The sequence below is a fragment of the Neovison vison genome, chromosome 9 (assembly GCF_020171115.1).
Source record: "Neovison vison isolate M4711 chromosome 9, ASM_NN_V1, whole genome shotgun sequence".
In the NCBI taxonomy this organism is placed as follows: domain Eukaryota; kingdom Metazoa; phylum Chordata; class Mammalia; order Carnivora; family Mustelidae; genus Neogale; species Neogale vison.
In genome coordinates, this window is record NC_058099.1 from 19,170,168 (window position 1) to 19,415,000 (window position 244,833).

General features: G+C 54.7%; 6 protein-coding genes across 10 annotated transcripts; all 6 read right to left on the minus strand.

The window, feature by feature from the left end:
• Positions 1-3,429: 3,429 nt before the first annotated feature.
• Positions 3,430-10,271, minus strand: LOC122916858 (alpha-1-acid glycoprotein-like). Of its 2 annotated transcripts, XM_044264245.1 has the most exons (7): positions 10,161-10,271; positions 6,478-6,593; positions 5,903-6,045; positions 5,608-5,678; positions 4,739-4,846; positions 4,488-4,591; positions 3,430-3,632 (listed from the first exon to the last, which is right to left on the minus strand). In XM_044264245.1, exons 2-7 carry the CDS (start codon positions 6,589-6,591, stop codon positions 3,555-3,557), a joined length of 618 nt encoding a protein of 205 aa, XP_044120180.1. In that variant the 5' UTR covers positions 6,592-6,593; positions 10,161-10,271; the 3' UTR covers positions 3,430-3,554. The 2 variants fall into 2 exon arrangements, with proteins under 2 accessions (XP_044120180.1, XP_044120179.1); XM_044264244.1 differs by lacking the exon at positions 10,161-10,271 and having other exon boundaries at positions 6,478-6,617.
• Positions 10,272-15,440: 5,169 nt separating this feature from the next.
• LOC122916859 (alpha-1-acid glycoprotein-like) lies at positions 15,441-22,317 on the minus strand. Of its 2 annotated transcripts, XM_044264247.1 has the most exons (7): positions 22,194-22,317; positions 18,498-18,613; positions 17,922-18,064; positions 17,627-17,697; positions 16,750-16,857; positions 16,499-16,602; positions 15,441-15,643 (listed from the first exon to the last, which is right to left on the minus strand). In XM_044264247.1, exons 2-7 carry the CDS (start codon positions 18,609-18,611, stop codon positions 15,566-15,568), a joined length of 618 nt encoding a protein of 205 aa, XP_044120182.1. In that variant the 5' UTR covers positions 18,612-18,613; positions 22,194-22,317; the 3' UTR covers positions 15,441-15,565. The 2 variants fall into 2 exon arrangements, with proteins under 2 accessions (XP_044120182.1, XP_044120181.1); XM_044264246.1 differs by lacking the exon at positions 22,194-22,317 and having other exon boundaries at positions 18,498-18,637.
• A 5,156-nt stretch (positions 22,318-27,473) lies between these two features.
• Positions 27,474-34,307, minus strand: LOC122916860 (alpha-1-acid glycoprotein-like). 2 transcript variants are annotated; one of them, XM_044264250.1, is made up of 7 exons: positions 34,230-34,307; positions 30,531-30,646; positions 29,955-30,097; positions 29,660-29,730; positions 28,783-28,890; positions 28,532-28,635; positions 27,474-27,676 (listed from the first exon to the last, which is right to left on the minus strand). In XM_044264250.1, the coding sequence occupies exons 2-7, from the start codon at positions 30,642-30,644 to the stop codon at positions 27,599-27,601; spliced, it is 618 nt and encodes a 205-aa protein (XP_044120185.1). In that variant the 5' UTR covers positions 30,645-30,646; positions 34,230-34,307; the 3' UTR covers positions 27,474-27,598. The 2 variants fall into 2 exon arrangements, with proteins under 2 accessions (XP_044120185.1, XP_044120184.1); XM_044264249.1 differs by lacking the exon at positions 34,230-34,307 and having other exon boundaries at positions 30,531-30,670.
• Positions 34,308-42,387: 8,080 nt separating this feature from the next.
• LOC122916861 (alpha-1-acid glycoprotein-like) lies at positions 42,388-49,263 on the minus strand. 2 transcript variants are annotated; one of them, XM_044264252.1, is made up of 7 exons: positions 49,140-49,263; positions 45,445-45,560; positions 44,869-45,011; positions 44,574-44,644; positions 43,697-43,804; positions 43,446-43,549; positions 42,388-42,590 (listed from the first exon to the last, which is right to left on the minus strand). In XM_044264252.1, exons 2-7 carry the CDS (start codon positions 45,556-45,558, stop codon positions 42,513-42,515), a joined length of 618 nt encoding a protein of 205 aa, XP_044120187.1. In that variant the 5' UTR covers positions 45,559-45,560; positions 49,140-49,263; the 3' UTR covers positions 42,388-42,512. The 2 variants fall into 2 exon arrangements, with proteins under 2 accessions (XP_044120187.1, XP_044120186.1); XM_044264251.1 differs by lacking the exon at positions 49,140-49,263 and having other exon boundaries at positions 45,445-45,584.
• Positions 49,264-54,418: 5,155 nt separating this feature from the next.
• On the minus strand, positions 54,419-57,579 carry LOC122916862 (alpha-1-acid glycoprotein-like). Its single transcript, XM_044264253.1, has 6 exons — positions 57,466-57,579; positions 56,892-57,034; positions 56,597-56,667; positions 55,728-55,835; positions 55,477-55,580; positions 54,419-54,621 (listed from the first exon to the last, which is right to left on the minus strand). Exons 1-6 carry the CDS (start codon positions 57,577-57,579, stop codon positions 54,544-54,546), a joined length of 618 nt encoding a protein of 205 aa, XP_044120188.1. The 3' UTR covers positions 54,419-54,543.
• A 9,456-nt stretch (positions 57,580-67,035) lies between these two features.
• COL27A1 (collagen type XXVII alpha 1 chain) lies at positions 67,036-202,091 on the minus strand. The gene is made up of 62 exons (XM_044265065.1): positions 201,826-202,091; positions 194,966-195,037; positions 190,046-191,766; positions 181,898-181,951; positions 177,818-177,871; positions 167,418-167,471; positions 166,057-166,110; positions 157,676-157,720; positions 156,987-157,040; positions 156,504-156,548; positions 153,736-153,789; positions 153,022-153,066; positions 144,697-144,750; positions 142,651-142,695; positions 135,505-135,558; positions 134,772-134,816; positions 131,553-131,606; positions 130,270-130,323; positions 129,598-129,651; positions 126,267-126,320; positions 126,079-126,132; positions 124,416-124,460; positions 123,106-123,159; positions 121,647-121,691; positions 116,739-116,792; positions 114,983-115,036; positions 114,684-114,737; positions 110,924-110,977; positions 105,893-105,946; positions 105,300-105,344; positions 105,173-105,217; positions 104,847-104,900; positions 103,746-103,799; positions 102,747-102,800; positions 101,704-101,757; positions 99,736-99,789; positions 95,447-95,554; positions 90,523-90,576; positions 90,310-90,417; positions 89,197-89,250; positions 88,218-88,271; positions 84,832-84,888; positions 84,622-84,675; positions 84,029-84,082; positions 83,726-83,779; positions 82,852-82,905; positions 82,643-82,750; positions 82,050-82,157; positions 81,072-81,179; positions 77,790-77,843; positions 77,227-77,289; positions 76,779-76,832; positions 76,600-76,635; positions 76,456-76,473; positions 76,172-76,207; positions 75,860-75,886; positions 73,224-73,289; positions 72,563-72,731; positions 71,521-71,630; positions 69,475-69,693; positions 67,841-68,108; positions 67,036-67,279 (listed from the first exon to the last, which is right to left on the minus strand). Exons 1-61 carry the CDS (start codon positions 201,905-201,907, stop codon positions 67,962-67,964), a joined length of 5,550 nt encoding a protein of 1,849 aa, XP_044121000.1. The 5' UTR covers positions 201,908-202,091; the 3' UTR covers positions 67,036-67,279; positions 67,841-67,961.
• Between the last annotated feature and the right edge of the window lie 42,742 nt (positions 202,092-244,833).

Here is a 244,833-nt window from a genome sequence, read left to right on the forward strand (position 1 = left end):
GGATAATTATGATTAAAAACGTTTTTATTAGTAATATATAATTGTAGTATACTTGCTAAATGTGAAATACCATATTAATTATAATTGCAGTTACATCATAAATTATGGTAACAAATATTAGTAAAAATGATTAATCTGGGAAACCAGAGTCTTTAGGGTCATGGCAGGGTTGTAGTCTCAGCCCAAGGATTTCCAGCTGGAGATTTTGAGTGAGTTAACCAGAGTCTCAGTTTCCTCTTCTGTAAAATGGAGATGATGGTCCCTGCCCGGCCTCCCCTTCAGGACTGCCGTGAACAGAGGATGGAAGGGCCTGTAAGTCCTTGGCCCCGTGTTTGGCCCCCGCCCAAGGGCTCCACTAAAGGTAGCAGTAGTTATTACAAGTCACGTTTGTTGAGTGCCTAAGTGATGGTATGAGTGAAGGGAGGCCTGTTGAGGAGTTTGCCCCAACCCTGATGTGGCTCTGCTCATGTCTCCCCTCCTGGACAGGTGAACCTGTACTCGGACCCGCCCCAGCCCAGCCACAGCATCCACACAGGGACGGTGCCCCAGGGGACCAAGGTCTTGTCCTTCACCATCCCACAACCTCACTCTGTGCTGCAGTGGTTGGGCCCTGCCGAAGCCCCACAGACCCCTGGGGCCTCAGGTGAGCGTGGGAGATGCAGTGGGGCTGGAGGGCCTTCTGCCTGTGATTCTGCTCTGGGGGCACTTGATTCCCCTTGGGGTGACACTGGCTTCAGGCCAGGCCAGGGAGGGAGGCAAGACCCTTCTCTGGGACCTTTGACTTGAAGAGGTCAGACGCAGATGTGGAAAGTGTCTTCCCTAGAGCCAGAGCAGCCTGGGGAAAGCTCTGCTGTGCACTTGGCATTGGATGACCTTGGACCCCCTGCTGCACAGAGAGCCCTGTCACTGGGGGCCGGGCTCTGTGCCAAGGCTTCCTCAGCCCACGCAGCCCCTGCTGACTGGCCCCCCTCAACCCCCACCTGAGCGGTCAGGGGGCAGCGACGCTCCATCCAGCTGGACCTGGAAGACCTGGAGGAGCTCAACACGGTGCTCACAGAAGCCATGCAGGCCGCCGAGGGCATCTGCTCCACCACCAAGCACATGAGCCGCTCCCTCTCTGCCAACATGCGCCAGACCGAAGCCTATGGGGGTCCTGCCTCTTCTGATTTCTGGAGACCCAGAACTGGCTGGCGGGGGCAGGCTGGTGGGCGGGCTGCTGCTGCCCCCCGGGCAGGGGATCAGCTGGAGTCACTGCTGAAGGCCCCACAGCCCCCTCCTGAGAGGTGTCCTTCTAGCTCAGGCCTTGCCTGCTGGGTGTCTCTGCTGTTCAAGGGGTGTTGGCCCGGCGGTCTGGAAAGGGAGCTTTCTAGGGGTCCGGCCCCTATAGAAAGTGCTGGGACTGAGGTCACCTTCTGCCCAGAAGTGATCTGTGGGGTCTCCTGGTCCTGCACCATCCACCTCTGGCTAATAATACGTATCTATTTTCATCATGGGGGCAAATAAAGAAGAATGAATTTTGATCTTTTTTAAAAAGAAGAAAAGAAAAAATTCCCAAAGCTGCCCACATCTGTGGTGTGTGTCCTCGACGTGTGGTTTCTTGACTCAAGTTTGTGAGGTATAAGGCTCGAAGATAAGCCGAGCCTTTCCTGCGGGGATCCGTTGAGTGCCCATTTCCACACTCTGCCTGCCTTCCTATGGGGGTTTCTCCAACCTTCCCCCACAGCCTCAGTCAGGACCTTGGGCGTTTTGACTAGAGGCTGCCAGGCCAAGCCCCTCCTTACTGAGGTCAGAGCTGGTAGGAGATGCACAGCACATTGGTGTCTGCCAAAGCAGGAGCCTGGACTCTCTTTCCAGTGCTCTGCCTAGTAGCAGACAGCCACACCAGCCACCCTTTCCTGAGTACCCAGTAGACACCGATCCTTGAGCTTAGTATTCGGCATGGCAGGCTCACACAGGGCACATGCCAGCCCCCCGGACCCCTGCCATGTGCCCCCTTCCTGGACGAGATACTGAGGTCCCAGAGGCTTGCCTGCACCGTCTCGCAACGTCTGACTCCGAAGTCGGTTTTCTCGGGTACTGCACTTCCTTCCTACGCTGCCAGAGCTTCTCGCCGACTCGCCGACCCCAGCTGCATCCTCCCTTCATTTTTTCTCCAGCCCCCCAACCCCAACCAGTCATTGTGGCTGACCACCACACTCGCTGCTCCCTACCCACCAAGGCCTGTTTCTATTTCACTTTTCAGTGGGTCCTTCTCAGTGGAGTTGAAAATGGCAATTAGCTGAGAAGAGAAGATTTCTGGTAGGTTCTGAGCCTCCGGGTCCCCCGACCTGGGTGCCAAGAGGCTTTGCAGGGAGATGAAGGTGGGAAGGGGGAGCCGAGGGTGTGGCAGTAGGGATCCAGGACAGCGTCCCCCGCCTAAGTGTCCCAGGCATAGCGTGGCTCCTGCTTTGACCAAAGGATGTGGCAGGTGTGGGTCTGTGCGTCCACGCTATTGGGAGGGCGATTGCCGAGAAGCCAAGGGAACGGGTGTCAGGTGCCACAGTTATGGTCCCGTCCCTCTAGATAGCTTGGGCCACTCATGCACAGAATTGTATGAACAATGTGGCCCCAGCTTTTCTGCCGCCCCCCACCCAGGTGGTGCATCTTCCCACCCGTGCCACTAACTCACAGGGCTTTTGGGCATGTGAGGAAGCCGACCTTCCTTGCTGGACTCCCAGTGTCGGGGGCTCAGTTTTCTTTGTGCCTCCAAGTGGGCTTGCCTCCAACGTGGCCCCATCTCCAGGGCTCCGAACGTATTTGTAAGATGGTTGATTTTTAGGGACCAACCTCTCCACTAGGTGTATCCTTGTGGGCATCAGATGGGCACCCCAAGGACACTCTGGAGACACTCTTGGCCCCGAGGCCACTGCCCCTTCCTGTCCTGCCCCTGCCCAGGCGCCCTCCTCTTGCCAGGATGCTCACAGCAGCCTGTGCCAGAGTCTGCGTCCAGCCGGCTCCCTCCCAATTCGCCTCCCCAGATGGCCACGGTGAGGTCTGATGGGCGGTCCCGCACGCCTGGTACCACCTGCTGCAGTCCTCCACCCGACGCCCCACCCTCTTTTACCTGAACTCCTACCGGGGTGCTCTGCCTCTGTTTGCCAAACATCCTCCCAGATCCTTGGCTTGCAGCTAGAAGAGCAGGTGTGCAAACCTCCAAATCTTTCTAGGCAGGTTCAGATTCCCCTTCCAGGAAGCCTTCCCAGACTTCATTGCAGAAGGAACCTCCCCATGCTGGGTTCCCACAACATTCTGTTCCCGTCATCCCCCCAGTCATGCTGGATAGGACAACGGGGGCTCTTCCCACCAAGGGCTGGGCCTTATGCCCTGATCAGCGAGGGCTCAGCTCAGGGAGGGTTTCAACACCTATGAATGAATGAATGAATGACAACATGAGCAAACGAGCCCCTGCCTCCTGTTTCAAAGGCAGAAGCTTTATTAATGCACCTGAGACAAAAACATCATGTACAAAAGGGGTGGGCCTAGGGCTGAGGATGGGCCCCACGGTCCCCAGGGTCCTAGTCCAACGCTGTGTGTTCCTCCTTTTCCTTCTGCCTTTCTTCCTTGTGCTGCTTCTCCAGCGGCCCACACAGATCCTGGAAGACAGTGAGAGGGGAGCCTGGTGACGCGAGGGCCTCTTGTGAGGGCAAGGGTGGATGAGCTCCGGACTGTGGCGCCAGCTCAGGGACCCTGGGCGAGGCACGGTCCAGCTCTGAGCCTCAGCTTCTTGCACTCCAGAGAGGCTTTACAAAGCGCTGCTGTGTACTGAGGATTCGCCAAGCCCCTGGGCTGATCTGGATTCCTGAGCACATGATATAACCGAGGGTCAGGGGGCCTTGCGGCCTGTCTGCGGTCCCCCAGCCAGTGGATGGGGAAGGCAGGCTGCACACCAGAGCCAGTTGGTGCTGTGTGCCCAGGCCTTTCCTGCAGCTGCCAGGAGTGGGGACTGGAGGAGCTTTAGGCTGCTGGTGGGCAGGAGAGATGGCCTCAGGTGGCCAACGGAGACCTTTTTACTTTGATGATAATAAAAGTATTTCATGCCTATCTGAAAAAGTATAGCCCACTCAGCAGCTCTGTGATTTTAGAGATTGCCTTATAGGACACGACCAAGGAAAGCCTCTGACGTATCTGATGTCTGGGCCGTGGCCGGCAGGTGTAAGCGATAATCACCCTTGTGTGTTTCCCTGTCAAATTCCCACTGCCACCCTATTCCCACTGTTCCTCCTCCCTTCCTGTCCTCCCTGTTCCCCAGGGACTTTCCCTCCTGGGCCCTCAACTTTTGGGCCTCTGGGGAGCTCAGCTGTCCCTGCAGGGAGGCAGGTGCTTAAAAGTAGGACATCCTGCCTCACTATGCAGCCTTGGCCGGCTGGTCTCCCTATCCAGGCCTCTGGGGCTGCCCCCAGGCAGGATGGCTCCGATGGCGGGCATAGCCTAGTCTGCACTGCGTTCACCTTTTTCGCATCAGTGTAATTGATCTCCGACGTCTGCATGCCTAAGCACGTGATGGCTTCATGGAAAACTCTCATTTGTTCCTCAGTCACTTCTGCCTTGTCAGCTGCAGGAGGGAACAAGGGGGCTGGGTGAGCATGCCGGGGGCCTCGCTGGGGCTCAGGGGAGGGCGGGGGTTCTGGGGGCCCAGCCACAGGGACAGGTGGTCTGCTGGGTGAGGTCGGGTTGGGGTGGACATTAGAACGGTGCTTACCATAGAAGGACAGTCCCTTGTTCTGCTCATCCTTCAGGGAGAAGCCAAGCATGAAGATCTTAGGATCCTTAGTGAGCAGGAGATCGGCAAACACTTCTTTGCCAGACTCTGGAGAAGAAAACTTCTGGGTGAGACCACATAGCACAATGGGTCTGACCATGAGTGTTCCCGTGGCCCCCCCAGTGGTCAGTGAAGGCTGGGAGTTCACCTGGGCCAACGACCTTCACTCCCTCTGTGTGCCGGGCCTTGCAAAGAGTTGTGGAATCGTAGGAGCCTCGTGCTGACTGTGGCTGTCAGGGCCTTTCTCCCCATTTTCCAGATGAGAAAAGTGAGGCACAGACAGGAGCCTCAGGGCTGCCCAGGGCTGTTGGTTTAATACCACCAGCATTTGTATGCTCCTACTATGTGCCCTCTCTGGGGCGATGGTGGGGACAGGAGTGGGGTCACTCCCTGCCTGACACAGACTGCCACCCTCAGGTCCCAAAGGGGAAAGAGTAGTGGAGAGAGGCAGGCCTGCAGCCAGCCCTCGGTTTGAATTCTAGTTCTAATTACAGGCTGTGTGACTTCAGGGAAACAACGGACCTCTCTGTTTCTCTGTTTCCTCAGCTGATCGCTGTCAGGTCCTCCTAAGATTGTGAGTCTCAGGTGGGTTAATCCTAGTAAAATTACTTCAAACAGTGCCTGGCACATAGAGCTCAAATCTGGGGACGGTTATTACTTGTTACTGCAGTGTGGAGACCCTGGGACATCAGAAATGTAGGAGGAAGGCCTGACCTGGGTTCTCTGTGGCTTCGCCCCAGCACTGACCCTATTGTCTGGTCCATCCACAGGTCCCCATGACACACCCCAGTCCTCCCGTTGGTCCTCACCGTGTTTGGACAGGGTCCCATTTTCCCTCTGGACCTTCAGATAGCTGGAGTTATAGATGCACTTGTTCCCACTACAGCCAGACAGAAGAAGGGTGAAAAAGAGGAGGATCATTGAGAAGAAGTGGACAAGCACCGGTCGCTATCATCGAGGGCAAGAGTTGGGCCGACTAGTCCGCCCTCCTCATCCACGGATGAAAAGGCTGAGGTCAGGAGGAAGGAGGGACTTGCTCGAGGTTTCCCAGCAGCTAGGAACAGAAGCTGGGGCTGGGGGCAAGCTGGTATGTGGGGGTCTTACATGGTTAGGTACTCTCCGAGCAGTATTGTGTCGTCCGTATGGTTGGGAGTGAAATAGAAGAAGGCCGCATGGATTGTTCTCGCTGACTGGTTGAACTCCGGGTTGCGGAAGGCCGAGGAGAGATAAAACCACTTGCCAGAGATCTGGGGAGAAGCCAAGATCTGATGACAAAGGCTGGGAGCCGAATGCTCCTGCCTGCCAGCCAGCCAGGTACAAAGATGTCCCCCTCCTTTTTACACGCAGGGAGACTGGGGCCCCAGGCGAGGAGGGCACACGCAGGAGCTCACTCTGAGGGTCAGGAACCTCCCCAGACACTGGGTGGCCCTCCGGGCCCAGGACAGGATGTCCCCTCTGAGGGAACTTGCCATGAGGCTTCTGAGTTAGGAAGCAGAAGAATGCGTCCAGAGCCTGGTCAGAAGGTCACCCCAGGACCCAGGAGAGAAGAGGGCAGAAGCAGGCAGTAGCGGGCAGAATCAGACGGGGGGTGGGGGGGGCGGCGTCCACAAACCAGCGGGAGAAGGGGAGCCCAGGGAAGGAGGCAGCTGCCCCTGTTGCTCGGGGGCCGAGGGACGCACCTGGTCCAGGGTGGCATTGGTGATGGGCGCTGCTGTGAGGTTGGCACACACTGGGCTCTGGGCATGCAGCAGAGGAAGGAGGCTCAGGGCAGCAAGGGCCCAGGACAGCGCCATGCCTAGATGGAGAGACACCTGGAGTCAGGCAGAGCTGCTGGTGGGAGGGGACAGTGATTTTATAATGAGCTGTGGGAGGAGCCCTGGAGCCCCCCTGGTGACACAGTCCTTGAGCTCTTGTGAAATGCTTTGCACAAATCCTCCCCTCCCTCCCCCAAAGCCCACTGTAGCTAAAGCCTCCAAACCTTGGTCTAATTCAGAACCCTGACCTGAAGGGTTACAGGGGCCCCAAGGTCAGGCTGTTCAAAGCCAAGCTGGGTGTGGGCTGGAGTGGTATCATGAAACGTGTGTAGATTTCAGTAGAGGGACCTCTAAGCAAGCTAAGAGGTTTTTTCCTTTTGTTTTGTTTTGTTTGTTTTAAGATTTTATTTATTTATTTGACACAGAGAGATCACAAGTAGGCAGAGAGGCAGGCAGAGAGAGAGGAGGAAGTAGGCTCCCCACCAAGCAGAGAGCCCGATGTGGGTCTCGATCTCAGGACCCTGAGATCATGACCTGAGCCCAAAGAAGATTCTTTACTGACTTCACCCAATTTGTGTCTCCCTGAGCATCCAGAGTGAAAGTCAGACATAATGCTGAAAGTGATTTAGACAGTTCCCAGACTAGGTGGCATGGGGGTGGGTGATGGGGAGAGGCTCTGGAGTAGGGGTAAGGAAAACCATGGATTCCATTCCAGCAGAGTGTGGTGACAACCATGGGGGAACAAAAGTCCATTGGGGGAGGGTGGTGCCAACCAACACTCGGAGGCAGGGATCCTTCTACAAGGAGGAGGTGTCCAAGTTACACGTCTATTTCCAGTAAATGTGGTGTTACCTGAACTAGCTCCCAACATCTAAAACAAGAAATGATGCACGTGTGGTCTCCACCCCCTGCCATGGAACAGGAAGGTGGCCTCTGTCGTCACCAGGAGGTCCCCAGGCCCCGACAGTGCCCAGCACCCCAGATGTGCGCATCCACAGTCCATGAGTGTTTCTGCCTGACTGGGTCAGATCTTTAGCCCTATGAACGAATACTTCCCCAAAGCCTTCTTATGTTATGTTACAGTTTTGTATCCCTGTTCATTTCATATATTTTGAGTCATTTCCCATGTTTCCGTGTAGTCAGTGGTTATAATTTTAATGGATGCACACCCCTGTCGTGCTCTTCCTAGGTTCCCCGTACTTAATGGTGCCCTCTCTTTATAGCATTTTATTGCTCTCTCCGTAGCATTTTATTTTTTTCCAGCTTTATAGAGAGAGAATTGCCTCTAGCATTTCGTATGGTGATGTTCACCATTCCTCGCGGTGAATGCCACGAGTCAGAAAGCGACCAAATCCCTTTCTACCATGCCCTACCATTCAAGAGAGAGAAAAACATGTCACGGACAAGACTATGATGTTATTCTGTTATTCGAAATAGCCAAAAACCAGAAACAGTTCAAATGCCAGTCGTCAGGAAAATGGAAAGACACATCGTAACAGTTTCATAGAGGGAATACTATGTAGCAATCAAAAGGAACCAACTACTGGCATATAAGACAACAGCCGTGAATCTCCAAAACATTCTGCTGAACAAAAAAAGCCAGACTCATCAAGCACATACTGTTTGGTTCCAGGTACAGAATGTTCTCAAACCCCCCAAACTGATCTAGAATGGCAGAAATCAGACCGGTGGTTGCCTCGGGCAAGGAGGGCAGTCTGAGGGCCAGAGGTTGGAAGAGCACTTTCTGAGATCCGTGGCCATATGCCCCATTTCCACCGCAGGGGTGGTTACGAGCATAATGCACATTTGTGAAAACTCGCTGAACCCTGAACCTAAAATGTGTGCGTTTTATTGTATGCCAATTACACCTCAATTAAGCTGATTTAAAAAAAAAAACCTCTCTCCCCAAAGAGAGATGACAAAACACATGACAAATCAAAAACACGAACATTGTCTAATGTGGTGCCAATTTGGTGACACAGAGGAGTCCCCTCCTCCACATCCTTGTCAGAAGTGGGATTTCCTCTTTTCTTTGCTCTTTTTTTTTTTTTTTTTTTGCCAGCTCACTTGGTGTTTTGGATGGGCATTGCCCTAATTTGAGTCTTGAGAAAAGGAGCGGAGTTCGTCAGCGGGGAAGAGTGGAGGGCAGAGAACGTGGGGCGTGCGGAGGACCTGGGTCCGAGTGGCCGGCAGTGGGATGGCGTGGGAGTGACGGGACCCATGCTGGAGAGGTTGGCGGGAACCGAGCCTGCAGGGCACAGGAGCCGGGCTGGGGAGTCTGCCCTGGACCCCGCAGGAATCAGGAGAAATGGGAAGGTTTTAAGCGAGGTGGGAGACGAGTAGTCGATTTGCTCTTTAGAAAGTTCCCTCTGGGGGCGCCTGGGTGGCTCAGTGGGTTAAGCCGCTGCCTTCGGTTCAGGTCATGATCTCAGGGTCCTGGGATTGAGTCCCGCATCGGGCTCTCTGCTCAGCAAGGAGCCTACTTCCCTCTCTCTCTCTCTCTCTGCATACCTCTCTGCCTACTTGTGATCTCTGTCAAATAAATAAATAAAATCTTAAAAAAAAAAAAGAAAAAAGAAAAAGAAAGTTCCCTCTGTCTGGGTGGGGAAGATTGGGGGGTCAGGGTAGGGAGCCAGGTGCCGTCCCAGCGGTCCCGGTGTGAGATGATGCGACTGGGGCGGACTGGAGACCCTGCTTCTCTCAGCGGGGAGCTGACTGTTACAGGGAGAGCGCCCCCGTTACCCTGGGCCATGGGGCTTCTGCTCAGAGCTTTAGAGGATGTCCCATACCACACACGCACACACACGTGAACACACACACATCCATGCACACGTCCATGCACACACACAAAGTTTATTAAGTAACAGAGAAGCCTGCCTGTCACTGGGGATCTGGTGCCCGGTACTGGCACGAGAGTGACCCACAGCCCTAAACCTCCTTCTTCACAACCGACGCTGGTCAGGCCCCAGGCCAACAACTCTTCCCTCTTGTGCCCTGTCCTTGAATCGCACTCGGTGGCCCTGTGTGTGCTGAGTAGCGTAGAGAGAAATGAATGCTTTCTCTCGCAGCAAGTAAATGGAGCCCCATTCAGAAGGAAGGAGGGGTCCTCGCTGTCACTCAGGTACCCCTGGAGGTCTCTGTCTCCTCCCAAGAGGCTCTCCAAGTAGCTCCTTCAAGTGCACCCAGCACCACCCCCGCCCGATGCAGTACCATTTTCTCCATCTTCCTACAACCTCAGGGATGCCATAGTACCTCTGTGGGACGAGCATCTGGACACCCCTCCCTGCCCGCCCCTCCAACTGGCCCAGGCCCAATGCCAAGAGAAGTTTGGCAGGAAATATGATGAAAACGTATCACACCCAACAGAGCTCCTGCTCACAGTAAGTGTGCAAGACCCCGTAGCTGTGATTATTTGGAAAGGTGCTACGTATTGGGTTGAACTACAGGAAACTGCTTCTTCATAGAGCGGTTGAATACCATTCCATGTGAGACGATTCACCCTGCTATTACAGAACAATAGCTCGAACTGTGGTAGCAAGCAGGGAAGGGCTTAGCACCCCCATTGTGCAGAGGGAGAAACTGAGGCCCAGAGTGAAGGAATGACTCACCAAGACCATGTCCCGGTCAGGAAGCAGGGACTGGAATCCACCTGCCAGCCTCTCCCCTTCTTGCTTGCCCTCCGTCCTTTTCCCAGCACGGGGCAGCTGGTCATTGGTGGAAAGTGACTGTCCACGGCGGTGGCTTGATTCATTGTGGACAGAGCAAACACAGGATGGCCCCACTGGGAAGTCTACTCTGGCTGTTTCCTGACACTCAGTTGTGCAACAGGAGACTGGGACCATAGCACCTGCCAGGGCAGGGTGGGGGATGGGCAGGGTGGGGAGCTGGCCTTCCCCAGATTCAGGTCACCCTAGGAGGAAAGGGGTGCTATGGGAAAGCCCCCACAGGTGGGTCTGAGCAGATGGCAGAGAAGAATATTAAAGTCCAGCTTTGTTCTCATCAGATGCTGGGTCCGAAGGAGGGGGAGGCAATGGGGGCCAGGCCGTGCTGGGCCATTGTCCCTCGCTTTGGAGTAGGTTTTTGTGCCACAACCAGGACGTGAAGAGCAGCTTAAGCAGGGAGAGGCTGCCTGCCTGGGGGCTAGGGAGCTCCGTGTATCAGGCGTGTACCCTACACTGCCCACGTCTGACCCTGGGGCGGCGGGGAGCAGTAAGATAAGCCGCCTGACCAGCGGGGAGGCACTGAGGCACCCCAGGGGAAGAGTGTTTCCAGGGACCTGCCTCCATGATGGCCCCATAAATGACAATCGTGATGATAATGGAGAGAATGATGGTGGTGGTGCTGGTGATGGAGATCATGGTGATGGTGATGGTGGTGGTGATGGTGGTGATGGTTATAATGACAGTCATAGTAGTGATGGTAGTTATGATGGTGATAATGGTGCTGGTGATGCTGATGATGGTGGTGATGCTGGTCATGGTGATGGTGGGTAGTGATAATGGTGATGACATTGGTGATGGTGATGGTGGTGACAATAGTGATGATGGTGTTGGTGATGTTGATGGTAATGATGGTGATGAGGGTGATGATGATGGTGATGGTGATGGTGATGATGATGATAATGGTGGTGATGATGGTGATGATCATGATGGTGGTGATGGTGGTGGTGATGATGGTGATGAAGATCATGGTGGTGAAGATGATGGTAGTGATGACGATGATTGTGATGGTGATAGTGGTGATGATGGTGATGATCATGATGGTGGTGATGGTGGTAATGATGATGATGATAATGGTGATTATGATGGTGATGGAGGTGATGGTGATGGTGATGATGATAATGGTGGTGATGATGCTGATGATGATGGTAGTGGGGATGATGGTGATGATGCTGGTGATGGTGATGATGGTGATGAAGGTTGTGGTGGTGATGGTGATGTGTAATGATGGGAACGGCAATCATAATGGTGATGATGAATATGAGGGTAGTGGCTTCTGGTTATTGAGCAGTCACTCTGCGCAAAGAGATGTCTGTTAAATCGTCTGTTGTAGGACTCAGAGTGACCAGTGGCAAAGCCCACAGGTGAATATTTTCAGCTCTGTGGGCCATACAGTCTCTGGTAGTGACTCACGGCCACTGTGGTAGCATGAAAGACCCTAGATGACACCTAAGCAAGCACAGCTGTGTCTGCTAGAATGTAATTCACCAGAACAGACCGTAGCTGCCCAGCCCTGCACTGGCCCGCCATCCGTTCCTGGGTCTCCTCTGATCTTGTGCTTCACACGGACCTGCTTGGCCGTTGGCCTGATTCCAGACTTCTCCCTCACCCACTGGGCTGTTGACCATATGAAATCCACCCTCAGATGACAGAAACCTGCTACGGCTGAGAGAGGAGCTCATGCATGTGATGGATTACTCACTCATTCAGACACTCATCAATTGTCATTATTATCAATAGGATAATTATGATTAAAAACGTTTTTATTAGTAATATATAATTGTAATATACTTGCTAAATGTGAAATACCATATTAATTATAATTGCAGTTACATCATAAATTATGGTAACAAATATTAGTAAAAATGATTAATCTGGGAAACCAGAGTCTTTAGGGTCATGGCAGGGTTGTAGTCTCAGCCCAAGGATTTCCAGCTGGAGATTTTGAGTGAGTTAACCAGAGTCTCAGTTTCCTCTTCTGTAAAATGGAGATGATGGTCCCTGCCCGGCCTCCCCTTCAGGACTGCCGTGAACAGAGGATGGAAGGGCCTGTAAGTCCTTGGCCCCGTGTTTGGCCCCCGCCCAAGGGCTCCACTAAAGGTAGCAGTAGTTATTACAAGGCACGTTTGTTGAGTGCCTAAGTGATGGTATGAGTGAAGGGAGGCCTGTTGAGGAGTTTGCCCCAACCCTGATGTGGCTCTGCTCATGTCTCCCCTCCTGGACAGGTGAACCTGTACTCGGACCCGCCCCAGCCCAGCCACAGCATCCACACAGGGACGGTGCCCTAGGGGACCAAGGTCTTGTCCTTCACCATCCCACAACCTCACTCTGTGCTGCAGTGGTCGGGCCCTGCCGAAGCCCCACAGACCCCTGGGGCCTCAGGTGAGCGTGGGAGATGCAGTGGGGCTGGAGGGCCTTCTGCCTGAGATTCTGCTCAGGGGGCACTTGATTCCCCTTGGGGTGACACTGGCTTCAGGCCAGGCCAGGGAGGGAGGCAAGACCCTTCTCTGGGACCTTTGACTTGAAGAGGTCAGACGCAGATGTGGAAAGTGTCTTCCCTAGAGCCAGAGCAGCCTGGGGAAAGCTCTGCTGTGCACTTGGCATTGGGTGACCTTGGACCCCCTGCTGCACAGAGAGCCCTGTCACTGGGGGCCGGGCTCTGTGCCAAGGCTTCCTCAGCCCACGCAGCCCCTGCTGACTGGCCCCCCTCAACCCCCACCTGAGCGGTCAGGGGGCAGCGACGCTCCATCCAGCTGGACCTGGAAGACCTGGAGGAGCTCAACACGGCGCTCACAGAAGCCATGCAGGCCGCCGAGGGAATCTGCTCCACCACCAAGCACATGAGCCGCTCCCTCTCTGCCAACATGCGCCAGACCCAAAGCCTATGGGGGTCCTGCCTCTTCTGATTTCTGGAGACCCAGAACTGGCTGGCGGGGGCAGGCTGGTGGGCGGGCTGCTGCTGCCCCCCGGGCAGGGGATCAGCTGGAGTCACTGCTGAAGGCCCCACAGCCCCCTCCTGAGAGGTGTCCTTCTAGCTCAGGCCTTGCCTGCTGGGTGTCTCTGCTGTTCAAGGGGTGTTGGCCCGGCGGTCTGGAAAGGGAGCTTTCTAGGGGTCCGGCCCCTATAGAAAGTGCTGGGACTGAGGTCACCTTCTGCCCAGAAGTGATCTGTGGGGTCTCCTGGTCCTGCACCATCCACCTCTGGCTAATAATACGTATCTATTTTCATCATGGGGGCAAATAAAGAAGAATGAATTTTGATCTTTTTTAAAAAGAAGAAAAGAAAAAATTCCCAAAGCTGCCCACATCTGTGGTGTGTGTCCTCGACGTGTGGTTTCTTGACTCAAGTTTGTGAGGTATAAGGCTCGAAGATAAGCCGAGCCTTTCCTGCGGGGATCCGTTGAGTGCCCATTTCCACACTCTGCCTGCCTTCCTATGGGGGTTTCTCCAACCTTCCCCCACAGCCTCAGTCAGGACCTTGGGCGTTTTGACTAGAGGCTGCCAGGCCAAGCCCCTCCTTACTGAGGTCAGAGCTGGTAGGAGATGCACAGCACATTGGTGTCTGCCAAAGCAGGAGCCTGGACTCTCTTTCCAGTGCTCTGCCTAGTAGCAGACAGCCACACCAGCCACCCTTTCCTGAGTACCCAGTAGACACCGATCCTTGAGCTTAGTATTCGGCATGGCAGGCTCACACAGGGCACATGCCAGCCCCCCGGACCCCTGCCATGTGCCCCCTTCCTGGACGAGATACTGAGGTCCCAGAGGCTTGCCTGCACCGTCTCTCAACGTCTGACTCCGAAGTCGGTTTTCTCGGGTACTGCACTTCCTTCCTACGCTGCCAGAGCTTCTCGCCGACCCGCCGACCCCAGCTGCATCCTCCCTTCATTTTTTCTCCAGCCCCCCAACCCCAACCAGTCATTGTGGCTGACCACCACACTCGCTGCTCCCTACCCACCAAGGCCTGTTTCTATTTCACTTTTCAGTGGGTCCTTCTCAGTGGAGTTGAAAATGGCAATTAGCTGAGAAGAGAAGATTTCTGGTAGGTTCTGAGCCTCCGGGTCCCCCGACCTGGGTGCCAAGAGGCTTTGCAGGGAGATGAAGGTGGGAAGGGGGAGCCGAGGGTGTGGCAGTAGGGATCCAGGGCAGCGTCCCCCGCCGAGGTGTCCCAGGCATAGCGTGGCTCCTGCTTTGACCAAAGGATGTGGCAGGTGTGGGTCTGTGCGTCCACGCTATTGGGAGGGCGATTGCCGAGAAGCCAAGGGAACGGGTGTCAGGTGCCACAGTTATGGTCCCGTCCCTCTAGATAGCTTGGGCCACTCATGCACAGAATTGTATGAAAAATGTGGCCCCAGCTTTTCTGCCGCCCCCCACCCAGGTGGTGCATCTTCCCACCCGTGCCACTAACTCACAGGGCTTTTGGGCATGTGAGGAAGCCGACCTTCCTTGCTGGACTCCCAGTGTCGGGGGCTCTGTTTTCTTTGTGCCTCCAAGTGGGCTTGCCTCCAACGTGGCCCCATCTCCAGGGCTCCGAACGTATTTGTAAGATGGTTGATTTTTAGGGACCAACCTCTCCACTAGGTGTATCCTTGTGGGCATCAGATGGGCACCCCAAGGACACTCTGGAGACACTCTTGGCCCCGAGGCCACTGCCCCTTCCTGTCCTGCCCCTGCCCAGGCGCCCTCCTCTTGCCAGGATGCTCACAGCAGCCTGTGCCAGAGTCTGCGTCCAGCCGGCTCCCTCCCAATTCGCCTCCCCAGATGGCCACGGTGAGGTCTGATGGGCGGTCCCGCACGCCTGGTACCACCTGCTGCAGTCCTCCACCCGACGCCCCACCCTCATTTACCTGAACTCCTACCGGGGCGCTCTGCCTCTGTTTGCCAAACATCCTCCCAGATCCTTGGCTTGCAGCTGGAAGAGCAGGTGTGCAAACCTCCAAATCTTTCTAGGCAGGTTCAGATTCCCCTTCCAGGAAGCCTTCCCAGACTTCATTGCAGAAGGAACCTCCCCATGCTGGGTTCCCACAACATTCTGTTCCCGTCATCCCCCCAGTCATGCTGGATAGGACAGCGGGGGCTCTTCCCACCAAGGGCTGGGCCTTATGCCCTGATCAGCGAGGGCTCAGCTCAGGGAGGGTTTCAACACCTATGAATGAATGAATGAATGACAACATGAGCAAACGAGCCCCTGCCTCCTGTTTCAAAGGCAGAAGCTTTATTAATGCACCTGAGACAAAAACATCATGTACAAAAGGGGTGGGCCTAGGGCTGAGGATGGGCCCCACGGTCCCCAGGGTCCTAGTCCAACGCTGTGTGTTCCTCCTTTTCCTTCTGCCTTTCTTCCTTGTGCTGCTTCTCCAGCGGCCCACACAGATCCTGGAAGACAGTGAGAGGGGAGCCTGGTGACGCGAGGGGCTCTTGTGAGGGCAAGGGTGGATGAGCTCCGGACTGTGGCGCCAGCTCAGGGACCCTGGGCGAGGCACGGTCCAGCTCTGAGCCTCAGCTTCTTGCACTCCAGAGAGGCTTTACAAAGCGCTGCTGTGTACTGAGGATTCGCCAAGCCCCTGGGCTGATCTGGATTCCTGAGCACATGATATAACCGAGGTTCAGGGGGCCTTGCGGCCTGTCTGCGGTCCCCCAGCCAGTGGATGGGGAAGGCAGGCTGCACACCAGAGCCAGTTGGTGCTGTGTGCCCAGGCCTTTCCTGCAGCTGCCAGGAGTGGGGACTGGAGGAGCTTTAGGATGCTGGTGGGCAGGAGAGATGGCCTCAGGTGGCCAACGGAGACCTTTTTACTTTGATGATAATAAAAGTATATCATGCCTATCTGAAAAAGTATAGCCCACTCAGCAGCTCTGTGATTTTAGAGATTGCCTTATAGGACACGACCAAGGAAAGCCTCTGACGTATCTGATGTCTGGGCCGTGGCCGGCAGGTGTAAGCGATAATCACCCTTGTGTGTTTCCCTGTCAAATTCCCACTGCCACCCTATTCCCACTGTTCCTCCTCCCTTCCTGTCCTCCCTGTTTCCCAGGGACTTTCCCTCCTGGGCCCTCAACTTTTGGGCCTCTGGGGAGCTCAGCTGTCCCTGCAGGGAGGCAGGTGCTTAAAAGTAGGACATCCTGCCTCACTATGCAGCCTTGGCCGGCTGGTCTCCCTATCCAGGCCTCTGGGGCTGCCCCCAGGCAGGATGGCTCCGATGGCGGGCATAGCCTAGTCTGCACTGCGTTCACCTTTTTCGCATCAGTGTAATTGATCTCCGACCTCTGCATGCCTAAGCACGTGATGGCTTCATGGAAAACTCTCATTTGTTCCTCAGTCACTTCTGCCTTGTCAGCTGCAGGAGGGAACAAGGGGGCTGGGTGAGCATGCCGGGGGCCTCGCTGGGGCTCAGGGGAGGGCGGGGGTTCTGGGGGCCCAGCCACAGGGACAGGTGGTCTGCTGGGTGAGGTCGGGTTGGGGTGGACATTGGAACGGTGCTTACCATAGAAGGACAGTCCCTTGTTCTGCTCATCCTTCAGGGAGAAGCCAAGCATGAAGATCTTAGGATCCTTAGTGAGCAGGAGATCGGCAAACACTTCTTTGCCAGACTCTGGAGAAGAAAACTTCTGGGTGAGACCACATAGCACAATGGGTCTGACCATGAGTGTTCCCGTGGCCCCCCCAGGGGTCAGTGAAGGCTGGGAGTTCACCTGGGCCAACGACCTTCACTCCCTCTGTGTGCCGGGCCTTGCAAAGAGTTGTGGAATCGTAGGAGCCTCGTGCTGACTGTGGCTGTCAGGGCCTTTCTCCCCATTTTCCAGATGAGAAAAGTGAGGCACAGACAGGAGCCTCAGGGCTGCCCAGGGCTGTTGGTTTAATACCACCAGCATTTGTATGCTCCTACTATGTGCCCTCTCTGGGGCGATGGTGGGGACAGGAGTGGGGTCACTCCCTGCCTGACACAGACTGCCACCCTCAGGTCCCAAAGGGGAAAGAGTAGTGGAGAGAGGCAGGCCTGCAGCCAGCCCTCAGTTTGAATTCTAGTTCTAATTACAGGCTGTGTGACTTCAGGGAAACAACTGACCTCTCTGTTTCTCTGTTTCCTCAGCTGATCGCTGTCAGGTCCTCCTAAGATTGTGAGTCTCAGGTGGGTTAATCCTAGTAAAATTACTTCAAACAGTGCCTGGCACATAGAGCTCAAATCTGGGGACGGTTATTACTTGTTACTGCAGTGTGGAGACCCTGGGACATCAGAAATGTAGGAGGAAGGCCTGACCTGGGTTCTTTGTGGCTTCGCCCCAGCACTGACCCTATTGTCTGGTCCATCCACAGGTCCCCATGACACACCCCAGTCCTCCCGCCTGAGCGCTGGTCCTCACCGTGTTTGGACAGGGTCCCATTTTCCCTCTGGACCTTCAGATAGCTGGAGTTATAGATGCACTTGTTCCCACTACAGCCAGACAGAAGAAGGGTGAAAAAGAGGAGGATCATTGAGAAGAAGTGGACAAGCACCGGTCGCTATCATCGAGGGCAAGAGTTGGGCCGACTAGTCCGCCCTCCTCATCCACGGATGAAAAGGCTGAGGTCAGGAGGAAGGAGGGACTTGCTCGAGGTTTCCCAGCAGCTAGGAACAGAAGCTGGGGCTGGGGGCAAGCTGGTATGTGGGGGTCTTACATGGTTAGGTACTCTCCGAGCAGTATTGTGTCGTCCGTATGGTTGGGAGTGAAATAGAAGAAGGCCGCATGGATTGTTCTCGCTGACTGGTTGAACTCCGGGTTGCGGAAGGCCGAGGAGAGATAAAACCACTTGCCAGAGATCTGGGGAGAAGCCAAGATCTGATGACAAAGGCTGGGAGCCGAATGCCCCTGCCTGCCAGCCAGCCAGGTACAAAGATGTCCCCCTCCTTTTTACACGCAGGGAGACTGGGGCCCCAGGCGAGGAGGGCACACGCAGGAGCTCACTCTGAGGGTCAGGAACCTCCCCAGACACTGGGTGGCCCTCCGGGCCCAGGACAGGATGTCCCCTCTGAGGGAACTTGCCATGAGGCTTCTGAGTTAGGAAGCAGAAGAATGCGTCCAGAGCCTGGTCAGAAGGTCACCCCAGGACCCAGGAGAGAAGAGGGCAGAAGCAGGCAGTAGCAGGCAGAATCAGACGGGGGGGTGGGGGGGGCGGCGTCCACAAACCAGCGGGAGAAGGGGAGCCCAGGGAAGGAGGCAGCTGCCCCTGTTGCTCGGGGGCCGAGGGACGCACCTGGTCCAGGGTGGCATTGGTGATGGGCGCTGCTGTGAGGTTGGCACACACTGGGCTCTGGGCATGCAGCAGAGGAAGGAGGCTCAGGGCAGCAAGGGCCCAGGACAGCGCCATGCCTAGATGGAGAGACACCTGGAGTCAGGCAGAGCTGCTGGTGGGAGGGGACAGTGATTTTATAATGAGCTGTGGGAGGAGCCCTGGAGCCCCCCTGGTGACACAGTCCTTGAGCTCTTGTGAAATGCTTTGCACAAATCCTCCCCTCCCTCCCCCAAAGCCCACTGTAGCTAAAGCCTCCAAACCTTGGTCTAATTCAGAACCCTGACCTGAAGGGTTACAGGGGCCCCAAGGTCAGGCTGTTCAAAGCCAAGCTGAGTGTGGGCTGGAGTGGTATCATGAAACGTGTGTAGATTTCAGTAGAGGGACCTCTAAGCAAGCTAAGAGGTTTTTTCCTTTTGTTTTGTTTTGTTTGTTTTAAGATTTTATTTATTTATTTGATACAGAGAGAGAGATCACAAGTAGGCAGAGAGGCAGGCAGAGAGAGAGGAGGAAGTAGGCTCCCCACCAAGCAGAGAGCCCGATGTGGGTCTCGATCTCAGGACCCTGAGATCATGACCTGAGCCCAAAGAAGATTCTTTACTGACTTTACCCAATTTGTGTCTCCCTGAGCATCCAGAGTGAAAGCCAGACATAATGCTGAAAGTGATTTAGACAGTTCCCAGACTAGGTGGCATGGGGGTGGGTGATGGGGAGAGGCTCTGGAGTAGGGGTAAGGAAAACCATGGATTCCATTCCAGCAGAGTGTGGTGACAACCATGGGGGAACAAAAGTCCATTGGGGGAGGGTGGTGCCAACCAACACTCGGAGGCAGGGATCCTTCTACAAGGAGGAGGTGTCCAAGTTACACGTCTATTTCCAGTAAATGTGGTGTTACCTGAACTAGCTCCCAACATCTAAAACAAGAAATGATGCACGTGTGGTCTCCACCCCCTGCCATGGAACAGGAAGGTGGCCTCTGTCGTCACCAGGAGGTCCCCAGGCCCCGACAGTGCCCAGCACCCCAGATGTGCGCATCCACAGTCCATGAGTGTTTCTGCCTGACCGGGTCAGATCTTTAGCCCTATGAACGAATACTTCCCCAAAGCCTTCTTATGTTATGTTACAGTTTTGTATCCCTGTTCATTTCATATATTTTGAGTCATTTCCCATGTTTCCGTGTAGTCAGTGGTTATAATTTTAATGGATGCACACCCCTGTCGTGCTCTTCCTAGGTTCCCCGTACTTAATGGTGCCCTCTCTTTATATCCGTAGCATTTTATTTTTTTCCAGCTTTATAGAGAGAGAATTGCCTCTAGCATTTCGTATGGTGATGTTCACCATTCCTCGCGGTGAATGCCACGAGTCAGAAAGCGACCAAATCCCTTTCTACCATGCCCTACCATTCAAGAGAGAGAAAAACATGTCACGGACAAGACTATGATGTTATTCTGCTATTCGAAATAGCCAAAAACCAGAAACAGTTCAAATGCCAGTCGTCAGGAAAATGGAAAGACAGATTGTAACAGTTTCATAGAGGGAATACTATGTAGCAATCAAAAGGAACCAACTACTGGCATATAAGACAACAGCCGTGAATCTCCAAAACATTCTGCTGAACAAAAAAAGCCAGACTCATCAAGCACATACTGTTTGGTTCCAGGTACAGAATGTTCTCAAACCCCCCAAACTGATCTAGAATGGCAGAAATCAGACCGGTGGTTGCCTCGGGCAAGGAGGGCAGTCTGAGGGCCAGAGGCTGGAAGAGCACTTTCTGAGGTCCGTGGCCGTATGCCCCATTTCCACCGCAGGGGTGGTTACGAGCATAATGCACATTTGTGAAAACTCGCTGAACCCTGAACCTAAAATGTGTGCGTTTTATTGTATGCCAATTACACCTCAATTAAGCTGATTAAAAAAAAAAAACCTCTCTCCCCAAAGAGAGATGACAAAACACATGACAAATCAAAAACACGAACATTGTCTAATGTGGTGCCAATTTGGTGACACAGAGGAGTCCCCTCCTCCACATCCTTGTCAGAAGTGGGATTTCCTCTTTTCTTTGCTCTTTTTTTTTTTTTTTTTTGCCAGCTCACTTGGTGTTTTGGATGGGCATTGCCCTAATTTGAGTCTTGAGAAAAGGAGCGGAGTTCGTCAGCGGGGAAGAGTGGAGGGCAGAGAACGTGGGGCGTGCGGAGGACCTGGGTCCGAGTGGCCGGCAGTGGGATGGCGTGGGAGTGACGGGACCCATGCTGGAGAGGTTGGCGGGAACCGAGCCTGCAGGGCACAGGAGCCGGGCTGGGGAGTCTGCCCTGGACCCCGCAGGAATCAGGAGAAATGGGAAGGTTTTAAGCGAGGTGGGAGACGAGTAGTCGATTTGCTCTTTAGAAAGTTCCCTCTGGGGGCGCCTGGGTGGCTCAGTGGGTTAAGCCGCTGCCTTCGGTTCAGGTCATGATCTCGGGGTCCTGGGATTGAGTCCCGCATCGGGCTCTCTGCTCAGCAAGGAGCCTACTTCCCTCTCTCTCTCTCTCTCTGCATACCTCTCTGCCTACTTGTGATCTCTGTCAAATAAATAAATAAAATCTTAAAAAAAAAAAAAGAAAAAGAAAGTTCCCTCTGGGCGGGGAAGATTGGGGGGTCAGGGTAGGGAGCCAGGTGCCGTCCCAGCGGTCCCGGTGTGAGATGATGCGACTGGGGCGGACTGGAGACCCTGCTTCTCTCAGCGGGGAGCTGACTGTTACAGGGAGAGCGCCCCCGTTACCCTGGGCCATGGGGCTTCTGCTCAGAGCTTTAGAGGATGTCCCGTACCACACACGCACACACACATGAACACACACACACATCCATGCACACACGTGCACACACTCATACACACATCCATGCACATGTCCATGCACACACACAAAGTTTATTAAGTAACAGAGAAGCCTGCCTGTCACTGGGGATCTGGTGCCCGGTACTGGCACGAGAGTGACCCACAGCCCTAAACCTCCTTCTTCACAACCGACGCTGGTCAGGCCCCAGGCCAACAACTCTTCCCTCTTGTGCCCTGTCCTTGAATCACACTCCGTGGCCCTGTGTGTGCTGAGTAGCGTAGAGAGAAATGAATGCTTTCTCTCGCAGCAAGTAAATGGAGCCCCATTCAGAAGGAAGGAGGGGTCCTCGCTGTCACTCAGGTACCCCTGGAGGTCTCTGTCTCCTCCCAAGAGGCTCTCCAAGTAGCTCCTTCAAGTGCACCCAGCACCACCCCCGCCCGATGCAGTACCATTTTCTCCATCTTCCTACAACCTCAGGGATGCCATAGTACCTCTGTGGGACGAGCATCTGGACACCCCTCCCTGCCCGCCCCTCCAACTGGCCCAGGCCCAATGCCAAGAGAAGTTTGGCAGGAAATATGATGAAAACGTATCACACCCAACAGAGCTCCTGCTCACAGTAAGTGTGCAAGACCCCGTAGCTGCGATTATTTGGAAAGGTGCTACGTATTGGGTTGAACTACAGGAAACTGCTTCTTCATAGAGCGGTTGAATACCATTCCATGTGAGACGATTCACCCTGCTATTACAGAACAATAGCTCGAACTGTGGTAGCAAGCAGGGAAGGGCTTAGCACCCCCATTGTGCAGAGGGAGAAACTGAGGCCCAGAGTGAAGGAATGACTCACCAAGACCATGTCCCGGTCAGGAAGCAGGGACTGGAATCCACCTGCCAGCCTCTCCCCTTCTTGCTTGCCCTCCGTCCTTTTCCCAGCACGGGGCAGCTGGTCATTGGTGGAAAGTGACTGTCCACGGCGGTGGCTTGATTCATTGTGGACAGAGCAAACACAGGATGGCCCCACTGGGAAGTCTACTCTGGCTGTTTCCTGACACTCAGTTGTGCAACAGGAGACTGGGACCATAGCACCTGCCAGGGCAGGGTGGGGGATGGGCAGGGTGGGGAGCTGGCCTTCCCCAGATTCAGGTCACCCTAGGAGGAAAGGGGTGCTATGGGAAAGCCCCCACAGGTGGGTCTGAGCAGATGGCAGAGAAGAATATTAAAGTCCAGCTTTGTTCTCATCAGATGCTGGGTCCGAAGGAGGGGGAGGCAATGGGGGCCAGGCCGTGCTGGGCCATTGTCCCTCGCTTTGGAGTAGGTTTTTGTGCCACAACCAGGACGTGAAGAGCAGCTTAAGCAGGGAGAGGCTGCCTGCCTGGGGGCTAGGGAGCTCCGTGTATCAGGCGTGTACCCTACACTGCCCACGTCTGACCCTGGGGCGGCGGGGAGCAGTAAGATAAGCCGCCTGACCAGCGGGGAGGCACTGAGGCACCCCAGGGGAAGAGTGTTTCCAGGGACCTGCCTCCATGATGGCCCCATAAATGACAATCGTGATGATAATGGAGAGAATGATGGTGGTGGTGCTGGTGATGGAGATCATGGTGATGGTGATGGTGGTGGTGATGGTGGTGATGGTTATAATGACAGTCATAGTAGTGATGGTAGTTATGATGGTGATAATGGTGCTGGTGATGCTGATGATGGTGGTGATGCTGGTCATGGTGATGGTGGGTAGTGATAATGGTGATGACATTGGTGATGGTGATGGTGGTGACAATAGTGATGATGGTGTTGGTGATGTTGATGGTAATGATGGTGATGAGGGTGATGATGATGGTGATGGTGATGGTGATGATGATGATAATGGTGGTGATGATGGTGATGATCATGATGGTGGTGATGGTGGTGGTGATGATGGTGATGAAGATCATGGTGGTGAAGATGATGGTAGTGATGACGATGATTGTGATGGTGATAGTGGTGATGATGGTGATGATCATGATGGTGGTGATGGTGGTAATGATGATGATGATAATGGTGATTATGATGGTGATGGAGGTGATGGTGATGGTGATGATGATAATGGTGGTGATGATGCTGATGATGATGGTAGTGGGGATGATGGTGATGATGCTGGTGATGGTGATGATGGTGATGAAGGTTGTGGTGGTGATGGTGATGTGTAATGATGGGAACGGCAATCATAATGGTGATGATGAATATGAGGGTAGTGGCTTCTGGTTATTGAGCAGTCACTCTGCGCAAAGAGATGTCTGTTAAATCGTCTGTTGTAGGACTCAGAGTGACCAGTGGCAAAGCCCACAGGTGAATATTTTCAGCTCTGTGGGCCATACAGTCTCTGGTAGTGACTCACGGCCACTGTGGTAGCATGAAAGACCCTAGATGACACCTAAGCAAGCACAGCTGTGTCTGCTAGAATGTAATTCACCAGAACAGACCGTAGCTGCCCAGCCCTGCACTGGCCCGCCATCCGTTCCTGGGTCTCCTCTGATCTTGTGCTTCACACGGACCTGCTTGGCCGTTGGCCTGATTCCAGACTTCTCCCTCACCCACTGGGCTGTTGACCATATGAAATCCACCCTCAGATGACAGAAACCTGCTATGACTGAGAGAGGAGCTCATGCATGTGATGGATTACTCACTCATTCAGACACTCATCAATTGTCATTATTATCAATAGGATAATTATGATTAAAAACGTTTTTATTAGTAATATATAATTGTAATATACTTGCTAAATGTGAAATACCATATTAATTATAATTGCAGTTACATCATAAATTATGGTAACAAATATTAGTAAAAATGATTAATCTGGGAAACCAGAGTCTTTAGGGTCATGGCAGGGTTGTAGTCTCAGCCCAAGGATTTCCAGCTGGAGATTTTGAGTGAGTTAACCAGAGTCTCAGTTTCCTCTTCTGTAAAATGGAGATGATGGTCCCTGCCCGGCCTCCCCTTCAGGACTGCCGTGAACAGAGGATGGAAGGGCCTGTAAGTCCTTGGCCCCGTGTTTGGCCCCCGCCCAAGGGCTCCACTAAAGGTAGCAGTAGTTATTACAAGGCACGTTTGTTGAGTGCCTAAGTGATGGTATGAGTGAAGGGAGGCCTGTTGAGGAGTTTGCCCCAACCCTGATGTGGCTCTGCTCATGTCTCCCCTCCTGGACAGGTGAACCTGTACTCGGACCCGCCCCAGCCCAGCCACAGCATCCACACAGGGACGGTGCCCTAGGGGACCAAGGTCTTGTCCTTCACCATCCCACAACCTCACTCTGTGCTGCAGTGGTCGGGCCCTGCCGAAGCCCCACAGACCCCTGGGGCCTCAGGTGAGCGTGGGAGATGCAGTGGGGCTGGAGGGCCTTCTGCCTGAGATTCTGCTCAGGGGGCACTTGATTCCCCTTGGGGTGACACTGGCTTCAGGCCAGGCCAGGGAGGGAGGCAAGACCCTTCTCTGGGACCTTTGACTTGAAGAGGTCAGACGCAGATGTGGAAAGTGTCTTCCCTAGAGCCAGAGCAGCCTGGGGAAAGCTCTGCTGTGCACTTGGCATTGGGTGACCTTGGACCCCCTGCTGCACAGAGAGCCCTGTCACTGGGGGCCGGGCTCTGTGCCAAGGCTTCCTCAGCCCACGCAGCCCCTGCTGACTGGCCCCCCTCAACCCCCACCTGAGCGGTCAGGGGGCAGCGACGCTCCATCCAGCTGGACCTGGAAGACCTGGAGGAGCTCAACACGGCGCTCACAGAAGCCATGCAGGCCGCCGAGGGAATCTGCTCCACCACCAAGCACATGAGCCGCTCCCTCTCTGCCAACATGCGCCAGACCCAAAGCCTATGGGGGTCCTGCCTCTTCTGATTTCTGGAGACCCAGAACTGGCTGGCGGGGGCAGGCTGGTGGGCGGGCTGCTGCTGCCCCCCGGGCAGGGGATCAGCTGGAGTCACTGCTGAAGGCCCCACAGCCCCCTCCTGAGAGGTGTCCTTCTAGCTCAGGCCTTGCCTGCTGGGTGTCTCTGCTGTTCAAGGGGTGTTGGCCCGGCGGTCTGGAAAGGGAGCTTTCTAGGGGTCCGGCCCCTATAGAAAGTGCTGGGACTGAGGTCACCTTCTGCCCAGAAGTGATCTGTGGGGTCTCCTGGTCCTGCACCATCCACCTCTGGCTAATAATACGTATCTATTTTCATCATGGGGGCAAATAAAGAAGAATGAATTTTGATCTTTTTTAAAAAGAAGAAAAGAAAAAATTCCCAAAGCTGCCCACATCTGTGGTGTGTGTCCTCGACGTGTGGTTTCTTGACTCAAGTTTGTGAGGTATAAGGCTCGAAGATAAGCCGAGCCTTTCCTGCGGGGATCCGTTGAGTGCCCATTTCCACACTCTGCCTGCCTTCCTATGGGGGTTTCTCCAACCTTCCCCCACAGCCTCAGTCAGGACCTTGGGCGTTTTGACTAGAGGCTGCCAGGCCAAGCCCCTCCTTACTGAGGTCAGAGCTGGTAGGAGATGCACAGCACATTGGTGTCTGCCAAAGCAGGAGCCTGGACTCTCTTTCCAGTGCTCTGCCTAGTAGCAGACAGCCACACCAGCCACCCTTTCCTGAGTACCCAGTAGACACCGATCCTTGAGCTTAGTATTCGGCATGGCAGGCTCACACAGGGCACATGCCAGCCCCCCGGACCCCTGCCATGTGCCCCCTTCCTGGACGAGATACTGAGGTCCCAGAGGCTTGCCTGCACCGTCTCTCAACGTCTGACTCCGAAGTCGGTTTTCTCGGGTACTGCACTTCCTTCCTACGCTGCCAGAGCTTCTCGCCGACCCGCCGACCCCAGCTGCATCCTCCCTTCATTTTTTCTCCAGCCCCCCAACCCCAACCAGTCATTGTGGCTGACCACCACACTCGCTGCTCCCTACCCACCAAGGCCTGTTTCTATTTCACTTTTCAGTGGGTCCTTCTCAGTGGAGTTGAAAATGGCAATTAGCTGAGAAGAGAAGATTTCTGGTAGGTTCTGAGCCTCCGGGTCCCCCGACCTGGGTGCCAAGAGGCTTTGCAGGGAGATGAAGGTGGGAAGGGGGAGCCGAGGGTGTGGCAGTAGGGATCCAGGGCAGCGTCCCCCGCCGAGGTGTCCCAGGCATAGCGTGGCTCCTGCTTTGACCAAAGGATGTGGCAGGTGTGGGTCTGTGCGTCCACGCTATTGGGAGGGCGATTGCCGAGAAGCCAAGGGAACGGGTGTCAGGTGCCACAGTTATGGTCCCGTCCCTCTAGATAGCTTGGGCCACTCATGCACAGAATTGTATGAAAAATGTGGCCCCAGCTTTTCTGCCGCCCCCCACCCAGGTGGTGCATCTTCCCACCCGTGCCACTAACTCACAGGGCTTTTGGGCATGTGAGGAAGCCGACCTTCCTTGCTGGACTCCCAGTGTCGGGGGCTCTGTTTTCTTTGTGCCTCCAAGTGGGCTTGCCTCCAACGTGGCCCCATCTCCAGGGCTCCGAACGTATTTGTAAGATGGTTGATTTTTAGGGACCAACCTCTCCACTAGGTGTATCCTTGTGGGCATCAGATGGGCACCCCAAGGACACTCTGGAGACACTCTTGGCCCCGAGGCCACTGCCCCTTCCTGTCCTGCCCCTGCCCAGGCGCCCTCCTCTTGCCAGGATGCTCACAGCAGCCTGTGCCAGAGTCTGCGTCCAGCCGGCTCCCTCCCAATTCGCCTCCCCAGATGGCCACGGTGAGGTCTGATGGGCGGTCCCGCACGCCTGGTACCACCTGCTGCAGTCCTCCACCCGACGCCCCACCCTCATTTACCTGAACTCCTACCGGGGCGCTCTGCCTCTGTTTGCCAAACATCCTCCCAGATCCTTGGCTTGCAGCTGGAAGAGCAGGTGTGCAAACCTCCAAATCTTTCTAGGCAGGTTCAGATTCCCCTTCCAGGAAGCCTTCCCAGACTTCATTGCAGAAGGAACCTCCCCATGCTGGGTTCCCACAACATTCTGTTCCCGTCATCCCCCCAGTCATGCTGGATAGGACAGCGGGGGCTCTTCCCACCAAGGGCTGGGCCTTATGCCCTGATCAGCGAGGGCTCAGCTCAGGGAGGGTTTCAACACCTATGAATGAATGAATGAATGACAACATGAGCAAACGAGCCCCTGCCTCCTGTTTCAAAGGCAGAAGCTTTATTAATGCACCTGAGACAAAAACATCATGTACAAAAGGGGTGGGCCTAGGGCTGAGGATGGGCCCCACGGTCCCCAGGGTCCTAGTCCAACGCTGTGTGTTCCTCCTTTTCCTTCTGCCTTTCTTCCTTGTGCTGCTTCTCCAGCGGCCCACACAGATCCTGGAAGACAGTGAGAGGGGAGCCTGGTGACGCGAGGGGCTCTTGTGAGGGCAAGGGTGGATGAGCTCCGGACTGTGGCGCCAGCTCAGGGACCCTGGGCGAGGCACGGTCCAGCTCTGAGCCTCAGCTTCTTGCACTCCAGAGAGGCTTTACAAAGCGCTGCTGTGTACTGAGGATTCGCCAAGCCCCTGGGCTGATCTGGATTCCTGAGCACATGATATAACCGAGGTTCAGGGGGCCTTGCGGCCTGTCTGCGGTCCCCCAGCCAGTGGATGGGGAAGGCAGGCTGCACACCAGAGCCAGTTGGTGCTGTGTGCCCAGGCCTTTCCTGCAGCTGCCAGGAGTGGGGACTGGAGGAGCTTTAGGATGCTGGTGGGCAGGAGAGATGGCCTCAGGTGGCCAACGGAGACCTTTTTACTTTGATGATAATAAAAGTATATCATGCCTATCTGAAAAAGTATAGCCCACTCAGCAGCTCTGTGATTTTAGAGATTGCCTTATAGGACACGACCAAGGAAAGCCTCTGACGTATCTGATGTCTGGGCCGTGGCCGGCAGGTGTAAGCGATAATCACCCTTGTGTGTTTCCCTGTCAAATTCCCACTGCCACCCTATTCCCACTGTTCCTCCTCCCTTCCTGTCCTCCCTGTTTCCCAGGGACTTTCCCTCCTGGGCCCTCAACTTTTGGGCCTCTGGGGAGCTCAGCTGTCCCTGCAGGGAGGCAGGTGCTTAAAAGTAGGACATCCTGCCTCACTATGCAGCCTTGGCCGGCTGGTCTCCCTATCCAGGCCTCTGGGGCTGCCCCCAGGCAGGATGGCTCCGATGGCGGGCATAGCCTAGTCTGCACTGCGTTCACCTTTTTCGCATCAGTGTAATTGATCTCCGACCTCTGCATGCCTAAGCACGTGATGGCTTCATGGAAAACTCTCATTTGTTCCTCAGTCACTTCTGCCTTGTCAGCTGCAGGAGGGAACAAGGGGGCTGGGTGAGCATGCCGGGGGCCTCGCTGGGGCTCAGGGGAGGGCGGGGGTTCTGGGGGCCCAGCCACAGGGACAGGTGGTCTGCTGGGTGAGGTCGGGTTGGGGTGGACATTGGAACGGTGCTTACCATAGAAGGACAGTCCCTTGTTCTGCTCATCCTTCAGGGAGAAGCCAAGCATGAAGATCTTAGGATCCTTAGTGAGCAGGAGATCGGCAAACACTTCTTTGCCAGACTCTGGAGAAGAAAACTTCTGGGTGAGACCACATAGCACAATGGGTCTGACCATGAGTGTTCCCGTGGCCCCCCCAGGGGTCAGTGAAGGCTGGGAGTTCACCTGGGCCAACGACCTTCACTCCCTCTGTGTGCCGGGCCTTGCAAAGAGTTGTGGAATCGTAGGAGCCTCGTGCTGACTGTGGCTGTCAGGGCCTTTCTCCCCATTTTCCAGATGAGAAAAGTGAGGCACAGACAGGAGCCTCAGGGCTGCCCAGGGCTGTTGGTTTAATACCACCAGCATTTGTATGCTCCTACTATGTGCCCTCTCTGGGGCGATGGTGGGGACAGGAGTGGGGTCACTCCCTGCCTGACACAGACTGCCACCCTCAGGTCCCAAAGGGGAAAGAGTAGTGGAGAGAGGCAGGCCTGCAGCCAGCCCTCAGTTTGAATTCTAGTTCTAATTACAGGCTGTGTGACTTCAGGGAAACAACTGACCTCTCTGTTTCTCTGTTTCCTCAGCTGATCGCTGTCAGGTCCTCCTAAGATTGTGAGTCTCAGGTGGGTTAATCCTAGTAAAATTACTTCAAACAGTGCCTGGCACATAGAGCTCAAATCTGGGGACGGTTATTACTTGTTACTGCAGTGTGGAGACCCTGGGACATCAGAAATGTAGGAGGAAGGCCTGACCTGGGTTCTTTGTGGCTTCGCCCCAGCACTGACCCTATTGTCTGGTCCATCCACAGGTCCCCATGACACACCCCAGTCCTCCCGCCTGAGCGCTGGTCCTCACCGTGTTTGGACAGGGTCCCATTTTCCCTCTGGACCTTCAGATAGCTGGAGTTATAGATGCACTTGTTCCCACTACAGCCAGACAGAAGAAGGGTGAAAAAGAGGAGGATCATTGAGAAGAAGTGGACAAGCACCGGTCGCTATCATCGAGGGCAAGAGTTGGGCCGACTAGTCCGCCCTCCTCATCCACGGATGAAAAGGCTGAGGTCAGGAGGAAGGAGGGACTTGCTCGAGGTTTCCCAGCAGCTAGGAACAGAAGCTGGGGCTGGGGGCAAGCTGGTATGTGGGGGTCTTACATGGTTAGGTACTCTCCGAGCAGTATTGTGTCGTCCGTATGGTTGGGAGTGAAATAGAAGAAGGCCGCATGGATTGTTCTCGCTGACTGGTTGAACTCCGGGTTGCGGAAGGCCGAGGAGAGATAAAACCACTTGCCAGAGATCTGGGGAGAAGCCAAGATCTGATGACAAAGGCTGGGAGCCGAATGCCCCTGCCTGCCAGCCAGCCAGGTACAAAGATGTCCCCCTCCTTTTTACACGCAGGGAGACTGGGGCCCCAGGCGAGGAGGGCACACGCAGGAGCTCACTCTGAGGGTCAGGAACCTCCCCAGACACTGGGTGGCCCTCCGGGCCCAGGACAGGATGTCCCCTCTGAGGGAACTTGCCATGAGGCTTCTGAGTTAGGAAGCAGAAGAATGCGTCCAGAGCCTGGTCAGAAGGTCACCCCAGGACCCAGGAGAGAAGAGGGCAGAAGCAGGCAGTAGCAGGCAGAATCAGACGGGGGGGTGGGGGGGGCGGCGTCCACAAACCAGCGGGAGAAGGGGAGCCCAGGGAAGGAGGCAGCTGCCCCTGTTGCTCGGGGGCCGAGGGACGCACCTGGTCCAGGGTGGCATTGGTGATGGGCGCTGCTGTGAGGTTGGCACACACTGGGCTCTGGGCATGCAGCAGAGGAAGGAGGCTCAGGGCAGCAAGGGCCCAGGACAGCGCCATGCCTAGATGGAGAGACACCTGGAGTCAGGCAGAGCTGCTGGTGGGAGGGGACAGTGATTTTATAATGAGCTGTGGGAGGAGCCCTGGAGCCCCCCTGGTGACACAGTCCTTGAGCTCTTGTGAAATGCTTTGCACAAATCCTCCCCTCCCTCCCCCAAAGCCCACTGTAGCTAAAGCCTCCAAACCTTGGTCTAATTCAGAACCCTGACCTGAAGGGTTACAGGGGCCCCAAGGTCAGGCTGTTCAAAGCCAAGCTGAGTGTGGGCTGGAGTGGTATCATGAAACGTGTGTAGATTTCAGTAGAGGGACCTCTAAGCAAGCTAAGAGGTTTTTTCCTTTTGTTTTGTTTTGTTTGTTTTAAGATTTTATTTATTTATTTGATACAGAGAGAGAGATCACAAGTAGGCAGAGAGGCAGGCAGAGAGAGAGGAGGAAGTAGGCTCCCCACCAAGCAGAGAGCCCGATGTGGGTCTCGATCTCAGGACCCTGAGATCATGACCTGAGCCCAAAGAAGATTCTTTACTGACTTTACCCAATTTGTGTCTCCCTGAGCATCCAGAGTGAAAGCCAGACATAATGCTGAAAGTGATTTAGACAGTTCCCAGACTAGGTGGCATGGGGGTGGGTGATGGGGAGAGGCTCTGGAGTAGGGGTAAGGAAAACCATGGATTCCATTCCAGCAGAGTGTGGTGACAACCATGGGGGAACAAAAGTCCATTGGGGGAGGGTGGTGCCAACCAACACTCGGAGGCAGGGATCCTTCTACAAGGAGGAGGTGTCCAAGTTACACGTCTATTTCCAGTAAATGTGGTGTTACCTGAACTAGCTCCCAACATCTAAAACAAGAAATGATGCACGTGTGGTCTCCACCCCCTGCCATGGAACAGGAAGGTGGCCTCTGTCGTCACCAGGAGGTCCCCAGGCCCCGACAGTGCCCAGCACCCCAGATGTGCGCATCCACAGTCCATGAGTGTTTCTGCCTGACCGGGTCAGATCTTTAGCCCTATGAACGAATACTTCCCCAAAGCCTTCTTATGTTATGTTACAGTTTTGTATCCCTGTTCATTTCATATATTTTGAGTCATTTCCCATGTTTCCGTGTAGTCAGTGGTTATAATTTTAATGGATGCACACCCCTGTCGTGCTCTTCCTAGGTTCCCCGTACTTAATGGTGCCCTCTCTTTATATCCGTAGCATTTTATTTTTTTCCAGCTTTATAGAGAGAGAATTGCCTCTAGCATTTCGTATGGTGATGTTCACCATTCCTCGCGGTGAATGCCACGAGTCAGAAAGCGACCAAATCCCTTTCTACCATGCCCTACCATTCAAGAGAGAGAAAAACATGTCACGGACAAGACTATGATGTTATTCTGCTATTCGAAATAGCCAAAAACCAGAAACAGTTCAAATGCCAGTCGTCAGGAAAATGGAAAGACAGATTGTAACAGTTTCATAGAGGGAATACTATGTAGCAATCAAAAGGAACCAACTACTGGCATATAAGACAACAGCCGTGAATCTCCAAAACATTCTGCTGAACAAAAAAAGCCAGACTCATCAAGCACATACTGTTTGGTTCCAGGTACAGAATGTTCTCAAACCCCCCAAACTGATCTAGAATGGCAGAAATCAGACCGGTGGTTGCCTCGGGCAAGGAGGGCAGTCTGAGGGCCAGAGGTTGGAAGAGCACTTTCTGAGGTCCGTGGCCGTATGCCCCATTTCCACCGCAGGGGTGGTTACGAGCATAATGCACATTTGTGAAAACTCGCTGAACCCTGAACCTAAAATGTGTGCGTTTTATTGTATGCCAATTACACCTCAATTAAGCTGATTAAAAAAAAAAAACCTCTCTCCCCAAAGAGAGATGACAAAACACATGACAAATCAAAAACACGAACATTGTCTAATGTGGTGCCAATTTGGTGACACAGAGGAGTCCCCTCCTCCACATCCTTGTCAGAAGTGGGATTTCCTCTTTTCTTTGCTCTTTTTTTTTTTTTTTTTGCCAGCTCACTTGGTGTTTTGGATGGGCATTGCCCTAATTTGAGTCTTGAGAAAAGGAGCGGAGTTCGTCAGCGGGGAAGAGTGGAGGGCAGAGAACGTGGGGCGTGCGGAGGACCTGGGTCCGAGTGGCCGGCAGTGGGATGGCGTGGGAGTGACGGGACCCATGCTGGAGAGGTTGGCGGGAACCGAGCCTGCAGGGCACAGGAGCCGGGCTGGGGAGTCTGCCCTGGACCCCGCAGGAATCAGGAGAAATGGGAAGGTTTAAGCGAGGTGGGAGACGAGTAGTCGATTTGCTCTTTAGAAAGTTCCCTCTGGGGGCGCCTGGGTGGCTCAGTGGGTTAAGCCGCTGCCTTCGGTTCAGGTCATGATCTCGGGGTCCTGGGATTGAGTCCCGCATCGGGCTCTCTGCTCAGCAAGGAGCCTACTTCCCTCTCTCTCTCTCTCTCTGCATACCTCTCTGCCTACTTGTGATCTCTGTCAAATAAATAAATAAAATCTTAAAAAAAAAAAAAGAAAAAGAAAGTTCCATCTGGGCGGGGAAGATTGGGGGGGTCAGGGTAGGGAGCCAGGTGCCGTCCCAGCGGGTCCCGGTGTGAGATGATGCGACTGGGGCGGACTGGAGACCCTGCTTCTCTCAGCGGGGAGCTGACTGTTACAGGGAGAGCGCCCCCGTTACCCTGGGCCATGGGGCTTCTGCTCAGAGCTTTAGAGGATGTCCCGTACCACACACGCACACACACATGAACACACACACACATCCATGCACACACGTGCACACACTCATACACACATCCATGCACATGTCCATGCACACACACAAAGTTTATTAAGTAACAGAGATGCCTGCCTGTCACTGGGGATCTGGTGCCCGGTACTGGCACGAGAGTGACCCACAGCCCTAAACCTCCTTCTTCACAACCGACGCTGGTCAGGCCCCAGGCCAACAACTCTTCCCTCTTGTGCCCTGTCCTTGAATCACACTCCGTGGCCCTGTGTGTGCTGAGTAGCGTAGAGAGAAATGAATGCTTTCTCTCGCAGCAAGTAAATGGAGCCCCATTCAGAAGGAAGGAGGGGTCCTCGCTGTCACTCAGGTACCCCTGGAGGTCTCTGTCTCCTCCCAAGAGGCTCTCCAAGTAGCTCCTTCAAGTGCACCCAGCACCACCCCCGCCCGATGCAGTACCATTTTCTCCATCTTCCTACAACCTCAGGGATGCCATAGTACCTCTGTGGGACGAGCATCTGGACACCCCTCCCTGCCCGCCCCTCCAACTGGCCCAGGCCCAATGCCAAAGAGAAGTTTGGCAGGAAATATGATGAAAACGTATCACACCCAACAGAGCTCCTGCTCACAGTAAGTGTGCAAGACCCCGTAGCTGCGATTTATTTGGAAAGGTGCTACGTATTGGGTTGAACTACAGGAAACTGCTTCTTCATAGAGCGGTTGAATACCAATTCCATGTGAGACGATTCACCCTGCTATTACAGAACAATAGCTCGAACTGTGGTAGCAAGCAGGGAAGGGCTTAGCACCCCCATTGTGCAGAGGGAGAAACTGAGGCCCAGAGTGAAGGAATGACTCACCAAGACCATGTCCCGGTCAGGAAGCAGGGACTGGAATCCACCTGCCAGCCTCTCCCCTTCTTGCTTGCCCTCCGTCCTTTTCCCAGCACGGGGCAGCTGGTCATTGGTGGAAAGTGGACTGTCCACGGCGGTGGCTTGATTCATTGTGGACAGAGCAAACACAGGATGGCCCCACTGGGAAGTCTACTCTGGCTGTTCCTGACACTCAGTTGTGCAACAGGAGACTGGGACCATAGCACCTGCCAGGGCAGGGTGGGGGATGGGCAGGGTGGGGAGCTGGCCTTCCCCAGATTCAGGTCACCCTAGGAGGAAAGGGGTGCTATGGGAAAGCCCCCACAGGTGGGTCTGAGCAGATGGCAGAGAAGAATATTAAAGTCCAGCTTTGTTTCTCATCAGATGCTGGTCCGAAGGAGGGGGAGGCAATGGGGGCCAGGCCGTGCTGGGCCATTGTCCCTCGCTTTGGAGTAGGTTTTTGTGCCACAACCAGGACGTGAAGAGCAGCTTAAGCAGGGAGAGGCTGCCTGCCTGGGGGCTAGGGAGCTCCGTGTATCAGGCGTGTACCCTACACTGCCCACGTCTGACCCTGGGGCGGCGGGGAGCAGTAAGATAAGCCGCCTGACCAGCGGGGAGGCACTGAGGCACCCCAGGGGAAGAGTGTTTCCAGGGACCTGCCTCCATGATGCCCCATAAATGACAATCGTGATGATAATGGAGAGAATGATGGTGGTGGTGCTGGTGATGGAGATCATGGTGATGGTGATGGTGGTGGTGATGGTGGTGATGGTTATAATGACAGTCATAGTAGTGATGGTAGTTATGAAAACATTCTGCTGAACAAAAAAAGCCAGACTCATCAAGCACATACTGTTTGGTTCCAGGTACAGAATGTTCTCAAACCCCCCAAACTGATCTAGAATGGCAGAAATCAGACCGGTGGTTGCCTCGGGCAAGGAGGGCAGTCTGAGGGCCAGAGGCTGGAAGAGCACTTTCTGAGGTCCGTGGCCGTATGCCCCATTTCCACCGCAGGGGTGGTTACGAGCATAATGCACATTTGTGAAAACTCGCTGAACCCTGAACCTAAAATGTGTGCGTTTTATTGTATGCCAATTACACCTCAATTAAGCTGATTAAAAAAAAAAAACCTCTCTCCCCAAAGAGAGATGACAAAACACATGACAAATCAAAAACACGAACATTGTCTAATGTGGTGCCAATTTGGTGACACAGAGGAGTCCCCTCCTCCACATCCTTGTCAGAAGTGGGATTTCCTCTTTTCTTTGCTCTTTTTTTTTTTTTTTTTTGCCAGCTCACTTGGTGTTTTGGATGGGCATTGCCCTAATTTGAGTCTTGAGAAAAGGAGCGGAGTTCGTCAGCGGGGAAGAGTGGAGGGCAGAGAACGTGGGGCGTGCGGAGGACCTGGGTCCGAGTGGCCGGCAGTGGGATGGCGTGGGAGTGACGGGACCCATGCTGGAGAGGTTGGCGGGAACCGAGCCTGCAGGGCACAGGAGCCGGGCTGGGGAGTCTGCCCTGGACCCCGCAGGAATCAGGAGAAATGGGAAGGTTTTAAGCGAGGTGGGAGACGAGTAGTCGATTTGCTCTTTAGAAAGTTCCCTCTGGGGGCGCCTGGGTGGCTCAGTGGGTTAAGCCGCTGCCTTCGGTTCAGGTCATGATCTCGGGGTCCTGGGATTGAGTCCCGCATCGGGCTCTCTGCTCAGCAAGGAGCCTACTTCCCTCTCTCTCTCTCTCTCTGCATACCTCTCTGCCTACTTGTGATCTCTGTCAAATAAATAAATAAAATCTTAAAAAAAAAAAAAGAAAAAGAAAGTTCCCTCTGGGCGGGGAAGATTGGGGGGTCAGGGTAGGGAGCCAGGTGCCGTCCCAGCGGTCCCGGTGTGAGATGATGCGACTGGGGCGGACTGGAGACCCTGCTTCTCTCAGCGGGGAGCTGACTGTTACAGGGAGAGCGCCCCCGTTACCCTGGGCCATGGGGCTTCTGCTCAGAGCTTTAGAGGATGTCCCGTACCACACACGCACACACACATGAACACACACACACATCCATGCACACACGTGCACACACTCATACACACATCCATGCACATGTCCATGCACACACACAAAGTTTATTAAGTAACAGAGAAGCCTGCCTGTCACTGGGGATCTGGTGCCCGGTACTGGCACGAGAGTGACCCACAGCCCTAAACCTCCTTCTTCACAACCGACGCTGGTCAGGCCCCAGGCCAACAACTCTTCCCTCTTGTGCCCTGTCCTTGAATCACACTCCGTGGCCCTGTGTGTGCTGAGTAGCGTAGAGAGAAATGAATGCTTTCTCTCGCAGCAAGTAAATGGAGCCCCATTCAGAAGGAAGGAGGGGTCCTCGCTGTCACTCAGGTACCCCTGGAGGTCTCTGTCTCCTCCCAAGAGGCTCTCCAAGTAGCTCCTTCAAGTGCACCCAGCACCACCCCCGCCCGATGCAGTACCATTTTCTCCATCTTCCTACAACCTCAGGGATGCCATAGTACCTCTGTGGGACGAGCATCTGGACACCCCTCCCTGCCCGCCCCTCCAACTGGCCCAGGCCCAATGCCAAGAGAAGTTTGGCAGGAAATATGATGAAAACGTATCACACCCAACAGAGCTCCTGCTCACAGTAAGTGTGCAAGACCCCGTAGCTGCGATTATTTGGAAAGGTGCTACGTATTGGGTTGAACTACAGGAAACTGCTTCTTCATAGAGCGGTTGAATACCATTCCATGTGAGACGATTCACCCTGCTATTACAGAACAATAGCTCGAACTGTGGTAGCAAGCAGGGAAGGGCTTAGCACCCCCATTGTGCAGAGGGAGAAACTGAGGCCCAGAGTGAAGGAATGACTCACCAAGACCATGTCCCGGTCAGGAAGCAGGGACTGGAATCCACCTGCCAGCCTCTCCCCTTCTTGCTTGCCCTCCGTCCTTTTCCCAGCACGGGGCAGCTGGTCATTGGTGGAAAGTGACTGTCCACGGCGGTGGCTTGATTCATTGTGGACAGAGCAAACACAGGATGGCCCCACTGGGAAGTCTACTCTGGCTGTTTCCTGACACTCAGTTGTGCAACAGGAGACTGGGACCATAGCACCTGCCAGGGCAGGGTGGGGGATGGGCAGGGTGGGGAGCTGGCCTTCCCCAGATTCAGGTCACCCTAGGAGGAAAGGGGTGCTATGGGAAAGCCCCCACAGGTGGGTCTGAGCAGATGGCAGAGAAGAATATTAAAGTCCAGCTTTGTTCTCATCAGATGCTGGGTCCGAAGGAGGGGGAGGCAATGGGGGCCAGGCCGTGCTGGGCCATTGTCCCTCGCTTTGGAGTAGGTTTTTGTGCCACAACCAGGACGTGAAGAGCAGCTTAAGCAGGGAGAGGCTGCCTGCCTGGGGGCTAGGGAGCTCCGTGTATCAGGCGTGTACCCTACACTGCCCACGTCTGACCCTGGGGCGGCGGGGAGCAGTAAGATAAGCCGCCTGACCAGCGGGGAGGCACTGAGGCACCCCAGGGGAAGAGTGTTTCCAGGGACCTGCCTCCATGATGGCCCCATAAATGACAATCGTGATGATAATGGAGAGAATGATGGTGGTGGTGCTGGTGATGGAGATCATGGTGATGGTGATGGTGGTGGTGATGGTGGTGATGGTTATAATGACAGTCATAGTAGTGATGGTAGTTATGATGGTGATAATGGTGCTGGTGATGCTGATGATGGTGGTGATGCTGGTCATGGTGATGGTGGGTAGTGATAATGGTGATGACATTGGTGATGGTGATGGTGGTGACAATAGTGATGATGGTGTTGGTGATGTTGATGGTAATGATGGTGATGAGGGTGATGATGATGGTGATGGTGATGGTGATGATGATGATAATGGTGGTGATGATGGTGATGATCATGATGGTGGTGATGGTGGTGGTGATGATGGTGATGAAGATCATGGTGGTGAAGATGATGGTAGTGATGACGATGATTGTGATGGTGATAGTGGTGATGATGGTGATGATCATGATGGTGGTGATGGTGGTAATGATGATGATGATAATGGTGATTATGATGGTGATGGAGGTGATGGTGATGGTGATGATGATAATGGTGGTGATGATGCTGATGATGATGGTAGTGGGGATGATGGTGATGATGCTGGTGATGGTGATGATGGTGATGAAGGTTGTGGTGGTGATGGTGATGTGTAATGATGGGAACGGCAATCATAATGGTGATGATGAATATGAGGGTAGTGGCTTCTGGTTATTGAGCAGTCACTCTGCGCAAAGAGATGTCTGTTAAATCGTCTGTTGTAGGACTCAGAGTGACCAGTGGCAAAGCCCACAGGTGAATATTTTCAGCTCTGTGGGCCATACAGTCTCTGGTAGTGACTCACGGCCACTGTGGTAGCATGAAAGACCCTAGATGACACCTAAGCAAGCACAGCTGTGTCTGCTAGAATGTAATTCACCAGAACAGACCGTAGCTGCCCAGCCCTGCACTGGCCCGCCATCCGTTCCTGGGTCTCCTCTGATCTTGTGCTTCACACGGACCTGCTTGGCCGTTGGCCTGATTCCAGACTTCTCCCTCACCCACTGGGCTGTTGACCATATGAAATCCACCCTCAGATGACAGAAACCTGCTATGACTGAGAGAGGAGCTCATGCATGTGATGGATTACTCACTCATTCAGACACTCATCAATTGTCATTATTATCAATAGGATAATTATGATTAAAAACGTTTTTATTAGTAATATATAATTGTAATATACTTGCTAAATGTGAAATACCATATTAATTATAATTGCAGTTACATCATAAATTATGGTAACAAATATTAGTAAAAATGATTAATCTGGGAAACCAGAGTCTTTAGGGTCATGGCAGGGTTGTAGTCTCAGCCCAAGGATTTCCAGCTGGAGATTTTGAGTGAGTTAACCAGAGTCTCAGTTTCCTCTTCTGTAAAATGGAGATGATGGTCCCTGCCCGGCCTCCCCTTCAGGACTGCCGTGAACAGAGGATGGAAGGGCCTGTAAGTCCTTGGCCCCGTGTTTGGCCCCCGCCCAAGGGCTCCACTAAAGGTAGCAGTAGTTATTACAAGGCACGTTTGTTGAGTGCCTAAGTGATGGTATGAGTGAAGGGAGGCCTGTTGAGGAGTTTGCCCCAACCCTGATGTGGCTCTGCTCATGTCTCCCCTCCTGGACAGGTGAACCTGTACTCGGACCCGCCCCAGCCCAGCCACAGCATCCACACAGGGACGGTGCCCTAGGGGACCAAGGTCTTGTCCTTCACCATCCCACAACCTCACTCTGTGCTGCAGTGGTCGGGCCCTGCCGAAGCCCCACAGACCCCTGGGGCCTCAGGTGAGCGTGGGAGATGCAGTGGGGCTGGAGGGCCTTCTGCCTGAGATTCTGCTCAGGGGGCACTTGATTCCCCTTGGGGTGACACTGGCTTCAGGCCAGGCCAGGGAGGGAGGCAAGACCCTTCTCTGGGACCTTTGACTTGAAGAGGTCAGACGCAGATGTGGAAAGTGTCTTCCCTAGAGCCAGAGCAGCCTGGGGAAAGCTCTGCTGTGCACTTGGCATTGGGTGACCTTGGACCCCCTGCTGCACAGAGAGCCCTGTCACTGGGGGCCGGGCTCTGTGCCAAGGCTTCCTCAGCCCACGCAGCCCCTGCTGACTGGCCCCCCTCAACCCCCACCTGAGCGGTCAGGGGGCAGCGACGCTCCATCCAGCTGGACCTGGAAGACCTGGAGGAGCTCAACACGGCGCTCACAGAAGCCATGCAGGCCGCCGAGGGAATCTGCTCCACCACCAAGCACATGAGCCGCTCCCTCTCTGCCAACATGCGCCAGACCCAAAGCCTATGGGGGTCCTGCCTCTTCTGATTTCTGGAGACCCAGAACTGGCTGGCGGGGGCAGGCTGGTGGGCGGGCTGCTGCTGCCCCCCGGGCAGGGGATCAGCTGGAGTCACTGCTGAAGGCCCCACAGCCCCCTCCTGAGAGGTGTCCTTCTAGCTCAGGCCTTGCCTGCTGGGTGTCTCTGCTGTTCAAGGGGTGTTGGCCCGGCGGTCTGGAAAGGGAGCTTTCTAGGGGTCCGGCCCCTATAGAAAGTGCTGGGACTGAGGTCACCTTCTGCCCAGAAGTGATCTGTGGGGTCTCCTGGTCCTGCACCATCCACCTCTGGCTAATAATACGTATCTATTTTCATCATGGGGGCAAATAAAGAAGAATGAATTTTGATCTTTTTTAAAAAGAAGAAAAGAAAAAATTCCCAAAGCTGCCCACATCTGTGGTGTGTGTCCTCGACGTGTGGTTTCTTGACTCAAGTTTGTGAGGTATAAGGCTCGAAGATAAGCCGAGCCTTTCCTGCGGGGATCCGTTGAGTGCCCATTTCCACACTCTGCCTGCCTTCCTATGGGGGTTTCTCCAACCTTCCCCCACAGCCTCAGTCAGGACCTTGGGCGTTTTGACTAGAGGCTGCCAGGCCAAGCCCCTCCTTACTGAGGTCAGAGCTGGTAGGAGATGCACAGCACATTGGTGTCTGCCAAAGCAGGAGCCTGGACTCTCTTTCCAGTGCTCTGCCTAGTAGCAGACAGCCACACCAGCCACCCTTTCCTGAGTACCCAGTAGACACCGATCCTTGAGCTTAGTATTCGGCATGGCAGGCTCACACAGGGCACATGCCAGCCCCCCGGACCCCTGCCATGTGCCCCCTTCCTGGACGAGATACTGAGGTCCCAGAGGCTTGCCTGCACCGTCTCTCAACGTCTGACTCCGAAGTCGGTTTTCTCGGGTACTGCACTTCCTTCCTACGCTGCCAGAGCTTCTCGCCGACCCGCCGACCCCAGCTGCATCCTCCCTTCATTTTTTCTCCAGCCCCCCAACCCCAACCAGTCATTGTGGCTGACCACCACACTCGCTGCTCCCTACCCACCAAGGCCTGTTTCTATTTCACTTTTCAGTGGGTCCTTCTCAGTGGAGTTGAAAATGGCAATTAGCTGAGAAGAGAAGATTTCTGGTAGGTTCTGAGCCTCCGGGTCCCCCGACCTGGGTGCCAAGAGGCTTTGCAGGGAGATGAAGGTGGGAAGGGGGAGCCGAGGGTGTGGCAGTAGGGATCCAGGGCAGCGTCCCCCGCCGAGGTGTCCCAGGCATAGCGTGGCTCCTGCTTTGACCAAAGGATGTGGCAGGTGTGGGTCTGTGCGTCCACGCTATTGGGAGGGCGATTGCCGAGAAGCCAAGGGAACGGGTGTCAGGTGCCACAGTTATGGTCCCGTCCCTCTAGATAGCTTGGGCCACTCATGCACAGAATTGTATGAAAAATGTGGCCCCAGCTTTTCTGCCGCCCCCCACCCAGGTGGTGCATCTTCCCACCCGTGCCACTAACTCACAGGGCTTTTGGGCATGTGAGGAAGCCGACCTTCCTTGCTGGACTCCCAGTGTCGGGGGCTCTGTTTTCTTTGTGCCTCCAAGTGGGCTTGCCTCCAACGTGGCCCCATCTCCAGGGCTCCGAACGTATTTGTAAGATGGTTGATTTTTAGGGACCAACCTCTCCACTAGGTGTATCCTTGTGGGCATCAGATGGGCACCCCAAGGACACTCTGGAGACACTCTTGGCCCCGAGGCCACTGCCCCTTCCTGTCCTGCCCCTGCCCAGGCGCCCTCCTCTTGCCAGGATGCTCACAGCAGCCTGTGCCAGAGTCTGCGTCCAGCCGGCTCCCTCCCAATTCGCCTCCCCAGATGGCCACGGTGAGGTCTGATGGGCGGTCCCGCACGCCTGGTACCACCTGCTGCAGTCCTCCACCCGACGCCCCACCCTCATTTACCTGAACTCCTACCGGGGCGCTCTGCCTCTGTTTGCCAAACATCCTCCCAGATCCTTGGCTTGCAGCTGGAAGAGCAGGTGTGCAAACCTCCAAATCTTTCTAGGCAGGTTCAGATTCCCCTTCCAGGAAGCCTTCCCAGACTTCATTGCAGAAGGAACCTCCCCATGCTGGGTTCCCACAACATTCTGTTCCCGTCATCCCCCCAGTCATGCTGGATAGGACAGCGGGGGCTCTTCCCACCAAGGGCTGGGCCTTATGCCCTGATCAGCGAGGGCTCAGCTCAGGGAGGGTTTCAACACCTATGAATGAATGAATGAATGACAACATGAGCAAACGAGCCCCTGCCTCCTGTTTCAAAGGCAGAAGCTTTATTAATGCACCTGAGACAAAAACATCATGTACAAAAGGGGTGGGCCTAGGGCTGAGGATGGGCCCCACGGTCCCCAGGGTCCTAGTCCAACGCTGTGTGTTCCTCCTTTTCCTTCTGCCTTTCTTCCTTGTGCTGCTTCTCCAGCGGCCCACACAGATCCTGGAAGACAGTGAGAGGGGAGCCTGGTGACGCGAGGGGCTCTTGTGAGGGCAAGGGTGGATGAGCTCCGGACTGTGGCGCCAGCTCAGGGACCCTGGGCGAGGCACGGTCCAGCTCTGAGCCTCAGCTTCTTGCACTCCAGAGAGGCTTTACAAAGCGCTGCTGTGTACTGAGGATTCGCCAAGCCCCTGGGCTGATCTGGATTCCTGAGCACATGATATAACCGAGGTTCAGGGGGCCTTGCGGCCTGTCTGCGGTCCCCCAGCCAGTGGATGGGGAAGGCAGGCTGCACACCAGAGCCAGTTGGTGCTGTGTGCCCAGGCCTTTCCTGCAGCTGCCAGGAGTGGGGACTGGAGGAGCTTTAGGATGCTGGTGGGCAGGAGAGATGGCCTCAGGTGGCCAACGGAGACCTTTTTACTTTGATGATAATAAAAGTATATCATGCCTATCTGAAAAAGTATAGCCCACTCAGCAGCTCTGTGATTTTAGAGATTGCCTTATAGGACACGACCAAGGAAAGCCTCTGACGTATCTGATGTCTGGGCCGTGGCCGGCAGGTGTAAGCGATAATCACCCTTGTGTGTTTCCCTGTCAAATTCCCACTGCCACCCTATTCCCACTGTTCCTCCTCCCTTCCTGTCCTCCCTGTTTCCCAGGGACTTTCCCTCCTGGGCCCTCAACTTTTGGGCCTCTGGGGAGCTCAGCTGTCCCTGCAGGGAGGCAGGTGCTTAAAAGTAGGACATCCTGCCTCACTATGCAGCCTTGGCCGGCTGGTCTCCCTATCCAGGCCTCTGGGGCTGCCCCCAGGCAGGATGGCTCCGATGGCGGGCATAGCCTAGTCTGCACTGCGTTCACCTTTTTCGCATCAGTGTAATTGATCTCCGACCTCTGCATGCCTAAGCACGTGATGGCTTCATGGAAAACTCTCATTTGTTCCTCAGTCACTTCTGCCTTGTCAGCTGCAGGAGGGAACAAGGGGGCTGGGTGAGCATGCCGGGGGCCTCGCTGGGGCTCAGGGGAGGGCGGGGGTTCTGGGGGCCCAGCCACAGGGACAGGTGGTCTGCTGGGTGAGGTCGGGTTGGGGTGGACATTGGAACGGTGCTTACCATAGAAGGACAGTCCCTTGTTCTGCTCATCCTTCAGGGAGAAGCCAAGCATGAAGATCTTAGGATCCTTAGTGAGCAGGAGATCGGCAAACACTTCTTTGCCAGACTCTGGAGAAGAAAACTTCTGGGTGAGACCACATAGCACAATGGGTCTGACCATGAGTGTTCCCGTGGCCCCCCCAGGGGTCAGTGAAGGCTGGGAGTTCACCTGGGCCAACGACCTTCACTCCCTCTGTGTGCCGGGCCTTGCAAAGAGTTGTGGAATCGTAGGAGCCTCGTGCTGACTGTGGCTGTCAGGGCCTTTCTCCCCATTTTCCAGATGAGAAAAGTGAGGCACAGACAGGAGCCTCAGGGCTGCCCAGGGCTGTTGGTTTAATACCACCAGCATTTGTATGCTCCTACTATGTGCCCTCTCTGGGGCGATGGTGGGGACAGGAGTGGGGTCACTCCCTGCCTGACACAGACTGCCACCCTCAGGTCCCAAAGGGGAAAGAGTAGTGGAGAGAGGCAGGCCTGCAGCCAGCCCTCAGTTTGAATTCTAGTTCTAATTACAGGCTGTGTGACTTCAGGGAAACAACTGACCTCTCTGTTTCTCTGTTTCCTCAGCTGATCGCTGTCAGGTCCTCCTAAGATTGTGAGTCTCAGGTGGGTTAATCCTAGTAAAATTACTTCAAACAGTGCCTGGCACATAGAGCTCAAATCTGGGGACGGTTATTACTTGTTACTGCAGTGTGGAGACCCTGGGACATCAGAAATGTAGGAGGAAGGCCTGACCTGGGTTCTTTGTGGCTTCGCCCCAGCACTGACCCTATTGTCTGGTCCATCCACAGGTCCCCATGACACACCCCAGTCCTCCCGCCTGAGCGCTGGTCCTCACCGTGTTTGGACAGGGTCCCATTTTCCCTCTGGACCTTCAGATAGCTGGAGTTATAGATGCACTTGTTCCCACTACAGCCAGACAGAAGAAGGGTGAAAAAGAGGAGGATCATTGAGAAGAAGTGGACAAGCACCGGTCGCTATCATCGAGGGCAAGAGTTGGGCCGACTAGTCCGCCCTCCTCATCCACGGATGAAAAGGCTGAGGTCAGGAGGAAGGAGGGACTTGCTCGAGGTTTCCCAGCAGCTAGGAACAGAAGCTGGGGCTGGGGGCAAGCTGGTATGTGGGGGTCTTACATGGTTAGGTACTCTCCGAGCAGTATTGTGTCGTCCGTATGGTTGGGAGTGAAATAGAAGAAGGCCGCATGGATTGTTCTCGCTGACTGGTTGAACTCCGGGTTGCGGAAGGCCGAGGAGAGATAAAACCACTTGCCAGAGATCTGGGGAGAAGCCAAGATCTGATGACAAAGGCTGGGAGCCGAATGCCCCTGCCTGCCAGCCAGCCAGGTACAAAGATGTCCCCCTCCTTTTTACACGCAGGGAGACTGGGGCCCCAGGCGAGGAGGGCACACGCAGGAGCTCACTCTGAGGGTCAGGAACCTCCCCAGACACTGGGTGGCCCTCCGGGCCCAGGACAGGATGTCCCCTCTGAGGGAACTTGCCATGAGGCTTCTGAGTTAGGAAGCAGAAGAATGCGTCCAGAGCCTGGTCAGAAGGTCACCCCAGGACCCAGGAGAGAAGAGGGCAGAAGCAGGCAGTAGCAGGCAGAATCAGACGGGGGGGTGGGGGGGGCGGCGTCCACAAACCAGCGGGAGAAGGGGAGCCCAGGGAAGGAGGCAGCTGCCCCTGTTGCTCGGGGGCCGAGGGACGCACCTGGTCCAGGGTGGCATTGGTGATGGGCGCTGCTGTGAGGTTGGCACACACTGGGCTCTGGGCATGCAGCAGAGGAAGGAGGCTCAGGGCAGCAAGGGCCCAGGACAGCGCCATGCCTAGATGGAGAGACACCTGGAGTCAGGCAGAGCTGCTGGTGGGAGGGGACAGTGATTTTATAATGAGCTGTGGGAGGAGCCCTGGAGCCCCCCTGGTGACACAGTCCTTGAGCTCTTGTGAAATGCTTTGCACAAATCCTCCCCTCCCTCCCCCAAAGCCCACTGTAGCTAAAGCCTCCAAACCTTGGTCTAATTCAGAACCCTGACCTGAAGGGTTACAGGGGCCCCAAGGTCAGGCTGTTCAAAGCCAAGCTGAGTGTGGGCTGGAGTGGTATCATGAAACGTGTGTAGATTTCAGTAGAGGGACCTCTAAGCAAGCTAAGAGGTTTTTTCCTTTTGTTTTGTTTTGTTTGTTTTAAGATTTTATTTATTTATTTGATACAGAGAGAGAGATCACAAGTAGGCAGAGAGGCAGGCAGAGAGAGAGGAGGAAGTAGGCTCCCCACCAAGCAGAGAGCCCGATGTGGGTCTCGATCTCAGGACCCTGAGATCATGACCTGAGCCCAAAGAAGATTCTTTACTGACTTTACCCAATTTGTGTCTCCCTGAGCATCCAGAGTGAAAGCCAGACATAATGCTGAAAGTGATTTAGACAGTTCCCAGACTAGGTGGCATGGGGGTGGGTGATGGGGAGAGGCTCTGGAGTAGGGGTAAGGAAAACCATGGATTCCATTCCAGCAGAGTGTGGTGACAACCATGGGGGAACAAAAGTCCATTGGGGGAGGGTGGTGCCAACCAACACTCGGAGGCAGGGATCCTTCTACAAGGAGGAGGTGTCCAAGTTACACGTCTATTTCCAGTAAATGTGGTGTTACCTGAACTAGCTCCCAACATCTAAAACAAGAAATGATGCACGTGTGGTCTCCACCCCCTGCCATGGAACAGGAAGGTGGCCTCTGTCGTCACCAGGAGGTCCCCAGGCCCCGACAGTGCCCAGCACCCCAGATGTGCGCATCCACAGTCCATGAGTGTTTCTGCCTGACCGGGTCAGATCTTTAGCCCTATGAACGAATACTTCCCCAAAGCCTTCTTATGTTATGTTACAGTTTTGTATCCCTGTTCATTTCATATATTTTGAGTCATTTCCCATGTTTCCGTGTAGTCAGTGGTTATAATTTTAATGGATGCACACCCCTGTCGTGCTCTTCCTAGGTTCCCCGTACTTAATGGTGCCCTCTCTTTATATCCGTAGCATTTTATTTTTTTCCAGCTTTATAGAGAGAGAATTGCCTCTAGCATTTCGTATGGTGATGTTCACCATTCCTCGCGGTGAATGCCACGAGTCAGAAAGCGACCAAATCCCTTTCTACCATGCCCTACCATTCAAGAGAGAGAAAAACATGTCACGGACAAGACTATGATGTTATTCTGCTATTCGAAATAGCCAAAAACCAGAAACAGTTCAAATGCCAGTCGTCAGGAAAATGGAAAGACAGATTGTAACAGTTTCATAGAGGGAATACTATGTAGCAATCAAAAGGAACCAACTACTGGCATATAAGACAACAGCCGTGAATCTCCAAAACATTCTGCTGAACAAAAAAAGCCAGACTCATCAAGCACATACTGTTTGGTTCCAGGTACAGAATGTTCTCAAACCCCCCAAACTGATCTAGAATGGCAGAAATCAGACCGGTGGTTGCCTCGGGCAAGGAGGGCAGTCTGAGGGCCAGAGGTTGGAAGAGCACTTTCTGAGGTCCGTGGCCGTATGCCCCATTTCCACCGCAGGGGTGGTTACGAGCATAATGCACATTTGTGAAAACTCGCTGAACCCTGAACCTAAAATGTGTGCGTTTTATTGTATGCCAATTACACCTCAATTAAGCTGATTAAAAAAAAAAAACCTCTCTCCCCAAAGAGAGATGACAAAACACATGACAAATCAAAAACACGAACATTGTCTAATGTGGTGCCAATTTGGTGACACAGAGGAGTCCCCTCCTCCACATCCTTGTCAGAAGTGGGATTTCCTCTTTTCTTTGCTCTTTTTTTTTTTTTTTTTGCCAGCTCACTTGGTGTTTTGGATGGGCATTGCCCTAATTTGAGTCTTGAGAAAAGGAGCGGAGTTCGTCAGCGGGGAAGAGTGGAGGGCAGAGAACGTGGGGCGTGCGGAGGACCTGGGTCCGAGTGGCCGGCAGTGGGATGGCGTGGGAGTGACGGGACCCATGCTGGAGAGGTTGGCGGGAACCGAGCCTGCAGGGCACAGGAGCCGGGCTGGGGAGTCTGCCCTGGACCCCGCAGGAATCAGGAGAAATGGGAAGGTTTTAAGCGAGGTGGGAGACGAGTAGTCGATTTGCTCTTTAGAAAGTTCCCTCTGGGGGCGCCTGGGTGGCTCAGTGGGTTAAGCCGCTGCCTTCGGTTCAGGTCATGATCTCGGGGTCCTGGGATTGAGTCCCGCATCGGGCTCTCTGCTCAGCAAGGAGCCTACTTCCCTCTCTCTCTCTCTCTCTGCATACCTCTCTGCCTACTTGTGATCTCTGTCAAATAAATAAATAAAATCTTAAAAAAAAAAAAAGAAAAAGAAAGTTCCCTCTGGGCGGGGAAGATTGGGGGGTCAGGGTAGGGAGCCAGGTGCCGTCCCAGCGGTCCCGGTGTGAGATGATGCGACTGGGGCGGACTGGAGACCCTGCTTCTCTCAGCGGGGAGCTGACTGTTACAGGGAGAGCGCCCCCGTTACCCTGGGCCATGGGGCTTCTGCTCAGAGCTTTAGAGGATGTCCCGTACCACACACGCACACACACATGAACACACACACACATCCATGCACACACGTGCACACACTCATACACACATCCATGCACATGTCCATGCACACACACAAAGTTTATTAAGTAACAGAGAAGCCTGCCTGTCACTGGGGATCTGGTGCCCGGTACTGGCACGAGAGTGACCCACAGCCCTAAACCTCCTTCTTCACAACCGACGCTGGTCAGGCCCCAGGCCAACAACTCTTCCCTCTTGTGCCCTGTCCTTGAATCACACTCCGTGGCCCTGTGTGTGCTGAGTAGCGTAGAGAGAAATGAATGCTTTCTCTCGCAGCAAGTAAATGGAGCCCCATTCAGAAGGAAGGAGGGGTCCTCGCTGTCACTCAGGTACCCCTGGAGGTCTCTGTCTCCTCCCAAGAGGCTCTCCAAGTAGCTCCTTCAAGTGCACCCAGCACCACCCCCGCCCGATGCAGTACCATTTTCTCCATCTTCCTACAACCTCAGGGATGCCATAGTACCTCTGTGGGACGAGCATCTGGACACCCCTCCCTGCCCGCCCCTCCAACTGGCCCAGGCCCAATGCCAAGAGAAGTTTGGCAGGAAATATGATGAAAACGTATCACACCCAACAGAGCTCCTGCTCACAGTAAGTGTGCAAGACCCCGTAGCTGCGATTATTTGGAAAGGTGCTACGTATTGGGTTGAACTACAGGAAACTGCTTCTTCATAGAGCGGTTGAATACCATTCCATGTGAGACGATTCACCCTGCTATTACAGAACAATAGCTCGAACTGTGGTAGCAAGCAGGGAAGGGCTTAGCACCCCCATTGTGCAGAGGGAGAAACTGAGGCCCAGAGTGAAGGAATGACTCACCAAGACCATGTCCCGGTCAGGAAGCAGGGACTGGAATCCACCTGCCAGCCTCTCCCCTTCTTGCTTGCCCTCCGTCCTTTTCCCAGCACGGGGCAGCTGGTCATTGGTGGAAAGTGACTGTCCACGGCGGTGGCTTGATTCATTGTGGACAGAGCAAACACAGGATGGCCCCACTGGGAAGTCTACTCTGGCTGTTTCCTGACACTCAGTTGTGCAACAGGAGACTGGGACCATAGCACCTGCCAGGGCAGGGTGGGGGATGGGCAGGGTGGGGAGCTGGCCTTCCCCAGATTCAGGTCACCCTAGGAGGAAAGGGGTGCTATGGGAAAGCCCCCACAGGTGGGTCTGAGCAGATGGCAGAGAAGAATATTAAAGTCCAGCTTTGTTCTCATCAGATGCTGGGTCCGAAGGAGGGGGAGGCAATGGGGGCCAGGCCGTGCTGGGCCATTGTCCCTCGCTTTGGAGTAGGTTTTTGTGCCACAACCAGGACGTGAAGAGCAGCTTAAGCAGGGAGAGGCTGCCTGCCTGGGGGCTAGGGAGCTCCGTGTATCAGGCGTGTACCCTACACTGCCCACGTCTGACCCTGGGGCGGCGGGGAGCAGTAAGATAAGCCGCCTGACCAGCGGGGAGGCACTGAGGCACCCCAGGGGAAGAGTGTTTCCAGGGACCTGCCTCCATGATGGCCCCATAAATGACAATCGTGATGATAATGGAGAGAATGATGGTGGTGGTGCTGGTGATGGAGATCATGGTGATGGTGATGGTGGTGGTGATGGTGGTGATGGTTATAATGACAGTCATAGTAGTGATGGTAGTTATGATGGTGATAATGGTGCTGGTGATGCTGATGATGGTGGTGATGCTGGTCATGGTGATGGTGGGTAGTGATAATGGTGATGACATTGGTGATGGTGATGGTGGTGACAATAGTGATGATGGTGTTGGTGATGTTGATGGTAATGATGGTGATGAGGGTGATGATGATGGTGATGGTGATGGTGATGATGATGATAATGGTGATGATGATGGTGATGATCATGATGGTGGTGATGGTGGTGGTGATGATGGTGATGAAGATCATGGTGGTGAAGATGATGGTAGTGATGACGATGATTGTGATGGTGATAGTGGTGATGATGGTGATGATCATGATGGTGGTGATGGTGGTAATGATGATGATGATAATGGTGATTATGATGGTGATGGTGGTGATGGTGATGGTGATGATGATAATGGTGGTGATGATGCTGATGATGATGGTAGTGGGGATGATGGTGATGATGCTGGTGATGGTGATGATGGTGATGAAGGTTGTGGTGGTGATGGTGATGTGTAATGATGGGAACGGCAATCATAATGGTGATGATGAATATAAGGGTAGTGGCTTCTGGTTATTGAGCAGTCACTCTGCGCAAAGAGATGTCTGTTAAATCGCCTGTTGTAGGACTCAGAGTGACCAGTGGCAAAGCCCACAGGTGAATATTTTCAGCTCTGTGGGCCATATAGTCTCTGGTAGTGACTCACGGCCACTGTGGTAGCATGAAAGACCCTAGATGACACCTAAGCAAGCACAGCTGTGTCTGCTAGAATGTAATTCACCAAAACAGACCGTAGCTGCCCAGCCCTGCACTGGCCCGCCATCCGTTCCTGGGTCTCCTCTGATCTTGTGCTTCACACGGACCTGCTTGGCCGTTGGCCTGATTCCAGACTTCTCCCTCACCCACTGGGCTGTTGACCATATGAAATCCACCCTCAGATGACAGAAACATGCTATGACTGAGAGAGGAGCTCGTGCATGTGATGGATTACTCACTCATTCAGACACTCATCAATTGTCATTATTATCAATAGGATAATTATGATTAAAAACGTTTTTATTAGTAATATATAATTGTAATATACTTGCTAAATGTGAAATACCATATTAATTATAATTGCAGTTACATCATAAATTATGGTAACAAATATTAGTAAAAATGATTAATCTGGGAAACCAGAGTCTTTAGGGTCATGGCAGGGTTGTAGTCTCAGCCCAAGGATTTCCAGCTGGAGATTTTGAGTGAGTTAACCAGAGTCTCAGTTTCCTCTTCTGTAAAATGGAGATGATGGTCCCTGCCCGGCCTCCCCTTCAGGACTGCCGTGAACAGAGGATGGAAGGGCCTGTAAGTCCTTGGCCCCGTGTTTGGCCCCCGCCCAAGGGCTCCACTAAAGGTAGCAGTAGTTATTACAAGGCACGTTTGTTGAGTGCCTAAGTGATGGTATGAGTGAAGGGAGGCCTGTTGAGGAGTTTGCCCCAACCCTGATGTGGCTCTGCTCATGTCTCCCCTCCTGGACAGGTGAACCTGTACTCGGACCCGCCCCAGCCCAGCCACAGCATCCACACAGGGACGGTGCCCCAGGGGACCAAGGTCTTGTCCTTCACCATCCCACAACCTCACTCTGTGCTGCAGTGGTCGGGCCCTGCCGAAGCCCCACAGACCCCTGGGGCCTCAGGTGAGCGTGGGAGATGCAGTGGGGCTGGAGGGCCTTCTGCCTGAGATTCTGCTCAGGGGGCACTTGATTCCCCTTGGGGTGACACTGGCTTCAGGCCAGGCCAGGGAGGGAGGCAAGACCCTTCTCTGGGACCTTTGACTTGAAGAGGTCAGACGCAGATGTGGAAAGTGTCTTCCCTAGAGCCAGAGCAGCCTGGGGAAAGCTCTGCTGTGCACTTGGCATTGGGTGACCTTGGACCCCCTGCTGCACAGAGAGCCCTGTCACTGGGGGCCAGGCTCTGTGCCAAGGCTTCCTCAGCCCACGCAGCCCCTGCTGACTGGCCCCCCTCAACCCCCACCTGAGCGGTCAGGGGGCAGCGACGCTCCATCCAGCTGGACCTGGAAGACCTGGAGGAGCTCAACACGGTGCTCACAGAAGCCATGCAGGCCGCCGAGGGCATCTGCTCCACCACCAAGCACATGAGCCGCTCCCTCTCTGCCAACATGCGCCAGACCGAAGCCTATGGGGGTCCTGCCTCTTCTGATTTCTGGAGACCCAGAACTGGCTGGCGGGGGCAGGCTGGTGGGCGGGCTGCTGCTGCCCCCCGGGCAGGGGATCAGCTGGAGTCACTGCTGAAGGCCCCACAGCCCCCTCCTGAGAGGTGTCCTTCTAGCTCAGGCCTTGCCTGCTGGGTGTCTCTGCTGTTCAAGGGGTGTTGGCCCGGCGGTCTGGAAAGGGAGCTTTCTAGGGGTCCGGCCCCTATAGAAAGTGCTGGGACTGAGGTCACCTTCTGCCCAGAAGTGATCTGTGGGGTCTCCTGGTCCTGCACCATCCACCTCTGGCTAATAATACGTATCTATTTTCATCATGGGGGCAAATAAAGAAGAATGAATTTTGATCTTTTTTAAAAAGAAGAAAAGAAAAAATTCCCAAAGCTGCCCACATCTGTGGTGTGTGTCCTCGACGTGTGGTTTCTTGACTCAAGTTTGTGAGGTATAAGGCTCGAAGATAAGCCGAGCCTTTCCTGCGGGGATCCGTTGAGTGCCCATTTCCACACTCTGCCTGCCTTCCTATGGGGGTTTCTCCAACCTTCCCCCACAGCCTCAGTCAGGACCTTGGGCGTTTTGACTAGAGGCTGCCAGGCCAAGCCCCTCCTTACTGAGGTCAGAGCTGGTAGGAGATGCACAGCACATTGGTGTCTGCCAAAGCAGGAGCCTGGACTCTCTTTCCAGTGCTCTGCCTAGTAGCAGACAGCCACACCAGCCACCCTTTCCTGAGTACCCAGTAGACACCGATCCTTGAGCTTAGTATTCGGCATGGCAGGCTCACACAGGGCACATGCCAGCCCCCCGGACCCCTGCCATGTGCCCCCTTCCTGGACGAGATACTGAGGTCCCAGAGGCTTGCCTGCACCGTCTCGCAACGTCTGACTCCGAAGTCGGTTTTCTCGGGTACTGCACTTCCTTCCTACGCTGCCAGAGCTTCTCGCCGACTCGCCGACCCCAGCTGCATCCTCCCTTCATTTTTTCTCCAGCCCCCCAACCCCAACCAGTCATTGTGGCTGACCACCACACTCGCTGCTCCCTACCCACCAAGGCCTGTTTCTATTTCACTTTTCAGTGGGTCCTTCTCAGTGGAGTTGAAAATGGCAATTAGCTGAGAAGAGAAGATTTCTGGTAGGTTCTGAGCCTCCGGGTCCCCCGACCTGGGTGCCAAGAGGCTTTGCAGGGAGATGAAGGTGGGAAGGGGGAGCCGAGGGTGTGGCAGTAGGGATCCAGGACAGCGTCCCCCGCCTAAGTGTCCCAGGCATAGCGTGGCTCCTGCTTTGACCAAAGGATGTGGCAGGTGTGGGTCTGTGCGTCCACGCTATTGGGAGGGCGATTGCCGAGAAGCCAAGGGAACGGGTGTCAGGTGCCACAGTTATGGTCCCGTCCCTCTAGATAGCTTGGGCCACTCATGCACAGAATTGTATGAACAATGTGGCCCCAGCTTTTCTGCCGCCCCCCACCCAGGTGGTGCATCTTCCCACCCGTGCCACTAACTCACAGGGCTTTTGGGCATGTGAGGAAGCCGACCTTCCTTGCTGGACTCCCAGTGTCGGGGGCTCAGTTTTCTTTGTGCCTCCAAGTGGGCTTGCCTCCAACGTGGCCCCATCTCCAGGGCTCCGAACGTATTTGTAAGATGGTTGATTTTTAGGGACCAACCTCTCCACTAGGTGTATCCTTGTGGGCATCAGATGGGCACCCCAAGGACACTCTGGAGACACTCTTGGCCCCGAGGCCACTGCCCCTTCCTGTCCTGCCCCTGCCCAGGCGCCCTCCTCTTGCCAGGATGCTCACAGCAGCCTGTGCCAGAGTCTGCGTCCAGCCGGCTCCCTCCCAATTCGCCTCCCCAGATGGCCACGGTGAGGTCTGATGGGCGGTCCCGCACGCCTGGTACCACCTGCTGCAGTCCTCCACCCGACGCCCCACCCTCTTTTACCTGAACTCCTACCGGGGTGCTCTGCCTCTGTTTGCCAAACATCCTCCCAGATCCTTGGCTTGCAGCTGGAAGAGCAGGTGTGCAAACCTCCAAATCTTTCTAGGCAGGTTCAGATTCCCCTTCCAGGAAGCCTTCCCAGACTTCATTGCAGAAGGAACCTCCCCATGCTGGGTTCCCACAACATTCTGTTCCCGTCATCCCCCCAGTCATGCTGGATAGGACAACGGGGGCTCTTCCCACCAAGGGCTGGGCCTTATGCCCTGATCAGCGAGGGCTCAGCTCAGGGAGGGTTTCAACACCTATGAATGAATGAATGAATGACAACATGAGCAAACGAGCCCCTGCCTCCTGTTTCAAAGGCAGAAGCTTTATTAATGCACCTGAGACAAAAACATCATGTACAAAAGGGGTGGGCCTAGGGCTGAGGATGGGCCCCACGGTCCCCAGGGTCCTAGTCCAACGCTGTGTGTTCCTCCTTTTCCTTCTGCCTTTCTTCCTTGTGCTGCTTCTCCAGCGGCCCACACAGATCCTGGAAGACAGTGAGAGGGGAGCCTGGTGACGCGAGGGGCTCTTGTGAGGGCAAGGGTGGATGAGCTCCGGACTGTGGCGCCAGCTCAGGGACCCTGGGCGAGGCACGGTCCAGCTCTGAGCCTCAGCTTCTTGCACTCCAGAGAGGCTTTACAAAGCGCTGCTGTGTACTGAGGATTCGCCAAGCCCCTGGGCTGATCTGGATTCCTGAGCACATGATATAACCGAGGTTCAGGGGGCCTTGCGGCCTGTCTGCGGTCCCCCAGCCAGTGGATGGGGAAGGCAGGCTGCACACCAGAGCCAGTTGGTGCTGTGTGCCCAGGCCTTTCCTGCAGCTGCCAGGAGTGGGGACTGGAGGAGCTTTAGGATGCTGGTGGGCAGGAGAGATGGCCTCAGGTGGCCAACGGAGACCTTTTTACTTTGATGATAATAAAAGTATATCATGCCTATCTGAAAAAGTATAGCCCACTCAGCAGCTCTGTGATTTTAGAGATTGCCTTATAGGACACGACCAAGGAAAGCCTCTGACGTATCTGATGTCTGGGCCGTGGCCGGCAGGTGTAAGCGATAATCACCCTTGTGTGTTTCCCTGTCAAATTCCCACTGCCACCCTATTCCCACTGTTCCTCCTCCCTTCCTGTCCTCCCTGTTTCCCAGGGACTTTCCCTCCTGGGCCCTCAACTTTTGGGCCTCTGGGGAGCTCAGCTGTCCCTGCAGGGAGGCAGGTGCTTAAAAGTAGGACATCCTGCCTCACTATGCAGCCTTGGCCGGCTGGTCTCCCTATCCAGGCCTCTGGGGCTGCCCCCAGGCAGGATGGCTCCGATGGCGGGCATAGCCTAGTCTGCACTGCGTTCACCTTTTTCGCATCAGTGTAATTGATCTCCGACGTCTGCATGCCTAAGCACGTGATGGCTTCATGGAAAACTCTCATTTGTTCCTCAGTCACTTCTGCCTTGTCAGCTGCAGGAGGGAACAAGGGGGCTGGGTGAGCATGCCGGGGGCCTCGCTGGGGCTCAGGGGAGGGCGGGGGTTCTGGGGGCCCAGCCACAGGGACAGGTGGTCTGCTGGGTGAGGTCGGGTTGGGGTGGACATTGGAACGGTGCTTACCATAGAAGGACAGTCCCTTGTTCTGCTCATCCTTCAGGGAGAAGCCAAGCATGAAGATCTTAGGATCCTTAGTGAGCAGGAGATCGGCAAACACTTCTTTGCCAGACTCTGGAGAAGAAAACTTCTGGGTGAGACCACATAGCACAATGGGTCTGACCATGAGTGTTCCCGTGGCCCCCCCAGGGGTCAGTGAAGGCTGGGAGTTCACCTGGGCCAACGACCTTCACTCCCTCTGTGTGCCGGGCCTTGCAAAGAGTTGTGGAATCGTAGGAGCCTCGTGCTGACTGTGGCTGTCAGGGCCTTTCTCCCCATTTTCCAGATGAGAAAAGTGAGGCACAGACAGGAGCCTCAGGGCTGCCCAGGGCTGTTGGTTTAATACCACCAGCATTTGTATGCTCCTACTATGTGCCCTCTCTGGGGCGATGGTGGGGACAGGAGTGGGGTCACTCCCTGCCTGACACAGACTGCCACCCTCAGGTCCCAAAGGGGAAAGAGTAGTGGAGAGAGGCAGGCCTGCAGCCAGCCCTCAGTTTGAATTCTAGTTCTAATTACAGGCTGTGTGACTTCAGGGAAACAACTGACCTCTCTGTTTCTCTGTTTCCTCAGCTGATCGCTGTCAGGTCCTCCTAAGATTGTGAGTCTCAGGTGGGTTAATCCTAGTAAAATTACTTCAAACAGTGCCTGGCACATAGAGCTCAAATCTGGGGACGGTTATTACTTGTTACTGCAGTGTGGAGACCCTGGGACATCAGAAATGTAGGAGGAAGGCCTGACCTGGGTTCTTTGTGGCTTCGCCCCAGCACTGACCCTATTGTCTGGTCCATCCACAGGTCCCCATGACACACCCCAGTCCTCCCGTTGGTCCTCACCGTGTTTGGACAGGGTCCCATTTTCCCTCTGGACCTTCAGATAGCTGGAGTTATAGATGCACTTGTTCCCACTACAGCCAGACAGAAGAAGGGTGAAAAAGAGGAGGATCATTGAGAAGAAGTGGACAAGCACCGGTCGCTATCATCGAGGGCAAGAGTTGGGCCGACTAGTCCGCCCTCCTCATCCACGGATGAAAAGGCTGAGGTCAGGAGGAAGGAGGGACTTGCTCGAGGTTTCCCAGCAGCTAGGAACAGAAGCTGGGGCTGGGGGCAAGCTGGTATGTGGGGGTCTTACATGGTTAGGTACTCTCCGAGCAGTATTGTGTCGTCCGTATGGTTGGGAGTGAAATAGAAGAAGGCCGCATGGATTGTTCTCGCTGACTGGTTGAACTCCGGGTTGCGGAAGGCCGAGGAGAGATAAAACCACTTGCCAGAGATCTGGGGAGAAGCCAAGATCTGATGACAAAGGCTGGGAGCCGAGTGCCCCTGCCTGCCAGCCAGCCAGGTACAAAGATGTCCCCCTCCTTTTTACACGCAGGGAGACTGGGGCCCCAGGCGAGGAGGGCACACGCAGGAGCTCACTCTGAGGGTCAGAAACCTCCCCAGACACTGGGTGGCCCTCCGGGCCCAGGACAGGATGTCCCCTCTGAGGGAACTTGCCATGAGGCTTCTGAGTTAGGAAGCAGAAGAATGCGTCCAGAGCCTGGTCAGAAGGTCACCCCAGGACCCAGGAGAGAAGAGGGCAGAAGCAGGCAGTAGCGGGCAGAATCAGACGGGGGGTGGGGGGGCGGCGTCCACAAACCAGCGGGAGAAGGGGAGCCCAGGGAAGGAGGCAGCTGCCCCTGTTGCTCGGAGGCCGAGGGACGCACCTGGTCCAGGGTGGCATTGGTGATGGGTGCTGCTGTGAGGTTGGCACACACTGGGCTCTGGGCATGCAGCAGAGGAAGGAGGCTCAGGGCAGCAAGAGCCCAGGACAGCGCCATGCCTAGATGGAGAGACACCTGGAGTCAGGCAGAGCTGCTGGTGGGAGGGGACAGTGATTTTATAATGAGCTGTGGGAGGAGCCCTGGAGCCCCCCTGGTGACACAGTCCTTGAGCTCTTGTGAAATGCTTTGCACAAATCCTCCCCTCCCTCCCCCAAAGCCCACTGTAGCTAAAGCCTCCAAACCTTGGTCTAATTCAGAACCCTGACCTGAAGGGTTACAGGGGCCCCAAGGTCAGGCTGTTCAAAGCCAAGCTGGGTGTGGGCTGGAGTGGTATCATGAAACATGTGTAGATTTCAGTAGAGGGACCTCTAAGCAAGCTAAGAGGTTTTTTCCTTTTGTTTTGTTTTGTTTGTTTTAAGATTTTATTTATTTATTTGATACAGAGAGAGAGATCACAAGTAGGCTGAGAGGCAGGCAGAGAGAGAGGAGGAAGTAGGCTCCCCACCAAGCAGAGAGCCCGATGTGGGTCTCGATCTCAGGACCCTGAGATCATGACCTGAGCCCAAAGAAGATTCTTTACTGACTTTACCCAATTTGTGTCTCCCTGAGCATCCAGAGTGAAAGCCAGACATAATGCTGAAAGTGATTTAGACAGTTCCCAGACTAGGTGGCATGGGGGTGGGTGATGGGGAGAGGCTCTGGAGTAGGGGTAAGGAAAACCATGGATTCCATTCCAGCAGAGTGTGGTGACAACCATGGGGGAACAAAAGTCCATTGGGGGAGGGTGGTGCCAACCAACACTCGGAGGCAGGGATCCTTCTACAAGGAGGAGGTGTCCAAGTTACACGTCTATTTCCAGTAAATGTGGTGTTACCTGAACTAGCTCCCAACATCTAAAACAAGAAATGATGCACGTGTGGTCTCCACCCCCTGCCATGGAACAGGAAGGTGGCCTCTGTCGTCACCAGGAGGTCCCCAGGCCCCGACAGTGCCCAGCACCCCAGATGTGCGCATCCACAGTCCATGAGTGTTTCTGCCTGACTGGGTCAGATCTTTAGCCCTATGAACGAATACTTCCTCAAAGCCTTCTTATGTTATGTTACAGTTTTGTATCCCTGTTCATTTCATATATTTTGAGTCATTTCCCATGTTTCCGTGTAGTCAGTGGTTATAATTTTAATGGATGCACACCCCTGTCGTGCTCTTCCTAGGTTCCCCGTACTTAATGGTGCCCTCTCTTTATATCCGTAGCATTTTATTTTTTTCCAGCTTTATAGAGAGAGAATTGCCTCTAGCATTTCGTATGGTGATGTTCACCATTCCTCGCGGTGAATGCCACGAGTCAGAAAGCGACCAAATCCCTTTCTACCATGCCCTACCATTCAAGAGAGAGAAAAACATGTCACGGACAAGACTATGATGTTATTCTGCTATTCGAAATAGCCAAAAACCAGAAACAGTTCAAATGCCAGTCGTCAGGAAAATGGAAAGACAGATTGTAACAGTTTCATAGAGGGAATACTATGTAGCAATCAAAAGGAACCAACTACTGGCATATAAGACAACAGCCGTGAATCTCCAAAACATTCTGCTGAACAAAAAAAGCCAGACTCATCAAGCACATACTGTTTGGTTCCAGGTACAGAATGTTCTCAAACCCCCCAAACTGATCTAGAATGGCAGAAATCAGACCGGTGGTTGCCTCGGGCAAGGAGGGCAGTCTGAGGGCCAGAGGCTGGAAGAGCACTTTCTGAGGTCCGTGGCCGTATGCCCCATTTCCACCGCAGGGGTGGTTACGAGCATAATGCACATTTGTGAAAACTCGCTGAACCCTGAACCTAAAATGTGTGCGTTTTATTGTATGCCAATTACACCTCAATTAAGCTGATTAAAAAAAAAAAACCTCTCTCCCCAAAGAGAAATGACAAATCAAAAACACGAACACTGTCTAATGTGGTGCCAATTTGGTGACACAGAGGAGTCCCCTCCTCCACATCCTTGTCAGAAGTGGGATTTCCTCTTTTCTTTGCTCTTTTTTTTTTTTTTTTTGCCAGCTCACTTGGTGTTTTGGATGGGCATTGCCCTAATTTGAGTCTTGAGAAAAGGAGCGGAGTTCGTCAGCGGGGAAGAGTGGAGGGCAGAGAACGTGGGGCGTGCGGAGGACCTGGGTCCGAGTGGCCGGCAGTGGGATGGCGTGGGAGTGACGGGACCCATGCTGGAGAGGTTGGCGGGAACCGAGCCTGCAGGGCACAGGAGCCGGGCTGGGGAGTCTGCCCTGGACCCCGCAGGAATCAGGAGAAATGGGAAGGTTTTAAGCGAGGTGGGAGACGAGTAGTCGATTTGCTCTTTAGAAAGTTCCCTCTGGGGGCGCCTGGGTGGCTCAGTGGGTTAAGCCGCTGCCTTCGGTTCAGGTCATGATCTCGGGGTCCTGGGATTGAGTCCCGCATCGGGCTCTCTGCTCAGCAAGGAGCCTACTTCCCTCTCTCTCTCTCTCTCTGCATACCTCTCTGCCTACTTGTGATCTCTGTCAAATAAATAAATAAAATCTTAAAAAAAAAAAAGAAAAAAGAAAAAGAAAGTTCCCTCTGTCTGGGTGGGGAAGATTGGGGGGTCAGGGTAGGGAGCCAGGTGCCGTCCCAGCGGTCCCGGTGTGAGATGATGCGACTGGGGCGGACTGGAGACCCTGCTTCTCTCAGCGGGGAGCTGACTGTTACAGGGAGAGCGCCCCCGTTACCCTGGGCCATGGGGCTTCTGCTCAGAGCTTTAGAGGATGTCCCATACCACACACGCACACACACGTGAACACACACACATCCATGCACACGTCCATGCACACACACAAAGTTTATTAAGTAACAGAGGAGCCTGCCTGTCACTGGGGATCTGGTGCCCGGTACTGGCACGAGAGTGACCCACAGCCCTAAACCTCCTTCTTCACAACCGACGCTGGTCAGGCCCCAGGCCAACAACTCTTCCCTCTTGTGCCCTGTCCTTGAATCGCACTCGGTGGCCCTGTGTGTGCTGAGTAGCGTAGAGAGAAATGAATGCTTTCTCTTGCAGTAAGCAAGAGAAATGGTAAATGGAGCGCCACTCAGAAGGAACGAGGGATCCTCGCTGTTGCTCAGATACCCCTGGAGGTCTCCGTCTTCTCCCAAGAGGCTCTCCAAGTAGCTCCGCCAAGTGCACCCAGCACCACCCCCGCTCGATGCAGTACCATTTTCTCCATCTTCCTACAACCTCAGGGATGCCTTAGTACCTCTGTGGGACGGGCATCTGGACACCCCTCCCTGCCCGCCTCTCCAACTGGCCCAGGCCCAATGCCAAGAGAAGTTTGGCAGGAAATAAAATGAGAAGCAATCAGGGTCATGCAGGATGGTGGTAAAGTAGTGTCCTGGCTCGAACACCTGCTAGCTCTGTGACCCTGGGCAACTTACTCACCTTCTCTGTGCCTCAATTTTCCCATCTGTAAAATGGGGATACAGAGAGTAGCTTCTTTATCTGGTTGTTAAGGGGATTAAACCAGTTCACATTTGTAAAGTGTATAAATTGTGTATATGGCTAATACACAAGTATGTTTCTTTAAACGAAACACACTTGTGTTTTAGCCATAAAAACCATCACCAGCGGTTTAATGTCAGGCTGGGAGGGAGAAACAACAGACTCCTGCATTACACGTACAGTTCCATGATGGAGCGTTACATCCCACATCTAAAGACATCAAAGTGCAAAAACAGGTCGATAGGAGGTTGGAGAAAACAGGATACTTTCCCCATTGGTTGGGTAAGGAAACAAATAGGTCAGAGAGGTCAGGTGAAAGGTGATGTTTAGATCATCAGGGGACTGTACCCATCCAGAAGTATCTGTCTTCCGAGAAACCCACTGCATATGTGTTTCCCCACCAAGGCCAGGACTGAGCTCTGTGTCTGATGACTCATTTGCAGTCTTCGGCATGGACAGCCACAAAAATACATTGGCAGAGCCAAAGATCCTAATCCTTGTGTCTGGGCTGAGGAAACACTCAAAAAGATTTGGTCATGTTCAAATCCTGTTTTGTGATCTTGGCCAACTTACATAACCTCTTTGGACTTGAATTCCCTCATCCGAAGAGCCGCGTAGTAACATGTGTCTCAAGAGGATTGTGTATGAGATGAAAATGTATCACACCCTAACAGTGCTCCTGCTCACAGTAAGGGTGCAAGACCCCGTAGCTGCGATTATTTGGAAAGGTGCTTCGTGTTGGGTTGAATAGAAGAAACTGCTTCTTTACAGAGCGGTTGAATACCATTCCATGTGAGACGATTCACCTCGTTATTACAGAACAATAGCTCGAACTGTGGTAGCAAGCAGGGAAGGGCTTAGCACCCCCATTGTGCAGAGGGAGAAACTGAGGCCCAGAGAGAAGGAATGACTCACCAAGACCACGTCCTGGTCAGGAAGCAGGGACTGGAATCCACCTGCCAGCCTCTCCCCTTCTTACTTGCCCTCTGTCCTTTTCCCAGCACAGGGAAGCTGGTCATTGGTGGAAAGTGACTGTCCACAGCGGTGGCTTGATTCATTGTGGACAGAGCAAACACAGGATGGCCCCACTGGGAAGTCTACTCTGGCTGTTTCCTCACACTTGGTTGTGCAACGGGAGACTGGGAACCGTGGCAGCTTCCTGCCCCCAAAGAGCGGCATTTTGGTTCTTAGCAACGTTCTACCTGCCCCTGCTGGAAAGGAGCTGGCCCAGGGTCGGAGCCTCACTGGCCACCTCCCAAAAGTCCTCCTGAAATGCCGACTGGGAGTTGTGAGTGTCACAGTCTTCACATAACCATCCTCCCCTTCCCCTCTGGCCCTTCCTTTTGACTCTCTCCCCTGCTCCGGGACCTCAGAGCCCCGCAGAGGCTGCTGACCCCCTTGCAGTTCTGACCGTGGCACAGACCTCTTTCCTGTCCTCCAGCCCAGCCAGTTGCCTCCTGGACAGCTCCAGCTCAAACCCAACTCGGCCAGCCAAGCCCAACCCTGCTCTCCTGTATTACCAACAGCTTGTTCTATACCCAGCCCAGGACCTTGGGGCTCTCCACCTCCTACCCTGTAGCACCATTTTGAACAGTGAGCATGCTGTTAACCCAAATAGGCAGTGCTGCCTGTACTTCTCAGCCTTGGCAGGTGCTGCTCTCTCTCCTCCCGGTGTCCGCCCTCACCTGGCAAACCGTCATGCATCCTCTGTCACCGAGAGCCTCAGCTTGGGATGGTTAATTTAATGTGTCGAGTTAACTGGGCCATGGGGTACCTGGAAATTTAGTCAAACATGCTGGGCGTAGCTGTGAGGGTGTTTTTAGAGGAGACTAACATTTGAATAGATAACCTGAGTAAAACAGATGGCTTCTCCCCAAACACATGTGGATGGGCCTCGTCTAATCTGTCGAAGGCCTGAAGAGAGTTAAAAGTCTAAGAGAGAATTCCTTCTGCCTGACTGGTTGGGACGGGCCTCAGTCTTTTTCTGCCTTTGGCATGAACTGAAACATGGGTTCTTCTTGGTTTTTCCCGGCTCTCCAGGCTGCCAGGCTCTACACAGGAATGATCCCATCTGCTCTCCTGGGTCTTGAATGGGCCAGCTCACTCTGCAAATCTTGGGCCTTGCCAGCAGTCAGAATCACATGAGCCAATTCCTTATAATAAATCTCTTTACACACACACACACACACACATCCCATTGGTTCCGTTTCTCCGGAGACCCTGGCTAATACAGAGTGTCCCCCCCCAACTACCCTCCTTTATTGAGACTACATCAGCCACACTCCCCTTTTGTTCTCTGTGCCCCCGGTTCCCCCAGTGGGGCCTCTTGATCCCGCTTTCCTAACCCTTAACCATGTAAGGTCCCACTCCTCTGGCTGCCTCCACCAGACACAGAGCCCCTCAGATACCCTCTCAGACCCGTCCCTGGGACTCCGGTGCTCACAGAAGGCTCGGCAGACAGAAGGGGCTGCTGAGAGGTGCATGTCAAGGAAATGACCCAGCGAGGCTTGTTGAACAAGTTGGGTGCCTCCAACGTGCTGTACTCTGTGACTACAGCGGAGGACAAGACGCCTCCCCTGCCCTCACGGAACTTCCAGCAGGGACAGCAGATGTCCGAGTGACTGGACTGTCCCATCCGGAGGTGTGATCCAGCAGTGGGGCAGACTCCCTGGGAGGGGTGACAGGATAGGGTAGGCCTCAGGAAATGAGTCCGTCGAAGCAGGCCAGGCTGTCTCAAGTTTCATTTCGGATTCATTTTCAAAGAACTGAAAAGAACGTTCTTATCTCATTTCCAAGGCTTCCCACCCCTTCTCCTGCCAGTTTTGGAAACCTTGTTTTCCAGCTGTAGGAAAGAGCGGAGGGTCCCCGTTCTTGGGACTTGAGCATATGCATTTCAATCTCCAGGAAGGCTTAATACTACTTCGACCACCGGGCCCGACCTGGGAGTCTGTGATTCAGGTTTGGAATGGGGCTAAAAACGTGCATTTGTACCCAATTCCCAGGTGCTTCTGACTCTGCTAATCCCAGGGGCCAGGCTGAGCCCCACCTGTCAGCAGTCTTGGGTTTGAATCAAGGCTTTGCCCTGGCGTCGGCGGGTGAGACTGGGTGCTTCCCCGAGGTTTAGCTACACCCCACGTAAAATGACAGTTGTATCTGGGATATGGGAATCTCCAAGCCCTTCTGGACCATGGGTTCTGGGGTCTGTGGACAGGACTGTTCGAGCCACAGCAGAGGAGCAACACCTGGGACAGGGGCCAGGGTGCGGGGGCAGGGAGAGGCCCAACTGCACTGGCAATGATGACCTGGAAAACCTGGAAACTTAGAGCACAGCTTTCAAATTAAATACAATTCTGGCTCTGAACACAAGGGCCTATGATTTGTTCTTTCTCCTCCGGGAGAAGGGCAGCAAACCTCTGGTTTATTCAAGGTCCTGGGGTGGGAGGACCAAGCTCAGAAAGGAAGAACTCCAAACCAAAGGCAAGGAGATACACGTTCCAGATTCGGCAGGTATAAATATGTCCTAATATGTCCCAGGTATCGCATGGGGGCATACCTGCGTTAAAAAAAAAAAATAGCCATTGTGTATCTGAAATTCAAATTTATCTGCATGGCCCTATATAGGGGCCTGCTTGCTAAATCTGGCTAACTATCTCTCACCCCTCCAAGGCAGGTGCTGTCGTGGTCTCTTGCAAGAATCTCGGGGCGAGAAAAAAAAAAAAAAGAATCTCGGGGCGCCTGGGTGGCTCAGCCATTAAGCCTCTGCCTTCAGCTCAGGTCATGATCCCAGGGTCCTGGAATCAAGCCCCACATAGGGCTCTCTGCTCGGCGGGAAGCCTGCTTCTCCCTCTCCCACTTCTCCTGCTTTGTGTTCCCTCTCTCGCTGTCTCTCTCTGTCAAATAAATAAAATCCTAAAAAAAAAAAAAAAATTTCATGGGTAAGAAACACTCATGTTGAGGCACTGTTCACAGGCATCTCCAGATGGAAACAACCCAAAAGTCCATCAGTGCGTGAATGGTTAATCAAAAGTGGTACCACCATATGGTGGGATATTAGCGAGTCATAAAAAGGGGTGAAGGGTCCTCTGTTGGGAGCTTTCGGGGTGGTGGTGGGGAGAAGACCCTGAGTTGGCTGAACTTCCCAGCTGCACAACAGGATTCCGTCAATCTGAAATAGGATTCTTTTTATGTGAGCTAGCCACAGTAGGCAAAGTCGGAAGGCAGGGTAGTGGTTTTCCAGGGGCGTGGGCAGAGGGGAACGAAGAGTGACTGCTTCACAGGTACTTCCATTGGGGGTGATGAGAATGTTCTGGAGCTCGACGGTTGCACAGGTTGTACAGGGTGAATATATTACGTGATGAATGGTGTCTTCTGTGTATGTTACTACACTTCAGAAAAAAAGGGAATGGCTCATGTTAACCTAGATATACCTCCTCCCTGTGTGTCACGGGTTGCATTGTGTCCCCCAAAAGCCTCGTCGAAGGCCTAAGCTTATTACCTGTGAACGTGGCCTCACATGGGAGTAGGGTCTTTGCAGACGTAATCGAGCCAAGATGGGCTCATTAGGGTGGGTCTCATCCAGGGGGACTAGTGTCCTTATAAAAAGAGGGGAACACGGATCCGCGCAGGGAGAAGCCGAGGAATGCCCCGGCCACCAGAAGCTGGCCGAGGTGAGGGACCTCTCCGAGAAACATCAGAGATATCATGGAGCTGCCACCACTTGGATTTCAGACTTCCAGCCTCCCGAACTGGGAGAGAATGCATTTCTGCTCTTTTAAACCTCCAGGTTTGTGGTACGGTTATAGCAACTCTAAGAAACAGATGCGTCATGGAACCTAGACCCCACGCCCTGGTGTCAGTACCTCCCCCTACCCACCTCCTTTGGGGGAAGCAGCATCCTCTGGGCATTGTTTCTCTCCAGACGGGCCAGAAACCTCCCTCTGGGCTTTTCGAAGAAGCACACAGCCACAGATGCATCATTCCATTGCCTCAGTTTTAAATATTTATTTAAAATCCAGAAGGGAAAAGGAGTAACAGAACCCACTGGGGGTTTAACACACTGACATGTGGACAGACATCAACGAGGACAGCAGAAAATCCCAAGAACAAGACAGAGGCCAGGTGGAGACTGGCAGGGGTGGGGTGCGGGGCGGGGGTGGGGGGTGCGGGGAAGCGAGGGCTGAGATGAGGCCCGAGCTGCTGCAACACACTTCCATGGGGAGCGTCTGTGCTGGGGCGGGAGGGAGAGGCGTCACCGGAAGTGTCTGGCGGGGAAGGTGGGCCAGACTGAGGTATTAAATAATGAAAATCAAATCCAATTCCCAAAGAGACACAACTTTAGAAGGAAAAAAAACAAAACGAAACGAAACAAAAAAAAAAAAAAAACAAGACACAAATAGACGTTCACATAAAATTTCCCCTTCTAGAAAAATAATTCCATACTTAAAATAACCTCAAAATCCCACCTGGGTGCTGACTGGTTCTCCAATAGAGGGTAACTCAGATAACACGGACTCTCCCCATCATGCTGAACCCCGAGATCCCCATAATTACTTTTTCTCCTCAGCCCCCATTTACACTGGGAGCTAATGACACCAGGTCTCTAGAGGGTTTAATAATGATGGAAAAGCAAAAGTGATGGCCATATCTTGGAAGGGACAAGCTCCTGGAAGGGAGGATCTTAGGGAATGGTCCGGGGGCCTTGTAAGATGGCTCCAAATTGACATTCTATCTCCAAGGCCAGCGCCGACCCAACGCCGCCCTTACAGCTGGTTTCTTCAAGGTCAAGGCTTCTCCCCCGACGCTCCAGTCTAGATCCCACCTTCCAAGATAAGCCTAACTTCCCTCTAGGGTCATGACAGGCCAAGGCTAAATCCTTCATGCTCAGGCCTCCCCCGGCCTTAAAAGGACAAACATTTCAAAGTCCATAAATTAAAAGGTAAATCTTTTCTGCTTCTGTTTCTGGTAGGTTGTTTTTGTTGTTGTTGTTTTTTGGGGTTTTTTTCCCTTTTCTTTTTTTTTCTTTTTTTTTTTTTGGCTTTGCATTTTTTTTTTTTCCTTCCTTTTTCCTTCCCCTCCCCACATGTAGTCGATTACCTGATGAGCACAAGGGGGACACTAGGAACACTTTGAGAGTCTCCAAACTTTGTCATTTGGAGGAGATAGGAGAATGTGGACGATAACCCACATCGAAATGGTTCTTCAAAGTCTGTGGCATAAACGGTAGCACCTTCAGAATCTTAAATAGGGTTTTCTTTTGTTCCTTAAAAAAAATCACAAACGCTAGGAGACAACGAGCACCATCGATTTCACAGTGGGAGGTAGCTAGCGGGAGACCCCCCCCCCACCCTGCCCTGTGGGTCGCACCGCCCCCTCTTGGCCTCCACTGCTTCCCACCCTCTGGCTGCTCCTTCTCTCACCTCATCCTCGGGTGAAAAAATAGTAATGCACCTTCTTTGTGTTTGTTTAAATAAAATATATATACTTTTTTCTTTCCTTTTCTCCTTTTTCATGTCTCCTCTCTAATATTGCACATCAAAGCTCCCTGGCAGGGTCCAGCTGGCGGGATGGCCCCTCCCCTTGAGCTGGCTGGAACGTGGGGCTCTTTGGGCAGGAAGCTGGGGAGGGCAGGGGGTGGCCGCAGAGCTGGGAGACAGGCCGCAGGGCTCAGGCGGCTCGCAGGCCCAGCTCGCTCTGGCTGGCTCTTTGGTTGGTCTTTGGGGCTGAGCTGGGCTCACTGAGTTGGTCCCAGGGATACCGAGTCCCCTGCCACCCGCCCCCCCCTCCAGCCACTTCTACCGGGCAGACAACAGCGGAGGCCTACCCAAGGATCCCCGGACAGGTGAGCTGCCTCTCCTGGGCCCACGTGCCCCTAGGTCCCCTCCTTTTGCCTCCTCCTCCTCGTCCCTCCCCATCGAGGCCTAGAGGAGCCAGGAGGTCAGAGGTCAGAGGAAGCACGCAGGTCCAACTTCGATTCGGTACTGCTTCCCTGAGGAGGCAGGAGGGAGGTTGTCCACGCTGACGATGGGCAGCTGCTGGGGGTCCTGGGTCCGGAAGGTGAAAAGCGTCTGGTGCCAGCGGCCATCCTGGACCTGAGTGGAGAAGGAAAGGGTACACGTGAAGCTATCCTGACCCACGTCATCTAGGTGCGCATGTCCCTATCAGCTTTCCCACCCTTTGTACAGGGCACATGGCATTTCACTGTAGCAAAGACCTGTATTTGTCCGCTTAGACAGCTGCTGCTGTGTCTATGCAGGTAGGGAATGCTATGACCAGTATCATTCTGGCTAAACCTCTGTGCACGCTCTTCTCCTCTCCTTGGTCCCCTAGAACAGATTTTAGAAGCAGCCGGATGGAAGGACACGTACTTTCTGAGGCTCTGCGTATATGCTGGATATGTGGGCGTAACCTCGTTTCATTGCACTGTGCTTTCCTGAGCTCCCCAGATGTTGTGTTTCTGACAAACTGAAAGTTAGTGGCCATCCTGCATCAAGCGTCCGTGTCCTTGTTCCAACAGCTCACTACGTCTCTGCATCATATTTTGATAATTCCCGCAGCATTTCAAACTTTTTCAGCATTTTCACATGTGTTTTGGTGGCCTGTGGTCTGTGATTATGACTCACTGAAAGCTCAGATGACGGATAGCATTTTTGATTGGTGACGTATTTTTTAATTAAGATATGCACATTGTTTTTTTAGGCACGATGTTGTTCACTCTTAATAGACTACAGTATAATGTAAACACGACGCATACATGCACTGGAAAACCAAAAAATTAGACTTGCTTAATTGCAATATTCACATGGTTGCAGCAGTCTGGAACCAAACCCACAATATCTCTGGGGTATCCCTGTATTTCTACAACGACTACCCCGAAAGCCTCTACCAGTTTTCTTCCAAATAGCTTTCTGCAAGACTGTTGGTCTCCCCACATCTTCACTCACACTGCGTATTACTAGTTTTGTTTAATCTTGCGAAACTAGTTTTCTGGACAACTTTCTGACTCCCTCTCCACCAACAACCCTCCCAATCTCAGGTATTTAAAAAATAACCAAAAATATTAAAAGAAGACATTAGCCTGGCCAGGGCGGGGAGGGTAGGCAGAGAGAATCGATATACATTCTTCAACAAGAAGGCTTGCAAGTTAATAGCCTATGGAATTTTTATCAGCCAGATCTCCTCTCTGAAGTTTCCCAGAGAGGACGGTGAATACAAGTGATTTTATAAAACTGTTATAATAAAATTATTACACAAAGATAAAAATTATATGTATGTACTCAAATTTACTAATACAATATACTAGATGATACTGATGTATCATCTAATATACTGATGTAATATACCAGTATTGGATGTAATATACCAGTATTATTAAACTGTTACATACTATTTTATAATAAAAACACCTCTGTTCAACTTGTCTGCACATGAGGGGCCCATGAGGGGCCCCAAGGTTACCTTGCAGCCATCCATTGATACTTCTGGCCGGAACTGACCCCCTGCTTCGAAGATCTGCCCATTCCAGGCCCGGAAGCGCACAGCCCGCTTGGCCGGGGTCCGCCCAGTGCCCTCCTGCCACACGGTCATGTTAAGGCAGTGGATGGTGATATGCTGTGTCACCTCAGAGCTCAGCAAGTGCAGGAAATTCATCTGGACCCGGCTGACAGCAAACTCGACCTGCAGCAGACACAGCAGTGAGGAAGGGCCAGGCCGGCCGGCCGGGCCTCTTGGAAACCCTCCCCTCTCTCTGGGGGGTACAGGGAGCATTTCCCAGCTTTGTTCTCAGATGTGTGCCCACTTGAGACAACACAGGGAAACCGAGGTCTGTGCGAACCAGTCCACAGCCAAGGAGTGATGAGGAAGGGAAAGCACCAAGGGCTGCCTGAGGGCACAGCCAGATCTACGAGAGTCCTCAGTCACCCGATCCACCCCCGACGGCCTGGGTGGTTGTCTCTGGAGCTGAGTTGGGATCCTAAAGCCCAGAGAGGAAGAGGAACTAGCCCAAGACCAAGAGGCTCTTCAAGTGCGGGAGAAATGAGAAGTGGCCTCCCCAACCCTTCCTAAGTCCCGAGATGCCAGAAATGGCAGTGACCTCAAACAAGGACAGGATTCATGGCTTCAGTGGGTGCCCCGAGAGCCCGGAGGGTTGGTTTTCCTTTGTGTGATGCAAGGGCCTGATTGAAGCTTTGATTGCCTAGGCATCCACCCCAAAGCCTGTGATCTTAAATAAACGCTTTGCCAGCCACGGGCCAGATGAAGAGCCCAGCTGCCTCCCCACACTGAGCCTCCTTTGTTTTAAACTTCAAGATTGCCAGTGCTGGCCATTTGGGCCATTCCCCCCCCCGCCTTCCTGTGCTTTAAATTCCCACTCTTATGTTTTCAATTCACCAATTAAGAGTGAGCCCAGGAAGCCCTAAGGCCCTGACCCTGGACCCCAAAAACAGCAGAGCCCCAGGCTTGTGCACTCTCTCTCTCTCTCCCCCAGCAACCTGGCTAGGTGGTTCCCAGTGTGCTGTGTAGTTTCCACATCCCGTAAGTAACAAATCTTTATTTTTTCCAAGTTTCTTCATCGTGAGGGGCATCTTGTGATCATAGTAAGATCCACAAGGGCTGGTCTAGCCCCCACGTTCAAAATTTATAGGCTGAGACCAGTACAAAACGGTGGTCATTGTTTCTGATGGGGATGGTCACCCGTGCAGGTGCCAACTGTGGTCTCCCCACTCTGTTGCACGGGTCTGGCTCAGCATCAGTGTCAGGGGGGAAAGGACCCGGCTGGTGGGTGTTCCTTGGTGAGGCTACTGTGTTTCCTGTTGAATCCCAGTGTCTGGCACATGGTAGGAACCCAGCAAGACTTGCTGACCAGTGGGCCCACATAGAGATTCTCAAATCCTGGGTCTGACCCAGTCAGGCTCAGACACCTCCTGGAGCCTCCCCAGCAGGGCTGATGGGATGGGTGTCTGGGTCCCCGCCTCCCCTACAGGCAGGGGGCTCTTCTCCCTGGAGCCTAAATCCTCCCACATGGAGGACTTGCCATCCCTACAGACCTATAGTCCACTATGGGGTGCCCCACTGCCACCGGCCACCCTGGTTTGCTGTTGAGCAGCCCTAAGCCACCTCAAGCGCTCAGCCCCAAGACAGGCACGTGCAAAGTAGGCATTGAACATCAGCTAAACCTGCATACATGCCTTGGGCGCCATGACTTAGTTTGCACAGATGGTTCCTGGTTCTCCAAGCCTGGCCAGCTTGGCCAATTACGTTTTAGGTATGGAGCAGAAAGTTCTTTTTGAAACAAAAACCATTAATATCACGCATCACGGAATGGTGTAGAAACCATGGATTTAGAACAATTCAGCCCCCGATTCGTAGGTGAGAAAACCAAGGATCACAAAGAAGCCGTGCAGCATGATGGTCGAGGCTCAGACCGAAACTTGGGCAGGTGGTGGCCCAGGGCCAGGTGGACGTTGAGAGGGCCCGCAGGCAGCGGATGGGGGTGCGGACAGGTACCTTGGAGGCCGTGATGGGCTTGAGACACGTTTGCCCACCATGGGTGAAGTTGCAGGAAACTTCGATGGTGTCAGATGAGCAGCCAAGGTTTGGGTCCACCCAGTACGTACCTGCAGGAGACGTGGAGGGGGCATGGTACAGGTGTGTGAGGCAGGGGAGCCCAGGGACCCGTTCTGCAGATGGACCCCAAAACCTTGGGATCCGCTGAGCCCCAGTTGGGCCTGAAGTCAGGAGAGGGAGCAGAAAAGGATTCCAGGAGCCACTGAGATGGAAGGGGAGGCTCTGGGCAGAGCTCACAGCTGGCAGAACCCCTGGAGGGGCCACGCGGCTGAGTGCTTGCCCGCACTGCTACTGTCAAGGGTCCATTTTACAGAGGGGACAGTTGAGGCCGGAGAGAGACTGAATGACCAGCCCCAAGGATTTAGGGCTCATCTAGTTGATGGATGTCCCCCCCACCCCAAGACTACTGCTCCTCCTAGGGGCTTGTCTGGGAAGGATGGGGAAGCTGTTCTCCCACTTGCTGGGCACCTGTGCCGGCATCTGGTTCCCTCACAGGGCTTCCGAGGAAGCCAAAGGCCCCACAGCTGAAAGACTGGGACAACCAGATGCTGGTCCACCTTCTTGCCAGTGAAGGGAAGAAGTGTGGCAGAAAGGGGGGAAATCCTGGCTCTTAGGGCATCCATGACAGCCCCCTCCCCCAGCCCCTGTATCCTCCCGGCCCTTGGGAGCTTGCTCTGCCCAAGCCCTTGTTTCCTTGCCCTGAAACGGTTGTCCCCAGCTTGCAGATCTGTGGGCTCTGAAAGGGCAAAACCACTTGCCCACACTCCAGGAGGCACAAGGTCCACCATATTGTGAGGCTCAGTGGCTGTTGAGCAGGTAAGGGACTGCTGGCGAGTCTGCCTCCCCAAGGACAGAAACTTGGTCCCAGGGAGCCAAGACGTGACCGGTCCCTCTGCCCAGCCCCTCCTGGAACTCCCCTGCCCCACCTGCTCCACCCCCAGGGGCAGAAAGCCCTCTCTTCAGACCCCACGGGCCCTCATACCATCCACCATCTTCTGCTCACAATCCATGAGGTCCCGGCAGACCCGGGCGGGGTTCTCTTTGGTGCCCAGGGGCATTTTAATGCTCTGGATGAGGTTGCTGAGGTAGTGTAAGGTTTTAAAGATCTCCCCTCCCTGGTCCAGCACCAGCCGGTCCGGATGGTTGTAACCCTGTCGTGAAGAGAGAGAGGGGGGCCACCAGCCCCTGAGATCTTGGCCCGGCCCAAGGGTCTTAGCCTCCACAGCCCTAAGTTCTTGCTACTCAGGAGATGTCCCTGAGTTCCTAGGGGTGTGACAGGGCTCCCTCCACTTGACAGATAAGGGAACTAGGGGCCAGGAATGGGGTGGGGGCTGTCATGGGAGGGGAGAGGACACGAGGCAGTAGCCTCAAATCCCTCCAGAAGGGGCCAGTGGAGGTGGTCTTTCCGCCGACCACCCCCAGGATGGGAGGAAGTCAGCAGGCTCTTCTGGGCTGCCCTCTCCCTGGACCGCGAATCCTAAGAGAGCTGACACTACGCCAACCTTGTCCAGCCTCCGGCTCAGGGAACTGATGAGCTATGGAACTCTGGGGGGCAGGCCACATGGAGGGCATTGACCACTCGAGAGCCGTCCCTTCTGTCTCCCCCAGGGAGGGATCCCATGTGGGCAGCGGTCTCAGGGTACCTCTGCTTTCAGTGCTCCATGTGTGTCCATCCATGTCTGGAAAGCTGCTCCCAGGTCATCTTGCTGCTGTGCAAAGAGATGACAGGTGTGTATTCTACCCCCCCACCACCACCCCAGGATCCCCTGGGACTCACTAAGAAGGAGACCAAGGGTCTTAGCCCAGTGGCCAAGTCACCTGTCTTCTGTGCAACTCTTTGTCCTTCCTCCACTTACAAAGAGAGTCAGAGCTGACCTTTTCTCTCCCTTTTTCTCCATGTGGTTACAAGACCTGGCCTGAGTGCTGTGGCCTCTGGCCCAGCCTCTCTTCCTTTGCGCACATATGTTCTATGCACCAGACACACCATTATACTGCTAAGTTGCTAAGCACCATGCTCTATCTGACCACAGGGCCTTTGCATGTGTTGCTTATATCACCTGGAACATTCTTCTTTCCCTCCATTGCTCCATCTGTCTATCTACTATTCTGGAGGTTCTCAATCAGGGGCAATCTTGCTCTGTAGAGGATATTTGGTTCCATTTAGAGACTTCTTGTCTGTCACAACTGGAGGAGGGGGTGCTCCTGACATCTAGCGGGTAGAGGCCAGGGATGCTGCCCAAACATCCTACGATCACTCACAGGGGACCAAAGAATCATCTGGTCCTCAAATGTCCACAAGTGCTGCTATTGAAAAGCCCGGCCCTACTTATCTTACAGATGCCCGCTTCCGCAGGAACTCTTTCCTGGTGCTCTCGTCCCCCAGGCTGGGGGCGGCCCCTTTCTCTGAGTAACCGTCCCACACCTGCAACTCTACCCTTAGCATGGGGCTTGCCAGAAGCAGTCTTACTGTGAACACAGTGACAGGGAGACTCTGATGTTGGGTAAAGCCCAAGTGGCCCAGAGCCCAGACGCTAGAGGGATTTCTCAAGTTCAAATATCAGCCTTGCTACTTGGTGACTGCAGGGCCTGGGCAGGGGCTTACAGTCTCTCTGCGTCAGTATCCTGAGGATGGGCATGACCGTAACTCTCAGAACCTTGAGAGGAATCAGTGAGCTAATCCAGAGGGAGCACGCCTAACAGTGTCCTCCTGCCACAAACATTCAGTATGTCCGCTACTATGCACAAAATTTAAAATCCTCGAATTTTCCTTTTATTTATCTATTTATTTATTTATATTTGAGGGAAAGGGTTTTGTCTGGATCTCTTCACTTTCCCTGAGCCGTCTGGCTTCCTTAGTGATGAGAAGGGCTAGGGAGGGTGTGGAGGCGAGGCCAGGGCTGTCTGTTCATTTTCATGGATGATACTTGGGGGTCAGACAGTGGGAAGCTGAGAGATGAGAAGAGCAGAGAATCTGAGGGGCTCACGGCCCAAGGGCTCCTCCTGCTGGGTTTCCCTCAGCCACTGGGGGGCAAAAGGGGCGGGACGCGCTGTCAGGGCCTGACCATAAATCCTCAACAGGGGCAGTGGTAACGGAGGAGGGGCCTCTGAGCAGGGGGTCTTAGGAGGGGCCATACGTTCAGGCTGGTACCCACCTCCAGTCTGCTCCCTTGCCCGACCCTCTCTGGACTCAGAATCTGGGGGGAGGAGACCCTGTGATATTGTGATTTGTAAGAAAAAGAGATTTGGTCTTTGACCCTCTTCCTGGCACCGAACTCCTAAAACCTGAGAAAAGTCTTCTGTCACCCTAATGAGGTGACGCTTAGAAAGCCCCTGGGTAACCAAAGGAGAGCTTGCCCAGGGAAGCAACCTTGTGAGAGGTGGGTGGGAACCTTCCGTCTGGACCCCTCACTCCTGGGGCGGGAGAAGGGATGGCAGTGGCGTCCCTTACCCACGGCCAATGATTCCATCCATCACGCTTAAGTAATGAAGCCGCCGTGAGAACCCAAAAGGTTCGGAGGGCTTACCAGGCGGTGACCGCATGGAGGTTTGGAGGGAGCGGCTGCCTGGAGAGGGCTCGGGAGCTCTGACAGCCCCTGCCTCGTGCTTTGCCCTGTGCCTGTCTTCCATCTGGCTGTTCCTGAGGTGGTGGTGTTTTTTATAAGAAACCAGTAAGCTAGTAAGTGAAATGTTTTCTCTGACCTAAGAGCGGCTCTAGCAGCCTCACACCAGTGAGCAGTGTGGGACCCTCCGTCGGTCAGAGGCGCCGGTGACAAGCCGGCATCTGGGCGGGGTAGGATGGGGAAGGAGTCCTGCAGGATTGGGACCCCATGGGGTCTAACCCTTTGTCCTGGTGCACAGTGTCAGAACTGAGTTGAACTATAGGGTGCCCAGCTGCTGTCCCCCAGCAGCTCTTTCGTATGGGGAACACCTACCCACCCCCAAAGCTTGAATTGACACCAGAACCTGTTTAGACCCTTGGCAATCAGCTGATCTGTACCGAGGACAGTGACAGGACCAGGAACCCAACCACCGGAGCAGCTCCCGGGTTCAAGGTCAGGGGCGCATTCTGCCTAAAACCTGGATTCCCTACTCTCTGCCTCTGGGCTCTTTCTGCTGCTGCATAGTCCAAGGTCCGGGATGGAAGGACAAAAGTTCACAGGCAATCCTGGGCCTAGCTTAGGGGTCTAGCTATGGTGACCCAGAAAGGTCAGCTGCCAACCGCCTCCTGCCCTCCCAGGCCTTACCCCCAATAGGCAAAAAAGCACATTCTCCAACTTACAAAGTGAATAGGGCTCCCTGGCCGACCCTGCAAAAGAAGAGGCTCAGTGACTATTTGAGAGGGACTGGGTGTGGGGGTCCCAGGGGCTGTCAGGAGCCTGGAGGGGCCATCCAGGCATGAGAGGACGTGCAAAACTGGTCTCTGCTCTTCTGGAGGCTTAGTCTGGCCAGGGCCGCTCTACGCTCTCCTAGAAGTCTGGGGAAGCTTGTGAGGTCAGGGCCAAGACAAGCACCTGCCTGCAAAGCCCTGGGTCTCACTCCAAGCTCCGCCTCCTGCCCTAGAGTTCCAGGGGCACTGAGCACAAGTACCTACCGGTGGGCCAGGCCGCCCTCTGGGACCAGGAGGACCCTGGAAGAAGAGATGAACAGTGAGGCCCTGGGTAAAGACCCTCCACCTTCCCTACCCCAGACCTCCTGGAGCAGACCCAAACCCAAGGGACAGTGATGCCCCCAGTACAGAGGGGAACCGATGGATGACTGAGGTCCAGAGGGAAAGAACACGCCTGAGGACGTCAGTGGACATGGGTAGGGGAGCCCAGAGTGCCTACCCTGCCCCACTCCCCTGGCCCACCAGCCCCCATACCCCAGCCCACTCACCCTCGGACCTTGCAGTCCCTGGAGGAGGACAGAAGCAGAGAGAAACAGTCAGGGAAGCAGGCTGAGCTCTGCCCTCCATCCCGCCCCCAACCCTCCTCTCCCACACCCACCGAAGCACTGCCTTTCCCCAGCCCCCCAACTCACCAAGTCCCCTCGGCTGCCTTTGTCACCCTTTGGACCCTGCAATAAATCACAGGCCCCATAAGAGAGGACTCAGAGAGGAAGTTCTATTTCCAAGATGCGGAAACTGAATCTTGAGCCGGCCCTGGGTCACAGAGACAAGCTCGTCCCTGTGGTCTTCCCGGCCAGCTCCTGACACGTACCGGGCGTCCCGAAGGTCCCAGGATTCCGAGGGGCCCAATGATGCCTTCCTTTCCCTAAAGGAGAGACAAAGGTTTGTGAGTCTTCATTCTGGGGTCTGGGGAACAGAGTCCCAGGGACAGGAGAGGAGACGGCAGCCTGAGTGTCCCATGGTGACAGAAGGGAGACTTCCTCAAGCAGGGGCCCAGCCATGCACATTCTGGGCCCCTCCTGTGCGCCTTGTCGGGGGGCAATGAGCAGGGAGAGGGGAGCAGGTGAAATGAGCTGGATGGCAGCCCAGTTGGCAGGACCGGCAGAAGCAAGGGGATGGCAATGGGGATGGAGGCTGTGGGCAGGGGGCTCAAGCCGGAAGGAGCAGGAGGAGCAGAGCAGGCATCCACCCAGCGGACTGCTGGCCAGCCTTGGGCCTGGGCGACTGTCCCCACTAGGACAGACCACGAGAGGACTCACCATTAAGCCAGGGGGCCCCCGCGGGCCCTGGATGCCTTTCAAGCCAATGTCTCCAGGGGGGCCCTGTGGGAGGCAGAGGAAGGGCTATCTTGTGTCTGGGCGGCCATTGGGTCAGGGATCCAGCAGCTCCATGACCCCTGGGGGCTGGCCACACTTTGCCCTCCCTTTCAAGAGAGGTTCCAGGGAGAGTAACAAATGTCCACAATTACCAAGCAGGAATCAGCATGCAGAGTCTGTGCTGCATGGTGTAAGCCTCCACTCTGACTTCAGGGTTATAACCCTCTATGGTTATCATACCCATTTTACAGCTGACAAAACTGAGGCTTGGAGATACAAAGTAACTTGCCTAATGCACAGAGCAGGTCAACTGAGCCAGGCTTACAACCTAGGTCTGCTGGAAGGTGAGTTCTGGGGACCGAGGATGTCCCTGCTTGATTCTGGAGGCTTTCCAGCCCACACCGTGAGCGCGCAAGAAATCTTTGTCGAGCGAGCACATGGAGAAACCAACCAGGGAGTGGGTGGATGGGACCCCAACAGGAGCAGGCCAGAGTGGGAATTTGTACCTTGGGTCCGAAGAGGCCAGCCATTCCTGGGAAGCCCATCTCACCAGAGTCACCCTGCGGGGAGAGCGGAACGACGTGGGGTGAGTCGGGCTAGCACAACGATGTCCAGCCGATCACGCGGGCCCCCTGGGCCTGTCTCCTCCCACGGACATCACCGACTCCATCCCCAGGCAACCGGAAGAGTGTAGACAGCTCACACGCTGGACACCGGTCAGCCTGGGCTCGGAGGGGGCACGGGCCTGTGCCCTCTGTCGCACCAGACAGTGGAGGCCAGCTCAGGGATTCCATGAGGAAGGCTCTAGAACGCTTAGGACCTCCTGTCCCAGGTCTTCAAGGAAGAGAATGAGAGGACCCACAGTGGGTCCCACCCGTGGGAAAGCCTATCAAGGACCGTGTTCCTCAGACATCAGCCCATTAACTGTGCGGCTCTACGTGCCAGGAGCTCTGCAGGGACCACCACGCATGTGTGTTCCAACTTCTGCCCAGGGAGGCACAACACGCCCTGTTCACAGATGAGAACACTGAGGCTCTCAGAGGGCAGGAACTTGCTCATACTCACACAGAGGTCACTGCGGGGAGTGATTGGGGGTAAACGATTCTGGAGGCCTGGATTATATGCTTAACTTTTAACGGAACTGCCCAGCAGGTTTCCAAAGCGGTTGTACCGTTTTACGTTCCCGGGAGCAGAGGAGGAGAGCTCAGTGGCTCCATATCCTTGAAAACACTTGATCTGTTCAGTCTTTAAAATTTTTTACCCTTCTGGGGAGCCTGGGTGGCTCTGTTGGTGAGGCGTCTGCCTTTGGCTCAGGTCATAATCTCGGGGTCCTGGGATCAAGCCCCGTGTCGGGCTCCTTGCTCAGCAGGGCATCAGCTTGTCTCCCTCTGCCCCTCCCCCTACTTTTGCCCTCTCTTTCAGATAAACAAAATCTTCAGAAACAATTAAATGTTTACCATTCTAACAGGTGTGCAGTAGTACCTCACTGTGGCTTTAATGAGCGCTTGCCTCATGACTACCGATACTGAGTTTCCTTTATGTGCTGATTTTCCATTTGTGCAACCTTCTCCAAGATGTCTGCTCAAGTCTTTTGCTTCATTTCTTTATTGGGCTGCTTCTTTTCTCATTATTGAGTTTTGAGCATGCCTTACGTATTCCAGACACAAATCCTTTACTAGATACATAATTTTCACTTTCCCCTAGTATGTGGCTTGTCTTGTCATTTCTCTTAACAGCATTTGCCCTTGGAGAAGCAAAAGATTCCAACTTTGATAAAGTCCAGTTTATCAATTTTTTAAATGGATCACGTTTATGGTGTCATACCTAAGAAACCTTTGCATAACCCGAGGTCTCCAAGACTTTATTCTATGCATCCTCCTAAAAGTTTTAGCATTTTAGGATTGAGTTCACTTTTGTACATGGTATAGGGTCTCCCATTATCCTGGCTAGAAAAGACTCTTCTGTATCCACCGAGTTGTTTTCACAACTTTGTCAAAAATCAGTTATCCATGTAACCTGTGAATATATTTCTGAACTCTCTATGCTGTTCCTTTGATCAATAATTAGTATATTTATGATAATACCCTCCCTTCTTGATTACGGTAGCTATATAATAAGTCTTGAAATCAACTACCAGGAGGCTCCCAACTTTTCCCTTTTCAACTTGCTTTGGTTCTTCTATACCTTTTGCATTTCCAAATAAATTAGACAGAGCTTCTTATTTTCCACGAGAAAGGTCTGATGGGATCGGGATCGGGATCGGGATTGGGATTGGGTTAGATCCATACAGCAACTGGAGGAGAACAGCCATCTGAACAATGCTTAGTCTTTGACCAGTGAACGCAGCGTCTCCATTGACCTAGGTCTTCCCCAGCAGATTTTAGAAATGCTTTCAGTTTTACAATGCACGTGTCTTGTACACCTAGTGTCACAGGTATCTCTACGTATTTCCTATTTTTCTGCTATTATAAACAGTATTGCCTTTTAGATTTTGGGCTCTGATGGGGGCTGGTGTACAGAGACACAGTTCCTTGGTGCTGCTGTCTGCCATCTTGCTGGAGTCACTTGTTCTCATAGCTGGACTGTGGATTCCACTGAATTTTCTCTCTAGACAATAATTTCATCAACAAATGGAAATATGCATTTCTTCTTTTCTGATGTGAGTGCCTTTTCTTTATTTTTCATTCCTCATGGCGTCGGCGGGAAGTGTGAGCACAACGTTGAACAGAAGCGAGAACAAGTATCTTCAACTCGTTTCTTCTTTGACTGATTCAGCCATTCACTATTAAGTATGATACTGGCCACCCATTTTTCACAAATGCCCTCTTCCCAGTTGAGGAAGCTCCTTTTTCCTTACCAAGGGTACGGAGCGCTTTTATCAGAAATGGAGTTGCATTTCGTCAAATGATTTTCTTGCATCCACTGTAGGATCAAATGGGTTTGTTTTCTTTCTCAGTTTGTTAATATGGTGCATTACACTGACTTATCTTCAAACGTTATATCATCCTTGCATTCCTGGGATAAACATCATTTAGTCTTGATGTACTTTTTTTTTTTAAGGTTTTATTTATTTATTTGACAGACAGAGATCACAAGTAGGCAGAGAGGCAGGCAGAGAGAAAGGGGGAAGCAGGCTCCCCGATGAGCAGGGAGCCAGATGCGGGGCTCGATCCCAGGACCCTGAGACCATGACCTAAGCCAAAGGCAGAGGCTTTAACCCACTAAGCCACCCCGGCGCCCCTAGATGTACTATCTTTTGAATACATTCTTAGATTGGTTTTTCTAAACTCGTGTTGAGAATTTCTGTATCTATATTTCTGAGGTACATTGGTCTGGAGATTTCTTGCCATGTCCAGCCTAGGTTCGTAGAGTATGCTGACAAGTATTCCCTCCTCTTCAACTTTCTGGAAGAGTTTATGCAGAATCGGTATTACCTCTTCCCTTAACTTTGACAAGAATTCTCCAGTGAAGTCATCTGAGGCCAGAGTGTTCCTTGCGAGATGTTTGTTAAACCACAGATTGAATTTCTTTACTGGATGTGAGGCTATTTCTGGTTCAGGTCGTGATCCACCCCCCTCATTCTGAAGGGACCACTCAGATCTCATGTCTCAGCCTCCCCCCCCACCCCCCACTCAGAGGAGGGAGAGGAGTATCTGGGGCTCAGAGAGGGTGTCACTCTGTCCTTGTCACAGAGCAGGCGGGAGGCTTCCGGGCCTGTGTGTGCATGTGTGAACATGAGTGTGTACACGCGAGTGTGAGAACATCTGTATTCCCTGGGGCTTACTCACCGGCTGGCCTTTGGATCCAGGCTCCCCCTGGCTCCCAGGAAGCCCGGTTCCACCCGCTGTCCCTCGTTTGCCGGGAGGACCCGGCTGTCCCGGTAACCCACTTTCACCCTTAAAAAAAAAAAAACAAAAAACCAAATGACCAAAAGGGAAAACGGTACTAGGGGAGGGGGAGGGGGGCCGAGGGGATACAGAATAGTGATACCACAGGGTCGGCTGACCTCTCAGGATGCTGGGGCTCAGAATTTCAGCCTCCTTAAGAGGAAAGCCTCTTTCTTGACTCGAATTCAAGCTCCAACTTGCCCTCCACGCTCCCACCCCGCCTCTCCTCTTCGCTGTTTCCTCCCAGCAGACCCTGAAGTTAGCCAATACCGCCCCCCCCCCCACCTCGCCCACACCTCTGCTCCAGCCTTTCCTCCTGCCTGGGATGCCACCTCCCCTTCTCTCCATGTTTCAATCCTCCCTGGGCCAAGGTCCACCTCTCCCCCTGCCTGCTGTTCCCACGGAGGGTTCCAGTCTTTCCCCAGCTAAACCTGGTGCTTGGGGAAGACCAGAGGAGCCATGTCTGATTCATCCATCTCAATCTTCCCTTCTGCGTGTAGGCCTGGGTTCAGATTGACTCATGCCCCACCCCCTCCCCCCTGGCAAAACTTAACTAAAAAGATGCCTTTTTGAAGAGGGTCCTGACTACAAGCAACAGCAATGTTCCACAAAGGCCCACTAGAGGGCGCCCAAGGACGGCTCAATGACGGGTTGCCTGTTTCAACAGGCCTAAGATTTCCCGCTACCTGGATAAACTTTCCCTCAAGTCAGGTTCAAGCTTGGGGCAGGGACCCCAGAGAAACATCAGAGCCAGGGACTCCATCTTCACACAGGCCCTGGGACACAGGTGCCCAGGTGAGCATTATAATCAGTGTCACTATAGTTAGTACCAAGGTTGAAAGATGGGAAGGCAGCTACGTGGATTAACAGGTGTCTGACCTTGAATCCTGGGGGCCCCTGTGCTCCAGGCAAGCCGGCCACACCTGGATTTCCTCTCTTCCCAGCAGGGCCCATGGGGCCAGGCTCCCCATCATCTCCCTGCTCCCCCTGTAAAGAAAGAGGGCAAAGGAGGACCTCTCATGTTTCAGGAAACAAAGGCAGCCAAGGGGGCAAGATGTCTCATAGTCCGGGTGAACTCTGGGTGGACCTGGGGGAAAGGAGGTCAGACCCCAGGAGGGAGGTCATCCGAGCTCTTCGAGCTCTTCGTGAGGAGAGCAGGACCAGTGAAACGAGAGATGCGAGATGCGGGGGGTTTGTAAATGGGGAGGAGGAGGGAACTTTCAACCACAAGCTCCATCCCCTGGGCGGGGTTGTGGGGGATCCTTCTGGGTACAGGCATGGGTAGTCAGGCCACATTCCCAGGTCCCATGCAGGAAACTTCTGGATATGTTGGTTCTGCCCCATCCAAGGTTCCACACCTGTTCCTCCTGGCCCATGGCCTCTGGCAGAACCCCACCCCCCCAGGCCCTCCCCCCAACAACACATCTTGTCCCCAAGGGAGACACCAAGAGTTAACCTGAAGTCCTGCTCACCTGCTGTCCTGCTTGACCATCCCTGCCAGGAAACCCATCTGGGCCCGGGACACCCTCGGAGCCCTGTCTCCCCACCACGCCCCGAGGCCCTGGCAGCCCTTGCAGGCCCTGGGGACATAAAATAAGTTGATGAGGGCCTCTGGGAGGGGGGTTATGGGGATAGGGAGGGAGGCAGGCAGAGAGGAGGGGACAAACTGCTGGTCACTCACCTGAATCCCCCTTCGTCCTGGTGCCCCAGCCTTGCCTTGCTTTCCCTTTGGTCCCTGAAAAATCAAGGGGCACATGGCAGGGGCTGCCTGGAGGAGGGGCAGAACCCTAGGAGTTCTGGAAGGGACTGAAAGGAGCATGGGCGCTCCTGTGGGCCCAGCCCTGCCCCTCTGCCTCTTGGGCCTCAGCATCTGAATCTGCAAATGGTCCTATCACCCTGGCCTAGAAGCCCAGGGGCAGGGCTGGCCATGGAACCTAACAGTGTTGTCCTCACCCCTGCTCTGGCCCCTGAGCCCCTACGGCTTGCCTTACTGCAGAGGCTCTAGGCCCTCCCAGTTTCCTAGAGGGAGCCTGGGGCCAGGGCTGGCTGGGCTTCAAGATCCTTCGATCCTCAAGAGTGTGGCTATATCCCTGAGCAGGGCAGGGGCGGGGAGATGGTGTGTGGGTGAAGGAGACCCCTGGAGGGAGGTTGAGGGCAAGGAAGACAGCACTGGCCTGACCTCAGTGGAGGAAGACAGGGGCTCTGGGTGCAAGGGGGTAAAGTCCTCGACCACCCCTCAGTTCCCACCACCCGCATCTGTCCAACCCCTTCTTCCTCCGGACCCCTGCTTCTCCAGATTTTCTTCAGTGGGGTACGGCTGGCTCTGGCGTGACTGCCCTGGGTTTGAATCCCACTGCTGGCCCCACAGATGGTCCCCCTCCCGGAGGCCCTGACAGTGGGGCAGGTGATCCCCACTCCATCAGGCCCTTTGAAACGAAGAGATCTTGGCCAGGAAGCTCCCTGTAGGGCACCCGCCAGCCCAGCCTCCTACTTGCCTGGGGCTTGGGTAGGGGTCTGCTCTTCCCAGGGTCCCCTGTGGACCTCAGTCCTCTTACCTCTTCCCCCTTTGATCCTTTGGGTCCTGGCCGTCCCCGGGGTCCCGGATGCCCCTGCAAACCAAGGTGAGAGGATGCAAAGCCACCCCAGGATTCTCTCCCGGGGAGGGTGGCCAGTGTCCGCCTAGAAGGGGAGGGGTGGGAGGGGGTTGGGGGTGCAGGCTCTAGGGGATGCCCCAGCATCAGGGCAAGAGAAACCAGAGTGCACTACCCTAGGCCCTGTGCAGGGAAGGTCCCTTCCTCCCCCCACTGCTGACCACCCACATGGAGCTGGAGGGGGACGGGACAGGGAGCAGCACTCACGGGTAGGCCCTGCTGGCCTGGATCTCCACGGAGGCCTGGCACACCCTCCTGTCCCTGGAAGCCAAGGAGAGACGGGTGAGGGGGCCCACCCTGGAGGGGCAGGGGGCGGGGGGTGGCGGGGCAACTTCCCATCAGGAGGAGTCCCGGAAGCCCTTGCTCTTTCCAGCTCTGTGTCATTGTCCCTGTCTCAGCTTGCTCATTTGCAAAGCTGCCAAATGACCCTGCCGGGGAGGATGGAGCAGGGGAGGGGAGGGGAGAGGTCCGGTGGGGGCCCAGGGCTCACTCAGCGGTCTGTCTCTTGCTTCTGTCCGAGAGCTGTTCCCAGCCACAGAGGATGGGGAGACTGAGGCCATGTGAGAAAGGGGTCTCTCTCCCCAACCTCATCCTCCCCCTCCAGCCCACGCCCTGCCAGCCTGGATTCTGGCCGGAGCCCTCTCTCCGGGGGTCTCCGTTTCAGGCCGGGCACTAACGGTGGGAGGGAGGGCTTGTCTCCCGGCCAAGGCTGTTTTCCCGCCTGGGGGCCGGTAAGGTCGGAGGACGGCCGGGGCATGCTGTGCCGGACGCTGCTACTGGGTAGGAACTTTGATACTTACGGGGTATCCAGGGTCCCCTGGCTCCCCGCGGTCCCCTCGATCGCCTACGGGGCCCTGAATGACAAGAATGGCAATGACATATGGGCCATCAGGTCTCCTCTTAGATGTTTGTGACAGCCTCACCCCTGTTCAGCCTCCCCCTCCCCACCCCCTGCCACAGCAGGAAGTTCCACTTTGGTGGCTGTCCAGGGGACAGAAAAGGGGGCTTACCCGATCTCCAGGTGGCCCAGGGGGCCCCTCAGCCTTGCCGTCCTCGCCCTGCTCCCCCTGTGGACACAACCAGGACTTATTTCTGGCTCCTGGTGAACCTGGGGAATTCCAGACACTCCACACAGCGTGGAAAGGGCCTTCATCAGTGATGAAGACCAGCTTACTTAGGGCTTGAGACAGAGACCAGAGAGGGAAGGGGCGGACCAGGGCGGCGGAACCCAGAGAGTGCCCTTTACTGCCCCCTGCTGGGCATCCCCTGCCCCAGCAGGCAGGAGCCCTGGGCTACCAGACCCCGACAGAGTGGAGACCTTGGTCACACCCAGCTTGCACAGGACCAGCTGTTCAGACCCCCATCCGGTCCCTTCCTGTCTTGGAGCTCTTTTTCTCAGCTGGGGAGCAGGGAAGAGGTGGGGTAAAGAGACAATGGCAGTACCCAGGAGGCAGCGGGGGGCGGGGGGAGTCTGGGAAATGATGCAAACAGTCCCTGCGTGGTGCTTAGCACAGAGTGACAATAATTCCAACCGCACAGGCACTCACTGAATATTTCCAACAACCCTATGAAGCAGGTGACGGTATTCTCCCTATTTTACAGATGAGGACACTGAGGTACAGAGAGACCATGTGGGCTGCTGCCTTGGTCAGACCCGAAAAAGAGTCCCTTTCTCCCATCTTTGCTGGAATAAACTAGGCAGAGAGCCAGGTTTAACAGGAACCTTCTATGCTGGTTGGGAGCCCCGGGAGCAGGCCCCAGGTTGCACTCAGCGGTGGGCCTGTTAGGGATCCTTGTCCATGAGACAGGTTCCTATCTGTGAAACAGGAGAGCGATGGCCGGCAGCACTGTTCTGACGACCCAGGGAGGAGAGCTCGCTACTGCCCATGGGGTAGGGGGCCATGCATTTGGCTGTTGTTGACAATGACAGCAGGGGCGATGTGTGGTGTGGAGGCTGTCAGAGGGATTGCAGGAGGCGTAAGGTTTAGGGTGGAGGTCCTTGAGCCCTGGTAGGCCACGCTGGGCGCTGGGCCACCAAGCAAGACAGGAGGCCAGAGGCCGTGTGCCAGCTATGGGGAAGGTGCGATCAGAGCAGCAAGAGGCCAAAACCCAGGACTCGGAATGTTCCAGCCCCAGACAACTGGTGTCACCTCCCACGGGGGTGCATTCTGGGCAGGAGGGTCAAGCTGGGGCAGCCCGGGGCCCCCTGGCTGTTGGCAAGGGTGGAAGGGGAAGCCTGAGAGGCAGGAGAGGGAGCCATCCCTGGGGCTGGAGCCTGTCCCAGGCCCAAATCAGTCCTGAGGGCTGGCAGCCGGAGCGCCTTGGCCCAGAGCCTCTGTGGCTCCTGTGGGCAGAGACTCAAAGCGGGAGGGACTTGGCTGGAGGCTTCGGACCAGTTGTACCTAAGGGGGTGGCCCAGGGAGAGGGGATTCCCTCTCCTCCCTGACCTCTCTCTATGGCTCTATGTCCCAATCTTGGTCCCACTACGGAGGGAGGCAGCCGGACGGAGGCACGTTGGAGAAGAGGGCCGTGTTTACTGAAAACATTCCGTATGGCAGACCCTTTGGGAGGTGTTCCATAGAATCCATACAGCACTCCTATGCGGCTATGACTACTGGCCCATTTTACAGATGAAGAAACGGAGGCTCAGGAAAAGAAGGGTCTTAGCCAAGGCCACACAGGAAGCAAGGGGTGCTCTGAGCCAAAAGCCAGCCACACAAATCTCCCCCACTCTCCCCACATTGTGGCTGTAGTTTGGGGACGCAGGTTTAGCAGCAGGAAGCCGGTGGAGCCCTGAGCTGCTCCTCTTCCCAGAGTCTCATCTCCAGTCCCTCCAGATACCCCCTCTGTAGACATGTGCCCCACGGGGAATTCACCAGGGTGAGCAGCACATTAGCTCATCTAAGGGCCTATTTCTGGCTCAGGAGACACAGCCTGACATCAGAGCCTGCCTCCTGGTCCTGCCACCTTTCCGCTGGTCCTGGCCGAGTCCTTAAGCAGCCTGGAGACTCAGTTTCCCCATGTGCCATGTGGGACACTGACACCTCATGGTGAGGGCCATGGAGGAATCCCAGGGAAGAGCTCTGCACACGGCTGTGTGCTTCGGGGTCTCCCTTGGGACTCTGCTCGCCCTCCTTCAAGCACCCCCCAGCTTGTGCCTGGCGATTCGCTCTTGCATCCAGTTTACCCTTTTGGGGGCATCTCTGCAGCCCCCAGCTCAGAGCCGAGAAGATATTATATGATCACTAACCACGCATGCACACCCTACCTGTCAGGTAGCAGAATGCATGCGTGAACTAATCGACTACCTTATCACGAGGAAAGTGCCTACGGCTGACATACAGGGGACGTCCGGCTCAGCCTCGCATTCCTGAGGCAGCCACCCACTTAACAGACAGGGCAGTCAAGGCTCAGGGGACCCTGGGATCCCACCCGAGGCTCCAGCAGAAGTAGGGCGGCTTTAAGTTTCAGATCCCATTCTCAGCAGCCACAGGAACCGGTCCTGGTGCTCCAGGTGGCTGTGGGGAGGGAGGCTCCCCCTGTTTCAGGGTCTCCTGTGCCAGTTGTGGCAGACTCAGGGCTGAGGGGGAGACTTGGGGTGCTGAGCGGTATTCCCTACAGCTTCCTGTGGGATGTCGAAGCCCACTGATTGCAGAGCAGGGACCAGCTGGACAGTAAGCCAGGGGTACAGTGAGGGGGTTGCTGACTTAGCTCACAAAAGCAGAGCTGGAGGTGGGGAGGAGATAGCAGGGGGCCACCTGCTAGGAGGCATTCCCTAGGCGGAGCCTTCGGGCGAGGGGGGAGGCAAGAACAGGGATTCTTGAGCTGCTAAGGTAGGACTCAAATGCCAGTTTGGTGCTGCCTCAGAAGGTGACCCAGGCCACTGCCTCGGACCCCAAGTCCCCACCTGCATCGTGCGGCAGGGCACAACCATCAGCAAGCTTTCTTCTAGCAGTTTCTCTCCTCTACCAAAGCTGGAGCCAAGCGGTGGGGCATGGATGTTTCTTCCCTCTGCCTCAGTGGCCCCTTCCTGGCTGGAAAGGCTGGCCTCGCTCTCTGTCCTAAGCCCTGCGCCGGCTCTCACTGGGGGATCTCGTTCCCCAGCAAGGCTTCAATGCCCACATTCACACAGATGATGGAATTGTGGTTATAGTCTGTACGTGATGCATCCCTCCCTCCTGCGGGACTGGAAGCCCTGGCCGGGCAGGACCTGTGGTTTTGTTCTGGTGCTGGGCACACACCTGACATGCAGGCCATCTGTGCTGAATGTGGGTCTAACGGCTCCTGGCCAGCCGCTCTGTGAGCAGGGGTGAGCCGACCATGAACTTCCGCACTACCCCAGCCACAGTGCCCCAGGCACTGGCTCCTGCCGGCCCAGATGGGAGGGAGCACCCACCTTTTCACCCTTTGGTCCAGGAGGTCCGAGGGGGCCCATGATGCCTTTGTGTCCCTGCCGGAAACAGGATGGTAAGAGGTAAAAGCATAGGGGAATGAGGGCTTGAGATGCACAGTGAGGAAGGCCAGAAATTCCAAGGTGGAGACCCTGGGCTATGAGTCTGGGACCCTGGCTCTGCCCCAGCTCCCTGTGTGACTCTGAGCCAGCCCTGGGCCTCTCTGCGGCCTGGCCTCCCAGACAGGCCGGGTCAGTCCCTGACGGACTTCTCAGGGGTGGGGGCGCTTGGACGGTCAGGGGGCACAGCTCACGCCAGCCTGGAGCAGACCTGAGGCCAGATCTTGGAGAGCCAGGTGTATCCCCTGCGGCAGGGGCAAAATGCTGGCCCCAGCTGACTTCCCTAGGCCCTGGCGGGAAGCATACACGCACGTTCCTCCCTTGGGCTTCCAGTTCCCCCTCTCTGGTTCCCATGTCCTCTGCCCTGACCTTCTTCTGTCCTCCTATCTCCCCCTCATCTCCCTGCTGTGTCTCCTCCAGACACTGGATCCCACCTTCAAACTTAACAAGCCATCATTAGCCTCCCCAAGCCTCAGTTTCCCTTTCTGAGTGGGCCCGGAGCCTCTCTGAGGACTAGTCCCCCAACTGTATCACAAGGGTTTGGCTCAGCCTCCTCTAAGAGGGGTGCCAGCTTGGATGCAAAAGCGGGGTGAGGCTTCTCCCTTCCGCATTCAGCCAGCGCGACGCCTGGACAGGACACACGTGTGGCCCCCACCGCGGGCAGGAAGGACTCGGCGAGGGCATGCAGAGGGGGAGGGTGTTTCTGTCTGCCCACCCCTGCTCTGGGGGCCCACCAGGGATCTTCCGTGGCCCCAGGACAGGCCTCAGCGGGGAGGTGGTGGGGCAGAGTCAGAGGCCGGCCTGGGTCCCTGCCTGCAGGAGAGAATTCTGAGAGGGGGGGAGGGGGGGAGGTGAGATTTCTTACACTGTAGCCAGCCAGTCCCGGCTCTCCTTGGGCCCCCATCCGTCCTGGAGCGCCCTAGGACAGGAGCAGATGCGTGTCGGCACAGCTGTGTGGCTCTCACCGCAGCGACCCGGGCCCTGGCCGCAGTCCAGTTCAGCCCCACCAACCTGCAGGTCCGTGGCCCAGAACCCAGGCTGCGGAGCTCCTCCCTGAGGCCCCCTCCTCCCTCTGGCCCGCCCTACTCCCAGCTCTGGGGGTTCGCAAGACCGAGTGGCTAAACCATCTTCACTTTTGTGAGCCGATTTTAAACAGAAGCAGCTATAGAAAGTTAAATGATAGGAACGTACCGTTGAATCAATTAAAAGTGAAGATGACATCTTTTCAAAACTCCTCCCTTTCTAATAATTTTGCTCCATTTTACCACTACCTAGGCTCTGGCTTATTTCCGTCTACTGAGTACGTGTGGTAGAACCAGCCGGTGATGGATGCTCCTGTGCATCTCCTCCCAAGGGCGTGTTCGAGGACACCCCACGGGGGGCACAGGATCAGCCGTGGTGGGAGTGTTCACACCTTGCTGGGAGCTCTCACACTGCGGGCGCCCGTCGATGCTGCACACCGGCAGCTCAGAGATGCCTCACCTGCCCGCCTCCCCCCGCCTCCTCCCTCTGCAGCCAGCAGAGCCCTGGGACTGTCCTTCAGGGCGGGCCAGCAAGAGGTGGGGATGGCCTCAGCGTCACCCAGCGATCGGCAGCCCTATCTCATGAGCCCATTTCCAGTGGGAAAACTCCTTGTTCTGTAAAACCCTCCTGAGGGGCAGGTCCCCTCTCCCCCACTGCCCCAGAATGGGTCCTTATCCATCTGGGTCTGTAAATGGCTTCAGAAGACCCACAGCCCCCTTCAAAGGGAAAGAAATACTTGGCTTTGGGGGTGCTTTCTCAGGGAGAGAGGTGGCAGCTTCTATAGGGTCCCCAAGGGACCCATGATGCAAAAGAAGCAGCTAGGACAGGGGACAGCCAAGGGTTTGGCTGGCAGTGGAGCAGGAGGTACCTCTCTTTCTTCCCTTGCCCCCCTCACCCCCTGCACCCCTGCTCTGTGCCTGCCCACCCCAAACCACCCCACCCCGAGAGTTCTCACCGTTGGTCCCAGACTGCCCCGGGACCCTTTAGGGCCTGGGGTGCCAGGGGGTCCGGGGTCTCCAGGGACGCCCATCTCACCCAGCTGTCCTTGGTAGCCCTTGGCACCCTGCAGTGGGAGGAGATACAGACGGTCATGGAGCCCCAGCAGGGGGCGGGGAGAGAAGTGGGGGAGGGGGAGAGGAGATCATGGTCACAGGGGTTGGGCACCCGCCTTGGCTCCGGTCCGGCCCTTCTCGCCTTGCTTCCCTGGTTTTCCTTCAGGACCCTGGGAGGAGAAGGAGGGAAGGAGGAGGGTGAGAAATGAGAGCAACCTGAGGCGGAGCCACGGAGCCTAAGGGGTATCGGCACAGGAGCTCTGAGGGCGGACTGCCTGGGTTCAGAACTCACCCTGTGCTCCGTACCCCGGGGATCCTGTGATGTGGGAACCTGGCCTGTGAAGTGGGGACAGGGGTCCTGTTTGCCACATGGGGCTGAGAAGCTAATCCAGGGATGGCCCCTCGTTCTCACTGGGTGCCTGGCCCATAGTCAGTGCTGGACACATCCCTGTTTCGGGGTGACTGCGAGGCGCCCATGCTGTCCCAGAGGGAGCACCTGCACCTGCACCCTCTGCACCTGCCACGAGCCCCACACTGTTCCAGCCCCTGGGGAACCCTGAGCCGGAGGCCCGATCGAGGTCTGCTCCCACGGATGGTGACCTCTGGGCTGCCCAAAGGTGAAACGACATGGCCCAGCACACTGAGTCAACTGCGGATCTGTCTGACTCCATGCCCGGGGCTCCTGGGGCCTCTGATGACATGCAGCGGGCAGGGAGCTCTTCCTACATCTCTGAGATGCCATGGGGCACTTCTGACCAGCCCGAGACTGTGTCCCATGGACAGGGGCGCCCTCTTTTGGGGATAGGAGTGGGAGGGGATTCTCCCAGTGGGGCATTGTGCCTGGAAGGTCCGCGGTCCTCCCCTACTATCCCACTGGGGTTCCCAGGCCACTCCCTCCCATAGGCTGCTCCGCCCCCTCCCTCACAGGGCCTCCCTTTGCTTTCCTTTGCCCTGCTCTTGTCAGGGCCACTCACAGGGTGAGTGAATGCATGTAAGTGTGCACGTGTGAGCATAAGACAGATAAGAGAGGAAAAGAAAGGGAGAGAAGAGAATCCCAATTCTGAGCCCACCAGGTTGGGATGTCGAGCATAAGATAGACAGTGTTTCTGATCTCAAAGGACATCCCGATGGTCCCTGGAGGATAGTCCCTTCAAGACCCAAACCTCAAAGGACATCTACGTTCTTGGTAAGCACTAAAGAACTAGTTCAATTCAAGCCCTTTGGCTGCATTAACAGAGGTATATGCTGTAGGATGAGGGAGGTGATGGCCCCACCTTGGAATAGGAGGGGGCAATGAGTAACTGTGATGGAGGAAAGGTAGGAAGATGGGATTTTAGAGTAGCAGGAGAGGCACTTGACACCCATCTGCAGAACACAGGGGCAGCTGTGTTCTTTGGGGTGATCAGTGGATGGAAATTACAGGGAGGCCACCTTTATTCCGCATAAGGACAAAACACGGCAAAAGTGGATTGGAGAAGACAAATCTCTGTCCCCAAGGGCAGTGCCAGTGAGACTGCCCTAGGGACCTCAGGAAGGAAGAAATGGTAGTCTTGGAAGGACCGAGCACAGACTGCCTTGCATTCTGGTACTTAAGACCTTATGTGACCCTGGACAAGCCCCTTCCCTTCTGTGTGCCTCAGCTGCCCTGCCTCTCATAGGTAAGGCTTGAACTAGCTTTGTCTATCTGTGACCGCTTGCCACATAACGCTCCTGAGCACTTGAAAAGGTGGTGACTGGATGAAGAAACCAAATTCTGAATTCAATCTAATTTTAATTAACTTAAAATTAGTTTAAATACAGATAATTCAGTTACCACAAAACTTTTACATATGTTTGGAACAACTTGGGGATATAAACCTACATTTTCAGCTGTGTGTTTTACGAAATCTAAACACAGAACAAGTATTTCCAATGAAAATTAAGCGTCCGAATTGAGATGTGCCATATGAGTAAATTACACATCAAATTTCATAGATTTAGAAAAAAACAGAAAAAAAAAAGGAAGAAGAAGAAGGTAAAATACCTGATTAATGATTTTTATGTTGACTACATGTTGGAAATGTTCGTATCTAGGCTATATTGAGCTAAATAAAATACACTATTAAAATTTATTTCATCCACCTCTTTTTAGGTTTTGTAATGTAAGTATTAAAAAATTTTAAATTATACAGGTAACTCATCTCCTGTCTCTACCCACAGCACTGAAGTAGACCACGTCCCAATCTTTGGCTCCTCCAGGAATAAAATAGTCACAACCAATATGACCGTGGGCCAGGCAAGGACCAGGCACCATGTCTGTGTTCTATGCCATGCCTCCCCCAATTCTGGCCATGGGCTGGGAGGAAGGGGTTATTTATCCCATTTGAGAGCCAAAGACACAGGCCCAGTGAGATGAAGACAGGACCCGCAGGTCACCTCGCTGGGTTCAGATGAGATGCAGGTCCTCAGTGTCTGGGGCACCCCTTGTCCCAGGCTGGTCATATCTGGGCAGTTGTCTAATCATGATATAGGGGCTGGTGGAAGGGGTCAGTGGGCTGAGGTGACTGCTGTGGCTGATCCCTTGTCAGGAGGAGAAGTGAGTCAGCACGGAAGAATTCAGCACAGAGCCAGGACGCCAAGAGTCTCCCCCAGGACAGAGCGGCCGGCCACTTGTTCTGACAAGCCCTCTCCAGCTGGGAGCAGCCCTCATGGTGTGGGAAGTCCTGAGTAAGGGCTGGAGCATCCAGTGGGGTGAGTCCATGGAGCCAGAATGAAGACTTTTACTGGGCCCCCATCCATGAAGATATATTTCTGGAAAGGCTCTGAAGGCTCATAAAATTCTATTTTTAAATACTCCACTGTTTCCCGGCCAGAGTGGGAGATACTTGTCCTGCAGCCCTGATGCCAAAGAGACTCAAATACAAGCCTCTCCCCACCTCTGTCACCAACACACACTCAGTCTGGCTGCAGTGAATCTCTTTCCCATTCCAGTAGATGAAATTGGTGGAGATGGCAAAATATAGACATTAACCCTGTTGGCACCACCACCACCAACATGGCCCCCATCAGCATGGGCACTGTCACCACCACTACCACTGTCATCACCATCACCATCATTGCCAGCACCCTCACCATCTCTACCATTAGCACTATCATCACACCATCTCTACCATCATCACCACCATCTCCACCACCACTAATACCATCACCTCCACTATCACCATCATCACCACCATCGCTACCACCATCACCATTTACACCTTCACCACCATTACTAATATCATCACCTCCACCATCACCATCATCACCACCATCACCACCATTATCACCATCACCACCATCTCTACCACCATCACCACTATCACCGTCACCACGTTAATACCATCACCACCATCACCACCATTATCACCATCACCACCATCTCTACCACCATCACCACTATCACCGTCACCACCTTAATACCATCACCTCCATCATCACCATCATCACTATCACATTAATCATTGCCATCATCATCTCCACCATCATCACCACAACCATCATCACCACCATCACCATCTCCACCATCATCATCACCATCTCCACCATCATCATCATCTTCACCATCATCACCACCATCACCATCTCCACCATCATCATCATCTTCACCATCATCACCACCATCACCATCTCCACCATCATCATCACCATCTCCACCATCATCACCATCTCCACCACCATCACCATCTCCACCGTCATCATCACCATCTCCACCATCATCATCACCATCTTTACCACCATCACCATCTCTACCACCATCACCATCTCCACCATCATCATCATCTCCACCATCATCACCATCATCACCATCTCCACCATCATCATCACCATCTCCACCATCATCACCATCTCCATCTCCACCATCATCACCATCTCCACCATCATCATCACCATCTTCACCACCATCACCATCATCACCACCATCACCATCTCCACCATCATCATCACCATCTTCACCATCATCACCATCTTCACCATCATCACCACCATCACCATCTCCACCATCATCATCACCATCTCCACCACCATCACCATCTTCACCATCATCACCACCATCACCATCTCTACCATCATCACCATCTCCACCATCATCATCATCATCTCCACCATCTTCACCATCATCACCATCTCCACCATCATCACCATCTCCACCACCATCACCATCTCCACCATCATCATCACCATCTCCACCATCATCATCACCATCTCCACCATCATCATCATCATCTCCACCATCATCACCATCACCACCATCATCTATATCATCAGCATCTCCACCTCCACCCAACCATCAACATTACCACTACCACCATCACCACTACCACCAGCTTCCAGTCATTTCCTCCTCCAGCTTCATAAAGACAATATTTATTTTCTGGCACGTTGTAGAAAGCACTTTCCTTCCAAAGTCTCATTGACTCTTTAAAGATCAGAAAACCAAGTCTCACAGAGAGGCAGCATGATCTGCCTAAGGTCACACAGACTGTGGGTTCTCAAGCCAGAACTCACCGTCTGGCCTCTGGGCCCAGGGCTATTTCTGCTGTACGTTCCGGCCCATTCGTCAGCCATGATACTCAAGCGTTTACTAAGAAATAGCCCCTGGAATGTTGGAGTATGTTCCTTCCAAATCCTTCATTGTACCCAAAGTGTGACCCAGAGAGGGCAGCGGTGAGTTCCTACTGGGGAATGGTGGCCAGTGCCTCTCTGGCTAAGTACCCCCAACCCCCTGGTAAATTCAGTGTGGCTGAATGTGGGACAAGGTCAGCAGGGCCAGGCTCACAGAGGCCGTGGCAGCCAGACTGAAGAGGGTGATCCTAGTCTGAGGGCACTTGGGAGTCATGGGAGGCTTGGGGCCGGGGAGGGATGTGGGTAGATTGTTCTCTGGGAAATCCCCAGGTGGAGGAAGCAGAAGGCCTTTAGGCAGCTGCCATCAGAAGACCTCCTGTCCAACTGCTTGAACAGACATGGGTGGTACATGTGCCCAGATGCCCCCGGTGCTGGCACGAAGCCATGCACACTCACCCGGACGCCAGTGATGCCAGGGGGGCCAGGGGGCCCGTCCTCGCCCATCAGTCCCTCTTGGCCTTTGTTGCCACGTTCACCATCAGGCCCAGGGTCACCCCTGTCCCCCTAGGTTGGAAGGGCATGAGGAGGAGAGAGAAAAAATCAGTCCCTCAGCCAATCAGAGGCACTAAACCTCAGGGCTCCATTTGGATGTCCACATCCAAATGGCCAAGGCCAGGGCCAAGCAGCCCCTGGATTTCCCCTGATGGATCCCTGAGCCACCAAAAGGGTCAGGGTGGCATGTCCTGGCAGGTGCAGGAAATACCCCTGACACGGTACTCGGGCCAGGGAGAAAGTCACTTAGAGGGAACATAGGACCTTGACCACTCCTGCCTCCCAAGTTCACAAGGAGGGGACAGCTTTGGGACATTCAGGCTCTTTCTCCCCAACACTGACACAGGGGGAGGACAAGAGTCTTAAGACCCCGAAGGGAATTTTAAAAAAGGAAAACAATTCACCCAATCCTGCCTCTCAGAACCAACTCCATATTTCTGAGTTGCCTTTTCAACCCTTGTTTACATGCAAATGGTTTATAATACTAATAAAGCAAAGGTCATAGTTTCCATTGCTGTGTACCAGGCACCAAGCAGTGGGACAGCCGACTGAAAGCAAGGAAGCTAGTTAGCAGTACGTGAAGCTTTAGTATATGTGCTGCCGAAGTGAGCACAGCAGTACATGAAGCTTTAAAGACACAATCCAAGTGCAGCTTGGTCCATGTTGTTTTGTTTTGTTTTTTGCTGTCTGACTCTATTGCCATCTCCCATTGCCGTCTGCTCTGCACGGCTCTTGTCCTTGCCGGTGGCAGAGAACTTCCTCGTCCAGAGGATGGCAATTCACAACGGACACAGCACCTGCCACATCCAGGCCACGTCGTCCTCACAGGCGGGGCTGAGGCAGGCTGGGGGCAGAGCAGGGATGAGGGACGTGGCATGGGCAGCAGCCCCAGAGGAACAGGGTGGTGTGCCTGTCTGAAGGTCACCTCCATCGGGGCTGGCGGGCCCGGCGGGGCGTGTGGCCAGTCTGCAAGTGGCTGAGCTGGGACTGGTTGGAGACCCGTGGGAAAGGGGATGAAGTCATGGCCAGGAGGAAGGGGTGGGCGGGGAAGCAGGCTGGGAGAAGGGGAGAGTGTCTCTGCCAATTCTGTTTCCCGGCGCCACACTTTACAAGGAGCGCTGATAACCTGGTATGGGTCCTGGAGAAAGATCAGGGTGCGGAGGGCATGAAGCCGGATCCTGCGTTCTAGGCACAGGAGGTTGGCGCAGGGGTCTTTTGGGGTGGTTTCTAGCTCAGCTAGAGGGGATGGGGGGAGACTCCCTAATGAAGAGGGGTCAAGAGATGGCATGGATAAGAGGGAGGGGCCACCCCAAGCTGAGGCGTGGGCCAGCGCACAGCAGATCTGGGCACCCAGAGAGGGACAGACAAGTTGGTGTGTGAGATCTGTCCCCACTGAGATGGGGGCAGAGAGACAGGGTGCTGCCCTGATGGCTTTTCTGCGGACCCCAGCTCCAGAACCCCCTCCTTCTGGCTTGTCATCCCTGGCCACCTGTTCTCCCAGCTCTCTGAGGCAGGCAGCCTGTTCCAGGGGGCTGGGCTGGTTTTCAGAGAGGGGCCCCAGCCTGGCACTGGAAGGTGCTCCAGCTCCAGGGGCTGCCCACACACCCCGCCCCCTCCAGCCTGGCATAGCAAACTTGTAGCTCCCCTACAGAATAGGTTCTGGGTAGGGGGGTCCTGGAGAATCCTAGAGTCCCCCGGACATCCACCCATGCTCAGAAGAGTCTTACAAATTGTCTAGCTCAAACTTCTCGATTTACAGATGGGGAAACTGAGGCCCAGGGAGGCGGAGCCTTCCCAACCACACATGGAAGTCAGCGGGCGAGCATGCGTGAAACCCTGGGGTTCAGATTCCGAGGTTCTCTGTGCAGGAGACAGTACCTCCCTCACTCCTGGGGTTATGTCGCTTAAATTTGAACCTTGCTGCCACCTCTCAATGGCTATGTGACCCTGGGCAAATTTCCTCATTTGTAAAGTAAGCAGTAAAGGGTTACTATGGGGATTGAAAGAGCTAATCCGTGTAAGTAGCTTAGCAGGGTGTCGGGCACGTGAGTTCCAGACGAAGGTTAGCCTTCCCAGGAGTCACCACCGCTGTCCCCGCCACCATCTGCTGCGAGTCAGCAAACTCAACACAGATCGGCAGCAGAAAAGCAGGCTGCAGACTCTCACGACTGTGTGTGTCCGGGAGGTGGTTTTCCCCCATGAAGGTGATTCTTGGACAAACACCGTGAAGACAGTACGGTGTCTCCTGGGTTTCAGGAGGACCAGAGAAGATGCTGGGCATCTGCAGCAACTACTCTGACCCAAGGTCCGAGACAGAACTGCTTTGAAGGGAGTGGAGGAGGAGGAGGAAGACGTCAGTGCCAGGAGCCGTGCGGAGATCAGGAAGGACCCGGTGAGACCCTCGTGCCTTGAAGCCCCACCTCCCATCCCACCTCAGCACAACTCCAGGGAGAAGAAAGGTGGCTGGCCAGAAATGGAAGAGAGCCCTGTGCTGTGACTCAGTTTCCCCATCTGTCACGTGGGGATGGGAATGAATCCAACTCCCAGGGCAGCTGGGAGGAGGACACGGGTTCAGTCACATAGAGCTCTTAAGGCAGGTGATGCGAGCACACGGTGAGTATGCTGAGAATTTTAGCTAGAATGTTCTTCAGCGTCACTGCCATTCAAGCAGGCATTGGGCAAAGGGTGTGGAGGGGCTGTCCTGTCCTCCCCAGCAGGGGCCTGGTTGTACCCTAGGATGCAGCCCAGCTGGAGAGGAGAGGAGGCAGACGGATGGCAGACAGGGGGCGCTCTCGGCCTTGCAAGAAAAACCCGGGGCAGCTGGGGAGCCAGCCAGGGGCCTGTCCCAGAGCCACCCTAGTAGTAGACAGGGAAGCCAGGGACCCAGGGCAGCTATGGGCATGGGGCAGTGGGCATAGGGGTCTGGGGACGGGGTAACTGAGAGCCACTTATCTGAGGTCACATGAAGAGTAAACGGGTGACAGAGGGAATCCTGGGATGTGGCCCTTGGGCCCTTGCGTGAGGAGCTCACTCAGAATGACAGGCCACCCTGGGGAGAGCCCACCTAAGTACTGGGCCAGGGTTAGGGCTGGGCCAGGGCTGGCAGCCAGGGACAGGCTTATGCTAGATGTGGAGCTGGTAAGTCGGCCTCATAGTGCAGGGGAGCCCTGGAGCTTCCTGAAGGTGCCCGCACCTTCAGAGGAATCTACGGGACGTGGCTGGGCTGAGTAAGGCAACAGTGAGCCCTGGGTTTGAATTGTGGATTCTCCACTCACAGCCACAGACTCTGGGTGAGTGCACGTCTGTGTCCTTCAGAGCCTCAGCCTCCACACCTTTAGAACGGGTGCATGGTGCAGAGAGGGAGCCGAAGCTTGGGTCTTGTCTGTGCCAATTACTGGCTGTGTGTCTTTGGGCAAGTTGCTTAACCTCTCTGTGTTTCAGTTCCCTTATTTAAAGACAGAACTTAGGGTGCCTGGGTGGCTCAGTGGATTAAAGCCTCTGCCTTCAGCTCAGGTCATGATCTCAGGGTCCTGGGATCGAGTCCCGCATTGGACTCTCTGCTCAGCGGGGAGCCTGCTTCCCTTCCTCTCTCTCTGCCTGCCTCTCTGCCTGCTTGTGATCTCTCTCTGTCAAATAAATAAATAAATAGGTCTTTAAAAAAAAAAAAAAAAAAAGACAGAACTTAGCCCACAGCATTAACTGAGGTGTTACATAAACAAAGGGCTCAGCACAGTACCTGATAAACTGTGGTGGGGAGCAGCCCACCATGAAGAGTGGCTTACAGGTCATGGGCGGTGATGATGATGATTTTCCTGATCTTTTAGGATGTTTGCAAGATAACAGAGAGCTAAGCTGCTGGCTCTGGGTCTAGCCCAGAGCAGGCTGTCCAGACACTACCCTTAACCGAAAGAAGCTGTAGTTTTGAGAAGGCTAGCAGTGAGGAGTGGAAGGGGGGATGGCTCCTAGCCCCGTCTAAGCAGGGCAGGAGGCAGTGGCGGGCAGGGGAGTGTATGGGGGGGGGTTGTGCTTGCCATAGGGGCTGGAGCTCTGGTCTCAGAGCTGTATGAGAACACAATGCTTCCGGGGAAAGCTCAGGTCTTGGATGGGAGGGGAATGGGAGCAGAGGTAGAAGACGGTTCCAGAACACACCCCTGTCCCCCCCCCGCCCCCCGATCCCACCGCAAGACGCTCACCTTCAGCCCATCAGGCCCTGCGGGGCCACTGTCACCCTCGAGGCCTGGCTCTCCCTGGAAAGGGTAGTAGGGAAAGATGAGACATTCCCAGGGACGGGGCCCAATGTGCTTTTACTTCCTCCCGCTCCTTGGGGCGGGACCCCAACCCTGCTGTCTCCGGGCAATATGACCCCAGAATGCCCGGCACACAGAAGGTGCCCAACAGTGGCTGAACCAGTGAGCGAGCCGGGGGCTGGGGGTGCTGGGGGGGTGCTGGGGTGCCCACTGCCAGCTCTTCAGAAAGACGGAGCAGACCCCGAAGCCCCAGCCTGTCTGCAGGGTGGGTCACCTGGGGGCTACCCCAGCTCACCAGTTACAAAGTATCCTAGTTAGTTGGTTGGCTGGAAACTTGGCTGCTCAGTCGTTAAGGCTCTGATGTCATACAGACCTCAGTTCCCCCACTGGGCTCCCCATTCGCTGGCGGTGTGACCACAAGCAAACTGCCTAGCCCCCACGGGTGGCTGTTTTCTCATCGGAAGGTTGGGCTGGCACCACTTCCTGTGAGGGTGCCTGTGAGGCACAGTGTAGGCAGCCCACGAATGGCAGCCATTTGACATATCGTTTCGGCAGCTGCAGTGAGCTCCCATGGAACTCCCCGTGGAATCCCATTTCTCAGATGTGGAAGGTGAGGCCGGCCTTGAGACTTTCCGGCCAGCAACTTCGAGAGCGATGCCAAGACCCTGAATCCCCATCTGGCCCTCAGCTAGGTTCTCTGCTTGCAGCCCCCGCTCCAGAGATGCCCCTGGCCTTCTGAGTCCTCGAACTGGCCGTCAGATTAGTTTGGGTCTCTCTCGGCTTTCAGAGTTCATGGCTGTGCAGCACCCGAGCCTGAAGGGGCCTCAGAGGTCATCAGCGGCAGGGATGGCAAAGGCCCCACAAGCCTTTGGTGTAGACACCTTCTTGTGCCCGTGGCAGATGTCACTAATGGATCTACTAGAATGTGGTTCCGTAAGAACACGGCCTCCTGTTACTCACTGCTCGGTTCCCAGCGCTTTGAGAGAAGGGCCAGGCACACAGTGGGCATCGAGTGAGTGCTCATCACTCTCCTTTCTACTGTGCCTAGATGGAACCTCAGAATCCTTCTTAACACAGCACTCTAAGAAAAGCATACTGATCAGTCTTTGTTGACACACAAGATTTACCATCTTGGGGTTTCGGGCTGCACATGCATCCTGCCTTGCCCTGTGGTCTTTCTTGCTCCTTCCACATCTTAACTCAATTTGCGGCACCTCGGTTGACTCCGGGCAGGGGGAGCACGAGGCATTGGAAAAACAGGGGAGATAAGAAATGAAGGGCACCTGCCTCTGGTGCCCCCAGGAACTGAGGCCCACACTAACTCCCCCTTCCACTGGGACCCCACCTCCTGCACCTGGCAGATGCTACAGGATGCCTGCTCTGTACCCCTCCCAGTATGCCTGCAGCCACATTTGGGCAAAGACTGTATAAACTGGGCACGGAGCATAGAGAGGTGGACAGAGAGGCATCCCAAAGCTTCTCAGAGGAAGGCAAGCTTTGTGGGTTTCTTTCAGAAAAGAGAAACATAACCTTCCATGGAAGAGTTTCCAAGGATGATAACAGGTGTTTTTCAAAAGTAAAAGTGCTGCAGGCCATTTAAGTTTGGATTAATCCAAAAGGAACCACTGTCTTGGCTGCTGGCCTTCTCAGAGCCTTGAAAATGCTTACTGCTAATGTGGAGAGGGAACAGGGAACATGCAGTGAATCCCAAACACTCTGACCACAAGATCGTTTTCTTCCAAAGAGTGCCTCTATGTTGTGGAAATGCTGGCTCAGCAAGAGAGATGAGATGAGGCTATAGGAATTCACTGTCTCTTTCTCCCAGAGGCTCAGGGAGGTTGAGGAAAGCCCTTCCCCCGACCCAAGTGACCCACAGGTGACTTTCCAGGAAGAATGAATTTGCTTTTGACTTACCCGCTGCCCAATGAGGCCCTGCTCCCCAGGGGTGCCCAGAGGCCCAAGGTCACCCTAGGAGAAGCCAAACACAATTCCATGGGGGTGGGTAGGGCCAATCCCAGCCCGTGCTTCACTTTGCTGTCCTCACCAGCTCTGATTTGGGTTGGGAGCTGGGGAAGCCCCTCCTTCCCGAGAACCAAAGCGACACTGCAAAATGCCAACCAGAGCCCCTGCTCCAGGCCCCCCCGGGCCGTGTGGGTCTCAACACTGAAACCTCACAACAACCCTGCCAGAGAAGGGATCTTCTTTTACTAATGGAGAAACCAACGCTCGGGGTCACATCACTAGCCCAAGCCCATGAGGCTAAGAAGGGACAGATTCAGGATCCAAACCTGGGTAGTTTGGCTCCAGGGAGGACCAGAGGCAGGGATGGCAAATCTGTGGCTGACCGCCTTCTTTACTCTCCCTGAGAGCCTTGGAAAGAAACCCAAAGGAGGAAGAGGCCCGAAATGAACCAGAGTAAATGTCACCTGTCCCCACAAAAGATCACCACATGGGGATTTCTAAACTAGTCTCCCTCTATGCCGACGTCTGGGTGGGGGGGGGGTGCCAGGAAGAGGGGGAGCTCCGAGCCCCCAGCCCTGCCCCAATCCGGACAATCCCATTTCCGTCTGTTTTAGATAGGCCGCACTCTCTTCCACAACAGAGCGGGGACAGGGCTCTCCCCAGAGCCCAGGCATCAATGGGCGCCTGTTTCCCTTGCAGGTAATGAGGGGCTCGGGGACTGAAATGCAGATGGTATCTCGGGAGGCCAGGAGGTGCGGCCGCCGGGGCATGGGGCAGGTGCCAGGGAAAACACCGCTGGGCAGGGGGCCGGGGTGGGGGCTCCGGGTCGGCTGGGCCCGCCACTGTGGCCGTAGCCAGGACCCGCTCCCGGCCAGAAACACAGAGAATTCATTATCCCCACACAAGAAAGGCCCGTTTCTCTTCCGTGGGGAGGACGTGGCCGCCAGCTGGGAGCTGGTTTCAACAAGTCAATTTTCTCTTTCATCCTGCCTTACCTTCATCCCGGCTTCCCCAGGAAGGCCCGGTTCTCCCACCGCACCGGGCGGCCCCTGCAAGAAAATGCCACTGGTCCCTCCTACAGCAAGGGTTGGCCTCGACTGTAAGGGAGGAGAATAACTGAGGTTGCCCCAGAGAGGGCAAGGAATGTGCCTGAGGTCACACAGCAGGAGAGACACAGAGCTAGGAGTAGGCTGCGGGCCTTCTGGGAGCTTGGGGCTGGGACCACAGGGCGGGTGGTGGCTGCACCCAGGGGGATGAGCCCTGGAGGGGCTCCGAGGCTGCTGGATCTCTCTCCTTCCCCACGAGTGTGGGTTACCGCATGAGGAGCCCCTTGGCGAGCGCAGGGAGGAAAATAGCATGATTCACATAACAACAGGGGAGGAAGCCAACCGAGGCTGTATTCAGGGTAGACGGATCCCTGTGCTTTACTCCAAAGCTGGGCCAGGATGCCCACGGGGTGGGGGAAGGGGTCCGAGTCATTCCCAGTGGCATGGCTACAGCCCCGGCATGAAGCTGCAGATCCGCTTCCTTCTCTAAGGCAGAGGGGTCTGAGGCCCCTCTAAAGCGCATGCCCTGTAAAAGACAGGTTCTGCAGGCAAACCTCGGTGCTGAGCAGAAGTTCCCACAGGGGCGGGGCGGCAGGGGGCACTGCTGCTTCCCTTGGTGGCACAGAAGAGGCACTGCTAACCCACCGGAGGGTCCTGGCACCCCTGCAGGCCATGCACTGCTCTGGGACCTGGAGCCCAGCTCCTCCCCCTACTTTATTAGCATGGATCTGCTCCCCCTACTTTATTAGCATGGATCTGCTCTCCTGTGAGCGGGGTGGGGGGTGGGGGTGGGGAGGTGGGGGCGGTGTCTACCCTTCGCTTTCTGCAGGACATAGGACACGACCATTTCCCAGGCCAGGCCTAGGATCCCCCAGCGGAGGAGGGCCACGAGGTGCTGATATCGCCCCAGCAACATCTCAGGACAAGCAAGGGACCCTCAGCACTCACCTTGGGGCCCATCTCTCCCGGAGGACCAAGTGGCCCCTGGGGTCCCTGAGGGCCCTGTAAGACAGACAGACAGACATATAACAGTTTGAGAAGGTAGCCTGGGTCCTCTCTGGGGCCTGAGGCCCAATAGTACAGTGTGCAGGGGCAGGTAAGGGAGAAGGTCCAAGAACCTGGGACCCTGCTGCCATGCCCCCCACCACCTGCCTTGCCGGGGACCCGCTGTCTGCAGCTCCTCCCTCACCACCGGTCTCCTGCCTCTCCCTCAAACCGTCTGCACTGTCTCCTGTTTCCCTCAAACTCAGGGACCCCTCTCCCACTCAGAAACCTTCCAGCCTTCTGAGCAGCCTCGCTCACTCTGTTCCATCTGTCTGAATGCCCTTCCACCCGGGATCCACCTCTGGAAACCCCCATCCGGCTCCTGGTCAATTCACTGTTCAAATCAGGTCTCCTTGGGCCTATCGATGTGGGACTGTACCACGGCCCCAGGGAGCAGGAGCCTCCTGTCCTCCTCCTGCCCCACCACAGGGATCCCTCCTCCTGGGTCCCTTGAGGCTGTCCTCTCCTGTCCCTCGCCAGCGGTATCACTCCACTGCCTCCTCAAGGGGCGTCCTGACACTTGGGCTGTCCCCCAAACCTGTCCTTCCAGGGAGACCTCCTGAAGGGTCATCTTGGTTTCAAACCCCTCACTGGCTCCTGCCCAGACCCTGCAATGCCCATACTCGGTCCCTTGGAGACCTGAATACTCTGTTCCTTCAGCTTCTCATTGGGCTACACACCCTGTATACATTTGCTCATTTCATCTTTACAACAGGATGGCATGGTAGGGACAATTATTCCTGATCACATGCAAAGAGAAAAAAAAAATGGGCTGGAGGGCAAGTGAGCTTAGACGCCAACCCAGAGCTCCTGAGCTCCCTGGCCAGTGCCCCTCCCTACTCCCCCACCCCCCCAAGGTCTGTGCCATCAGCGTAACAGAGGCCTGGCCCCATCCCTCTCCAACCTCCTTCTTGGCTGACCACATCCCACACTCCCAGGCAGGGGCCCAACTGGGACCAGCCCGCCAGGGGCAAAGAGGCCAAAGAGGGAGGAGCAAGCACTTACCGGTTCTCCTGGGAGGCCTTTGGTGCCAGGGGGTCCTGAGGGACCCGGGATGCCCTGTAGAGAAGAACAAAGGTGACCTCAGTCCCTCTCTGGCCTCCTTTGTCTTGTATGGAAGCCTTCGCAGTGTGTGAGGGGCCCCACTCCCCCACCCGCCACGTGACCCAAGGGGAGCCTGGGTCTCGGGGGAAAGAGGCAGGCCAGAGGGTCTTCAGGGCAGAATGGGCAGCCGGAACCTGTGTGGTTTCCACGGCACTGTGGGAACTGGGTACCGCGGCTCTTATCTCCCGGCAAAGCCCCTCGGAATTTCCAGAACTGGTGCTACTTACGGGGAAGCCTCGCACGCCCGAAGGCCCGCGTTCACCAGCCGCACCCTGGAAGCAGATTTGGGGTCTTAGAGGCACATATGGGCCGGCAGGGAGCGGGGAGGGGGCTGGCAGCTTCGGCATGACGTACCTGCTGTCCCGGCTGGCCCGGTCTGCCCTGCGGTCCGGAAGGGCCCTGCGGGAAGCAAAGCAGATGAGGGCAGGAGAGGGTGCGCTGGGGGACACCTCACGGACACAGGACCGCACTCCATGGGAGATGGAAGGAACCCGTGTCATCACCAGACCCACCCCTCTCCCTGTGGTGCAGGTGGGGAAACTGAGGCCTGGCATGGGGAGTGGTTTGCCATAGTTGTCATCAGCTCTGGAGAACCAAGGACCCCTCACTCCTGCTGGGAGTGGAAGCAATCTCGGCTCCCGGGGGGGCTCTGGAGGGGACAGGGAGCCCCAAGGAAGAGGTCAGAGGGCACCCAAGGTTCCCTCCCACTCTCTTTTACTCCTGCCTCCTCTGGCTCCCTCTAATTCACGGCTCTCTCTCTGTGCTCCTTCTCCTAAGACCCCAGGCTCAGGCTCCAGGACCAGGAGGAGCGGCCCGTGATCTCCCACCCTCTCTCGGACTCCCCACCGCCCCCAGGGGCCTGGCGCTGAGGAAGGTGTGAGCCTTGGTGCCCAGACTCCTGACCCAGCGTGGGAGATGTGAGGAAGGACAGCTCATGGGGTTGGTACCTTCAGGCCCCTGGACCCCTGCTCCCCGGCTGGTCCATCTGGTCCTCGGGGGCCCTGGAATAGGAAAGAGGGACTAGCATCATGGACAGCAGAGGTCTCCCTCGGGCTGGGAACCAGGAGGCAGGGCTTCCCAGAGCCTCGGGCCTCTTCCGGCACAAGCCTGGGGCTCCCTTCTCCTCCTGTTGTGCACACGCCCCCACCCTAAGGCAGGTCTCCCACACGCAGCACGCCTGCTGAGATGGCGAGGCACAGGGGGACTCCGCTAGAGGCCCTGATGTTCTGGAATAGGGGTGGGGGTGCACAAATGACGCTGTTGAAAGAGACTTCGGAGGTCAAATAGCCACACACCTCAGAATCGGGCAGGCTGAGGGCTGGATACATGTGGCCAAGTCACCACAGTTAGCCCCTTGGACTCGGCTGCTGCACCCTCTTCCCCAAGCACACGTGAGGCAGAAACAGGTGTCTGAACCACAACCCTTGGGGGACACTGACAGCGAAGGGCCCCGGGAGGGTCGGCATGTGGCTCAGTGTGTAGAGCAGATGTGTGAGTTGGTCTGACCCTGCTCACAGACGGAGAGTGACAACATGCACAGGGGCAAGAACAGGGCGGGGCTCAGGCATCTGTTCCGTGGAGTCCTAGACAGCAGCCTTATTCCTTTGAAAGCTGGGAACACATCCCCAACACCCCCCGAGGCAGGTCCTTCCCCCACTGCACAGATAGGAACACTGAGGCCCAGCCAAGGGAAGTGACTTCTCTAAGGTCCCTTAGCACACCAGCAGGTGCATCCCCTCCGCGGTTCTACCCACTGGCCCAAGTGATCCCCTTGGATGGGGACTCCCACAGAGACACAGATGGGATGGGGTCCTCTGGAAAAGGCCCCCTGTAGAGACCAGTGTGATCTTTGTCCTGCAGGGGACTGGAGAGGTCATGGTGGCGGGGAGTTGAAGAAGGTCTCGTGCTGAAGGCTGGCCCACCCTGGCCTGGGAGTTGGAGGCCAGCCACAAAAGGGGACCGGGAACATGTCTGGGTGGGGGTTGGGGGAAGAGGGATGAGAAAAACAGCATGAAGAAATCATTTAAAAATTGAGCAAGGAAACTTTCAATTAGTAATTGAGCCAGAAAAAGCCACAACTCCTCTTATCGGCTACTTGGGGCTCCCACGGCTTTAAATAGTGCCTGATGGATTGAATAAACCTGGACAGGCAACCGTGCTAAGCCTCAGTCATCTTGTCTCTGAAATGGGGATGAGAATCTCTCCCTATGGCGAAAGGCAAGGCACCTGGCCTCCTGTCAGCACTTGGTAGTAGCTGGCCTTGCCAGAGGAGGCAGCAGCGCCCACCCCCCTCCCCCTGCCCCGGGCCAGCAACACAGAGGAATGGCCTGGAAGATCTGGATTCAGTCCCTTCCTCAGGACAGGCAGCTCAGAGCAAGCTACGGGAGAACAAGATGAGAGTTTCCATAGATCCAATACAACAGAAGATTAGCTGCAGGTGCTAGCCCTTGTTCTGTGGCCGGATGGCTGTGTGGCCCCAGGCAAGCCCCTTCCCCTCTCTGGGCCTCTCTCTCTCAGATGGACATGGTCAGGCCATGTGTTAGACTTTCCACTCCTAGTTTGTGGACAGGTGCCTGGTGGAGATGGAGTGAGACTGAGGTGGGGACATCCCAGGTCTTAGGAGCTGGGACAGAGCCTGAGATGATGGGTGGGCATCTGGGCTCTCCTGAGAGATAGCTTCTGGCCCCTGGCCTCTGTCTCTAGCTGAGCCATAAACTTCCCTGGAAAGGATCACTCTGGGACTGCAGGGAGGCCCAGAGGTGTTAATAGTTTGCTGTGAATCACATGGCACCATATTTATCCCAGGAATCCAAGCCTTTCTGAGAGAAAGTTTATGTCATGTACAATAATTGTAGTAGCAACAACAGCAGCAGTAATGATACTGAAAGGTGTTATCCTCATTTTGCCATAAGGAAACAGCTCATGGTCACACTGCTGGAAAGTGGAGAAGCCAGAATTGAGCTAGAGGCCCATTTCTTTCCACCACAATCTGTCACTGCTTAGCATTGTGGGAGTGAGCTCCCCGTCATGAGGGTGTGCAAGTCAGGGACTAGAGAAGTCTGCCATGATGGCTGTGCCTGGAGCAGGATGTTGGAGAAGATGATGTCTAAAGTCCCTCATCCCTGGGAGATTGCAGTCCTTTGGGAGACCAGAGAGCTCAAGGAGATGCTGCCGTTGCTTGGGGGAAATAGGGCGAGCCCTTGCTGTATAGAGGGAGGAGGAGGCAACGGAGCCCCAACCACCCTCGATCCCTGGCTCCCCAGGGCAGGGACAGGAGCAGAACAGCCGCACATACTAACCCTTGCTCTGGGCCACTCTACATCTCATCCTGTGTCCAAAGGGTACCCCCATCCTGTTCCTTCCTTCTTCAAATGAATACAGTCTAGTCATCCCTGCTGGAGGCAGGCCTGGGTTTCCATCAGAACCATATGTCTGTACTCTTATAGCCAGTTCCCAGGAAGATGTTTGCAGTTGAAGCCAGGGTTATCTTTCACTCAGGCTGGGACAGAAAATGCGGTCAATTGCAGCTCTTGTGACAAAGGGATGGAGGATCTAAGGGAGGTGCTCACCATGTGCAAGGCACTTGCCAAGGGATTTAATCCCATGGCCATCCAGAGAGGTCAGTTCTGTGGCTGACCTCAGAGAGTCGGAGTCAGTTGCTCAAGGTCAAAGAGGAAGAGCCACAATTCGAGGCCAGGTCCGCTGAGCTCTTACCCCATTCATGGGAGTAGAGTCCAGTGTCAGGCATGTGAATCTCAGAATCCCTCAAAGTGGTTGGTGGAGGGAGATAGTGGAGTCTCTCAGGTAACAGGGCTTTTAGACATTGTCCTCTCCAACACCATGTCCCAGGCCAGAGCCTTGATGGCAGGCTTCTCTAGTCCCTGACTTGCACACCCCCTCTAATGGGGAGCTCACTCCCACACTGATAAGCAGTGAGTGGTGGTGCTGGGGGAAAAAGAAAAAAAAAACAAAAACAAAAATGGGCGACCTGCTAATGTGAGTTCAGATTCTGGATCCTTACAACCTCCTCCTGGTTTCATCTGCTAAGCCTTACAGAAGTTAAGAAACTGGACTGAGGTCCCAGACTGGTAACTGAGAAGGCTGAGATTTGTCCCTGTCCGGCCCCAGATCTCCCACTCTTCCAACTGAGGTCTGTGGACTCAGACCCTGTCAACAGTTCTACCAAGAGCTGAGGGCCTGAGGACCCATCTTGTCCTCTCTTGCAAATCAGCAGGGACACAGGCAGGTCCTCATACCCTCTTCATGGCACATATGGGGAAACTGAGGCTTGGAGGGTGGCAAGGTCTGGCTAAGATCACTTGGCAAGCCAGTTGCTACACACGGGACTGCCCAGAACTGAGCTCTTTTGCAGACAGGAGGGCTGCCCCTCTAGGTACCCGCCCCCCAAAACACACACCGTGAAGTGGCCAATGGTGGACTATTAGGCCGGGGACCCAGGGGGCCAATTCCACTGGTTTTGCATTCCTGCCAAACCCAGCAGGGGGGAGGAGCTCATGTTCCCGAGGCCTTTCTCCCAGCCCTGGAGACTTTTGATGTGGTTGGGAGCCTGGGTTTCCTCAAGCAGGACAGACATTCTTGCAGTCAGAGCTGAGAAAGTATGCTAGAGAAAGCTGGGGGAACCTCGGTGAGTTGAGGACCTGAATCTCCAGCTAATCTGGCTTCCTGGGGCAGGAGGCCACGTGCACAAGCTCAAGGTGGAACAGGCTGCCAATGGGCCTGGGTCCACTTGCAGAGACGAAGGACATGGCAGTGGGAGGGGTCCTGCTGGGCCAGAGGAATGCCTCGTAATCCCCCCCTCTCCCAGGCTGACTCCTGGCCATCTGGTTTGGGGGAAAATTTAAAACCACTTGAAATGCAGCCAAGAGGAGACTAATCACAGATCTCCTGTATGCAGCTTGGATAACAGGCCTGGGCTGTCGGCTCTACCTGTGCCATCATGGTTCCCTTCTACAAGGCTGCCTCGCCTGTATATGGGTTGGGGGCAGAGAACCACTCCATCAGCCCTCCCTGCACAACTGAAAATGAGTCTACCTTCAGTACGCAAAAGAGATTCCCTGGGTTCAAATCCCAGCTGGGGCACTTTCTCACTGTGCAACCTGAGACAACTGACATAACCTCTCTGTGCCTTAGTTTCCTTGTGTGTAAAAGGGAATAAAGCCTAGCACCTTCTTTGTAGAATAACAAGTCAATATATGTGTTAGACAGCACCTGACCCATAGCAAGTACCAGCGGTGACTTCTGGCGACTGTGTTCAGGCCAGCCCCTGCTGAAAACCTTCTGTGGCTCCCCACTGCCCTGGGAGCACAGCCCATAGGCCTAACTGTGGTTTGCAGGCTTGCCACCTGCTCATTCTTGGTCTCATTTCTCTCCGCAGACCCTCTGTGGAACCAGTGGGGGCCTGTAAACAGGCTGTGCCTTCTCTCACCTTAGGGCTTTCCCCTGCCTGGAGCCTGGCACCGGCTGCAGGCCCCTCGTTTCCCTGAAGCGTGCTCTGATGCCCTGGACAGGCTCCCAAGCCGCTTGTCCACATGCCCAGGACCCGATATTATCTCCTTGACCTGCTTGATTGAGCCATGAGGGCAGGCGGGGTCACGCCTCTCTCCTCCTCCCGTGGTACCCACAGAGCCTCCGACAGTGGCTGGTATACAGCTGGCGCTAAATAATTGGTGGCGGAATGAATGGATGAACAAATGGACAAGACGCTGGTACCACAGAGCCTGTCTGTACCCATGGAATGGCAAGGTCTGGTGTTCAGAAATGGGCTGGAGAAGACGAGCTGGAAAGGGCAGGGGTGGGGGGGAGTGCCAAGCTGACAGCCAGGCCCGGGATGAGCCTAGAACCCTGCCTGATGCCATGAAAATCACAGGTCTCAGAGCTGGGCACAGGGCAAGGACAGGAGGTTGTCTGTCAGGCAGCCCCTGCCAGTGCCAGCCTCCTGGAGGCCGGGCCCCACTTACCTGGCGTCCCTTTACTCCCCTCATGCCTGGTGGGCCTCGAGATCCTGGAGGGCCCTGTGGGGAGGAGAAAGAGTTTGAAGAAGCCGCCTTTCTGGTAGCAAGGGCAACAGGGAAGGCTGGGAGTGTGGGGGCAAAGCTGGGTGCACATAGAAGGAATTGGCCCAGAGGGAAAATCTGTCCCCCTGGAAGAAGCCCCCCATGGGCTAGAACCCTGAGCACAAGTCAGTGCCCTGGGTTCAATATGGTGTGCCTCCACGTCTCCCAGGCATCTGATAGTGAGGAGAAGCCTCCCAGGATGGGTGAGCCATTTCCTTCTGCACCTCAGAATCAACAACGGGAAGCTAGCACGACCTCCTTGACCAAAGCTCTCCTCAAGTGCCCATTTCCCCTTTTCCCTTCCACCAGCGAGGAGACTATGGCTGTCCATGTCCCCCCGCCCCCTCAATCCTAAACATCACCTGACAGCCATCCAGAAGGTTCTGACCAGGGCAGAAAGAGTGAGCTCTGGGGTACGAGGGGGAAGAAGCAGACCACAGTCCCGAGGTGAGGGAGGGAAAAGCAGGCAGAAGGGAACAGGGCCTGACCCAGGGAAGCTGCCTGTTCTATCTGGTTTGATGCAGGAATGACAAGAGGCCCAAGGGGGAGACAGGGAAGGAGGGAAGGATGACACAGGGTTGTCTCTGTTCTTTGAACTCTCAACACCGGCACAGCACAGGCCTATGACCAGAAGCGAGGGATCTGTTGGAGAAACTACGAACCGTCTAACAGTAGAAGAGGACAGAGGGTAGAAGGGAGACGAGAGGAAGCAGGCTGCCTGACGCCAGATCTCTCCTCCGGGTTCGGACCCCAGCGGCATCCACCAAGCAGCGCCTTTACCCACGGCCGGCCGGCCGGCCGGGACCCCTCCAGAGCCTCCCAGCTCGGCGGCAACCTTCAGGCTGGGCGTGCTCCTTCTACAGGCAAGACGCAGCTTCATTCCCCTCCAAATACCAGAGAGAGGCCCAGCTCCATTTGGGGCCTCGGGAACAACTTGCTGTTCCCTTTTCTCTCTCTCCATGGCCTTGAGGGGCCCAGGCCCTCAGTCAGCTGCTGTGGAGGGGCTGATGTGTGGGGCCGGCTTCGAATCCGCCCCTTGTCAGCAGAGCAAGCAGGGCGTGGACCCTCGCTCGGCCCAGTAAGAAGGCAAAGCTGACGCCTGGATGGCGGATGACAGGAAGATTGGGTGAGAACGAGCCATTTTATAGCGGGATCTCAGACTGCAGAAGGCACGCAATTCGTCACTGGGAGATTTCAGGAGCCAAGTCTTGACTCTGAAGCTGAAGAATAAAGGACTCAAAAGGACCAACTGCTTCCTCAGAGAACCAGGTTCAAATCTCTGCTCTGCCACTTCCTAGTTCTGTGACCTTGGCAAGGGATTTCAACTTGGCGGGCCTCAGTTTCCTCATCTGTGAAATAGGGTAAGAAGAATTTCTAGCTCCTGGAGTTGCTGGGCAAAGGAAAGGACATGGGAAGTCCTCAATAAAGGGTAGCTCTCAGCTCTCTCAGTGTGGGAGGGGGCCAGAGACGGGAAGTCTGACTGGTCCCCCGCCCCTGCGGCCATGAGGATAATGATCTGAGCGGGCCTCAGCGGGCCGCAGCAGGCTGAGGGAGAACGTGGATTTCACGAGATTGGAAAAGTGGGAAACTGCTCATCAGACCTGAGCAGTGTCATCAGAAATGTCACCTGAGCGGCAGTAGTCTTACAGGAATGGCGGTAATTAGCCTGCCTAGTAAACAGCAGTTACCACTACTCCCGGTCAGTAGACACTGAGCGAGGCAAGCAGCTGGCTAAGCATGACTTCATGCACTGAAGGCACGGCTCTCTCACAGCAATCTCATAACGGAGTTTCACGCTGGCTTGCCAATGGGGAAATGGAGGCACAGAGAAGCCACGAATACTTCCAACAATCACCCAGCTGGTAAGCGACCGGGAGTTCACTCACAGCTGTCTGATTCTAAAGTCAGATTTCTGGACCTCAGTGCTACCCTGCTTCCCCTGGCCAGCCAGGAGGAGCCCCAGGAGGTCCAAACCATCCGCCCCATAGGGCAGCAGGAGCAGGTCAGGGGCAATGGAGGGGGGGCGGGCATAGCGCAAGCACCACGTGACTGCTTTCACTCACTCTGAGCCCACCTCCAGAGCAGTGGAGTGCTGAGGACACAGCAGGGAGGAGGTCGGGGGAGCCCTAGAGGTAAGGGATTTGGAGGAGGCCAGGAGCTTCCTTCAGTGCACTGGCTTGGATGGCCCCACTGTTTTCCCACCTCCCACTGGCCTTCCATTTTGTTCCAGCAACTCTATTCCAGGCTTTCCTGCTCCCACTGGACAGATGTGGAGACTGAGGCCCGGGAGGCTGGACTGCGGGCTCTCCTTGCACCTCTCTGCTTTGAGTTTTCTACCTCATCGAAAGGATTATGGGGGACAGATAGAGCCACCTGCTGCTCAGTACCTCTGTCTGGAGATGACGGTTACTTGAGCCCACGAGCAGGGGGAGAGGGGCAGAGAGAGAGGAAGAATAGGAGAAGCAGGCTCTCCACTGAGCAGGGAGCCCAATGCAGGGCTCGACACCAGCACCCTGAGATCATGACCTGAGCCAAAGGCAGATGCTTAATCAACTGAGCCATCCAAGCATCCCAGCAGGTGTATTATTATTATTATTATTATTTTTAAAATCATTCCTGCACCTTCAGGGCTGAGCATAGGCCCAGCACACAGAGGTGCACAGACAAGTTTGCTTTCTTGTTGGCAGAGAAAACTGGTATGTGCATGCTTTCCTTAGATTCAGACCCTCCAAGGCTCCCATTTCCTCCCTCATCAGACTCCATCTGAGTCCCTCAGTCTGGTCAAGGAGTCCCTCCGTCTGGTCAACTCGAACTCATCGTCCTCTAGTCCTCCCTGGGATCCTGCCTGGGCTGATCCCCTTCCTCTATACCCTTTCTACCTGCCTGAAGCCCACCTCTCCGCCTCCCCAGAGGGGGTTCCCAGCCCTGAGCCCAAGCCCTGGCTGGAGTGAGAACCCCTCCCAGTCTCCATCCTCCATCAGCCTAGACAGAGGGAACAGAAACTGTGAGGGCTCAGGATGAGAGCCACCCCTCCCCGCCCCCAATACCACCCTCAGGAGAGTACAGGGGGTCCCCCATCCCGGCTACCCTGTCTCTCTCACCCTTCCCTGCTGTGGATTCCTCAGGAATCTCCCTGGTTCCTCAGTCATCACAAGAAGTCCTGGAGCCCTGTGTCCTCCCCACTGTGCTCAGCCCCCGAGTCCCCAGCATTTCTCATCATCTCCAGAGCAGGTGTCACTTATGTATTGGGCTGTCTCTCCCCCAAATGCCAGGACAGAAGCTCCTAAAGGACAGTGTAAGTTTTCTGCCCTGCTGATGGCTGCACCCCGACTCCCAGAGCTGGTCCTGGGCACACACGGTGTGGTATGTCCCGAGGGAATGACCAAAGCAACAATGGAGACTTGACCAAGAAGCTCCTGTGCCGGGAACATTTCTATGCAATGAACACCAGCTGCCTGGGTTCACCTGACCTATGGGATTACGCTACCATGACCACAATTATCTTCTCTGTGTTTCAGATGAGCAAAATTTAGGTTCCAAGAAGCTCAATGATCGTTCCTGGCAAAACAGAGCTGGGATTCAAACCCAGGTTTGTCTGACTCTGAGACCTGGGCTCCTCACTATTACTGGACAGGGGGTTTGAGCTCATGAGGGCTTTGCTTACCGGAGGTCCAGGCTCTCCAGGGGTCCCCACAGCACCGGGAGTTCCAGGATGACCCTAGGGAGAGAGAGATGAGAGAGAAGGAATCGGGTGAAGCAGGTGACTCTTCCTCCTTCCACCCCAGCTGGCTTGGCCCTGGCCCCGGCCCCTGCCCGGCGCACAGGGGCAGCAGCCCGGCCTCCTGGAAGGAGAAGGAGCCGGTCTTCCTGAATGCTCGGGGTATACAGGAGCAGGCAGAAGAGAACAGAGCTGTCACCAGCCCAGTGACGGGAGAGGGCAATCAGTACCCACTTGTTCCTTACCATCGATCCCTTGGGTCCGGGTGCGCCTGGGGGTCCCATCATGCCCCGGTCACCCTGTGATGGAGACAGCAAGGCAGGGAGGTCATAGCTGGGGGGTGGCTTGTTGGGGGGCAAGTACAGAGGCCTTCCAGAGGCCAAAGAGGGAGGGATAGGGAATTGTTCAAAGTCTACAGTCACATCACCAGGGTAGCAACGGGGGAAGGGGTGCTGGGATGTCACTCCGCAGAAGCCAGGAACCCAGTAAGCCCCGGGAGGCCTCAGCACCCACTGGGGCATCCCATGTAGCAGGCTACCCCCAGGCAAGGATGGTCCTGCTCAGGGATGCGCGAATGACATTGTCCCCTTTGATGCCAGTCCATGTCATGTGGTCCTCACTGGGCCCAGCATCCCCTGTGCTGGGCTTGTGGAGGTGGAGAAGGCAGAAGGCACTCTCACTCTCCCCATCCGCTGCCCAAACACAGATGAGATGCTAGAACACCTGAGATGCAGCTCTTTTCCTCTGGATCCATTCAGACTAACCGGGGCAGAGACCGTGGGCGTAAGAGATAGATCGCTGGAGGAAGTGATCTTTGAATTTGAACTTGAAAAGCAAATTTGAATCCTGCCTCTGTTTTTGTGAAGCCCTGTGTTTTGTAACCACAGACACAAATCACTGACACAGATACCAATGCATAAGTGAGGGCATGGGTCTCAGTGCCAAGGCCCTTCAGCAGGGGATCTGACCCCCACCCCAGGTGCAGGGGAGTGGCAGGGAAGTCCTGCTTGACCCCAGAGAGCTGAAGGCTAACTCACCTAGGCACAGGGGGAGAAGGGGCAGGGGAGGAGGAGGCGTGTACCTGGCTGGGGGAAGGGGGCGGCACAGCCCATGGTTTGTAGGTGAGGAGGGACACGGAACATTTGAGCAATAAAGAAGGCCAGAGTTCACTGGATGTTGCACTACAGTTGAGCAAGAACAGAACCGCCAGCGGCCACAGGGTGAAGGGCTCACGGAACCTTTCTGTACTGTTTTTGGCAACATCGTGTGACTCTGTAATTACGTCAAAATAAAAAGTTCAAAAGAGAAGCGGAAGAGGAGAAAATAGGGAAGGGGGAGGAAAAGAAGGAGGAGAAAGGGTCTGGGATGTGGAGCGATAAGAAGAAAGGCACGCAAACAGCCTGGAAAGGAAGGTGGGGCCCACGCAGAGGCTTCCTTTCTCTGGCTCTCAGTTTCCCCGTCTATCCAGTGGGCACAATATTGGCTTCCTAGAACGCCAGCTTGCCAATCAGATTAGCCCCTAAAAAGAAAGCAGGTCCCCTCCAGGGCCCATGGTGGGAAAATGGAAGCCAGGGGGGGCTTGCAGGTTGGGAGCTAATGCAAGCCCGGTGATTTAGCTCTTCAGAAAGGAGGAGCCTTGGTTCTGTGGTCTGAAAAACAGAGCTGCGGGGGGATTCCCGAGGCAACCTACGGAGCCATGCCTGCTCCCTTCTGTTGCCCACCCCGTGTGGCTCTAGTGCACAGCCAGGAGGGCCCAGACCACGTGCGTGAGCTGGTTGTCACACAGGAGTCTGGCTGCACGTGACGATGCTGACAGGAGGGCAGAACAGAGCCCCAGGGGATGCTGGGACAGGGGACCATGGCTCTCTGAGGGTCTGGAATGCTAGGAAAGCAAGGAGAAGCCAGGGGAGAGAAGGTCGAAATCCCCCGGGGCAACAAGCCCCTTCTTAAAATCTCCACCTCAAGTCCAATTTGCTGATGGATTCTCCAAGCCCATCTTACCTTTTCTCCCATGATCCCTGGCTCCCCGACGAGACCAATGAATCCCAGAAGTCCCTAGAAGAAACACGCGCAAAAAGCAAGAAAGAAGAGGCAGTTGCGTGAATTCGGAGACGTGCCCAGTTTGAAAGGCAACGCGTCAGCATCTCCCAGCCCCTGGGGGTCCTGGCCTGCACCCCCTGCCCCGCACCTGGGGATCCTGCAAGAGCGGGGTGCCACCGAGGAGAGCCGCCTCTCTCCAGGCACCGTCCTGACTTCCCTCACTCCGCCAGATGGTTCTGATCTCAGAGCCAAGCGGTGGGGCGGCTGCCAGCATATCCCTGGGAGGCCACACATTCTTCCCGTGCCAGAAGCAGGCTGGGAGGCGGTTTGGGGGACGGGCTGTGGGGGGCAGGGGGTGCAGGGATGGCCCTTACGCTGGGCTGGGAAGAGCCCTGCCTGTTAGAAATGTGTCCCCATCTTCCAGGGCTCTGGGGCCGCTTCAAAGAGAGAAACAAAGCCACTCGCCAGGATGGAAACAGTGCAACAGCTTCCGCCAAAAGACTCGATTCCATCGTGGGAAGCGGAGGCCTTTACACTGTCTTGTGAAAGGCTTCCTCTGCTTTCTGCAGGGCACACACCCGCTCCCACTGCGGTTCTGGTTGCTCTTTTTAACTCCACTGGGTGATAACTGGCCTCTGTGTTCCAGGGGCTCTTCTAGGCGGCTGCCTGCCTCGCTGGGCCCGAGGAGGCATGCACACGCCCGCCCGAACGGCCTGGAGGAGCCCCTCAGGAAAGCAGACGGTTCCCTGTCCAGGCCCCACGCTCTTCCCTGCTGAGGAAGACTGGACCCAGGGGGCGGGGGGTCTTGCGCAGTTCAGAGGCGCCACCGTGGCTTTGGGAGAACGTGGCGGCTGCCGCCAAAAGTTTCTGGGAGAATCATGAAAGACTGAGGAAGGAGGGGATTCTTCCCAAGTGATCTGCTCCTGGTCCCCCAGCCAGGTCCAGAAAGGAATGATGCCTCGAAGCTGAAGGGACACCGGTCAAAGGTGCCAAGCTGCATGCTCAGGCTTAGTGAAGCTGGCCGACTTGTCCATCCACTAGGGTGAAAACATGGCACCCATTTCCAAAGGCTTAGGTCTGTGGGTCTCGGAGACAGTTTTAAACGGCAGCTTAGGCCACGACTGTGTGTGTCTTGCTGCTGTGGCTCCAAGGCCCATGCGCCTGTGCCTCCACCTGGGGGTCTCCACGGCGTGTGGCCATGAGCAGGGCACACACCTCCCCTCTCCCCACCAGCCACCCCCCACCATCACCGCACCGTGGAGGTCCTGGTTCCCCGGGCTCCGAGACCCTTCAGGGTTGAAGTATGAAGTGAGAGGGGGTGAGGTACAAGATATTAGGTCATGGCTAGTAAGTCACAGACAATAACCAAGTATTTGACTTTTGCAACAACTTACTTTTTAAAACAATTAGAGCATTTTCTGGGCGGCAGCAGTGTGAGGAGCAACAGCTGGGGCCTGCTGAGTGCCAAGCCCTGCACCTGACCCTTCTTCTGATATCGTCACTCAGCCTTTGGGTGTGTAGACCCTGGGCAAGTCACAGAGCCTCTCCAAGCTTCCTCCTCTGCAGAGGGTGGCCCTTCCCAGAAAGATCTCTCCCTCTCTCCCCAGGGTTGTTCTGAGTCTTGAAGATAATGCATGGCACATGTAGGCACTCAATAAATGTTAGCCACCTCCCGTCTCCTTCTGATTTATTTTAAAAGGGCATAGGGTTAAGACAGAGGCCTGGGCGCCCCACGAGGGAGCACTCAGATGTTTAGAGGATGCCGAGGAACGGGAATAAAAACGGCTCTGTTAAGAGGCCCCGGGCCGACTGGCCCAGAGAAACAGAAATTTCATAGCTACTTTAAATTTATGAGTTGTTGGGTCCTGGAAGGCAGGCAGGTCATAAACCTCAAACAAGAAGCCAAACAGGACCTTAATGAATAAGGGCCATACAGCAAGTGGCCCATTTCCCCACCCCGGCCCCCAGGACACCCATGGGGCACTGTCCCAGAAGATCCTGGCTGGACCATCCTGGAGTTGAGGCTGGCCAGGAAGCCAGTCCTGGAGGCCCAGGGCTTCCACCTGGTCAGGGGATTTGGGGGGGTGGGAAGCAGCTCTGACTGCTGCAGGCCCGGCTGGCTCCCCTTAAGGCAGCATGGGGACACAAGGGAGGGGGCAGCTCTGTCACCTCCAATGGGTACCACACAGGCAGGTCTGAGTCCCTGATTTGGGGCAGGGGCTGCCCTGGTCCTCACGCCATCTACAGATAAACAGCTGCTGTCTGCTTATGTCTCCTCTTCTCCTTCCTTCCTTCCCTTTCCTCATGTGCCATTCCGCCAGGCACTGGGGGTACATGGGAACAAGAGAGCTATGGGTCCTCCGGAAGAATGGGCCTCTCTGGGGTTAAGGGTTTGCACGCTCAGCCTCCCCCTGGACAGAGAGAGCTGCTTCCAGGCAAAAGCCCAAGCCTGTGATCATCTCTGTATCCCAGCACCTAGGACAGGGCCCGCTGACAAGCCCTTAGTGCTCTCCCTAGCTGTCACAAAATGGCAAGGATTTTCCAGTCCCTCCAAGGCAGATCTTGGGAATCCAGCGGCGCTATGTTGAACCTTGGCCCTGACACTTGTGTTGCTGTCTGGGAGAGCCTGCCAAGTGACCTAACTTCCCAGAGCCTTCCTTTCCTCATCTGTGAAATGGGGAGAGTTACTACCACCCCAGGGTTGCCGAGGGAAGCGCAGGCAGGTACTGGGGCCTGGTACCCAACGGTCCAATCAATGGAGCCAATACTGTCATTTATCCGAGGGAGGACCTTATAACCTCTCCTGGGGACCCTCTGATTCTGCCGTGAATAAGAGACGCCTGGGGACGCCTGGGTGGCTCAGTGGGTTAAGCAGCTGCCTTCGGCTCAGGTCATGATCCCAGCGTCCTGGGATCGAGTCCCACATCGGGCTCCTTGCTCGGCAGGGAGCCTGCTTCTCTCTCTGCCTGCCTCTCTGCCTGCCTGTGCTCACTCTCTCTCCCTCTCTCTCTGACAAATAAATAAATAAAATCTTTAAAAAAAAAAAAAAAGAGACGCCTGCCCCTTCCCACATGGGAAGGGAGCCAAAGGCATAGCTGACATGCCGTCCCTGCATGCCCATTGCAGCCACGGGGCTCAGGGTCTGCCTCACCATTCAGACAGGCCTGTCTTTCCGGCTGTGTTCCCAGCTAGCCAGGCAGCTGTCTGGGGGCTCTGCTGACCAGGCGGGCCTGCAAGATGCCCCGGGGCCGGGGGGCCACTCCTCTTGGCCTCAGCTATGCCACGCCCTCACTCAGTCACCCTTGCTAATCAGAGTGCCGATGTGGGCTAGGGTACTGCAGTCCTAAACTGGGGTTTCTGGAAGACCCCGTGGATAGAATCAGGGGGTCCCTGAACTTGAAGAGGAAAAAAAAAAAAAAGGAGAAAAAATCACAACTTATTCTCACTGTCCTCTGAAATTTAGCATTTCCCTCAAATCTGAGAGTAGGCAACAAACCCACGGTACCTGTTACTGGCCCAGATATGTACACATCACATGACAGCCACTATCGCACAGATTTCAAAATGAGTCGCTAAGGCTTGTCACTACTTCAAAAGTGAGGTCGTTATTGGACCTGCTCCTGGCTCTCATTATTTAAGGCATTAATAAAGGAGCTATCTAGGAATAGATCACATTTAGCATACTTTCATCACTGTATTTCAATATAATCAATTTCCTTTGTAATACTCCACTGTGCATTTTATGCATTTCACATTCTGAGAAGGGGTCCGTAAGCTTTGCCAGCCTGCCGGGGACAGAGCACAGTGCAAGGACACTTCGTGTCCCAGCATTCTAGGACTCTGAGGCTCTGTGTCCCGAGGGCCCTTACCATCAGCATAACTATGAAATTAAATTTGCTGATCGCATGGCCTTTTTTTTCCAATCAGGAAATATATCCAGGCCGTGACAGCCCTTCCAAACTCCCGGGCTTCCCACAGAATGCGCTTGAATGACACTGGAAAGGTTTCAAAAATCCAGTCCACCCCCTGCTTTAATTCCTTTCTTCCCCCCAACAGATGTTGCCGGCCTGGTGAGGAAGCCCGTCATGCACGGCTCTCACGCCATTGATGGCGTTTCTCAGCCGAGGCAGATTCTTCAGGGCCCCCAGTGCCGTTCCTCCCTCCGGCATGGGGCAGCCCCTTGCAGGGTTCAGGGGGGCTTCTTTAAGGGAGGGGAGAAGATTGCTACCTTTACCCTGACCTCCAAGCCCAGAGGTCAAGCTTTCAGGCAGTGCCTGCTATCCGTCCCTCCCCCTCCACAGCACACACAGCTGCTTCTCGGTGACACCGAGGACCCTGGGCCTCAATAATGAAGGTCGTGACTCTTGAACCTTCTTTTTTTAATGACGACTTGCATCCTCCTCTCCTCTTCAGACCTTGGCCTGACTTCCCAGCTAGCCGGAACCACTGGTTTGAATTTCGCTTTCCTCATAAGTTAAGGTGGCCCGAACCAAGAGACCCTGCCAGGTGGTCATGCTTCTCCGGTCTTCAGCTTCCCTATCTGTAGATGGAGCACAGCCGGCGATTTTGAAGGCTCTTCCAGCTGTAATGTTCTGGGAGCAAAGTCATGTCATCCCTTTGGGCAAATGCTCCAAAAACATCCACAGAGGCAGGCCATGGGACTATGATTCATGGTGTTCTCATTCAGTGACTTTATCTCCCTGAGAGTCAGTGGCCATCTCAATGAAAGGGGGAGACGAGCTCACTGGGCCCAGGAGCTAGCATGGGAACGGATATGGGGGATGTGTGCGGAGCGTTTTACTGAAGGGCTTGGCACAGAGTCAGCGCTCGATAAAGAGTCTTCGTGTTCAGAGACCGGTATTGACTTACCTGCTCACCCACAGGCCCTGGCCGTCCAGGGTCACCTGGCTCCCCCTGCAAAGGACAGAGGAGAATCACTTGGGATGGGTGATGGGAGTCTAGCCCCCTCCCAGAGAACACCCCCAGGTGACTGGCCTTAGTCCCCAGAATTAGGGACGGATAGGAACCTCAATTCCAGAGTCTAACCTTGTAGACCCTGAACAAATGGCAGAAACGATGGGACACTTGGACAGAACCTCTGGCCCCAGACATGGCCCGAGCCGCCTGTTCCCTCTGAGTGGCCCTCGGCAGATGACCTGGTACCTTCGGGTCTGTATCTCATCTTGGATGTTCATCAACCCACTGCATTTTGTGGAGGTGGTAACTAAAGCCCAGAGAGGCAAGGTGATCTGCTCAGGGCCACACAGCAAGCTAGAGGCAGGGCTAGAATTGGAACTTTGGTCTGACTGATTGAAATCCCCATTTCTACTGGATGATGCTGCCCCACCACAGGAAGATCAGGAAGCCAGGGAGTCAGGGCACCTAGATCCTAGACCCTAAGCCACCGGACCTCTGCCCCCAGCTCACAAAATGACTAGCGAGCCTTGTCTCTGCTCTAGGCTCAGCCTGCCTAGCTATAAATAAGGGAGATCAGACTCATTTGTCTCGTAGGCTATTTCCAGCTCTCATGCTTGGTGGCCTCATGTACAGCCTTGTCTGCCGGCTTTATCCCATGCCGCGGTGGCTCCTGCTCCTTAGACAGTCACAGCCGCCCCGGTCTCCCCACAGTGTGCGCTGGAGAGGCGAGCAGCCCTGTGGGATAAATCCGTCCAGACTATGTCACGGCTCTCACCACAGAAACCCAGCTGGTATCCGACGGAATAAGACCGAGACCTCAGGGGGCAGGACAAGGGCTAAGTGAGCCAAACTAGCCAGGAGCTGGGCTCCCAGATGGACACAGCTCAAGGCAATCAGGGTCCGAGCCTCTCAGCCTTCCCTCCGGCGCCTCCCCCAGACCTCCTGCTCCTGAGAACCAGTGGCACCAGACAGACACACGGGCCATGTCTGCGGAGCGGAGGGGGACGTGGATGTCCTGGGCTACCCTGGCTCTGCCCTCAGCGTCGCGTGTCTGCCCAGAGGTAGACGTGGCCCAACACTGTCCAGGATGCGTCGGAAAATCCAACCCTCGAGAGGAGCCCTTGGAAAACCACTAAGCGAGGCTGCCCATGTGCCGAGGACCCTCACTCTCCCACCCAGGCCAGGTCTTTTTTGATCCGTTTAAAAAAAAAAAAAAACTGTTACCAAAAGTAATACATTATTGACTGCACCTCATTGTTGTGACAAATGGGGACCGTTGACCGCCTTTCCACAACCGTCCCTGGGATGGGGATTCCAACTAGAGCCCTCATTTGCTGGTTCCCCCATTTTCTTCCCCAGTTGTTCCATACATGCCCTCCCTCAAAGCCCAGTCACTTCCAGGTCCCCTCACCTTCATGCCATCTGGGCCGGGCCGGCCAGGAAACCCCTTCCTGCCAGGTTGGCCCTGCAACAGAGAGAGGTGAGTGGTGGGGGGGGGGGATAGGTGGAGGATAGGGGTGCAGCATCACTGGGGTCCCAGCCTTGGCCCAGGGAAGCACTGCAATGCCCCAGAGGGGGCAAGGATGCAGAGACCTGAGGGCCCCAGGCTGCCAGCTGGTCTGGAGATGCAGGGGTGGGGGAGGGGGTGGGGTCTGGCAGCTGCGTGACCTCAGGGAAGTCTCCCCTCCCAGGCCAGTCCTGTTTTGTAAATGGGGATGTTGAAACCTGCTTTCAAGGAATGAGGAAGAGGAAGGAACTGGACAGAAGATACAGGGTCCCAGGGGGAATGGAGAGTTTATGCCAGTGTGGCCTGGGGACCCCTGTGATCCCTGGAGCCCTCCCAGGAGAGGCAGGACATCAGAACCAGGTTCACAATAAGGCTAAGACATTGTTTGCTGGGTCTCTCTCATTCTCGTGAGTGTACGCGGAGTTTTCCAGAGGCTACATGACATGTGGTATCGTCAACAGATTGAAAGCAGAAGCAGATGGGAGAATCCAGCTGACTTCTATTAAACCAGACATTAAAGAGATTTGCAAAAACGGTAAAACAATGCCACTCTTTTCATTAGATTATTTTGCTTTGGGAGAATATAGCCGGTTGGTTGTTTTGTGTTGTTTTGTTGTAAAACTATTATTTTGTGACCATGAAATGGGCTTATTATTATCTCAAATGAATTAATAAATATATTTAAAAGTTTTCAGTTTTAATCACTAATATCCATAGAGGGAACCCACACAAAGAAAAGAAGTTTGGGTCTACCATCATTTTTTTTTTTTAAGAAGGTAAACAGGCCTCAAGACCAAAACATTCACACACTTCTGGTTTACGCCCTCCCTGGCATGGGCCTCGTAGAAGGCCACTTGGAGCAGAGCAGTGGGGAAGATGCCAGGTGAAGTTCTGGGCTTGAGATGCTGGGCTAAACCCCTTGCTCTTTGAGCCTGATGGCCATGGGTGAAAATAAGACCAGCAATGGCATTCTCATGGAGAGTCAAATGCAGGGAAGCTGGTGCAAAGCCCAGCACACGGCTGCAGGGCTGACACAGCCAGTCGGTTTCCTGCCTCTTGTCTCTTGTCCTTTGTGTCTGTTCTAGTCCCTTCTCTGGCTGGCCCAAAGCTCTTGCTGATGACTTCTCGGCATAGCGCCCCCCATGTGTTGCCTAAATGTACACAGTGGGCTCAGGAACGACAAACCCCATCTCCCCGGGGCCAGTGACACTCACCTCCAAGCCAGGGGCCCCAGGAGGCCCCATGGGTCCCTCATCTCCCTAGAGGTGAGAAACACAAGAGAGGAAAAAGGAGAAATTAATCCAGTGAGGGTCTCGGAGAACTTGACCTGTAAGGAGGGAAAGCGGTGGACAGACAAGAGCCCTCCTGGACCAAGAGAAATGGTATGCCTGGTCCCCCCACCCCAGGCCCCCACCCAGGCCATACAGGGACTTCCACGTGAAGGGGGCTCCCAGCGCCATATCTGAATGTGACAGGCACGGGGTTCACGGCAGGGCTGGGCAGGAGGTCAAACCCTATCATATGCTGTGGGTACAGAGCCTCGATGGCAGCTCAAAGATACGAACTCTATTCTAAGCTCCACCATTGATTCAGTGACAGACCTTAACCTCCTCATGCCTCAGTTTCCCCATCTGTAAAATGGTGCCAACGGAGAGGACCTTCCTCAAGTATGACCACTAGCCTACGTGGAGTTCCAAGAGGACAGTAGTGAGGCCCCAACCCCTCTTCTGTCACGAACATCACTGAGGAAGGGTGTGTGGGGACTGCAGACGGGGCCGAGGGGCATGGGGGGGGGGAGATGGAGAAGTGAACGAATGCAGGGGTGGATGAGTAAATCCACGGGGACGTGAGCAAGTGGCAGGCTCTCGGGTGGTAACGTGGGTGTAGACAGAGGCGCGTGGCTGGTGCCGTCCCTCCCTCCTTGCCCCTCCCTCCCTGCCCACTCTGGGCTCTCCCACAGGCCAGGGCAGCCTCCAAACCGGCCCCTCTGGCACTCCTGGCCTAACCCAGAGGCCCCCCTCGGGGGCCACCCCCCATCCCAGCTTCCAGGAAAGCAGCCCCACGTGGCCGCTCACAGAGCCAGCGCTGGGACCCCGCCAGACCCAGGACCAGCCTGCAAAGGGATCTGTGTCCACTGGATGCCTGCCTGTGGTTGTGGTGAGCCCGGGCCTCCTGGGCTCTCAGCCGGGGCTGTCTGTGTGTCGCGGGGGCCTTGGGGTCTGAGCCTAGAAGGGTGGTGGGGGACCTCAGGCATAGGCAAAACCCGGGGCCAGTCCGTGGGGTGCCCAACGGGCCCGCCCACGGAGAACTTCTCAATCCCGTTCAGCGTGAAGGAAGAAATGAGCCAATGTCCACTCTGCCACTTACTAGCTCTGCCAGTCGGGTCCTTCTCTGGGATGCCCCTCAGGGCAGCTCCCAGGAGCACAGACTTAATGGCACAGGGTCTTTGTCGTGGGCGTCAGGCTCAAGCAGACCTGGATTTGAATCCCGACCCTGCCTGCCACTAACCATGCGACCCAGCACGTGTCCTCACCCCGAGTCTCAGGGCTTCGCCATCTACTCTCCCACGCCCACACCCAGGAAGCTGTGTTACAGACAGGAGCAGCAGCAGCGGCCTCCAGAGAGAAAAGCCCCGGGTGATGGGGATGCAGTGGCGGCAGACAGTCACCTGCCAGCCAGGCCAGGCCAGAGAAAGACCTTGGCAAGGTCACGGGGTAGAGCCGAAAAAAGGATGAGCGGAAGGACGGGCCGGAGGCAGCCGGGGGGTGGTGTCCAGGCTGAAGAGCCCTGGCCCCTAGCGGGAGCCTCCAGGACCCCCCCATGGAACCGGCGGGGCTGCAGGGGACGGGCAGGAAACACAGGGCCAGATGGTCTCACCTCAGGCCCCAGCTGCCCACGGGGTCCCGGCACGCCTCGAGCTCCAGGCTTACCCTGGTGAGAAAGGAACAGAAAGAGGTCTCAGAGGCGGCACCTCCACAACCATCAGAGGCTGGCAAGACCCCCAACAATTCCAAGCCAGGCAGCCAGCCCCAGAGGCCCGTGGTTTCCACAGAGCAGGGACTCACCTTCGTGCCTTCTGGGCCATTGTCCCCAGGGGGACCAATGTCTCCGGGGAATCCCTGAGGGGAAGCAGAGAACAGGGGTCACCCACGGGTGAAGGGAAGTGCTAAGAGCATCGGTTTGGGAGGGAGACCAATCCAGGTTTCTGTCTCTTCCTGCATGGGGTGGGACCCTGGGCAGGTGCATTAACCACCCGGACCCTGCAGAGACCCTGTTCTCTGTTCTAGAACAAGGTCCTTGGGTAAGAGCCTGTACATCTCAGAGATTTGCTGAGAACATTAAATGAGATAATGCAAGAAAATACTTAATATTGGGGGGGGGGTATCTGGGCGGCTCGGTGGGTTAAAACTTCAGCCTTTGGCTCAGGTCATGATCCCAGGGTCCTGGGATCTAGCCCCACGTTGGGCTTCCTGCTCAGCAGGAAGCCTGCTTCTCTTCCTCTCTCTGCCTGCCTCTATGCCTACTTGTGATCTCTGTCTGTCAAATAAATAAATAAAATCTTTAAAAAAAAAAAAAGAAAATACTTAATATTGGAACAAGAGCACAGTACACACAAGATTGTGTGACCCAGGGTGCCTGGGTGGCTCAGTGGGTTAAAGCTCTGCCTTTGGCTCAGGTCATGATCCCAGGGTCCTGGAATCAAGCCCCGCATGGGCTCTTTGCTCAGCGGGGACCCTGCTTCCTTCTCCCTCTCTGCCTGCCTCTCTGCCTACTTGAAATCTCTGTCTGTCAAACAATTAAATAAATAAAATCTTAAAAAAAAAAAAAAAAAAGATGGTGTGACCCAGAATTCCCTGTGTCCTGGGTCTGCTGCTGCCGGAGACCCAAAGCCAGCACTCCTCTGCTCCAAAATATGGTCGCCTTTGATTGCAGTGAGCCTATAGACACGATGCCGTTCTGGGTTTGTTACAACTTTGAAGGGCTTGGGAAATGCTGGTCTAACTAAGCTCAGCTCCTCCTCTCCAAAGCTGAAACACCCCCTGTATCCCGGCCAGGTGTGTAGACTCTGCCCCATACCACCAAGGAGGGCTCACTGCTCCCAGACCAAGCCTGTCCCCAATGGCTGGCCATGCACTGGAGGTTTCTTCCTGACATGGAGCAGAGCCCCCTCCCTTTCCCCTTGACAACCTTGTGCTGCCCCGTAGGACTGCACAAAGCATGGGGGGTGGGAGTCGTTCTTTCCACAGTGGTCTCTGCACAATTTGGAGACCAGTTTTCCCCTCCTAGAGGCCTGCCCTTTGCTGTCCCTTCAGTGTTTTCCACTCTGGGGTCCAGGGTCCCTCAGTCCTGCCACCTCCAATCGGTCAGCTTCCACTATTGGCAGTCACTAGGATGCTGGTGTGTCTCTGGGTATGAACAGACCAGCAGAGGACAGCACAGAAACATCCCCTTCCTTGTTGTAGGTGTAATACCTCTGGTAATTCATCCCAATGGTGCAGTCACGGTTAGGGCAGCCCCACTACTCCCTTAAACCAAAATCTTACATGAATCCCTGAGACCGAAATGCCTCCTCCCACATCGCCTCCATAAGCAACTTTTCCCCTTCCTTTTTGGTGACTCCCATTAAATTCCAGCTCAAACATCCTCTCACCCTTCGTACTAGCAATGGCAAGAATGCGTTTGAATTTTGAGCTAATAGAGAAACCACATCTTTTTTTCTTCAAATCAAGAGCCTCAAAGTCCTGTTCTGCCATCAAATCACTGTGTGACCCTGGGCAGGTTCCTGAGCATCTCTGGGCCTTGCTTTGCTCATCTGCAAAATGGTGACCGTATCACCTTAGAGGGCTGTTCTCAGGCTTAAAGGGAAGAATGCAAGCAAAGGGCTTAGTTTAGCTCCCGGCACCTGGTGAGCACTCAGCAAAAATCCACATCCAAAGGGACTCAGCATCCAAAAGGATGCAGAACAGGAGCCACACTGCCACCCACCCCACCCACCCCCATCCCAGGGCCGGCATGGTCTCAAAAGGAGCAGAGACCCAGGAAGGCGCTGAAGTGCTCTTCAGCTTCTGTCTTCAGCAGAGCAAGACCGTCTTCTGGACACGGAGTTAGCCAATCCAAACAGAACCCAAAGGTGGGAGATGCAGACCCCGGATCTGTCCAGGGACCCAGGAGAGAACCAAAGCAGAGCTTATCTGCTTACCAGCAGCAGTGACCCTGAGAAAGTCACTTCACGGCACTGTGACTCAGTTTCCTTATCTGTCACACAGTGCGGTACCACCTCCCTCACATAACTGTAGCTGCATGCCAACGTATTCTTGTCCCCAATGCACATTCAGCCTGCTGAACGAGGTGGTGCCTGATAAACGTGAGGCAGCATGCATCCCCCCCTCAGTGGCCAGACTGCTGGGAAACCCGGGCTGTTAGAAAACTCTTTTTTCCACAGCGGCCAGGGGAAGGAATCAAGGCCGTGGAAGAGAGGCCAACTGCATTCGTCTAAAGATAGGACTGTGTCACGGCCAAAGTCAACACAGCGTGAAGTCAGAACTTGGAGCTTGCAGGAAACTATCCCTCGTCTATCTGGGTGATACCAGAAGTGATCTTTGGAAAGGTCTGGAGAACCCAGCAGTGAGACTTTTGTCTCTGAGATCTTGTGGAGGATGGGGAGGTGTGTATACACAATGGGGGCTGGCTGGGGTTGGCCTTGACCCCCGGAAAGCCTGGGTACCGAGGATCCTGGGCCATTGACAGCCCTGGCAGGACCACCCCATGTTCCAGAGATGGTCCCCATCGGAGGGGCAGGGAGGAAGAGCTCAACCAGCTGCCTCACACCGTCGTGTCTATGTGAAGTCTGCACATTAGCCAACAGACAGCAGACCTGGGCTAACTGGGCTAACACTCCCGTGCATCAGAAGCTCTCCACTAATTGCTAAATCATCCTTCATGACTTCTCATTCTCCATTCAAACACTGCAATTTTCATGTCTGCCTCTTGCTCCCCATTCCTCGGAACTCTGAGCCCTGAACTTTTTCTAGGGGGAGTGTGGGTGTTTGGAAAAGTGCCAGGGCTCAGGCTGGAGAAACAGGAGCTCCTCTTAAGGGTGCAGGCCCGAGTTCAGAGGGCTTTCCTGATGTTTCTTCTGGAAGCTATAAAGGTGACCACAAAGTTAGGGAGGGTCTCCGAGGCCAGCTTCTGTCCCGCTACCACTGAAAGTCACCAGGGGCAAAGAGGCAGAAAAGGAAAGATCCCTGATCTTGGAATTTCTGTTCTTGGCCCCATCTCTCGTCTGCTGCGTGGCTTCAGGTAAGTACCCCCTCCTCCCAATCTCTGGATCTCGGTTTCCCAAGGACAATCCCCAGCCCTGATTGTAGCTGGACACAGAAATATGGCCTCACGTACCTCGGGTCCAGGAGGCCCAGGAAACCCAAAGGATCCCTTGTCTCCAACTTTGCCCTGGGGAAGAGAAAGATGGCAGAGGGGGCACAGGTAAGGGAGGGCCCACTTTCCCCCATCCTTTGTATTAGCCCTTGGCTGTGGGGGTCTAAAAACCTCAGAGGCATATGAATGAGGTCTCCCTAGATAACTAGGAGCTACTGTTCAAAGCCTCCTACACTTTCAGCCATGGGAATCCTCGGGCAAGAGGCTTCATCTGGTAGAAGCTCAGTTTCTCCATCTGTAAGATGCGAGAGATAATACTACTCTAGCCCTCGGGGTGGTTGGCAGCCTTCAAAGAAGTATATGGTACGGCAGGGAGCTGACACAGAGCTGCATTCCAGAAATACATGTTATCAATGCTACTGCTGTTTTCAGGGCGTTGGGAGCCCCAGATTCTGATTCTCCCCAGAACACTGGCAGTGACCGAGGCCTGTCTCTGATGCTGGGTGAGTTCCTGCCCCTCTGGGCCTCAGTGTCCTCCTCTGTAAAATGGGTGAATCTCATTCCTGTCCTGCTCTGTCTGGCTCCCGAGGTGGATGCAGGAGGAAATGTGGCCCAGGACGTGACCGTGTCCCTGGTCACATTCATGACTGCAGAGCGCAAGGTTTGGGGGGAGTCAGAGCCAAAGGTACTTACCAGAGGCCCCGGCTTCCCCCGTGCTCCTGGGAACCCCGGCAATCCCTGGCTCCCCTGGAAAAGACCAAGAGCAGGCTGGGGTGAGTAAGGAGTGGAAATGGCCAGGGGAACAGCTGCTCAGTCGTCCTTGCCCACCTGGGGCCTGGAGAACACACCCTTTTGTGGGGAGATGAGCTTCCCCCTCACTTTCCCTGCCTCCAATCTCCAGCAGGGCACCTCTGTGGGTTGGGCATCAGGGGTGCAAAGGTGACAGAGCAGGCCCTATCCTCGCCAAATCATCCTGGAACCTGGGACCCCAAGAGGACTCCAAGGAAGCTCCACAGTGCGATTTATGCCTGAGGAACTCTGGAGACGGGGGCCCAGCGGGGGAAGCAGCCGGGGCCCACATGGCTCGCAGTCCGGAGACACCGAGGCTGGGTCAGGACAGGCCAGCCAGGAGGGAGGGAGGAGGAAGAGGGAGAGCAGGCCAACATCTGGGCCTTGTTGACTGGCTGGGCGAGGTCCAGATGTGGCCACATGGTGCCGGACACAGGCAAAGAGGAGCCGGCCTCGGCAAGTTGCCTCGGTTCACCCATCAGTCAGGAAGGCCGGTTACTCACTCACTTACTCAAACATGTCCTAAATGCTCACTGTTCTGTGTAGGACTCCGAGCCGAGCTCTGCCAGGGCTGTCTGGGGCAATACCCTTGGGGAGCTAGCTGGCTGGCATGGGGCTGAGCACAAGTCCCCATCAACCAGGTGCTGCCTCAGATGACGGACGGGTGGGCCGCTCGGGGCACGTGGAGAGGGACGTGGCCACCGTCTATGCAGGTGGAGGAAACGACATCCGAGCAGGGTTCCGAAGAATGGGGCCGTGCAGAGGCTGAGTGGACAGTGTGCCAGACAAGGCAGCAGTGTGTGGGGGCAGAGGGCCCTTTGGGGGAGCACGGGGCTATAAGGATGAGGGGCAGGAACAGGTCCGAGGGGCTCACTCGCTGGGGTCCTACGTGCAGGGCTGAGGAGCCAGGATTTGGCAGTAGGGAGCCATGCATGGTCTGTGAGCACAGAGCAGGGCTTTGCATCAGTGAGGAAGACAGACTGGGAGAGAAGGGACGGGGAACCTGACCGTGAGTCAGGAGGCTGTCAAGGCCAGGGAAGAGATGGTGACGGGAAACTGCGGCTGGAGAAGATAGGGTTATGTGAAAGGAAGCCATCTTTTAGGGGGTTCCTGGCCCATAAGAGACCCTGAGAAGGAAGCCAGGACCAGAGAAAAGCAGGGTTGGGGAGAAAATCCGCTGCAATTACCTTGTCTCCTTGGAATCCGGTTTCTCCCGACACACCCGGAACCCCTTGTTCACCCTAAATGCACACCAGCAGAGAATGTTACAATGGAGACCACGGTGGGTTCCAGAAGCCCTTTCGCTTCCAGACCCACCGGCAGGACACTGCTTGGCTGAGGGTGTTCCCAGAGCGGGTCTGACCAGCAGCAGCCTTGTGAGAGGGCAGGAAAACACCACTAACAGAGGCCAAACTGCCTGGCCTTTCCTGGACAACTGTCACTTGCAGATCCAAGGAACTGTTTCTTGATCCTTCAACACCTTCCTCATGAGCTTCAGGTCACAAGGGGCAGGTGCAGCCTGGGTAGTGCCCCTACCCCCATCATGGAGGGTTCTGAGCCTTTGGATCTGTTGCTTAGCCTTTTTCACCACTGGGCCGGGAGCGGTCACTTCCTCCTGTGGGAGGCTCTGCGTCAACCATCCGTGGGGGGCCGCTTCTAATCAGCTGCCGGTAATCAGCTACAGCGTGAGAAACCAGCTAGCCTGGCCGGCTAAGACTAGGTGCAAACAGTGAGTAAACGGGTCTCGAGTTAATTCTGTTTCTTTCCTAAGGCGACAGAGATTCTGGCCATGAGGGGTCTCTCCTGGTCCCTCCCCATTTCCAGCCACATCCTGGTACACGAGCTGTAGGAGAACCACCCTGAAGGACGGTTCCTCTTACAGCCGGAGTCACAGCACGCCGCCCTCATCATCTCCAACTTGCCATGCTGGATGCTCCCAAAAGCAGCCCGGCCCCAGCGCTCCAAAAACATTCACAGTCCCGGGAGCGGTCGGAAGGATGGGGAGGAAGCTCAGGAATAATGGAGACTCTCAGAGGACCCACATTGTGCAGCTCAGGCCATGAGCCAGCCAAAAAAACAAAAACAAAAACAAAAAAACCAAAAACTTCCTTGATAAAACAAAAGCCAAAATTAAAATAGATAAATAAATAAATAGCTTTAAAAAAAAAAAAAAAAAAAAACTTCCTTTGGTTTTTCCAATCTGGAAAACCCTGTACAATATCCCAGAGGTTTAGGAGCCAAGAAAGTCTTTGGGTTCTTTTTTTTTTTTCCCAGTGTGCACACACGTGTGTGTGTGTGTATGTGTGTGTGTGTGTGTGTGTTGATGGTCCAAAGGAGGAGCAGAGGGGATTAAAAAGAAAAAAAAAAAAAAAAAGTTTAAAAAGACACCAAAGAAATCAGGACAATGGATTTGGTCTGGAGCAGGAGTCTCGGTTCCAGAACGCGCCTCCATGCAGGAAGAAGGAGCCAAGTGGTTGTAAGCGGGACCGTGGCCAAGCCGGGTCATGGAAAATCCAGGATTCTAGGCAGGACGATGGGGGAACAAGAAGGGATGGCTGCGGCATGCCAGGGGAGGGCCCGGGGGGATGGGTGTACTCTCAGCAATGTTAAGACCCCTCCCCAGCCCAAGGGGCAGAAAAGAAAGTCCTTTTTCTTTCCTTCTTTTTTCCAACCCTAAAGACTTATTTGATTTTCTTGAAAACTACGGGCAGGAAAACAATTTCCTTTGCTTCTTTTTTTTTTTTTTTTTTTTTTCCAGAAAGCTTTCACATCTCAAAACGAGCCAGGCAGTCCGCAAGCCAGCCGAGTTCCGTGTAACACGTTTATTTCCATGTTCCTGCAGGGCCAGTGAGCGGGAGGCCAGCTCTGCAGAGGGGCCTATAAAAATCTCAAAGCCTACACCCCCCCACTCCCCCACTTCCTTTCTCCCTTGTCCATGACTTCAACATTTCCAGAGGGCGGATGTCTCGAACCCCAGAGCAAACAGGTAGCCGTGGGGGAGAGCTGCGCCTTGGAGAGAAAAGCTCCTCCGTCTCAAGAGGAAGACCACAGAAGAGGGGGCTCAGGAGCCAGCGGGACAAGGCCAGGGGCGCAGCACATGAGCCCCAGTGTGTGGGGGGCGGGGGGTTGCAGCCCGAGGCCTGCAGGAGGCAGGAGGTGGGGAGGGTGGCGGGAGACAGTGAGGAGGTAGAAGAGGTGGAAACACACGGAGAAAGCACCATGCCCCTGACTACCTAGGGGGGAGGAGGGTAGGACCATCTGGGTGTGCCCATGGCAGCTCCCATCTCCCCTTTTTTAAGAGTCCAAGGGCCTTTGATAAATCTCTTCGGACTCTTGGGGCTGTCCCCCTCCTTGAAATGGAGGCACGGTTGAGGTCTCCAGAGCACGTGCCTGGCCTCACAGCTTCCCAGCCCACAGAGGCTCAGAGGCTGGGGGGGTTAATCCCCACAGAGCACTCACACGGTGCCCGGCCCTGGCACCTGCTCCCGTTTCTCGGGTTTACGGGACCCGAGTTATCTGAAGACAGGTGCACAAGGACCCTGCCCGCGGGAGCGGCACTCAGCTGCTCAGACTCGGGGAAACTTGGATGCAGTCCGAAAGCCCTCCCACACCCACTCTGGGGGTGCCTCGCTGACCGAGCAGCTGAGAGGGGAGGGCAGGAAGATGGCTACAGGGCAGAGCGCGGGGAGCACCGCCCCCAGCCCTTCACGGCTTGGTCCCTCGGATACCGCACAACGGGGCCAGGCGCTGCCCCGCTCTCAGCCCCGGGTTCCCCCCGACCCCCGTCCAACTGTGGTCTGGCACCGGGGGAGCTCAGCACCAGGACTGTGTGGAGGACATGTGGCACGGGTGGCCTCCCCATGGTAACTGGGAGGAAAGCGGGTCAGGGGCTCAGGGGCCTGTGCCAGCTTTGCTGTTGTATACTCAGACCACGTGCTCTCCGGGGTTGGGTTCCCAGTTCTAACTGGGGCGGTTTATGTGGATTCATCTCCTAGGGCTGGAAGAGGTCTCTGGCCCCCGCAGCACACCTGCCCACCACAGGGCCTATCATCTCAGTAACAATCCCCCCTTCCTCCACTCCACCCCCATTCTGGCTTTGGCCTCCCAGTCCAGATGCTGGGCTGGCCTCGACCTTGCGCTCTGAGACTGCATCGCCTTACCCCCGACCTATGCCTCAACAGCACCCCCCAGGCTCTATCTTCCAGGGTCTGCACACCCCACACCGCCTGCCTGAGCTCCCCCTGAGTTACAAGGAAGCAGCCGGGGAACACAGATATCGGGGGGCCAAAGGAGAGACAGGAGGAGTGTGGGGCAGTGGACCTGGCGAGAAAGCAGCAGTGGCACTGGGGGGAGGGGAGGGTCGCATGCAGATAAAACACAGTGCAACAAGGGAGTATTCAGATCACCTTATCACCTTTCAGTCCGGGCTCCCCCATGTTCCCCATCAGTCCCTGCAAGACAAAGGCCAGATCCTGCTGGGCGGGGGAGCTCAAAGCCAGGGAAGTCAGGTGCCCTGCCCGACACCCACTGGCCTGCTGTGCCCACCCGATGCTTGTTGCCCCACCCAGAGCTCTGTTTTCTCATCTCTGAAAGGGGGCAATGACCCCCAGCCCAGAGGGCCATGACGTGGACTGAAGGAGCATGAGAAGGGCAGCTGACTCCTCAGCCATAGCACTCTGAACAAATCCAGGGGAGAAGGCTGCTCGTGGGCACAGATGGGTTCCACGAGCATTGTCCCCTGCCTGCTGGCCACACGGGATCACCTTCAGAATGAGGTCCTAGCAGTTCGGGCCCACCTTTTTCCTGCATGCCCATCCCACCCAGGGATGTACCAAGTTTACTAGCTTGCCGCTATGGTTTCTATGCCCCTTTCAGTGGCCTGGCTCCCTGCTGGCCTTTCAGTGCCCTGGCATCCAGACCTCATGAGACCCCCGCCCAGCTCAAGGACTGCTGTCTAAGAAACATGTCAGCCATGGTGACATACAGATGACGACTGGCTCTCAGGCCACCCCTCTGAATCCCTGCCCACCCCTCCCCCAACACTGAGCCCAGGCCCACTTCCCTCTGGGCTGCCTTGGGCCAAGGGAGTGGGGGGCACCTGGCTAGGACGAGACCTGGATTCAGGGATGGCTCATTTACCTTCACGCCCTTGGGTCCTGGATAACCAATCGGACCCAGTGCTCCCATGTCGCCCTGGCAAGAGAAAGAGAAGAAGGCATCATGAGAGGTGGCTCCCAGGAATCTGGCCTGGGCAGGATGATCCTCAGCATCGCCTGGCCTGGGCTGCTGGGGACACAACACCACTGGCTCCAACAGACCACCTGCTCTCGTCTCTCCGCAGCTGGCTCATCGTGTGATCTGGGGTGGCTAACCTCCCCGTGCCTCAGTTTCCCCACCTATAATGGGGGTCAGGACTATGTACTTCCTAGAGCTGTTTCAGGAAGAACTGTTGACGTAAGCATACTAAGTGCTGGGCATGGTCTGGAGACAACTGGGTTGTCCCAGCTGAAGGGGCTCTCCTGACATCTCGTGGGTGAAGGCCCCACGACACGGAACGATCCGGCTCAAAATGCCCACGGTACTGAGGTGAGAAGCCTGGCTGAGAATGAAGGGGTGGCTGGATCCTCTGTGCACAAGCCCACCCTCCTCTCCTCACGGGTCCTCAGCTCCTGCCCGCCCCTCCGGCTACTGCTCCGGCTGCAGCCATCTGGGTAAGCCCATGCCCAGAGATAGGGAGCCCCCGAAAATGCACCCTTCTCCCCTCTTTCCATCTGCTGTGACTCATCAAAGTGTCTGGCTGCTATGTGTGCTCCCACAATGCGCTTGACCTCTCTGGGTCTGGGTCTCAGTTTCCCACATCCCTGAGTCAGGGTCCATGGGGGTCCCTGGCCAGTGCTCGGAAGCCCCCAAGGGAGGCCAGCTGCCCCAGGCTTCCTGTGGGAACTGCCCAGAGATGTCTCCATCACATTCCTGCCCGACTTCCGCAGGAGGGCTGATGGGCCCAAGGAGAGAGACAGAGGGAAAGTGCCGAGTTCACAGACGGTGGTGAGGTCTGCTGGGGCACTGTCGTCCCGCCCCCATCCAGCCCCTGCAACGGCTCGGATCAGCTGCCGCAGGGGCTGACCACCGTCCGGCCACTGCCCTGCCAGGGATGGGCTGTATGACCCTGAGCAAAACCCTTGCCCTCTCTGGACCTCAGGATCCCCACCTGATTAGGTCAAACCAAACCTTCTAGCTGTTCCTCGGCCAAGAAATGGTGCTTTCAGCTTCATCAAGTAATCTTTTCCTGAAGGAAGTAAGGTCTCAGCAGGCGCCAAGACTGACACAAACAGCAGTGTCTGCCAGGCACGGGGCTCTGCTCCTTCCCTGCCTCCACTTCAGGACTCCTCACAACAGCCCTTGGAGAGTCACCCTCCCACCATCTCCATTTTACAGATGGGCACACTGAGGCTCCCTAAGCTTAGGACTGGATGGAGCTGGGATTCACACCAGGCAGTCCGTCTCCAGAGCTTCCAGGCAATTCTGAAGTCATCTTGGGAGAGGAAGGGAAGGCCAGGATCACTGGCCGGGAGAGGCTGGGGTCTGAGGAAAAGCCAGCCCTTCAGAGAAGCGCACCTCCCTCGGCCATGCTGGCTGCTGCTTCTCTCCCTCTCTTTTCCTGGTTGAAGGGAGCCAGGGGTGGCCTGCCCAGAGTTCCCCGTAATCCACAAATAAACAGAGGAGGCTCTCCTAGCACAGTTGGCTCCAGCTGGGGCCTGAGCTGTGGGCAGGGGACAAGCCAGCAACTCCAGGAACACAGGCTCCTTCTTTCCGCTGCAGGCCTGAAGGTGCCTTGTGTGGGGACTGAATTCAATACAGGCCTGACTGACACCTGGGGGCCTGGGGAGCCACAACAACACCACACCCGCCGCCCCTGCCAGCCCTTCCAAAAAAGGTGTATGTGTGTGTTGGGAAGCAGGGACTTGCATCGGTGTCCAACCCCTAAGGACAAGGAATCTGTGGAAAAGGGACTCTGGCTGCAGGGCACATGGGGAGAACGTGGTGGCTTGCTTAGGGCAGGCCTTTCCCATCTTGGCAGGGCCCCAGTGCTGGGCTCTGAAAGCCCTCGGGGGAGGAACAGAGAAAATTCCAGGCCACTCTCCCCCCCCAGTATAGCCCGCAGAGCACCGCACTAGACACCCTTGTGGGCAGCCCGGCCAAGCAACACACAGCATGTCATGTCCTCACAAGAAAGAACAATGAGTAATGCCCTGAATTTGGATCCTGTTCCCACTTCTGCCTAAGCTCCCAGATACCGTTCTAAACATCTTGACCTTCGTCCTGCTGACTCTCACCAAAATACAACCATGTCCACAGCTGTTTCCAAACTCCTACTGTGTGCCAGGCTCCACGCTTGAGACATCGAGGTCCTGTCAACTGCCGTGCGCGGGCGCTTAGGCTGGGCCCCGGCTGGAACGTGCTGCTCGGGCCCTCGCCAGCTGTTCAACGGTAACCCCATGAGGCCCCGTCTTACAGAGGAGAAATCCAAGGCTTAAACAGAGGCGCAGTCAGTCACCCAAGACTAAGCCAGCCACAGGGGACGTGGGCAGGACCAGAACCCAGGGCTGTCTGTCTGGCAGGGCCTCCCACCATCCCTCAGGTATGTCCTCCCTTCCTGCCCTGCTGTTCCGCTGCAGCTGGGGCATCCCTGGCCACGCGTTCCCAGACCCAGAATGTTCCGCGGCACTCTCGTTGTTCACGCACACTCATCCTTCCGCTGAAGCGCCAGCATCCCTTCCCTGACCCCACAGGCCGGGTGGGCCCCCTGCGGTCAGGTCGCACAGTCCTGGCCACACTGGCGACCATTTCTGTGCGTGTCTATGTGGCAGAGAGCGGCTTAACAACCGGGTGAGAAAGAAAGCTAATTCTGCTCTCATTTACAAACATCTGGGGAGAAATCTCACCTCTGTGTTCCTAGAACTGCCTTTGAAGGCAACAAGGCCTCTTTCCAGAAACTCTGATAGGGATCGGTGGTTTGGGGACAGCGGGGTGGGGGCTGCGGCCGGTCCTGGCTCCTGTGTGGTCTTTGTAAGCGTCATCTCACACAGAACAGCCCCTGGCGTGGTCCATACTCTCACGCATCAGCTCTCTTCATTCTGACGAGCTGAATGCGGGATGCGGTGGGGAAATCCGTGACCCACAGACACAGACCCAGGTCCAGCTTTGCGCTGTGTGACCTTGAGCAGGTGTTTCAGCCGCTCTGTGCCTCAGTTCCCTTCAGTGTACCATGGTAATCCCACTTCCTACACTCAGAGGCTTGCCGGGATCATTAAGTACTCAGTGCAAGTCCTGGCACACAAGGGGTTGGTAAGTGTCAGTTCTGTCACAAAGAGACGAAGCCAGATGATCGTTTACTGACAGAATTGGGGGGGCCTGTCCACTATACACCGCATGCTGGGTTTTGGTCTGACCACATATTCTTTGGGTCTCATTAGTCCCAAGGAGGACCCAAAGTTCCCTTTCTATCACTCAAAATTTAAAAAGACAGAAATCTTCGTGGGGAAGATCCTGGAACCAGGCACGCTTTTCTTGAGGGCCAGCCAAAGGGTTTCAGTTACTCAGAGGGGGCTATCCTGAGGCGGTCTCCCCTCAGAGGCTGCAGGGGGGCCGCCAGCTGCTTATTGGGATCCAGGCCACATAGACCTGGGTTGCAAGTCCTAGCTGGTGACCCCAGGTCCCAGCCTCCCTATCTGGGTGACTGGGCTGCGGCCACCTCCCTCCAGTACCTCAAGGCTTCCCCAGCCTAAAGCACATCAAGCACACACAAAACAGAGAGACGCTCCATAAATGTTAGTCTATCTCCACACACTCTTCATAAGCCTGCCTGCAAGGACCTGGGGGTGGGTGGTGGAGGGGGGTGACGGGAAGTTTTGGCTTCAGTCTGCATGCAAATTACTTCAGCTGACTAGACAGAAGGCACTGAATAAACCTGCAACTCCACTAAAATGATTATCAATATGTGGAATTCCCATTCGCTCAGCTAAAAACCCACATCCTCTGGAAAACCAGGGGTGACTCATGATCCCTTTTCCCCTTTAACTCCTGGTTAGAAAATTCCTTTCCTCTCCAACTCTCTGGGGAGGCCACTGTTCTCCCTACCCGCCCTTCCCCACCCCCACCAGGGCACAGAAGCTGTTGTTTCCAAAAATCCAGGGCGGGGTTGGGGGGGGGCTTGGGTAAGAGAGGGCACTAGTCCGGGGACCCCTGGTGGTCTGGCAGGTTCAGGTCCCTGCTTGTGACCCCCACCCCCACCACAGGAGGAAGGGAATATTGCTTTGACAGCAGAGGGAATTTTAAAACAGGGGAAGTGGGTGCCTGGGTGGCTCAGTGGGTTAAAGCCTCTGCCTTCAGCTCAGGTCACGATCTCAGGGTCCTGGGATCGAGTCCCACATCGGGCTCTCTGCTCAGCAGGGAGCCTGCTTCCTCCTCTCTCTCTCTCTCTCTCTCTCTCTCTCTGCCTGCTTGTCTCTGTCAAATAAATAAATAAAATATTAAAAAAATAAATAAAACAGGGGAAGTGAGGCTGAAAGTAGTGATAAAAAGACACAGGGGAGAGGGAACCCTGAGGACGCACTGAGCAGCGACTTGGAAAGAGACATTACAAGGGGGCGGAGTCTGAGGAATGCAGGAACACCCCAGCTCAGGCCCCTCAGAACGGGAGCAGCGGGAGGAGGGCCCTGGACGGTCCTGCCTCCATCCTGTCCCGCCTTGTGAGTGATCTTGGCCAGGGCCTCAGCTTTCCCATCTGCCCAGTGGGATTCTCCTAAGAGATCCCGTGAATAGGGCTGCCCAATCGAGCCAATGAAAATAAGGTCTGCCCCCCTAAATTCCAATGCCAGATAAGCACCGAAGGATATTTTAGTGTAAACTGCATTCTAAATATTGCATCTGAAATCCAAATTTCACCCGGCATGTTGTTATTTTCTCTGGCAACCCTCGCTGTGGAAAGCAAAGGGGAGGGCCCAGGTGGGGAAGAGCTTTGTAAAGAGTCAGGAAGGCCAAGGGCATCGTCTCAGCCTCCAGAGCCTGTGTTCACTCAGACAAAGGATACTCTTGCTCCTCTCAGAACCCAACCTAGTGGCCACTAGACAATGATGAAGAGAAACGTGTGCCAGTGATGAAAGTGGGGATACGTAAACATCCCTTCCGGTCAGCTTTGGGAACCGAGAACATGGAGCCTTGGCAAGGACAGAGAGCTGCCATCTTTTCATCGCTAACGGCCTCTCCCGGGGCAGGGGAATGACTGGGGCTCAGGACACAACTCCAGAGAGTGGCCTGGGCTCCCGCAGGAGAGGGCGTCCAACACTAGGCTGTTGGAGCTGGACTGTCATCACCATGTGACCAGGATGTTCCAGAAGGCATCCGTGTGAGCTTAGAGGAGGCAGGACAAGACTTTGGGGGTCCTCATCAACTGGGGTTCTCTACCTCTCCTTGCAGATACTCCTTTTCCAAAGCATCTGGGTCAGTGCCTTGTGCCAAAGAAGATGCCCAGCTAAGCCCTGCTGAATGGACATCAGGGTTCACAAATGCATGACTTCTAGAGGGACACTTTGCTGCCCTCACTAAGTTCCAAGGTGACTCTGAAATCTGTCTCCACATAGCACCCCAGAGGACTGTTACTATGCATAACACATGCGTGTGTGTGTGTGTGTGTGGTGTGTGTGTGGTGTGTGTGTGTGTGTGTGGTGTGTGTGTGTGTGTGTGTGTGTGTGAACTAACAGTGACTATTATTACGGTGACTAGCACTTTCTGGATTCTTGCTATGTGCGAAGCACTTTATATGCACCAGCGTCTTTAAATCTTCACAACTGAAGTCTAAGGCAGGTACTACGATGATCCCCGTTGTACAGATAAAGAAAGTGAGACACGGAGAGGTTAAGAAATTTGCTCGGAGTCTGACTGCAACCTGCGGTCGAGCTAGGCTCTGAACCCAGGTGGTCTGTTGCACGGACTGGCCCCCGTGGCCGCGGGACTGCAGTGGACAGTGTGTATATGCGGTCCTCACAATGGCGGGTACGCTGATCTCATCCCATGGAGGGGGTCCCTGAGGCTCAAAGAATGAGGCCAGAGCTGAAGAACACAGAGCCAGCAGGAGGCTCGGCTCGGCTCGGGTGCACACCCGGGAGGTCTGGACCCTCAGCCCCTACTCCGCCCAGGTTCTGCACTCATCTGCTCGACCATGAGCATGTTGCCACTGGGGACCTGTGGGGCCTCTTACCAGGCCTGGCCTCCCCTGAACGATGGGGCCCCTGAACGCCCCTGGGGCCTTCTCTAGCCTCCCTCTGGCTAGAATTTCATGCCACAGTTGCCGGAGTAGCCAAAGCTGGCAGCCCATTTGTCAAAGTAGGCAAGAGCCTACTTAGATCCCTCCATGGCCTCCCCAGACTCAAGCCCCACGAGGAATGACCAGAGAACAGGGCAAAGGGGGCGTGGAACCCTGGGGAGAACTCCCAGGCTCCCAAGGTCAAGGTCCCACTCTGAAGGCCCAGCAGGAGGCCCTGGTTTTGGCTCCTGGAACACTCCACAAGGCCTACCCCAATCTGGATGGGGTCAGAGGTCAGCCTGCCTCCCACCTCCCTGTGCACAGGCCTCAGCATATCAGGAAGTGACAACAATGATTCATATAATGAATCATTATATGATTACTAAATGCTAGACCCTGGGCCAACGACTGTACATGTCAGTCCTCGATTAAGCCTCACAGGATCTCCCAGAGTCCTCTATCACCATCCCCAATTTACAGACAACAAACTAAGGCTCAGAGAGAGTAAGCAACTTCAAACAGTTAGGACGGGGCAGATCTGTGACTTAAACTCAGGGGGTCTGGCTCCAGAGTCAGTGCTGCGAAGGAAAGGATGAGGAAGACCGGCCTGACATGACCCAAAGCCTCAGCTCCTTGGCGAGCTGCATCCTTCCTCTGGACCGGAAGCACCTCACCTGTGAACAGACGTCCTATCCCCCGCCTAGACCTCCTTGCAGTGCGACACACAGGCAGCAGGTGTGAAAGCACATCTGTACTCTCACGCTCCACGTACCTGTCTTCATTTCACTAATGAAGAAAGGGGCTCAGAGAAGGTGGGCAATCCACCTGAGGACACACAGCAGGACTTTCCTCCCTCTGCCCCCTTGGCCAGAGTGACAGGTCCTGCTCCCCCCCGCTCTTCCCGGCGTTTGATGAGAGAGGGACCTCTCCACCAAGACTCCTCGCTGCCTCCCACCCCCGCCACCAGGCATCTGTGTACTTACAATGAGGCCGGGGACTCCTCGGGGCCCTGGCAGGCCTAGTTCTCCCTGCAGATAGGAAGAGAGCAAAGCGGTTACTTGCCCTGTCTCCCTCCCAGACTGCTCCCTCCACTCTATCCCCCTGTGGGCACCTGCTGGGATCCTTTGGAGCCAACCATTCCTTGTGCCTGATTAGCGAATCTTGGAGCCTGGCCTGAAATTTGGACAAGACCCTTCCCCATTCTGCTCTCAGCTTTCCACATCTGTAAAATGAGGAGGCTGGGTTTCCAGATCAAGTGTAAAGGAAGAGGCAGAATCCTGATCCTGACAATAAAGACGTACTGGGTGTCTGGCCCAGGTCTCGTTTCACCTTCACTTTACAGATAGCAACACTGAGGCCCAAGAGTTTCATGAAGGACCCAAGGTCAAGTGCAAGGAAAGAACACAGTGGCTCAGTTCCAAGCTGAGAGCCACGGGGCTGGCCTCTCTTCCTCTTCCAGCCAGGAGGTGCTGGGGCACTTAAGAGAAGCCCGCCATCACCGAAGGAGGCTGTCAGGTCCCTGCCTCCCAGATGCTGGAGAGGGCTCTCGCCTGGGAATCAGGGGATAGGGCTGCAAACGGGGGTGGATGGGGGGGACAATGTTCTAGAAATGCTGATTATCAGTGGGAATTGCCAGCCCCCTCCAGACAGGAGGCTATCACTACAGCCACCGAGAAGAGGAGGAGAGAACCAGCCTTGGCTTTAAATGAGGGAAGCGACGTGTCCAAGGTCACTCAGCAACTGCATGGCCATGCTGGGGCCACTCATCAGCCCCCTTTCTGCTCCCCCAGAACTGAGGACAAAGACACCGCTGCCCCATCCCCAAGCTGGCTTTGGGGATGACATCACACCGAAGGAGAGGCTCTGATTTCTCGCCTCCGTGCCTTCGCGGGTGGCCTTTCCTCCACATGGAATGTCCTTTCACTTCTCTGCTCACCCCAAACCAACATCACCCTCCCCAGGCGTCTCCCTGCTCCTCTATCCTTCCTCCACAGCACCCGGTGCCCTTGACCTCACACATCTCACTCTGCCTGTACGATGGACCAGACAGACAGCCATGAGCTCCTCGAGGGCCCTCGATGTCCCCGCTGTGACCGACTGCTTACAAGGGCCCCATCCCAGGAACACCTGTTGTGAGCCCACCACCTTCCCACCCCCTCTCATTTCCTTCTTACACTAGCCCTCTGGGGCCGGCATTCCAACCCCCGGATTTAGAGAGGGAAACTGAGATTCGGAGAAGGGAACTGATGTGTCCAAGCGACATAGCAGGAATCAAACCCGAGTCCTCCTGTCTCTGAGACCAGGGCTGGAGCCCCCAGGGGAGCCGGGGTGAGCCCAAGCGGGGTCAGGCTCAGAGGGCATCTGTGGAATTGAAATTCCTACATCCTCAGGGGCTGATCGTGGATCCAGCCGTCACCTCGACAGAAAGCACAGCTGGCCACAGCTGCTTAGGTGGGAAGGCCCAGAGAGAGATGGGGGAGCACAGCAGGTGTTCCAAAGAGCTTTCAACTTAGTCTGCTCCCCTGGGACAGGGAACACACTCCCTCTCCCGCCTGAGCCTGAGCTTGGAACAGGAAGGAAGAGGCAGGCTCAGCACCTCAGGGCAGGCTGACCTGGCTCCTCAACGACAGGCCTCTGATTATTTACAAACCCTATAAACATGCCAGTGTTGCACATTTCTTTAGAACTCCGCTCTCCCTTCCACACAGGGCCTGCAAACCATCTGCTCCCCCAGGGCGCTGCTGTCCCATAAACACTGCTGATGCTTTATAAGATGCTAGTAGCCCGGCTTCCCCAGTGGGGAGTGACCCAGAACCTTCCTGAGTCCTTGTGGATGCGGCACGGTCTGGGGCTTTGAGACCAGAGTCTCAGTGGGCCTGGGGAGGGGGTTTCCATGGGGTGGGAGCCCAGGACACCCACAGTGGACAGCAGCCTCGGGTTTACAGGTGGTATGGCTGCAATCTGACCCATTCTGCCTGACCCCAAAGCTTGGAATCTCTTTCCTGTTCCCCACCACTGGAAATACTTACAGGGTTCCCATCCAGTCCAGGAGGACCCCTTTCCCCAAAGTCTCCAGGAAACCCCTAAAGGCATAAGAGAGAAGAAACGTCTGTGGATTAGCGTTTATACCTGCGGGGCGGCTTCCATCCGAACCCCCGCGGGCACACACGACATGTCCATGCAGTCTCACTCCTGGGTTCTGGGACCTGGACAGGCGACAGGATCCCTAGTGACGCAGTGCCCTCCACAAACACCCCCACATGAAGAACTTCTCAGGGACTGGGTCCTGGGGAGGAGCCCACAGCCAGAGAGCCCTTTTCTTACTGACATAGACTCTGAGAAGAAGTGAGCATCTGACTCGGCCGCATGGAAATGCCCACCCCCAAATCTGCGACCCAAACCGAGGAGGCGGGAAGGATGAGAACCGAGGTCAGGAAGCGGAGTCCAGGCCTGAGCCAGTAGCTGACTTGCGAAGTGTTTTAAGGACATCCCTTTCCCCCGTAGGCCTCAGTTTCCCCACTAGTCAGAGGAGGGAAGGCCTCTGCAGCACCTTCCAGCTCAGACCTTCTGCGGCCATGACGTGCTCTTCAAAAACCACCCTATGCAATCACAATCCCCATTTTTACAGATAAAGAGGGACTCTGGAAGGATAAATGTCAAGGTTATGCAAGGTCACACGGTTGGTGACTCTCCGCACCACTGGCAGAGGGAAGTTTCAGCAGCCCTGAGAGAGGCCAGGCCACCCGGCCCAGGCAGGTCCGGCCCTTTCATCCCACCCCAGATCCCACTCCGCACTCTCTGGGGACACAGGCAGCTGGAAAAACATCAGCTGTGGGGACACCTCCGGGGACCAGTGTAGGAGTAGGGGGCAACTTCGCTTCACTTCAAAAGGAAAAGGAAATCCTCAAGCTTGGAATTTAGGGAAACCTGTTCTTCTCCCCTGCTTGAATTCAAATCATTGTTTTTCCAGGGAAATTTAATAAAAAACACAGCACATGTTTCTCTGACCAAATGGATGCCTGAGCCGCTCAGTAAAGAAAGATTCCTCACAGAAGGTCATTTGTGTCTGGTTTCTAACACAGCTGGGGGGACCCAGGGACTAGATTGAACCTAAGGACAAACCCCAAACCAATGACAATGTCTGTCGTGGCTGAGCAAAGAGATCCTGAAATGTGTGTGCACCCAGGCCTTTGTCCTTGCCCTGTCCAGCTGTTCTATCCTCCTCGGATCCCTTCTCTGTTGGGGAGGTCCCCTGGATCAGAAGGTCAAGGGCTGGCATTCATCCTGGAGGAGGTGTGGCTTCATTCAGACACCCGAAGGACGACATGAGGACAGAATAATGAGATTTGGACCAAGCCAGTCCCTTGGCATGCAAAACTTCATTTGCCTTTGACATCTACCCTTGAGGGAAAGGTTATCAGTCCCATTTAACCGATGGGGAAAGTGAGGCTTGGAGAGGCGATGTCACTTGGCTAAGGCTAGGGCAAAACCAAAAAGAAAAACAAGTCTGTGGCAGAGCTGAACCCAGGTCCCCACCTCTCTGAACTCCGTCAAGTTGGTATGAGCTGCGCACAGGCAGATCATGGCCGGTAGAAGCTGCTAGAATGTGTTTTCAGCCGGTTGCAGAGAGTGGCGTGTGTGTGTGTGTGTGTGTGTGTGTGTGTGTGTATCTATGCATCTGAAGGCCCATCTCCAGGTCAAACCTTTATGGGGGTACATTTGATCCTGTCTAAGATTCCTCTCACCCTGGCAAATTTAGCCTCTCCCAAATTCAGCCCCTCTCTGTCAAGCTGTAAGTGAGACCCTTTCCCCTTCTAGGGCCAGAGATATCAGCTGGGCTGTAGTCAGAGGAGAATTCTGAAGGCATTGCCTTTCTGCCTTCACCTCTGGAGGCTGGTGTTAGGGCCCTGGCAGAAGAAGAGGACCATCCATCAGAGGACAAGGACAATGCTGTCCGGCCAGGCACCCAGCCAACTCCACACGGCCCATGAAGGGCAGGACTCAGGAAGTCTGTCCTCAGCTCGCCACGTCTGGTGTCTGGAGACTAGCTCTGGCTCACCTCCAGACGGGCTGTATGACCTTGGGCAGACCCTCCCTTGACCCACTGCCCTGGTCAGGCTGGCGTTCTCTAAGAGCCCCTGTCCCAATCCCTAGACGAGGTCTAGAAGGAAGGATCCTCTTCCCCTACACACAGGAATGCCACCCAGCCTGGGGCAAGACGGAGACCTTGACACAACCACCCAGGCACACCTCCTGGCTGCAAAGTCCAATATATTCACCCAAAGCAGCTACCAGGCAGGTGCCAAGCCCACAGGTCTGCACTCAGAGCCCACTTCAGGCTGGCCGGAGGACTCCCCTCAGCCCCCGCTGCCAGGCCAGCCTCCCCCATGAAGCTTTGGAAGCAGGGCCGTCCAGTGCCCGTCCTGGCTCCACCATCCGCGGGCCCCTCCGAGCCGCAGTTTGCTCTGCTCTACGACGCGGCACACAAACAGGGTCAGCGGAGGCGTCCCTTGCCGACAGCAGCAATGTGAAAGCACATCTCCAGGCTATAAGTGAGGGAGAGACCGTCAGAAAGGTCAAAATCCCAAAGGAAGGCACTTGTGCAGACAAAAGGAGCCCAAAGATAGCCAGTGGCTGGGAACAGCAGGGTAAGAACAAAGACAGACAAGAGCAAACCCCAGCAGCCCAGTGAGATGAGTAATTAGGAGCGTAATGGTTGGAGCAAAGGGAGGACAAATCTGTGACTGGAACAATGTCGAAGACGGAAAGACCCTAGGTGTTCTTGACAATCCATACCTTGTTGCACCAGTGGGGAGACTGAGGCCCAGAGCATGCACAAGGGCCCATCACCGGCTAGCCTGTGTCATCCCTCCATCACTGGACACAGAGGTCATTTCTGGCACTTGCCCCAGGGCCCCGATGCTGGGCCCTTCTGGATCTCAGAGAGGCAGGCCACCAAGCTAGAACTGTGGCCCCACTTTCCTCCCACTCTGGTTCCCTCTGTCTGGCTGTATCTCCTTGTGCACGGAGTGCAGTCCCAGCTTGGCAGGCAGTGGGACCTTCCTCCGCAGGCCTGAGCTCCCGGCTGCAACAGGCTGGCCCGAGGCCCAAGGAATGAACTCGGCACCCTGCTGGGGCCCAAGCCACGTGGTGTCTCCACTTCCCCAGGTCGGGGCCCCCGGGGAACTGGACGCCTTGTACTTTGAACAGAACAAGGCCCAGGAGGAGGCAGAATCAGGCGTCAGGACAGGACTCCAAATCCTGTCTTAGCTACGGCAGTTCAGGAACACACATGAAGAGAGGGCGGTCCTTGTCACAACCACAGCGGGATGCCAAGGTCCGAGGAGGTTGCTGAGGACCACCTTGGGCACTCCCCTGCCTCCAGGCAGTGTCTACCCCATCCATCTGCTCCGGAAGGTGGGCTGGAGAGGCAGAGGAGGCATGAAGCCTCCGGGATCAGCAGTACCGCTAATGCCTCAAAGGTTCAGCTCCCTGACCTGTGACATGGTCTGTCCTGCCAGCTCTGCTGGCAGAGCTGGGCCGAAGAGGTAAGATGTTGTAACGCATCCCAGTACGTTCTACGGAGCCAGGGCGTTCTAGCTCTGGTTTGCCTCAACAGTAGGAATACAGAATAATCTCCTGGAAGAGCCCGTAGAAGGATCTAGGGGGCCTCTTTACAGTGCTGAGATTCTCCACAGACAGGAAATGCTGGGGCAAGCCTAATCTGCATCCCTCCTGCTGCACTTGCAGCCGGTTGGAGTCCTTTCTAGAACATGTGTGCACTTCAAGTGTGCTCACGTGAAAAGACCCCTTGAGGTCACACTGCTGAGCATGTTTTTGCCCTGCCCTTTTGGAATCCACTAGGGAGCCCATCTAAGAATAGTCACGTCAGGGAACAAGAAGGAGACAGGTAGGTCAAGTTCTCGCCAGGACCCCAGAGTCACCAGTTGACCCGGGCAGCTCAAGCTCAAGTATGAGACACTGAGGACCACACCCCGCCCCCCCCACACACAGCATTGCCACTGCAAAATACTTTCATCTCTCTTGGCCTCAGTCTCCCCACCTGGAAACATGAGGCCTCTGTCACTTTGCTCCCTGTTCCCCACAGTATGAGAATTGGAAAGGGCCCTCAAACCCAAAGGCACCATGGTAGAAGCTCTTCCCACCCCTGATGGGCATGTGGCCTTGGGCAAGTCCCAGTTGTCTCTGAGACACACACCCAAGGATTGGGAACCAGGGTTCCAGCTATAAGCTTGGGTGTCTGCCAGCCTGACTCACTACACAAGACAAGCTTTGCAGTCCCGGCCAGAGGCCATGAGACACACTGTGAGCTATGGCTGGCCATCCCAGGCATTCCAGCGGGCTTGACAGTGAGTTCACACAGCGCCCGTCCAGCAACACGATTCACCACAACGTCTTCCTAACTCCTGAGAGGGACCCTTGTCGGAGCTGCGAGCCTCACTGTGCCATACGCAGAACAAGCCAGGACAGCCCAGGAGAAACCCCTTCAGCTCCAGCCAAGTCTGTAACATCTTATATCCGGACCCCTCCTCAGAAAACCATTCATTCTAGCAGGCGTGAGGAGATGAGAGCGTTAGCCTAAACTTTCCTTTGGAGCTAAAGATAGAAGTGCAGAGAGAAGTGTAAGGCAGAAAGCAACTAACGGTCCGGGGTCGGGTCCTAACGCTGCCATCAACTTGCTGTGTGATTTCAGCCAAATTACGGGCCTCTCTGAGCCCTGTCTGCTTTTCTCTCTGACAGAGAGGTCAGGCCAGCTCATCACTAAAAAGTTTCCACAGCTCTGACAGGCTCTGACTTCTAGTGTCTCCTTCAGGGTTCCCACACACCCTCCTTCCCGACCTGATGCTAAGGAGGCCATGTGCCCGAGCCTAAAGTTCTGCTTGCTGGAGAGAGATGAACTACAGCAAAATCATCACCAGCCCTGCCAGAAATGAGGGCAGCTGCGATCTGGCATGAGGGAATTCGGCTCATTCTCCCGACATTTCCTCTTGTTAATAAACGCCTAGAAATCACCTGACCCAAAGCTTGGACAAGAGGACACTTGCAGAAGGAGCACCCCCTGCCCCTCAGCCCACCAGCCAGATCAAGGGCTCGGGAGCACTGGCAACAGGGGGATGGCTCCAAAGATCACTTAGAGAACATGTGGGCCAAGGTCATTGCAGACTGAGGCCTGGCAGGGGCAGAGACAAAGCCAGAGGGACTCGGTGGCAGGTGGTCCTGCTCCATGCACCATCAAATCATATCCAGTGCAGACCCTGCCCATCTGCTGACCATGGCAGCTGGACCAGGTCAAGGGGACTTTCATGGCCCTTGGGGGCACTGTGTGGCCCCAGCACTGTTTTGCTAAAGAAGGGGGGTTCTTCCCCCACCCCCAATGCCTGACACCACAGTGCCATCATGAAGGACAGGGCAGAATCCTAGGAAGTGAAAGGCAAGGAGCAAGGAAGCAGAAATGAATCGTCAGCTACGGGGGTTCGAGACCGGTGAGTCCCCCAGAGGTCGTCAGAGCAGATGGCTTTAACTGAGACTTGGATGCCAAGGCTGGAAAACAGGTGTAGCCAATCTCACCTCGGAGAATCATTGAGAGAATCATACGTAGTTCAGATGCCATGCAGGTAAAAGGCCTCCATAAATGTTGTTTTGGGGGGGTATGTTTTGGCTACCAGTGCCATCCCCAGCATCCGGCCCCTGGTAGGTGCCCGGAAAATTTTTGTTGAACGAAAAACGAATGAGCGGCCTCATCTGATGCGCAGATAGCAAAATGGCGCCCAGCACCTCAGAGCGAGCAGGTGCTGCCTTCCTGGGCACAAGCAGCTTGGCCTTCAGCTGCAAGGAGCAAACAAGTACATGGCAGGGAGAAGGCAGATGAAGAGACCACTGGGAGGAGGAGAAAGGGGGAGATGGAAGAGGACAGCGGGGGCCTGGCCGTTGATGGTCCTGTGGCAGCAGGGTGGAGAAGAAGCCCTCATGCCCGGGTTTTCCAGGTGCTTCCCTCCTCCATGCTCAGGAGACTCTGGACCCATCAATAGCTACACTCTGGGGCGAGGCGAAAGCTCTGGCTGCTGCATTTCAACCCAAAAATGACCCTGGGAAGCTTCAAGAACCTTGGCCATGTCACTCACCCCCCCCCCAACCCCTGAGCCTCCACCTCCTCCTCTGTAAAGTGGCAATGCCCGGCGGTCTGGCAGCATCCCAGGATAGAGTCTGATCAAATCCCACACGGGTGGCCTGGGAGGCAGACCTGGGTGAGGGGACAGGGCCCAGCTGAGATCAGCTAAGGAAGTCAACTGCCCCTCCTCTGCAATTTAGCCTTTGGAAAAACAGGTCCAGAGAGGTGAAGCCATGGGCTCGAAGTGACACAGCACAGACAGCCTCACGCATCCATGAAACTACAAACAGGAATAACCGATTTACCAGTGCTTACTATGTGACAAGCGGAATGACCCCATGAGCTAGGAGCTATTATCCCCATTTCTCATAAGGGAAAACTGCACTGCAATTCAGGGGCTTTGAGCCAATAATGCCCCAGGGCCTTTGCACCTACTATCTCCTCAACCCAGAAAGTTCTTCCACAGATAGCCACAGGGCTCTCATTCTCACCTCATTAAGGTTTCTCAAGAAGCCAGGAGGATTCTTCAATCAACTCACCTAATAGTCTTTACCCCAAGCACTCACTGTCTCCCTTCCCCACTCCGTGTTAACGCTCAGCACCATCTGACATTCATTCACTCATCGCTCCTTCCCTTGTTCATTGTCTATCTGTCCATGAAAATGGGAACTTTGTCTTGCTCAGTGCTCAGCACTAAGTGTAGTGCCTGGCCCACGGGCTATGCTCAATATTCACAGGATGGACAGAGAGATGGAAGGATGGATGGATGGATGGATGGATGGATGGTTGGTTGGATGGATCTCCTTGCCCAAGGTCCTCTGGCTTGAAGAGCAGATCCAGACACCAGCCCAGCCCTCAGAGATGCAAGGTCCTTGCCCTGAAAGAAGCATTAGGTGCTCCTCCTTGCCCAGATCCAGGTCTCAGGTATTAGACCATCAGGCACAGAGGGGCTGTTGGGCCCAAAAGGTCTAGTCTGAGGATGAGGTGCCCCTCTGGTCCTTGAGACCAGGACCTGGAGCTTGGCATACCACACTGGGCCCCACAGGGCCCAGATCCATACACTACAATAGGTAAGATGCCCCTGGTCACTCATGTCAACCCAGAATCACAGACAAGCCCCTTTCTGGGCACTGCTGAGCGCTCCTGGCCCCCCTCCAGATTCTTCTCAGATTCCAAACTCCCCACAGTCCCTTCTTCATCAACCACCGGCAGAGGGAAGCCCAGATCCCAAGCAGACAATGCTTCCAAGTCCAGGGATTACCCTGTGGGTGACCACACGGGACCTTAAGCCACCAACGGCAGTCAGGCCTGAAAGAAATATGCCTCTGTTATAGTCTGGGGTCTCCCTCTGCTGGCAGCAAGGACACTATACATATCACTGCAGGGGAAGCCTCAGCTTCCCCTTGTGAGAAATGAGTGCATCGGAATTAATGTCTCACCCAGCAGGTGAAGACTCTGGGGCACGTGTGTCTATGACCTTACTGGCAGCCAGTGAATCTGAGCTCTTGATCCACCATTGAGGTTAGAGGCCCTGGAGGTGGATGGCGGTGCTAGAATCCTGGCTTCCTTACTGACTGTGAAACTGGGGGCAAGTGACTTAACCTCTCTGTGCCTTGGCTTTCTCTTCCTGCCCTGCAGGTGACCAAGCAGGAGGAAAGCAATCCCTGCCACGCCGGAGAGTCATGGGCAAAGCCAGTGAACCAGGGGTTACAGCCAGCCTCTCTTGGGGGTCACATCCACTGTGGGCCTGCTCACATGCCCACCAGCCTCTGGCCTGGCAGGTGCACGTGTGACTGTGGCCACCCCGAGACAACACAGAGACTGAGGGTTTTCTGAGAGAGAGGAGCCCAGACCCAGGTCTAACCATGATTCCCCAGTCCAAGCAGGCCCACAGACACCACTGGCCCAGACAACAGAAGACCCCGGACACAGGACTGCACACACACACACACACACACACACACACAGAAGAGCCATCCCACAGGGGCCCAGAACCATGGCAGGCCCCAGCTCCAGCCAGACAGCCACTGGTCAGTGTCCTGATAGCAGAACATGAGGCCCAGAAAGCCCCACATGCTGGCCCACACACTCAGAGCAGAGCGACAGCCCAGCGGACAGAAGCAGAGAACACCCAGGCTGCAGGGGCACGGGGTTGGGGGTGTGTGGCCCCTGGGACGTCAGATTCACCCATAGAGTCTGCATAATAGACACGGAAAATCTTTACCGGCCTACCCATCTTGCCCCTCTTGCCAGGAACACCAGGCAGGCCCTGTAGGGGAGAGACAGGGAAGAGGTCAGGAGGAGATTCCACAAGGGACAACCAGTGCTGCCCCAAACCAGCCCCAGAGCCACCCATAAGAAGAAGTCCCAGAGGGCTTAGGGAGCAGGTCACACACAGTTGCTGTCAGTTACGTGCCCATCGCATGGATGGTGCTTCCCCTCTACAGGACTGGGATCTTCATGGAACTGAACTGGGGAACTGCCCAGGAGAGCACCCAGGGTCCCTGGTATTCAGCAGGCGCTCTCTCAAGGTCCTCTCTATTCAGCTTGTTGATGAGGTTACGAGTTGAGTAACCTGAGCCCCCAAAGACGGGCTCAGGCTGGGAGGGGACTGTCCATGCTCTCAGAATCGAGTCCCCTTCCTGACCTGGGCCCTGAGCGCCCACGTCACTTTGCCCAGGTGCCCCCTCCAAGCTCATCTCCTTAACCATTCCTGCCCCGCACTGAGAGCTTGGATGTATACACTGTCAATTCGGCCAAGTTACCGGATTCCCTGACTTTGCATCCACTCTCTCTTCTGTCTGGAAGCGGTCAGCCTTGACCCCTTGGCAGACTCCTATTCAACTCAAGGGCACCTCTTCTGGGAGGGACTCCGGGACTTCTCCAGGCAGAAGGGGTGGGTAGGTGGGCGGGAGGTAAACAAAGAAAGCCTACTCACTCGCTCTCCATCAGACCCTGGCAAGCCGAAGAGCCCTGGGAGTCCAATGTAGCCCTAGGAAAGAGCAGGTAGGGGGTCAGAGGGACCGCGTGGCAGGGTGTGGCTGGCCCGACCCGTCCCCGTGCCCCTCGCTGCCCTCCCACGTCCAGGCTCCTCTTCCTCGCTGGTGGCAGCGGTGGCTCTGGTGGCTCCTCGATGACTCAGGCCTTGAGGCAAGTGTATATGCCCATGGACTGCATGGTGCTGGCTTCCACGATGTAGTCCAAAGGCACATACGCTCACGCCAGGGAAGGGCGCGGGCACTCTTGGGGGGGATGCCCGCCCCGCGCCGGGGCTCCTGGACCTGCAGGAAGGAAGCTCTCGGCTGGGTTAGAGGGATACCAGGTTCCACTCGCTCCGAGGGACCCTGCCGGGTGCCCGTGGCTTCCACGGTGCCTTCTCCTAGGCTGCCAAAGGCCCTGGAAATGGGGCTCCCATTCACCCACAGCTGCCTGAGCGCCAGCAGGAGGCGCGGCTTCCCCTCGGGCATGCATACACCACTGCCTTCGACCCACCCGGTGACACTGCGGGCTGGCCGTCCACACCGACCAGAAACCAAGGTTCTGGAGAGAAAGTGGCACAAGCAGTTGGGGCACAGCTGGGAATCCCCTGCCCTCGGATGCACCTGACTTTCTGCCTCCAAGTTGTGGCCGCGACCGGGCATGCCCTTCCCAGCTCAGCGAAGGCACAGCCACCCCTTCCAAGCTGGGCTCCGAAGCCCTCGCCTCCGGCAAGCAGAACCCATCCCTTCCCTCTACCTGTACGCCATTGTTGCTCCCCCACTAATAAGATTCACCACTTTCTCCCATGTATCTTCTATAATCTGGGTCCATATTTCACGTCCTCATTAGCCTGGGATGTCCTCAAGGGCAGGGACCTAACCCCGAGCACCTAGTGTTATCTGTGCTCTCTAGATGTTTGTGGAATGCTTTCATAATAATGCTCCCAAAAGTTAACATTTCCTGAGCACAAACCACATGCCAGGCGCGGTTCTCAGGACTTTGTGTCCACACAAGCATCTACCGTGTCCTCCCTACAGCCCCGGAAGTAGGGTATTATCAGTCAGCCCCCTGTAAAGATGAGAACGTTTAGGCCCAGGAGTGGAGTGACTTGCCCAGGGCCACAGGGCTGGAGCACGATAAAACTGGTATCGGAATTCGAGTCATCGGACTCCCCGGCAGGCCTCCTAACCCCTCGGTTGCACAGCCTCCCGCCAGCAAACAAGCAGCGCATCTCTCCTTCCTTAGTAAGACGAGAGGTCACTGAGCCTCCTCGGCATCCCTGGTGAAAACAGCCATCCCTGTAACGAGGAACATTTACTGATCCTGCCAGCCAGGGCTTCTAGCCCAGATTTACAGATGAGAAAAATGGGCTCTGAGAGGTCCAGCAACTTGCCTGCCATCCCGCAGCTGGATAAGGGCACAGCTGGTCTCAAACGTCCGTGGCCCTAATTCCAAAGCCTGCATTCTACCACATTCCCAGTGATGAGGCTGGTGCTGGCAGAGGTGGGAGGGTGGCTGCAGCCCTCCCAGCTCCCCCAGGCTGTGCGGGGCCTCGTGACCCAGAGAGGAGGGCGCTGCCGCCAGACCAAGTCTGGCCCGCATGTGATCTCAAGATGCCATCCGCATGGCAAACAGCAAGCAGCCCCAGATGTCAGCAGCAGGCCTCTGGGGCCACAGCTCGTGGGAACAGCTGGATACAGGACAGGAGCCGCCCTAGGTCCCCGCATGACATCACCACTGACATCAACACGTCCCGAGGAACCTGCCCGCCTACCTCTTTGCCCACCTCCCAGACGCTCTAACAGCCACATGTCAGCTGCAGGGATCAAGGCCCAGACTGTGGCCATAAATAGCTTTGGCTCGGGAGCGGAGGACACGTCACACCTGACCTGGCCTGACCGAGAGCTGTGTGACCCACTTGCTGAGCGCTCTCTGAGAGGCAGAAAGTCTGGTCCTTGGGACACCTGGGTCCCTGTCTCAGCTCCACCCGAGGCACGCAGAGTGAACGGCAGCTGTTAGCTCCGCACCAGGAACCCAGTTTCCTTGTGCCGGGACAATGGCATTCCACCACCTCTTTCGAACTCCATCTACTGTCATCTGGTGCACCCAGAATCTTCTCCACCACCCACAGCCCACTTGGGAGCCCCTCTTCAGCAGTATATGCTTCCAAACTCCTGGTAGCCCCAGAACCATGCTAGAGGTAGGAACGGACATCACTCCCATTGTAAAGATGGGCAAACTGAGGCTGCTGGCTACTCAGGGTTTGCTCCGCAGAGGGAGAGCTGATGCTCCGTCAGCCTCCGGGCCTGAACCGCAATCCCCATCAGCCTCCCCTGCTCTCTAAAAAGGGTCAGGAGGGAGGCAGGAAAGAGGTGTCTGAGGATTCTAATGGCAGACGAAGGAGCCCCGACTTAAGTTCCCTAGCACTTGCAATGTGCTAAGGGACACAGCAAGGAAACACCTGACCATGGCAGCTGGACCGCTCAGCACCCAGCAGAATCTTTGCTGCCAGTCCGCCTGGCACTCCTTGCTCAAGGTTCCCCATCACCTGCCCACCCTGCTGCCCCCTGGCTCTCCAGAAAGCACTCAGGTGGGAGGGCAAAGGTGCCAGACACTGGAGAGAGACCCTGCACACCTCACCCCTCGGCAGGCCAGCTGGGAGGACAGGGAAAGCACCCCCGACCGCCAGGGCCCCAACCTGAGTGGCACTTGCCAAGGCCCACTTACCCGGCTGCCTTTCGGGCCAGGGTCTCCTACTGGTCCTGGTAACCCCTGAAACACAAGAGGCAGAGGGGCAAGGACATAGGGGAACGTTCTCTCTGCTGCCCGCAACCTAGGGCAAGTCTTGCCTCCTTGGGGCCTCAGCTGCCCCTTCTGTAGAAAGGGAGTGGCACTAGACCTGCAGTCTTCACACTGAGGACCCCACTCTGCCCCAGAGTCCCAGCGGGAGTGGATGGGGGTGGGAGTGGGGAGCTGAGTGGGAGGAGCCTCTAAGGCCCCACCCCCCAGCCCCAGCTCCCTTTATTAGCATCCTGTACCCTACTGCCCTCAAAGAGAGGGTTCCTTGGTCCAACCCCCTGAATAGCACTTCCTTCGGGGCCCACCCGGTGGGCTTGGTCCCCAGCCTGCCGCCTCCCTCTGCCTGGGGGGCACCCGTGGCCATCTCCACACCACCACGGCCACCGAGCTTCCAGAAGCCATATACTGCACCTGCCTGCCAGGGTAACCTTTGGCCCCTGGGCTGCCCTCAGGTCCTGGCTGCCCCTGCAAAAGAACAAGGAGAAACATAAGGAAAGGGGAGACCTTGCCATTCTCTGGGTCTGGGGGCCGCTGCGGGGCTGGGGCTGACTCACAGTGGACAAAGACAAGGGCAGGAATATGAGCTGAATGTGGGGGAAGGGGAATCCACGGGCCTGCTGAGCCCCCAGCCCACCCCTCTGCGAAACCGGTCAGACCAGCTCAGAAGGACAAGCGTCCTGCGCCGGCCGCCCAGGACTGAGAAGGCTCTGAGGAGCCCTGGCTGGCTCTCCCACGCTGGCAGGGGCTGCTGTTTGACTTGGGCCAGGAGAGCCCGAATTCCTGCAAACCCCACGGCTGCATGCATAATATCCCCTAACAGCGCCCGGAACAGGCCGGCTATTCACGGCTCTGGCTGCGGTCGAGTGCCTCGTGCCAACGCCGGCTCGGCGCGGACTCCAGCTCCTCTGGGTCGAGGCGGCTGGGGGGAGAGCGGGGCGCGGTGGGGAGGCTGCCCATGGGAGGCAGAGCTGCCTGGTTCTGGGGCTCACTCATGGAACGGGGCCCAGGGAGGAGGCCAGGGTCAGACAGGGGTGGAGCGGGGCGGGGGGGGCAGGGAAGGGGGAGTGTAAGCAGGGCAGGGCTGAGGCTGTGGCCCTCACCTGTTCTCCGGGGTGCCCCGCTGGTCCAGGATAGCCCTTGTGTCCCTGGTGGGGGAGGAGGGCGGAGTAGGGGGGAAGAAAGGGCATCAGGCCAGGAAGGCATCTGGGCCTGCAGATCAGATGGCAGAGGCCCAGCCGTCCCACCTGCCTTTTCAGCGCTGTCTGCTCCGCGCACAGCAGGGGTGGAGTATGCGTGCTCACTGCCCGCCCGCTGAATGGATACATCCAGGCTAGCAGGATGCTTTCGTCTGCCACCAAGGGTGCTCAGACAGAAGCTACACCGGGATGGTGTTTCCCTCCTCCCGCGGGCTTTGTGAGCGGAACTGGGAGACAGCTCCCCGGGGCAGAGTGACGCTGTATCCCAACCATTCCTTCTAAATCCAGACAGGGCTGAGCCCATCCAGAGCCAGCCGGGGTAGAGCGAGTTCTCCACGGATGGGTGGGCCCATGAGGACCTTCAGGTCTGGGATACGTGCAATCACCGTGTGCTGCTGGGATCTGTGTCAAGGCCTGCCCTTACTCATAAACCCCCTATCAGGAAAGATCTCACACATACCGACCAAATACGGGAACCGCAGGTACGGCCTCCCTTCCTCCCACTGGTCCCAGGTCCCATCCCAGGGAGGAAGAGGCCACCCAAATGCCAGATTGGGAAGGACTCTGGCCACCAGCCAGTACCACGCCGACCCTCTATCTCCACGGTCCAACCACCAGGTCTCCAGGTCAAGAGAATCCAACCAGTGTGGGCTCACTCACGGCCCCAGGGACCACCACCAGAGCCATCATTTCCTAAGACTTAGGGGCTCTCCAAAGGGAAACCTGGGACTCAAACTTCCGTCACCCCAGGGCAGCTGTGAGCTAAGACCGGGCAAGGGCCTTCCCGTTGAGACAAATCAGCCACCCAGAGCTCCGTCAGACCCCCTGGCACAGAGAGCCCAGGGCTTGGCTCAGACACCGCCCCTCACCTACCGTGCAACGCTGGTGGGCTTCTACCCTACCCTGGACCCCAGCCGAGGGCACAAGCCCTCCCAGTCCCCCTGGGCTCTGGTGTTCGAGGACTCCAGAGTTTACAGCTCCCCTGGACAGTGATAAACAAGACGACGCCCGTAGGTCCCCTCTATGCAAGGCTGTTGACCTGAGCCCACACCTGCACAACCCCCTCTAGCCCCTACGCCAGCCTGACCAGGTGCGGGTTGGGGGTACGGAGGAAGGTCCGGATTATCAACTGCACTTTACAGAGGAGAAAACAGAGTCTCAGAGAGCTTGCTCCAAGTCCCATCGCTAAGAAGCACTGGGCTCCGGCTCGCCACCGGGTCCTTCTGACACCCATGGCCACACCAAGAGCCTGGCTGACATCCCGGGCACAGTAAGCGTTCACGCACATCCACGAACACACACAGGCACACGCACTCGGCACCCTCCGCAGGCCCCCAGGAAGCAGGAGTCGTAATTATAAACAGCAGCGTCGGATGGATCCAAGAGCTCTGGGGGGTTTACAAGCATTCTTTCTGCACCTACTCACGCCTCGGGACGGCTTGGCGAGACGATTACACCTCACACACGGGGCCGGAGAGATTGAGGCAACGGGACTTGGGCACGACTTCTACCTGGGGTGGTGGGCGGCGTGTTCTTTACCCCCAGGAGCAGACGGAAGCCTAAGTCACAGCAAGGGGCTTGCATGCGGATTGGCTAAGAGCTCTCAGGTCAGGCTAATCTGGAACTATCCTGCTTCACTCCTGGAGGGCTGTATGATTTGACGCCGCTGCCGTCACCTCACTGAGCCTTGGCTTCCTCTTTTGTAAATGAAAACAAAAGGACTCGCACACAGATCACATGATATAACGTGTGTAAAGCACCCAGCCCAGTACCTAGCATTGAATTCAGGGGCCCTGTTGAGACCTGCTGCTGTCACCATCGCGACCTTCATACTTCATTCATTCATTCAACAAACACTTACTGAACTTGTATGTGCCAGCTCCATTCCAGGCCTGGGATGAGGGAGAAGACAACATCCTTTAGCCTTAATGGAGTTGACAGTCTAATTAAGGGGATGTAAAAACAAATAAATATAAAAGATAATGTCTGGGGGAAGTGGGCAAAGGGAATTTTGCAGGGGGGTGGGGCGTGTAGAGTTTCAGTTTTGCAAGATGGGACCATGCAACAACATTGCACCATGATGTGAATGTGCTTAGCACTACTGACCTGTAACCTTAAACACAGTTAAGATAGCAAATTTTATGTTGTGTGGTTTCTGCTGTGATTAAAAACTACAATTTTGAAAACAGTGACGGTGCGGCAGGGACCAGCACTACGAAGAAAAGTGAGCAGAGTCAGAGGACAGAAAGAGGCTGTGTTGTGGGGGGAGGGGTGTGTGGCTGCAACTGGGACCAATGACGTGAGGCAGTGCTGGCTCTCTGGGGAAAGGCATTCCTACCAAAGGGAACAGTAGGTGCAGAAGTCCTGAGGAAAAACCCTCTCGAGGGGGTTGGACGAAGATTGAGGCCTCCCCGATGGGAGCAGAGTGAGTGAGGGGTGAGGTGGAGAGGGGCGGGTGGTTAAGAAGAAACCAGAAGCCAGAGCACATAAGACAGGAGCATGGCAGCAACCCACAAGAGGATTTTGAGCAGGGATGTGTCGTGATAAGACACACGTAATCGTCTTTCTTATCCTATCTCCACTTGAAACTTGCACACGAGGAAGAATAAGCAAATCCTTTCCCGCAAAGAGCAAAACTGAGCCTTGAGCTCAGGCTGTGTGACTCTGCCCAGGCAACCGCCCTCTCTGAGCCTCACTCTGCTATTCTCAGCCTGCCTGGGGTTGCTTCCAAAAGCTGATGGAATAATGGGGTGAGAATCCCCAGAGAACCAAGAAAGGGGACCAGGGAGCCCCTGAGCATCACCAGCTCCTCTGGCTTCACCTGCAGTCAGGAAGAAATCTGCTGGAAACCAATGCTCCCACAGAGAAGCGTTGCCAGGGAGATCCCAGAAGATTTGAAGTAAACCCTTTACTCAGGGCACAGAAAAAAAAAGAAATGCATGATCTTCAGGGATAGGGACACAGGCCTGCGCTTTGCCTGGCCTGGTACTAGAGCCTTAAATAAATACATCAGCTCATCAACTCCCTGCCATCACCCCTAGCAGGCTGGCATGACCATGCACACATGGCAGACGAGGAAACGGAGGCTCAGAGAGGTAAAGAGACTTCCCTGAGCCCACACAGCTTCTCAGGGGCAAGGCCAAGGTATGACTCCAATCTCTAAAGCCTAACCACCCAATCATGGGATAAGACATACGTATTGAGGGCCAAGGCCCACCTAGAAGGACAAAGAGCCACGTAGGGAGAGACCCCCTTACACACCTTTTTCCCCAAGACAGAGCATATGAGTCACTACGGGGATTACCAGAACAGAGGACCATCACACGGAACCCTGGAGTATCTGAGTTGGAGGGGACCTGCACCATCGATCTGACCACTTTTCTCATTAGACAGACTTACCAGGGGGAAGAGACTTATGCAAGGTTCCTTAGCAAGTTATGGCCAAGACTGTTCCCCGGGGCTCCTAACACCACCCCCACCGCGCCCCACCACCCCCCGGGCTGTGCTTTGTCCAACAGGCCGTGATTCCTAGGTCTGTCCCAATCAGTGGACCCTAAAGGTCCTTGCAGGTTGCTGTGAATGACCCACTTCTCTTGGCTGGCTGAGAGCAGGAGAGGCTGAGCATGACCACGGCGTGGGGGGAGTGTGGGGGGAGGTTCCTGTGCTCCCTGGAAGTACCTTAGCAGTGTTTACCAAGCTGGGGCCATCCAAATAGCTTCAAATGACAGGGCCCCGGGACCTGGAAGAATCCAAACCATGATCTTCTCCTGGGCCCCAGCAATTACGGGGTGAGTGCTAACCGCAAGGTGGACCCACGGGCTGTGATTTGCCCCTGTGTGATGGGTGCCTGGCGGGTACTAGGGGAGGGCCGGTGCTTCCAGGGAGCTCCAGGGACCACAGAGTCTGTAAGGGGCCTCTGGCGGCCTGGCAGGCGGGTCTCCACAGGACCCGTGTTTATAATAGAACTCGGTCTATATTTTGGTTTGGGAGCCAGATTAATCATTGCTTACAATGCGCAAGGAGAAACCAGACATCACCTCACGGTGGCTGCAGACAGTCTCTCTGTTGGCCAGGATGCTATCTGGGCTTCGGGCAGGGAGTGTGGGGGTGGGGGTGGGGGTGGGGGTCCTGTTTGTACCTGGGGGTCTGGGGAGCAATGTGTGCCTAGACCTTAGCTGGACTCCCGCTCGACCTCAGTGTGTGAACAGCTTCCTCGACAGTAAAACGGAACTCGCTGTGCTTGCCGAGCACCCCACGAGACTCCCGAAACTTCTCGACCACCTCCACAGCCCACTGGGGACCATCAGTGGGACAGAGAGCCCCACTGGACAGAAAGGATCAGCGAGGAAGAAACAGGCCAGGAGGCTGAGTGACTCATTCCATGATACTGCCCAAGTCCCTGCTCCTCTCTGGACCTCAGTTTCCCCCACTGGAATCAAGGGACAGACTCGTCTCAAAGCCTTGTGTCGGCTCAGAAACTGTAGGATTCAGAAACGGGTGGTCTGTCCAAAAGCACAGTCCATCATGACCCATGAGCCAAACTCTGCTCACTGGGTACCTGAGACAGGACGGGCAGGAACCCACCATTTCTGTCTGGTTCATTCATTCAACCAATCATTCGTTCATTCAACTAGGGTTTGCTGAACCCCAAACATGACCCTGCATTAAGCATTAAACACAAAGAATAAACTGGTGAGTAAAACAAACTCACTCCCTACCTTCTGGAAGGTAACACATATTAAGCGGACTGAAGGAGAAGCGCTCCTTAGCACTGATGTGCTAAGACAGTGTAGACAGCCAACCGGAAGGAGTGGCCTTGTAAACAGGCTTGAAGGAGGGGCCGGGTTGGACAGCAGAGTTCGGAAACAGCAGTGGGCCTGGGCTCCAGAAGCCCAGGGCAGCCCAGCAGCAGAGGAATCTGGAAAAGGTTCTCGGGAGGGGCTCTGCATGGAAGTGGCCAACTCTGGCGGCACAAGGAAGGCTTGTGGCAGGGGGAGGGTTGCAAGAGGGAGCCGGGAGGAAGTTTCAACTGCAGTCCCAATTTTCTTCCATGAGTCATGTCTACATGGGGCGATGTGTTAAGGATTCTGAGGCCGCATCAGGGCTTGACAGGAAAGACCAATGAATGATGTCTGCCATAGGCAGGAGAGGAGGGAGGTATGGGACGGGGCAGATGCACGCATCCAGCACTGTGCTCAGCCCCCCGTAAGGAAACAAGGGTGAACACCTGCTACAGCTGATGAATGCCCCAAGGACACCCGAGTGTCCTGCCAGCCTAACGGGCAGAGACCCAGAAAGGCTGAGCAGGTGGGCAGGAGGACCAGGGGAAGGAGGCGGGACTTCTCTTGGGGGTGCCAGGAAGGTGCTCCTGGAGAAGACGGTGTTGGAGAATAGAATCAAGGGACAGACTCATGAAGATGAGCATGGAGGGTCAAACCAGGGGAGGGCACTGACATGTGGCTGGCTGGGTAAGTCTTGGCTGGGGAAGGGCGGCTGTCCTGTGCATTGCAGGATATTTAAAAGTATCTCGGGCTTCTACCTGTTAGAAGCTGGTAGCCTCCCTCTCCCAGTGGTGATGGCCAAAAACGTCTCCAGACATTGCTAACTGTTGCTTGGGCTGGGAGCGGGGCAAAATCACCCCCAGTTGGGAAGCATAGCTCTAAGGAAAGAAGGCAAGATGGTCAGACCAGGGACAGCACAGGATTCCACCCTCCCAATGAGCAAACAGGGTTCTGGTAGACTTCTTGGCTAGTGGAGGGTCGTTACCTGGTAACTAGGCAAGATGACTGATGGTACCAGATGGACAAGACCTTCAACGCTTTTCCTTCAAGATCACGATCACTCATTCATTCAACAAACATGCACGCAGTGCTTACAGTTCCAGCCCTGTGCTAGTGCTGGGGCTAGAACATCTCATTTCACCCGACCTCTCCATGAATCCCAGCTGAGGCTCAGCGAGGTGAGGCCGCTTGCCCAAGCTCACACAGCAGGAGAAGGGACAGAGCTGGGTTCTATCCAGGCCTGTCTGGCTGGTCTGTGCACCAGCCCAGCCCTCAGGGGTTGGCTCGGCAAAGGCCTTCAGCAAACATTGCAGGTAGATAGCAGACTAAAGGACCTTCTCAGTCTGGGTGGCTGTTTTTCACTTATTTGAAAAGCTGTCTCAGCCAGCGCTGGGCGGAGAAGGGGCTTGAAGGTCAGAGACCTGGGTTCAAATCCCAACTCTGCGGCTTAGCGACTCTGCAGGGTCTGTCTGTCAAAGCAGCAGCTCTCAGTCTCGGCAGCTCATGAGAATCTTGTACCTGGATCCCACTCGCACCAACAGGACCAGAGCCCCTGCCCACAGCCCCCAGCTGGTTCTAATCCACAGTGAGGCAGGGGTGGGAGGCAGGGGGCACTGCTACTGAATTTCTTCTCCACGAGGCCCTTGGGGAGCACGTTGGCATTCACTCAACACCTGTGCCAGCACTGCTGACCTGGGTAAGCCTGGAACCTAAGTGCATATTTGTTGAACAGCTAGAAGAATGAGTGATCAAGCAAACGAATGAATGAGGTCAATCTGAGCCTGTCTTCTCAGCTGTAAGATAGGCTTAATAGTGCTATCGTGAGGACACAATGTGACAAAGGAGAGTCACTCCTATGCTACCTCTAATTCGCCACATGACCTAACCTGGGAACCCTCCCAACCAAAACTCCCTTTCTCCTGCCTATTTTTGTCCATTTTCCATTTATCCTTCCATTTTTACTGTTTTTCTTTTCAGTATCTGTCGCCCCACCATGCACACAAGAATGCAGGCTCTGGGGGGACAGGGATTTTTGTCTATTTACTCAGCTCCCCTTCTTGCATCCCTCCTGGCATATAATAAGGATTCAATCACTTCTGTTGAATAAATGAATGAATGGGATTATGGGTGCCGCCCTGAGGTGACACCCCAAGTCAATGGGCCAGTGAGAAGAGGATGCCGACTTCACCTGTCACCCAGGGTGGTGTCCCCTCTCCCCCAAGGCTCCCCACACAAGACGATGCAGAGAAGCCACTTAAGAGCATCAGGACAAAGCGGCCGCTGTTGTCACTGAAGACACTCATGGGAGGAGAGAGTGCTTACAGACCATGATGATTCCAGGTACCATTCTACCCATCGGTCTTCCTCTCGGCCCTCATGAGTGGTCAGAGGTCCCTGTCTTGGGCCCCGAGGCACCACCCCCCCCCGCTGCCGCACCATGATCTGCCCACCAGCCTGCCACAGACCAACTCCTGCATGTCTGCCTGAGCCGGGGCCCCGGGGCCTCCGTGTCAATGGCTTTGCAAGTTTCCCATCCACACAGAGACTCTTCCTTAGTTAAGAAAAGATGCTTGATGCTTCTCCCTTCTCAGGTGAGCTGGTCCCTCTTGGATGGGGGCTCTGGGCCTCCCTGGACATCTGCTGAGAACAGGGAGCCCTGGAGCCCGGGCAGGAGCGGGTCTAGCCTGCTTTTCCCATCTCCTGCCGCCTCTGCTAGACTCCCACCCCCATGCAGAGCAGGACCACCACTGGCTGCTTTACGAGCCGCCACTGGAAAGAGACTTTTCCACTCACACCTCATCCATCAGAAAGTGCTGGAGCACAGAGGGGAAGCGAGTAGGGAGAGGGAGCCCCTGTGTTCTCTGAGCCAGAAAATACCATGTTTCCCCAGCTCACAGACAGCCACAGACTCCTCTCTGGGTCTGGCCTCTCCAGATGTATGCTCCGGCCTGCTCTGGCCATGGAGGGTGGAGAAGATGCAGGAGACATGACACTTCAAGTGCCACAGAGACCCTCAGAGCAAGGACAAGATGGAGCCAGGAGACACCGCATCTGTCCAGAGAAGAATCAGATGGTCCAGAGAGCCGATGGCTGTAGACAGAGCGGGCAGCCGGGGCAGAAGCCAAAGACGCGGCTCTAGGCCGATGAACCTCCTGGAATCCCCCTCAGTAATCCTGAGAAACTAGTCAACCCTTGGCCTGCATTGTCCTCCCCTCCTCCCATTTCCGGAACCCCTACTACACACAGGCCCTGTGCTAGGCTCCGTAGGGAGAGTGCCAAACCAGATTCACAAGCCCTGATCTGTGAGGCTAGACTTCGGGCTGAAAATAACCAAGATGGGCAAATGGTCCTTGAGCAGAGTGGAGGCTCCTGGACGGAAGGCTGGGATTCCAGCGCTGTCTAGAATAGGCATAAGCATGGCTGAGTCCTGAAGGATGGCAGACCCAGGCCGGGAGGCTAGAAAGCCCACTGCACAAGGCCAACCATGGAAAACAAAAGGTGTACCTTTCGTCCAAGAGGTCCTGGATTCCCCGAGAGCCCAGGCAAGCCCACGTCGCCCTGCAAAACACAGACAAACGGGTGAGACAGGGGGAACAGGAGCAGGGACACTCGTGAAATGGCAAGGCTGTCCTCACTCGGCCAACTGTCTGCGACCGGGACTCCTGGAGGCCTGGAGGCCTCTGGCGGAGGTGAGGGCAGCTCAGTGGGTGGATACCCAGCCCCTCCTCACTAACCCAGTCTCTCCCCTTGATCTATTTTATACCCTGGACGTTGGCACAAGACACCATCTAGGGACACTTAAAACTGTGTCTGAAAACCATTGCCCCGGGGGACACACCACTTGTCTGTCCCTTTCCAATCTGCTCTCTTTCTCTGCATTCCTGAGAATGAGGTCCTGAGACCTGGTCCTGCCACCCCTTCTCTTCTGCCCTTTCTTCCTCCTGGCTGGGCCTGGTAAGCAGTAGGGGGCATTTCTGCCTTGAGACCTGAGAACGGACAACTCGGGAGCAAGAGAGAAGCCCGGGCTCTTGGACTTCATCAGACCTGGATACGAATCTGGCTCTGCTTCTGACCAGCTCTGTGACCTCCAGCAAGCCACTTGCCTCTGAGGCCTCTCTGTTTTCTCATCTGCAAGCCAGGCCCATCTGTCCTGTATTACAAGGCTTCGATGAGGAGCACAGGGGCATGCGCGTGGATGTTTACACCCACCGAATGTTTGCTGCATGAAAAAATGACCCATGAGGATGTGAAGGAGTAAGCCACCTAGGTTTTAGGGAAATCAAAGGGACCTGTGGCTTCTACGTGCCTAAGCACAGGAGGCTGGGTTGAGAAGCCATGTTCTGTCTGTCAGGAAGGCTCTTGGACTTGTGTCCAGTTTCCATGAGAAACTTCAGGTCCCATAGCCCTTCAGAGATAGGGAGCCCTAAATCTCTGGTCTGATCCTTTCCCATCTCCTAGAAATCCACAGACCTGTCGGCTCAAATTAACCTCAGAGACGATTTTGAATGTTTGTTGGAAGCTTCCTGGGTGTGTGCTAGCAGAAAGCTTCTGCACGCCAAGGGTCACCTAGAGGGCCCTACAGAAATGCAGAACATTAGGCAAAAGATCACTCGCCAAGGGTGTGTCCACAGGCAAAAGCTGCTGTCAGTCTTACGGGCTGCACCCCCAAAGAAAGTGCAGGGAAGAACTCTGGGTTTGGCACAGGGAGAGCTGAAGGACTTCAAGGCAAACACCAAAACCACACTCTTCTCTGGCTACTTTGTCGCCTCCCGCCTCTGACATGCAGCGGCCTCTGGCGGGGCAGGGAGGTTTCCCTACAGTCCACTCCCCCACTGTCCTCGACACTGGGGTCCCTGGAAACCTACCTTTGCCCCATCGAGGGCCTTTCCTGGTGAGAGCCCTGGGTCCCCCTTCTGTCCCTGAAAGAAAAATAATTCTTTCTAGAGTCATCTAGAGAGGCTATCTCCCCACAACCTCTGCTCCAAGTCCTGTCCCCTGTTAAAAATGCCTTCCCATCCATCCCCCTCAGTCACACACCTCTGGGGGCGGAGGGTGTATCTTTTCCAGTTCCGTTCTTCCCTGCCCTAACACCTTCCATAGCTCCCCACTGACTGCACGATGACATCTCTGAACTCCTCCTTTGGTGTCCCGTGTCTTCTACCATCTGGTTCCACCCACCCTCTGCAAACCTGGCTCTCTTTCCAGTTGCTAAACCCACACACAGGGTCCCTCTACTCCTTGCCAGACCTCTGCCCATCACCAGCCATGCCCTGTACTTCCCTGCTGCCAGGTCCTGGCTCAGGCCGTCTAGAAAACCGTTCCTCAAGTAGCATTCCCCACACTATAGACATTTTCCAAAATACAGCTGGACAGTGTCCTCCCCACCAGCTGGTAGATCTCTGCGGACCAATCCTTGCACGTGCGCGTTGCTAGGACTGCCTCCTGACTTGTTCCCCTGGGCTCTCAGAGGGCTCCTGAGAGACGCGTCGAGGAAGCATGCCCGATTCTTCTTGAATTTCTAGTACTCTCACCTCGCTGTTCTCCATTTACCGAGGGTCAGCATGGTAAGACCCTCTCACATCTGTGCACAGCCCCTCACTGTGTGCGGTACCCTGGTCTCACGAGATTCTCACAATGGCCTAATCCCTGCGGGCAAGGGAAGTGTTATTACCCTCCTCCCCATCCACTTAGGGAAACTGAGGCTAGGAGGAGGAAAGGGATGATCTGAGGCCCCATGTTGAGGCCCAGGCAGAGCTAAGACAGACTCCTGAAGTTGTCATTCCCAAATCTGTGCTCCAGGAGGTCCTGAGACCCGAAGAGTTAGAATAGGCAGTACATCGGGGAAAAACCAGTAACCGGCGGGTTCCTAGTCAGAGACAAGCACCCTTTGTGCCTAGCCTATGGGAAGGTCCCCATCGTGAGGATCCTGGCTCCTCTGAGCACGAGGCTAAGGGACAGGACTGGCGCGGTACGGCAGCTCTCTCTCTTCTGGCGCTGCCGAGGGCTCCTGGCTGCCAGCCTGCTCCTTTGGCCCAACGTGGCTCAGTTACTCAGAAAACAGTCCTTTGGAGAGTCGGTCCACCCTGATGTCACCTTCCAAGAACCCCTGATCTCTATCCCTCATGCTCACTCCCACACTCCCTCCCCGAGCTGGACCCTGAGTCACAAGCCCTGGGCTGAAGGCAGGGAATCCCAGAGGGACCTCAGGCAAATCACTTCACGTCTCTGAGCCTCCACTTCCTAGCCTTAAAATGGGGACTGCACAACAAACATGCGCACACGGACACGGCACACATGCATGTGATGGCACACGCACACCTACACACAGGTAAGCACACATACATACACACATTCTCATGTAGGCACATGCGTACACATTCCCTCACACGTAGGTGCACGCGCATGGGCACACTCACACATACGCACGGTGTGTTTCACCACATGTACACACATGCACACGGGTGCACGCAAACACACACAGGCACACGGGTGCACGCTCTCATACACACACGCACACACATCCACCAGCGTCTTGAGTTTCTTGGCAAGGACCCAGTGAGATAATGGATGTGACCCATGGGAGAGGTAGTTTGGCCAACTTTAATTAGCTCCCATTTGGTCCCTTTCTTCATCAGAACCCAGCCCTTCTGAATCCTGGCTCCACTGCTCTCCACGAGAAGCCACTACACTCAAACTGGACGGAACCTTAAAGAGGACAGGTCTCTCTGCCACCGACCCCATGTCCAACACTGTGTCCATTCGTCCTCTTTTTTTTTTTAATTTTATTTTCTTTTTTTTTCTTTTATTTCTTTTTTTTTTAATTGCATATTTGTGCCTTTTATTTATTTATTTTTTAAGATTTTTTTTCCAATTTATTTATTTTCAGAAAAACATTATTCATTATTTTTTCACCACACCCAGTGCTCCATGCAAGCCGTGCCCTCTATAATACCCACCACCTGGTACCCCAACCTCCCACCCCCCCCATTCGTCCTCTTAACACCAGTGGTTGCAATTCAGGACTGAGCCCCAGGTTCAGAGAGGCTGGGTCACTGCCTGGGGTAACACACAGGTAAGAGGCAAGGTCCTTCCAGGTCTGGCTAATGCCCGCTCAGTCTGACTTCGAAGCACTCATTTACTCGTTTATGAATGAAAAGCTTGGCTGCTTCTCCAGCACTCCCTCTGACCGGGTAACAGCCATCCCTGGGGGGAGAACAGGCCCTCCCTATTGGAACACCAACCATCTGTCCACCTGGGCCCCTCCAGGTCACTTCTGCAGAACCCACCCTCTGGGACCTACCACCTCGCCTTGGCCGCCCCCACATACATCTCCCACCCTTGGCTCCTCACAAGCCCCACTCCAATGCCTTTTATGTCCATAGTGCAAATACAAAGCCAAGCTCAGGCCTACCAAGGATTCCAATGGCCAAAAAAGGACAGCAGCTTCTCCCCACCCCGCCCTCGCCCACCTCGGTCTGTGGCTTGTAGAGCAGCTGGGCTTGAGACGCAGTCAGGGGTGGGCCTTCGTGTGTCCTGTTCTGTCATTTTATAAAAGGGGAAACCAAGACTGAAGATATGATGGACTTGCTCCCTTCTCCGGGCTCCCTACCTGGGCCATTTCCGTCATGGGTAGATTTCTCTTTGCATTCTCAGCAGCCAACGAAGTGCTTAGGAGGTAAGCCCTACCCAAATACAATAGCCACAAGTACAAATACACAGTGAACATCTACTCTGAGCCAAGCTTTGGGGTGAATACAGAACACCGCCATGGGGAACATGGCACAGTTCATGTTCATGGGGTCCTCTCGAAGGAGAAACCAGAGACCAGTAATGATAATCAGTGCTAGCATTTACTGGGTGCTCTTCTGAGCCCTGGACACATAAATCCGTGAGGTATCAATGATCACCATCCCATTTCACAGATGGGTAAACTGAGGTACAGAGAGGTTAATTCACTTATCCAAGGTCATACAATATGTAAATGGGACTTTGACCCAGGCAGAGGATCTGGTTTCAGAGCCCAAGCTCTTTACCTGTCAATACACTACAAATTAAAAACTACCATCCAATGTTAAGTGGAATAAGGAGGACATCAGGGAGAACTTGACCCAGACAGAGGGGAAATCCCTGAAAGGAGTTCCAGCTAAGCTAAGGCTGGAAGAAGTCAAGGAGGGAGGCAGATAAACTTTCAACTCCAGGGATGCTTGAAGCACCCCTGGTCAGGTGAAGGTGTGACTTCTGGGATGAAGAAGACTACATGGCTTCCCAGCCAGACACCTACAGATTCCCCAGTGAGAGAAAGAAGGAATATGCAAGTCTAATTAATTGCTTACACATTGGTTAAAATGAGAACTTGGTTGCCAACCCAGCTCTCCAGCCAACAACCCTATGTGACCCAGGGCGAACCCCTTTCCCTTTCTGCATGGGGATTGGTACTCGCTCCAAACTTGTTAACAGAGCCTCTGGGAACTAGAAGACAGATGGGAAGGTATATCCTTAGCCATAAATGCTACAAACATAGTAGGAGTGGGGACTGTGCTGAGCTCCTTTTCTGCAGGTAGGGTTGGAAAGCAGAGGAATAGAGGGTTCAGAGAGGCCGAGGTCTAGAGAGGGACTGACACAAAGGAGGAACACATTGTGAAGGATTGGGAAATTCTGGGCCAGAAGTCCCCTGCATAGGTCATCTCTAATCCAAGTACCCAGCACAAGGCCTGGAACAGAAGAGACATCATAAAATATTTCACAAATGAGCAAATGAATGAATAGAATCTCAAGAGACGACTCTAAGGCTGGGATTGGCTCAGACGGGCTTCCACTGAAGACAGCCTGGGCCTCCCACTATCACTATGTCATGTGTTTAGAAGTTCCGGCCAATGCAATAGGGCAAGAAAAACAAATGGGACAACGAGCCTTTGAGGAAAAGGAGACAAAAGTATGTCCTTTTTTGCAGACAATATGAGGACCTGTCTAGAAAATACAGGAGAACTAACTGAAATACTGTTAAAATCAATAAAATCACACAGTACAGGGTGTGGTTATAAAATAAACACAAAAAGTACAAAAATACAAAAGTCAACAGTCCTCGTCAGTAGCTGACAGCCAGCTAGAAAATGGAATGGGGAAAATATTTCACTCATAATAGCAACAAAAATATAAAATTCCTAAGCAAAAACCAGAGCTGTGCCGGCCTTATACAATAAAACCTATAAAAGTTTACTAAGAGATGTTTAAAAAACTCAACCAAATGAGAAGACATGTTAAGGTTTTAGATAGGAAAACGTAGTATTTTAAAACTGCTCATTCTTGGGCGCCTGGGTGGCTCAGTGGGTTAAGCCTCTGCCTTCAGCTCAAGTCATGATCTCAAGGTCCTGGGATCAAGTCCCGCATCGGGCTCTCTGCTCAGCAGGTAGCCTGCTTCCCCCTTCTCTCTCTGCCTGTCTTTCTGCCTACATGTGATCTCTGTGTGTGTGTGTTAAATAAATAAATAAAATCTTTTAAAAAATAAAAAAATAAAACTGCTAATTCTTTACAAATTAATATACACATCTAATATAATTCCAACAAAAACCCCAAAGATGTTTTTATGGAAATGATTAAGATGGGCATTAAGTTCATCTGACAGAATAAAGAGCCAGAAATATTTTAAAATAACAAGGAAAGAAGACACAAAAAGATCATAGATGTCATATAAAGTAGTATTTTAGCAAAAAATATACAAACAGAACAATGAAACATATTTGAATGGCTGGGAATAGACCTCGCTCTATCATATGATAAGCAGTAGAGTCAAGGTTATTTAATAAATGGTTAACTATGGGGGAAAAAAATAAAATTACAGCCCATCTCATACCCACCCCCCTATGAAGATTAACACCAGATGGTTTAAATTCTTTAAGAATACAAATGAAAAAAAAAAAAAGAATACAAATGAAACTATGAAATTACTAGAATATAAATGAATACCTATCTGATCATGCGGTGGGGAAAAAGTGTCCAAGTATAAACGTGAGGAACGATAAATTTTACATATGGGAGGAACCCTCTCTAAACTCCTGACATAAGTTCCTCATAAGTACGTGTTGGCTGTTATTGTTAGTCCAAAAAAAATAGATAAAACTTTTTATTTGTGAATATCATCATGAATACTCTTCAGGCAAACAGCCAGACTGAAATACACTCATAAGGCCGAGGAAGCCTGTGTAATCCTACTATGCAAATATCAGTAACTGTACAAATCCATAATGAAAGAGAGCGTCCCAACCCCCCAAATAAACAAAGGCATAAATGATAAAATACAAATGGCAAACAGATGTAAGAAAAGCCTTCTTCTTCTAGATGATCAATGAACTGAAGTAAAAACAATAAAGTGACTTTTTACAATATCCTCCTCTGAGGCTAGCAACAGCATGACTGGTCAATCGTTCTAGAAGGCAACTGCTAATAAAACAGGCAAACCCATAAAGCACTTAAATGCAGGGTATATTTTAAATGACTCATACACATGTATGGGTGCCTGTACGTGTAGATACATCTGTATCTTTGTGTCTGTATGCATGCATTTTAATGTTATATACATATATTAACATATATATTCTATTACATGTATGCTAACATATATATGTTAAGCAATAAAAATTCTGATTTCTTTATTTTGATTAAAAATATATATGCGCTACTTATATATAACTTGTATCTATAATATATACATACTCAAACATATATATGATGTATATGTGACTTACTTTACAGAGGAAGGCCATAGAACTATGGAGCAAAATTGCCTTGTAGCTAAAAGCACATACAGGCTTTGGAGTTAGGCAGTAGAGGGTTCAAATCCTGTCTCTGCCCCTTATCACAAATGTGACCCTGGTCCAGTTACTTCAGCACTTAGACCTTAGTTTTTTCATCTGTAAAATGGGGGTGGTAAAGCCTCTTGGCCAGTCCTTGGCCCAGTCCTCAATGAGCAGGCCCCACCTCTGTCATCAGAGGAAGGACAAGTGAAGGCTGGGACTTGAGAACCCTGCAGGTGTTCTCCACCTCAGCCCCAACCAGCTCTGCTGGCAGCCCCCTGGCTCACGAAGTCTGCTCCTTCCTGTCCGCCTCTCCCCCTGCCCAGCCCCCCAGTGCCGGAGGGCCCCTAATCATCCTGGGTAATTCACTGCACTGAGCAGGCCACACCAGGAATAGAGCGGCTGCCTGTCAGAAAGAATGGGGCTGGGCTCCTTCTCCTCTGGCATGGGCAACCCTGGCCTTCCTTCACAGGTGGAGCACGACTGCCTCTAGCCCAGGGCCCCTCACCTTCCCCCAGCCCTACATCCCCCCTGCGTGCACCATGGTGCACATCAGCATCCCCTGCACAGCCACTCTGGGCCTCCCTGCTGGCTGCCAGCCAGGCCCTGCTTCTCAGGCTGCCCGGAGGCCTCTGCAGACCTCATCTGATCATGTCACCTCTGCTAGAAACCTTTGCGTGTCTTCCTGTTGCTGCTTGGGTGAAGCCCAAAAGCCTTACCACCACCTCCCAGGCCTGCCGCCCATCCTGGCCTCCTCCTGCCCCTGTGCCTTGTCACCTGGTGCATTTCAGACCTCAGTCTGACCCATCTGCCCTCCAGGAAGGTGAGCCTCAGCTCCTAGACCGGCCCAGTCTGCACTGCGGCAGGCGTCCCAGGCCTCTCACATGGAGACATGATCACGACATGATTCTGCATTTATCAGTGTGATTAGCTTGTTTCCACGAGGGCAGGGACTGTCCCTGCTGGGGCCCCAGTACAGGGCCAACGCCTTGCCCATACTGACAGCTGACCCTTCCACGGGCCAGCACTGCTCGAAGTAACTCAGTTACTCCTCGTGACAGCTCAAGGGGGCAGCGACTCTTCCCCTCCGTTTTCTAGGTAAGGAAACTGAGGCACAGAAAGCTGAAATAATGTACCCAGAGTCAGGGAACTGGGATGTGACAGAGCTGGGGTTTGAACTTCAATCATCTGGCTCCAGGGTCTGTGCGCTTAACCTCTGCCCTTTCCTGCAACAACACATGTGGGTCGGTTGGCGAGATGAATCAATCCAATGACTCAACCCTGGGCCTCCGAGGTCAGCCAGCACTGTCGTCCTAGGGGCATGGTTCAATGTCCTGGATCCTGACCCCACGTGGGAGCTGACCTGCTCCCTCCTTGATGGATCTGAACATGGGGTGTACCGGTCTATGGCACATGGGTAAGGCCTTGGAGTCTGGGGGAGGTGGGTCACACTGTAATGGCCCAGACAAGGGTCTTCCAGCAAGGATCCCAAAGCAGTTCTGCCAGTGCTGGTCACGGCCAGTAACGCCGGGCAAGTCACCTCGGTGTCTTTGTGACTCAAGTCCTTCATTTGATCCTCCTCCCCTTCTAGATCCTCCTAACCCCACTGGTCTCTCCCACCACTCAGTCTTCATCCCACAAGGCCATAAGCTCCCGAGGGCTCCATAACCTCATTGAAGCAATGAGCGCACGGTGACCCGTGCAGACAGAGTGCGGCCTCCCTGCCACCTGGGCACACTCTCCTGTCTGACTGATTTCTCCATCAAATGCACACAGTAGGTGTTCAATAAACATCTGCCAACTGAGAGAGATGACCGGATTTGTGGGGGGGGGGGGAGCCACGAAGCCTCTAGGAGGCAACATCGTATGCAAGAGGGGGATCCAGCATGGGGTCTGGGGGAGGCCAGCCCTCCAATCCTACCAGGTCACCTCTCAGGCTCAGTGGGGATCTGGGACACAGGGAGGACCTTCTCCCCAGAATCATACTCTGGGTGCAGATACAGACCATTTGCTGCCAAGCTCAGCTCAGTCAGGAATTCCACTCTGGGAGAGCCTCTGCTTTAACCTTGTCCTGGCCACACCTCAGATCAAGGGCAGCCCGAGGGCAACCCTGAGCCCAGCCAACTGGGGTCTCCCACCCAACTGGCCTGTCCTGGGGCCACTTGTGCTCACCGCCGGGCTGCAAGCCAGGTGTCTGGCAAAGGGCATGGCTTTTCCCCTTGGCTCTTTATGCAAGCACTACTGGCAGAAGCAGCCTCCCACTGCAGTGTATTTTCTGGAACCCACACCCTTCTCTGTTATACGCAGAAGCAGGCAGGTGTCCCATCCAGCAGCCCCACATCCACATGCCCCAGCCCTATGCGGCCTCAGGAAGAGGGGTCACCTGCCAGATACAAGCCTCCCTCAGCACCCAGAGCTACTTCTCCAAATGGAGGGAGAAACGGCTGGGGGGGGCGGCCGTCCTGCCTCAGCACATATGCTCGTGGGGGGATGGGAGTGGGCTATGGGCCAGACTGGGGCTGCCGCAGGCCTGGGGCTGGGGCCCTGCCGTGCGGGGCCGGCATGGACCGGAGGAGGGACCTGTGGAGCATCTGCTGCTACAGAAGCAAGGAATCAATCTGGAAGCTGGACAGAGTGCAGAAGCAAGGGCGGGAGCGGGACAGAGCGGGAAGCTCCAGACGGGACAGTCTGGGAGCAGACCCAGAATGGAGTGTTCCTGAGCAAACCTGGCAGTTCAGAACAGCTGGGTCCTCAGCCCTTGGAGGACCCCACCACCTCAGAGGCCTGAAGCCTCTGCAGAGCAGAGGGGGAGCAAGGGGGCTCCTTCTTTCCGCCTAGCCCACAGGGGGCAGGTCCTACATTCATTTCCTAGACGGTGCCTTAATGTGCCCGCGCCTCTGTTTCCCTATCTGTACACAGGTATGGGATCTCCTCCCATGTCTTTGGGTCTTTGTGGGGATCAAATGAAGACAAGTGACGTCAAGTACATGCACTGGGCACAGTGCCCATAGTAAGGCCCTGCATACAGGCGATTGTTTTTGTCTGTGTTTGCCCAGGAAGACAGCTATGCTATCAAACCCTGCACCATTCACCATTCGCCTCATTAAAACCATAGCACTTCTGGGCACTTGCTGGCCACGGGGCACCCAAGGTCTCTGAGCTTGCTCTGCAAGGAAGGACCCCAGCCCAGCCCTCGCCATGTGTCCCAAACTCCCAGATAAGCTGGTGAGCGCCACAGCTGGCCTTTGGAGGCGGCATGACCTGGGAACCAGTCGGTTAACGGCTTTCCCTAAATCACTCCATCTGCCCAATAGCCTTAGCAAAGAATGACCTTGGGGCTGGCCACCGGGGTTACCCCACGGAGGACAGGCTGGGCCAGGCAGTGTCCTAGCCAGGCACCCCTCTGCCTTCCCTCCGGGCCTGCTTCACAGCCCCCGTGCTCTTGGCTCCCCTGACCTCGCAACTGCTTTGCCCTCCTCTATCTCCAGCCATTCCTGGAGACCTCCCCATGACCTAAATGTTGCTGGCCGGGCACACTTTTAGGCTCTCATACCAAGTACGGCCCTGGACAGCCCTGTTTGCTGCCGGAGCGCCAGGAACAGAGCGGGAGCCTCCGGGGCTGGGGTCCCAGCAGGTGTCAGGGTGCCACTCACTCTGGTCTCTGTGGTCTCCTGGTAAAGTTAACTGAAACATTCCAGGAGGGCTCCTTGGGGCAGGTGGCATCTGTGCAGTCGCCTCCACCCCTCAGGGCTCATCTCCAGCTCAGTGCTCTGCAGAGAGCTCCAGAATGTCTGTGTCCATGTATCATCTCCACCTGGCAGGGCTCCCAGTTCCCAAATGAACACGGCCCTCGCCTTCCTTCTCCAGGGTAGCCCGGTTGGGTCACTGAGACTAACGCCAGGGTGTCACTGGTCTCTTATAGCTTACCCACGGCTTCATTCTCTCTAACCCCCCTCCACACCGTGAATGCATCCGCTTCCCCTCCTCCCACACCCCTAAGCTGGCTGGGCTAGCCTCATCCCTTCCCTGTCCCCTCCCCCACCCCCAGGGTCTCCCTGTCTCTGCTCTGGTCCCCAACTCCTGGCCACATCCGCATGACATCCGGCCATCATTCCAAAACACGACCATGTTCCCCCCGAGCTCCAAAGATGACACGCCTCCCAGGATAAGTCTGAAGACCCAGTAAAATTTCTGCCTCTAGTCCGACATTCAAGGCCTTCCCTCTTTGGCAGTAAATGACCCTTCTTCCTGCTCTCCTTTAAGGGCTCTAGGCTCCAACTGCCCTTCTCTCCCTAATCCTTCCCCCAACCAGAAGCTGCACTTCAAGTCCTCACCGTGCCACCGCCTGCCACTTGGGAGGCGCCCATGGCACAGAGCCCCTCCCAACAGGGGCCCCTAGGAAGCCCCTCCAATGTAGCCCCAACCCAAGCACCCCCTCCATGGCCCTATCTCCAGACCTCACAGCAAATACTCACTTTGGCTCCAGGAGGGCCGGGGAGACCTGGATTTCCGTAAGGCCCAGGAGGACCCTGAAAGGGAAAAGAAACAAAGAGGTGAGGGGAAAATTGGGGTCACTCCACTTCCCACAGCAATGCCTGGCAGGAGCCTTCCACCCACTGGGTCTTCTCAGCTGGCCAGAAGCTTCTCAGCTTCTTAGCAGGACTGTCATGGCGGCCTACTTTTAGGGAGGGCCCCCTTGATGCCCGGCCCCACCGTGAACACCTGCCATCCATTACCTCATTTTACTCTACTAACCCAAGAGGCAAGGACTATCATTATTTCTACTTTGAAGACAGGGCCAGGGCTCAGAGAGGTTGAGAAATTCCTCAGGTCACTCAGCTGCTCGGGGGCCGAGCTAGAGGTCAGCCTCAGATGTGTGACTTCGGAGCACAAGGCCTCAACCTCTGAATTTTTCTTGACTGCCTCCTGGCTCTCTCCCCCTGGCCCAGCAGCCCTTCCGAGGCTGGCTTCCCGGGCTCAAAGCGGACTTAGCTACCTGCTTCCCTCCACCGCTGCTCGTCAGTGCCCTGTGCCATTCCCATCATCTGGCGTTTCCTTCTGATCCATCCCCTCCAACTGCCACCACCCTGTCCTTCGAGGCCCGGCTGACATGCCACCTCCTCCAGGGGATCTTCTAGGACTTTGGCCTAATGGCACTGCTCCCTTTTGACTCCAATGGGACTGTGATGTGAGCCTTTGGAGTCGAGAGCCCAGTGAAGGGAGGACTTGGCGCCTTCTGAACAAAGGAGCCTCCCTCCTGTGGCCACAGCCCAGCCAGAGAGCTCTCCCTTAGGATCCTATGAGCTCTGGGCTGACAGGTCCTTGAAGGCTCCAGGGGCCTTGAAGCAGCTAGGAAGACTGGGCCCAGAGTGTCAAAGAGTCTTGGCCAAGTCACACAGCAGAGAGGTGGCCAAGTGAGGGCTGGGACCCAGGCCTGCTGGCTTAGGATCCAGGCTTTATTCATGGCACCAGATTTTCCCAGGTCCTCTCTGAATCCTGCAGAACAGCTGGAGCCTGTTATGTCCACTTTCTCCAGCAAGGGCCCTGAGTTAGGGTCTTGCAGCCAGTAATAGAAACAGAGCCTGAAGACTTGGGTCACTCCCCAGAGTCTTTGTCCAGCAGGAATAATCTGGAGCATTGGGGGTGGGGAGAGACGGCTCAAGAAGCCCAGAGGTGCCCCACCACGCCAGCTTCTAGACACACTGCCCTTGTCGCTGGCCCCTCTTGACTCATCTGGCTGGCTGTGTATGAACTTGCTTCCTTCCTCCCTCTCCGAGGCCAACTTTCCAGCTGCAGCCTGTCACATTCCATCCAAGACACCTCCCTCTTCCTCGATGCCTGCACAGGGACCCTCCCCTTCTCTAAACACGTTGAAAAGGAACAGTGTTCTGAAGCTCACTCGGCCTGGGGAATTGAGTACAGTATCATGGGTGACCCTCCTTCTAAAGTAACCCGCTCTCCAGCCCTCTCCAGCATTCCACCCAACACGGTCTTCCAACACAAGGAAGGAACCTGGAACCAGCTGTGAGCAACCCCCTTCCCCAGCCTCGCTCTCCCCAACAGTCCTCGGAGGAGCTAGGACCCCGCCAGTCTTTAAGGAATCTGGAAGACCTGAGATGCTCACCCTAGCCCAGGCTCCTGGGGTCTAACCTCAGAGCTCAGATTGAACTGGGCCTAAGATAGGGAGGCGTGTTTGAGAAGGGGCCCCTGACCAACACTCCAGAAGCATGCATGGGCTGTGGGAGGCCAAGGGTGGCTACCTTCTCCCCAGTCGTGCCCCCAGTTGCCCCCAAAATGGCAGGCTGGAGTGCTCAGCTACCCACCCGGCCTGTAGCCTATAGAAGCAGGGGCTTCCTGCTTCCTCGCCACCCCCCCCACCTCCCCACCCCTCTCCCGCCACTGCCTTGCAAAGAAACGGAGCACATAGTTGACCGGGAGCCAAGCAGACCAATACTATAAATGCTGCGGCCCAGAAAGCCGGGTATGAGGAGGGCCCAGGGATTCCCTAACATCCTTACACAGGCTGGGGAATTACGTGGAGGTAGGAAGGGGGATGCCACTGAGCTTTGGACAACCTCCGGTAGGGCCCTGCCACTCCCTGAGCCCCAGAGCAGTCATCGTGCAGAGAGGAGCTGGGATGGTCTACTTTTCGCATTCTACTATCTCTGGAATTTTATGATCTATGGAATTTCCAGCCTAGAAACAGGATGATGGCGGGGAGGTGGCGAGGGGGAGGGGTGCGTGGTGGGGAGGGAGAGCACACAGAAAGCCCGAGAAGGAAGATGGGAGGAGAGGCATTCCCTCACTCAAGGAATTTCACAGCTGGGAAGAACCTTGGAAATACGGTTCCAAGGAAATGCCTTGGCAGTTCCTGAGCGGACTCCATGCTTTATAGATGGGAAACTGAGGCCCAGAAAAGGGAAGGATTTGTCTAAGATCACACAGCTTCTGGGGGGAAATGTTGTTGACTCCTAGACTAAACCTCATCAGTAACCATTTGCCCAGCACCTGTTGGGTGCAGGGCACCCTGCTAGGCAGTGTGAGAGAAAGAGAAAGAAACAGGGCCTGGCTCTGGCCCAGAAGGGTTCGTTTGGGTAGAGAGAGAAATCAGCGCGATAGATGGTTAAGATCACAGGTTCTGGGATCAGACTGTCTGGGTTCAATCCTAGCTCCGGCATTGACACTCTGGTTGACTTTCTCCAAAGTAACCAAACCTTTCTAAGCCTAAGAAACATGGGGACGACATCGGAAGGCTAGGCTGGTGGGATGAGATCACGCAATCCGCCAACAGAGGTCAGCGGTCTTTAGGAAAGCTTTAGGAAAGTCATCTGTGCCATCCAGAGCAGCGAAAACCTGCTGCAGGAACTCAGAGAAGGGGGCGGTTGTCAGCAAATGAGATGGCATTTGATCTCAGCAGGGGATGGAGAAGGAGCTTGCAAAGAAGGGCACGCCAGGTCAGGGCAAGAGGCCGACCTAGAAAAGGTGCAGAGGAGGCATTCGGAAAGGCAAACTGCCTGCTAAGTCAAAGGGCCTCATCCTGCACCCAGGCTGCAGGAACCCTGGTACTTCTGGGGTCCCCAACTCTGGGTAAGTGCTCCACGGAGACTCTGGAGCCAGGAGGAAATGCTGCCTCAGACAGCAGATTCCAGAGTCCTGGGCCCAGAGAGCACAGGGCCAGGTCTGGAGTAATTGCATAACCAGAACCATCCGCTGGGCTCCGAGCTAAAAATATGCCCCAGGCAGCTGTCTCTGCCAGAGCCTTGCCAGGCACCCAGCGTGGGAAAGGCTGATTCAGCCTGGGTGCAGGTGCCAGGCGTCACGGGTCTGAGCCCTCTTGGGAAAAGCACAGATTTTTCTCCAAGAGGACCCTCAGGGGTGCCAGCATATGGTTCAGGGACTAGGTTCCCATCCTGGCTCTTCCATTTCCTATATGATCGGCTTTCTCATCCCAAACATGCGAATGATTATCCTGGTCCACAGGGGTTCTGGGGCAGGGGAGAGGGGCTCAAACAGAGCATGCAAGGCATAACATGGGAGTTCTTTTCCACACCAAGGCTCAGGCCAGCTCCTTTCTGACGCTGCAGTCCTGCGAAGCCATCCTTCCACCTCTGATCAAACCTCTCGGCACGGGGAGCTCCCCCCCTACCTTGCCCGTGTCGGCATCCCCACCCCAGGATGGCCCTGTGGAGATGGGAGGAGGGACATAAGGGTCGTGTCCTCCCAAGGCAGCTTTTCTCCTGGACAAACGCTGAAACCCATCAGCTCAGGAGAATGTGGTCGGCAGAAACCCCTTCTCCATTCCAGGCTGCCAAGGGTGATATCCACCACGAACACCTGAGACCCTGTAAGAGGTCACTGCTGTCCCCATGGCATGCCCGTCCACACAGCGCCCCCAAAGAGCCCTGAGTTCGTGCCAATGGACAAAGTGAAAAATGGGTGCTGGGGGGAGGCAGGAAACAGTCTGGGGACACACAGCAAGTCTAAAACTTCGGGGGCACTGGGACACAGGCCAAAGAGCTAGCAGGAGACCCAAAGGACAGCGTGTGATCACTTACCCGAGGCCCCCGTGCACCCGGGGGTCCAGGGAGCCCAGGCAGCCCAGGGGGACCCTGAAAGAAAAAGCAAGAAGACAGCGTCAGTGCCACGGGGCAGCAGGGAATGGGTTCAAGCAGCCATTCCACATGCATCTCCAGAGTTCTGGGCATGGATTCTCCACGACTGAGAAGAGGGGTTCTCTGTGGCCGAAGGAACTCATGCTCTTTGGGCCTTTCAGGCCTTTGCAGCTGCTGTTTCACGGTCTTTGAAGTTTTTGCCTTTTATCACTCAGCAAACTTACCCAGGGTGCCACCTCCTCCAGGAAGTCTTCCCAGATCCCTCCCCTAGCTTGAGTCAAGTCCCTGCTTTTCATTTTTTTATTTATATATTATTTGGGGAATTGTCTGCCCCAAAGCCTGTCTCTCCCACTAGACCATGGTCTCCTCAAAGGATCTAATTCTCTCTCCCCAGGGCTCAGTTAAATGTCTGATAAGATAAAACACAAGAAGGGTGCCTGGGTGACTCAGTGGGTTAAAGCCTCTGCTTTCTGCTCAGGTCATGATTCCAGGGTCCTGGGATCAAGCCCCGCATCGGGCTCTCTGCTCAGCAGGGAGCCTGCTTCCTCCTCTCTCTCTGCCTGCCTCTCTGCCTATTTGTAATCTCTGTCAAACAAATAAATAAAAAATCTTAAAAAACAAGCAAACAAACAAACAAAAAAACAGCAAGAGACCTCAGAGCTCAGCCAAGTTCTCTGCAGAGCCGGACAGGGAAGGGATTTGCCCATGGTGTACCTGCGCACATGGAGAGGCCGTGCAGCATATAGGGTATAGACAAAGGCTTTTGCATCAGACAGGCCTGGGTTCAAACCCCGTGCTGCCACTTACCAGCTGGGTTTGGGCAAGTTCTTCAGCCAGCCTGTGCCTATAAAATGGGGGCAAGAATACCCTCTTCACAGGACGGTCACGAAGATGAAATGAGAGATAGTGAACATTTAACACAATGACTGGGGTCTAAACATCACTCAAACGTTCCATCTGTTCCAGGAGTCACAGCCTAATCCAATTTTCATCACTGCTCCCAGAGAACCCGCAATAGCCCCCTCATTGGTCTCCCCATGTCCACCTCCTCTCCCCTCCTGTCCTCCTCACCACAGCCCTGTTCATCTTCCCAAAGTACTCTCCTGCTCAACGACATTCAATGGCTCCCTATTTCCCACAAGAGAAAGGCCTTACCCTGCAGCATGGAAGGGAGGCAGCCAAGCAGACTTACTGAATGGAGGGCTGACCTTCATTCAAATTCCAGTTTTGCCACTTAATCGCTGGAGACTTTTTGCAAGCCCTTTAGCCTGAATATCCACTGCTCCCCATCCCCATGGGGTCAGTGGCCACTGCCCCATCTACGCTAAAGGCATCAATGAGGATTAACTAAGTGCCTGATGTGAGGAACTGAACACGGAGCCTTCGAAGGAAGCCTGGCTTTCGAGGATGTGTGAGGCCTGGGGAATTCATTTGTTTCAAATAACCATCCACGAGATTCCAGGTTTCCTGCCCGGAGTTAAAATCAGTGTTGAAAACCCAGTACGGTTTGGCTGGTAATTAATCCAGATCTCACGCTGGGCAGCTCGGTTAACAGTTCTGGCCTATGAACACCACGTGCTTGCTCGGCCATGAATAAAAATCAGAAGAGAGACCCAGACAGGCAGATATGGGCACCAAGGCCCCAGGGGCACTGGAAAGGACCTGGGGTGGGGGGTGGGGGGGTGGCTGCGTGGCCTCAGGCAAGTCCCAGATACCTCTGAGCCTCCAGGGACCTTTGGCCAAATTGGCAGCTGTCTTCCTTCAATCCAGAGCCCCGGGGGCTGGGTGGCTGTTTCTCCTCCTCTATCTTGTTCAGCAGGTTTCCCTGCTGGGATTAAGGCCAGGTTCCTCTCAGCTCCTCCCCAGGGAACGGCAGAGCCCCAGGAACCTGGGTTCACACCGGGCGCCCCCGCATGGGCTCTGGGCACGCTACTTCTGTCGAGCCTTCATTCTCCAAGTGTGAAATGAGGATATGAAGGCCCCTAGCTGACAGATAATCTATAAGAAGTGCTAATCCTGGGGCCTGGCACACTGTTAATGCCCAAAAAGTTAGCTGTTGTTTCTGTTAAGCAAGCTTCTGGAAGTTCCCCAACTCAGAATTTTAAACCACCCTCCTTGGCATCTGTTTTGCAGGAAGAGCAAAGATTTCCCTTTCCAGAAGGCCCTCATTGGCCCTGATCTTCCAGGTGACCCAGAATTAAAGGGAAATGCAGGGGCTCAGGCGATGCTGTATCGTTACCCAGTATCGTCATCCAACCCTTTTAGGAGATGAGACCCCGAATAGCGCCTCAGAGCAGCAAAGCGATTTGCCCAGGTCCACACAGCTAACAGGCAGAACCTGGGTTCAATCTAGGACATTTGATTTGCTCTCCTCTCTTGGGCAGCTTCCATGCAGAGAATCTTGGCTAGGTATGTCCTGATGCGGTGTGCAGCCTTGGCTAAGACCCTTCCCCTCTGCAGGCATCTAGGGAATGAGCATCCCAGAACCTTCCCAACCCAGGCCCTTCTGCGTTGCAGGGTGGCAACGATTTCCTTTTCCAGTTATCTGGCAGGAGAGGAAAGGAGGACACCATGCCCAACTCACAGAGAGGAAGGCCAAGGCCCAGCGAGGCCGGGCTCATGCAGGGCTCCAAGGAGAGACAGTCTCCAGAAGGTAGAGCTCCCTCAGGGACCCTGGTGGGTCCGCTCTGTGGAGGCCTGGACATTCCCTCTTGGCATTTCTTCTGCCCCAGAAACAGGGGCATCCAGGCTGGGAATCTGACTTCACCCACAACATCTGCAGAGCAGACTCTGAGTGCCAGCTGGGACCCATGGCCCAGCCTGGTGATGTCAGTCCGCAGCCCGGCTCCGTGTCATGGTCGCCCAGCCCTCAGCTGCAGGCCTGGCCAGGCTCTCCCCTACCCACCCCAGGCGGGGCTACCCAGCAGCCCAGCTGCAGCCGCAGGCCCAACCCTTCCCCATTCAGGACTTACTTTGTCTGTGGGCAAGTGAGGGTGGGCGCCCCCTGCCCCCTCTCGCCTGATCCGAGACCCTGTCTGTTCTCCACGCAGTGGAAAAACGCTGCCATTTCTTTCCAGGGCCTGAAGCCTGAGCGGGTGACTCTGGGATGATTCACGAAGGCCGGGGTGGGATTTTCCACTCCACGCTGCAAACAACGGGGCCTCTGAGAGGGCCCGGAGCAGAGGGGGAGGCGAGCGGGGGCCACGGGCCTGCCTGGGGGAGGTGAAGGAGGCCTGGGCTCTGGAGCTCGCACAAACACAGCCATGGAAACAAACAAGCAGCGGCTCTGGGCTTTCCCGGGGGGTCCTGGCCTCCGACAGCAGGACCTAGGGGAACCCTGTCCCATGGAACAAGTCCACCCTTGTGTCCAGCTGCAAAAGCCCGCCTGCCAAGCCTTGCAGAAAGAAGTAAGTCCTGGCTGGCACGACCCGTGGCAGCAAGCAGACTGGTTCCCCGGCCGAGGATCTGGGAGACCTGAGTCCCAGCCTGCGTGTGCTGCTGGCTGCTGGTGACCCTATGCTGGGACTCTTCAGTCTCTGGGCCTCTGCTCGGTGCCTGTGGCTTGATGGGGAGAGGCAGGGGCCCTCAAAGGGCCCTCCCACTTCCGGCCATCTGAGCGCACCGTTATTCCCAAGAATAGCCCTCAGGGCTCTGAGATTTTTTTCCCCCAGTCTCTGTCCTAGGGAAGGGCCTCCTGGGCCAGGGCTTTTCCATGTGGCCTTACACAGATTACTGCATCTCCCCGTGCCTCCAGGCCTCGGTTTGTCCAGCTGCAAAATGGGGATATAACATCCAGCTTCCAAGATAATGTATGCAGTTGCTGGTTTTTCTCCACTTGCTCCCCGGGTCTCTTGTGTGCCCTGGGAATCCAGCCTACAGGCTGCAGCCTCACGCCTTCCTGCTCTCTGCTTCTGGCTGGGTCTGGCCAACGGGAGGTCCCGACAAGAGACCAAAGAGTGGACAGAGTGAGTGGGCAGGGACTTTCTCTACCCAGCGGAGGACTACAGACTACCGTTCACACTTTAACTTTCGCTGGGTTCTGGTCACACATGCCCTCCCCTTGTACCTTCAGGTCCGACCTGTGTGCTTTGCCAGCTGCTGTCGGTTCTTTTGATGCCGTCCACACCTCTGCAAACAGCCCCTGCCTTGAACTCTCTCAATGACCTTGTTCCCCACCTGGAGCTGCAGGATACGGCAGGCAAACTGCTTAGCTCAGAGCCTGGCACATAGTAGGAGCTCAAAAAACACTGTGCTAAACACAAGGCAAAACAGCCCTCATTCTCCTGGGTTCTAGATGATAACTAGGATGAGCAGTGAATTTCTCAAGCTCTAGCCCCAATTCCTAACCACCAACAGTAGGAAGGCCCTCCTGGATCCAGACGGTCCCAGTCCTCCTAAGGCAGCGATACCCTCATCTCAACCACCAGCACATCAGTAAACAGCCCCAACCAACCACCGAGACCAGGTTCTAGTGCTGGATGTTTTATGTCCCTCACTTCGATTGATCTATATGACTCTAGAAATGTAGGGAGTACCATATCCCCGTTTTGCAAAGGTAAAAATAGAGGCTCAGAGATGTTAAGTGACTCGCCAAAGGTCACACAGCACCTGGCCCCAAGAAGGCACTCAATCCACATTTGCTGACAGAAGGAAAGGATGGCTGGTAAGGGAGTGGTTCCAACCCAGGTCATTCCAAATGTGAAGTCTGTGCGCCGTTCCCCTCCACATGGCCTCCTGACTCCACCAGCAACAGAGATCTGTGTAACCTCAAGGAGCCTGTCCTGGGAGTCAAGACAACCTTTTTTTTTCCTGTAAAGATCACATTCCTTCATTCATTTCACAGATAGTCATGGAGCATCTGCTGCGGGCCAGGCCCTCATCTGGGTCTCCCTGAGGTGACGCTTGCAAAAAGTGCAAGCGAGGGCAAATGCCAGCGGCCTGATCATGAATAAATAAGGCCTTGACTCGCCTCCTCCCAGGCGTGGGGCTTCTGTGCAGCTTCTGTGCAGTCTCTGTGAACCGCAGCCTCCCCGCCCCTCCTCACCCGGGGCCCAGCTCAGCTTTTCCATGCTCCCCCCCCTGCCGCTGCTGGGGCTCCCACAGAGCTCCCTCACTCCGTGGCTACAACCGCTGGCAGGCCTGGGGCCCAGAGCTGTCTCCGCCACTGCCAGTCCGTCTCCTGCCCCTGGGGACCATGGGGATCCCATCAGACCCAGCCACAGCACCCATCTCTGGCTCCAAAATAAGAGCCACTTATTTCTGGGGAGGGAGCTCTTCCAAAGCTGTCAGAGAGGGGAGACAGCCCTAGGGAGAGGAAAGAAGTTCCCAAAGTCACCCAGCAGAAGCATCTTCAAGGGGCCTTGGAGATCACCCAGCTCGCTTCCTCACAGGAGATGGGAGCTATTCTTAACTTCCATTCTGCAGAAACCAAGGCTTAATGCGGCTCAGGGCCACAGAGCTAGTAAGGGGTGGAGTCAGAATTGGAACCCAGGTCTGCTTGTCCGCAGACGGCGGACAATTAAGCCCCCGACCCAGAGCAGCATAGCTTCTTCTCTGCTGGGATGATATCCTAAATGTATATGGGGGGTTGGAGGCATGTAAGATGGGACAGAGGGAGTGGGAGCCCTTGTCACCACCACTCAGAGATGCCACTTCCATTATGGGAATTCTGGGCTCTGCCACAATAGAAATGACCAGTTTGCCACCAGCCACATGATGGGCTGGACAAGGCTTCTCAAAGTTTTTTGGGTTCCTATTGGAATGAGGCTAGGTTCCGAGCTGAGAGAGGGTGGGACTAGGGGACAGGGTGGGGCATGAGGTAGGAGGCTACACAGCAGACTGACATCCTCCCTCTTGCCCTTGGCCTTCCAGGGTTGGAGGAACAGGGACAGCCAATGGCCTCTCTGGATGTCAGGAACCCAAAGTCTTATTCCAGTCTCTGCAAGGACATGCTAGGTGCCCTTGGCCGAGTCTTTTGTCCCTCTAGCCACTGTCCGCCCCCCCATCTGTAGAGCAGGGATCAGCATTCCCAGCCTGCCCTCCTGACCCAGGTCCTGTGAGGTCCTAAAGGAAGGTACCACTCATGTAACTCATAAATCTGGTAGGTCTAGAAACAGCAGATTCTTTAGACATTGAGATCTTCCTCTGAGGCCAAGGACAGGCCCTGACACATCTCTGAAGTCCCCAGCCTCCTGCCCTGAATCTTAGAGTCTCAGAGTGGACCCTCAGCGGAGTGGGATGGAATGTGCCAGTCTTGGCATCTGGCCCTGGGGCGTAAATTTCAACTCTGCTGTGTGCCCCTGGGTAAGTCATGGCCCTTTCTGGGCACAGTCTCTAGGCTCCTCATCTGCCCACTGAGGAAGGTTGAATGGAATGATCCCTAAGTACCTACGTACTGAACAGCAGATCTGGAGTGAGGCCTCACCCCTTCTGACCCACATTGCCAAACCCCAAAGGGACAGTATATAGCCCAGGCACCCGACAGGCTCAAAGGCAGATTCTATACTCTCAAAACCACTCCTGCTCCAATTATGCCGGCTTGGACATGGCTGTCCTCTCCCCACAACACACACAGCCTCCGGAGGCAGGGTTGACCTCCTCCACTGGATGGGGTGGAGACCGAGGCTCACACCCTCTCTCGGCGGGGAGGGACCATTCACCCCATTTTGGCCTCACGGCCAATGAGCCCAGCACCCACACAGCTTGGGAAGCTGAGTTGTCAGGGCTCAGAGGCACCTGGCGCCTGAGTCAGGCTGGGCAGCCTGGAGGGGTGAGAAGGGGTCCTTCTCTTCTCGGCTCCCAACCTCCTGCCCTGACAATTTTGGAGCACAGGACTTGAACAGAGCATTGACATAATTGCAAAGCAATGCATACAATTTCCATAAGTTCTACAATATGGTTATAATAAAAACGGGCTCTCAGTCCCCTTGGAGACAGGCTGAATAAATATTATTCCTAATGATTATTAAAACTCATTAAGTGTGTTTGTAAGGCCTGGGAATTCCCAGCATCTGCCACCGTCTCCACGTTGTAGGGAGCCTAACCTCAAACACAGAGCCTGGTGGGAAACCCAGCCTCAGGGAGGAGAAACCACACAGTGGTCATCTCCAAGGCAGGAGAACAGAGCAGAGGCCTGAGCTTTCTGGAAACTCCATCCCCTACACTCCCCACCCCAGAGGAATTGGCCTTCAGCTGCAGAAAGGTCGTTGCCCCTGGAGACAGTCCCAGGCATGCTAGAGGCACCGGGCCTGAGAACATCTCCTGCACGTGAAATGTTCTTTCTCTTTTCCTTGACTGTTCAGGCCCACCCTGACCGTCCAATAGGGGCCTTGATGTGTGACTCCCCGAAAGGGGCCAAACATCGAATAGTTAGAGGAGCGGGGACAGGGGAGAGGATGGGGTTGGAAGCCCCAGATCGGGAGATGTGGGGACACGTGGGGGCGGGCCCATCCCGTCTAAAGGGGAGGCTCTGACCGGGCAGCCGGCCACGGGCTACTGCATCTGTCCCCCTTCCAACAGAAGCTGGTCACCGGGTCTTTTATAAGAAATCTCTCACATTTTTAAAACGTTAGTAACTTATTAAATATTTTTTTTAAACAATGCTGCATGTGCCAAACAAAACACGTTCAGGACTACCCGTGTGTGACCTTTGTCCAGAGCTCCCAGGCTAGTTGGTGGGCTGGAGGGGCTCTCCTCCAGCAGTCAGAAGAGCAGGACTCTGGAAACCATGGGACCTGGGGGCCAGTCAGCTAGTGGTTTTCCTCGAGCCACTTGACCTTCACAGTTGGGTTAGCAGAGAATGACCCGGAGCCTGGGCCCACCCAAGCCCAGGGGTGCTCTGCTCCTGGCACTGGCCACCAAACCCAGAGCTGCCCCAGTGGACCGTGGGTCACAGCAAAGCAGACAATCAAGAGCACATCACAGGGAGAGGAACAGGGGACCTGCGAGCCAGCCGAGGCCCTGCCCACAGCCACCTCCCTGCTCTGAGTTGCTTCTCTGGCTCTGCCCTAATGCCAGCAGTCGCCCCCTGTCCCAACTGCCCCTGCCACCCCCTTGAGCTCCAAGCAACATGCACACCTCACCCCATCTTACCGGCAAACCACAGTCTCCCTTGGGCCCTGGAGGTCCCATCAGCAACGGGAAAGGCGTGGGTCCCGCCAGGTGGAAGAACGAATAGCTGTGACTCGTGGGCCAGGGACTGGAGGACAGGAATCGCACGGGGGCCAACGCTGGGGCCGGGGTGGTCGGCCAGCGGGGCCGGGACAGTCTGGAGCTGGGCCTGGTTGTCAGATCATTCGATGGGACATCCCTGGCTGCCTTCCCAGGTCTGAGGGGGACGGGCTTCCGGGGGCTGCTCTTGGGTCTGGCTTTCTTTGTGGCTTCTGATCCAGAGGGCTTCTTGCTTCTGGTGGGGGAGCCAGGAGCAAGGGTGGGAGGCATCGCTGTGGCTGGCGGAGGGATCCTGGGAGAGCCAGGATGGAGGAGAGGGGGCAGGGGCGGAACAGTGGGTTGGGGAGGTCTGTGGGTGCCAGCGCGGGCAGGGGCCAGCTCACTAGAACGACGGCTCGGCTTGGCCTCGGTCTGGCTCGCTGGGAGAAAAGGTTTTTTGGAGGAGCCAGTGGCCAGAAGTAGGGGCCGAGTGCTAGGTAGCGGAGGTCTGGGCGTCAGAGGGGTCCTCTGGATCGGCTTCACTAAGGGGCGGGAGGCAGGAAGTGGGTGGAGAGTGGGGGGCACTGGCTTCTTGGTGGGTGGGGCTGCTTTTGTGAAGGAGGGCTGAGCGGCCTTCTGGGGTCGGCGGGGGCTTTGGACAGGGCCTACAGAAGGAGAAGGGACCGAGAGTCTGGCTGGATGGCTTTTGGGGGTCTTGGTGGCTGCGCTCTTCCCTAATGGCTGCACAGTTGTGGTGGAACTGGCCGGAGAGGCCGGGGACACCGCAGGGAGCGCTCCACCGGCTGGCAGCTTGGCAGGAGGCTGTGGGATCCGGGCTGAGCCCCCTGTGGCCGCCCGCCGGCGAGGCTCTGTGGTGCTAGTCCTCAGGGGCTTGGCGGGTGTGACAGGCACCGGAATCCCCCTGGGATCCCTGCTTGCAGGCCGTGACCCCAGGGCTGGCGCAGCAGTGGTCAGGTTCTCCAGGCCTCGCAGGGGAAGGTCGGTCTGGAAGGTGAAGGTCGTACCCGAGTCTCGGGGAAGGAGGGGTCCCAGCTGGGGCCGGTACGTGTCGGCCTGTCCGCACTGCCTCCTCAGGTGGGTACAGTAATTGTGAGCGACCTGCGTCACAGGGTAGATACTGAACTGGCACAGGGCGCCTTCAAACTGGACCGCGTGTGGGTTCATCTTCCCAAAGAGGAAGGAGCCCTCAGGGTCGAGGGCTGGGTCTTTGTGGAAAGGCAGCGGGACAGGCACCCGGCGTTGCCCGCACGCCGTCACCAGGGTGACAGTGCGGCCCCGGAGCTCCAGGGCGAGGTGATGCCAGCGCCCGTCGTGCACGTCGAGGTCAAAGGCCACGGAGCGCCGGGGCCCCAGGTGGACGACCGTCTTGCCGGGGAGGAACTGCAGGCCCAGCTGCAGCTTGTGCTTCCGGCTGCGGACGGCGAAAAGGAAGGCATGGTTCACCCGGTGGGAGCAGAGGCTCAGCACCAGCGCCAGCTCTGTGCCCAGGGCGGCGGGAAGGACGGCGGCCGTGGGGGCCTGGAGCCGGCTCCGCTGCGTAAAGATGAAGCCCGATGGGAACGGAATGACCCCCGGGGGCGGGGGACTCCGGCCCCCCCCTGCTTTCGTCCAGCTGAGGCCCAGCCGCTGGAGGACGTCCACATCTGCAGAGGGAGCACAGAGGGGGAGAGGGTGCGGTCAGGGCCTGCTCCCGCTCCAGGCCCCTCCAGGCGTGCAGACGGGGAGGCCGGTCCATCCGCTGCTACCCCACGCTTGGGGCTGGGAGCGTGGAGTCGGAACCAGTCCCCCGTCTGGCTAAATGGCCCTGCCTATACTTGTTTACAACACAGACCCTGAGCTAGACGTGTGACTTGAGTGCCTCGGTTTCCTCATCTGTTGAATGGGATCACAGTAGCACCAGACTGAGAAAGCTGCCACGAAGAGCAAACGAGCTGACACGCTTGAAAACAAGCGCTTGGCACCCAGTAAGCACTTGCCAAGGACAGCTGCTCGTACCAGAAATAATGACAGTCACCAGAGGCTAGCCGTGAGTATTCAGGCTCTTCCCCGTGTCCATCTCAGAAGCCGCCTCCTCCAGGAAGCCGTCCCATGAGTGAAGGAGCAGGGTCACAGGAGCTCGGTAAGAATGTCCAGCGGGCCTGACTGGTTTGACCGCCTTTAAGAAGGTCCCCAGCCCCCTCTGCACCCCCTTGGTCTCTCTGTGGCCAGAGCAGACTGAGGGAGCTGCCTTCTGCACAGAAGGAAGAGGATACATCCGATGACGCCCCACCTCGCTGCGCAGCCTTGGACAGAGCAGAGGAAGCCGATCGAGGCATCCTTGTAACCTCTGTCCTCTGGCGAGGCGTCTGGACATCGACTGCGGCCTGGCCAGGTCACATCCGCCCAGTAATTACAACGGTGGGGCTCGCCAAAGGAGGGCTTCCAGCGTGTTTATGGAAAGGCTTCCTGACCTTGCCTCTCGCAGGGTCATTCGACCTCCTTCAGTAGGCCGAGCTGCCAGTGTCTGCAGAAGGCAGCTCCCGAACTCTGACTCGGAAAGGAGAGGCCGCCTCCGGAATGGGGGCCTGGCTCGGGTCCTTGGCTTCCTCCCACCAAACCCCTGAATTCAGCAACCTAGGCCCTGAGCATGGTACATGGGGTCCATGTGGGGCTGGATATGGCACTTAGCACTTAGCCCTCGGCCGGCAGCTGTGAGATGGACAGACGGGTGGATGGACAGATAGATGGGCCAGGAGAAAATGAGTGCTGCACGTATGTAGCAGGCTCTGGAGTCAGAAGGCCGGACTTCAGAGCCAGACAGAGCCACCCGGGAGTCTGGACTCTTGAGCCTCCGTTCCCTCCGCTGGAAAACGAGGCGGCAGAGAACGCCTCCATCAGAGGGTTGTTGGCTGTCCTCGTCCAGATACCTCTGGACGAGTCTCTTCCTGACCCCTGAGCCTCAGTTTCCCTGCCCAGAAGGCAAGGGCACCCAGACGTGAAGCTGGCCACCCAGCGCTCACGATGTCCGAGATCACCACAGTCCCAGGCTGCTCTTTGGGGCTGGCCTGGCTTGAAGACCTGTCTTCCTCCCTAAGGATCTGTGGGCCTTCGTTTCCCTTCAAATTCTCCTTCCTCCCACCTCCGTCTGTCCTGAGCTCCTGAGCTCAAATAAACCACTGCTCCAAGATTCTCTTGGTCGCGGTGGATTCCCCACGTCTCCATCGCGGAAACCTTCCTATGAGCACAAACTACTATTCCCTGCAAACAACTTCTAGGGGAGGAGGCATTTGCTGGGGAAGAGGTTGAGGGCAGGAAGCCACCTCTCCCTCCCCTCATCCCACCTGAGCAGCCCCCCGAGCTCCCCCCCCCCCCGCCGCAACCCCCTCCAGCCTGTACTGCATGCCCTCACACACTGCAGCTGTCAGCTGCTTCTACCTGCCTGGCCAGGTGCCGCTGATGAGCTTCCCCAACTGTCCTCTGCAGGTGGCTTTCAAAGCTGACCCCAGCCAGTCTCCAGGCCTCCCCCAGAGACGGTGTGCAGGGCAGGAGCAAAGCCCCACACTCTGCCACCCGGAGCTGGCAGAGGCCTCTGACCACCGTGGGCACCACGGGGGATGGAGAAGGACCGTTCTTGCCCAAGGGGTCAGGTAAATGCTAGAATTAACAACAATAAACACTAGTATTTACGGACCACTTCCTACGTGCCAAGTGCTTTATGTGTTCTATCTCACCCAATTCTCTCAATCATCTCTAAAGAAGATACTGTTTAGCATCCCCCCTTTACAGAGGAGGGTGAGAAAAGTTCGCTATAGGAACGAGCCCAAGGTCACACAGCCTATAACAAAAGGCACAGCCGGGACTTGAACCCAGGCCACCTGGCTCCAGGGTCTCTGTTCTTAGCACAATGCTATCCTGAGCTGGAGTACCTCAGACTCATTGGAGAGTGGGGTGGAGACCCATCCAGAATCCAGGGGCCAGGAGCTGGGGGCCAGGGGAATGAATGCAGCCCGACGCCAAGCAGAAGGACCCTGCCAGCTGGCCGCGGCGAGATCCCTTTATTACATAAACCTGGCTCCACGGAGCTCCAGCCTCTCCCCAACACCCCCCCACCCCCCATTGCCTGACTCAGGACTCTGGACAGCTGTTCACCTACTTTGTGGGGGAAACAGCAAGCTCGGAAAATATGACATTTGCACAAAATGTTGCCGGGCAGCCGGAGTCTCTTCCGGCCACGGCCCTCCCCTCCCGGGGACCCAATCCCTGCCGGCGGCCAGGTCAGACCATAGGGGCTCTGGGAGTGCCCCGCTGCCTGCCCCCGGCACACGGGCGAGCGTGGAGGAGGGGAAGAGCCGCTATTCTAGGAGGCCTTGTGGCTGCTTGACAAACAGATGTGGGAGAGGTTTCAGTTTCCCCGGGCAGCTGTGCAGCCAGCCCACCGCCGCTCTGGCCCCCTGGCTGGGTCCTCGGGGATGGCAGGGGAGAACAGGATCTCACGGCAAGGGGAGGGAGTGGTGGCCTTCATGCCTCCTCTCAACAGATCTTAGTATAACGCTTGGACAAATTAGGACGAGTGAGGCTTACCGAACCATGATTTCTTCCAATTCTGCCCCCGCCCCCGTAGGAAAGAAAGGGTCACTCTCCCACATTTCTGCACTGAGCCCTTGCTGTCCCTTACAAAACTCCAAATGTCACTCTTCCCAGCCTGGAGAGAATTTGCCAATGATGGGCTCCATTCTAACTGACAGGAAAACTGAGGCACTGAGTTCCAATTGGGGCCATGGCTGTCTCCAAGCCCTGAGTTCTCAGGTCTCTTCTGCCCTCCCTTGTCCCCCCATCCCCCGCACAAAGAGAAGAGGGAATTACCTTCAGGAGGTCCTTGGGTGGAGGCCAGGTGACAGGCAAATGAGACTAAGATCCAGGTGAAGAGAAACCCCCTAGAGACGGGAAGACACAAGCAGAGCCGGCATCAGCTTCCACTCTGGGGCCCAGATCTGGCTGGGGAGCTGGGAGAGAATCACCCACCCCCCAGATACCCCACCCCGGCCAGGCTTGCCCACTGGAGGCAGGGGAGGCCAGGCACAGGCTCTATGACCCCACAGGGTAGCCCATGCTCCCAGGGTTTCCAGGCGTAACCTCTAGGAGCAGGACCTGCTCACACAGCACAAGTCACAAGTAAAATGTTGTTTTTCACAGATCGGGAAACCAAGGTCGTAAGGTAGGGAGCAGTGGGCGGGAAGCCTTGTCGTGGGCGTCAGGAGACCCCGGATCCAGCTTCAAAAATCTCTTGCTGGGGCGCCTGGGTGGCTCAGTGGGTTAAGCCGCTGCCTTCGGCTCAGGTCATGATCTCAGGGTCCTGGGATTGAGTCCCGCATCGGGCTCTCTGCTCAGCAGGGAGCCTGCTTCCTCCTCTCTCTCTCTGCCTGCCTCTCTGCCTACTTGTAATCTTTCTCTGTCAAATAAATAAATAAAATCTTAAAAAAAAAAAAAAAATCTCTTGCTGACTCACTGAGCCACAAGGGCCAGCCCCTCCCCGTCTCTGGGCCTCAGTTTCCCCATCTGTACTATGGCCTCTGGATCCTAAGGCCCAATGGGCAGCAGAGCCAGGACTGAAAGGTCAGTGGGAAAACCAGACCGGTCTGCTTGGATGACGGACAGCCTCAAAGGACAAAAGCAAGGGGAAATCCCTCTGTAGGCACAAGGGGGGAGGGGAGAAGACCCCTTAAGCAGGACCAGAGCACACTAAGGAAGCTGTCCACCTGGCCTCAGGCTGGCAGGGAAAGGCGGGGGAGAGTAAACAGAGGACACTGAGGGGACAGACCCAGGTGCAAACGTGACCCCATTGCTTACCAGCTGTGTGACCCTGGGTGAGTCACTCAGCCTCCCTGAGCCTGCCTCCCGCTCTGCGGTGTGGCCGACACTCCCTATCTCACCCGCCAGGCGTGAGGATTAAATGAGCTCATGCATGTCAAGGGCTTGGCCTGGTGCCAGCCACAGAAGTGCGCCTTCAGCATCACGGCTACCGCCGGACTCTGGGGCCCGGAAGGGTTAATGCTCTGCTCAGTGGTTCCTGCCAAGATGGGCAGAGGCAGTGATCCGATTTCACCTTCCTGTGGGAGCAGCCACCGGCGACACCCGAAGCCACCCAGGGCATCTGATCCCCAAGCGGGCAGAGGGGAGGGCGGCACGTGGCCAAAGCTGGCCAGCCGGGATGCAGGCAGAGAGAGCCTCGACCGGCGGGCGGCACGGGCTAAGGCTGAGACACACAGGCCCGGGAGCCATTTCCAAGAGGAAAGCTAGAATGGTGCACTTCTGGGGAATCGTGTAATCCAGGAAACCCATCCGCCAGAATTGATGTCTGGCACGGCCTGTTCTTCCCAGCTCCCTAGGCGCCCCAGAAAACCAGCTCACACTCTCTGATTTAATGGCAATCACTCCCATTTAATTGCAGTTATAATCAATAGTGATCCCGATGGGCACTGTAGAAGACACTGGTGGTTACCTACATTTAGTCATCCCCCTGCCCTTCTTGTTCAGGCAGGCAGGGACTTTGGAGGATACTGGATGAATCTGGGTAAGTCTAAGCCAATCTTGCGAACTTCATTTGCCATGCCAGTGACCGCTGTGGGCATGCATGCATGACCCAAACATGGTCAGTAAGAGGTGAGGGATGGCTCTTAAAGCCTCCCGGGAAAGTATTTCCAGGGGATAGAGAGAAGGTCTTCTTCTAGCCTTTGCATGTTATTGAGCAGGGATGCGTGACTGCTGCAGCCATTTTGTGCACATGAGGCTAACAGGCTCCATGAGCATGTGAGGACGACAGAATGGAAAAACAGTGAATGTCTGATGACACTTGAGATGCTGAATTAGCCAACCCGTCACTGTTTTTCCTTTAGATCTCTTGATATGGGAGTTGATAACTCCCTTTGCGTAAGCCATGTCAGATCGGGTCAATTGCAGCACAAGGCAAACTGAATGAAATAGCATTCAGATTCAGATGATGATGATGGTCCTTTGAAAGCCTTCTCCAGTGCCTGGGCCCTTGCCTGTGCCGCTCCCAAGTGTTCCTGAAAGTGTTCTTTTGTCTGGTCAGTTCCCACACACGCCTTAGACCCCAGCTTGGGCATCACCCCCCACTGGGCATACCTCATTGCAGCAGGTGTCCCGCGTGAGCCCATTGCCTATTTTCCTATTTCCCTTTCTAGAACAAGTCCCTGAAGGGTAGGAACCACCTCTGTCTCGTTCATGCATATTCCCAGCACCTGGCAAGCATATCATAAATGCTCAGTGTATCTTTGTGAAAGAAATAAATGGTTCCTGGTATTACAGGACTCTGGACTTTAAAAGCATCTCCCCAGAGGCCCTCTTTCTACCTCTGACTTGTTTCCAGGGTTGTTCCCAGATAATCCTCAGCTCCCCCTCAGCCTCTCCAATCTGCTGCCACTGCTGTGAAAAGGCCCTTTTTCAAGGGGCCTGTCCTCCCTGCCACCATGGGCCTCGCCTCCAACTTGCCGCTAGCAATGACCAGTGTCTCACTGCCCCGGCGTTGCTTGGGCGAAGAGCAGAGACTGACCCTTCTGCCACGGCCTGCCCACCTGAAGCCCACGGCAGACTCATCGGCCCTGAAAAGAAACAACAGGAGGTTTCGTTTGCTGTGACAAAAACCGAGGCTTAAGGAGACCAGGTTCCTCGTCAAGGTCACCCTGCAAAGGCTCTGAGGTCATAATTCTTCAGTACTATTTCCCACGTGTACCAGGTAGACACTTCAGAAAACCGGAGCCCCATCAACTGGGGAAGAACTGCATCCCAGTCCCGACGGTTCCCAAAGCACAACTAAACAACTAATTGCCTATCAAAGGGTCTGAGAAGTCCTGCAATGAAGACATGAACAGGGCTTTCTGTCCATCAGCAGTCCCCAGACTTAGAGGACCTGGGAATTCCTTTTTCCAGAGAATGCCTGCTCTGAAGGCACTGCCCCTCACTTCCCAGGGTCCCAACAACCTCACCTCTGTCCCATTTCCTTCCATCCTCTCTTCTCAGCCCCTTCCAGGCACAAGCCCTCCCTCCTTGAGTGTCTCACCGTATGACGTCACATCCACCTGGCTTAGGATGCTTCCCAAGCTGATAAAGAGAGGCCTTGGTGGAGAGGAGAAGGCATAAAAACCATACATGTCCTTAGTTGATTTTTCTGGCTGCTGTTATGCCAAGGTGACCCCTCTGGAGAGAATAAGGATACACTTGGGGGAAATATTTTTAATCCCTAAGGTCAGGAGAAAGAAGACTCACAGGAAGGATGGGATCAGAATCTTTGCTTCAATTAAGCTTCCCAACACCATGGTTTCCAACTCAAGCATTTCAGCCCTGAAGGCCTGTTATCAATGAATTTGCCTCTCCACTTGTTCACCTTGACAAATGCTACTGACCTCTTGGACCTGAACACTGTGTGCACTTCACTCATATCCTGCCAAAGTGAGGGGTGGGTATAGACAGCAGGAGAAGGTCCCCTGAGATCATCTAGAGGCCAGATTCTAGTCCCATCCCCTCATTGTGGAGATAGGGAACTGAGGCCCAGAGAGGGGAAGTGATTTGTCTAAAGCCACACAGCATGTCCGTGACCCACATGATCTGCTCTTCTACTTAGCAAACAGTCCTTTCCACCTGACTTGTCTCTTGTAGAGAAGAAACTGGACACTTATAGGGACTTCCTCTTTGCCAGAGAGCAGAGTCCAGCCTTTACCAACAGGAACAGAGGCACAGCCTAGGGAGCCAACAAGCCATCTAAGTGAGCTCCAGGCCTGGAAAGTTGGCTCCCGGAGGGAGGCCCTGCTGAATCGTCTGCTCCCGTTCCAATGCTGTTTAGGCTACTGCTAATAATGTTTAGTGCCTGCGTTGGCTCAAGCTTTGTTCTTCCCGACTTCTGTTTTCACCACTGACTCGTGGGCCTTGGCTCGGTGAATCCAGGGCTCCAGAATGTCGGGAAGACCAGAGCCCGGGAGACCAGAGTGGGCAGGAGGCAGCTGCGATGGCAGTACCTACACATTAGGAAACCTGACCTTGGAGACACAGCCTGGCCACACAGCCCTCCAGGAAGGGAACCCAGGTGTCCCTACCCCTGCAAAGGGCCCTCTGCCAGCACACCAAATCTGGCTACTCCGGGACCACTAGGCTGCCAGACTACACCTGGTATGCTTGGTTTTTCCCCCCAACCTTCCTACATGGGATCGTAAGAGAGGACTGTAAGAGATCGTAAGAGACGACTGTAAGAGATCGTAAGAGACGACTGTAAGAGATCGTAAGAGACCCATACCAACTTGAACGTCCTGCAAGAGCTCAGAGCTGAGACCCAGGGCATGAGAAAACACACAAGGAAAGCGGCCCTGTGGACTCCAGGCTTGGCTGTGCGCTCACAGGACAAGCTGGGCGGGCCACTGGCCTGAAGACCGCAGAACAGCAAAGGGGGTCAGACCTGTCCCACCTGCCTCTGTGGACCAGCCAGGCCACCATGTGCCGGGACAGCCGCACCCAGGCTCCTCTCGTCACACCTGATACCTCTTCCGTGGGAACACATACAGGTCATCTGTCTGGACAGGATGCAGCCCAGAATTTTCCAGTTGACTCACATGTCCACTCAAGACAAAGTGAATAATAATACAAATAACAGCGGCCATTTATTGACCATTTACTACATGCCACGCACTGTTCTAAGCCCTTGATGAACACGGTCCTCTGTTAATCCTCACTAAACCTTGCGAGCCGAGAATTTAGCTGCCTGTTTTGTGGATCAGAAAGAGAGGAAGCCCAGAGGCGAGGGGGCCTGTCCAAGCTCCCACACTGTCTGATCGCAGGGCTCCCCCTGCCCTACAACCTGCCGCCCACCAGGCCAGGCTGTGGGATACCAAGAGGGTCCCCCAGACACAGAATGGGGAACAGAGAACGTGCTGTCAAAGTAACAGGCAGAATGTGCTCAGACAGAGAGATAGGGAGTGGGTGACATGGGAAGGGCAGCCCCAGCCCCGGCCAGTGCACCCCACCAGGGGAGCTGATGGCCATTGAGATGAGACCCGAGGGGCAGCAGGACACGTGAAAGCACCAGGAAGGGAAGTGTTCCAAGTACAGAGAGGAAAGGGAAGGAGAAAAGAGGCCAGAGATGTGCTCTGTAGTGTCAAGGAGCCTGGTCTGGGCGAGGTAAAGGAGAGCAAGGCTGGAAGTCTCGCCAGGACCAGAGGGCACCGGATCTGGGCCACTGCTGTGCTGAGGGAGGCAGCGAGACCAGGCGAGGCAGAGGCTGGGCCTCAAAGCAGCGTGACTGCCCGTTTGCCCAAAGCTCGGGCCCCACTATGGGGTGCTCGCCTGGCACCACTTTTCTACCCAGCCGCTGGCATCTGTCTTGGCACAGGGTCTTCTGGAGAAAATGAGTCAGCAGTGCGCTTACTTGCGCAGTGTGCGTGTGTGTGTGTGTGTGTGTGTGTGTGTGTTGTGGTGGGGGGCGGGGGAATCTCAGCCAGCCAGTTTTTTCCAAGACATGGGAAAGGAGTGGGGGGGGGCATCATCCCCCTGATTCCAGCTCCAAGGGGCAGGGCATGTGGGACAGGGCGGAGCTACAACCCTGACCAGCCTCTTGGGAATGTCCTCTGGTTCTGGAAGGGTGGAAAGGGTGCAAGTCCTGTGAGCCACAGTGCATAGGGCCCGGAGGGCTGCTCCCATCCTCACTCACTCCCACACACACCCACACTCAGTGACTCGCTCTCACACACACTCACTCTTTACAACTACTCCATCAGCCCCTGGATCCCAGCTCTGCCACGGTCCCTCCTGGGAGATTCCCTGTCCCTCCCTGGCCCCCAGCCTCTGCTTCTGTGCAATGACAAGGGCCCTTTCTGTTCTGACATGCTGGATCTCCCTTTTTCTCTCTCACACCCCAAAAATGACAGGGACTGAGACACCCCCTCCCCCAGCCCCCAGGGAAGGAGAGAACACTGAGAGGAACAGACCCAAACAGACTGACACACATGCGGAGACTTCCAGAAGCAGGGGACGTGCAAAGACACACAGACGCCAGACAGCAGCAGAAGCCGAGACCCGGGGACCTAGACGCCTGTGGATAGTTTCACAAGAAGTGACTAACTTACAAGCTCAGGACTTGTAGACACCGACACCGGAACACACCGAACAGCCAGAAACGGGGACCCTTCTTCCCCCAAGCGTCCCCGAAGCCCCCCTCCGTCCCCAACCCGCTGCCCCAGGCACCACCACCCACCGCCAATGCCGACCCCAGGGCTGGCTCCGCACCGACCCTCCCCAGCAGGGCCCCCGGCCCAACGCGAACGCGGAGCCGGGCCAGCGGGGCAGGGCTCACGGCGCTCGCCAAGCCTCGCCAGGCCGGGGGGCGCAGCCCGCGTTAACCCTTGGCGGCCCGCCTCAGAGGGGCGCAGGAAGGGGCAGGAAGCCGACGTTCCGGGGAAGCGTCCGGCGCGGCGGGGAACCCCCAGCCCTCCCCCGGGCTGGAGCAGCAGGAAGCTGGGGAGGGGGCGTCCCCGAGCGTGTACTCACCCCCCGCGCGCCGCCGCCGCCGCTGTGCCTCTGGCCCCCCGCGCCGATCCCGCTCCCATGGCGGGCCCCTACTTCATGCTCCCGAGCCCGGGGGGCAAGTGTGGGCGCGCCCCATGGGGCCGCCAGCCCCCCGCCCCGCCGCGCCAGGCCGGCTCAGAGCGCGCGGCCCCCGCGTCCCCAGCGCAGCCTCGCGCCCAGGGGCGCCGGAGCAGGCAGGCAGCGCGGCCGGGGCCCCGCGGGCGCCCGCGCCAGGCCCATGGTCCCAGGAGTCCCGGCGCCGCGCTCGCCCCTGCCTCGCTCTTTTTCTGCTTCCACCGAAAAGGAAGAAGAAGCAGGCAAAAAAAGAGAGATGATCAAACTTTTGGAGGCGGGCTCCTGTCGGTCCCCGGAGGCAAAGCGAGGCCGGGCGAGGGCGCGCGGAGGGCGGTGGAAGCTGCCTCCCCGCCGGCCTGGGGGAGGAGAGGAAAAGGAAGGATTTGGGGGAAATGAAGGCGATTTAAAGTCTCGGCCCGCGGTGGCTCTCCACCTTCTCTCCTCCCCGCGCCGAGCCGCCCTCTGCTGCCCCATGCTGCCCCCTGCCGGCCGCAGCCGGTCACACAGCCTCGGCTGGCTCACCTCAGCCCTTCAGAGACACCCCCACCTACGCCCCCCCCAAGTAAAAATGGAGAAACTGAGATTCACAAATAAGAAAGAGACGGCCAAGGCTGCACAGCAGGGCGGCCACAATTCAGAGATTTGGGACTTCTGGCTTGTGAGACTGGGGGGCTGGGGGAGGTCCCCGAGCTTGGGGAGGGGGCCGAGATAGAAGGAGAAAGGGGACAAATATTACTGCTGAAAGGAACCCAGTGTTCCGAGGAGAGATCTCGAACAGTACTCAGTATCTAGATTCCCACAACAGCAACAACCCAGTGTCCTACCACACATACACTATATTCCTCTTCCAGATTCAGAACACCCTGGAGAACAGACCTTCCCGGCACATACATAGTGGGTGAGGTTGTTAAACGCTGGTCACCCTCTTCCCTTCCCTGTCTAGTCGGTAAGAAATGGGAGCTAAACACCCCCCCCCACACACACACACACCCTCAGAATGCGACCAAAGACTCCCTCGGATCCCCCGCTGGAGCGCAGGACGGCACACACCTTGACACGGCTGGAAGCGCCCAGCAAATTCGCACGGCCACAACCCCAGTCTGAGCCCGGCATTAGAAGTCCCCTCCACCTCCGCCTCCATGGTTTGTTCACCGGTGCATACAAACTCCCACACACATCCACGCTTACCACAAACTCAGACACACACTCACACTCATCCACATACAAGCTTGGCCATGCACTCCTCCAGGGCTCACACAAACACACCCTGGGGTGTCTGGACTCCAACGCAACCCGGACTCCCTACAAGCAGACGCAGGTACACTAGTACTTACACACACACAAATGCACACTAGCATATCCGTATCCCCCCAACACACACTCCCGCACACACACCTTCACGTGCACACACACCTCACATATACACATGCACGAGCGCACACCCCCACTTGCACACAGCGCTCCGCTAGTGCCCACCGCAAGCGTGCACAAACGCATTCATTCCCCACACGTGCACCCCCCCCCCAATACGCGCGCAACTTTACGCACACACACCGCTACCCCCAGAGCTCCAGGAGCCCCGGGCCACTTACTGGGTCCCTAGCTGCGAGGCTGGACGGTCAGTCCTTCCTCGGGCGCCTAACGGCATTTGTGTTCATGGGTCCCCGCAGCCCCGGAAGCGGGCGCGGGGGCGGGGGTGCGGGGTCCCCTTCCCTAAACTGGGCGCGGGCGCTCGGAGCGCAGCGGCACCGGGAGGGGCATGGGCGCGCGGGGCTGCGCCGCCGGCCCGGTCCGCCTGCGCTCGAACTTCGTCCGCTCTGCGTCCTCCGACTCCGGCGCGGGCTCCGGGCGCTGGGGGCGGCTCATAGGTGCTGGGGCCGCGGCGCCCGCCGGGCCTTTTGAAGTCTCCGCTGGGGGCGGGGAGGGGGCGCTGAAGGCGGCCTTTTAAACCGTGGCTGCACGCGGGCTCGGTGGAGCAAGGTGTCTGGTTTCAGCAAACTTTAGGAAAAGTCCCAAGCCGAAGCGAAGGGCGGGGGGGGAGGGTAGGGGTGGGTAGGTGGGGGGAGCCAAACCAGAAAGAAAAAGAAGCGGAATAGCTATGCGCTGCTTCCTGCAGGGGGCAGAGCACCCATGGCCGCCAGGAGGCCCGCGGGGCCGGGTGCTGGGGAACCCGCAGATGACTTGGTGACGCGTGGACCGCCCCCCCCCCACAACTCCCACACCACCGCGTGGAACTGCATTCGTAACCTCCACGCGGACGAGCCCCAGGGGGCGGCAGAAACACCCCAAAATTGCACAGAGGATGTGTGTTTGAGCGTTCTGGGTGAGAGGGGCCACGGGTTTTCCTCAGGTTTTCGGAAGCCCTGGAAGGTTGAGAATTGCCAGGCCCAGTGCAGCTGGCGGTTTTTGAAGCTGCATACCTTGTGCTAGGCGGATCCAGCCCTTAAGGATAGTTTTTTGATACATTGTTCATCATGGATTTTTTTTTTTTTTTTTGGCATTGGTTTTGACATTTAAAATGTATTGCATTAAAATATTATGTATCTTGATTGGTTAGGGGTCTTTTGGCTTTCCCTTGATTCCAAAACTCCACTTCTGAGAGTTGTTTCTGGTACCAAAATCCCAAAAGGGGTTTGCACCCTTTCTCTCCTCCTAGCCAGGTGTAGCACTCTGCTAAGTGTCGCCATTTACGGCAGGTCTGCTGTCAACATTTACAGATGAGAAAGCTGAGATTCTGAAAAATTAAGTCACCCTCCTGAACTCACCAAACTGGTAGGCTGTGGAGGTGGGACTGGACCCGATGTGGTCTGATTCCTGTTTACCGCAGCTGAACACAATAATCCAAACCTTAGCCTTTAAGGGGTTCCGAGCAGACCCCTGTCAGCCTCCCCAGCTTCATCGTCTGCCCCAAAGCCCCAATCTCTCTGATGCCTGGACGAGCTCTGGACAAGCTAGGATACTTCAAGGCCTGGTCCAGGCTGCTTTCTCCTGGGTTCCCTCCCCACCCCACCCCACCCCCTTTGCTGCCTGTCCTTCAAGGGCAGCTTGAACTCTCTCCCACACCCGAGTTGTAGCGCATGTCGCATGGTGTTGTCATTGTCACATCCATCTCTGTGTCCCCACACCCAGCACGGAGCCTGGGACACAATAGAGGCTCAAACCATTAATAATTTAAATGAGTTTCTTTAACTCCTCCAGTGTGCAAACCCCTGCACAAAACCGAGGGAAGAGGGTCTGCCACTATGGGCGAGAAGACAAAGAACTTGGCACAGGGTCCTGCTCTCTGGGCACACACTCATTTGTAACATGGACAGAAGGCATGCTCAGTCAGCAGCTTGGGGCAGGATAGAGAGCCTGCATGGGAGATATCAGACACCTCCATGCAATCACATCAAGATAACACAAGGAGAATGTGATAAATGCTACCGATGAATTGAATTGTCAAGCAAAGCTAAGGGATGGAGAGAAACCAGAGAATGCTCCCAGGAGGAGGTGGCCTTTGGCTCCTGAAGGGTGTGTTAAATGATCATGGAGCCATGGGGGAAGACAATTCAAGTGGAAGAGTCACCAAAAGGCCAGGAGTGTGGGAGTGGATTTCAGGCAGGTTTTGAAGGGGGTGGGGGGAGGGGCAGTAGTGGAGAAGCTATCCAGCTCCCCCCTGCACTGTGTGGGTGATGCCCCGTGACTCACTGGCCACGAAGCCATTTCCAGGCAAGGGGATGCATTTCCTCAAAGGTCAGGGAGGGGGTCAGTGCTGAGCACCAAGGCCTTTCCAAATCTCATTTCCAAATCCAAGTACGCAATGTTAATGCCCAGGGACCCCTGTTCCTTGAAGGGCTGCCGCAAAGACCCATGGGAAACCCTGTAAAGCACATAAAGATCAATGATGTCTTCTTCCAAAGCCTCACTCTCTCACTGTAAACTAGATGCATCACACACGGTCACCTGCGTGAGTCCTTGAGCTCGTGAGTGCGAGAGTGTTGTTCAACAGTAATCCAATTTGGTAGATAATTCTTGAGGGCTAACTGTGTTTGGCTAGGTTAGGAGGGAAATGAAACTCATGGTCTTCCCGGGGCTCATGGTCAGCTGGAAAGACAAGTCATGGACACTGATAGGAATTCTTGGGAAGGGATCTTGCTTCTTGTGCTGCTGCGTCACACCCAGTCTTCCCGCCAAGTAGGTTCCTGGCACCACACCAGAGACTGGGGAAACAGTTCTGCTGGAGGTTGGGTCCCAAAGACACTGAGCCATTGCCTATTCTGTGCACAGGAAGGGGCACTCACGAGCCAGCCCGAACTGGGTCATCTCTGTGGACTAAAAGGCAATGAGATTAGGAACTGGGTGGACAGTGACTGCGAGGCCCTGGTGACCTCTCAGACACAAGGTAGAAGAATAAGAATTCCTGGCCTGGTAGGGACCCACGGGCCACATAGTGGCCCAAGCAGATCAGCCATGGACCCTGCTGTCTGAGATGCATCTGCCTCGAGACAAACTGTTCATCTGAAAAGCCTTACTGGAGGACACATAGTAGGTGCTCAGTAAACGGTCATGAATGAATCACTAGTAAAGTCTTAGCCTGCAGAACAGAGGCTGCAGGGGCGCCTAGGTGGCTCAGTCATTAAGTGTCTGCTTTTGGCTCAGGTCATGATCTCAAGGTCCTGGGACTGAGCCCTGCATCAGGCTCCCTGCTCAGAGGGAAGCCTGCTTCTCCCTCTCCCAACCCCCTCTGTTCCTTCTCTAGCTGTGTCTTTCTCTGTCAAATAAATAAATAAAATCTTAAGAAAGAAAGAAAGAAAAGGACAGAGGCTGCACACTGCCCAGATATTAAACCCCATTAATCTCTCCACCCAGCTTTTTCTGGGAACCCACTGTACATCCACCCATGCTTCTTGCTCTCCAGTCGGGCTGGTGGAGGAGACCAGCAAGGAGACAGGCAATAACTGTGGTTCAGAAAGCCTTGCCTTGAGTCATACTTGCTTCTGTGGCCTACAGAACCAGGAGGAGAACTCAGATCCCAATTTCCCCAAGGCCCTGCCCTGCAGGACACACCAGGATGGGGTTTTCTTTCTTATTTGGACCCCGCACAGCACATAGTGTAGGATGTGTGCGCACAATACATGTCGAATAAGAGAATCATGTAGAAGGGTCATTCATTCCCGGGTCACTCAGCCAATCAGGAGATGCTGACGTACCTCAAGCACTGAGCAGGACACTGGTCACTGCAACTATGCGTTGTGGTCCTTGCGATGAGCAGAATCCATGGCCGTGTTGACTTCCTGTGCCTGGTACATGGGAGGTATTCCAAAAATGCTAAGTGAACGTGGGGATGAATACACGAGAGTAGTTGGCCAGATTACACCTAAGAGATGAGCTTTCCAGCCACCTGTTTTCTCTCTGATGGACATTGGTCCATCAGCAAATATTTGTAGGGCATGTGCCGTGCGTGACTTTAGGTGTGCAGATGCACTGGTCCTGCTCTGCCTCACTTGGGCCTGTTTTGCCAGCAGCTGGGATAAACCGTTTCACTGGCAGGAACTGAATGAACACCAGGCTGGAGGCAGAGGCAGCTTCCAATCCTGTCCCCTCCCTCTGCCCCCGCAAGGCAATCCCAGGTCGGTCCCTCTTCCCCGAGGCAGTGGCTGGAGCCAATCCTGGGTGTTATCATGACCCGCCTGTCTCCCAGGGCTTGGGCTATGCCTGTGGGGCGACCTCATTCCAGCCCGGTGACTGCCAAGACCCCAAACACCATCATTCCACCAAGAGGAATGAAGGCTGAGGCCAGGGAAGCTCCTGAGCCAACATACCGGAAGGGACATCCTCTGGGCTTGTGATCCCCTGGGCAACTCAGACCATCTCTGGAGCCTTTCTTTCCCAAACTCAGTCTGACTTTATTTCCTCGGACCTGGGCCTGTGGGGGAGGCCAGGGAGATATCCAGATTCCACTTCGCAGCGCTGATAGTGACCCACATGGGGATTCCCCAAAGAAATGCAAGCCTGGAAGGGCCCCTAGAGCTGCCTAGCCTAAATTCCTCTTTTTACAAGTGAGAAAACTGAGGCTTATAGACAGGATATGCGACTTTCTCGAGGTCGCACAGCATGGACCCTAAGGTGAGAAGTCAGGCCTCCCACATTGATGTCTAGCCATAGAGTCAAACCTATTTCCTCCTTCCATCCATTCAGCCAACCTTGAAAGAATCAGACCCATTTTCCAGAGGTGAGAGCTGTGATGAGTTAAGACCTCTGGACTCTCCCTCAGGATGTTTCTGGAGCCGTTGGCTTTACCGAGCAGGCTACAAGTGACGGGTTCTGGGCCACCCCCGTAGCTGAGAGTGAAAGCAAAGTGCTGATGAGTTCAGAGAGCTCTGGGCCTTCACTCCTGTGACATCCTCTCCCTGGAGTGGCGGCCTTCATGGCTTCCCTTTTCTCCCCGCGGCTTCTCCTCCTCCTGCCTGGTACTAGAATGCCAGGTCCCATCAGGACGAATATATCTGCCTTATATGCACACGTAGTCCACTGGGCCTCCTCCAGGTCACAGTTGTATCTTAACTTTGTAGAATCCCCAAGGGTGTACCAAGTGCTCACCCACAGTAGGCTCTCAGTAAGTGTGGGATGAATGAGGAAGGGAGAGAGGGAGGGTGTAGAGGTAGAGTTGAGGCCTGCTTGACCCTCACCCCAGGACGCCCCTGGGATGTGGCAGACACTGGTGGTTCGTCCATGCTAGCAGAATTCCATCTTCATCCACCATCCAAGTAGTCTCATCCCTGAGTGAAGACTGTGTCCTCCTAAGCCCCAAGGATTTAGGAGGACACAGCCCACCATGAGAGTCTCCTTCCCCTGGCCACGGAGGGTTTTGGGGTATGTATGTAAGATACAGACCAACCACTGAGACATGAGAGGAATTAGATATGCTTGGGCCTTCTGAGAAAATTTTGCTCACTTTTATAAGTAGACACACTCCGGTGATATACCCCATTTTTCTTTCTTTCTTTCTTTCTTTTTTTTTTTTAAAGATTTTATTTATTTATGTGACAGACAGAGATCACAAGTAAGCAGAGAGGCAGGCAGAGAGAGCCCTATGTGGGACTCGATCCCCAGACCCCGAGATCATGCCCTGAGCTGAAGGCAGAGGCTTTAACCCACTGAGCCACCTAGGCGCCTCTCCCATTTTTCTTTCTGAGCATTGTGGAGTGAGGATGTGCTGTTGGAGAGGCTGCAGTCATTTGGCCACAATGAGGTGACAATGAGGTCCACAGCCAATGGACTGAGGATGACAGGAAAGGAACCAGGGCCTTCAAGACATCACTGAGGTGCTCAATCACTTGGGGACCCCTCCTTTCTCCAAAACGAGAGTGTCTCTCATTGGCAAGGTCCTTTTTAACCTCTGAAAGTGTCCCAGTTGATGTAGCAGAGGAACGGGAATTCTGGTCTGTACCAGACAAACCAGGGGATGGCAATGACAACAACAGTAATAACCCCCTCCCCCCAGACAGCCCCAAACAACTTCATTGTCAGTTTCCACACAACAGCCCCGTGAGACAGGGCAGATATCTACATCTCTAGTCTGGAGATGAAGAATCAGATCCCGAAAGGGAAGGGACTTGCCCAAGCTTATCCAGCAGCAAGGGCAGAACAAGGGCTACCATGTGGGGGCGGAGTCAGGGGGAGGTCCCTTCACAGGCTAAGAAGTGGCCAACTAGAGCCAGCTGGGGAGGGGAACCCCCAACCTCACCCCCCCCACCCTCCAAATAAATTTCAACAAGGTGAAAATTTGTCCAGTCCAACGCCCAGTTCAGTGATGTCTTCAGGCAGCACTCCAGCTATCAGGCACAGTGGAGAGACAACTGTGATGGACAGTCATCATTTCCCCCCACCAGCTAAAATTTGCACTCTAAGAGCCTAGGTGTCTCAGTACTTGGTGCCCAGGCCCCGTGATGTGATACATTCCTGCTTATGTGTAGTTCCAGGGAAAGTGGGCTAATGCAACGTCTTTGGGTGCTTGTCCTTGACACAAAGTGAGGACAGAGGATCAGCACACACAGCACTCCCCCCATCCAAAAAAATAGTTCTGTAAGGAGCTCTTTGCGTGTGTCTCCAAGGAGCATCACTCCAAAGCCCCTTTTATGCTGGCTATTGAGAACAACAACTCTGAAGTCAGCTAAAGCCTGACGCTATAGCTGAAATCACTCTGAAAGGAACCGTCCCACCCCCTAAGGCATCCTTTCTCCAGACCCAGCGGTCTTATTTCCTCTAACCACTGCTCACCTGGTGCCTATTTATTATCTTCCAACATCGTCTCCACCAAAAGCATTGCAGTTTTTAAGTCACCTAACTGCTGCCAACAAAACCGAAGGGTTCAGGTTTCATCTGACCAGCACAGAGTTGAGTAGAACTCTCACCTCCCTCCATATATATTCTATGCTCTTGTTAATACAACCTGGGTGCATATTCGCTTTCTTAGGAATTATACCACAATGTTCTCACCAAGCTGATGACTATCAGGAACCTCTAAAATTTTGTCATGTGCCTCCTCTAGGGCAATAAAATTGTTTTCCTACTGAGTGGAGCCCTGGATAAGTATGGTCCGTTTTTTTAGCTTATCTGAATTGTTGCTTGTTAGATATGCCTCTCTGTCTTTGATTAAGGACCTGTGACTACAGGACCTTGGCCACTAGTCATACTGATAGCCACAATGATTCATGGTGTTGCTCTGTGCCCATGGAACTAAGGCATTTCAGTGTGATTTGTACCAAATTGTCAGCATTGTTTATGGATAACCATGAGTCTAACAATTATTCCTGATCATGGTGAGACCCCTAGAAAACTCTGCCATTGGCACTGGCTTCACAGCAAGAAGATGCCTGTGTAACCAACCAGTGATAAGAAAGCCCAGCTGAATCTCCACTTTGAACTCCCTGGCTTTGAGGTGTTCTGTGGTTGGTCCCTGATCTGAGTGTGGAAGTGAGGCCCAATAATGTCCTTGAGAGGATGGTGGAGTTCATAGCTGGAGTCTCCAGATCCCTGCTTTGAGGCAGCCTGTGGCCAAGAAGAACATTCTTACCTTAGTGAGTTTGCTACATAACCCTGCAATGAGCTAGCGATTTGGAAGCACATACATTTTGAGTCTCGTGAAACTTCTTGAGCCATCAAACCCTGGTGAACTGCTGTCGTTCATGCAGGACCCTACTGTAGGCACAGACCTTTGCTCAGGGATGAGGGACATGGTGGCAACCACTCTAGTAGGTCATCAGAGATGGGTAATTGACCACTCTTCTGGGGACAGGCCATTTGTTCATGAAGGGCTCTTTTTCCATATTTTCTATAGTTTTTCAATCAGATTCTTATTTGGGGGCCTTGCCTTCCTAGATATCTTGGGATGGTTGTGATTTGATATGAACTCCAAGCCTGCCCAGCTCCGAAAGCTGGCGGCACACCGTGGCCGTGCTGATACCCTGGCATCCGCGTCAGAGGGCTGCCTTGTGTTAGCACTGGTGGGACCTCGTAGACTCTCTTTTCCTTTCTGTGAACTCATCTGTGAACTTAGGAGTAATTAGCATGTGCCTCCGTGGTGATGCCCTTCCTCCCAACCTCATCAGTCCTTACGAGGTAAAGTTAAAGTTAAAGTTAACATCACCTCGTTAAAGTTAAAGTCAGCTAGTCTTGGCTTGGTGCTGTCCTCAAACTCACAGGGTCTCCTGCGACATCATGTGGCACGAGCTCCTTCCTTCTCTCTTGCTGCCCTTGCCCTGAGCAAATCCCAGTTCAAATCTCTAGCTGTGCGGTTTGGGGTATACTATTTAACCTCTTGTACCCACTTCTCTCTGTCTTTTGCACTGTGAAAACAGCAACATGCTCATCTTTGTGTTGGTACAATACTATTACCCACCTCGTGCTTCTGATCTGAGAATCGAATAAACTTGTGTATGTAAAGCGCTTAAGACAGTGTCTGGCACATTGTAAAAGTACAAGAAATGTAAGTTGCATTTATTACTATAATTATCTTTTTTATATTCTCAGGGAGTTTAGGTGCTAATGACTTTGTAATAAAACAGCACTCTGGAAATGAGGAGGTTATGGAACCTTGGCCCCAGGCTTTTCTTTTCCGAGCACAAAAATCGCTCTGAGAATCTTGTTTGCTTTTGATGCTCTCGCGTCCCAGTGAATGCTGTCTCATTCCGGGAAGTCACCCAGAGGCTTGGATCCATGTCCCTATGCACAGAAGATCAGGGCAAAGGGCATCTCATGATAAACGGGTCTGGTATCTCGAGTTGGGAAAGTGAGACCAGGAAATCAGGCAGCAGCCCTCCCCAGCGATGCAAGGGGAGGGATGCAGCAAGTCAGGACCCAAATCTCTTCTCCCAGGGGCACACTGGAGCAGCTTTTCGGGTTCCTAGTGGCTCGTGAGAGCAGATGGTTCAATTTTCAGGAAACTTGGTGTGCTGCCATTAAGCCAATAAGAATTAAATTACATAAACTTATAATTAAATAATTATACTAAAAATAGAAGTAATAAATACTCAAAACTCATCTTTTCCTAGCTCTCCTACTACATTTTATTATTATCCATGCTCTTGAGGTTGTTTATTTCTATTTTAAGTAGATGGTGGAAGTACCATACAATGGTGTGTTAGAAGCATCTCTCTTCCATTCAGCTTTCATCCCATCACATAAATTGAAATTGACCATGGTGCTTTGCAACAACGTGGATGGAACTAGAGGGCATTATGCGAAGCGAAATAGTCAATCCGAGAAAGACAATTATCCTATGATCTCACTCCTATGTGGCATTCAAGAAACAAAACAGAGGAGCACAAGGGAGGGGAGGGAGAAATAAAACAAGACAAAATCAGAGAGAGAGACAAATCATAAGAGACTCTAAATCATAGCAAACAAACTGAAGTGGGGTTGGAAGGGAGGAGAATGGGAATGGGGTAAGTAGGTGATGGACATTAAGGAGGGCACTTGAGGGAATGAGCCCTGGGCGTTATATAAGACTGATGAATAATTGAACTCTACCTCTGAAATTAATAATATACTGTATGTTAATTAACTGAATTTGAAGAAATTGGCCATGGTGGGGATATTTAGCAAATGTTATAAATATCTGGCAAATGTTCTTTTTCCTTAGAAATCCTGTTAGGAAACATTTACTAGCTCACCGCTGCTGTTTCTTGCCTGGTCTAGTAGTCAGGACACTGCAGAAGTAGAGACCATGACATTCCATAGATCTCCAATCCCTTCCCAGAACAGAGACCCCGATCCGGCTCAATCTCAGGACCTCCCGTGGTGCGGCAACTTTCTCTGCCGTCTTGAAACTTCCCTCTTCTGCAACATCACACATTCCAACTATACTCAGTTCCTCACAGTTCCTTAAAAACAATGCACTTTTTCCCCCCATTTCTCCAGTGCTTTGCCAACTGAGTTTCTTATTTGCAGGAACGTTCTTTCTCTTCTTTTCTAGATTCTTAGCCTACAAAACGCAGAAGGTGTCTCCTCTGGGAAACCTCTCTTGAAGGACTCTCACCCCAGTGCAGGCTGGATATAATGATGTGCTAGTCATTTGTAACAACCAGCTGTACAGAAATCATGGGGGAAAGCCCTGATTTTAAGTATCTGACAGTTACCATGGTGTAAATATTCCATCGTGATCAATTTCAACCTAGGACCTGCAGTGCCGTGGGAGAAGCTGGGAAGAGATGCGTAAGCTTATAGGAGTCCAGTCCAGGATATCACTGGCTAGGTGTAATGCCTGCCTTTTCTGTCCCACACAGCCCGCACACATCTCCCAGAACACAGCACCAAACTAGCCATATTGGAGGCCGAGGCAAAAGGAATCACTAATATGGATCTTCTCTTCATTGAAAAGTTTGATCTTTTGTTCGTCCATGCTTTTCTGGCATTAATTTTGAGTTTTAAAAAGTATCACAATACAATACTATGTATCTTGATGGCTGAGTTCTTTGGGCATTGCATTAAATTTTGTTCCCATGATGCATACTTCACTCACCTCATCCTGCTTCTGGCCCTGACCTAATAACCCATATCACACTGCTATAATTACTGTGGACATAGATGTCTCTTCTACCAGACAATGAGCTTTGGGAACAGGAATTCACTTCTCTGTTCCTAAAACTTGGCACACACCAGGTGCTCAGTAACTATTGTCCAGCAAAGCAGTGGATGGGTAGATGGGAGAGATCCATCTCTTGGTTTCTTTGCCCACAGAATAAGACAAGTGGATGAAAGGCAACTTCTGCTCTTCCCTAGGAGCAGGTTTTGAGTTTTTTTAAGTTTTCATTCTTCCCACTCAATAAAGTTTAACCCTGCCCTTGACCTGGTGAGCCAGTCTTTAGGCTAGGCATTTCCACCAGAACCAATCTGTAGATGCCTCCAGCCCAGCGCAGCAAGGGAAGGAAGTTGAATCTGGAAAAGCAGAGACTGAACTGGGACCAGGGGTGGGAAGCCACAGCGAGGCAGCTGTCTTAGATCCCAGGAGGGACTTTCTCTTGGTTTTGTCAGCTCTGGAGTTCCCGCCTCTGGATGCACCCCAGAAGACTGTCATTTGGCCGGGCCAACAGAAGGATGATCCAAGCATAAATACTCCAGGATGACTTCCAGCTCTACAATTTGATGGGTCATCTGCCATCTGAGGGCACCAGGGCTTGTCCCTATGCCTAATCCCTTCCTTACCCCAAGGACCACTGGAAAAGGTATTCCAGACATACCTCCGCATTGGATCCTCAGGCATCTCACTGGACTCCATTCGGGGTGGAGATGGGAGTTAAATGGTTCTATTTCTGTAAGATCAGCCATGGCCTTCCATTTTTTAAGACCTTCATATGTGCTGAGCCCACTGCAAAGGGCTTCACACACATTAACGCATCGATGACCCACAAACCCCCAGAGGCAGACATCAGTCTACCCATTTTACAGATACAAAGCAGAGAGGTTGGCAACTTGCCCAAGGAGACACAACTGGTAAGTGATGGCACTGAAATTTTAACCTAGAACCATCTGATTCTAAGAGTCCATGATCTTAACCACATCCAGGCAAAAAAAAAAGGGAGTTTCTAAGATAGACTGCTTTTCAGCACTGATGCTCACGAAAGTTAAAAGGTGGGAAGTGGAGCTGGGAACGGGCAGTTGTAGCCCATCTCGTCTTTCTTCTGACCTGGTGTTGTTATGCTTCAGACATGCCCACCCATCCTAGAGGCCCCCCAAGGCTCTCTACCCACCACCATATGCCCCCTTTCCTCCAGTCTCCAAAAAGGAGCTGTGTGTTCCCAAAGGAGGATTCTTCAGCTCAAGGACTCATGTATCCACACTTCCACCGGGCAGGAAGGGGAGGAAGGGAACTGAACAAGCAGTGAGCATCTCTCATCAGGCTCCATACACACATCATCCATCCTTCCCGCCCCATGTTAAGGGGCAAGTACTTTCCCATCTTCATCTTTAAAGGCCTGTGTTGTCCAATACAGCAGTCACTGGCCACATGTGGCTCTTCGATAAATTTCAGTTCTGTAAAATTAAAGATTTGTATTCAATTCCTCAGTCACACGAGCCAAAGCTCAAGTGTTCGCGGCCATATGCAGCTGGTGTCTACTGAATTGGACAGGGAGGATATAGAACATTTCCATCCTCAAAGAAAGTTCTATTGGACTGCACTGCATCAAGGGAAATGTGGACTCTGAGAATGACTTCCCGAAGCCACACAGCAAGTTGTAAACAAAACTGGGATGGGACCCATATTTCTTGCTTCCCAAGCCTCTCTGCTCCCAGAGCTTGGAATATATTTGCCACCACCTGGCCCCAGAACAAGGAGGATTGTTTGCCTGGGATGGTAGGTCGGGCTGGGAAACCAAATAAGAGATCAGAAGACTGTGGGTGAATACCAAAGTGGAGAAAAGGAGCCAGCTGTTCTTGAGGAATATTTTTATCCTGCCCAGATATCCTGGGGAGCTGCCCCCTCCCCTTAAAGCTATTTTTATCTCAAGAGCTGGAATCAGAAGGCTGTCTTCCTTGGATAGATGGAGGGATCCACGGACACATCATAATTCCAGCATCAGGACTTCCCTCTTGCTTGACAGTTTCCTAAGCTGGGCCATACCCCTTCTCTAATGCCATTTTCCTACCAGTTTGGGAGGCCCACCCAGTAGATGGCAAGGGCAAGCCCCAAATCATAGACACAGATAACCGAGGCCTGGGTGGGTACAGTGAGCTGGGATTTTAACTTGGGCAGAGACAGGTTCCTTCCTTTTGAGTGCGTGGTGGATTTCACACAAGGGGCATCTGCTGAGTGATGGGAAAACAGCCCAAATTTGTTGCTGTTACCCCCCACAACACCGCTTGCTAGATGAGTGGGCAAGTTGTTCAGTGTCTTAGAGCATCTCTGGTCCACGATAGAGGAATTATAATCTTTTTCTTGCCTCTTCCACGGTCTTGCTGGGAATCTGGCCAGTGAGAAAGCTTTTGTTAAATTGGACAACACCCAGTGCCCAGAAAAAATGATTTATTATCATTATCATCACCAGCTGCAGCAGCAGCAGCAGTAAAATTTATCACCGTGAGCAGCCTCCTTTAAGCCTCAGTTTCCCTACCTTGAAACCTGAGCAGTTTGGCCCGGAGGATGTCCATGGGGCCTTCCTTCTAGCTCCAGCTTGCCATTTCTATGACCCATTCATTCAGTCAACAAGTGTTTATTGAGTTCGAGCAGCCTGACACAGTGGGGAAATGAAGGACTGGCTTCTCCAGAAGGCTCTCTGCCCGGGCCGTGTCAGCCACATACGCAAATTTCCTTGTGTTTTCAAAAGGCAAATTATGGGAAACATGTTATTCACCCTAAAACACTCACCCCATCTTTCAGGGTAAAAAAAAAAATCCCTCCAACCCCACCAAGAACTAAGCTAACAGAAGACAGAAACCCACCCTTGTTCCTCTGGGCAACTTTCCAGAAGCTCACGTCCCTGTTGAGAAAGGGGAAACTGTATGCGGCCGAGTCTCTCTGGGCCTGCTGTAGGCCTTGTAAACAACCTGTATTTGCCCCAGCTCCCTCCATCCTGTGAACGTAGCCATAGCCAAGGAAAAAAACAGCCCTGTTCTGTGCCTGGCTGTCCCCAGAGTGAGGAAAATTGTCCATAAATATTTTTATCTTCCTGATCACCAAGGGAGCTGAGAGGAAGGCTTTGATTCCCCAAGTCCCTGGACCACTCCCTTCCTCTAGGGACCCCGTGGTCAAAGCCGACCTGGGTGTCCCATCTCCCACCCCCAAATTATAGGCTGCTGCCCATGCCGCCTGCCCCAAGGAGGTGGTGGGATTAGAAGCGGGACCACACTGGACACCGTGGTCCGCCTCGGGGCTGTTGGAATTGCCTCTCCCAGCCGGCTGGTTTCCTGCCAGGAGCTGGGTGGTCAAGGCACAGGAAGGCATGGAGGGTGGGGAGAGGGTCTCAGGGTTGGGGCGGAGAGAGCCCCAGGGTTGACATCTGGATCTCGAGGGGCCTTGCTCGTCACAGGGCTCTTACATAGGAGGCCCCGGGAGAACCGCTGACCTGGGAAGTAGTTTACAGCAAAGTAGATACTTGGAGGTCAGAGGGCTTTCACGACCCAAAGAAAGAATGGCTAATAGTAGATTTTCAAACTCTCAGAGTCACTGAGAAAAGACATTCAGGGTCAGGAAATACGACCCAGGGGTACTTGGTTGGCTCAGTGGGTTAAAGCCTCTGCCTTTGGTTCAGGTCATGATTCCAGGGTCCTGGGATCGAGCCCCACATCTGGCTCTCTGCTCAGCGGGGAGCCTGCTTCCCCCGCTTCCTGCCTCTCTGCCTACTTGTGATCTCTGTCCGTCAAATAAATTAAAAAAAAAAAAAAAAAAAAAAGGAAATATAACCTAGAACTCCAAAAAGCATCCCACACAGAATCCTCCTTTGTCCTCCTTCCACACTCTAAAACTCCTTGTCTCTCTGAGGAAGAATGGTACCTTTCGGAACTTTCTACAAGGGAACACCATATCAGGGAGTCCATCAGATTCCCTCAGGGTCTAAGGGTCATCCAAGTGCAAGGTTCTATGATTCTGTGGTTCTAGATCACCTGAGCCATAAAATGTTTGTGCCCCTGGCACCAGACTTCTGATGCCTTTTCACGCCAGGGCCTGAGGCTCCAAAATCCTGGCACTGACTTTCAGCTTCGATGATTCTGTGCTTCTGAGGTTAGGATTTCTGTGATCCTGTAATTCAGTGACCTACTTCAGGACAGACAAGGACCTCACACAAGAAGGCATTCATTCCCAGCGGCGATTACATTCCTAACAGTGATGCCCTGTGGGGCGAGCTGGCCATGCCTCCGTCTGGGAAGGGCAGCGTTCTTTGGCCAGAGCCTCCTGGAGCCCAGCTTGCCTTCTGACCTTTTCCTGATCATGTATGCTCACTTGGATCCCCCTCAATCCCACCTAGACCCGCCCAGTTGCTCTCCGCCCATGTCACCAGCTGTGGGCAAGGATGCTGAGGCCAGAGTGCCCGCACCCCACCTCCCTGTCAGCACCCACTCCCATACGTCGAGAGAAAGGGAGGTAGGGAATACATCTGCTCAGGCAATATGATCCCCAGGGACTCAGAAGTGGAGAAACTAGAGAAGGTGGGTTTGTCCCTGGACCCAGTGCTAACTTGATTTGTCCAGCATCAGAGTGGCCATATCTGGGAAGGTTCCTATCAGCCTCAGCCATGGTCTTCCTGCCATGGCCTTCCCATGCTGGAAATCACATCTGTCGGAGATGTTCATTTAACATGAAGGGCTCCAGAAAGACCGTGCTAGCTGGAGACAGAGGAGGGCCCCTTGGCTCCTCTCATTGTCCTACTCATTTATTCAACATGCATGAAATTTAAATCTCAGTCCGTATCTCAGGGCATAAGAAGGAGACCTTCTTTTGTTTTCTTTGAATAACCACGACCCAAAGAAAGAACGAAAGAAGAAAGAAGAAAAATCCAACATCATGTCCACTGTGCCGCCATGCTGGCAGGAAATTCAGTGTTTGTCATTACTGAGGTTCCCTTATATCCCTGATCCACAGTTCTGGTCATGCAAAGGTCCTGGGGTCCTACGAAGAACAACACATTCTGAGAGGTCTCTCTGTCCTGCTTTCATCTGTGGCCACTCAGGTACTCATTGTCTCAAAGTGCCAGATGTCCCTTTACATTCAATGACCTGGTGTCATGATTTGGACCCATGAAGTTGAGACACCAGTGTGTTGGGCCCAGACTTCCTAGAGACATGCCGGAGCATCCCTCCTGGAGCTTGATCGGTATCCCACCCACCTGAGGACTCACTAATACCAACTTTCAGCTCCTACTTGCCTGCAGAGGCGCTCGCCTCTTCCCTGCCCCTCTGGGACTCACAGCCTCATCCCCTCTCAAAGCACACACAGAACTTAACATCAAGCAGGCCTGGCTTTCAGTTCGTTCAAAACACCAGCGACAAGAACATCTTGAGGGCCAACCGCTTCCTTGAACTGGTGATGGAGGCGGAAGCACATGGGCCACAGTGCCAATTAGTGCCTCACAAGCTCATTGTGTCACACACATTTATTTGCCCGGATCTTGCAGGATTTATTGGAGCAACAGGCTGATGGTTTGCTGACAGAGACGAGTGATGACACCCTGAAGGAACGGGGTACGGCTTGGGTAAGGTTGTGGGTTAGTAAGGAAGTTCCCTGTGGGAAGTTAGAGCTGCGTGTGGCATGTTGGGAGGGAGGGGTTCCGAAAGGAGTTCTTGGGGAGGACTCATTGATTCAATGCTCCCTTGGTCTGGGAAATGTCCTGAGAACCCCTGGGGAGAGAGAAGAACCACATCTTATGAGGAAGCATCTGGGAGCTGTGTAAAAAGCTCCCAGCTTGGAATCTGGAGCCCTGACCTCTGGTCCTGGATCTGGCGAGACCTTGAACGAGTCTGTCCATCACCCCTCAACCACACCTTGGCTCTCCATCTGAAAATATGGGCATTACTCTTCCCCTCCCATGGGGCTGGGTCCTGAGTAGCTTGTGCTGATGACAGCGTATTTCCAAATGAGGGTCTAGAAGCATCCTTGACCTGGGTCTCCACTGAGCCTCGCCTGCCATCTTGAATACAGCTGGCCAAGGGCTGCTATCTAAATGGAATCTGGTCTGAAGGGTGGTAGGGGATGGTGTGAGGTACAAGCCCATTCAAAGCGGCTGCGTCTCAGTATACACACCAGAATATTCCTCGACCCCAGGAAAAAAAGGAAATCCCGCCATTTGTGACAACGTGAATGAATCTGGAAGGCATTGTGTTAAGTGAAATAAGTCAGGGAAAGACAATACTGTATTACCTCACTTATATGTAGAATTCAACCCTCAGAAGAGATTGGTGGTTGCTAGGGGAGAGGGGGCAGGGGTGGTGGAAATGGGTGTAGGGGGTCAAAACGTATCACCTTCTAGCTAGAGGATGAGTAAGTTCTGGGAGGTCACGTACAGCAGGGAGACTAGTTAAAATATTCTATTTTATATTTGAAAGTTGAATGGAGTAAATCTTAAAAGTTATCACACACACACAAACGCAAATTGTAGCTGTGGGAGGTGGTGAATAGGTATATATACACATAGCAAATCATGACTCTAGACCTTGAACTTACAGAATGCTAGGTGTCAAATATGTAAGGATGGGGAAGAAAAAAGGGACTCAGCTCCTGGCTCCTTCTTCCCCATGGCAAGACTAGGCGGGACTCCCCCACTCTTTGCACACACACACATACACACACACACACGCACGCACACGGACATGCAACCACACGCACACAGAGCCTGGCCCCCTGGGAGAGAGTGTGCACCGCCCAGCAAGAAGGTCAGCTACAGAGGCTTCTTCTGCTCTGGAGTCCAGAAGACCAGCATCAAGGTGTCTTGCTCCCCTACGATCACCAGTCCCTGTTCAAGCTCCCAGCAGCCTGGCCATGCGGGGTCTGGCCCAGCTGGGGGCACTGATGGGAAAGGAGAGAGACCGAGAGTTGGAGGGAGAAAAAGACAGAGAGAGGCAGAATTTGAGAGATTCACGGATGGAAAGGAAACTGGAAGCAAGAGGAGAGGCACAGAGAAGCTAGAGTCATACAGAAGAAGAGAGGAAAACAGACACAGATAGAAAGGGAGCGAGACAGAGGGCCCAGGGAGAAAGATGTGCTATAAGGGGGAGAGAGGGAGAGATCGTAAGAGGAAAGCAAGACACGAGGACAGAGAAACTGAGACACGGGCAGACAGACCGGAAGGGAAAGGGAGAGAGAGGTGGACCAAGGAGAGGCAGGAGGACACAGTCACAGATCATGTGTACGCACCCATCCAGGCACACGGATGTTCACAGTCATGCGCACCCTGTCACACATACGGCCATGGGCACACTCAGTCACGCACACACACCCATGCACACACACAGCCACCCACACCCAGTCCCACACACCCAGTCCCACGCACCAAGGTCAGGCCAGGAGAGGAGCCGGGCCCGTCACACTCACCAGACCCCCGATGGCTCCCAGAAGCCCCTCAGAAGTCCCCAGTTCCTGCAGACCCAGTAGGCCCACTCAACCTCACTGCTGGGGGACTCCCCTTTACCTGCTCTAAGTCACGAAACCATCTCTAAGTCACGAAAGTCTCCTGGCCTGTTCCAGAGAATTGCCCTTGGAGGCCAAGGTCTGACATGTGGGTCTCCAAGGCTGCCGGGCATCCGTGCGGCCGAGCCGCTGAGCCCACAGCCTCCCGCTTCTCCTTCTCTCTTCTGCTGCCCTCACAGCCCCCCTCCTCTCCTGGCTTTCTCAGTAAGCCACACACATCTGAAACTCTCCTTCTCAGGCTTTGTTTTTAGGGACCCTAGCCAAAGACACTCACGGCTCAGCTTCAGCTCTTTCTGAAGATAAGGATAATCAGGCTCACTCCTGAGGTTTGTTCTGATAAGCAAATGAAAGGTGATGCGTAAATCACCTGATATTTGCCTATTGGGGCCTGCTTTGTGTGAGCCCTTCGTAAATGCTTTTCTTTTCTTTTTTAAAGCTTTTATTTATTTATTTATTTGAGAGAGAGAGAGAGAGAGAGAGCGCACAAGTGGGTCGAGGGGCAGAGGGGGAAGCAGACTCCACGCCGGGCAGAGAGCCTGATGTGGGCCTCGATTCCAAGATCCTGGGACCATGACCGGAGCTGCAGGCAGACGCTTAACCCCCTGAGCCACCCAAACGCCCCTGATAAATGCTTTTTGTTATCACCAGCACCATCCTTGCTGTCACTAACACGGTCATCACCAGCATTGCCACCACAGAGGGATGTGGGGAAGTGGAAAGACAGCCCAAGCAGGTCCCTCTTGCTCTGGCGGGTTCCCACCAACTTCCCGGCCATTTATCCAACTGCCCGTAGGTCTCCCCAGCTGTCCCAGGGACACCACGAATTCAAGCCGCCCAAAACTGAACTGTCGCCTCCCTGACTCCGACTTACCCCCCCCACCAGTGCTTCCTCTCCCACCTCCTCCCCCCACAGAGGAGAAACACTTTGTCATTTACTGATATTTCTGATGACAAGGACAGGGCCTGGAGTAGAGGTGCTACTCTGCGCGTGTTTGCTGGATGAATGAATGAACGAAGTACGTACATGGGAAACATCGACAAGGAAGGACCTCACCTGCCCAAGAACACACCAAACACGGTAAAAAGGAACCCAAACCCTGGCCACCTCCTCCGCCAGCCCTCCACGGGTAAAGCAGGCAGGAGGAGTGCCTGCGGGCTGGCCTGAGGCAGTGTCTGCCCCAGCTCCCGCCCTCTGAGTCTCTTCCTGCCAAATGGCCAGCCTCCCAATGATGCAAATAGTGAGCGGCCCCTGCGGAGGCCCAAGGATGCTCATGGGCTCTCCTAGGAAGCTGGTGGGGGCGCTTCCAGCCACCGCGGCACAGTCTGCTGGGGCACTGAAGGTGGAGGAAGGCTCCCTGCTGAAGGGGAGGCGGCTCCTGCAGTCCTTGGGGCCGACTGCTGCTGGACCTCACCCACGGGGTTCCGGAGCTGGAGGGCTCTGGGTCACTTCCCACCACGCAGGTGGGAAGATGGAGGCCCATGGGCTCTCCAGACGTCACCCCATGGGTTGGCACAGAGCTTGGTCAACCACTGGTCCTGAAGTCAGGAGCTGTAGGAATATTCGCTCAGCCCCTTCTCCACCCCTAGCACCGTGCTCTGGCCAAGGGAGACTTTCCTAGGTGGGGAGGTCTTAATGACCCACGATTTTAAATATAGGGGCAAGGAGGCCTAGCCAGGCTGCACGACTCGCTCAAGGTCACACGGATTCGAGTTCAGGCTGCAGCCCCGCAGAGTTCTGGCAGCTCACAGAGTCCGCTGGGATGCCTACCCTACTCCCTCTGGATCTGGCCCTTGCCCTGGGGGGCCAGCCCCCTCCCACCCCCCAGGCACAGGTACTCAGCTGGTGCTCAGTGTAGAGGCTCACCCTACCACAGCCCTCACCCACCGGCCCTCAAAGCCCCTTTCATGGGCCTGCTCCACACCCCACTGGGGAGGCCAGACAAAACCGCTAGTGTTGGGATTATTTTTCTATTTCCAGATGGATCTGTTTGCTGGCTCCATCCAGGGCCTCCCATCACTGCGTGGGGGCTGGGGGCCCAGTGCCCGGTTAATATTAGGAGGCAGCAGGAAAAAAAGGCAACCCAGTGCAGCTCCTCACAGACCTCTGGGCTCATGTACCAGGGCGGCCTCAGAGGAATATTCCTGGGGCATTTAAGGGGGCCTGGCAGTCAAGCGGGCCACGAGGAAAAAAGAATTTAAAAAAAAAAATTTTTTTTTTTCAAGGAAGCTCTTAAATGGCTCATTTTGGGCTGTGGACCAGCACAGAGTCCCAGGTAATCTGCAGGGCTGAGCTGGGGACAATATTTTTAAAATTCAACCAGGCAGTCATTCATTTAACCCACATCTTCTGAGCACCTACTATTGTCAGATTACTCATGGCACCCGGAGGAAACAAAGGTTCCTGACCCAGCCCAGGGTCTAACAGTGAGAAGGGCGTTAGATAATCACACATGAGAACAGAAACTTACCGTGACAAAGTGCTTTGGAAAAGAAGGCCCAGATACTGACTGGCTTAGGGTTGTTTTCTTCGTTTTTTTTTGTTGTTGTTGTTTTTTAAATCACCCAATCTAAACTAACTCCTTTTTCAAAAGAAGAAAAATCGTTCCAGAGAGGGACAGAGACTCTTGGGTACCCGGCAAGGGTACCAGAGCCAGAGCTGTACCCAACCCCCTTTGGCTGGGCCGTGGCAGAAGCCTATGGCTGTTCATGATCTTGGGGCGTTCCACAGAGATCAGGGTATAAGGGAACACAACGATCAAAGCCAAGTGTACAAGAAAGTTATCGCCAAAGCTCATTAAGTCTGTCTGTTAATGGTAACATGACTCATTACTCTTACAAGAAAATCCCAGTCCCATCCCCAACTTGGTCTCCAGCTCCCAGACTGACAACAGACGTGGACCAACCGGTGTATGGCTGGTTGGGATGCTGGGTGGGGAGACTGAGTAACGGCCCATGGGGTCTGGGTGGCCTCCGGGGAAACTCCCGAGGGAGATGAGGGAGATGTCAGCCTACGCCCTGAAGGAGGTTGTCCAGGTTCAAAGACCCAAAGGGTAAAAGCAGCAGGTGGGAAAGGACCCATCCTGGGGCGCGGAGGGCACGGGGCGGGGGGGGAGGGCACGGAGGAGGAGACAGGGAACAACACAGGCAGAAATCAATGACTCCTTGGCAGAGGCTTGTGGGGAAACTTCTTGGCCCAGTCAGGGGCCTGGATCAGAATCCAGGGCCAAATGAGGTCTACAGATGTTGTCACACTCAGGATCCTGGCAGGAGACAGCACACGCTAACAGGGTCAATTGAGAGAGCATTTATTGCCCCAGGCCAAAAAGACTAAGTAGTTTATAAATAATGATACTACTACTACTACTGATAATAATCAAGAAGATTAGGACCAAACTTTTCAGTGGAAATGTTCTAAGCAAGTCATCCCCCGAGGAGTGGGCAGGATTCGGGGAACCAGCCAGGGCTGGAGAAGTCCTTCGGGCTGGGGACAGGGACAAACCTCTGCCATCCTAGCCTCAAGGGGCTGAGGGAGGGAACGAGTTAGCAGCATCAGGCAGGGGACAGGGACAAACCTCTGCCATCCCAGCCTCAAGGGGCTGAGGGAGGGAACGAGTTAGCAGCATCAGGCAGGAGCCGCAGCCTTTGGAAAGCAACCATCGCCAAAGCGACGGCAGGGCGGGGCGGAAAGGGAGCAAACACCTCACTCTCTCTCCCTTCCTGCCCTCCCACCAGCCCGTGCCTCCCACAGACCAAAGCCATTCAGAAGTTAGGGGGCAAAGGAGCCAAGGCGGAACCGTCCAGCCTATAGAGGTCAGCTGCCTGGGGCAAAGGGCTGGACAGGGAAGGGCAGAGAGTAATGGAGGACCCAAGATGGCGGAGAGAATAACGAGAGTAGGCCTCCGGTTTCTGCCTATGCCCCAGGCAACCTATGGGCATCTGAGTATGTGACCCCCGAAAAGAGGAGCTCAGATGTGCCTCCCACGCCCCCTCTGACTTCTCTCTTCTCAGAAGAGAAGAGAGTCACTTGTTCAACCTGACTTGAGCCCCAGCTCTGTGTTGGGGCCCTGCTGGGTTCCCGGGGACCCAAGGATTGTCAACACAGACCTGATTTTAACCTCAGGGAGCTTCAAGTCTGATGTGGAGACATGAATTTCTTCATCGAATAAATCTCTGGGAGGCAGGGTTAAGTGCTGGGGTACAGCAACAAACCTTGATTCTCCTGACCTCATAGTCCATCCAGTTGGAAGGGACAGAAAACAAACAAGGAAACCCATAAATGTGGAATATGATTTTCTAAATACTGCAAGAAAAACAGAGCAGGTGAAGTGGTTTGGAGATGATGAGAAAGATGGGGCCCGTTAAAGCTATTCGCCGCTCTATGAAAAACGGCTAAGACCTTCGTGGAACAGCATGGCGACCATTTCTATGTTCCGGGATCCCGTGGGTTAGGAATTTGGGCAGAGCACAGTGGGGAGAGCTGATCTCAGCTCCGTGAGATCTGGGGCCTCAGCTGGGAAGATTTAAACGACCGAGGGCGACCCAAACAGCTGGGGGCTAGAACCATCTAGAAGTATCTCCATTCACATGCGGGAGGCAAAAGAATGACCCCCTCCCAAAGATGGTGTTCCCCCAGAACCTGTCTGTTCTGAAGGCACGGCCTTGCCTGCTAAAAGGGATTTGCAGGTGTGATTAAATTAAGGATTTTTGAAGTGATCCAGGTGGGGCCAGTGTCATCACGGGAGTCTTTGTAAGAGGAAACGGGAGGCAGGAAAGTCAGAGAAAAAGTGATGGCAAAGGAAGCAGGGGTCGTAGGAGAGATTAGCAGATGCTACTTGGCTGGCTTTGAAGATGGAAAAGTTCAAGGAAATGGGGGCATCACCAGCACCAGAAGGAAGGCCAGCCAGCGCCTTGATGTTAGCCCCGTTTGACGTCTGTGTCACTGCAGCAAGAGGAAGCTCCTACAACATGGCTTGTGCCTTGGCTGAGGGAACTGGAAAATGGGCTCAGCCCGGAGAGCTGACAGCAGCACTCACACAGGGCCTCTCGCTCCGTGTGGAGCAGGCTTCCTCACAGCACAGCGGCCTCGGAGCGGCCGGACTCTCCACAGGCCTGCAGGACTCCGAGAGGGGAAAAGTCCCAGGCCCCATGGCCCCACGGCCCCTTGAGCCAGCCTCGGAAACCCCACCATGTCGCTTCCACACTGCGCTTTTTGGTCAAGGCAGCCGCAAATCTGCCCAGATACAAGGGGGAAGGGACAGAGATGCCACTTCTTGCTAGGAGGAGGGCCAGGGAATTTGCAGCCATGTTTTAAAAATCACCACAAGGCCAGTTTACATAGGGTGGCCCGGGAAGGCCCCTCTGAGGAGATAACATTTGAAGGGAGCCCCGAGGAGGTAAGGAAACAGAGCAAACCCAGGAGCAGAAAGTCCCAAGGAGAGGAAACAGAAGGGCTGAAGCCCAGAGGGGAGCCTGAGGCAGGCAGACACAGTCAGCCCCAGTCTGTGTAGCAAGTGGTCAATAGGGGGTCAAGGGACTCTGGGAACCCAAGCCCTGCACCCAGACTGAGAAGGTTCCAGAAGGAAGGTGACTGGGCCTGAGATGGCCCACGATGGAGGATTTGACAACCCTTCTCATGTAATTCCCACCTCCACGAGGAAATGAGGACTGGTCCCTGTGCTTCCCATTCTGGCCCTGCTGGCCTGGGGACCCCCCCATGGGGTCTTGGCAGATCTTAGCAAAGGCCTCTACTTTCTGGGTGTCCAGTGTGCTCTCTTTTCGTGACCCACGGCCTGTCCTTTCCTCGCAGACGTCCTTTTGGTGCCTCTACTCAGTCAAGTCTTATGGAGGCCAGGACAAGTACACTTTCTCATGAGGGTAAAGAGAGCCAGTGAGGAACAGAACGGCGGAAGGGGCCCCGGGGCGCCTGCCTCTGGAACTGGATACCCCCCAGGCCTGCCCAGCCACCCACCTTTTGGGGCCCAATCAAAGCTTTCCTCCCTTTGACCCTGCCACTGGGGAAGTGGGAGGAGCCCCAGGGGGAGTGGGAGGAGCCCCAGGGCCTGCCATTCTGGTAGGAACAGGAGAAAACACATCTCTAGGTGCTAAGATTCCAACACCTGGCACGGCACCTGGCACGTAGAAGATGCTCAGTTAATAACCCCCGAGTCAAGGAAAGAAAGAAAGAGTTTCCTCTATGACTCACAACAAAGATGATTAAAAACACAGGCTCTGCTTTCTCATCTTAGTTTGTACCTTTCTGAGCCTCAGCTTCCTTATCTGTAAAATGGGGATCATCAAATCAAATTCTGGATTAGTGGGGGAGTTAAACAAGATGGTCTCCAGAGAGACCTGATGAAGAAGAGGAAGCTGACGATAATGCTGATGAAGGTGATGGCCGAGGGCATGTCTAAGCCCCCAGCACGCGCCAGGCACAGCTTTCGAGACCCCTCTAAGAATCCATGTGTTCTGTCCTCACAGCTTTAGGGAGCGATTCCAGATGAGGCTACGGAGGCACAGAGAGGGTAAGTAACTTGCTGAAGGTCACACAGTTGAAAAGCCGAGTAGCGTGAATTCACACCCTGAACGGCATTCTGCAGGGCCAAACACGCAGGGAGCTCTCATTAATGGGCCAGTGGTCTGCCTTCTGGGGAACAGCCTTCTCTCCCCCACTGGACGCTCAGCACCCCCGAGGTTGGGACCGCTGCCTCCTGGACATCTGCCTCCCAGCTCCCAGCACGGGGCTAGGCCCATAGGTCTGTTGCCTGAGTGGGTGTGGTACCCATAATACTGTCACTCTTCATCCTGCCCTTTACTGGGACAAGAATGCTCTCGGGTCATTGAATCCTGGTGCCACCATTCACGGGCCCTGAGCCTCAGTCTCCCTGCCTGTCAGTGGGGAGAATCAGGCCGCACAATGCGAAGTAGAGCAGTCGCCGAGAGCTCAGGGGTATTAGCCAGCCTTATCATCCTCCAGCCAGGTTTCCTAATGGCCCCTGGTTCTGCAGGCACCAGGTCACCCTCCCAGGCAAAGAAGAGTTAACCGAGCTCTTTCTAGTGACAGGCAACTTAACTCCCATCTCAGATGCAGAGGTGGACGCCATCGCAGAGGTGAGGCTGGAATGCGAGAGGGGTCCTGGGCCACGTGCTCTCCAGCAAAGTGGCTACCACTTCGCCCAAATTCTTTCTTCTCCCGCCTTCCAGAACAGTGGTCATAGATACTGTGAAACAAGATCGGCCTCCAGTGGGACCGGGCTTGGGAGCATGTTGGGAGCAGGTGGGCTGAAGGTGTGTGATACAACCCCTCTCAGTGTCCATCCCAGACAACACAGAATCTGCCCTTTGACTTCCTCCAGAGGCCCAGAGAGGTTAAGGTCCCAGGCTGGTATCACACAGCTTATCTGGCAGCCAGCTGGACTTTCTGAACCTGGAGGTCCCTAATTCTAAAATTCTGTGACACCTCCAAGCCCAGCTCGGCGTGACGTCACCTCCTGGGGGAAGGCGGCAGCGATGGGGGTTCCTGGAGTTTTTCACATGACTCTCAGACAGGGAGCCCGGCCAGAGCCTCCAGTGTGGGGAGGGAGGGAGGGCAGCCATCAGAAAGCAGGATCGACTACCAGGCCCTGCTCCTTTTGCTCCCCTGGGAGGATCAGTTGCTCAGAGGAGGGGAAGAGGGCTAGGATTCCAGGGATGGAAGGCACTGGAAAGCCATTTCTCTAGTGCAGGGCAAGGGCTCTCCCAGCCTCATTCCCTTTTGCACTCTCCATCTTGCTTCTTGCTCTGGCCTTCTCTGTCTCGTGGCTTCTGTGTCTCTGTCCCTATCTTTGCCTGCCTGGCTCTGCATCACTCTGTCTCTTTCTGTTTCTTGTTCCTTGTGTCTCCATGTCTTATCTACCTGATTCACCCCCTTTCTTCTCTTTCATCATCTCTCCATGTGTCTCTCTGCATCTGCCTCTCCTTTGCTCTGACTCGGCATCTCTCTCTCTCTGTTGTGCAAGGCCCTGTTTCTCTCTCGTTTCTGTCTCCCTTCCTCTCCCTCCCCTTCTGCCTTCACAGTCTCCCCTCTGCCCTGCCATCCAGCTCAGGTGAGTGGAGGTAACAGACCTGGGGGAGGAGAGTGTCACAGCGGGGTTGGCCCTGGGGAGGGGAGGGCAGGGCAATGGACAAGAGGCTACTGCACCTGTCCAGGCAAGAGTCCACAGAGTCCGAGCCCCATATGAGCTACAGGGTGAGGAGGACAGGATGACTGTGAGAAAGATGGCAAAGGAAGGGCCACGGTAATGTTGTAGGGACTTGCAAAGGGCCAGACCAGGAAAATTTCCAGGAAGGGAGATGAGGAAAGTTATCTCAGCCAGAACAGTTGCAAGGGGACTATTTGGGCTGAACTTTGGGCCTCTCCAGTGGAGGTGGAGTGAGGGTGGGCAAGAAGGGGCAGACACTGAGACCTAGAGTTTCAGCTGGGGCCACCCTGGGGAGAGCCTTGGGTGCCGACCAGAGCCTAGACTTCAGCCCACAGAGTGTTGGCTTTTTATGTGAATGTGATGAAACGCTGGAACTCTCCCCAGACAAATGTATATGCCCATGTAAGTGATAATACTATCTCGTTGTACATATCAGGGCGCTGAGGCTCAGAGAGATTAAATAACTGACCTGTGATCATCCAGATAGTAACAGACAGAGCCAAGATGGCCAGGTGTGCCCAACTGCAAAACCCCAGGCTTTCTCCTATACGCCATCTCTTTCTCTTCCTGTCACCCAAAATGGCCATCAGACTGGCTGGCCTAGAAGTTCAGGAGACCCAGGAGTCTGTCCCGAAGGTTAGATGTGCAAGCCCACACCTGGCTCCCAGAGGACCAGCCAGGGCTCGACAGATGCAGCGGCTCCCTTTCCATGAGCAGAAGCACCAGAGGGGAGCATGAGATGTCCGTGAACCTGGTGTCCATGGTTTTAGCTCTGCCCTTGACCATGGTCTCCTCAGCGTCCCTCCTTGGCTATGCCTCCGTCTCCCTCTCTCCACCTGGGGGAGTTGGGCTCAAGGCTCCCAGATGGCCGTGCCAGCCCGAGTGCTTGCGATTCCTTGGCTGAAGGGAGAAGTCTTGGTGCCCTCTGGGCAGAAGCCTTGCCAAGCAAAGGGTTTGGCATGCCATCTTTGCCTGCTCTGTTTGAGGGTGACTGTCTTATTCCAACAAGGAGCCACCCCCAGGGTGGCCCACTCCAAATCCCAGTGACTCACTTACAGAGTGAGGGGCAGGCAGGCGGGAGATGTTTCTGTGGCTCTTGGCATCGGGCTGAGCCCACGGGCCCACGAGCCCACGCCGGGCGGGCACTTGTGTCAACCACTGGCTCCTAAAAATCGCAGGGCTGGGACAAGGTGGGACTGTAGGCAGCCCTCAGAGAGAAAGCTTGGCCTGTGTGCTCTGGGGAGGTGACCCGGGGGGACCCTGGGCCACTGCTCGGGGGCGTTAATGAGAGCTCCATCTGGTGCCATCCTCAACCAGTAGCTGACGCTGACACAGCATTTCGGCAGGGAGAGAGAGCGTGTGTGTGTTCCAAGGCTAGCAAAGGCTCAGTTTTTCCGAGCCGGAAAAATCCGTTCAAAGAAAGGAAAATTAAGGACGAGGAGCCGAAGATAGCCTGATTCATGTTTCCTCAGACTGGGCCTTGAATGGTTCACTGAAGATTATCTCCCTCGATGTGTAACTGGGGAGACCCGGGCTCAAAGAAGCCCGGGCCCCATGGGCCAGAATAGAAATGGGACCTCTCACCTCCCAGCCCAAAGGTCTGACCATTCTGCTGTCCTGCCTCCCTCAGCCAGAAGTCGGCTCTGCCGTTAGCCCCAGTGGTATGTGCACCCCGACTCTCTGACCCGGCTTTAGAGTCAAGGTCTTCCTATCTCTGAGACCACACCATTAACAGTTATTTTTTACCAGGAGACACTCCGGATAGGGGACCCACAGCCCTGCCTTCAGTGGGCTTATCACCCTTTTTGGAAGACAGCACAGTTTGGAAGTGGATCTAGGAAAACAATGCTTGCTTGGTTTACAACGCCCTAGGGAGACACAGACCTGTTTGAAGGGCTTTTCATGGATTAGCTCATTTAATCCTCACAACACCCTATAAAGTACTGTCTGGGACTTATTTTACAAAAGAGGAAACCGAGGCACCCAGAGGTTAAATAACTTGCCCTCAGTCACATAGCTAGAGAGTTAGGAAGAGAGGCAGTCTGGTTCTTGAGTCCACACCACAAAGGAGACATGGTATGGCAAGTGTTAGTACCTCCTCGGTGCCAGGAACTGTCTTCAGTATTGGATGGGAAGAATAGACATGGGGCTGCCCTCAAGAAACTTTTCATTCTTCCTTCATTTACTCATCCATCCATCCATCCATCTATCCATCTTCCATACATCTATCCGTCATCCATCATTTGATCAATCAACCATCCATCCATCCATCCAACCTTCTGTCACCCATCCACTCATCCGTCATCCATCCATACATCTGTCATCCATCCTCCATGTATCCATCCATCCATCCATCCATCTTCCATCCATCCATTCATCCATCCATCATCCGTGTCTATTTTTACTCACTATTGTCTCCCCCATGCTCAGCACAGTGCTCAGCACATAACAAACCCTGAACCAATATTTGCTGAAAGAGTGAAGAACTGAACACAGATTTGGACCCTAAGAGCTCTGGGTTCAAATCCATTACCCTCTGCCAGTCTTGGTGCCATGGGTAATGAACACCGCCCCAGTCACCTCACGGGATTCTTGAGAGGCCCCAGTGGTGAGCCGGCACATGCTTTGCAAACAGTTAGAGGCTGTGCAGACACAGTCGCCATCAGGCTGCTGAGCGCCTATGCAGGCGCCGAGGCCTGCCGAGCTGTGTCTCTCTCGGGTCTGGCTGGTGAGACCTGTCAGACACTTCCCGTCAGCCTGCCAAGAGGCCCAAAAAGGAAAGGAAATGGACATTTAATGAGCATCCACAATGTGCCAGGGCCTTCACACATTTTAACTCTCTCTTCTCTTTTCTTGGACAGATCAAAGAAATGGAAGCCCAGAGAGGGCCATCATTTGCCCAAGGTCACACAGCCAGCGAGGAGCGGAGCCTAGGTTTGAACCCTAGTCTGTGAGCTCCAACGACTGCGCTTGTGACCATACCCAACACCACCTTCCCTTAAAGGGATGTTGCCGACTTCCTCTTTCCAAATCTCTTCAAGTCCCCACTGTTCAAAGTCGCACAACAAGCTCCTGGCAGAGCCTTTTAAAAAATGTTTCCATCTAGTTTTTGCATTGATTATTTCCTTTCTGCTTTATAGGAATTCCCCCCCCCCTTTTTTTTGCAAAGAAAAGCCAATGTCAATGTTCTCCCCACACAGGCGTTAACCCTTGTCTGACAGGCAGATTCTGAGCAGCCATCTGGGGAACGAGCGGAAGGTCAGCCGCTGGCCACAGCTTCCGGCAGGCCCTTTTCACAGACCCGTGCAATAGATCACACACACGTGTGACTGTGCCATCTAACACCATCTGTGGCAGAGGCCCCTGACCCCCAATTTACCAGCTTCCTTTGACCCTCCACAGAGGCCAGACTTCTAGGACCCAAATGGAAACCACCCTCTGACGCGGAGAGCCCAGGGAACAGTCCTCCTGGAGACCCTTCCCTGTGCCACAGGCTGGGACAGAAAAAGAAATCCCATAGCCGCTGCTCCTCGGCCACCCACGAAGGGCCTGGCACAGCGCTGGGCACCTCACCAACATCCTCTTGCTGAGTCTTCTCGATGGGAGGGGCTGGTCTCGATGACCCCATTTTACAATGGAAAGAGAAGGTGTGGCTCCAAGACTGAAAGCCACCTGCCGGAGGCTACCCAACTGGCCAGGGGCAAACGGGCTCAAGGCAGGACCCTCGCTTCTAAGTTGCTTTCAGTCCAGGGCTAAAAATAAGATGGCGAATGTGACATGGACAGGGTGTCTCCTCGGTGTGGGCGCCGTGCTCAGTCCTGGGGCCCTGCTCCAACAAGAAACCGGTGGCAGCCAGACCCAATTCTGCCGAAGACTGGCTGAGTGACCTTGAGTGGGTCGCCCTCCTTCTCGGGGCACAGAGTGTGCCCTGTGTGAAATGGGTGGGTTGACCACCTCAGGCTCTTTCTCATGTTCCCCTGGGTAACAATTTGCAAAACAGAGCTTAGCAGCTGAGGGGAGGCTGAACTTTGGGGACCAGTACTGTGTGCCTCCTCCTGCTGCAGAGACCCCATTCCCAGCACCCCAAGGGGCCACATTCCCGGAGGAATTAGGGTACGCTGCGACGAACCGGCCCCGCAGCCTCGCTCTGCTCGGGACCCACAGCACCGAATTGGGGGCTTAATTGAGGCATCGCAAGCCCTGGGCCAGACACCAAGGGAGGAAGGGAGGGCACCTGGCCTTCTGCACTGGTGGCCCGGACTCTCTCTGAGCCCAGCTCCTCCCTGCTGCCCTTCTCTCTGAGCAGCCCCCTGCCCTGCACCGCGGCGCCCCCCGCCCCAGCCCCCTCCCGCAAGCTCCTTCTGGACTCGGCTCCAGCTCCGGCAGGCCAGCCATTTATAAGGCTCCACCTCACCCCTTTAAATTCTATTTTTTCAAACCACATTCTTGAACTTGGCAGATAACGTGGCAGCCCGACAAGAGTCCTATTTACTCGGAGAGCCGTGAATGGGCCCTTTATAACAAGCTTCATTAATATTTCTACCTATTGGCCAGCTCTGCGTTTCCTCCCCCTATACAAACAGATGCTCCACACAGAAAGACTTTTCAAATGCTCTTGTTGACTTTCCCCAAACAGGGAGGGCAGCCTGGCCGGCCAGGGTGTGTGAGTGTGTGTGAGTGTGTGTGCAGGGGAGGGGGCGGCCGTGGGTGTGCGCCCGCCCTGCCGGCCCGGTGCAGGAAGGAAAGAGGCCCGCTATTCACGGGCCGGGGCGGGCGGCCCGGGTGAGCTCAGGTATGCCGGGCTTCACAAAGGCACACTGAGCCCAGCCTGCGCTGTGAATTCCAGAGTCCTGGCCCAGGGAGTTGGACGTTCCCTTCTCAGCCCCTGCTGCCTGGCTGGGTGACCCTGGGCAAGTCCCTTATTCACTCTGGGCCTCCCTGGCTTTTTTGCTCATCAGGTCCACACCTCACTGCTCAAAGCGTGGCCCATGCACCAGCAGTAGCAGCAGCATCCCCCTGAGAGATGCTGAGAAGGGCAGACCGGATTGACCATCCTCGAATCTGTGTCTGGAGATTCCAGGGCTGATGCGGGAGCATGAGAAGGTTCCAGAAGCAGCCGATGCGCAGCATGTGACTCCCCCACCCACCCCACTCCCCAACCATCAGAGCCATCACAGGCCTTGCCCATCCTCAAGCAGGAAAACCAGGGCTGTGTGGCTCTGTGCTTTGTGACCCCAGACGTGGCCCATGGTGGGTGCTCAGGAAAGAAGTGAATAGACAGAAAAGTACATTGTCTGAGTCGGCAGGCTCGTGCTAATGGCAAAAATCCGTCCTCCTCGGCCTATGAGACATTGCGAGGAACAGTCCACTCCGTTGTTCAGAAGGTCACAGGGCTTCGGAAGGGAGCTCTGAATGTCCCAATGGATGGGGTGAGCCCCCTGTCCTCCAGAGACAGGCCAGCAGAAACAGGAGGATGTGTGTGGACAGTTGGAGAAGGCTCTGGGTGCCTATGTGAGGGACATGCCGCTCGGTCGAGGAGGAAACTGGAGGGAGCGTGGCGTCATCACTGAGCATGCTTACAGAGGACATGGAGGCGCCTTGGCAGCAAGGCAGGGCTGAGTTCCAGCCTGATGGTGCAGTGGGGTGCAGGTGAGTGCCCTCCTCTCCCTTTCATTTGTTCGTGGGACAAAGCTTTATTTTAGGTGTCAGATCCTCTGCTAGTGCTCAGGACATGATGGTCAATAAAACAGACCTTTTCCTTGACCCCAGAGGGGAGAGACACAATCAAAAAATACATTTCTAAAAAAACCACAAAATGCTGGAAAGGAAACAGAAGAGGGTGACAGAGAAAAGGTGTGTGTACGGGGCTGGGGGGGAAACCTGTTAGAGGAGTCAGAAAAGACACCATTGAAAGGTGACTTTTTGAATTGAAATCTGAAAACAGAGGAGCCAGTCATGTGAGGAGCTGAAGGAAAGGCACTCCTGGCAGTGGGAGCAGCATGTGCAAAGGTCCTGAAGCAGCAAATATTGAATGCTTTGGAAGGAGGTCAGTGTGGCAATATCATTCCTCGTATGAGAGGGAGAGGGGCCTGTGCGGTGGTAATTTCTACCTTGCAGATGGGGGAGGGGAGGATGGCACAAAGTAGGTGCTCGTAGCATAACATGTTTGCTCTTACCTGATTTTCAACCTCCTGTGGCTGCTCCAAGACCCTGTCAAGAGAGCTACCTGCTCTTTCTATCTCTCGGGAGCAGCACGGGTAGTGCCTCACTCAGCCTGAGCCACGGCCCGGACAGGGTCAGCTGAGCTGGAGGGGATTGAATGAGCTGACTGTGTGCATCTTGGCTACCTACATCATACCTTTTTGAGGAGGGGGTGGCCTGCCCTCTCCTGAGACACCCGCCCAGCTTTGGCTAGCCTAGGTGGCTTGGACAGATCCCTGACCCCCTGCCTAGCTCTCAGCAGCCAAAGGCCAGACCCTTTTGGAAGTGCATAGTCCTCTGGCCAGCCCACACCCCACTCCCTGGCCAGCCCTTAAGTACCAGGTTGGAAATAACCAGTGCTCTCCACCCCTGGGGGCTGTGGGCTCGCCCACCACAGGGGCCGAGGTGGCTGGGTGGAGTGGGGCAGGAGCCCTGTCCCAGAGAGGCCTTTTGGATTCTTCCAGCTGGGAGGCCCCTTCTCTCAGGCTGTGGCTGGGGAGGGGGGATGCCAAATTGGTTCAAATCCTAGATTTGCCACTGAGTTCCAAGGAGCCTTTCAAAAGCTATCTTAGCAATTTGAGCCTCAATTTTTTTAAATCTATAGGATGGAGTGGGAGCACCTGGGTGGCTCAGTCAGTTAATCATCTGACTCTTGGTTTTGGCTCAAGTCATGATCTCACAGTCATGAGATCGAGCCCTGCATCCAGCTCTGTGCTTGGGGAAGAGCCTGCTTAAGATTTTCTCTCTGCCTCTCCCTCTGTCCCTCCCCTTATTTGCACTCTCTCTATCTCTCTCTCTCAAATAAATAAGTAATTTTTATTTTTTAAATGGAGTTGATCACCCTCTCTGAGGGTTGTCGGGAGAATTAAATGAACGGTAACTGTAAAGTGTAAAGTGTAAATCACAATGCACATAGAAGAGTTTGTGGTTTGGGGGGGCAGGTTCCTGTGGTATTCAAGGTCATGAAAAGACAGTTCTAGTGGCTGGCCCCAGCTCTACCACTGGATAGACCATAGCACTTCTGAGAGCCTCAGTTTCCCCAACTGTAGTCTGGGTCCTTGTCCCTGCCTCCAATGGATCCATTGTTAGGATCCAATTAACTCAAACAACATAATTATTGAGCACCTACTGTGTACATCGCTCATGGCATTATAGACATCTCGCACTGCTCAGGTCTTCTTCCCTTCTTCGACTTCATGGAATCTTTTCCTGAGGACTCAAGACAAGCCGAGGATATAAAACCAGACAACCAGACAAAGGAGAGAGGGGGAGAGTGGCCAGATGTGGGCTCCATGGTCAGGTAGTCAGTCAAAAACCTGCTTCGGTCTCTTCCTGTCCCAAGTTATTTAGCCTTTGCAAACCTCAGATTCTCCATCCATGAAACAGGGAGAATGTGACTACAGCAGAAGTCTATTGTGATGATTCGATGACACCAGTGGATACAGCTCAGTCCTTGGCCCATTGTGATTCGTAATGCCTGCTGCTATTAGAAGAATCAGCCAATACATACTCCTTGTCGGAGGAACAGCAGTATAATAGTATCAATACCACTAGTAGCCATAGTAGTGATGGTGGGAGCAGAAGTAATAGGAGGAGTCGTAGTAGAAGGACTACCAGCAGAAGTACTACTTAGTACTACTAGTAGTAGTTAAAGGTCCTAGTACTGGTAGTCGCAGCCGGAGAATCGGTACCATTGTTGCAGTGTGGGTAAGAAGTCATAGTACCAATAGTCGTGGTAGAAGTACCTGTGGTGTTACTAGCAGTAGAAGTACTAGTTGTACTGGTAAACAGTGATAGCAATACTAGTAGAAGTACTAGTAGCAGACAAACTGGTAGGACAGTGGTACTAGTATTGCCCAAGAGGGCACATGTGCCAGGGCGAGGTAGGAAAGCTAGGAAAATTCAGCCCCTTTAAATGCTGGGTAGCAGGGGCACGTTCCCACTCATGGAAATGGGAAAGGAGAGGGGTCCGCACAGATGGATCTGGCAAGAAGAAATGAAGGAGAGCAAAGCCCGAGAAACTGGCACGAAGCAAATCCTTCTGGTCTTGGCAACAACACGACTCTGTCTCTGGGGCAGTCTTGGGGTCACAGAAGTTGCATCCCCTGCCCCCATCTTCCCCCAGGGAGGCAGGCGCAGTGTTTGCTCCCGGGTATCCCAGGAGGCTTGGGAACCTTGGGTCGCTTGTCTTCCTCACTTACATACGGGGACACTGAGGCTCTAGGGGGTTGGGGGCAGGGGCACTATTCTCCCTGGGTAACAGAACAGGGACGGTGATGTGCACTTGGGAATGTGTTGGGAAGCTTTGAGGGTTCGGCTTATGTGGGATCCCTGTTCCATCTTCTCAGCTGCCAGAGGGGCGAGTCAGCAGCGAGGCCTGGCACCCGCCCAGGCCTTGGGAACTCAGTGTCCTTTAGGCTGATACAGTGGGTGGGGCTTCTTAGGAAAAGCCTGAAGTAGCACAAGAAGAGGGCAACAGGGCATCCTCAGGCTCTGAGTAAAGACAAATTCTTACCCAGGACTGTTGCCCAGACTTTCATGGAAGCTTCTGGCTTCTAGCAGTCTGAAGCATAATTCCGCCAATCTTCCTGGCCTTCAATCCTAGTAAGCAAGAGCTTGCTCTTCAACTTGTTCCACCCTGGGTCTTTGGTCTTTTAAAGCCTATCTCAATGCCACCTCCTCCAGGAAGCCTTCCCAGATTCCCTGGCCCTTGCTTTCTGATCAGGATTCACTTGCCTTGCCTGAGTTTCCATGCCATTTGGTTCCAGCTACTATGAGGCATGCTATGAGGCATTTAACAGGCATGCCCGGAGTGCCTACTCAGGTTCACTGATCAGTCCCTGCCCACAGAGCTTAGGGTTCTCTGAGACAGACAGATGCTGGCACAATGGGTGAAGGCCATGAGGTTGGTAGGTCTAGGAGGCTGTAGGTCCTCAGAGGACTCCTCGCCATCCAGGAGGGTTTCTGGACAGAGGACGCAGGCTCTGTGTTCATAACCAAATGACACTGTGGCTTGTTAGCACCTAGTTGGTGACCCAGCACATTGTAGGTGCTTTGGGCATGCTTAACTAACATTCAGATTGAATATGCAGCGGCTCACACATTGGAGAGTTCCCCGTCACCTCTGTCTCTGTTTCTTTCTGTGGAAGAAACCTGGGAGGAAGGAAAAGTCTGGAAAACTCCTAATGGAGCCCCATAGGCCTTGCAGGTAGGGCCTGTGGGCCGTTCTGCTCTGTTTGGCCTAGGATTCTCAATGGATTCCAAGATAGATATGAAAAGAGGGAATCTGAGGACCGCAGTGACATGGCTCATTGGGAAGTTTGGTCCCAAGAGAAAGGGTATACTAGAAGAAGCTAACACAGGGTCTTTAAATGCCCATCACAACCTGAGAAATCACTATCAGTATATAGGGCCCAACACACAGGCTAGATGGAATGACTCTGGTCCTCAAGAAAAACTGAAAGCAAAGCTGTCAACCCTGCTATGCATTAGAATAATCTGGGATGGTGGTGGGGCGCCTGGGTGGCTAAGTTGTTAAGTGTCTGTCTTCAGCTCAGGTCATGATCCCAGGGTCCTGGGATCGAACCCCGTGTTGGACACCGTGCTCTGCAGGAAGCCTGCTTCTCCCTCTCCCGCTCCCCCTGCTTGTGTTCCCTCTCTCGCCATCTCTCTCTTTCTGTCAAATAAATAAATAAAATCTTAAAAAAAAAAAAGTCTGGGGTGCTCTGAAACCACTGACACTCGGGGCCCTGCGTGCAAACCAATTAATCAGAATCTCTGGGGGTGGGGATTCTGACGCCAAGGCTGGAACTCCACTGCCTTAAAGTAGCAGTGGACATTCCCCAGGGAAGAAGGCTGGGCAGTGTGAAAGCCAATATGGGAGCTTATTTCCACAGAGATGGTTGATCCAAGGCAAGTTGTATACTTTAAAGGTCAACTTCAGTTATCCAAGTTCAGCTTTGAGGAAGAGCTCACAAAAGGAAGCTGCAGAGAGCAGAGGAGAGAACACAGGCTCTGGAGACAGACAGATCCCCACTATACCACTTAGAGCATGTGTTGACCTTGACAAGTTATTGAACATCCCCAAGCCTCAGTTTCATCACCTGTAAAATGGGGACATTTTCAGGGCCAGTCCCAGAGGGTTGCTTTGAATTTGAATTATAAAATGAAGTAGCACAAGTGTCTGGTGTTCAATAAATATTAACTCCCAATCCCCTGACCTAGAAGGTTCCAGATACAATGAGGCATTACTGTGCAACAGATGGTACCTAACACCCTTTCCCATTCTTACATATCAATGTTACTGTTTTTAGAAGAAAACAGCCAGCTCATAGGTAAGTTGTTCCTGGCTGAAGCTGACTCAGGGCAAGCTGCTTACATTTTTAGGGAGGAGAGCCGAGATTCTGGGAACAGCAGAGTTTCAACAACCCTGGTCCTTCGATTTCACAACTACCCCCTAGAGGTTCATCTTCACCAAAAGACACAGCGTGGCTTCAGGATGCTTCATCTCCTCTTGCTGGACCCTCATGTCTTCATCAGACGGACAGTTAGTGGGTATGCCTCTGTGCCAGGCCCCGGGCGGGGCAATGGGATGGGCCCCCTACCCTTACCGAGCTCCTTGTCTAGCGGGAAGCCAGGCATGGCTGCCAATACCCACCATACCCAGCGAGAGAAGCCATGCAAAGTTTCAGAGGAGAGGAGGCAGGTGTTTAAGGGCAGAGAGTGGTGGCTGGGGGTCGGGGTTGGGAGCATTGCCGGTAGTGTTCCTGTGACTCTCTGTATCTCGATCTAAAATCACTGTTCCTGGGGTGCCTAGGTGGCTCAGTGGGTTAAGCCTCTGCCTTCAGCTCAGGTCATAGTCTCAGGGTCCTGGGTCCGAGCCCCACATCAAGCTCTCTGCTCAGCAGGGAGCCTGCTTCCCCCTATCTCTCTGCCTGCCTCTCTGCCTACTTGTGATATCTGTCTGTCAAATAAATAAATAAAATCTTTAAAAAAATAAATAAAATAAAATCACTGTTCCTCACCACGCCTGTATCGCCCCCCCCACCTCGGTTTTCCCATCTGTAGATGGGGCAGGGGACCAGATAGAAGTCAATGCAATAATCCCTTAAGGTTCCTGCTTTGGACAATTTTGTGGAATGAGTCCCATGGCCCACATTCACGTTTTAATTAAAGATTACATCAAGCTCTGTTCGGAAAATTTCACAACAAGCCTTGGACCCATCTGGCTTTTCCTCCGCTGGGGGGTGGGGTTCACAAGAGGAACAAGGAGAGATGAGTGTCATATGATAAAAGAACTTGCTTCCTCACCATCTTCTTCCTCATTTCTGTTCCACCTCCATCCTGTGCGAGGCCATCCCTGCAGGGTGTGAGCCCCAGACTGGGCTCAGCCTTCCCCCACCAGGGCCTCAGTCTCTGCACCTGACAGATGGGGATGAGCCGTCCATGAAGTATGTTGGACAGAGCAAAGGGCGTTGACACTTGGGTTTCCAGGGGCCAAGTGGAGCTGTACCCCACCCTCTGGGAATTCTAAATTTGTAGCAGATGGTTGGGTCCAAGAGGCCAGCTTGGCTGGGGCTCAGAGAATGTCACCCAGCTTCTGGGCACATCCGAGAGCAGCTTTGTGGCAAGAGCTGATGATCTCCATGATAAATGAGCCCTAAATGAATCCTTACATTAGGAAGTTGAGTGTTTGTGGTTAGCCTCGAAAGGAAGGGAGAGAGGGAGGCTAGGGAAGGATGCAGGGATGCACCCGGCAGCCTCTGCCCACCAGGCTCCCTTCCTCCACTAACGTTTGCTGAACTCCTACTGTGTGCAGGGTCTGGTGCTGGCTCAGAGACCACAGGGATGAAGCTGACATAGTCCCTGCCGCAACCCTCCGCCCCCCCGCCAAAAAACAAGACACACAATCAGATGTGATCCGTCCAGTAACAGAAGAGAGCCCAGGATGCTGTGGGGACAGAGTGACTCCAGCCCAGTCTGGGGGGTAAGGGCCCGGGAAAGGCTTTCAACAACACAGCTTGCAGGACAAGCCCACCAGGTCAAAGTGAGCACTCCTGGCAGGGGAAGAGCAGGGGCAAAGGCTTAGGGGAGTCAGGGAAGCCTCAAGAAGCTTTGGGTTGGAGTGCAGGAGGCAAGGGTGGAGCGGGGTGGGGGAGGGGGAGAAGAGGGACAGCCAGAGGGGTCAATAGAGCCCGAATGGCCTTAAGTCCCAGCCAAGGTAGCTCAGATTTTATTGTGGCCCCAGGGAGTCAGGGTAGGGCATTGTCCAGAGGGATGTCTAGGGCTCAAGAGGGAGCAGGGGTGTGTGGAGGAGGGTCCCTGCTGACTCAGCCCGGTTTTCATTCACTCCCCCAGGGAGTGCTTCTTGAGGGCCTGCTCACCCTTCTCCACAGCACCAGGGTGGCTAAACCCCTCCTCAGGGCACAGGCTAGGAGAAAATGTATTCAAAGAGCCAGGCCTCACTTGACAAAACTCCTTTGTGATGGGCCCTCGGGCCACGGTGGCTCGGTGCTCTGCTGCCCTCTAGTGAGGGCTGGAGCTTCACCCCTGCAGCGTCGGCCAGCTTCTACAACAGTTTCTCCGGAGACCTTCCCTCTGCCCCTCCCGGGACCACAGAAGTCTCACTGCCCCCAGGGAATAGAGGACAGGCCAGGGGAGGGGGACACAGAGGGACTCAGCCCCAGCTGTGCACGGGGGCCCAGGGATTGTGTCCTTTAACTTTCTCAGATGAATGGACAGAGATGGTGTGGGTCCTATCACTGTCACGAAGGACACTGTCATGATGATGATGGTACGGTGGCAACGGGGGCGGGGACTGCTATGTCTGCAGCTACTGGTGGTGACGGCAGAATTGGAGTGACAGCAGTGATGAGATTACAGTGATGGTGGTGAGGACAAGGAGGGAGGAAGGGACCGTGGTAGTGGGGATAGAGGTGGTGGCTGATACCGGTGGATTTCCTTGTCCCCATCTTTGGAGCGGATACTCAATTCTCTTAGGCACACACCTCGGAAGGGGGAGTTCTGGATCACGGGAGAGGCACATGTTAACTTTCTAAGATCAAGCCAAATAGTTTTCAGAACACGGTTGCCTTTACCCTCCTGCCTGCCATGCGGCGATAGCGGAATGGGGGGGGTGTTCCAGGTGCCCCACAAGCCAAGGTTAGCAGTGTCTGTTTTGTTCCCTCGTGTAGCTCTCACGTTCATGGAAGCCTAGCACACAAAGAAGGCTTAATAAAAAAAAAAAAAAAAAATCTGCTGAAAAAATTCACAATTTAAAGGTAGCAGATGTCCTCACTTGCTGTTAGAGAACAGAACCAGAATTTTGCTCTTGCCTGCGGACATCCAGCCATGTACATGTTCTGACCCGGGTTGCCCAAGTCACAGCCCAACGGCCCGTCCCACCCCATCGCATACATACCCCTTGTCTTGGCCTTTTTCTCAAAAATCCCTTCCGTGGGGCTCATCTTGGTCCAGTTTGAAGAGGGACAGCAGTTTGATTAAACCAGAGCACACAAAGATACAAATGAGTGGTTGTCCTGAACCCTTTTAGGGACATTTGAAGGAGCAGCCTGCTCTCTTGCTGGGTCCGCGACAGAAAAACGCAAGCTGCCGTCACAGACAACACCTAGGCCCACAGGCTTTCATAGCTCCGGGTTCTATTGGGATCTGCCACTCACAGCTGCTTTCCCCTCAGACAGCCTCCCCTGCGTGCCCCTCTTTTCTCCCATTTTTTTCATCTACAAAACAGGAAAAGTAATTCTTGTCCTATCCACCTGAAGGATTAAAAAAAAAAAGTAACAGATTAAAGAGCTTCACAGTTGAAAGAAATCTTGGAGATCATCTAGGGACTTTTATTATTACTCTCAGATAATTCTTTACAACCGTGAATCCCTTTCAATTACATGGTCTCATTGAAAGCCCAGGACAACCAAGTGACATCATTCATCTCTTTTTGGAGGAAGGAAACGGGTTAAGAAAGGGGGAATGAGGGGTGCCTGAGTGGCTCAGTAGGTTAAAGCCTCTGCCTTCGGCTTAGGTCATGATCCCAGGGTCGTGGGATCGAGCCCCACGTTGGGGGGGGTCTCTGCTCAGCAGGGAGCCTGCTTCCTCCAATCTCTCTCTCCGCCTGCCTCTCTGCCTACTTGTGATCTCTGTCTGTCAAATAAATAAATAAATCTTTAAAGAAAAAAAAGGAAAAAAAAAAAAAAAGAAATGGAGAATGACTTGCCCAAGCGTCAGGGCTGGGAGCTGTAGCTCTTTGCTCTACCTAACTCTCCCTGTAGATCTACCTTGAAAGCACTATGACCAAAAGGTTAACCAGCTCTTGCTTGTACTCCTCCAGTGCATGGGGAGCTCACTGCCACCCAAGTTAAGCCAGTCCCTAGCTGGGCAGCTCTGATAGTTAGTTGGCTATCATTTGTGGTGGTACAGAGCACATTGCATTGGGTGGGGGAGGGTTGATCTTTTAAAGGCTTTCATCCTATTGTGTGTCAGGGAGAGGAGAAGTTTACAGAAATATTCAGAGAAAATACAGAGGCAGCCAGAATGGCAATAATAATCACAACACCTATTTGATAGTGTCACTTCCGTGTTTGTAACCCATGAATGGCTTCCTGGTTCCCTGAAGAGGGAGTCCAGACTCCTTCGTGAGCTTGGTCCAGTCTCAATCCCCCTCTACATGTCTCACACATTTCCCCACCCCACCCAGCATTCCTGCAATGTGTTCCCTCTGAGAAGAACCTCCTCACCCCCCAGCTCCTACAGGACTCTGAACTATGTCCCCCCAACAAATCCCTGCACACTAGACTGTTTTTACTTGTGTCCCGAACTAAGACTACATGATTCCTTTGCCCTGATGCCCAGCACGGAGACTGTCCCTGAACCGGTGGTTGGCCCACCCCAGCACCTATGCACATAGCTCTGCGGCTCCTGACGGCCAGACCAGGAGAGGGTTAAACAGCAGCCGTGGCCTTAGATCAGCCTTGGCATTGGAGAAGCAGGTGGCCCAATGTTTAACCAGATTCTTTCTGGTCCTTTTGTAAGCTTGGCTCAGGAGCTCAATCCAGCCAGGTCTTCTGAGAGCTGAAACCTGGGCCCCTCTCGCCCCTTTA

Bases quoted from the DNA above. Each gene is read 5' to 3' on its own strand.
- LOC122916858 (XM_044264245.1), bottom strand. From the start codon at position 6,591: ATGGCGCTGTCCTGGGCCCTTGCTGCCCTGAGCCTCCTTCCTCTGCTG. The intron at 5,679-5,902 runs GTAAGACCCCCA...GTCTGGCTGTAG, and splicing joins CTCGGAGAGTACCTAACCAT to TGGGAACAAGTGCATCTATA. The intron at 4,592-4,738 runs GTAAGCACCGTT...TCCCTCCTGCAG, and splicing joins CAAGGGACTGTCCTTCTATG to CTGACAAGGCAGAAGTGACT.
- LOC122916859 (XM_044264247.1), bottom strand. From the start codon at position 18,611: ATGGCGCTGTCCTGGGCCCTTGCTGCCCTGAGCCTCCTTCCTCTGCTG. The intron at 17,698-17,921 runs GTAAGACCCCCA...GTCTGGCTGTAG, and splicing joins CTCGGAGAGTACCTAACCAT to TGGGAACAAGTGCATCTATA. The intron at 16,858-17,626 runs GTGAGGACCAGC...TTTCTTCTCCAG, and splicing joins TGGGACCCTGTCCAAACACG to AGTCTGGCAAAGAAGTGTTT.
- LOC122916860 (XM_044264250.1), bottom strand. From the start codon at position 30,644: ATGGCGCTGTCCTGGGCCCTTGCTGCCCTGAGCCTCCTTCCTCTGCTG. The intron at 28,891-29,659 runs GTGAGGACCAGC...TTTCTTCTCCAG, and splicing joins TGGGACCCTGTCCAAACACG to AGTCTGGCAAAGAAGTGTTT. The intron at 28,636-28,782 runs GTAAGCACCGTT...TCCCTCCTGCAG, and splicing joins CAAGGGACTGTCCTTCTATG to CTGACAAGGCAGAAGTGACT.
- LOC122916861 (XM_044264252.1), bottom strand. From the start codon at position 45,558: ATGGCGCTGTCCTGGGCCCTTGCTGCCCTGAGCCTCCTTCCTCTGCTG. The intron at 45,012-45,444 runs GTGCGTCCCTCG...GCTTCTCCCCAG, and splicing joins CCAATGCCACCCTGGACCAG to ATCTCTGGCAAGTGGTTTTA. The intron at 43,805-44,573 runs GTGAGGACCAGC...TTTCTTCTCCAG, and splicing joins TGGGACCCTGTCCAAACACG to AGTCTGGCAAAGAAGTGTTT.
- LOC122916862 (XM_044264253.1), bottom strand. From the start codon at position 57,579: ATGGCGCTGTCCTGGGCTCTTGCTGCCCTGAGCCTCCTTCCTCTGCTG. The intron at 55,836-56,596 runs GTGAGGACCAAC...TTTCTTCTCCAG, and splicing joins TGGGACCCTGTCCAAACACG to AGTCTGGCAAAGAAGTGTTT. The intron at 54,622-55,476 runs GTGAACGCAGTG...ACTGTCTTCCAG, and splicing joins ATTACACTGATGCGAAAAAG to GATCTGTGTGGGCCGCTGGA.
- COL27A1 (XM_044265065.1), bottom strand. From the start codon at position 201,907: ATGGGCCTGGCGCGGGCGCCCGCGGGGCCCCGGCCGCGCTGCCTGCCT. The intron at 181,952-190,045 runs GTAAGATGGGGT...TTTTTCTTTCAG, and splicing joins AGGGAGACTGTGGTTTGCCG to GGTCCCCCTGGGCTGCCTGG. The intron at 105,345-105,892 runs GTACCAACCCCA...TGCTTCCCGCAG, and splicing joins AGGGGTCCAGGGGCCTGAAG to GGCCCTTCCGGACCGCAGGG.